The sequence below is a fragment of the Lithobates pipiens genome, unplaced genomic scaffold, assembly GCF_037356315.1.
Source record: "Lithobates pipiens isolate NorthernLeopardFrog02 unplaced genomic scaffold, aLitPip1_a1.2 Scaffold_16, whole genome shotgun sequence".
Classification (NCBI taxonomy): Eukaryota; Metazoa; Chordata; class Amphibia; order Anura; family Ranidae; genus Lithobates; species Lithobates pipiens.
In genome coordinates, this window is record NW_027507748.1 from 156,092,910 (window position 1) to 156,367,961 (window position 275,052).

General features: G+C 42.9%; 3 protein-coding genes and 2 pseudogenes across 4 annotated transcripts; 2 read left to right on the forward strand and 3 right to left on the reverse strand.

Moving 5' to 3' along the window:
* The first annotated feature begins 5,251 nt into the window (after window positions 1-5,251).
* LOC143982185 (eosinophil peroxidase-like) lies at window positions 5,252-22,384 on the forward strand. The gene is made up of 13 exons (XM_077480688.1): window positions 5,252-5,399; window positions 8,490-8,583; window positions 9,341-9,516; window positions 9,667-9,787; window positions 11,093-11,222; window positions 12,047-12,253; window positions 13,186-13,507; window positions 13,872-14,032; window positions 14,321-14,573; window positions 15,290-15,460; window positions 17,042-17,279; window positions 17,380-17,591; window positions 22,116-22,384. Exons 1-13 carry the CDS (start codon window positions 5,324-5,326, stop codon window positions 22,136-22,138), a joined length of 2,184 nt encoding a protein of 727 aa, XP_077336814.1. The 5' UTR covers window positions 5,252-5,323; the 3' UTR covers window positions 22,139-22,384.
* Window positions 22,385-29,818: 7,434 nt separating this feature from the next.
* Window positions 29,819-192,646, reverse strand: GDPD1 (glycerophosphodiester phosphodiesterase domain containing 1). Its single transcript, XM_077480689.1, has 10 exons — window positions 192,045-192,646; window positions 109,933-109,975; window positions 96,115-96,250; window positions 64,710-64,755; window positions 57,709-57,830; window positions 54,249-54,338; window positions 49,980-50,113; window positions 48,314-48,373; window positions 39,252-39,303; window positions 29,819-35,032 (listed from the first exon to the last, which is right to left on the reverse strand). The coding sequence occupies exons 1-10, from the start codon at window positions 192,178-192,180 to the stop codon at window positions 34,910-34,912; spliced, it is 942 nt and encodes a 313-aa protein (XP_077336815.1). The 5' UTR covers window positions 192,181-192,646; the 3' UTR covers window positions 29,819-34,909.
* On the forward strand, window positions 107,607-107,726 carry LOC143986396 (U2 spliceosomal RNA; annotated as a pseudogene).
* Window positions 192,647-200,533: 7,887 nt separating the features above from the next.
* On the reverse strand, window positions 200,534-200,818 carry LOC143984284 (small ribosomal subunit protein eS21 pseudogene; annotated as a pseudogene).
* A 24,829-nt stretch (window positions 200,819-225,647) lies between these two features.
* ZFX (zinc finger protein X-linked) lies at window positions 225,648-263,687 on the reverse strand. Of its 2 annotated transcripts, XM_077480691.1 has the most exons (9): window positions 263,450-263,687; window positions 248,612-248,688; window positions 248,330-248,424; window positions 243,278-243,823; window positions 242,537-242,686; window positions 242,156-242,296; window positions 235,068-235,205; window positions 232,881-233,030; window positions 225,648-229,150 (listed from the first exon to the last, which is right to left on the reverse strand). In XM_077480691.1, exons 3-9 carry the CDS (start codon window positions 248,394-248,396, stop codon window positions 227,958-227,960), a joined length of 2,385 nt encoding a protein of 794 aa, XP_077336817.1. In that variant the 5' UTR covers window positions 248,397-248,424; window positions 248,612-248,688; window positions 263,450-263,687; the 3' UTR covers window positions 225,648-227,957. The 2 variants fall into 2 exon arrangements, with proteins under 2 accessions (XP_077336817.1, XP_077336816.1); XM_077480690.1 differs by lacking the exon at window positions 248,612-248,688.
* Window positions 263,688-275,052: the final 11,365 nt, after the last annotated feature.

Consider the following 275,052-nt stretch of genomic DNA (forward strand, 5'->3'; position numbering starts at 1 on the left):
ACATACCTACTGCGTTTTGGCTCCGAATCTAAATGTATAACCATTTAGTCAAATATTGAGAAATTATATTATGGCATAGCAAAGCAAAAAACCTTTAAAAGGGAGGAAAAACATGAAACCAACAAAAGAGAACCAATAAGAATACAGTGCACATAACATAACCATAGTCCCGTCTATATTGCCCTTGGCCCTTTAACTTAGGAGGGGGATGGTGTTAGATATCAGTGTGAAGGGGGGGTGGCCGGCATCCTCCTACAGATCACCTGGAGGTGGGCATCAGCTACTCATATGTCCTCCCTCCCCCCATATGTTTTGCCAACCTGTCCCCAGCGAGCTTGGGAGAGGGGGTCCAGACATGGGAATCAACCCTGCCAGACCTCAACATGCTGGAGGGATTCAGACCGTGGTCTGGGATGCAAGGTGCACGAGCCATCTTCCCTAGTACACAGATCCATCTATTAATGAATGGGGGGCTCGGGGAGGGCCAGGGGGAAGAACAGCCAGGTGTATGTGAGGCTTCCCCTCGCAGGGAGGGGGGGAGAGGAAGGAGGAGAGTGTTCAAGGAATAAGGAGGTGAGAAGGTTGGAGCAGGAGAGGGGGGAAGGGGAGGGGAAGGAAAGGGAACGGCCAGAGCAGGAGAGAGGGGGAAGGATGGTGTGGAAAGAGAGGAGGGAAGGCGGGTCAAGCTTGCCCCTCCCTGCGATCTCTGTTGTGATCACATACCTTGGGTTTACTGTCTTACCACAGAGTGTTGATGTATTGTTAGAGCCCCATCCCAGGATACTGCTAAAGGAGAAACCATTTCGCTGTGTCACATTTGTAAAAGTCTTGTTTAGCAGGTTCCATCCCCATCAAAGGCAACACATATCCCATTGAGCATCGGTCCCCTCCCCCCAGGCAAATGTCTTGAGTCCAGGACACTGGAGCTCAGCAATTGGTGAGAGCTGTCTAGACACAGTTCTTCTTAGGTAGGACCAGCAGTTCCGTATAATCCGTGAAACTCGAACAACTCCAAAGATTCGGGGGCCGGGGGTGAGGGTGTCCATGTGCAGTCTCTGTGGGAGTTGGATTCAGATCGCCTCAAGGTGACATAGGAATAAGCCTCCCCGGCCACCGTGTATGTACTGAATGGGCTTCACCCCCCCCCTCCAGTGTAACAGACATCAGGCAAACAGACATCAGGGTTCTGGACAGGTAGTTTGCAAGGGTCTTACACTGTCAGCAAGGAGAACATAGAAAAGAGAGAAAGACATGCCACTTACAGTCATCCAGGCTCACACTCAGGCTCCGTGGTCCATCGGGGGAGGGAGTCCCCCGCCAGGAGGCCAGCAGGTTTCCTCTCCCATCTTTGGTCAGGATGTTGGGGCTAGGGCAGCAACAGGGACAATCGTCAATGCAGGCCGTGTGCGAACCTGAAACACAAACACTCAATGTTATGGCTCCAGAGAAACACATTTCAAGCTCCTGGGCTCCCACTGGATGCTGGTCTCCTCTTCTCCGTCTGGAGGAGCGATGAGGCAAGCCTGGTCCGGGGGCCTGAGGTGCAGAGCGGGTCTCTCTGGTTGGTAGCAGTTGCAGCCAGTCAAATAGGGGAAAAGGATCCATGTCCAGGAAGATGACTAGGTCTGCGAGATCTGTATGGCACCGTACGGTAAAGGAGGAACTTTCTTTGCGGAACGTCAGCTGCAATGGAAAGCCCCAGTGATATGGCAGTGCAGCCCTCCTCCGCTACTCGAGTAAGGGCTTTAACATAGCCTGCCTTTGCAGTGTGGCTCTCGATACATCGGGAAAGATGGAGATTAGGGCTCCGTCAAATTCAATCTGGTCTCTGGACCAGGCCGCCCGGGGAACTTGGTCTTTCTGGGAATAGCGGTGGAGATGGCATATCTTGTCTCTGGGGCAGCCTGGATCCTGTGGCTTAGGCCCAAGTGCACGGTGTACCCGATCAAACTCCATGGTGGCGGGAGGGTCTGGGCTCAGGACCCGCTGGAGGGTCGCCATAATCGTCTCCTGTAGGTTCTCGGGGCCAGTCGCCTCGGGCAGTCCCCGAATCCGAAGATTGTTACGGCAGCTGCGGTTCTCAAAATCTTCAAAAATATAAACAGAAAAATAGTGTAGCGCTAATTTAAATGATGATATATTCACAAGGGAAAATATCCATGTGTAAACAATCGTAAATACTAAAAAAACAGGAAATGAAGTCCTCTATAATGTGACTAATACACATGGAATGAGATACACGTGAAATAAGATATCCAGGTGAAAACAATCATGAATAAAAAACAGAGAATAAAGTCCTCTATAGTGTGACTAATACACGTGAAGTGAGGTAAGAGACATTCTTCAGATGAAATCGATGTTTCACTGATCAGGTGTAGCCAGGTGGAAGACTTGTCTGTAGCCAGGTGTATCAACTTGTCTGAAGTAATCTAGAAAGTAGATGAAATACTCTTACCAGATGAAGTGGACTCCCCAGTCTTACTCAGTCCTGACTCTACTGTCGTAAGACTGGGGAGTCCACTTCATCTGGTAAGAGTATTTCATCTACTTTCTAGATTACTTCAGACAAGTTGATACACCTGGCTACACCTGATCAGTGAAACGTCTATTTCATCTGAAGAATGTCTCTTACCTCACTTCACGTGTATTAGTCACACTATAGAGGACTTTATTCTCTGTTTTTTATTCATGATTGTTTTCACCTGGATATCTTATTTCACGTGTATCTCATTCCATGTGTATTAGTCACATTATAGAGGACTTCATTTCCTGTTTTTTTAGTATTTACGATTGTTTACACACGGATATTTTCCCTTGTGAATATAGCATCATTTAAATTAGCGCTACACTATTTTTCTGTTTATATTTTTGGGCTTTGTTTACTGGAAGTGTTAGCAGCTGTTTTTTTCACCCTTACTCTAACATAGCGCGGTGTCTTCCCCCCTATCTCAAAATCTTCAGCTTGGAGCTGCAGTTCCGCCAGATTCTCCTGGAAGGCCACCTCTCCCTTCTCCAATTGAGTGACCCGGAGCCCCAAAGAGCTCACCTGCGATTCCTCTGTGCTGAGTCTGTCGTCAAGTGTGTGAACCCTGGCTTGGAGTTTGTGGAAATCGCGGCGATGCTTTTCTTCCATCCGCAGTACCAGGGCCTCTATGTCGGCCTTCGTTGCTAGTGCAAGTAGCAGGGCCCTGATATCTGCATCAGCCTGCAGCGACCCTGCCGAGGCTTCTGAACCATTCGTGCTATCAGGAGGAGGCGCCAGAAGTGAAGGTATAGCCTCCAGCGGGTTTGGAGCCTGGCTCTGTGAAGCGACCATGGATGTGGAAGCTAAGTCCTCTGACCTTCTCCCACCATGTGTCATGGTGGGAGATGCCGCCGTTTGAGCTGGGTAAAGGAGGTATCTGCTGATCGAGGCTGCTGGACTAGCTTTAGTTGATCCCCTGGTCTTTTGCCTTCTCCAGTAGGTCATTGCAAGCTAAAAGGAGTGTTGTGGCGGCATAACAGCCGTTTTAGGTGGGTCGGGAGCCTGGAGCTCTAGCCATGAGCTTCTTCACTCCGCCATGTCCAAGCCATGCCCCCGTTGTCTTGGTTCTTGATTGAATACATTGATAGCAGCACAGCCATGGGTTTCCACTGCTATCAATCAAACCAAATGACTCAGGCGCTGGGGGGGGTGGGGCCGAGTCCGGCATTCTGTGTTAATGAACGCAAATGTTGGAATTGGGAGAGCGCCCATTTGGTTATCCCCCACTTCTCCTAGGTGGTTTCCTGATGCCGGGAGGAGCCACGAGCGTCATTGGGTGACCCCAAAAGATGAGGATTGGGGGCAATTTTCTGTGCAAAACAAACTGCACAGGGGAGGTAAGTATGAAAAAAATGGGGGGGGGGGGTGGCCTGGAGCGGGATGTGAGCAGATGTGTTCCTTTGTAGCTCCGGTCTCTCCTTCTACAATCCTGCTCCATCCTGATTGACCATAGCCAGAAAATGTCTTATTTTTTGCCCACACCATCCCAGGGCATCTTCTGTACCCTGGGAATGCATTTTCGTGGATGGGAAAGCGACAAGGGAGAAAACAACCCCCACCAAAGATGAGCATCACCACCCGCTCCTGCCGAGATGGCCGCTACAACACCAGCCATGGGCCTAATGCATCCCCAGCCTCTATTCCGGATCTCTATGAAGACAGCCAGCATGCCTTCCCACCGGCCTCCCCTGAGATCCCAGACGATCCGGCCGTGCATCCACTGGTGACCCCGGGAGTGGCGGTCGTGAATGATGGCAGGGAATCCACCCTATCGGAGGTCCTCGCAATTATCAAGGAAAACCATGCAGACCTTATGAGGAAGGTGGATGGTCTGAAAATTGCAGCTTAGAGGTGGTGGCTACATTTGTTTCTTTTTTTAGGCTTTTTTCTTTATTTTCACCTCTTGATCTGGCCAGTAAGTCTGTTTTTTTTCACCTTAATTTTTATAAACTAAGCTATCCAGCAAAAGTGCAGTTAAATGTTTGAGACAAACCATTTAGGCTGGGTTCACATTGCAGCGATGCGGGAACGCCGCAAATCCGCTGCGGGTTCCCGCATCGCATACCTCCCGGCGGCAGTTTACACTGCCCTATGCGAACTGCTGGGAGTGTCAGTGAAACGTTAATGACACCCCCAGATCAGTTCGCATATCACAGTGCGATCTGCAAACTCGGACAGGAATCGGATCGCATGGTGTGAACACCCATGCGATCCGATTCTGCTGCGGACCAAAAAAAGGGTCCTGTGCGAGTTTGGGCCGTGTGCGATGCGAATTCAGCAATACTATCTGTATGGCTGAACTCGCATCGCACAGAGATCGGATGTGATTTGCACTGCAGTGCGGTGCGAATCACATCCGTTCTCATAAACCGCTCCAGTGTGAATCCAGCCTTAACGCTGCAAAAAAAAAAATATCATGATATCTGCAACATTATACATTTTTATTTTTGTGTTTAATACCCCTTTAAGGATTTTTACAAACACTTATTTAGTTGGTTTTTCAGTAAAGTAGCTTCATTATGTAAAACTTCCTAATTTAGAGTATTCTGTAATCACTGTGTCAATATGTGTTGCCTAATAAGCTGTCTTAGTGTAACCTTTCTTGTTGTGACATCCCCATTTACTCCCCCCCATAGTGTTTTTTTATATAAATACCAAGGACCACTGCAAGGACTGTGCATCCAGGACACAGAAGGTAAGACACCACTCCAAATCACCACTCACCTTTGTCTGATTAGCCACTATTAACCTTAAACAAAGTTCACTTATGCAAAATTCATTTCTTTCAGGAGCTGAAATATGGCTCCCCTGCATGTCAGTATTTCTCTTCTTCTGGTCCTCGGACTGGTGCAGATTGGCACAGCATCTTATTACGGTAAACCATTATTGTTGAATGTCTTATTTAGGTTGAATTTCTTATGTAGATGTGAACACTGGTTTAAAAAATCAGCATAAGAAATACCAAGGTGAAAATGCAGATTTTTTTTTTTAAATGGCTGTTGGCATAGCCTGGCCGCTGTAGAAGAAAACATTCATAGGTATAGTTGTATATTTACTAATCTGGTCCATTTAGTGTTTTTCTTTTCTTAAAGCAAACCTACCCTCCTTTTGAAAATGCTAGTTGCCTGGCACTAATGCTGACACAAGTATTTTCATACCTTTAATACCTTTTGTACCACCACCCCCTAGAATGTAAGCTCTATGAGCAGGGCCCTCCTGTAACTTTTGTATTGTACTGTAATTGTGTTGTCTCCCCTATACATTGTAAAGCGCTGCGTAAACTGTTGGCGCTATATAATAATAATCGTTAATAATAATAATAATAATAATAATAATAATAATACTTTCTGAGGCCCTAATATAGATCAGGAGTTCAGCCTTTACCAGGTAATGGTATAGCTCGTAGTAATTAGTCACACTCCAGTCGACTACTCTAAGTACATACTTTATCCAAAATAATGATTTAGTATGTATTGCAGTCAAAGGATCAGCATGACAAACAAGCAACTAGCATTTTCGGAAAGTTAACAATGGTAGTCAAAATATTTTTGTCAAATTTCCTTTAAGGCTATCCAATATTTTTTAATAATAATTTATTGCATTGCTAATTTTACTTTATGTATGTTTTGTATATAATTCTAATATGTCTAGAGCTTTAAATGATGAGTATTTAAACACAAATGTATGTTTTAGAAATACGATAGAGCTAGATTAACCCTTTGGCTTTACTATCTGTCTGGAGCACTCCAGTGGCTAATTTCATCAGACTTCCCAGTTTTAACACCTTCCCCTGCAGAGATCCTCATTCATATTTCTGTACTATATTCAGTTATGTAAAACAAATGAACATTCAACAGAGAGCAGCAGAATGTGAGTGTCATGGCTGCAGCAGGCGTAGTTAACTTGCTTAAATGGGTACGGAAATGGATGATTTAAAAGTTCTTTAATGTCCTCCAAAACCTATTAGGTTTATGTGGACTGACCCTTTATAGGACAGCATTTTAAATGAAATATGAAATTGCATGATAGTTCACGTGTCTTGAAAGTTTTAAAGATGTAGCTTGTCTTTTAGATATAGCATCATTTATTATTATTTTAAGTGCAATGTTTGCATTGAGATAGGATATCAACTTTATTAAAATATTTGGTAATTCATTCAAAAGTTTACATTTAAGTGCTCTTTTATTTTTTATACTAAGATGGAAATCATAAACTTAGATAACAAAGTTACGTTGTGAGTTTACTCCTTTTGTGGTTACAGTATGAGAATACAATTCAAAGAATTGGCAAATAGATGTTGGAGATAAGTATGTACTAAGTAATATACGTATTGCTTATATGTTTCCTTTTATCAGATTAATGCTGACTACAGACGATCGGAATTTCCGATAACAAATGTTCGATGTGAGCTTGTTATTGTAAATTCTGACCGTTGTGTATGCTCCATCGGACATTTGCTGTTGGAATTTCCGACAACAACTGTTTGAGAGCTGGTTCTCAAATTTTCAGACAAAAAAACTTGTTGTCGGAAATTCCAATTGCCTGTACACAATCCCGACGCACAAAAGTCCATGCATGCTTGGAATCGAGCAGAAGAGCCGTACTGGCTATTGAACTTAATTTTTCTCGGCTTGTCGTACATGTTGTACGTCACCGCGTTCTTGGCGATCAGAATTTCCGACAACATTTGTGCAACCATGTGTATGCAAGACAAGTTTGAGCCAACATCCGTCAGAAAAAAAAAAAACACACTTTAGTTGTCGAAATGTCTGATCGTCTGTACACGGCATAAGGCTTAATGTACATGGGACGTTTTACAACCTCTCCTGAACTATTTAACTTGACAGATAGTAACCGGCATTTAAAAATGTCCATTTTACTGCATTTACATGCCTTGTTTAGCCACGTTTGCGTTTAGCGTTAAGTGTTTTATTTTTTATTTTTAAATAGTCAAAAATTAAAAACGCCTGTAAATGAAATGCAAGTCACTGCGTTTATGCGCATTTACAAGCTGTTACAGGCATTTGCCGTTTCAAATGCCTCTGAACATCCATGCTGAACGCGTTTTTGAACACACTTGCCTAGAAATTACTATAAACGACCCTGTGTACATGTACTGATAAGATAACATAGATGAGAGTTCAGGGGCAGCTGAAAAAGAAAAAAATGCCCAACTGCTCTACATGAAGCCTTAGACCCCAAACACACTATTTGATTTTCTGCAGACTTTTGTCTTCAGATTTACTAAAACCATATAATATGAGGTCAAACCTTAGGAGTTTCAATTTGTATGCAATCAGGCAGGCCCTTGCACTTCATGGTTTTGGTAAATCTGAAGACAAAAATCTGCAGAAAATCTAATGGTGTGTATGGGGCATTATTGTGTAAATTTATATTGTTTATGGTTTGTTTAATCTGATAATCAGATTAAGAAAAGCAGCCAAAAAACGCTTCTAGGGTTGTCTATTAATAAAGATCTAACAATGATAGGTCAAATGCAGTAAAATATAGCAATTAAAGTATATTAGCCACCAATAGTTTTTATTTTAGCTTTCGATAGAGCCTTTGTTAGTTTTATTGCTGGGGAAATTCAACCTCTCTGCATTTCTGATTGACAGAAGGAGGTAAAGGGAAATTATCTAATGGGACATCTGGGCTGTCTGTAAGGGGAATTTCTTTCACTTCTGTTGTGTCTCTGCGAAAGGAAGTGAGGAGAATTCGCAATGAGAAAAAAACTGAAAAGCTACAGGCTTTTAGACATTCCCTACTGTTCCTTCTGTGGAAAAGAATAAAAAAAAAAACAATATATACTATATTAAAGTGATCTAATGGTATGTCATCTTATGTCAGTTTAGACCAATCGGAGCAGTTAAAGGCAACTGATGTTTGGTTGCTAATATGAACTGATCCAATAATACCCTGTCTTATAAATGGTTACATGTATGACTCTGTCTCATCATTCTAGATGGAGTGGAAGAGTTGGACAACAACTTTATCCTTGATTCACTCCAGCAAGCAAAGAAACTTGTGGATGCAGCCTACAAACATACCCGCCAAGTGTACGTTCCCCTTTTCACCACTGCAAATTTTGAAAATGTATTAATTAACTAATCTATCAGCTTACCTAAAGTTCATTATTAGCATATACTATGATTTTTTTATAAATGTAATTTCAGAGGTCGTGGGACAACTGCAACTACTTTTATCATTGACTTATTGTTAAGGGCGCAGCCATCATAAAGCATGATGGGCATCTCATCTCCATCTCTGAAAGGCAGCAGAAAGAATTTATTCTATTTTCCATAAAAGTATAATTATATTTAGGTGAAAACATCAGCACTAAGCCTTGGTTCACACTGCTGCGACCCCATTGTCGTGCCCTTTCCAGTGTGACTTGCTTGTGACTTTCATGTGACATTGGAGTCTATGGGACTCTAAGTCGCATCAAAGTACTGCAGGAACCTTTTTAAAAGTTTATGGATTGGAATGGCTGCCTTTGTAATAAATGTATTTTCACTTCTTTATGTGTCGCAAGTCACATAGCAAGTCACAACAGTGTGAACCAGGGCTAAGGGCCGACAATTTGTTCTAAAACGTAACATTCATGAAATAGGCATGTATAGCTAGTAAACGCAAGACTTTAACAAGAGCAGTCCTGGTAGTCTTTTTCTTCATATTTTGGTTGTCTGATCCATGGCCAATTGGATACTTATTTCTGTACAATTACATGGGTTGTGGATACGTCTGGGGTGAGCATATACTGTAATTACTTTGAAAAACTTTGGCAAGAATAACATGCACTTTTTGTAATTTCAGACTTAAAGAGAGACTGAGATCGGGGTCTATCACCCCTTCTGAGGTCATGTCATACTTTAAGCAGCCTGTGGCCTCAAGCAGAAATCACATCCGAGCTGCTGACTACATTGAGACCACCTATGACCTTCTGACGGAGAAGTTAACAAGTTTTTACAGCAGACCCTTCAATATTTCAGGTATAGTTTAAAACAATGCTGACATTGTTACATGGAGAGTTGATTAGTATGTCTTGGATGTGCGACTGGATTTCAATAGTTTGTTAGGAACTACTGAAATCTAAAAGCTTTAGGTGCTTTCATAACTAACAGAATTATTTTATCCTCTAGACTTGTTGACAGTCAATCAACTGGACATGTTACACAAGGCTTCTGGCTATGCTTTTCTGCTTCTTCCAAAGAATTGTGCAAATGATCAATATCGCACCTTCACTGGAGAATGCAACAACAGGTGGGAGAAAGAAAATGAGCTGTTATGGCAGCCCTAAACGACTGACAAAATATTATTACATGTCCAGGGTTTGAGTATAAAGTTTGATGTTTTCTTTCTTTTTTTTTTTTTTTTTATAAATGTTACTACTAGCTACTGAATGCTTGTATCATCACTGATGTGTGAATACAATTACTTTAATATGGCCTTTTATACAATTTTTTTGAATGTGACAATTATTTTTCCATCTGAGACCCTGAAGCTAGGAATGTCACAGCCATGCCCTCTAGGTATGTACAGTAATGAGGTTTTAGTGTGGTTTACAAATTATTTGCCCATCAATAGAGAAAATAAATAAATAATATAAGTTCAGAAGGTTGGTTGCCAATGTTGACATGCGATGGCTTTCTACAATGCTACATTTAAGCTTTTTCTGTGTTGGTCCAGTAAATGTGAATACTATGCATTCGTGTGTATCAAAACTCAAGAACAAAAAAGAAAAATCTGTAATGTATTGAAGCTTACCAGTCCTGGTGACTTCATTATTTTTCTTTTAGGTGTTTCCCTTTATTTTCGCATGGTGAACCTGCAAGTAACACACTTCCTATCCTATAGTGACAGTTCTCACTCCCCGGACTGTATCAATGTCACTCTTTGACAAGACTACATAACACACCCCTCTCTTTTTCTTCATAATATAGAGGAAGTTGTTTTTTATTCCATGGTGATAACTGGGAACAATGTAACTGATAAGGCTGTAGCACACGTAAAGAGTACAGACAGTTTTCACAAGTAATTCTGGGTACACAGATTCTTTTAGATTTTTTTCTTTTTGTTTAGTCGGCGGGCTAAAAGAAAACAAACAAACTGATTCCCTCATTCACACCAGCAAGGTGCAAAGAAAGATCCTCCCTGCTGTGAAAATAGTATTCTGACATTGCGGAGTTTCTGCTGTCTGAATACACTGATTAGCGCCTGCAGCCGGTTGGCTACAGGTGTTGATCAACTAAAGTTTTCCAATGTGGCCTTTCCACAGAAGTCAATCTACTGCCAGACTTCTGTTGAACAGGGTGGTCCATATACAGATTGAAATTCAGGCCATTTACTCCCGAACTGGCCAAATTTTGATATGTGTGTAGTGTACCCATCTTTAATCTTAAGATTTCTAATGGGATCAAGAGGTCGTTTTTGCATTTATCAAACAGATATTACAAAATGTTTTCGATGGTACTTTTACCAGACCAAAAGGAAGAAAATAAAATACATTAATTGTTGGTGATTAAATACAATTAAACAGAATGATAATGTTGACCTTTTTCTTTTTAGGAGATTTCCCAACTTTGGCGTTTCCAACAGGCCCTATACACGATTGCTAAGAGCCCAGTATGAAGATGGAAGATCATTACCTCAAGGATGGACAGAAAATCGACCAATCAATGGCTTTGTTTTGCCTCTGGTAACTATTTGCTCTGCTCTATATATTATTTTTATAAATAGTGTATTATAAAATGATGTGGCAAAGATGTGAAAATCTTCAGATTCAACATCTGTGTTACTGTTGGAGAGTTCCCTTCACTTCCTGTCTGGTAAACAATAGGCTTGTGCAAATTGTTTCGTAACAAATCGAAATTTGGTAGATTTTTCAGCTTTCGGCCATCCGGATGCATCCGAATAAAAAAATAACGAATTTCACCGAATACAAAAGAAATTATAGCGGATATAACAAATGAATTAGACATAATTCGGTAATTCGTTAAAGATCTAATGAAACAAAAGGTCAACTCAAAGTAAATCTTACAGTCCAATCAGCTGCCTAATTTTGTGCTGGAGGTTGGATTACTGGCAAAGTGCATTACTGACAACTGAGTGAGAAGGGTGTTGTATTGTATTTGAGCAGAGGAAAAGAGATATTGTCATTGTGTGTGTTGAAAGATTCAATAAACAAACGACTTTTCAAACTACAAATTATTATTACGAATATATATACATACATAAGTTTCAAATTTCAACTAATACGAACAAAATTATAGAGCATATAACGAATGAATTCGACATGATTCGAGATTCAGTATAACAAATGTCGACACTCGACAGAAATAACAAATTATCTTAAAACGTATTACTGTAACATAACGAATATAACAGAATGAAATTATTCTAAACCTCCCCAACTGTATCCAAAACTTAGGAAAATCGTTTTGATTAAACATATCCTTTAAATGTGCTTAAATCTATTTGCATCATAATGTACTTAACACTTTAAATTGTCATGTTTTTCAGGCAAGGGCTGTATCCAATGAAATTATCCGGTTTCCAGAGAGCCAGCAGACCCTAGACAGGCAGAGATCACTTATGTTCATGCAGTGGGGTCAGTGGATTGATCATGATCTTGATCTGGCACCAGAAACTCCATCAAGATCAACCTTTCTAAGAGGCATTGATTGTGATCACAGCTGTGCCCGGGAGCTACCATGTTTTCCTCTGAGGGTAACTTTCCATTAGAGTATTTTTTTATATATAAAAGGAGTTGAAAATGGTTTACCAGATAATAACTAATCTAACAAGCAGCACATACATTAGGTTTGCATGAGGCAGTCAGTGTTTCAGTATGGAATTATGTGTTCAATCTATTTATTTATTTTTATATGTACATAGAATTACAATACAAAATGATGTGTATATATATATATATATATATATATATATATATATATATATATATATATATATATATATATATATATATATATATATATATATATATATATATATAATCTTTGAAAAAACAATTCTCAAATCTCTAATAAACACTACAATATTACGGTGTATGGAATTAAAACAGATTTTTTTTTCTTTATTCTGTTTATTAAATTTGGAGTTGACATCACAAAACAAGGTGGCGACATGCCGCCATGAAAATAGCCATGCAGGGCCATAAACATCCTAGAAAAACAAAGACCTGCTTTTCCAACAGTACTAAAAAAATATATAAACATAACATATATGTGGCTTTGCAAAAAGGAATCATAGAGTTCACCAGAATTTTTCAGAAGGACAAAGTCGATGGGACAGGCTTCTTCAAATTAAAACAGATTTAATTGGGATTTTTACATTCGAATTAACACTTTAAATGTCCATTTTCTGTTTGTTAATAAAATCTGACATTTATTGGCTGCATACGTATTTACACTCTAGCATTAGCATGTTTTTTTTTTAATAGTGGACTGTAACCCTTGTATCATTCTATTGGCAATTGTTTTGGGGCTGAAGTGGTTGATTTGTTCTCTTTTGTATGTGCCATACATACACAGAATGCTTTATCTGTCCCAGATAACCTGAACACTGTTCGTATGTGTATGTATGTGTAAACAAAAAAATAGGTGAAAAAGATGGTTAATCATATGCATTTAATTTCACAGATCCCTCCTAATGACCCTCGAATAAGAAATCGCACTGACTGCATACCACTCTTCCGTTCATCTCCAGCCAGTGTGCCACAGTCCCCTATACGCGAACAGATGAATGTTCTCACTTCTTACATCGATGCCAGTCAAGTGTATGGCAGCACCAATGAGTTGGCCAACAGACTTCGTAACAGGCAAAATCAGCTTGGTCTTATGGCTGTTAATAACAGGTTTACTGATAATGGGCGGGTCTATTTACCATTCAGCACCAGCGGGATTGAAGAAGACTTCTGTCTCCAGACGAATAAAACCTCTGGTCTCCCATGTTTCTTAGCTGGTGGGTGAACTTATATGACAGATAGTATTGCTTTACAGGCACAATGGAAAAGAAGAGTGATGTAATAGCTTAAAGTATAAACTACTAACTAGATAGGATGTAATTTTCTCATGGCTTTCCTGATGGTGACAACAGGGGACCATGCTTATGTAATAGTTGTTGGCGTGGCTGCGATTCCATAGACATCTCATTTACAGAATATGTAATTTAAAAGGACTGTGCAAAATGCTGGCTAGATTCTATAATATCTACTTATTACCCTCCTAATATGTGTTTTTGTCTCTAACTACAAACTTTTGATCCCTAATGCATATATTAGTCATGAAGAATGGATGATGTTGTTAACCTTCTGCATGTCCTTCAGGGGATCCTCGAGTCAGTGAGCAACCTGGCCTGACTGCGTTTCACACAATCTTCATCAGAGAACACAACCGAATTGCTACTGCGTTACGCAGATTAAATCCAACATGGTCAGGAGAAACGCTCTTCCAGGAAACAAGAAAGATAATAGGGGCTTTGACACAGGTGAGGATTTGGTTTTGCTTTAAACGCCAATATACATAAGCTTATTTAGCACCAAGACCATAATTTGAGCATCAGGCTGCAGTTTCCTTTACTTTTAGCAGTTCAAATTTGTAATACAATTGGCAGAGACCACACACACCCTGGCGATTGGAAAAGGAACAAACCAACATGCACCAGTGTTTGCCATCGTCTGTTCTAAATTACTAGCATTCCTGAAAGTTTTGAACCATTATAAATTATTCTACTATTTTTATTTCCAAACGTTCTAAATATTTTTTTCTTTGACAGAAAATAAACTATAAAGATTGGCTACCCCTGCTATTGGGCTCTTCTATGTCCAAGGTTGTTCCTACTTACCGTCGCTACAATGATTGTGAAAATCCAGGAGCATCCAATGTGTTCAGTCTGATTTTCCGTATGGGGCACACAATGATCCAGCCGTTCATTTATCGACTGGTGGATCGTTATCAGACCTCACGAAACCTGCCTCCAATTCCTCTGCACCTTACCTTCTTCAATACCTGGAGAGTTGTCCGAGAAGGTATATTTTGGTTGTTCAGAATAGGAAACCCTAAAGCATGGAATACCCCCAGCCCCATTTTAGACCTTCTTTAGTGTGCTTTACCATTATGTAGAACAGTGTTTCCCCACTTTTTATCAATCATGATACAATTTTAAATTGTACACAATCTCAAGGCACCCCATTCTAAATGATAGTAAACTAAACATAACCCAGCAACATCCACATTTGTAAGACACCCAATGTTAGAAGTGATTTATTCTTCTAAAACATATACACCTTTGCACACTAATACCGAATAGTATTCCACATTTCTCCCTCAGTTTCTTGTCCTCGCTCAGTTGATGTGACCTCAGTGCTGGTGGAGAGGGGAAAACAAGGATGCTATGCAGGTGCCTGACATTCTCCTTAGCAACCGATGACATCATTGGTTGTTAGGATACCGGTGGATAGAAGGCTGTAATGGTTGACAATGAAAGCCTATAGCTTTGTGTAACTAAAAGGCAGACTTCATTCACCTGATGGCATGTATACAAGTTTTGGGAAATTTTTAGGCATTTTACCAAAGCACCCCTGAAGAAATGGTGTAGAATATAATCTGAATTATGCCATTTTACATTACTAATCTCCTTGCCTGATATTGTAATGATTCCTATGTTTCAACCTTTATGACCCAAATACAACTCATTCTATCCTCTTTTTAAGCTGATGATTTGTATATTGTGATCTTCTTGCAGGAGGTGTTGACCCACTTCTTCGTGGTCTAATGGCAAACCAGGCAAAACTCAACCGACAGAACCAGATTTTGGTAGATGAGCTCCGAGAACACCTGTTTGAGCTTTTCAAACGTCTTGGCCTTGATCTGGGAGCCATTAACATGCAACGAAGCAGGGATCATGGACTACCAGGTAGATGTTAAAAATAAAAAGCTTCTGCACAAAAAGTTAATGAGAATAGTTAAACAAAAGATAAACCGTGCTAAAAATTATGCTCACTGACATGTAAAGCATATATGAACCAAAACAAGCATGAAGTGGGATACACACAAGGGATAACTGGGAATAGAGAAGCTGCGCTAAAAGGATCAATCGATTGATTAAATCAAACCATATGAATATGCAGAAAGTCCATATTTATCACTTCAGGTTGTTGATGTCACCACAGTGTATAAAAACAGACAGGAGAGTGCCCACCACCGTAATATAGACCTGCTTAGCAGATGGCAAGCATAAATGACAGATGGCTATAGCCCAGCCACGGCCTTTAGCTTGTGGATGTCAACACCAAAATCGGCAGACTGGATGCTTGGTTGTGGTATGATCCTTGGCGGTACATGTGTCTAAAGGACAGCGTCATCTTGATCAGGCATCATCCAAGATGGACATTTTAGTTGGAGAGAGTGAGCGATCTGCAAAATCCAGTCTGCTGATTTTGGTGTTGACATCCACAAGCTAAATCTGTCCTTTATGCTTGCCATCTGGTAAGCAGGTCTATATTACGGTGGTGGGCACTCTCATGTTTTTATACACTGTGGTGACATCAACGAGTGATAAATTTTGTCTTTCTGCATATTCACATGGTTTAATTTGATCAATTGACTGATCTTTTTTAGCGCAGCTTCTCTATTCCCTGTAATGAGAATAGTTGTCCTTAGTTGTAGGCTCCATCTAGAACAGTCGTTCTCAACTCCAGTCCTCAAGGCGCCCCAACAAGTCATGTTTTCAGGCTCTCCATTTTTTTTTTTTGCACAGGTGATTTGATCAGTTTCACTTCCTTAGTAATTACCACAGCTGTTTTATCTGAGGGAAATCCTGAAAACATGGCCTGTTGGGGCACCTTGAGGACGAGTTGAGAAACACTGATTTAGAAGCTTATAGAGGCCCCTTTCACACTGAGGCGCTTTGTAGGCGCTAAAGTGCTAAGAATAGCGCCTGCAAAGTGCCCTGAAAGAGCCGCTCAGTGCACTCCAATGTGAAAGCCCTGAGGGCTTTCACACTGGAGCGGTGCGCATGCAGGACGGTCAAAAAAGTCCTGCATCTTTGGGGCACTGTACCGCTCCTAAAGCGCCCCTTCCCATTGAAAACAATGGAGCAGCGCTCCAAACACACCTGCAAAGCGTCGCTGCAGCGGCACTTTGTGGGCAGTTTTAACCCTGCTAGCGGCCGATCAGCACCGCTAAAATGATGGTAAAGCGCCGCTAAATATAGCGCCACTTTACCGCCAGCGCGCTGAGCGCCCCAGTGTGAAAGTAGCCTTATGGTGACTGTTTAGAAAAATCCATTGCACTTCTTATTAAAGAGGTTTATAAGATATAGAATTAGCATATTTACTGTTATGAGTTCTATTTAGAAATGAGCAAAATGCTATAAACCTCAAATCTCTAAATGACCTATATATTATAATTTTAAGTTACATTAAGTTAGCCTTTCACTTCTTATGTAGCAGTTTGTTTTCATGATGGACATTTTTTTAAATTCCTGTAAAATTAGGATACAATGCATGGAGGAGATTTTGTGGCCTTTGCGCACCTCGTAATGTGACACAACTGGCTCAGGTGCTGAGAAACCCACAACTGGCACAAAAATTCATGCAGCTATATGGCACACCTGAAAACATTGACATCTGGATTGGAGCTGTTGCAGAACCTCTGTTGCCTAATGCGAGAGTGGGCGAACTGTTAGCTTGTTTAATCGGAAACCAATTCCGCAGAACCCGGGATGGAGACAGGTGAATATATATTGTATAACTTTGCAATGACCTGCCTATTTTTTGTATCATTATATGTATTTTTCTGGTTCTACATTACTGATCACTTATTTTCATACAGGTTTTATTATGAGCAGCCCAATCAGTTCACACCAGCTCAAAAATACGCAATAGAAAGAGTTACAATGTCTCGAATCATCTGTGACAACACAGGGATCACGCAAGTCCCCCGAAATGTTTTCGTAGCAAACACCTATCCACGGGACTTTGTGACCTGTTCTCAGATCCCAGCATTTGACTTGAGCCCCTGGAGAAGAAGAAAGAGTGGATCAGGTAGGAGATCAGGAGTAAAGAACCATGTTTGAAACTGTCAGTACCAATAAAAAAATATCAGCCTGATAAGAAACAGTGGCTGATGGGCCAGAATATTATCATAGTGCTGTGTTCATTTTTACATTATAAAGTTGAAAAAATATTATACTATGCTATACTTGTAGTTACTATAAAAAGGAATTGGGGTTGATTTACCAAAACTGGAAAGTGCAAAAATGTGTAGCAGCTCGGCATAGAATCAGCTTCCAGTTTTTTTTGTTTGTTTTTTTGTCAAAGCTTAATTGAATAAGCTAAATTTAGAAGCTGATTGGCTACCATGCACAGCTGCACCAGATTTTGCACTCTCCATTTTAAGTAAATCAACCTCATTATATTAAGAGTATGTACATAATCATGATCTACCGTCTAGCAGTCCTAAAAAAGTGTAAGTAAATATGTAATGTTCATTTATATGGGCCAGTGTTATCAAAACTGTATAATTGGTATCTATCGTGATGATACTTTTGATTTTAATCAAGTAATATGCATCACTGAAAAATATTTTTTTACCCTTTGCGAAGTCATATTGGTAAGTTCAGCTTGTGGGGTATTTGTGCTCATTTCACCCTTGCAAGCATGCCTTGTTAACATATTGGATAACGCAGTCAGTATTGACAGGGGGATCCCTCCTACCGAGCTATTGTGCTCTCCCGCTGGGAGAAGCCATCCTTGCCGGGAAAACACAATGATTATTGCATGTAAAATCTGTCAGGCTGGTTGTACCCAAGCTGATCGATCAACTTGGGTACATTTAGCCTGCCCACACATGGTTAAAATTTCAGCCTGTTCTTGTTGAACTGGCTGAGATACGAACTGTCTATGGCCGGCTTAAGGCTGAGTTCACATATACAGTGCCTTGAAAAAGTATTCATATCCTTTTAAATTTTCCAAATTTTGTCATGGTACAACCAAAAAACGTAAATGTATTTTATTGGAATTTTATGTGATAGACCAGTGATGGCGAACCTTGGCACCCCAGATGTTTTGGAACTACATTTCCCATGAAGCTCATGCATTCTGCAGTGTAGCTGAGCATAATGGGAAATGTAGTTCCAAAACATCTGGGGTGCCAAGGTGATAGACCAACACAAAGCGGCACATAATCGTGAAGTGGAAAGAAAATGATAAATGGTTTTCAAATTGTTTTTACAAATAAATATGTGAAAAGTGTGGTGTGCCTTGTATTCAGCCCCCCTGAGTCAATACTTTGTAGAACCTCCTTACACTGCAATTACACCTGCAAGCCTTTTTGGGGATGTCTCTACGAGCTTTGCACATCTAGAGAGAGACATTTTAGCCCATTCTTCTCTGCAAAATAGCTCAAGCTCTATCAGATTGAATGGAGCGTGTCTGTGAACAGCATATTTCAAGTCTTTACACAGATTCTCAATTGGATTTAGGTCTGGAATTCAACTGGGCCATTCTAACACATGAATATGCTTTGATCTCAACCATTTCATTGTAGCTCTGGCTGTAAGTTTAGGGTCATTGTCCTGCTGGAAGGTGAACCTCTACCCCAGTCTCAAGTCTTTTGAAGACTCCAACAAGTTCACTTTTAAGATTGCCCTGTATTTGGCTCCATCCATCATCCCATCAACTTTGACCAGTTTCCCTGTCCCTGCTGAAGAAAAGCATCCCCACATGATGCTGTCATCACCATGTTTCACAGTGGGGATGGTGTGTTCAGGGTGATGTGCAATGTTACTTTTCCACCACACGTGGCGTTTTGCTTGTGGTAGAAAATGTTGGTCTTATCTGACCAGAGAACCTTCTTCCACATGTTTGCTGTGTCCCCCACATGGCTTCTCGCAAACTGCAAACTAGAATTCTTAAAGCTTTCTTTCAACAATGGCTTTCCTCTTTCCATTCTTCCATAAAGGCCAAATTTGTGGAGTGGACAACTAATAGTTGTCCTGTGGACAGATTCTCCCACCTGAGCTGTGGATCTCTGCAGCTCCTCCAGAGTTATCATGGGCCTCTTGGCTGATTCTCTGATTAATGCTCTCCTTGCCCGGGCCTGTCAGTTTAGGTGGACGGTCATGTCTTGGTAGGTTTGCAGTTGTGCCCTACTCTTTCCATTTTCAGATGATGGATTGAACAATGCTCTGTGAGATGTTCAAAGCATGAGATATTTTTTCATAACATAACTCTGCTTTAATCGTCTGCACAATTTTATCCCTGACCTGTCTGGTGCATTTCTTGGCCTTCACAATTCTGTTTGTTCACAAAGATTCTCTAACAAACCTCTGAGGGCTTTGTAGAACCTCTGTATTTATACTGAGATTAAATCACACACAGGTGGAGTCTATTTACTAATTAGGTGACTTCTGGAGACAATTGGTTTTACTAGATTTTAGTCAGGGGTATCAGAGTAAAGGGGGCTAAATACAAATGCACGCCACACTTTTCAGATATTTATTTGTAAAAAAAAATTAAAACCATTTATAATTTTCCTTCCAATTCACAATTATGTGCCACTTTGTGTTGGTCTATCACATAAAATCCCAATTAAATACATTTATGTCTTAGGTTGTAACATGATAAAATGTGGAAAATATCAAGGGGTGTGAATACTTTTTCAAGGCACTGTATGCAATGCGGGAAGCAGCGTGAATCCTATGCGGAATCCCGCATCGCATGTCTCTCTCAGGCAGTTCACACCGCCCTATGCGAACCACTGCGGGTGTCAATATAAAGCTAATGACAACCCCAGATCAGTTTGCAGTGTGAACTATGAAATGCTGCAGCAATTGGATAGTATGGATGTGAACACCCATGTGATCTGATTCCAGTGCAGACCAAAAAAGGGGTACTGCACCATTTTGGTCCAAACGCGATGCAAATTCAGCCATATAATCTGTATGGCTGAATTCACATCGCATGTGATCTGCACAGCAATGCGGTGCGAATCACATGCGATGTCTGACATCACAATAGTGTGAACCCAGCCTCAGGGAGCTATTTTACCTACCAAACACAGCTCTTCCACACAGAACAGCCTGATTTAGAGAGGCAGAAGGCCTTTTTTTTTTTTTTTTTAAGCTGCACTTAAGACTTACAAATCATATCACCACCCTCCACCCCCAGCTTTGTGACTGGACAGTGAAAGGCCCTCACCTCCTATCAGTATTTTTCTAGTTATTGCATGGGTACTGCTTCATAACTGACTGACTCCATATGCTGCTTCTCCCTCTCTTAGTTTAAGGGATATTAAACACGGGCCGAATGTCGGGCGACATCAGTCAGTTCAATAGAAACCTGCCCACATTTGGCCTGTGTGTTTAGCAGCTGGTCCAGCTGTTCAGCTTGCTTCTGTTGAAGAGGCATGACCGCAAACGGTCAGCCGACTGGTTCCCAATCCGCGTTCTCAGCCAACGTTGGAGAGTGCTGACCAGAGTGTTCTGGTGGGGGGGTTTGCACAGCAGGGGCTCCGATCAGAGCCACCTGTTTGTTTTTTGAACGAAAAAAGACTAGTAGTGTCTACTAGGAGTAAGCGCTGGTGTACAGAGATTGCAAAGGCTGATGTCCAGGCACTTACTGTACATGTCTTGCATGAAAAAAATACATGTAACGCTGTATTATTGAATTCAGGGGATCACTCATTTGTGTGTTTAAAAAAAGAAAAGAAAACGCACAGCAATGAAAATACTGCAATTTACTTTTGTAGTGTGCAAAACACTGTTCCATATGTCCAATCTTTTAGAGATTACAATAAGGGGGGTGAGCCACACAAAACAGAGGTCGTAATCACTGTGGCCAATAGAATGGACTCAATTGATTTGTGATACACATTCCAGATAGTGGTAAAATAGGGTCACACTGGTCTTATATGTATATACTGTAATGTACATCTATATATTTTACTTTTAATATGTATATGTGTGATACACATTTTTCATTTTGTATATAAAATGCTTTTTCCAGTATTATCTATACAGAATCCCTTCTCTTCTTTTGTTTTCCCTGAAAGTATAACTAAATTGGAGAAGGATTAGAACACCCGTCAGTTTTTATTGCTATTTGTGCCCCCGTTCGAGTGATTCATGCTCTCTATTTGTCCTGTTTACCATTATCATTGAAAGTAAAATAAAATCCCAAATTTTGGGTTGTCCCCAGAAAAGTAATAGAGGGGAAATCTTCCAATAGTGATCTGGGGCTCCCCATGGAATTCCTTTAATTTTCAGTGATTTCCTCTCACTTCCTGTTTGGTTATGAGACAGGAAGTGATGGGAAATCTCCACAATGGGACACAAATGGCGAAAAAAAATCTGATAGGGGTTATAACTCTCCCTTACTCTATGCAAAATGAAACAAATTGTTTTGCCTATAGTTCTACTTGAATGTTATATAATTCTATGGGAGGGCAATATTTGAGGGTCCTGTTTCCACTCCTATACATGATAGCATGGTATACACTTTAGCTATTTTAGAGTTTTCCTATACCTGTGCATACAGTAACAATTCGTTTCACTCTTTTATTTTCAGAGCTTGAAGATTCTGAAGAATAATAATAGGACAGGAAAGACGGTGGCTGTGTATAATCTGTATACACAGATTATTATCTGTTACAATACTTTATACCTCCTATAGTCTGACTCATATAACATACAGACTAAGTGCCTAAGTTTGGGAAAGCTAAAGAAAAAGCTTGCATTGCTGAGTTACTGCTGAGCAGAGCAAAACTTGATATCTTACCTGTACAATATATCTACTCTGTCATTGCCACAAGCAAATAAACATATTTAAAGGAAAAACGTGTATTGTTGAGTTATGACTTTTTTGATGATCCGTACATTTCTATATGCTGCTTGTGTTCTATTTTAGGGCTCTTTCACATGAAAAAAGGCAGTTGAGTCACGTTGTTACTACTTCCTGATCCTCTATCAACACCACTTAAAGCGGAGGTCCACCCTAAAGTGGACCTTCCGCTCATCGGAACCCTCCCCCCCTCCGGCGCCACAATTGGCACCTTTCAGGGGGGAGGGGGTGCAGATACCTGTACAGTACAGGTATCTGCACCCAGTTCTGGGATAGCTCTCTGCGGAAAGGGGCGTACATTACGCCCCTTTCCGCAAGTGCCTGCCCCTTTCCACAAGTGCCCCGCTGCCTGCTGGGAAAACACACAGATCCCAGAGGCAGCGGGGACCGTCCTTATTGCACAGCGCGGCTCGCGCATGCGCAGTAGGGAACCGGGAAATGAAGCCGAAAGGCTCTATTTCCTGATTCCCATACCCAAGATGGCGGCGGCAGCACCCGAGAGACGATCTACAGATCGGCTTCGGGTGCCGACATCGCGGGCGCGCTGGACAGGTAAGTGTCACTATTTTAAAAGTCAGCAGCTGCAGTATTTGTAGCTGCTGGCTTTAAAAAAAAAAAAAAAACGCGGAGTCCCGGCGGACTCCCGCTTTAAAATTGTAAAAATAGATGGAGGTGTTCACACTGCATCACTACCATTGCCTTAATTCGAGGCACAATTAACGCTGCCTGCAGAGTTCCCCAGGCTTCCCAATTGCCTCTATTAACTTCTATTGAAACACACCACAAGTGTGCTGTAAATGCACTGAAAAAATGCACAGATGGCATATACAGTGCATTTAAAGTGTTACCAAACCCTCATCATAAAAAAAAAACTATTAATACATTTTGTATTACATGCTGTTCATACTCAGTCATTATGATATTCCTTTCCTGTATTCTGCAAAAAAACAGGTTGATCCTGTTGCTCTCTATCTCCATCTTTTGTCCAAGTCCCCAATTCAGCTGGAAATTTACAGCTGTGGTGGCAGCTCTACACATGCTCAGTTTTCAGTGAGTTTCTATGCTGAGCATTTCCTCCCTTTCACATCTGAGTAGCCCATGTGACTATAGAGTTACACATGTAGGTGTATACACAGTGGTAAATGACAGCCTACTCCCTCCCTCCTCCTCCATGCCCACTAACCATCTAAAAACAATGGGGGCAGGATATGACATGTAGATTAACCACTTGCGGACCGGCTCACACCGATATATGTTGGCAGAATGGCATGGCTGCGTAAAAACCATGTATGAGTAGGTTGTTCCCTTTAAAAGCCACCGGAGTCACAGCGGGAGACCTGATGCACGTGGCCAGTGGGCACAATCGCCGCCGGTCACCCGCAATCGCGTGCACGAGAGCCAGCACAGGGATTTGTGTGTGTAAACGCACAAATCCCTGTCCTGTCAGGGGAGAGGAGACATATCATTCATTCCTACTAAGTAGAAACAGCGATAGGTCTCCTCCCCCAGTCAAAAACACTAACTAGGGAACACTTTTAACCCCTTGATCGCTCCCTAGTGTTAATCCCTTCTCTACCAGTGACATTTACACAGTAATCAGTGCATTTTTATAACTCTGAGCGCTGTATAAATGTCAGTGGTCCCAAAAATGTGTCAAAAGTGTCCGATCTGTCTGCCGCAATGTCGCAGTATTGCTAAAAAACACAGATCACTGCCATTACTAGTACAAAAAAATAAAGTTTGTAAACGCTATAACTTTTGCGCAAACCAATCAATATACGCTTATTGTGATTTTTTTTTACCAAAAATATGTAGAAGAATATATATTGGCCTAAACTGATGAAGAAATTTGTTTTTTAAAACCATTTTTAGAGATATTTATTATAGCAAAAAGTAAAAAAAAAAATGTTTTTGTTTTTTTAAATTGTTGCTATATTATTGTTTATAGCGTAAAAAATAAAAAACGCAGAGGTGATCAAATGCTACTAAAAGAAAGCTCTATTTGTGGGGGAAAAAAAGGACGCCCATTTAGTTTGGGTACACGTCGCACAACAAGTTAAAGTGACGCAGTGCCAAATTGTTCTCTGGTCAGGAAGGGAGTAAAATCTTCCGGGGCTGAAGCGGACAATTGAGGCTTTACCTCCTCTTATTCTAAGACACAGGCTGGAGAAGGATAACACAGCCTGTGAATTGCAGAAATCTGCCCATGCCATGTTATTTCCACAAAATAATAAAGATTTCCTTTAAAATATGACAATTTAAAACAGTTTATTCATATGCTTTTTTATTTTTTTATTCTGAACATGTGACCAGCAGCAGATGGCTAGAAGCTCCTCCTACTTATGTTTCACTGCAGACAGGCTGGAAAAGATCTGGTTCAATATTTGCCTTTAGTAAATCAACCCCTGTGTGTTTAGTATCACTTTAAAGTCTGGTTGCAAAATTTTAAAAATCACATCTCACATGATGTGAGACATGAATGTCTGTGCAATGCAACCAAAACGCACATTAGCGCTATAGGTGCGTTAACACGTGTTAAGGTTGCTGTGGAACTGGACCAGGGGTCAAGTCCTGGGGAAAAAAGTGTGAGAACTCCCACCCAACATCCACTCCCACACAAAAAAAAAAGAGAAAAAAATAGGACATCGGGGCACATCAGGGCAGGGGGCATATCAGGGCATGGGACACATCAGGCCACATGGCACATCAGGGCACGGGGCACATTATGGCACATCATGGGGCACATCAGAGCACATTATGGGGCATGGGGCACATCAGGGCATGGGGCACATAGCACATCAGGGCATGGGGCACATCGGGGCACATTATGTGGCACATAGCACATCAGGGCACATTATGTGGCACATAGCACATCAGGGCACATTATGGGGCACATAGCACATCAGGGCACATAGCACATAAGGGTGTGGGGCACATCAGGCCACATGGCACATCAGGGCACATCAGAGCATGGGGCACATCAGGGAACATTATGGCACATTATGGGGCACATAGCACATCAGGGCATATTATGGGGCACATAAGGGCACATAGCACATAAGGGCACGGGGCACATCGGGGCATGGGGCACATCAGACCACATGACACATCAGGGCATGGGGAAACGTTGGCACATGGGGGCACATTATGGCACATTATGGGTCACATAGCACATCAGGGCACATTATGGCACATCAGGGCACATTATGGGGCATATAGCACATCAGGGCACATAGTACATAAGGGCACAGGGCACATCAGGCCACATGGCACATCAGGGCATGGGGCACATTATGGGGCACATAGGACATCAGGGCAGGGGGCACATTATGGCATGGGGCACATCAGGGCACAGTGGGGCACATAGGACATCAGGGCAGGGGGCACATTACGGCATGGGGCACATAATGGGGCACATAGGACATCAGGGCAGGGGGCACATTACGGCATGGGGCACATAATGGGGCACATAGGACATCAGGGGGCACATTTGGGCATGGGGCACATTGTCATCTTACTAGCCAGTATGCAGAGTAGCGCAGGAAGCATCTCTCTGTAGTAAGTTCTCCCTCACTTCACACAGCACTGTTCGCTTTCCGGCGGCCCCTCCTCTCTTCTCGTCTATCCCCATTGGCTTGTGACATCATCTGGGATAGACCATAGACGAGAAGAGAGGAGGGGCCGCCGGGGAGCGAACAGTGCTGTGTGAAGTGAGGGAGAACTTACTACAGCCAAACGCTTCCTGCGCTACTCTGCATACATCTCATTCGGGCGGTTTGAGTCCTGCAAAGGGAACGGCGTTCCCGCTGTGAAAATAGTGCAGGGACGCCGTTCCCACGCGTTCCCGCAGGACTCGAGCCCTGAACTGGACACTTATGTGAAAGAACCCTCATGATCAAATTTCATATACTGATTAATGCATGTTGCATGTACCGGCTATCTGTATTTCCAGCATGTTCGCTTATCAACTAATACGACATAAGAGATGACATTTGAAGAGTGCTAATAGTGTGCAATCAGAGCATAGCTACCATAAATCATTAGAAGAGCTTTGCCCTACCCTGAAAACTTTGCCAGGAATAATAATTATGATATCTAATTTTGCTATGGGGCCCAATGATCTGTAGTTACGCCCTTCGTTGCTCAATATCTACATTACTTATTTGCATTACTCAGCCAACATTTAGATGCAAATCTTGTGTGGGAAGGGAGGAACGGGAGCAAGCACAAAGATTTTCTAACATGTAGGAAAATCTATGTGTACAATTACACTTCCCACACTTGCAAATGCTTCACTCACTGAAAATGCTGGTTGTCTATCTGTCTTTGTTGTCAAAAGTTTGATTCACTGACCAGAAACAAGCATGAAGCCACTAAAGGCAGACACAAGCCAGTTCTGTGGCTCATAAAGTATTTAAGGCTTATGCCGCGTACACACGATTGGAAAATTGGCTAGCAAAAGACCAATGATAGTTTTTGGTCGGAAAATGCGCCCGTCTTTATATGCTCCATCAGAGTTTTGCTGGCCGAATTCCAGCCAGCAAAAGCTTGAGAGCAGGTTCTCAATATTTCGGTCGGGAAAAGTTCCCGATCGGAAATTCTGATCGTCTGTAGCAATTCCAACGCGCAAAATTCCTATGCATGCTCGTAAACAATTTGACGCTTGCTTGGAAGCATTGAACTTAATTTTCTCGGTTTGTCATAGTGTTGTACGTCACCGCATTCCTGACGGTTGAAAGTTCAGCAAACTTTTGTGTGACTGTGTGCATGCATGCCAAGCTTGAGCGGAATTCCATCGGAAAAACCATCCAAGATTTTTCTGATGGAAAATCCGCTCGTGTGTAATGTGGCATTAGACAACTAACAGAAGGAAAATCAAACCTCTGTATTTTTCTTATAAAGGGGTGTCCTATAAAGGGTAAAGAAACTTTTACACAAACTTTCTTTACCCGTTTGCCCCAACACCCCCAAGAAAGTGTTCCCATGTATTCTACCCCCTCATGATCTGATGTCCATGTCTGTGCAGTTTGCCCGGGAAATGGATTGGTTTCTATCAACCTACATGCCTCAATGCTGCGGGTCTCAGCATATCTAGGTAAATATAGCGCTTTGGGTGGGGTAGGATGGGCTGCTTAGGGAATGGAGGGAAAACGGGTAAGGACATAAACATAAAGTGAATAAACATAAAGTGAATAACTGTGGAGGTACATATATTTAGCCTTAAAGTGGAAATAAAGTCAAGTACTCACATCCGCTCTAGTGTTATAACATCCACGAGCTCCCTTGCTAGTGCAGACATCGCTTCCCTGGCTTATCCAGGGTGCGGAGTCTTTGACTGTGTTGATTGGCTGACACAGGATAATATAATTACTGGGCATACGCATGGGAAGTCATTCATCCTGGCATCAGGTGTGTTGATAATGTCCATTGCGCTGAGCATGCGCATCTCAGTGTGCATTCTAAAGATGAGTGTTTCATGTTTCTTTTGTATTTTTCTTTGTAACTTTTGTCCTAACTTTAGTTTATTTTTAAAGTTTTGGATAAGGAAGAAGGGTTAGAAACCCTGTAAAGTTTTTACTGGTATTTTGGGCTCTATTAGAGAACTTTCCTCTTCACATAAGACCCATTAATGTGCTTTAAGTTACAATAGCCCATTCATTTGCAAGGGCTGGCTAATGCACACACCACAAAAGGTGCATTTTTGGCAGCACAACACACAGGAATGCGATGCTGTAATTTGCATAGCACTACAACATAGGTCCTCTGGCTAACTGCACTCGGGTGCCATTCAGAACGAATGAATAAATTGTACTGCATCCTACCAATGCATGCATGTAGCCATGGCACAATAGTGTGATTGGGCCCTTACTGTCGCAGTAACAAGAGTTTCACTAAAGAGGGAATGAGGGAAAACTTGGAACAGGAACACAGATTTTTTTTTTTTTAATAGTGCAGTGGAAAGGCTAGAGCCCCTGTCAACTTTTTCTTGCTATCTGTGTCCCTGCCACATATTTTTCATTACTCCTGATGTTCCTGAAAACATTGTCACAATGAAAGTAATTGATGAGAAAAGAAGCCCCAGGCAGCAGAAAGAAATAAAAACTAAGTGTTTCTGATCTTTCCCCACTCTATTCTAAAAAACAAGTTTTGGCTGGGCATACACTTTAAAGGATCATTCTGTCTTCAGTCTACCTGACCCATAGACTTACATTTAGGTAGAAGAACAAGTACACAGGAACATACACACACATACGTTTTTTAAATTATACACAGAAACATGTTTGTGACAACATTAACACGTGTACATGTACTGCCTGGACCTACCTGCATTTACTTCTGCCCCTGAGTGCCTAGGCAGAACTGTAGATCTCGGGCTCAGGCTGTATACAAGTCCTCAACTCCTGTCCAAGAAGCAATTAAGCATAGCCCCTTCATTTCCAAACCTCACCCCGGCCATTATGTACCTCCGTGGGTCTGGCTTCCCAGAACAATTCTCCCAGAGATGACATCATTTCATCCTGCCTTGCTGCTAAGGCAGGCCATACTCGGTTCGAATCTTGGCCAGTTCAGCAGAACCGGCCAAGATTTCAATTGTGTATGGACAGGCTGAATGTACTAAGTTGATTGATCGATCAGCTTGGGTACAACCAGCATGGCAGGTTTTACCTGCGATTATTGCTAGTGACTGCTATAGCCGCTCGCATTAAAGTGGACCTTTAGTCATTTTTTCATCTGTTAAATCTTCTGCCCTTGTTGTTTTAACGTTGGATAGTAAAACATTTTTTTTTCTGCCAGTAAATACAGCCAACTTCCCATTTCTTGTCTGGTAAAAAGCCTAGGATTATGACATCATGCACAGCTCTCTCTCTCACTCTGGTAAGAGTTTTCCAGGAAGAGAGGGGAGTGAGTCATAAGAGGGCCAATGAGAGCTGCATAGCTGGAGGTGTGCCTCTGTGTAAATCCAGGAAGTGAACAGGCAGCAGCTTCAGCTGCCCACAGTTAAAATGGATGCAGACAGACTCAGTGGAGGGAGATTTCTGCAGCATATTTGGCAAGTACGGAATCACAGCAGGAGGGATTCCCACATCAACACTGTCTGTGTTGATGGGGATTTCGAGCAAATTTCTTTCCTGCAAGCAGTGGTTGCAGGAAAGAAATTCACTCTTTGTATGGCTGGCCTAAGACGTTGCTCATACAGACGCCCCTTACCTTCATGGGCAGTTTTTTTTTTTTGGTTAAGGTAAACTAACCCTTTAAACTGTTAAAATTCTGATTTCTAAACAACTAAACGGACTATACAGTAGTTTGCTTTCATAAGCTCACGCCGGTTGTTTTTTGGTCCCAAGGCTAATGTGCAGGAAGAAGTGATTTGCTGGATTGCCCAGCGATTCCCGCAGTCTATCATTTATCAATAAAACACAGACTTCAGATTGTTTTATATATAAAAGTTTTATTTCAGGACAGCGTGTGGACATTTCAGCAGCCCACGTGACTGCACAGAGCCCTCATTGCTGCTGCTTTACTTTAATTCTTTTTTTTTTATTCACTTGACATGGCTTATTAGTAATAGCAGAGATTTAATCAAAGCAAATCTGTACAATGTCCTTACTGAAGGAAAGATCTGCTATTGGTGATGGGGAATGAATAGGGAGTATGGCATGCGAAATTGTGATGTACCATGCAGTTTGTCACATAACTGTTGCTTCATAACTGTTCCCATGCCAAATCTAAAGAGCTAAAATGATGCACTTCAGTCAACTATAGACAAAGAAAAAGACGTATATGGGCTGTATAGAAATACTAATACCCAATAACTAGTTTTAACTCCATCCAAAGATTTAGGTCAAGTGGAAGAGTCAGAATGCTGGACAAGGATCATTACCTGGTCCCCAGATTACTGTAGAACTTGGCTATTCCTATAGAATAATCACCAAGTCTCAGAATACTGTACAAGAAGAACTTGAAATCCCGGAGCTTATTTATGTCTAGGGGGCCAGATAAAGAAGTTTTACTTACCTGATCCTCTACTCCAGTAGGCTCCTTAGTGCTGCTAGACTGGTCCCCACAGCCTCTTCTCCCCTGTAATCCAGCAGTTGAATACCATCTAACAGACTAATGCCGCGTACACACGGTCGAATTGTATGACGTACTTAGTCCGTTGAAACACATTTCAACGGACAATCCGCTTGTGTGTGGGCTTCAGCGGACTTTTTCAGCGTGCAGTCCGGAGTACTAAGAATTTCGGTTTGCACAACAATCTTTCCGTCGTACTTTGGTTTCAGCGGACAATACGGTCGTCAGTATGCTAGTCCGACGGACTAAGAATGGCGCATGCCCAGAAAGGATTTACAGGGCGGAAGCGCTCTGTCTTGTAAAACTAGTGTTCGTATTGAAGCTAGCATATTCGTCATGCTGCTAATTTTGTGTTTTTTTAATATAGCACATTCTTTTCTTCTTCATAATGCAAGAAAAGTGAAGTTGCTTTGCTGCTTATATTCACACAGAGTTATCACAAATGTCTTTATTCATCCTCATCCTATGATTAATATTCCAATTCGAGAATAAATTAAAAAAACAAAAACGGACGAATTAAGCTGAAGTCTGAAAAGCGCGAATCGTCTCTAACCAAACTTCCACTAACGCAAAGTCAGCAGAAGGAGCCCAAAGGGTGCTTTGCTGTGTCTTGGACTTCCTATTTCTAGTCCCGTCGTACGTGCTGTACGTCATCGCGCAAGCTTTCGGCGGACTGTTTGTGTATCCGTGTGTGGCCAAGTCCGTTCGGTAGAAAGTACGCCGGATTGTCCGCCGGATTGTATGACGGACTAAGTACGTCATACAATTTGATCGTGTGTACGCGGCATAAGACTGATGGAGAGCCCAATAATGGACATGAGGATGTCAAGGGACAGTTCACTGCTTAAGCATAGAGGAGCACCACCTGCTGGAGGAGCAGGAATCAGGTAAGTAAGAGCATTTTTCCTGTTCCCTAGACAGAAACATGCAGTCAACCCTTTTCATTTTCCCAGAGTTGGGCTTTAAGCAAGATCATATCTTTGTGTTCATAATAAAAAGGCCGGATATGGCACCTATTTCGAAGCCGCCAACATGTTTACGGAGCGGACTGGTGTGTTAGTTCATTTTACATTGTGCTTAATGTAATAAGTTGCCGCATTAATGAGACTATTGCTTGTATTGTACTGAAAACCTTTAATAAAAATTATTGAAACATAATAAAAAGGCCTTGTTATAAGGCTAGGTTCAGTCATATGTTCACCTAAAGTTCTTGGTTAGGATTAAACTTAGATTAGTGTGTGGCCATCCCTGTACAACAGAAGTCAGTTGTTAGATGGTGAATGTTCAATTTTGAAAACGTTTGTGGATCAGCAGCTGCAGTCCCCGATCAATGTATTCTGACAGTGCCGGGTCCCACTGTCAGAACACAATGTCCTGGCGGAGAGTTTGGATTACCTCCATCCATCTCACTTGTGTGGATGGAGGAATCTGTTTGTCTCTTTTTGTTAAGCCTGCTGGCTGAATAAAAAAATAAAATGGATCATCTATGGCCAGCTATACTGAGAAGTAAACCATAGTTACGACTCTATGTATCTCAAACAAAATATATGACATATAAAGAGTTAGAGGACTAATTTACTATATATATATATATATATATATATATATATATATATATATATATATATATATATATTCCCAAAGCTGTAAAAAAGAGTTATTAATAACATTAAAGGGGAAGTACAGCTAATCTGGATAATCCTTGCTAAAATAACCATGAGATAAGGTGAAGCAAAGCTGTTAAGAATGATTCCACATCAAACCTAAAACAAACTCCTGCTCGTGGGTACCATTGTTTCCTGTGAGGACAGTGTTGGAGGAGGGGACTCCTGCGTTTTAATGCACACAGCATTCAGAAAGAAGGAGGCAATTTTGCGTTTGCTTGTAAATATTTTATCCTACACATTCACCTAGTTTTATGCGTTCTTGGCAGCAATCCTTTATCTGCATGCCATATGTATGTACAGTATATGATACAATGCAGATTTTTTGTGTCGGCGTAGAAAAATATGGAGTGTGTGCACATACCCAATACAATGTTTTTCTCTTGTAACCCACCATGGTTCATATTGTATAATATTGTATCATATTGTATAATACATGATCACTACACTACAAAGAGATTTTTTCAAACAAATGGGCATTCATGTAATCATATGAAAATATATGAGCATAATACAGTAACCGTTTACATTTAGTAATCCTCTTTTACTGCTATGACACCATTTCAGTGCTTAAAGTGAACCTGTTAAGTCCTACAATGTGTGCAAATTAAGAATACTAGTTAAGTACAAGTACTCCCTGGATCTACCTGTATTTACTTCTGTCCCTGAGTGCCTAGGCAGAACTATGGATCTTGGGTCCAGGCTGTATACAAGTCCTCAACTCCTGTCCAAGAAGCAATTTAGCATAGCCCCTCCAGTTCCAAACCCCACCCCTGCCTTGTTATAATACTATTATAACCGTCATTGTCTAGTTGAGGATCTGGTATGGGACGGTTAAATGGCAGGGGCAAGGCTTGGAACAGGTTCCTCCCACAAGCTGCTTGCACATTCCCAGTCGTCTTAGTTAACATAGTCACTTACTTTGCAAAAGTTTTATATTAGTATTGTGTAGAACAGGAGAGCATGCTTGTGTCCTCGTCTTAGAAAGTACCTTTTACTAAAGAATGAAACCCTCACACCGGTCTGTAAAAAAAAATCAGATTAGGTGCTATGCAGGGCTGAAAGAGACTGCATTTTACAAATGGCCAAGGAACAGCTATGAAGTACAGCTAATATGATAAAAAATGTAAACATGGACACAGCAGGAGTGCTTATTCACAGGATTCTGTGTTAACCCTTGGTAAATTGAGTATTGTGTATTCTACTCTATTGCCTGCAAGAGATATACTGTATGGACTACTGTTAGCCAGGGCCCACAATCTTCAAAAGGAAGAGACACAACACCAAGGTTTCTAAAAGAAAAACTATAATGGTTTGGGGTTTATTTATATTTTACATTTTTAAAGTGTATCTATAGTAAAAAACCTTTTAAGCCGTGAATAAAGTGTAGACGAGGATTTGAAGCCCATGTTGGGCCAAAGCTCCATTAAAGATTTCATCTCTAACTGTCCCAAGTGACAACATTTTTACTAAACAAGAATTGAGTAATGATCTCAAACAGTAACATAGGCAGAAATAAAGTTATTTTTATTGGTAGAAAAGGAGAAGGCCAAAACCTCTGTCGGTTTTTTATTACTGTTTATATCCTTGTTGCAGTCAATTCCAGTCTGGTGAAATTGTTGTCAAAGTAGCAGTATGTAGGCATCTCTTTAACAGAGCCCCAGATGGTAGTAAAACTCCAGCAGGGTTTCTAATTCTTCCAGACTATCCAAAACAAATCTGTTCTTTATATATTAACTATTTACAGCAAATCTTTGTTTTACAAATAAATATTTAATACAGGATGCACCCATGATACTGGCATCACAGAGCATTCTGGGTTTTCTAAAGAGGGAGCACAGCATTAGCTGTTTACTTTCACTCTGTTTCCAACCAAAAATCTGTATAGACATTTGGAAAGATACAAAAGAGAGGGGGTTGAGTCACTGATCTGATCTGTGTAGGAAAATCAGTTTGAGCTATTGCGCTCTGTAAACAGGCTTTTGCAGAATCTTAGATCAGGAGAACCTGGAAAATGTAATAGAGGCTCACACCCCCAACTGCTTGCTGCATATGAAAGTAAACAAATATTCATATGCAATATTTTATATTTGCCTAAAAAAAATTTAATCTTTTTTTTAAATCCTCACCATAATAAATGACATATATACAAAACCACTATATATTCACTTTAAATGTGTAACTATATATTCACTTTAAATGTGTACTTGGTAACACATGAATATATCAGGTACCCCAAAACACAGCTTGATGTTCATTCTCTTCCTTTTGAGAAGATTTTTACTGCCTCTGATCTCAGTTAAAAATATGCATTATAAAAGTTCTCAGTACAAAATAAAACCATGCTCAAAGTGTTCCTGTTCTAGCAGATGCTTTGAGATGTGCTTTCCTACTGATAAATGGAAGAAAAATATGTGGGATAACCCCATCTGTGCATATGTTTCTACAATGATAAGTTCAGAATTCCATCATGATCCTAAGTGAGACTGTGCAGATGACAACGAATTAAAAAAAAGAATCAGATTATCCATAATTAAACACTGTGTACATTCCACGTCAGACTGTCCGTAGGAATAGACACCTTTTGTTTCTCTTAACTATACACACTTACGTTTTAGTCCCCATTCTGTTTATCCTATATACAAATGTAAACTATACAAGATCTGTTTTAAATACATATGTATAAGAATCTAAGTATTTCCTACTAGGCCATGCATGAGGTATGATGACATAATTGTACAGTAACTTCAGTCAGATGAATGGCTCTTTAACCCCTCACATATCTCAGTGAAGGTAAGACTCCAAGAACGTTTTCAGTCTGGTGGGATAGTCCGTCATTACACCGGTGGCACCCAAATCAAAGGCTCTTTTATATTCTTCTTCATTGTTCAACACCCAGATGTACACCTAAAAAACAGAACAAACAAGTTTTTGTGAGTTTGATTTCACATATGTTTCAGTTGTTTTACACTAAAATTACACATTAAAAGGCTTTCATGTTGGAAACTCCCTGATAAATAATATTCTGTTTTCTTCAGAAGCTACAATGCAGTTGCATATAGATTTACATTTCCCCTTGTACATAATACAGGGATCCCCTGCCTGTCTGAGCCTCACCATAGCCATCTGTGGAAGCAGAGAATCTCAAACCTTGCAGGAATGTACCCCGAGACTGGGCAGGCCACTTGATATCACTGGTGCCTTTGGTGTCAATTGGTTTATTTGGCACTGTAGAGTTCTTTTAGAGCAGGGGTCCCCAACCCCTGGGCCGCAGACTGGTACTGGTCCATGGCCTGCTGGGGGCTGGACCGCGTGGCGGTGTGGCAGGTGAATGAGCCAGCACAACCTGCTCTGCCACCCTCCAACCACCAGAAGGCAACTGCTCCCAGTGCCACTACTCCTTTTATTCTCTGTGGCCATCAAGGAGAAGGGGAGGGAGGAAAGCTGATCAGGCACAGGCTCTCATAGAGCACTGGTGAGACCCAGGTGACTCCCCCAATACCCCGGCCACATACAACCCCGAGGTGACAGGTGACAAAAACCCATCAGATGCCCTCATGCTTTTGCTCAGATCTTCGATTTCTGGATCAGCCATGCTGGTGAATATATGGAAAAAGTTTGAACTGCTCACTCCCCCTTCACCGTTTTTTTTTGTAGGTGGTCATTATGCCTCCTTGCAATCACTGTTACTCTCTAGCTGACAACAAATATCACTCCTTTCCCCTGACTGTTTTGGCTCATCCACAATGTGAGCTAACAATTATGGCTTAATCAAAGTGATATCTCCCTGGTCTGTGGAGGGTCTGTCTTCTGTGCAGTCGGTCCCTGGTGCCACGGACGTTGGCGAACACTGCTGTAGAGTACTGTATAATTAAAGCTGAATTTTAGGTATGAATATTTTTGTATAGTTACATTGGTCCAGCTTGAACCAATGTTAAGTATGTATATGCCATATCTGCAGTATCCCCATAGAAGCTGGTAATCATTGTAGCAGTCTTCAGGGTCACGTGCAAAACGGCTACCGTACTGCTTATGGAACACTGGAAGTCACTCTCTCTGCACAAATGCCATTCAAAGAACACTTTGGATTTTCACAATGAATGCAAAATGTTTTCTGATTGGATGAAGTGTAAATTGTGTTCAATCAGAGAAAGCTTTGCATCCATGGAGAAAATACAAAGATCCCTGAATGACAGTAAGGCCGAGCAAACTATGCAACAGGCAAGTCCCTTGGCATGGGATCTGAAAGCTAGTGGAGATCACTGGGGCCAAATACAGTGATTTCAAGCATCCACAGGGATATGACAGATGAGATATGGCATATACATGCTTTCGTTGATCCAGCTTGGGACAATTGCCATACCTTAAAAGAAAAGTTCTGAAAGAAAAAAGATTGCTATATGTTCCCCAATGCCAGGAAATATGAAGTTTTCACTGGCTTCCAGATTGGGGAGATGGATGGGCAATTTAAAGAAAAGTACACAATGCTTTAAGTGGTATTAAACCTAAAATCAAAAATGTAATGTATTTTAGCTTACCAATTCTTAGATGTGGTTGGCTATATTATTTTTATTTTTTGTTAGATGTGTTTTACTGTATTTTTACCTGGTGATGCAACCCGTAACGCACTTCATGTCTTAGGGTGTCTCCTCTCTAGATGGAGGAGCAACAGAGACACCCCTGGACAACAGCAGTGTCAGTCTGTTGAGGGGGTAGTGTTAGATGCACTAAATACACTTGACTAACTAATTAAAATGGAACTAAACCCACCCAACCAAACTGTCAAGCCATCAAACGGCTGGTGTCGTAACAAATTAAATGTGCAGCACCATGGCAGCTACAGATCAAACCAAAGCTTATAGCAACTTCCTTGGCAGTAAGGAATAGGAAAGTTTAGTTTTGGTTTAAAGCCAAACTTCAGCTAACACTTTATAAGCAGTTACAGCAACAATTTTCTTCATTTGGGATAAAGGTTTTACATAAATTAATTAAAGCGGATCATTGTTAGCACCACTGTCAGTGCTCAATGGTTGGGCTCCACCCTCTAACAGCCACTTTTGCTTCTGCAACTTGGTCTGTTAAAGTAAGTTGGAAAGTAACAGACTCACTGCCTGGATCACCAGATGGAAAAAAAGCCTAAAGCAAACTCATGCTGCCACATGCCACCACGTTATAGATTGATATCTGCAATATATTACATTTTTGTTTTTGCATTTAGAACCACTTTAAAGGCCAGTTCACACCCCCATGCAGTCCAGTGTGTTTTTTTTTTCTGCATCAAAAATGCATGGAAAGTAGGTTATATGATTTTCAATGGCATAGTTCACACCAGTGCTTGCAGTTCAAGAAAAAAAAAGGTCAAACATGCTGCATCTTTCCTGCACTGAACTGTACTGAAACGCTGTAAAAATGCACCAGAACGCACCGAAATGCACCAAAAATGCACCGGAACGCACATGTCCTCATCAGTCCCTAACCTGTCCACTTTTAGGAGATCCCTGAAATTGTATTCAGGGAAGCCTATCCCACACCCACCTAACAAATGTCCCCGAGCCACCCCCATCAAATCATTCCCCGCATCTATTACCTTTTGTACCACTACCCCCTCCCTTTAGAATGTAAGCTTCATGAGCAGGGCCCTCCTGTACCTTTTGTATTGAACTGTACTGTAATTGTGTTGCCCCCCCCCCCATACATTGTAAAGTGCTGCGTAAACTGTTGGCGCTATATAAATCGTGTATAATAATAATTTACAGTTAAGAAGAGAAAGGGGAAAATGCACTGGACTGCATCAAAAATGCACCAAAAACGTATCAAAAACTAACTGGAACACATCAAAAACGTGTCAAAAACGCGCATGCAGAAAAAGCATCTGGAACGCATCCAGACTGCTTTTCTATGGTGTGAACTGGCCCTAAGGATTTTTATAAACACGCTATTTCTCAGTAAATTGCACCCACCCCATTTATGAATTGGAAAGCTGCAAATTAATATATTTTTGGGGGGGTCCAATACCGCTTTACCTCTGTCTGCTATAAAGTGAACCTGTTACTTTGTCTATTTTGGGTAAAATAATGGTTTGGATTAAGCAAGTTTTAAAAGCGGACTCCTGCTTGACCAACCTCATGTACTAATCACTTCCATCCAACCTTCATATAACAGCAGGACCCTGCCTAATAAAATATCTTTTTCAAATATAAGGAGATGTTCTGAATTTTATAAAGAACGCATCCCTGTCCCTCCCCCTTCAGTAATTAAATGTAGAGAGAAATGGTTGGAGGAGGTCCCAGACTTGACTGGGGAGGACTGGGAAGATATGTGGAGTTTTGCCTTTACTCACTTGGTGTTGGCAAGAATAAGGTTAATTCAACTCAAGTTCCTACACAGGATATATTATACCCCAGCAAAATTGTCCAAAATCTACCCTCAGGTTTCATCAGAGTGTTGGCAATGCTCCTACTCCCCAGCTAACTTCAGGCATGGCTTTTGGTAGTGTCCAATGGTTCAGGACTTCTGCAGAATCCTGCAATGTATAACTGAGGTAACTTCCTTACCAATGCCAATGATGGCGACAGTCTGTCTTTTTGGTCTTGTGGAAGGTATGGTGCCCACCAGGGCACAATGCACTCTACTTAGTCTAGTGCCATTTTCCGCACACAAGGCATTGGTTCTGTACTGACACAACTTTTTTGTATTAATTAATTTTGTTTTTTTGCCGGCAATGCTTTTTTTTATACATTCAACTGTCAGTGGGGAACCCCGCTGACAGCTGATGACTTGTTGGTTGTTAGGGATGCAGCGACCGGGTTCCTGCGCTCCCATCCTTAGTAACTAACTATATATAGTGTGTTTAAAGAGAAAAAAAAAACGTATGCATGCAAAAATGCATAAAAAAAACTAGGGTTTAAAAATGCACTGCAAAATGTGCATGTGTGTGTGTGGGGGGGGGGGGGGGGGGGGTTCTCCTTACTTGCATGTTTTGTAGTTACATTTTTGAGCCCTGCGTATTCTATGCAATACCAATAAACAAAAATTTTCAAAAAATAAAATACAATATTATGAGAAAATGATGTCAGTTCTTTGGGGGTCGTTGTGGTCACTATTTTAGGAAGAAAACACATCGTACCTGAATTCCCCTGGCTTTCAAGTGCTCAAACAGACATTTTCTCATCAATAAACTAGAAGAGAAAAGAAAAAGGTTTAATCACCAAAAATGCAAAATTTCTGACATGTTTTCCTGGGAAAAATAGATTTATTCTGAAGTGCAGAGACTGGATACAAAGGAATGACAGGATTTCAGTATGAACAGAAAATATATATAATAGAGTATGGTATTAATGTGTACAGTATGATTATTGTGAAAAAGGCGCTATTGTAATAACATTTAGCTTTACCCAGAATAGTTTTTTTTTTTTTTTAGTAACACTATAGTTTCTGTATTGCTTAAATTAGGCTGCCCAGATATGCCTACTCCCAAAGGTATGCTGTGGTATGATGTGGACATGACTAGTAAATAGACAGACTATTTATTTTAATGCTGACTGCCGAAAGCTAATTTATGCCATTATTTGAATTTATTCTTTTATTTCACCACTAGAGGGAACCATTATCCCTATTGTAGAAAAAGAGTGACACTCGTTCCTGGAAACCAACCAAACATCATTGTTGACAGTAAACTCACTTGCCCTGCTTGGTAAAAAGTGAAGCAATGTGTTCAGAGCATTAGCCATCAATAAGCTATTTCTTTTTTTGTGAACACTGAAAAGTAAACCATATAGTATATATCTGCACATTATTTAAAGCATGCCTGTCGACAGATTGTTGGCGTATTGCCACGGTCCTGCAGACTGTTATGTAGCTGTCTGCTTGTACCTCCAATATGGGCAGGCAGTTACACACTGAAGGAAGGAAGCTCAATTAACTACCTAGAGCAATCAACAGTACTCTGGTAGTTCATTGAGAGCTACAAGCCAACAGCCGCAAAGGCTGTCAGTACTTGTAGATGCTTCTCTCACAGAACACTGTAAATTAGAGCTGCACGATTCTGGATAAAATGAGAATCACAATTTTTTTTGCTTAGAATAAACATCACAATTCTCTACCTATTCTCGGCGTAACATCATCTTTTACATTGTACAAAAAAATTGGGCTAACTTTAATATAGATGTCTGCTTATCCCACTTTCCTGGCAACTAGGGAAAAGACACGCTCCCCCACCCCCCCCCCCCCCAAACACCTGCCAACACTGAGAAACCTTCAGAAATAGCTAAAACAAATCCCTTAACACCTCCTGAGGGGCTGTAGGCTCCAGATTTTGTGTTGCATGGCTTTGCCCCCCCCAATCTAAGTTGTGCCCCCCCCAAAGCCCCCTGACCACCCCCTCCACCCTGGATGCTATGCCGGCTGCTGAGCTCCTTTGCCATTATGGCACTCTATACTGCTCCTCCTCTGCAGGACTGAAATCACATTCCTTTACAACACAGCCTTCACAAGGTGTATCTGCCTACTGCAACTACACAGCTGTTCCGACCAGAGAATTTCACAGATAAGAACTGCAACATAAAAGCCAGATACACCCTGTGAAGGCTGACAGACTGTGTGTAAAGGAATGTGATTCCAGCCCTGTGTAGTGTGGAGGGGAGGAGCTGTACACAGTGCTGGGATGGGAAAGGAGCTCTGACCTGCTAGGGGTCCCTGTCCTCTGATTCTCCAGCGGTGATCCCTGTCCTCTGATTCTCCAGCGGTGATCCCTGTCCACTGATGTAAGGAGGAACTCTGGCAATTCAAAACTCTTAAGCCACTTGGCGTATCTTGGCGTGTGGTGGGTGTATCTGCACACACGGTGGAAGTGGTGGGTGGTAGTGGGGCCATGTCAACTTTTGCATTGGGGCCCACAAGCTTCAAACTATGCCTCTGCCTCCAGCTGTTGCAAAACTACAAGTTCTATCATGCCTCTGCCTGTGGGAGTCATACTTGTTAGACCCCATACACACTATTAGAGTTTACCAAAACCATATAATATGAGGTTAAACCTTAAAGCGGGAGTCCGCGTTTTTTTTTTTTTTTAAAGCCAGCAGCTACCAATACTGCAGCTGCTGACTTTTAAAATAGTGACCTGTCCAGCGCGCCCGCGATGTCGGCACCCGAAGCCGATCCCTCGATCGTCTCTCGGGTGCTGCCGCTGCCATCTTGGGTATGGGAATCAGGAAGTGGAGCCTTTCGGCTTCATTTCCCGGTTCCCTACTGCGCATGCGCGAGTCGCGCTGCGCAATAAGGATGGACCCGCTGCCTCTGGGATCTGTGTGTTTCCCAGCAGGCAGCGGGGGACTTTCGGAAAGGGGCGTTAGGGTGGACCTCCGCTTTAAGAGTTTCAATTTGTATGCAATCAGGCAGGCCCTTGCACTACATGGTTTTGGTGAATTTGGAAGAAAAAAAATCTGCGGAAAATCATAACGGTCAGACTTGCAATGCCTCATGGGACTCATGTTGTGATAAATGTTGCCGTCTTTTTTTTTTTCATTTGACAGCTCTGAGCAGAGAACAGCTCTGTACTAGTTACATAAATCGGGGGAATAGCCGGATTAAGATCTTGAGGGGGGTTGTTGAATCGAGATCACAATTTTTTAAGGATTAATTGTGCAGCTGAATGAATGTTATTTTATTGTTACAGTGAGCGGGGGGAGAAAATCCCCCGCTCACTGTCAAAACAGGGCCTCGGGGGGAGAGGAAGATAGGGGTGTTGTAACAGGTTACACAAGGTAAACTTATCCTTTACGCTATAGTAGAATATTTACTTCAAATCTCTTTAAGGAATGTATATTGCCACACAATACAGCAGGAATAAGGGGATACATATTTCACCTTTTCACATGTGAATGGTGATAAATAATAAAATGGCTTTCTTTTTTTTAACAGAAGTTAAAGCCTAACTTTGAGTAAAGCAGGGGAGGAGAAGAAGAGCCTCTGTCATGTATGTTTGTTAAGAAAATAGAGTAACATCAATGCCGATATCATGGTTTGGGAAAATCAAAATCATAAAAATGTCTGTTCTTCCGAAATTTTTATATTTATTCAGAACTCTCCCGATTCATATTCCTGCATATTTTCTTAGGCTGATTCAACAAAAAGTAATGAAATTTACTTGGGGGAAAATAAAACCCAGACTTCACAAAAAAACACTTGTTCTCCCCAAAGCTTTGGGTGGTTTGGGATTTCCATACTTTAACATATATTATCAGGCAGCTCAATTATCTCAATTAACAAAATATCACTCTTCTACAGAGATTCCAAAACAATATATTATGGTTACAACCTGCGGATCGTAAGTCTATAAATAACCCCATTTCTAAGCACTCTCTATCTATATGGGATAGGTATAGAAATTCACATGGTCTGCAATCTCCACAAAATCCGCTATTATCTTTCCACAAGAATCCGACTTTTTACCCAGCCTGGAAATATCCCAAAACCTTTAAAGCTTGGTCTAAGGCTGGTATCACTTGTCTATATAATTTAACTTCAACTACATCAATAAAATCTTTTACAGATCTATGTGAATTATATAAGCTTCCACAATCAGAAATATTCAGATATCTCCAAATCAAAATTTTTTATACTCCTCTTCTCAATTTAAATGTAAACTTACATAATATTTCTCAATTTGAAAGATTTTGTCTCAAGGAACCACATTCTAAAGGTTGTATTACATCATTGTATACACAATTGATATCTAATTCTAATACTGTTATACCTAAATATGTGGCCAAGTGGGAAAAAGATTTGGATTGTACGATTGATTCTAGGTCTTGGTCCAACATATGGTCTTTCACAAAATCTTCCTCTATAAATATATTGGCGTCTGAATCATCATATAAAGTTCTCACACGCTGGTATTTGGTTCCTGCGAGAATCGCCAAATTCTCAACAGACAACACTGGCCTCTGCTTTCGTGGCTGTCCAGAAAAAGGTACCTATATACATACCTGGTGGCATTGCCCAATTGTACAATCATTTTGGAAAAAGATCTTTCTGATAATTACAACATTTTTTGATCGTCCAATTTTTCCAGACCCAATTATAGCTCTCCTTAATTTAAAACCAGCCTTTCTGAATCAGAAACAATTCAAATTAGTTCTTACACTCCTGATAGCCACAAAGCAGACTATAGCCAATGCGTGGAAAACAGATGTGGTGAATATTGCAGAAACCAAACGTAGAATGAATCAATCTTTCATCCATGCTAAAATGGACGCTATAGATAAAAACCAGATGACAAAGTTTGATATCATATGGAAACCCTGGATTAAATATTATACGTCAGATAATATTGATAACCGAGTTTTATTGTTATGGTGATTAAGATTTTTTATAGAATTACAACATTAGCTGATATATAAAACCTCCTCCGGAGAATTATTCCCTCCCCTTCCCCTCCTATATACCTTTTATGTCCCCCCCTTACTATATAATACTTACTATAAACATACTTTAGAAGTTATGGTCAAAACTTTAAAATCATATATTTTCTTTTAGACATATTTATATTTTCTTGGGATTAAAATGTTTAAAACTCAGCTATAAGAATGTTTTCAAATTCTAAAATATATAAGGCCATTTATTGTCATTCCCACGAGAATATCTTGAAATTCTTCTTTGCTTTATATCATACGTACTTCAATATGTCTTTTTATTTCTGGTATCAAATAATTTGTCTTATATTCTGTACATGTCATTTATTTTAACATAAAATAAAAACTTTTGAACGAGAAAAAAAAAGAAAATAGAGTAATATGAAAAATGGACTTTAACGACACAAATAGAAAAATATAACAAAGTTTTATTAGTTCATATAGATTACATAAGTATACAGTACACATTTAGTATCACACAAACAAATATACCTAGACAAAGGACCCATTGGTTAGCCCAAGGGCAATACCCATGATATATTTGTATATTGTATACCTGTGGGGCTATACTGTTTGTATCAGGAAAAGCCCAAACTGAGATATGGTATTTGCACTTGGGTGTTCTAAGGTCCTTGAAAAATTAAAAGATTCTCTACATGTTTCACAACTATGGATGTCGCTTCTTCAGGAGCTTCTGTATTTCTAGTTAGAAGACCAGACTTCAATTAGACTATGGTGTAGTCAATTAGAAGTAAAATTGTTGGGGTACAATCACGCATGCATATACGGTACATATGAACTCACCACAAATGGTACTAAAGAGGGTTTCAATGCTCACCCATACCAGAATGATACAGCAATTTATTAGCACCATTTGTGGTGAGTTCATATGTTATGTACAGTGCCTTGCGAAAGTATTCGGCCCCCTTGAACTTTTCAACCTTTTGCCACATTTCAGGCTTCAAACATAAAGATATAAAATTTTAATTTTTTGTGAAGAATCACCAACAAGTGGGACACAATTGTGAAGTGGAACGAAATCTATTGGATATTTTAAACTTTTTTAGCAAATAAAAAACTGAAAAGTGGTGCGTGTAAAATTATTCGGCCCCTTTACTTTCAGTGCAGCAAACTCACTCCAGAAGTTCAGCGAGGATCTCTGAATGATTCAATGTTGTCCTAAATGACTGATGGTGATAAATAGAATCCACCTGTGTGTAATCAAGTCTCTGTATAAATGCACCTGCTCTGTGATAGTCTCAGGGTTCTGTTGAAAGCGCAGAGAGCATCATGAAGACCAAGGAACACACCAGGCAGGTCCGTAATACTGTTGTGGAGAAGTTTAAAGCCGGATTTGGATACAAAAAAGATTTCCCAAGCTTTAAACATCCCAAGGAGCACTGTGCAAGCGATCATTTTGAAATGGAAGGAGTATCAGACCACTGCAAATCTACCAAGACCTGGCCGTCCCTCTAAACTTTCAGCTCAGACAAGGAGAAGACTGATCAGAGATGCAGCCAAGAGGCCCATGATCGCTCTGGATGAACTGCAGAGAACTACAGCTGAGGTGGGAGAGTCTGTCCATAAGACAACAATCAGTCGTACACTGCACAAATCTGGCCTTTATGGAAGAGTGGCAAGAAGAAAGCCATTTCTCAAAGATATCCATAAAAAGTCTCGTCTAAACTTTGCCACAAGCCACCTGGGAGACACACCAAACATGTGGAAGAAGGTGCTCTGGTCAGATGAAACCAAAATCGAACTTTTTGCCCACAATGCAAAACGATATGTTTGGCGTAAAAGCAACACAGCTCATCACCCTCAACACACCATCCCCACTGTCAAACATGGTGGTGGCAGCATCATGGTTTGGGCCTGCTTTTCTTCAGCAGGGACAGGGAAGATGGTTAAAATTGAGGGGAAGATGGATGCAGCCAAATACAGGACCATTCTAGATGAAAACCTGTTGGAGTCTGCAAAAGACCTGAAACTGGGACAGAGATTTATCTTCCAACAAGACAATGATCCCAAACATACAGCAAAATTTACAAAGGAATGGTTCACAAATAAACGTATCCAGGTGTTAGAATGGCCAAGTCAAAGTCCAGACCTGAATCCAATCGAGAATCTGTGGAAATAGCTGAAAACTGCTGTTCACAAACGCTCTCCATCCAACCTCACTGAGCTCGAGCTGTTTTGCAAGGAAGAATGGGCAAGAATTTCAGTCTCTCGATGTGCAAAACTGATAGAGACATACCCCAAGCGACTTGCAGCTGTAATCGCAGCAAAAGGTGGCTCTACAAAGTATTAACGCAAGGGGGCCGAATAATTTTGCACGCCCCACTTTTCATTTTTTTATTAGTTAAAAAAGTTTTAAAAATCCAATAGATTTCGTTCCACTTCACAATTGTGTCCCACTTGTTGGTGATTCTTCACAAAAAATAAAATTTTTATATCTTTATGTTTGGAGCCTGAAATGTGGCACAAGGTTGAAAAGTTCAAGGGGGCCGAATACTTTCGCAAGGCACTGTATATGCATGCGTGATTGTACCCCAACAATTTTACATCTAATTGACTACACCATATTCTAATTGAAGTCTGCTCTTCTAACTAGAAATACAGAAGCTCCTGAAGAAGCGACATCCATAGTCGCGAAACATGTAGAGCATTTCTTTATTCTTCAAGGACCTTAGAACACAAATACCATATCTCAGTGTGGGCTTTTCCTGATACAAACAGTATAGCTCCACAGGAAGTACATTATGGGTATTCCCCTTGGGCTAATCAATGGGTCCTTTCTCTATGTATATTTGTTTGTGTGTTACTAAATGTGTACTGTATACTTATGTATTCTATATGAACTATTAAAACGTTGTTATATTTTTCTATATGTGCCCTCAAAGTCCATTTTTCTTATTACTCTATTTTCTCAATTTATTAGGATGTGGCACATGTATACTTGGGGTGTTTGATTGCCATCCCAGGGCATTGCAATTAATCCATTTTCATCTATGTTCGTTATCCTCATCCCCATTTGGCATATTTCTCTTCACTGTCCATGTTATCAGAAAGTGAGGAAATATCTCCAAAGGGGACACAGATGACAATATTTTATTTAGCATGATAGGGATAAATTGGAATCTCAGGTAGGGGTTATTTTCTGTCAGTGTCCCCATTGGGAAAATTTCCCCCTACTTCCTGTGCAGGTTATGAATGTCTGATTGAACAGGAAGAACACTGGCAACATTTAAAACCTTGACAGAGGATCTAACCCTTCTCCACTGCAGATTCAATTCTGGTGGCATTTTCTTGGAGTGGACCTTATCTTTTTATATTTGGTCTGTTTGGAGAGAATGAAAATCTGACACACTCATTTTGAGGAATATCCACATATGCCTGTGAGATGAGTGTGATATCTGCACACCTTCCCAGATGTCATGTACACTGAGGTCAACAACATTAAAGTGATACTAAAGTCTTTTTTTCCTTTAAGAATAATAAACCTGTTACACTTACCTGCTTTGTAAAACTGTTTTGCACAGAGCAGCCCAGATCCTCCTCTTCTATGGTCCCTCTTCTGCGCTTTTGGCTCCTCCCCCCTGTCCAGCTTGCTATGGGGTCACCTGTGGTGAGCTGCAGCTCTGTGTGTCCATTCCGACACAGAGATACAGGTTGGCCACGCACCATCTCTCCCCTGATTGGCTGCTGTATCCAGTTGGATAGAGATGGGGCTCAGGTAAGTATTGGGGAAGCTGGGGGGACTGCTACACTGAATGCATTAAGATAAAAAAAACCTTCTGCCTTTACAACCCCTTTAGCCCTTGTACACACGGTTGGAGAATCCGTTGGAATGTGTCCTATCAGACCGTTTTGTCGGATAATACGACTGTGTGTGGTATGCATCGGACTGTTTCCGTCGGAATATCCGTCGGACCAAATTTTCCAACTTGCCGGAAATATTTTCCGACAAACTGCTCCGATCGGACATACTCTGATCATGTGTAGAGAATTCCGATCGGACAAAGTGCCACGCATGCTCAGATCAAATTCCTACATCAAAGCTATTGGCTACTAGCCTGAACGTAGTCCCATCGTAACGAAATAACGTCATCACGTTCTGAATGATCGGATTTTTCGACAACTTAGTCCGACTGTGTGTATGCAACAGTTTCGGACAAGATCCGTCGGACAAAATCCGATGGATTTGGTTGTCAGAATGTCCGACCGTGTGTACAAGGGCTTAAATGTCTTTGGTCAGTAAAATATTAGTAATGTAAATTCTTTAATTTGTTCTTTAAAGTGATTGTAAACGATCACCTTGTAAAACAACGCATTGAGTTTAAAATAAAAATGAAAGGCAAAACATTTTTGTATAGATATAAAAGAAAAAAAACACATTATTAATACCTTGTTTCCCTTTGTTTTATATTTTCATTACATGCTTTCTGTTTTTAGCTGCATAGGAGCTGCGGGGATGAGAAGCAGCAGCACATGGCTGTGCAGGGGAGGGCATGCCAGGACAATTCTGATCATTGGAGAAGAGTAAATTGAGTTGCCAGCAATGCTAGAGAACTGACCACGCTATGCTCTCCTGCTTAGCGTGGTCAGTTTTTTTTATAGGAAAGCAAGGGGACTAGCAGGAACACAGGATTTCACACAAAGGAAGCAATACAAAGAGAAAAAGAGACTTTCTCATACAAGTACATAGAACAGCAGGCACAAATCAGGAAAATGAAATGTTGGGGTAACAAACACTTTAAGATCAATAGATTCTACTTACGCATCTGCAAGCCATACAACGAATTTGTGACTTCTGCTCATTTTGGAGGGATCTTTTAGTCTGCAGAGAATGTAAAAGATAAAATGGTGTATAAAACGTGGTAGTGTCATGTAAGTTAATAAGAAACTAGATAAATATTACCAACATGTCAAATGGATTGGGTGTCTGTCAAGAAACAAAGAAATTTGGAGACATTAAGCCTCACATTCTTACTATTTAAAACGTATCCCCATATTAGAAGTAATCTGTCATTCAGAAACTGCCATTACTAACCCCTCTAGGAAATGCTAGCTTCCTGGCTGTCATACTGACCCTCTTATATGAGAACTTTAGGTTATTGACCCAAAAAAGTTATACAGACATGGGTTCTAACTTCTAATGTTCTAACTCCTCCCTGATATGCATACTCATTCTGAGCCAGTGACTTGGAAGGTTTCGAAGCCACCGGATCAGCCAACAGTCCAACAACTGCCCATTTTTTTACCGAGAGATCAGTACTGATAGCTACTGAATCTTGTTTGTGACAGGATTGCTTTGAAGCCAAACTTGAGTCAAATGGTTTAATACAGACATTCTCAAACAGGGTTCCTCCAGGGGTTGCTAGCGGTTCTTTGAGCTTGGGCTGATTGATCACCTGACCCCCCCCCCCCCCCCCCACAGATTGTGCCTGCATAGTTCTGGAGCCAATGCCACTTGGTAGAGCCAGCAGTATGACACAATGCCCTTTTAGCAGTCTATAAGGTGGACATTCTTTGCACTGATCCCCAATGAACTGGCTTCATCAGGGGTTCCCCAAGACCTAAAGACGATTTCTAGGGTTCACAGGGGTAAAGCTGTTGAGCAAGTCAGGTTTACTATCAAGAGTGGCTAAGAATCAGAGCTTCTGTCAAGGTTTTTTTTTTTTTTGCTGCGTGCATTGAGGTTTATTTACCAAAACTGGAGTGGGCAAAATCTGGTGCAGCTCTGCATAGAAACCAATCGGCTTCCATGTTTTTGTCAAAGCTTATTTGAACAAGCTGAATTTAGAAGCTGATTGGCTACCATGCACAGCTGCACCATATTCTGCATTCTCCAATTTTAGTAAATCAACTTGATGTTCTGGAACAGGTGCATCCGAGCAATACTACCTCCTGTGCAATACCTGGTAGGCCTCAAGAACATGACACTCAGCCTGTGAAGTCTCTATAAACCTCCATATAGTCCATGCAAAAAACAGAGAAAGGCTGGTGCCATGTCAGATGGCTAAAACATTGTTTTATTATTGCATGTGAACAGCAGTCAAAAAGAAAACCAACGTGTTTTGGTCGTCAGGCCTTAACCCCTTCAATACCAGTCACTATACCTGTCACTTTCCCCCCTTCCTGCCCAGGACAATTTTCAGCTTTCCGTGCTGTCGCACTTTGAATGACGGATAAAGCAATAAAAATCTAACAGAGGCTCTAACCCTTTACTGCTCTATCCAAAACTAAATAAACTTAAAAAGGACAAGTAATAGCATTTACACTCTTTTTTTTTTATACCAGTATATTTACTATTGCAGCTCCAGTACTCTTTAAGGAAGATTTCTTTACTCCAAAAGAAAAGGAAACCCTTAAATCAGGAGTACCGATTAAATAAGTTGTTTGGGTGTGTAACTAAGTATACAAAAATTGCTGCATTTACATACTTCATGATTATAGAAGGCATGGGGACCTCTAGAAACTGTTCCCGGATTGGAACGAAGGGCAGGAGTCCCGTATAGAATAACCCCACCAGCAGCAGGACACGTTGGAAGCAAAACAGCAGTGGGATGTCACAGTTCTGAAAAAAAAAAACTTCAGGTTAAACTAATGTAACATAGTGTGGTTTGTTCGTACTGAAACTGTGTGATTGATGAAAAACAAGACACTTATGAAAAGGTTTTAGCCCACTGCTCACAAATTCTAAAATGTATTTTGCTGAATATAGTGATTTCCTATAGTCGTCAGCTCCATCTAGTGGCCATAGTCCTGTATTTTCCTGATTTAGATATTTCAAGAGAAATACCACATTATGGCCAATAGATGGCGCTGGTTAACATAGGAAAGAAAATTAACATATGAAGAAAACTATGATCAGAAAAGTTGACGAGTGGCTTGTGACATTCCTCCAGCATTTTTTTCAAAAACAGACCCCTATATGTAAAATTATCAAATATTTTAATCAAACTGTAATGGTCCTGAGACCTACTGTATAATCAATTAAATTGGTATTTCAAACAACAATTATTTTCTTTTTTATTTTTTTTTTATCAGAAATAAGTTTTATTAAGAAGTCAAGATCAGGAAACAGCAAATAGTCAGTTCCCCTCCGGGGGTCCTACACAGGTTAATTAGCATAAACTACAAGGCATTGATCGTGCAACCGAATAAACTCTAATGTATGTATGCTGTACCACAACTGTTTATCCAGAGCCAATTCTACTGGGGATGGGGGAGGGGTACCCAGCCATGGGCCCCATGGGTTGTTGAACTTGGGTGGGTGCCCTCTGTGTTGATAAATGTACTTTTCCAACCGCAAGGTATTTCCCTATCTGTGAGATCCATTACATACATAGTTACATGGTTAGTAAGGTTGAATAAAGACAACAGTCTATCCAGTTCAACATGAGTGAGTGTCTACAATAGTTCCTAACCCTGTACATTGCACACTCACATCGGTCCCTGCCCTCGAGAAGCCCACATCCAAGGTCCCCATTCATATACTAGGGCCAATTTTGGACAGAGGCCAATTAACCTACATGCATGTCTTTGGGGTGAGGCTGGGGTGCCCAGGGGAGGCCCACGCGGGCACAGGGAGAGCATGCAAGTTCCATGCATGTAGCTGGATTTTGAACCAGTGACCCTTTTTACTGCTAGGCAAGAGTGCTAAGTGCTAACCACTACACAACTGTGCCACCCCTATTCTTTAACAATTTTTTTTCTTAACAGCCTTATTTATTCATAGTCCTTGAGAACTCCTTTGGATGGCTCACAAAAGCCAATCAGATTCATGTATACACTATATAATGACAGCTGAGAATTGAATCTGGTTGGTATCAATCAGGGAATTTGGACATTTTTTTATTTATTTTTTCTTAGTGAACAAACAGTATCATGAAGGCCAAATAACACACCAGACAGGTCAGATGGTGGCTTAATGAACATTTATTATTTTAAAATCAAAGAGGAATTTCCCTCCCTCCTGTGTTCTTTGCACAAAAAACATACTGCCCAGTGAATGCAGCAGTATTCCACAGGGATCCACCGCTTTGCTGCTGTACAACCAGTCCTGTGCCATGGTCTTCCTCTCTTCTGCCATCCAGTGGACGGCGTATCATTGGGGAAGGCGGCTGCAAGTATTAAATAGAGACAGCCACCCAACGTAGGACATGTGCTGTAGTGTACCCCGAGGCCTCCTGGGATGCATGACGTACATGATTATCCCAGGAGGTTGTGGGCAACTAATTATGTCATTCTTGCCCAGGAAGTTTCACAAAAAAAAAAAAAAGATATATATAATTATTTTTTATATAAGTAGTTGTTTACCCGGTGATCCTGCCAGTAACACAATTTCTGTGTTACGGTGACAACCCCTTACTCATAGTACTGTATCTATGTAAGAGTAGCATTTTCACCATAGGGCTAGATGAGCGTTAAGACTATAGTATCCCCCCCCCCAACTCCATAGCATGGGGTTAGTTAAAGTGGATATAAACCCACACCACATGAATAAATACTGTTGCCAGGATGATAAAGCATTTATCTGTACATGGCTTCTAATTCTAATCTTACCTTCCACAACTCACCCTCTTTCCTACACCGAGCCCCACAAAGCTCCAGAGTCCATGGGGCGGGTCTATGCTGCGCTCGGTGGGTAGAGCCATGACATCACTAGGCTCCTGCCCACCTCTGCACTCCCCTTGTGCTGGCAGCGGCGTGAGTACGAATGTACTTATTATTTATCCATTACAGGTACTTTTATAGCGCCATCAATTTACACAGCACTTTACTTGTTCTGGGTTACAGATTGAAAAAATATTAAAGCCACAGCCAGGTAGCTAACATTTTCGGAAGGAGAGTAATATCATTTAAAGTGTATTTCCACTTTAATTGGTAAAATTGGTTGTGTTTTCCCATTCAAACCTACCTCTTTTTATTTTCTATACACCTCATGGCAGACTACAAGCATTTCTGAACAATGTTAAAATTTGGCCCAAACTTATAGTAATTTAGGACTTTCTTCATAGAGCATTTAACAGGCAGTGAGGGATTCCTCGCTGCCTGCTTTAACCCTTTGAACCCTGCACACAAGCGTGCTAAAGCTGCTTGCAATGCAGTTGTATTCAGTGGGTGGTACTTCCCGCTCAATGTGACAGCAGAGATAACCATGTGGTTTTACTATACCCTAACTGCTAGTGTAAACAAGCCCATAAGAAAGGCTTAGGACAGGCTGAGTTTCCTGTCACTAACATACCCTGCGGAGGCCAGCTTCCAAATCGTTAACCCTTTCTTAGGACAGCGTTCAAATCTAGTTTACAATTGATAATGAGCTCTGCCAGCACAGAAAAAACAGGGTTAACTATTTCAAAGAACCATACGTACGTTAGACTTTAATGTCAGACAGTGACAGGCTGGCGTGGAGCTGTCTTTCAGGAGTTCTTATGTACCAAACTAGGGGATTTCTAGCATGTGTAATTACTTTGATTGCTTATGGTGGTGATGTGGAGGGGGATGAATAGTGATGACTGGAATTGGTGATGGGAATGCTAATTTGGCAGATGGGCATCAATATAACATTTGATGCAAGAATATATGCTCTCCTGTATGACACAATACTGAATCCATTCATACCAGTGGAACTCTTTGTTCTGGCATACTTCTATTTAACACATAACACCACAACATACTCAGCTGACAATGGCAGCTACATACGGACACCCGCCATTTGATCACAATCTATTTGCCAGGCTCCCTAAACATTGTTTAGCCCAATTTTCTTTGCTGTCAAGATATTAAAGGTCCTGAAGAAGCTATAAATGTGAAACGCGTCGACCTCTTGGTTATCCAGCAAATTCAACCATGAATTAAGGATATATTTGATCTGCTTTAAAGGGAGTAGTTCCCATGAGATTTTAATATATTATTTTATATTTGCAATAAAAAAAATTTTTTTTATATAATTGCATGTGCTCGTCCCTTCTAGTGCTAATAAAGTCCAACACATATTGTTCTTTGAAACGCCACATACAATGGATGTAGTACATTTACAATAGCCATTCATTCTTTCTAATTGGGACAGGCTTAAATATGGCAAACACAGTTCCCCACTCCTTCATAAACAAAGAGAACAAAGTAGGATTTTTCAGGGGTGGAGTTCTCAGAAAAGAGCATCTAAAATGGTATACATTTTTTAAATTTGAGGTTCTGCTATGCCAATGAGAGCATGTGACAAATATAACATACCATATATTTCACTCCATAAGACACACTCCCCCCCCCCCCGATAAAATGGGGGGAAATGTCTGAGAGTCTTATTGAGCAAATACTGACCAGGCCTCGTCCCCCTCCTACTGTCACTGCCATGTCAAAATACTGGGCGGCAGCAAAAAATAGGGTAGGTGTTATGCCAATTTAGCTGCAAAAATGAAAAAACACAGACGTTTGGGCTGGGGTCGAAGTTACTCTTGTGGTGGCCACTGGCGCCAGCTGCCAGAACACAAGTGCCATGCTGGAATCCCCACCAAAGCTGTAGCAAGCAGGATTTTATTAGGGTACCACACTAAATACATAACTGTGACGGTAGCTTTAGGTTAAAGGGTTAACATTACCACAGATAAAGCTTAGTCATGGTATTCATGGGTAAACTGTGTCGCTCCCGAGGGCCGAGAGGCAGCAGTACAGATTGTGAAGTGTCTCCTGAGTTAATGCCGTCTCACCTCTTTGTGGCACTTCTGTACAATCTCGTAGTCGGCATTACCCCACACAGTCAGGTGTTCTCTCTTGTATTCTCCTACAAGTTCAGACACCTGGGGAATATACAAAGCTCATGTTAGAAGGAACATTTCCACCCACGTTGACTTTCTAAAAGATCTCGGATAATAAGGTACAATGGAGTTTCTCTCCTTTTAGAACAGTTTCCTTCAGCTGAAATGCATGGAAAAAGGTTCAATGGTTTCTCACCTACTTTGCCCCTGTTTTTTTAAAGTACAACTGCAGAATGAGAGCTTTCATTGTGTTGAGGTTTTGGAAGGTAAAATAAACCGGGGACAGTAAAGGGAAGTAAGGGGACAAAGGGGGGAAACCTGGAAGAAGAAGGAAGAGGAAGAGAGACAAAAAATAATAATAAATACTTTGTACTTTTTTCTGAATGTTCTAGTTACCTGGCAGTTTACATTGGCACTCCAGTCTGGATGTTTGAGTCACCAGCTTGGAACAAGTAGCTCATTCAGGAAGGTGGGAATAAAGTCAGAACCTCTTATCTGCTTACTACCTGAGTACTATTTTAGGGCTCATTTATACTTATGGTTGGGAGGTATAAAAACACATGGCTGAGCTGCATTTTTACCACCACATCCCCCCCACCTACTGGCCACCTTTAACATGAAACTTCACCAAAAGGGGAAGTTCCACTTGTCTGCCTCCTTTCCCTTTGCATAGTGATCCAATCGGAAGTTTGCCCCCCCACCATCTCCCTTATGGGATACATCACAGGTCCCAGCAAGCTGCAGGACCATTCACAAAGCGCAGTTCGGCCATCCACAAAGTCACAACCGGCTTCCCAAAGAAAAACATGCAGGTGTCTGGACCCAAAGACGGCTGAAGAGCCAGCTCGGATGAGGACAGCGCTGGATCCCTTGGGTGGTAAGTGTCCAGTTATACTGTAGCTGCTGACGTTCTATTTATTTTGTTTTTAGGTTGAAGAGCCGGTTTAAGCTGCAATGGCAGTAGACAAAAAAAGGGTCCTGCACTATTTTTGTCCGAATGCGATGCGATTTCAGCCATACAAACTGTATGGTTGGATTTGCACTGCACAGATGTCGTGTGTGATGTGCACAGGCATGCGGTGCGAATCACATGCGATGTCTGGTGTCGCACCAGTGTGAACCCAGCCTAAAGGGTTAAAAAGGCAGTGAGGAGGCGACACAATACGTCTCACTGCCTGTCAAACACCCTCTGAAAAGTGATCAGAGATGGCTCGTCAGTGGGCTATTGCTAGTGTAAACCAACTCTAAGGCCGCGTACACACGCGCGGACTGTTGGCCCAACCTTGTCCGCTGAACAGTGTTTGGGCGGACAGTCCGCTCGTGTGTGGGCTTTCAGCGGACAGTTTCAGCGGACAGTTGGACGGACAAGGTTTTACGGAAATTCCGAAAAACTGTCCGCTGAAACCTTGTTTCAACGAACAGTCCGCCCGTGTGTAGGCTTGTTCGTCAAACTAAGTTCCGCGCATGCTCAGAAAGGATTTTCAAGCCGAAAGTTATAATGCAGTGTATAGGACGTCGTATTTTGCGTCCTGTCGTACGTGCCGTTCACGTCATCGCGCACGGTTTCAGCAAACTGTTCGTTCGTCGTGTGTGGCCATGTCCGTCCATGCTAAGTTTGAGCGGACTGTTCGCTCAAACTGTTGGACGGACAAAGTTGGGCCAACAGTCCGCGCGTGTGTACGCGGCCTAAGGCTGGGTTCACACCAGTGTGAATTGGATGTGGCTTTTTTTCCGCATTCAATTTGCATTTCAAGAGATTGTGTCCGGGTCTTTATGGAGCCAGTTCAAACATCTCAGGAGTGGCTCCGGTGTAAATTGCACAGGAGTCCTGTGAGTTTTCTGGTCCGTTTCGGGTCTGAATTCAGCCAAAAATTGGTGCTGTAGCCAGACCTGAAAACTGAATGGAGACGCACTGGACTCCTGCTGTGAGCCGCTCTGTTCCTCAGTGTGAACCCAGACTAAAGCCTCGTACAAGCGGTACGATTGTTGGATTTTTGTCAAAAGGGCGTGTGCCAGGATCTTGTCTTGCATACTAACGTTACACAATTATCGTGCCACAAACACGAACGTAGTGACGTACTACGAGGAATTTCAGCTCTTAAGCGCCACCCTTTGGGCCCCCTCTACTAATTTCATGTTTGGTAAGCATGGATTTCAAACATGCGTGTTTGAACATTCGACTTTTGTCCTGTCATGTCCTAGGTAGCCCACCCCCCCCCATAGTTAGAATCACTCCCTAGGACACACTTAACCCCCTGATCGCCCCCTAGTGTTAAACCCCTTCTCTGCCAGTCTCATTTATACAGTAATCAGTGCATTTTTATAACACTGATCGCTGTATAAATGACAATGGTCCCAAAATATTGTCAAAAGTGTCCGATGTGTCCGCCATTATGTCGCAGTAACTATAAAAATCGCAGATCACCACCATTACTAATAGAAAAAAATAATAATAAAAATGCCATACATCTATCCCCTATTTTATAGACGCTATAACTACAAAAATACAATGAATATACGCTTATTGCGATTTTTTCTCTTACCAAAACTATGTAAAAGAATACATATCGGCCTAAACTGAGGAAAAAAATATTTTTATATACTTTTTGGGGATATTTATTATAGCAAAAAAAAATTTTTTTTTTTTTTTCAAAATTGCCGCTCTTTTTTGTTTTTAGCACAAAAAAAAAAATCAAAACCGCAGAGGTGATATCACCAAAAAAAAGCTCTGTTTGTGGGGGAAAAAATTATGCCAATTTTGTTTGGGTACAAAGTTGCACGACCGCGCAATTGTCAGTTAAAGCGACGCAGTGCTGAACCGCAAAAAGTGCTCTGGTCAAGAAGGGGGTAAATTCTTCCAGGTCTGAAATGGTTAAACATAAAACTTGTATGTTCTACAGTTCAACGATAATGATGATTATATAATTATATAATGCAGCAGGGCTGATACCAACCATTTGCACAGGTGGCTTTATAGGCATTTGGATTGTATCGTAGTCAATGACTCTTCCAATGAACTCTACCAGAAGACTCATTCACAGCAAAGCTTTAGCAGCATGTCTAGTAGCTGTATGCATTAAACCTAAGGCTAGTAAAAAGACTCTTCTAAATGCTAAGAATAGTAAAGTGCAACGTGTTGAATGCTTATAAATAAATATTCCCAGTTGAATTTAGACGTCTCATCTGAGAAAGACGTATTGATAGATACAAACTCCCACATGTGAAACCTCTTTTGAAGGCTGGATTGAGAGGAAGCAACAGAGAGGAAAGAGCAAAGGAACTATTTATAAGAGACAAGTGGTTGTTCTCTAAGCTGTGCCGGCTGCACAGGAAGGAAATCACCAGGCCTCCTAGCAGCACTGACACTGCTCACAATATTATTCAGCCACCTCTCTATGTTCTTTTCACATACCTTTTTTACAAGCACATCGTTATTCACTTTGATGTCTATGTTGATGGGCGTCTCTGGAAATGCTTCAAATACATCTTTCAGCAGAGGGATTTTCTTGTCTTCTCCGCCATCACAGCAACAATCTGGGGGAAAAGTGTAAGCCGCTAATCAACAGATATTATACCAACAAACACACATAGTACAGTTCTGGGTGTCATTTGAATTGGAATTTTTTTTTAATAAAACAGACTTCTATGTAACCAACCCTGTTGAATGACCATTCACTTCAACAACACTCTTCCCATGAGATTATTTGTGCATTTAACATATTTTATCCATGTTATTTAGCTGTAAAAGCCTCCTTTGTGTAGACGTCCAAAAAAGACCTAAGGTTGCTACTGGGTGCCGCCATCTTGGATGTGATGTTGGAAGCTCCAGCAGGTTAGGATAGAGTTGCCACCTCATCCCTTTAAACCCAAACACATATAAATTACACAGGTTCTGAGGCTAATTAAATGCAGCTAAGGTAACAAGTGAGTTTAATTACCACCCTAATCAGCCACAGAACCTGTTTAATTCATATGTGTTCGGGTTTAAAGGAATGAGGTGGCAATTCTAGGATTAGGAGCTGTCATTCAGGTGATACTCTATGGCTACTTTCAAACTGAGGCGGTTTTCAGGCGTTTTAGCCTCTAAATAACTCCATAAAACCGCCTCCCATTCATTTCAGTGTGACCTTTCACACTGGGACGGTTCGCTTGTGGTATGTTATGAAAAGTCCTGCAAGCAGAGTCTTTGGGGCAGTTTGGAAACACTGTATACAGTGGTCCCAAAACGCCCTGCACATTGAAATGACTGGGCAGTGCTTCCAAAGTGCCTCAAAAGTGTTTCCAAAGTGCCGCAACTGCTAGCAGGGGTTAAAAGCGCCCCACTAGCGTCCGAAAAGCACCGCTTAAACAGCCGTAAAGCACTGCTAAAACCAACAGCGCTTTACTGCTAACGACCCACGCTGGCAGTGTAAAAGCAGCCTATAGCACTTTCTTTCCCTTTCCCAAAAGTTATGTAGGAAGGGGGTGGAGAAGCTAGGCCAGCACAGAGAGTAGTTAGAGAGAATGAACCTTACATGTGCAAGGAAGGAGAAGACCATTCTAGGGAACTGATGCTTTCTGGAGAGCCAATTCTCTAGTAAATTTACAAGCACATTGTAACTCAATAAAGCAAAAATTATGGAAAGGGAAAACATTGAAATTAGGCATTTTAAACATTTTTTTATGAACGTTGCAAAATTGTAAGCTGGTGACAGCATGTCTTCAATGATCTCTGTACAGTATTAGGTTCCTGGTGGGATGGCTCAGGTGGATTAAGACTAGGATCCATGTTCATATTTGCCAGCACACCACAGATCATCAATGTCATAATAAAAGCTTTATTTATTATACAATGTTCACATCACAAAAAAAGATGCAACGTTTCGGTTGCCTGATCAAGGGGTCCTGCGTGTCTCCGAAACGTTGCACCTTTTTTTGTGATGTGATCATTTTTCAATAAGAAAAAGCTTTTTGGATGACATTGATGATCCGTGGTGTGCTGGCAAATACGATCGTTGCTCTGTGTGTGTTCCAGTTGCCAGCTGGATGTTGCTACTTTTGAGCCTGATCCAGGAACGTGTACAACATAAATATTAACATTATCTTCAGACTAGCATCCAAACTCGCCAAAGCTCATCCCTCGTGACCACACCAGACTTTTTCTTTACACGTCAAACTTCTAAAGGGAGATCTCAGGACAGCTGGGAAAAACAATCTCCCTGGTGTATCTGTCTGACATGAGGCCTCCTCCTGAGTCAAACTGGACATGCCTAGTACAGCTCAGACACCCCAATCATAAAATTTGTACTAAATGCATTTTATGGGACTTTTTAGATGGCAGCAGCTTTATTATGAGAAGTTCTCAGGATGTCACATTCCACAACCCATCATGGACAGCATACCCAACAACTCTCTGGTGACACCATCTCTGTAGCTTGTTCCTACAACCTGCCCACATTCATAACCCCAAAGATAGGGATGTAAGCGGACTACAAAGCTGTGCTATTTGTTCAAATATTAATCAATTGTTGAGTTACAAGATGTAACTGATAGTTTTTCAAAACTGTTACAGAATGCAGCAGACAGTTTATTATAGGGCAATAATATTACCGTACTTATGTAAACAATGATCTATGACTGTTGTATGTATAAATGACTGGGCCAGCTGCAAGTCCTGAGAAAATGAACATTATTAATCAGCACTATGTAGCAGCTGCATAGGTAAGAATGATCAATTCTGGCTACATCAGGTATATACAGGGTGGCCATCCTGGAGGCAATTATTGTAAAGCTAATGATCAACTGACCTGATTAAGTAGCATGAACAGGCAGGGTAAAGCCAACAGAGTTAACCTAGCAGGATGAACTATCTGGGATAATAACCAGGCAGGATGCTACCATCCAGACTAAGCAGGATACAACTATCTTGGTAACAACCAGACAGGATAAATCCATTTGGGTTCATTACCAAGCGGGACGAAACTAACTGGACAATAACCAGGCAGGATAAAGATGTGCCAGGATAAAAAACATCTGGGTTAATGACTAGGCAGGATAAAATTGTGTAAGGCTAATAACCAGGCAGAATAAAACCATCTGGGTTAAGAACCAGGCAGGTTAAGGATCTTTCACGTGCTCAGTGAGGAAACGCTGAAAATGTCCGCTCTGCTTCAGCAAAGCGGACACCGACACAGCCTACTCTCCTCTGAGCAGTCAGATGTAAAAGGACGTCCTGTCCATTTACACCCAACAGCTTTCTTAACCGATAGACAGATGGGGAATGGATCACCATCTGCCTGTTTTTAGCAGATCCCCATCCATCTGTTTTTAGCGGATCCCCATCCATCTGATTTTAGCGGATCCCCATATGTCTGTTTTAAGCGGATCCCCATACGTCTGTTTTAAGCGGATAGGATTGGATGTCAACGGACACATGCCCATTGACACCCGCTGCGCTACAGAGGGCTATGGATGGTCCGATCGTATCCGCCTAAAAGACTGACAGGTGGACCCAATCGGTACGCTCGTGTGAAAGGGGATCTGGACGATAACCTGCAGGATAAAACCATATGGCCACTAACCAGGCAGGATAAAACTGTATGACCACTAACCAGGTAGGATAAAACTATATGGCCACTAACCAGGCAGGATAAAACTGTATGACCACTAACCAGGTAGGATAAAACTATATGGCCACTAACCAGGCAAGATAAAACTATATGGCCACTAACTAGGCAGGATAAAACTATATGGCCACTAACCAGGCAGGATAAAACTATATGGCCACTAACCAGGCAGGATAAAACTATATGGCCACTAACCAGGCAGGATAAAACTATATGGCCACTAACCAGGCAGGATAAAACTATATGGCCACTAACCAGGCAGGATAAAACTATATGGCCACTAACCAGGCAGGATAAAACTATATGGCCACTAACCAGGCAGGATAAAACCACCTAAGTTAATTACCAGATGGATAAATCTATCTGGGTTACTAATCAGGCAGGATAAAATTATCTGGTTTAATAACCAGGCAGGACAAAACCTTCTGCTTTAGAAACCAAACAGAATAAAACCATCTGGGCCAATAACCAGACATGATAAAACTGTACTGTGCTAACAAATGAGGTTAGTAATCAGACAGCTCAGGTTTTGTGCTTTGTGTACTGTCACACACAGAGGCGGCTCTAGGCTTTGTGAGGCCTTAGGCAAAACTCAGACATGAGACATGAGAAAAACAATGAAAGCAATAACCCCCCCTCCCCCACAGCGCTGCTGGCTTCCCTCCTCTTCTCTCCCGCTGACTGGGGGATCTTCAGATAAAGGGGCTGGTAAATATGTCATTTACCAGCCCTTACTTTTCTAAATGAACACAGTGAGTGATCGGTACTGATCACTCACTGTGTTCATTCATAACTGAAGCATAGTAAGCTGTGTTTTCTCTGCTTCGGTTTATGAATTAATAGGAGACTTTGTCTCCTGTTCATTCATTTGCAGTGAAGCTGAGGCTACAGAGAAAAGAACTGGGGAATATCTGTCCTCAGTCCCTTTCTCTGTGTCAAAAGTGAGACTTCAGGGGTCTGTTTAGACCCCTGATATCTCACCAAAGAAACCAAAAAACTCACCAAAAAACAAAATTTTGGGTTTTAAAAAAATTGTAAGAAAAATAAATAAAATTAGACAAAAATTTCTAATCAGACCAAAAAGTCATGCCCAATATGTAGCATAATTTAGCCTCACTCACTGTTTTCTGCGGTGCTCTGTGTATGCCACAGGTCACCATCTTCCTAGTAGGGGCCCCAGGGCATTACTTTGTCTATGATGCTATTATGATGGCACGGTACAATGGTGGTAAACATGTGTAGTAGAGGAAAATGGAGGGTATGGCAGAGGGTAGTATGTACATGAGAGGAGTGCGGAGTCTATGTGGGGGGTGGTATGTATATGGGAGGAGTGCAGAGTGTATGGGGGGTAGTATGTATATGAGAGGAGTGTGGAGTCTATGTGGGGGGTGGTATGTATATGAGAGGGGTGCGGAGTGTATGGGGGTAGTATGTATATGAGAGGGGTGCAGAGTGTATGGGGGGTAGTATGTATATGAGAGGGGTGCAGAGTGTATGGGGGGGTAGTATGGATATGAGAGGGGTGCAGAGTGTATGGGGGGTAGTATGTATATGAGAGGGGTGCAGAGTGTATGGGGGTAGTATGTATATGAGAGGGGTGCAGAGTGTATGGGGGGTTGTATGTATATGAGAGGGGTGCAGAGTGTATGGGGGGGTAGTATGTATATGAGAGGGGTGCAGAGTGTATGGGGGGGTAGTATGTATATGAGAGGGGTGCAGAGTGTATGGGGGGGTAGTATGTATATGAGAGGGGTGCAGAGTTGATGGGGGTAGTATGTATATTAGAGGGGTGCCGAGTGTATGGGGGGGTAGTATGTATATGAGAGGGGTGCCGAGTGTATGGGGGGGTAGTATGTATATGAGAGGGGTGCAGAGTATATGGGGGGCAGTATGTATATGAGAGGGGTGCAGAGTGTATGGGGGGTAGTATGTACATGAGAGGGGAGCAGAGTGTATGGGGGGGTAGTATGTATATGAGAGGAGTGCAGAGTGTATGGGGGGGTAGTATGTATATGAGAGGGGAGCAGAGTGTATGGGGGGTAGTATGTACATGAGAGGAGTGCAGAGTGTATGGGGGGGTAGTATGTATATGAGAGGGGTGCCGAGTGTATGGGGGGGGTAGTATGTATATGAGAGGGGTGCAGAGTGTATGGGGGGGCAGTATGTATATGAGAGGGGTGCAGAGTGTATGGGGGGGTAGTATGTACATGAGAGGGGAGCAGAGTGTATGGGGGGTAGTATGTATATGAGAGGAGTGCAGAGTGTATGGGGGGGGGTAGTATGTATATGAGAGGGGAGCAGAGTGTATGGGGGGTAGTATGTACATGAGAGGGGTGCAGAGTGTATGGGGGGGTAGTATGTATATGAGAGGGGTGCAGAGTGTATGGGGGGGTAGTATGTATATGAGAGGGGTGCAGAGTGTATGGGGGGGTAGTATGTATATGAGAGGAGTGCAGAGTGTATGGGGGGGGGTAGTATGTATATGAGAGGAGTGCAGAGTGTATGGGGGAGTAGTATGTATATGAGAGGGGAGCAGAGTGTATGGGGGGTAGTATGTACATGAGAGGAGTGCGGAGTCTATGGGGGGTAGTATGTATATGAGAGGAGTGTGGAGTCTATGTGGGGGCAGACTGTATATGAGAGGAGTGCAGAGTGTATGGGAGGTAGTATGTACATGAGAGGGGTGCAGAGTGTATGGGGGGGTAGTATGTATATGAGAGGGGTGCAGAGTGTATGGGGGTTGGTATGTATATGAGAGGGGTGCAGAGTGTATGGGGGGGGTAGTATGACATGAGAGGGGTGCAGAGTGTATGGGGGGGTTAGTATGGGGGTAGTATGACATGGGAGGGGTGCAGAGTATATGGGGGGTAGTATGTATATGAGAGTGTATGGGGGGGTAGTATGACATGAGAGGGGTGCAGAGTGTATGGGGGGTTAGTATGTATATGAGAGGGGTGCAGAGTGTATGGGGGGGTAGTATGACATGAGAGGGGTGCAGAGTGCATGGGGGGGTTAGTATGGGGGTCCACTGTGCTACAGACACGGCTCTCACCGCCCCCTCCCTCATCCATCTCTAGTCCCTGCATACAAGTCACAAGTGCTCCCATAAACTTGTCAGCTCACCTCCCTCCACACTCGACAAAAGGAACTCCTGCATGTCCGTGCTTTCATCCATCCCTCTTGGGTTCAGCAGAGGCCGCCAGCTCCGCCTCTATAATCTGTCCTCAGGCAGCGCTGGAGCCTCGAGGACACAGAGAGGGGGCGCTGGAGAGTGCAGAGCCTGAGGCAGAGAGTGCGGCGCTGGTCACATAGCACTAGCAGCATTGTCACTGTGTTCAGTAGTTGCTTGCTGAGCCTCGCTCATCCCGCTCACTCGTCCCGCTAGTTTGGGGACACTGACAGGAGATATTCGCTGCCACTCACACGCACCGGTCAGGCAAATTAGGTGATCGAGGGGCCCCTATGAGTTGCGAGGCCTAAGGCGATCGCCTAATTTGCCTAATTAGAGAGCCGCCTCTGGTCACACATACACACAACATCAAGTGTACACTCATTTTAAGGGCAACCATACACACAACCTCATTGCACAATCTCATTTAAATTTAGCAAAATATGTAATATGGGAACAAACCTACACAATTCAATTAATCTCTGTCCAATTGCACACGCCTTTACATTACATAGTTGTCATCTTAACCTATTTTCACCATACAAACTAGACTTATTTCCATTGACTGATAGGGGCTTAAAACATGTGCAAATGTGGAACAATTCCTTTTCTTCTGCCACTTAAAAATGATGAAATTACCTTTTTCGAAAGTCACGTCTAGTTGAGGCAAGTAGGGAGGCAGATCCTGCAAAGACAAACATACAATTAACTGCTAACCCAACAATTCTACTAATTACCTATGCAAACAGTCATTATGTACACCATCAGCAAAATCCTAATCGCAGTGTAATATGATATCTGTTGGAGCCACTATATAGTTACATAGTAGGTGAGGTTGAAAAAAGACAACAATCCATCAAGTCCATCAAGTCCAAGCTGTGTGTGTGATTATAATATGCATACTTCTACTCTATTTTTTATGAATACTAAGATAACATTCTATTATAGCTGAGCTTTGGAATAAGAAAATATTGTCTAAATACAGGAGACACTGAATTGTTGCATATTTCTTCCAGATCTTTGCAGTAATCCAGTATGAAACGTTGTCTCTGTACAGGAGCTGTAATAAAGACCAGTCACTGCCGCTCTTTCTCCTTGTGCACAGTGACTGGTCTTGCCTCCACCCCCTTCTGTATTTTTTTTTTTGCAAGCAGCCTGTGGTGGGTGGAGCCTACTGGGTTCCTCCCACAGCTCTGTTTTCTGTCCTGGCTTTGGACAAGACAATGATGATGTCACCACTACTTTAACAAAATAATAACTGGCTTTGCAAAGGCATTCAGTGCACACACAGTGTTAATCTAAAATCCTGTGTGGCTATTGAGGAATGTATTTAAATGAAACTTTTGGTGCCTAGAGTTCAGCTTTAATGCAGCTCCATCACAGTACTTCACAACCAATTATGTGGAAAAGGGGCCACTCCGGGGGGCCTGAGCCCACCAGATGATTGGAGAATTCTAAGCTGGGTCCCCTGCTACCTAAACATTTTAATCAGGCTCCAGGAAAGCTGTAGGGGCACAAGCTTGTACATGAGAATAAATGAACTGAGATGGACACCTGGCAGGAAGTGAAGGAAAATGTTACACGCTTCCCCTTTGTTCCTGTTATGTTACTGATGTAAGGAGAAGCTTGCTCCTCTTATTTTCCAACTTGTACACCTATAACTTTACTGGAATATCACGCAGCCTGCAGTGCATATACAGTATATGTGTGTGTTTTTTATTTTTCCTAGACATATCTAAAATTAATATAATTTTAATATAATCATTCTTTATGGTATATCATTATATTTAGCTAAACAGGAGAACAATAATGCCACAAAGAAGTAGTGGTACTTGACATAGGAGGCATATTACAAAAGATGATCAGGTATAGTGGCCATATGACATTAGAAGGTCAAAGATAGGAGAAGGGATCTCACTGCTCCAGGTGCACACATGCAGGCTGTAAACTGTCTCTTCAGATGGGAAGCCACAGGTGCTGGCTATTACCACTAGCAACAGACAAAAAACAAGCTCTGGACTGCCGCACTCTTCAGAAGACCACTGTGAAAGTGGTCTTCTGAAGAGTGCGGCAGTCCAGAGCTTGTTTTTCGTCTGTTAGAAGGTCAAAGATAGTGGCCATATCACAGGAGATGGTCAGAGACTACAACACATGGAGTGGCTGGAGACAGGGGCCATGCTGCAGGAGACTGTCAGAATCTGGGGACGTTCTCAGTGCCAGATTCATCTCTGTGGAGGCTCCTAGGCAGTCGAAAGCTTGGGGCCCTCCTTGCAGGTTTCTGGAGGTGCACATGCTGGACTAAGTAGTGTGCACATCAGTGGCTTCATGGAGATGACCATAATTTCTGTACATTGCATGCATGTAGGGTGCAACATTTTTTTTTTTTTTTAAAGGAGATGAGCTATTAAGAGACAGCCGGTAATGTGAACCTGATGCCTATGGTCTATGTACTTCAAGTTATTATTGGGTACATTACATTATTTTCTCCATAGAATGTAAAGCTTTCATTTGTTTGAGTTGATTCATTTTTTTTCTATCTTTTGTAAACAATTTAACAACTTGCTTACCATGCACTTAAACCCCCCTCCTGCCTAGACCAATTTTCAGCTTTCAGCGCTGTCACACTTTGAATGACAATTGCGTGGTCATACAACACTGTACCCAAATTACATTTTTTTTACACAAATAGAGCTTTCTTTTGGTAGTATTTAATCACAGCTGATGTTTTTATTTTTTGCTAAATAAACAAAAAAAGATGGAAAATTTAGAGAAGAAAATCATGCTTCATAGTGTGGTGGCGATTTTGAAATATAATATTTATAGCAAGGAGCTTAAAGGAAACCATTCTGAATGTATGACTTAATATTTTCAGGTTTATGTGTGTATGTGAGCAGAGGTTTTAATACAGAAGCTTTACTGTTTCCTATCTCATGGGAAACATTGAATGTCCCCAGGTGTTCAGTGTATTCCCTTTTGTGTTCCCAATCATCTGTGCAGACAGTGAGGCACCATCTCACCAGGGGACATTAACATGCTAATGTCGGAACTGTTTGGGTTTAAGGATCAAAAGAGGTGGTTCATTAATTGTTAGACGAAGTGGCCCCGGACGTTCAGGCCTGATCTATGGACATTTCTGGGAGCTTGAGAATTAGCCAATCAGAGTGTGAGCCATCCTGAACCATCAGCATTTAGACTTGAGAATCAGCCAATCAGAGGTTGATGCGAACTCAGAGCCAATGGGTGCGTTCCATCTTCTGATTGGCCGAGAATGCATATAAAATAGGGCAAGAGTTAGCTGATGGCTCTCTTGAGTTCCAGACCATGGGGGACGACAGGATGTCCATGTAACGTATACCTCTCTCTCTCTCTTGTCTCTCTTTCTCTCTCTCTCTCTCTCTTTTATGTCTCTTTTTCTATTTCTAACTATTTCTTTCCTAGGACTTGTCTTGAGATATTGATAAATATATTGAAAGTGTATGTCTATTGTAACCATATGGCCTAAACTATCTTTGCAGCCTAAGCAACACTGTACTTGTAACATCACTTGAGTTATATCATAAGTTCTAATTATTCTAAAGTTTCTTTTCTGTATAAATAAAGGTAATTGTTTATCTTTTCGCACTGTTATCGTTCATTTTTATTCTTATATAGACAAAGGTTTAATCACTTATTTCTTGTATCGTTAATCATTTAAGTGAGATATAAAAATAGCCATAACAATAGTTTATTATAAAATTTTGAAACAATATTCGGGGGCGACAGTAATGCTTCCCTGGATCGGATCCTGGATAGGTCTAACCTGGGGAAGCCTATTCTGAAACATACCCCAAAACACAGCTGCGAAATAGCTCGTTTAATACACAGTTATGACCTCATCGACCTCTGGCGCAATGTACACCCCTCTGTTAGAGATTATACGTTTTATTCTCCAGTGCATAAAACATACTCCCGTATAGATCATTTGTTTACTTTGTCCCCTTTGTTCCCACATGTCCTGGAGTCTAGAATTATCCCTGTAGCATGGTCCGACCACTCTCTGGTCCAGGTGGTCCTGACAGGCTTATGGGCCAGACCGTGCTCGACCGCGTGGAGATTAAACTAATCCTTATTGAATGACCCACTCGTTGCTGACGAAATAGAAAAAACTTTACGTCACTACTTCCAGGACAACCCCTATGAAGATACTTCTCCCTCCATAGTGTGGGCGGCCCATAAGGCCACTGTTCGGGGCAAACTAATACAAATGTCTGCCAGAACTAAACGGGAAAGAGACCGGATGATTCAGCAGCAAGAAAAGGAGCTATTAGACATAACTCAGGCACAAAAAGCCAACCCGCAATTAGATCTTAGGAGCCAGATCGACGCAGCGCGATTGGCTTTAAATTTGAGCCTCACAACCAGAGCGGACAAGTATGTCAGATGGAATAGGCACCGATACTATTCTCTCGGAGACAAACCTAACACCCTACTAGCTAGGAGGCTCAATCCAAGACCCTTTAATCCAGCACCCCCCAAATTGAGACTAAAAAATGGCCACGCATCCCAAAATCCTCAGCTCATCGTGAAGGAATTCCACGCATTCTATTCTAAGTTGTACGATTCTCCCAATGATCTTAATATACAAGAGGCGGAAGCATTTTTACGGGATTTACCGCTCCCCACATTATCTAGAGATCATGTGGAGATAATGGAGTCGGAGTTTACAGAGAGGGAAATAGCGGCGGCCATCAAATCCCTGCGCCCGTCTAAATCACCGGGCCCTGACGGTCTCTCGGGCCACTATTACCGTAAATATAGTGAGATCCTGACTCCCCACCTCTGCTCTTACTACAATGAGCTACGCAGGGGTCGCCCTTTGCCTCCACACGAGAATAGGGCTTACACACATGTAATTCCCAAGCCAAACAAGGACCACGGTGATTGTACAAACTATCGGCCCATTTCTCTAATCAACGTGGACCTTAAATTAATGACCAAGATAATGGCTACACGTTTAAATGGGTTCCTAGCACACTATATTCACCCGGACCAGTCTGGGTTTGTCCCTGCTAGACAAGCCCCAGATCAGACCAGACGTGTCATTGATCTTATCTCTGCATTAAACTCGGGTTGGGATGGAGGGGGACAGAGAGGAGCACTACTGGTCTCTCTTGACCTGCATAAAGCATTTGATTCTTTGTCCTGGAATTATTTGTTCTTTATCTTGGGTAAATATGGATTCGGACCGAGTTTCTTGACCACGCTTAAAATGATTTATGACACCCCCACGGCGAATCTAATGATCAAAGGGTACCAGTCACCGAACATTCATATACGCAGGGGGACCCGCCAAGGGTGCCCCCTGTCTCCCCTATTGTTTATATTAGCTTTGGAGCCATTGGCTATTAAAATCCGTGAACACCCAGACATACTGGGTGTCACAAGCGGCGGACGGGAACATAAATGCGCTTTGTTCGCAGACGATATCTTATTGCTCCTCTCCTCCCCAGTCACCTCTTTACCTAATCTGCACAAGGTATTGCAACATTTTACAAAATTCACAGGGTTAAAGGTAAACCACTCCAAATCTCAGGCACTTAATGTATCCCTACAACCGCATATAGTCCGAGCACTACGGAGCTCTTTTCCATTCCAATGGCAAGATAAGACCTTACCATACTTAGGTATCACACTGACCCCTACTCTTACGTCATTGTATAAACATAATTTTCCCCCACTGTTCAAAAGAATTTCTGCAGATCTTAAACGATGGACGAATAACTCTCCGTCATGGTTTGGCAGGTTGTGCTCCATTAAGATGACAGTTTTACCTAAAGTACTCTACCTATTCCGGTCCCTACCGATCTCTATTGATAGGCGAGAACTTCAGAGGTTCCAGGGTAAACTGCTGGACTATATATGGGAGCACGGAAGGCCCAGGGTGAATAGACAGACGATGTATACACCGAAGGTGGGGGGAGGCCTGGGCATGCCGGATTTGTTTAAATACCACCAGGCGGCACTAATTTCACAATTAATTTGGTTCCATACTAATCGAGACAGGCCGCTCTGGATGCTGTTGGAATCCTCTCAATTTCCAGGAAATGAAGTTAGTCACTTAATGTGGATGAGAGCTAAGGACAGGCCTACGGTGATGTGCCCGACTTTGTCCTTCTCTCTGAATTTGTGGGATAGGCTAGCTACTGCCCATAACTTCAGATCCGGACATGCCCCGCTAGCCCCTCTGCTTAACAACCCTATGTTCGCCCCGGGTCTCCGCCCCCAGGAGTTTTCATGGTGGACCAACAAGGGTTTACTTCGGATAGCTGACTTATGTGACCATAAGGGGGCTCTGTCGCGAACGTCCCTACAAGAAAAGTATCAGCTTCCGAGGGCAGAATTCTATCGCTATACTCAAATAGCGCACTTTTTGGCGTCACTGAGTCGCATTTCTGCACTCACCACATGCACCCCGATGGAAGCTATTTGTAGGACACACGACAGCCTCACGGGCCACATATCTCGGCTATACAATATTTTATTCCCCCCTTCTCAGAAATTGCCATATATGGAGAGATGGGAAGGGGATATGCATGCCACCTTGAAGATGGAGGAGTGGAACAAAATAATACAAAGTGCATCAAAATCTTTCATTAACACATCTTTGATTGAAGCAAACTATAAGGTGTTGATGAGGTGGTATATGGTTCCAGCCCGTCTGGCTACCTTCGCCCCTGGGGCGTCTCCGCGGTGTTTTAGGGGCTGTAATGCGGATGGTACAATGTATCATATATGGTGGTCGTGCCCGAAAGTGCGACGGTTTTGGATACGCACATACAATTTTATATATTCTTTGACCCGAGTGAACCTCCGCAAATCGCCCCTGCACGCGCTGCTGGGACGCCCTGTAGAAGGGGCTTCAAAGCCTATGAGCAAGCTTATAGCTTTTATCTTTGTGGCAGCGAGGATCTCCATAGCTAAATCGTGGAAATCACCAATTGTCCCGTTTTACTTACTTAAAACAAAATTGTCCTGGATAATGGTGAATGAACGTTTATCGGCAATACTCGCTGACAGAATGGCTTGGTTTAACAGAGTGTGGGAACCTTGGATTAGAGATCTTGTAACTGAGTAAAGGGGGTCTCTCTGGTGTGGGGCTGGGGGGTGGTCCCCGGGAACTGGAGTGCATCCTCCTTCTTCTTTCTCTCTTTCTTTGCTTTTTATTTCTTACTTCTTTACCCTTTCCTACTATAGTTACTTTCCTCCATTTCCTTCTTTAATTGAGTGCACCTGAAAACACAAGTGCCAGCACCCTTTTTTTTTTTTTCTTTATCATCATACATTTAGGATGTACTATGGCACTGAAGTCAAAAAGGGAGGATTGAAAAATAAGGGCTCAGATGTTTGTCTCTGGATCCCTAACAGTAGCAAGATGCAGGATAACTACCTGGAGGGGGTGGGCCTGTAACCCTTTGAAATACCCTCGCAGCTTCACACATGTACAACCAGTTTTTTCCTCCTTCTTTTCTCTAGTTGATTTGTTTCGTATTGTTTTCTTGTGGTTTTATGCATCGATATTGTCAGATACTGAATTTGTAACTTCTCTTGTGGAAAATTGAATAAAAAATATAGTAAAAAAAAAAAAAATTTGAAACAGGTAATTTTTATCCTTCATTGATATGCACTGATGAGGTGGCACTGGTGGGCACCGATAGGCTGCACTGGTGGGCACTGATAGGCTGCACTGATAGTCACAGATAAAGCAGCACTGATGGGGACAGATAAGGTGGTACTTATGGGCACAGATAAGGCGGCACTGATGGCCACTGATAAGATGCAACTGATGGGCCCTGTTGGGTGGCACTGATAGGTGTTACTGATAGGTACCACTGATAGGTGGTACTGATAGGCACTGGTGGGTGACACTGATGGGCAGTACTGTTGATGAAGCATTGATTGGTGACACTGATAGGTGGCACTGTGGGCACTGGTAGGTGGTGCTGGTGGGAACTTGTAGACAACACTGTTGTGCACTGGTAGGTAGCACAGGTGGGCACAGATGAGCTGGCAGGAGCTCTCCTTGATCGGGACTGATGTCCCTCTGAGAGCCGCCGGTGATCTGCTTTTTTTCTCCTCACACTGTCAACGCGAGGAGAAAAAATAGCCGATTACCGGCTCTGCTTACATCACATGATCAACCGTCATTGGCTGACAGCTGATCATGTGGCAAGGGGTCAGGATTGACCCCTTACTCCGATCTGTGATCAGCCGAGTCTCATAGACTCGCTGATCAGAGAGTGTGCCGCACGCGCCCTGCTAGGGGGGGGGGCGCAGGCCGCTCGGGCATGGGAGGACGTCAACAGATGTCCTCACGGCAAAGTAGGTCCACGCTGTAGCTGTCATTCGGCTATAGCACAGATCTGAAACAGTTAAGAAAGCTTCATTGTACCTGTCTTTCAAGATTAAATCAGAATTATTTTGATCCGTTGATGTAGGCCTGTTAAACAGTATGGGGTCCATAGTTATAACTACTCTTCATATGTGGTAATCCGGCACTGGTAACATTACAAGAATATGAACATATGATTAAAAAATGCACAGGCTGGGAGAGTCTTGCATAATCTGCAAAATACAAAATACACAAGACTTCCGTGAACATTGCAGGACCTTGGTTGACTTCTAACTAGGGAGAGGGAGCAGCATGGTCTCTGCAGTGCACAGCTTCCAACATTCCTGGAATGGTTGGTGGTGCTTGAAATTATAAAGTCTATTTCCAGCATGGCATGGGAGTGAAATTGAAGAATAAAGCCAGCCAAACGTATGGATATATGAAAACAAACAATGTATCGCTATGAAAGTGATAATATTGGGGAACATTAGGGAAGGTTTCCCAGTAGATAGAGACAACCTGCGTATCAGGTAACAAACAACAAAACTCCCGACTCATAAAGAGAAAAAGGAGAAGAATATAAACAGCATCAAAAAACAGTTCATCAGCATATACAGTTCATCAATTTAGACATAAATCTCCTTCCAAGATAAGTCTTCTCACATCAGCAATGGCAGCCTTGACGCCAACAGCAGCAATCTATTTGTCTATCGCACTCTCAGCAAGACTTTATAAATATAAAGCGGATACTCTTACCAGAGCTGTAGGACCCTCATACCCTACGGCAGAGGGTCAACTGAGCTTGTAATCCTGGAAGGATGTGTCCCGGTCTCCAATGGGCTGGGCTGTAATGTGGGATCCTCCTTTGGATGTACTCCGTCCCGGTTGGAGGTAAGTAGGCCAAAGTGTACCAAACGATATTGTACTTACTTTGGAAGTGGTAGTATCCAGAGGGCCAGATGCATTCAAGTATCAGAGAAAGGCTCATAAGAATAACATGGAAAAGAAAAAAGGAAGCTCCGGATAGTGTAGATAAAAAAAAAAACGATTGGGTTTATTAAAAAAAATATATGGGTTGTACAAAAAATAAAAAGTGATCACAGAAAATTAATATAAGAACAAAGCAATATGGGGTGCAAGTAATGCTGCCCGACGGGTTTCGACACAAGCGGTCATCAACAGGGGCTTACTCTTACCCCCATATTGCTACCTTTTAAATGCACTACTCTCAGCCTGGTCCACCCATACCTGGGCGGGACAGGAAATTGAAGTTAATTAATTACTCATTAAAATAACCAACACATATATGGAATAAACCATTCATGAGCCTATTTGGATCCAGACACACACATGTCCGCATCTACTCACACATATCCAGAGACATAATCAACCTTCATATAATGACATAGACACAAATCATAATACAAAATAATAAAAACATTGGGTACTACGCCTGAATGTTACAGGAATCTAGGCTAACATCACCAAAATACTGTGTCATCAACCATAAAATTGCACTTCCGGGATCACTAAATGTAGGATTATAATGTATACTACAGAATTAGAAAGGCACACATGCGATTGCAAGGCACTATTATGGAAGCTCACCCCTCTTCCTCTCCTTGGCTTACGTGACAGCCTGACTCTGGCGGTCACGTGATACATTTGGAGAGGGTTAATTCCATGGTTGCAGGCATAATAGTGCCTTGCAATCGCATGTGTGCCTTTTTAATTCTGTAGTATACATTATAATCCTACATTACAATACATTTACCTTTTTTTCTATACTGTCATAGACCCACCTGTATTATCTTACGGCTGTCACTATGGGGACTGCCCCTATATACTATTTAGTGACCCCGGAAGTGCAATTTTATGGATATGTGGGAGTAGATGCAGACATGTGTGTGTCTGGATCCAAATCATGAATGGTTTATTCTATATATGTGTTGGTTATTTTAATGAGTAATTAACTTCAATTTCCTGTCCCGCCCAGGTATGGGTGGACCAGGCTGAGAGTAGTGCATTTAAAAAGGTAGCAATATGGGGGTAAGAGTAAGCCCCTGTTGATGACCGCTTGTGTCGAAACACGTCGGGAAGCATTACTTGCACCCCATATTGCTTTGTTCTTATATTAATTTTCTGTGATCACTTTTTATTTTTTGTACAACCCATATATTTTTTTTAATAAACCCAATCGTTTTTTTTTTATCTACACTATCCGGAGCTTCCTTTTTTCTTTTCCATGTTATCCTTATGAGCCTTTCTCTGATACTTGAATGCATCTGGCCCTCTGGATACTACCACTTCCAAAGTAAGTACAATATCGTTTGGTACACTTTGGCTTACTTACCTCCAACCGGGACAGAGTACATCCAAAGGAGGATCACACATCACAGCCCAGCCCATTGGAGACCGGGACACATCCTTCCAGGATTACAAGCTCAGTTGACCCTCTGCCGTAGGGTATGAGGGTCCTACAGCTCTGGTAAGAGTATCCACCTTATATTTATAAAGTCTTGCTGAGAGTGCGACAGACAAATAGATTGCTGCTGTTGGCATCCAGGCTGCCCTTGCTGATGTGGGAAGACTTATCTTGGAAGGAGATTTATGTCTAAATTGATGAACTGTATATGCTGATGAACTGATAATAGTTTGCTTCCAGAGGATTTATGTTATGTGATCCCATTGCTGTTTTATCATTTAGGCATTGGTTCTGTCACATTGCATCAACCACTGCACTTTGTTTTTGATGCTGCTTATATTCTTCTCCTTTTTCTCTTTATGAGTCGGGAGTTTTGTTGTTTGTTACCTGATACGCAGGTTGTCTCTATCTACTGGGAAACCTTCCCTAATGTTCCCCAATATTATCACTTTCATAGACATTGTTTGTTTTCATATGTACTTTAATTTTGTTTGTTTGAATGTTAGCAGCTGAGTTTGTTTAACCACTTAAGGACCGCCGTATTGCCATTGTACGTCATCACAATGGCACAGGCAGGCACAAGCACGTACATGTACGTAGAAAAAATTGTATATATAAAGTTGCGCTAAAATTACATGAAAGATGAAAGTGAGAAATCTAATACAAGTCGATGAAATTATGAATCAAAAAAACATCCTGTGTAAAGTTCAATCAAGAAAGAAAGAGTCTTTTGTAATAAGGGGCTCTCTGTTTCCAAGAAAAACCAATGAATAGGGAAATCGATCCTTTTTACGAATTCAGTGTAATCTTCTTACAAATCCAGAGCTGAAAAAAGTTTGACTCTTACCACAATGGGTGGACTCCCAGTCAATGGAGTTGTTAGCGCGAGCAGACAGCCCTCTGCAGGGTTCTTTTGCGTATAATCCGTTCCGGTGTGCTACTAGACGCATGGATAGATACGGATCATTCGGAAGTAGCCAGCCTAGATTACAACAATTCCGTACGTCCTCCTTCCCTTCTCAGACACCGTAGATAGTGGCTATCCAATCTCTCTGTACGTCTGGAGTATGTTTATAGCTCCCCAGCGAATCGTCCGATGTCAAGGTTTTTCAATACGCAAACCTGTAGTAAAACACAAGATACTCGGACCTCTCGGCCACGAGTAAAGGGAAGGGGAAAACAAAGAAGGACTCCGATCGTGAACGTACCGTTAGGCAGTCGGCAATTTTATTAAAAACATTTTTTGCTAACATACAGCAGACCAAAAATATGACCAAATAGGTCCGATTCTAGAAAACTTTTTAATATACAGTAGACCAAAGGTATGACCGAATCAGTCCGATTCTAACAAGTGAAAATAAAAATATGCATAAAAAACGGTTAAAAATAAGAACAAATATACACTTTTCCACTATTTCCACTCAGAGGTGTGCAGTTCAGATATAGGTTTAATCCATAAGAAAATGTAGCTCGAACTTGGGCGTTGTTCCAGACCCGGACCGCGCTTGGTCTCCAAAGAAATGGCGACCTGGGCGAGACCAAAGGTTTGTGATACGAGGGATTCGGTTAATTTCTTTAACCTTCAAAAAAATGGTAATCGTTCGGAAGTGAGGCTTGGTTCGGCCGGAATGCCGACCCTCACCTCTTTCGAACGCAATCGAGGCTTGGTTTAGTCGTAACGCTTTGTTTTAGACCTGGACTGCGTTTGGTCTCCATGAAAATGGCGATCTGGGCAGGACCAATGATTTGTGAGACGAGGGATTCGGTTCATTTCTATAACCTTCGAAAAAATGGTAGCCGTTCGGAAGTGAGGCTTGGTTCGGCCGGAAAGCCGACCCTCACCTCTTTCGAACGTAATCGAGGCTTGGTTTAGTTGTAACTCTATTTAAACGTGATGGATCAGCATATCACCTGTGCCCCAGGAGGATGTAAGTTTTTACGAAACATGTCGGGCTGTTTGTGCTGATACCACCACGCTTAGAATATTCCTTAGCACGGGTGTATATTTGTTCTTATTTTTAACCGTTTTTTTATGCATATTTTTATTTTCACTTGTTAGAATCGGACTGATTCGGTCATACCTTTGGTCTACTGTATATTAAAAAGTTTTCTAGAATCGGACCTATTCGGTCATATTTTTGGTCTGCTGTATGTTAGCAAAAAAATTTTTTAATAAAATTGCCGACTGCCTAACGGTACGTTCACGATCGGAGTCCTTCTTTGTTTTCCCCTTCCCTTTACTCGTGGCCGAGAGGCCCGAGTATCTTGTGTTTTACTACAGGTTTGCGTATTGAAAAACCTTGACATCGGACGATTCGCTGGGGAGCTATAAACATACTCCAGACGTACAGAGAGATTGGATAGCCACTATCTACGGTGTCCGAGAAGGGAAGGAGGACGTACGGAATTGTTGTAATCTAGGCTGGCTACTTCCGAATGATCCGTATCTAGCCATGCGTCTAGTAGCACACCGGAACGGATTATACGCAAAAGAACCCTGCAGAGGGCTGTCTGCTCGCGCTAACGACTCCATTGACTGGGAGTCCACCCATTGTGGTAAGAGTCAAACTTTTTTCAGCTCTAGATTTGTAAGAAGATTACACTGAATTCGTAAAAAGGATCGATTTCCCTATTCATTGGTTTTTCTTGGAAACAGAGAGCCCCTTATTACAAAAGACTCTTTCTTTCTTGATTGAACTTTACACAGGATGTTTTTTTGATTTATAATTTCATCGACTTGTATTAGATTTCTCACTTTCATCTTTCATGTAATTTTAGCGCAACTTTATATATACAATGTTTTCTGAGTTTTTCCATATCTTGATATTAGATGGTTTTTAGTTGCAGCTTTTAGGTTTACCCCAAGCGCGATATTTTTGTTTTTTGTTTTTTATACGTACATGTATGTGCCTGCCTTCCAGCGGGTGGGGGGTCCGATCGGACCCCCTCCCGCTGGATACGGCGGTCCGGTTCGCTCCAGGAGCGATCCGTGATGAGGGGATGGCCGTTGGTTTCTGGCCACCCCCTCTGGATCGCTCCTGGTCAATGAGAAGCTTCCTCCCACTGTGTATTGTTTACACAGGAAGGAGGAAGTGATGTCATTCTCCTCGGGGCGGTCTTTTTGACCGGACTACGAGGAGAAGACTAAAAGTAAGTGTGCACCAACACTACACTGACATGTAGGTACACACAGGCACACAAACCCCCCCCCCCCCCGATCGCCCCCCGCCCCCCCCCCCCCAGTCACAGTGTCACTGATTGCATTGATCATTTCTTTACTGATCACTGCATTTAGTGTCAGTTGTAACAGTTAAAACTGTCAGGGCAGTTAGTGTTAGGTCCAGGGTAGCCCCCTATCACTCCCCAATAATGGTTTTAACCCCCTGATTGCCCCTAGTTAACCCTTTCAACCCCCTTTGCCAGTGTCACTAAGCGATCATTTTTCTGATCGCTGCATTAGTGTCGCTACTGTCGCTAGGTGCTAGTTATTTTTTTAGGTTCACCGCCTGGTTTTTATAGCGCTAGGTACCCGGATATACTACCCAATAATGGTTTTAACCCCCTGATTGCCCCTAGTTAACCCTTTCACCCCCCTTTTGCCAGTGTCACTAAGCGATCATTTTTCTGATCGCTGCATTAGTGTCGCTACTGTCGCTAGGTAGCTAGTTATTTTTTTAGGTTCACCGCCAGGTTTTTATAGCGCTAGGTACCCCGATATACTACCCAATAATGGTTTTAACCCCCTGATTGCCCCTAGTTAACCCTTTCACCCCTTTTGCCAGTGTCACTAAGCGATCATTTTTCTGATCGCTGCATTAGTGTCGCTAGTGGCGCTAGGTAGCTAGTTATTTTTTTAGGTTCACTGCCAGGTTTTTATAGCGCTAGGTACCCCGATATACTACCCAATAATGGTTTTAACCCCCTGATTGCCCCTAGTTAACCCTTTCACCCCCTTTTGCCAGTGTCACTAAGCGATCGTTTTTCTGATCGCTGCATTAGTGTCAATAGTGCCGCTAGGTAGCTAGTTATTTTTTTAGGTTCACCGCCAGGTTTTTATAGCGCTAGGTACCCCGATATACTACCCAATAATGGTTTTAACCACCTGATTGCCCCTAGTTAACCCTTTCACCAGCGATCACAGTATAAGTGTCACTGGTGACGCTGGTTAGCCAGTTAGTTATTTAGGTTCCCCGTCAGGTTTTTATATAGCGCCAGGGACCCCCATATACTACCTAATAAAAATTTGAACCCCCTGATTGCCCCTAGTTAACCCTTTCACCACTGATCACCGTATAAGTGTTACGGGTGACTCTGGTTAGTTTGCTTTTTGTAGCATCAGGGCACCCACCATTTATTACCCAATAAAGGTTTAACCCCCTGATCACCCGGCGGGTGATATCAATTAGGTTTTAGGGTCAGGGTCTGCGTCGCCCCAGGCAGCGCTAGGTTAGTGCCAGTACCGCTAACACCCACACGCAAAGCATAAACCTCCTGTAGTGGTATAGAATCTGAACAGATCAATATCTGATCTGATCAGATCTATGCTAGCGTCCCCAGCAGTTCAGGGTTCCAAAAAAAACACATTGTTAGCGGGATCAGCCCAGATACCCAGATACCTGCTAGCACCTGCGTTTTGCCCCTCTGCCCAGCCCACCCAAGTGCAGTATCGATCGATCACTGTCACTTACAAAACACTAAACACATAACTGCAGCGATCGCAGAGTCAGGCTTGATCCCTGCGATCGCTAACAGTTTTTTTGGTAGCATTTTATATTTAAATCCGGAAGGCAATGCTTGGTTTTCGGGGGGCCCGTACGTAGCTAGGCTCCCAAAAAGTCCCCCACATGTGGTATCCCCGTACTCGGGAGAAGCAGCAGAATTTATTTTGGGGTGTAATTTGACTTATGCCCATAGCATGTGTGAGCAATATATAATTTAGTGACAACTTTGTGCAAAAAAAGTTTGTAATATTCCCGCAACTTGTGGCAAAATATAAAATATTCCATGGACTCAACATGCCTCTCAGTATATAGCTTGGGGTGTCTACTTTCCAAAATGGGGTCATTTTGGGGGGTTTTGTGCTATTTTGGCATTTTATGGCCTTCGAAACTGTGATAGGTAGTGAGGAGTGAAATCAAAAATTTGCACCCTTAGAAATCCTGAAGGTGGTGATTGGTTTTCGGGGTGCCGTGCACGACTAGACTCCCAAAAAGTCCCACACATGTGGTATCCTCATACTCGGGAGAAGTAGCGGAATATAGTTTGGGGTGCAATTCCAAATATAACCATGGCATGTGTGAGCAATATATCATTTAGTGACAACTTTTTGTAAAAAAAAAAATTTTTTTATTTTTTGTCATTATTTAATCCCTTGGGACAAAAAAAAAATATTCAATGGTCTCAACATGGCCCTCAGCAAATAGCTTGGGGTGTCTACTTTCCAAAATGGGGTCATTTGGGGGGGTTTTGTGCCATCTTGGCATTTTATGGCCTTCAAAACTGTGATAGGTAGTCATAGGTAGTGAGGAGTAAAATAAAAAATGTATGCCCTTAGAAATCCTGAAGGCGGTGCTTGAATTTCGGGGTCCCGTACGCGGCTAGGCTCCCAAAAAGTCCCACACATGTGGTATCCCTGTACTCAGGAGAAGCAGCAGAATGTATTTTGGGGTGTCATTTCACATATGCCCATAGCATGTGTGAGCAATATATCATTTAGTGACAACTTTGTGCAAAAAAAAAAAAGTTTGTAATAATTCCCGCAACTTGTGGCAAAATATAATATATTCCATGGACTCAACATGCCTCTCAGTAAATAGTTTGGGGTGTCTACTTTCCAAAATGGGGTCATTTTGGGGGGTTTTGTGCTATTTTGGCATTTTATGGCCTTCGAAACTGTGATAGGTAGTGAGGAATGAAATCAAAAATTTGCACCCTTAGAAATCCTGAAGGCAGTGATTGGTTTTCGGGGTGCCGTGCGCGATTAGACTCCCAAAAAGTCCCACACATGTGGTATCCCCATACTCGGGAGAAGTAGCGGAATATATTTTGGGGTGCAATTCCACAAAAAAATTTTATTTTTTTTTTGTCATTATTCAATCCCTTAGGACAAAAAAAATAAATATTCAATGGGCTCAACATACCCATCAGCAATTTCCTTGGGGTGTCTACTTTCCAAAATGGGGTCATTTGGGGGGGGGGGGGGTTGTACTGCCCTGCCATTTTAGCACCTCAAGAAATGAGATAGGCAGTCATAAATTAAAAGCTGTGTAAATTCCAGAAAATGTACTCTAGTTTGTAGACGCTATAACTTTTGCGCAAACCAAAAAATATACGCTTATTGACATTTTTTTTACTAAAGACATGTGGCTGAATAAATTTTGCCCTCAATGTATGACTAAAATTTAGTTTATTCGATTTTTCTTATAACAAAAAGAAGAAAATATATTTTTTTTCAAAATTTTCGCTATTTTTCCATTTATATCGCAAAAAATAAAAATCGCAGAGGCAATCAAATACCATCAAAAGAAAGCTCTATTTGTGGGAAGAAAAGGACGCAAATTTCGTTTGGGTGCAATATTGCATGACCGCGCAATTACCAGTTAAAGCAGCGCAGTGTGAAATTGGAAAAAGACCTCTGGTCCTTAAGGTGTTTATTGGTCCGGGGCTGTAGTGGTTAAGTAAGCGCAGTGTTTTCACTTTTCCTTTCTACATTTTCCACAAACGTATGGATATACAGTGAGGGGGAAAAAAGTATTTGATTCCCTGCTGATTTTGTACGTTTGCCAACTGACAAAGAAATGATCAGTCTATAATTTTAATGGTAGGTTTATTTTAACAGATAGAATATCCAGAAAAATTCAAATAAGTTATAAATTGATTTGCATTTTAATGAGTGAAATAAGCATTTGACCCCTTCGGAAAACATGACTTGGTACTTGATGGCAAAACCCTTGTTGGCAATTGCAGAAGTCAGACGTTTCTTGTAGTTGGTCACCAGGTTTGCATACATCTCAGGAGGGATTTTGTCCCACTCCTCTTTGTAGATCCTCTCCAAGTCATTAAGTTTTCGAGGCTGACATTTGGTAACTCGAACCTTCAGTTCCCTCCATGTATTTTCTATGGGATTAAGGTCTAGAGACAGGCCACTCCAGGACCTTAATGTGCTTTTTGTTGAGCCATTCCTTTTTTGCCTTGGTTTCTCCGCTGTAGTTTTGGGCTTGTTCCCATAATCATTGAAATGCCACAAGGTGAGATTTTGTATGGAGCCCCAGACCGAGGGAGATTGAGTCTTGTCCCTGACATCCTTGGACAGCTCTTTGGTCTTGGTCATGGTGGAGAGATTGGAATCTGATTGATTGCTTGCTTCTGTGGACAGGTTTCTTTTATACTGGTAACAAGCTGAGATTAGGAGCACTCCCTTTAAGAGTGCTCCTAATCTCAGCTGGTTAACGGTATAAAAGACACCTGGCAGCCAGAAATATTGCTGATAGGGGATCAAATTCTTATTTTACTCATTAAAATGTATAACTTTCTTGAAATGCATATTTCTGGATATTTTTATTGTTATTCTGTCTCTCACTGTTAAAAATAAATCTACCATTAAAATTATAAATTATAGTCAGTGGGACAACGTACAAAATCAGCAGGGATCAAATACTTTTTTCCCTCACTGTATATAATCTGCAAGAGTATCAAGTTAGACATGTGATGGGTGAAAGGGTCTTTTGTAGGACACCACAACACATAGTAGTGCGTTAACTGTAAATTGTGGTGTGCTACCATGCATATGTGTTGCTCTAATACGTTGGGTGCAACTGAAAAATAATGTGCATGTAAGGCCTGTTGCAGTAACGTGCACAATAACACTTGCGTTACTGCAACAAGCCTAAGCCCTTGTACACATGGTCGGACATTCCGACAGAAAATGTCCGATCGGACCATGTTGTCGGATAATCCGACTGTGTGTGGGTTCCATCGGACTGTTTCCGTCGGATTATCCGACGGACAAAGTTTTAGAGATGGGCTATAAAACTTTCCGACAACATGATCCATTTGGACTTTGTCCGATTGTGTATAGAGATTTCCGATCGGACAAAGTGCCACGCATGCTCACATCAAATTCCTAGACCAAAGCTATTGGCTACTAGCCTGAAGGTAGTTCCGTCGTAACGAAATAACGTCATCACGTTATGTACAATCGGATTTTCCGACAACTTTGCCTGACCATGTGTATGCAACACAAGTTTCCGTTGGATTTTGTCTGACAGATTTTGTTGTCGGAATGTCCGACCGTGTGTACAAGGGCTTACACTGCAACTGAGAGGTGTGAAAGGGCCTTTAGTGAACTATGCATTTTTTTTTCATCAAATTCTCAAGTTTATGATGGAAAGGTTTACTATAAAATGAAAAAAAGGAATGCAGGAACATTTCCCAAGTCAAGTATTATTTAGAAGTATCACGTCTTAGAAAATACAGATAAAGTCACCCAGTAGTCTCTAAATGCGTGATCAGTCACATACCCCACTGAAGTCTTTAGGCTGGACAATGCTACAGTTTGCCTGTTAGCATTTTTCATAACTGGAATTTGCAGCATGCAAATGTCTTACTTAAGCTCAGGATTTTCAGTGTAGAAAGGGAAATGCTTTGATATGGTCAGACTTTTTAGGAGAACATCCTCTTTTCTAACACAATTACAAAAATAAATTTGCTGACATGAAATGTCTTGTGACCAACTAAAGAGGCTCACGTTCCTCAATTCAGATTCGGTTAGTATAGGGGTCGCCAACCCGTCGATCACCTTTGATCTCCGGCAGAACTGCTCTTCCGCATATGCCGGCTCCAGAGAAGACAGAGAAGAGGTTGGGCACCAAGCTGGGCACAATTCATGCAGAAAGGGAAAGTATTTATGCTGCACAAAAACAGAGGCACAGGGTACACAATTTCATGGGCGGGATTGAGAACCACATCCACTGAAATCCGCATCCAACAGCAGAGCGGAGACACAGGAGAGGGAGCTGAGTGGCCACACACAATTTTTTTTTTGTTAACAATAACATTATTGAGTAGTACAAAGCAGACAAAAAATCCAGGAGTACATTGGAAACCAAAACAGGGAACGAACAAAAATGGGGAAAATGGGAAATAGAAAAACAACAGAGGACATAAAGATGTTGATAATTACAGACAGCGATCACGTCATTGGGAAATACAGTTATTGAAGTTAAGTGGTACAGTAAATGCAAAGAATATCTAATGTATACACTTATCCTATATCTAGTGTGTCTGGACTATGGGAATATACCCCTCAGGCAGAACAAAGTAACCTATTGAGGACACCGGGCCAGGTCTGGTTGAAAACGTGAAGCCCTCAGGGGACCGTTGTAGATGTAAAGGAGGTCTGTGGATTTACTCAAGAGTCAACTGTTTAGCCTCCACCCATGTTGCCCATATTTTATCAAATTTTTTGGGGCAGTTCCTGCCCAAGTATGTCAGTTTATAGAGCGGTAAGGCCTTGTTCACCAGGGATTTTCAGAGTTGGCTAGTGTGCCATTGAGGTTGGTTCCAGTGAAGTAGGATCGCCTTTCTAGCATAGAAAGATGCGTAAAATACAAAATAGTAGTTGTAGATATCTAAAAAAACATGTAGTTTAAAAGCTCTGTTTAAGAGCATCAAAAGTGGCCAACTATCCCCGTGTTATTATGTCTGCCAATGCCTTAATCTCATGCCTTAATCTCATGTCTGGAATGGAATGGAAGTGAGGCAGTCTGGGATTTCCCCACAAGGGCGTTTGGGGTGCCCACGTATTAGATTTCCCAGTTTTGAGGCGCACGGCATCCCACACCACTTGTCGTACACAAAGATGGGGTCACTTGTGGGTTAGATCTGGGGCCCGGATACATTAATTTCCTTAATTCAAAGTAAGAGCCAAGCAGTGCCGCCTCCAAGGTAGAAGCAGGGTTGGTCGGCTTCTCAGAAAGCCACCATTTGGCCGTAACTAGTACCGCTGCTCAATAATATTTAATAAAGCTAGGGAGGGCTAGACCACCCAATGCTAAAGGCAACTGTAGGGTCGTTGCAGCTATCCTGGGTACCAAGACAGGTCCAAACCCAAATCTGTGTAGGACCTCCCATAGGTGGCCACACACAAATTTACCCCGCAGCTGCTGGGGAGAGAGCTGAATGAGTGGCTCACAATTAACCCCAGAATTTCCAGGCACCTCTGTCCTACAGATACCATGCACTGCCCTACTGACAACGTCCTCTACCCCACTGCATCATCCACTGTGCTACTGACACCATCCTCTGCCCCACTGTCATCATCCACTGTCCTACTGACACCGTTCTCTGCCCTACTGACACCATCCTCTCGCCCACTGTCACCATCCACTGTCCTCTGCCTCACTGTCATCATCCACTTTGCTATGGACACCATTTACTGTGCTACTGACACCATCCTCTGCCCCACAGTTACCATCCACTGTGCTACTGACACTGTCCTCTGCCCCACTGTCACCATCCACTGTGCTACTGGCACTGCCTCTGCCCCACTGTGCTACTGACGCCATCCTCTGCCTCACTGTCACCATCCACTGTGCTACTGACACTATTCTCTGCCCTACTGACACCATCCACTGTGCTACTGACACTGTCCTCTGCCCCACTATCACCATCCACTATGCTGACACCACCCCCTGCCCTACTGACACCATCCACTGTCCTACTGACACTGTCCTCTGCCCTACTGATGCCATCACCTGCCCCACTGTCATCATCAACTGCCCTACTGACACGGTCCTCTCCCCCACTGCCTCCATCCACTGCGCTACTGACACCATCCTCTGCCCTACTGACACCATTCACTGTGCTACTGACACTGTCCTCTGCCCTACTGATACCATCCACTTTGCTACTGACACCACCCTCTGCCCTACTGACACCATCACCTGCCCCACTGTCACCATCATCTGACTTACTGACACCATTCACTGTGCTACTGACACCATCCTCTGCCCCACTGTCACCAACCACTGTGCTACTGACACCATCCTCTGTCCTACTGACATTGTGCACTGCCCTACTGACCCCTGTAATCTGCCCTGCAAACTGCTGACCCCTGTACAATGCAATACAGCCAACTGACATCGGTCACTGAAGCTAACTTTTAAGGTAGGCTCAGTTTTCTTCATGCTGTCCTTGCTTTTTATCAGGGCCTTGTTAGTAATTTCTTTAAGAGCCCAGTCACACTGACTGCACACTAAACAAAAGCAAATTAGTGTGTGGGCATCTGTCTATTTTGGCAGCAGTGACCTGGTGGTAGGGGAAAGTGTGATGCGGGGTGATGCATGTTTAAGCGTATCAGTTTCCTGCATTCATGTCACAGCACAGCAGCATGGTGCTTTACGTTTGCTGTGCAGTGACATGCAGGGACATCCAGTGAGATGCGATACTATGCAAACATGTTGCATGTCACATATCCCTACAGCACAGAGAAACATAGTGTTCTGGTATGAACATGACACACAGAAAACAATTGTCTTCTGTGGGTCATTGTAAGTACCTGCATTTATCTATGAGGAATAATATAGCGCATATAGTGTAAAAAAAAAAAAAAAAGTGCAGAATTAGGCCGCGTACACACGGGCGGACTGTTCGCCCAACTTTGTCCGCTGAACAGTGTTTGGGCGGACAGTCCGCCCGTGTGTGGGCTTTCAGCGGACAGTTTCAGCGGACAGTTGGACGGACAAGGTTTTTCGGAAATTCCGTAAAACTGTCCGCTGAAACCTTGTTTCAGCGAACAGTCCGCCCGTGTGTAGGCTTGTTCGTCAAACAAAGTTGCGCGCATGCTCAGAAAGGATTTTCACGCCGAAAGCTATAATGCAGTGTATAGGACGTCGTATTTTTCGTCCCGTCGTACGTGCCGTTCACGTCATCGCGCACGGTTTCAGCAAACTGTTCGTCCGTCGTGTGTGGCCATGTCCGTCCATGCTAAGTTTGAGCGGACTGTTTGCCGAAACTGTTGGACGGACAAAGTTGGGCGAACTCGTGTGTACGCGGCCTTACGGTGATCTCTTCTCTGTTCAGGTAGGACGCCTCAAAGGTTGCCTATCCCTGGGTTAGTATAATCGTTATTTTTGAATTGATTCGAATTTTGGAAGACAGTTATATATTTGTTCTAGTCTATTCTATTCTATGCTAATCTATTCTATTTTAGTCTTTTCTATTTTTATCATCATTGTATTTCACTTTTATACCGTATTGTATTTATTGCAAAATGTTTCCATTTCTAATTTTCAATTCATTTTCTAATTTTCGTTATAATTTTTTTATAATTGGCTTAGAGCGCTGATCGGGAGCCGGTCAGCTGCTGGTTTTCCAGTATGCTCGTACGGCAGAAGATGGCCGGACGGCTGGCTTCTGTTGGACTGGCTGCCACACACATGGGCTGAGTGTCGGACATTTTTTATTGAACCGGTCGATGTTGCCTGACATTCAGCCCGTGTACTAAGCTTAAGTCATCTTGTAGTGTAATGGATCAAAGTTACAGTTTCCTCTATGAGCAAAGCTAACATCCTGTCCCCAGGACCGGACATTTTTCCCTGATGATTATCTTCTTGAGCACTGGTCTTATCCTACCTCTGGAACCTATGAGAGAGGGCCTGCCCACTGTAAGTGTTGTTTCCACCAATAGGAAGTGTCCTCATCATGCAGGCAGTGAGGCCCGAAGCAGAATCCCAGGAAGTAGAGAATAGGATCACCACACATGGCTTCAGGTAAGTTATATGGGCATTTGGATAGTCTTTTTTTTTCATACCAGTCATTAGTTAGAGAGTCGTGAGTGGGATACCTGCAGTATTCCTTGCTGATAGTGGAGGGTACGGAAACAGATTGTTAAGCAATAAACAATGAGTTATTTGCACAAACATCTTTTCAGCCACCATATACATTCAATATTCAATGCATGGTGTCTCCAGTACTGCTATATCACCAGGGATGACTAGAAAATTTAATGAGAAAACCAAACCCACCCAATCAATTGCATGGTAGGCGTTGTTCATAATCCATACACAGAAAGATTACAGAAGAATACAAATCTTGCGCAATATCTATCTGTGTAACACTAAAGCCACGTACACACGAGAGGACTGTTTGGCCAACTTAGTCCGTCCGAAATGTGTTTCGGCGGACTAAGTTGGACAGACAGTCTGCCCGTGTGTACGCGGCCTAAGACCCCTCCCATACTGAGGCAGTTTTCAGGAGTTTTATCGCTAGAAATAGCACCTGTAAATCGCCTGAAAACTGCCTCTCATGCTGCCCAAATGTGAAAACCCAAGTGTTTTCACATTGGGGTGGTGCACTTGAGGGACGTTAGACAAAGTCCTGCAAGCAGCATCTTTGGGGCATTTTAGGAGCGCTGTATACAGCACTCCCAAAACTCCCCTGCCCATTGCAATGAATGGGCAGTGCTTCCGAAGCACCTGAAAAGCGTTTCGGAACCTCTGCAACAAGGACCCTTCAGCCACTAGTGGGGGCTAAAAGCGCCCCGCTAGCAGCCGAAAAGCACAGCTTAAACAGCGCTAAAACGAGCAGCGCTTTAGCGCTAACGCACGGGAGGCCCCAGTGTGAAAGGGGTCTTAGAACCTTTTTGGCGACCTGGCTTTAGCTCAGGAAATACAGCTATCCTTCACAGATTGAGTAGCTCTACAAGAGTTCACAAACTCCCAAACAACTCGTTAGAAAAAAGAGCTTGAAGAGGGGTATCCCTTTGTATATTTGGGAATCAATTGAAGAATGCCTATGACATGTTCTTTATATTTAATTTAACTGCCATGCTTCAACTGTAGTCCCATGACTCTCTTTGCTAAATTTCCATTTTAGGTCAATATACTTATACAGTTATAGCAGGAGTTTACAACAGAAAAACTAAAATAACAAAATTATTTATATGTGCAGTCTATTTATGGGTTTATAATTCCATTTCATTTGAGCCCAGCATGCATATAATCAAAATATTCAGATTATATGAAATGGGAAGCATTACAGACAAACTACAGCAGATAATGCCACCCACAAGATACAGTGGGTATAGAAAAGAATCACTCCCTTTAAAATAATCACATTTTGTTGCAGCCTGAAATGAAGACAGACACCGTTTTTGTTTTATCTAGCTGTATTTACTCAGTGCAACTTGTAACATCCAAGTGAAAGATACAACACCAACATGTCGGAAATAAATATAAAAATAAATAAATTCGAAAACATAATCACAGAGTTGGAAAAAGGATTACCCCCCTCCCCCACTTGTGTTAGTATTTTCTTGAACCACCTCTTCCTTTAACCATTTCAATACCAGGCAATTTCCACCTTTCCTGCCCAAGCCAATTTTCAGCTTTTAGCGCTGTCATTTTTAAATGACAATTGCGCGGTCATGCTATACTGTACCCAAACAAAATTGTTATCATTTTATTCCCACAAACAGAGCTTTCTTTTTGCCTCTGCGTTTCTTTTCTAAACAAATAAAAAAAGACTGAAAGTTTTGAAAAAAAAAGTTTTTCTTTGTTTCTTTTATAAAATGTAGTAAATAAGTACTGTATATACTCGAGTATAGGCCGACCCGAATATAAGCCGAGGCCCCCAATTTACCCCCCAAAAAACTGGCAACTTATTGACTCGTGTATAAGCCGAGGGTGAGACATGCCTGTCCATCCCTGTGTGTGTGTCCGTCCATCCCTGTGTGTCCGTCCATCCCTGTGTGTCCGTCCATCCCTGTGTGTCCGTCCATCCATCCCTGTGTGTGTGTGTGTCCATCCATCCATCCCTGTGTGTGTGTGTCTCCATCCATCCATCCATCCATCCCTGTGTGTGTGTGTCTCCATCCATCCATCCATCCATCCCTGTGTGTGTGTGTCTCCATCCATCCATCCATCCCTGTGTGTGTGTGTATCCATCCATCCCTGTGTGTGTGTGTGTCTCCATCCATCCATCCATCCGTGTGTGTGTGTCTCCATCCGTGTGTGTGTGTGTGTGTGTGTGTGTGTGTGTGTGTGTGTGTGTGTGTGTGTCCAGCCTACCTGTGTCCCGAGCCTTTGTCCCGAGCCTCCGTCCCGTGTCGTGCCTTGCCTTCGTCCCGTCCCGTCCCGTGCCGTGCCGTGCCTTGCCTTGCCTCCGTCCCGTGCCCTCTTCGTCGGCGGCCATTGTAAAATTCAAAAGCCGCGCCTCCTCCTTCGCCTGTGATAGGCGGAACACTGAATTTCCCAGCAGCCTGTGTTCCGCCTATCACGGACGTCGTATCATCCTCGTCCGTAGTACGAGGATGAGACGACGCCCGTGATAGGCGGAACACAGGCTGCTGGGAAATTCAGTGTTCCGCCTATCACAGGCGAAGGCGGAGCCGGAGGCGCGGCTTTTGAATCATAGAATGGCCGCTGTCTGTCTGCTCGACACGCTGATCGAGCGGGCAGACAGCGATGACTCGAGTATAAGCCGAGGGGGGCACTTTCAGCCTCAAAAAAGAGGCTGAAAATCTCGGCTTATACTCGAGTATATACGGTAAGCTTTCTCCTTCACTGACGATCGCTGATGAGGCTGCACTGACGGGCACTAATAGGCAACTCTGATGGGCACTAATAGGCTGCACTGATGGGCACATATGGGTGGCACTGATGGGCGGAACTTATGGGCATTGAAATTGAAAGGTGGCACAGATGGACACTGATAGATGGCACTGATAGGCAACACTGATGGCACTGGAGATCTTTTAACAGTGCCTTGCCACACATAGTTGATTGTTTGCTTCAGTTGTACTACCAGGGACTGAAATTCTCCAGGAAAGCTCTTTCATGTTGAGCTAATCAAAATGACCACATCTGATCACAGTTAAAAGTCAAATGGCTTTGTGTGCAATTGGGAAGGTGAATAGCTACACCTGATTGCATTTACAAGTCATTTTTAGGAAGGGGTGATCCTTTTTCCAACTCAGTGATTCTGCTTCTTTTTTTTTTTTATCTGACATGTTGGTGTTACATCTTTCACTTGAATGTAATACGTTACACTGAGTAAATACAGCGAAATCTTCATTTCCGGCTACAAAGCAACAAAATGTGATTATTTTAAAGGGGGGGGGGGATTTTTTTCTATACCTATTTTATATTTTGAAAATGTAAAAAAACAAATACAAAAAACGTTTACCTTTACTCCCTATAAGTGCCGGGACAACGTCTCTGGCACACATGGTACGGATGCCAAAATGCATGCACCCCTCCCAGCTAACCCTAGCTCTTTAGTTAAGCAAAAACGAACACAAATCTAAATGTTTATATCCAAACAGGAAAAAGAAAATGCTACGGGAAGAGAATAAGGGAGTTAATAAAAATACAGTGGGGAAAATAATTATTTGACCCCCTGCAGATGTTGTTAGTTTGCCCACTTACAAAGAAATGAAGGGTTTACAATTGTTAACATAGGTGTATTTTAAATGATAGAGACAGAATATCAACCAAAAAAAAAAAACATGATACAAATGTTATAAATTGAATTGCAGTTCAGTGATTAAAATAAGTATATGATCCCCTACCAACCAACAATAATTCTGGCTGCCACAGACTGGCTACAGTATGTGCCCATGTGGTACACAGATTAGTCCAGGCAATTTAAGAAGGTACTCCTAATGACAACTCGTTATGTGTATAAAAGACACCTATCTACAGAATCTCTTTCTTCCATTCAAACTCACCATCATGGGCAAGACCAAAGAGCTGTCAAAGGACATCAGGGACAAGATTGTAGACCTGCACAAGGCTGGAATGGGCCACAAGACCATCAAGAAGCTTGGTGAGAAGGAGACAACTGCTAGAGCGATAATTCACAAATGGAAGAAATACAAAATAACCATCAATCGCTACTGGTCTGGAGCTCAAAGCAAGATTTTGCCTCATGTAAGGATCTTCATGAGAAAAGTGAGGGATCAGCCCAAAACTACATGGGAGGTGCTTGGGAATGATCTCAAGGCAGTTGGGACCACAGTCACCAAACAAACCACTGGTAACACAACACGCCGCAATGGATTAAAATCCTGCAGCGCCCGCAAGGTCCCCCTCCTCAAGAAGGCACATGTACAGGCCCGTCAGAAGTTTGCCAAGGCACATCTAAAGGATTCAGAGAAGGATTGGGAGAAAGTGCTGTGGTCAGTTGAGGCCAAAATTATGCTTTTTGGCATTAACTCAACTCGAGTTAACAGAGGTGGGAACATTATGCTTTGGGGTTGTTTCTCTGCTAAAGATATAGGATGACTTTGCTGCAATGAGGGGCCAATGGACAGGGCCATGTATGTAAAACCTTGGATGAGAACCTTCTTCCCTCAGCCAGAACACTGAAGATGGGTCGTGGATGGGTCTTCCAGCATGACAATGACCCAAAACATACCACCAAGGCAACAATGGAGTGGCTCAAGAAGAAGCACATTAAGTTCATGGAGTGGCCCAGCCAGTCTTTAGACCTTAATACTATAGAAAATGTATAGAGGCAGATGAAACTTCAAGTTGCCAAGTGACAGCCAAGAAATCTTAAGGATTTAGAGAAGATCTGTAAAGAAGAATGGACTAAAATCTCTCCTGAGATGTGTGCAAACCTGGTCACTTCAAAAAATGTCTTACTACTTACTACTGTCTAAACCAAGTACTAAGTCATGTTTTGCTTGGGGATCAAATACTTCTGGATTTTTGGTTGATATTCTGTCTCTATCATTTAAAATATACCTATGATAAAAATTATAGGCCCTTCATTTCTTTGTAAGTGGGCACAATTACAAAATCTGCAGGGGATCAAATAATTATTTTTCCCACTGTAGTTAGGGTTAATCAAAAGACTTAAATGTTTTTTAATAAAAAAAAAAATAAGAAAAAAAGTTTAGCTCTTGTTCTTTTTTAATTTATTTAAAATATTAATTTATGAATGAAAGCTACAATAACATGCATGGGGGACCGGGACCACACAGGGGCGACTTGTCCAGGCGACTTCGCCGCCTGACAAGTCACGCTCCGTTCTGTACTATGGAACCGTTCTAATAGGAGCGACTCAAGTCGCTCCGACTTAGAAAAAAGGTGCCTGTACTATTTTTGGGGCGACTTGCATTGACTTCTATACAGAAGTCGTTTTGCAAGTCGCCGCTGATCGTGTGCAGGTCGCGGCGCTGCAAGTCGTGCCGCCCCTGTGTGAACCGAGCCTAATAGACTACAGAGGAAGAAACCTCTTTCTATGGAAACATCGGAGTTCCATGACCACTGGGCGTGGTATAAAAGGAGCTCATTGAGAGCAAGCAGCTGTCACACTGACATAGAGTGGAGTGTGACTACACCATACTTATCTCCTGCCTCTGCTTCACATGACCATCTCCTGCAGTGATCTGCAAGTGTAATTTTCAGGACTGAGATAAAGCTTAGCACAGTGCAGGAAATGGGCGTGCGAAGCAGAGGCAGGAGATAAGTATGGTATGTTATTTGTTCTGTTGTGGCAATATAGGCATTTTTAAAATAATGTTCTTTATAAACTATAAGTAGCGGGATTTCAGGAACAAAGGCAGTGCTGTCAATGCCAAAAGCAGTGGCTAGGAATAGGTGTGCCAAAATTCTGATTGGCACACTACAGGTAACTGCAACACCCCCTGCAACATCTTCCCATCCCACTGTAGTGCAAGCAGTCACAGCCTACATGAGAGTGGTAACATTGCTTTAAATTCAAGAACAGTGCAGCATTGTTGTTACACCATCACAGGGAGATGCATTAGGTGGACTTTACTGATCAACAGAAATTTGTGGGACTTTTTAAGGGGATTAAGAAAAAGTTTTAAGTGCTAATGCACTTATATTTCTCAATGTCTTGACATGCATGCTAAGCTGAGCAGTTTCTTCAGCAATCAGCTGGCTGGATTGTGTTTGAATGTCCAACCGCCCAATAAAGTTTGGAGCCAACCTAGGTATCTTTGTGCATTAGTGGACAAAAATAAATAGGCTGTTCACTTTGCAAGGGAAGTTGCATGCTGCAAGGGAATTTTCCCCTGAGTTTAGTGCTTGTGGTGAAGCTCTGCTGACTTCCATCATCCCATTATATGAACGCAAAAATGCTGTTTTTTTTCTTGCACGTTACTGGGTATTCTTTGCAAAATGAAACTTCAAGACTTTCACTATGCTCTATGGCTATGGCAGGAGTCAGCAACCTACGGCCCGACTAAATGTCCGGCCCATCAGTGCACGTGATGAATTGCAGACGTTTTAGCTCCTTCACGCCGACAGTATGCAAATATGTGGCCTTGGCTTGAAGGTGTATCGGGGTGATGCCTGCAGCTGCATCATCACCCCGGTACCGTTTATTTTAGAGCCGGTGGTTGGCTTTTTTGGGATAACAACCGATGTGGCTAAGAAGCCGCTCAGCTGTTATCCCCTTCTGTGGCTAGCCCAGGCTCTCCCATCCCACCGGGAGACCCAAGTGACCAGCCTGCACGTCTGGCGCTGCGCTGACGCTGTGGCTGTTTCTTGTGAGCTTTGATCTGCCGCTCAGGGCTGTGGGCATTAGTCACCGCAATACCACATATATGGGAAAACAGAGATTTGGGTTTTTCCCAGTCTCATTTTCTTCTTTAAGTTTATTAATCTTCCGATCCATCATTCAATAAGACTGAACTCTGTGCCTTTTATTGCAATGCAAAAACGGTTATAAGGTTGTAAGTCCCGTCTCTTTTCATGCTTGGTCTCTGTACTATTTCTATTGGATATTATTGTTGTAAGTACCATTCTTATTTTTATTTGGTATGTTATGTGATGCTTAGATTGAATTCACACTGTTAAACAAAATATACTGATATACAATTTATATTGTACGTTGTATGATATCACAATGTAATTCCTTCTTTTTCTCTTGTTTATTAGACATATAACAGTTTGCTTCTATCTGACCCCTGAGGAAGGAAATTAATATAATTACCCAATTAATATAATTACCCTTATTCCCCCCCCCGCTTGTCCGAAATATGTTGGGATTTTTTTGCGATCACATCACTTACAGGACTCCCTCTGTGAAGTTCATTTGTTGATCCAAGAACTTAGCAACGTTATATGCATCAATGTTCTATTAAATGATTTTAGGAATATTTACAGTATTTGTTATCATTATTATTTTGGAATAAAATTGCTTACTTTTATATATACTGTTGTTATCTATCCCTTACTTATACTCCCACCCACAAAATCCCCCCTAAGGGCATTCTTTTTCCACAATTTTCTATGGGATGTGGTAGGAGTCTTTTTGGGGACCAACTCTTAGGTGATTTCTCTTCTGCTGTTCTTTCATGTGTAATGTAAAGGAGGTCAGAGGTGCAGGGGTAGTGTAATGTAAAGGGGGCCAGAGGTGCGGGGGCTGTGTGATGTTATCTTCATTTATTAGCAGGTGAATACGGCCCTGCATGCATTCACATACATTGAATCTGGTCCTTTAGTGGAAAAAGGCTAGGGGTAGCTGGGAGGGGTGCATGCATTTTGGCAACCTTTGCAAAGTGAACAGCCTGTTTGCCTAGTGAATCAACCGTATTGTTTTCCTACACAAATGCATGATGATGGTCTTTGCTTTCTAGGGTTGCTTTTTAGTATCTGTCTGAAATGAGTTTAACTGTGCATTAAGGTAAATCTAGCCTTTAACGAAATCCAATTTGTTAAATGGCTTAAAATTAAGACCACACAATGACACAATTGGAACAGACTAAGCAGATGGGCGGCAGCTAAAAACTTCATTAGGTTTACAAATCAGCGATGAAAGCTTTCACTTAACTAGTTTAGGAGAGCTTTGTTTCCTCAAACATTACATCAAGATGCACAGGGGTAAAAAGATTGTATAGCCACGAGATTTGTGTGTATTATTAATTAAAATTGACCAAGGTTTGTGCAGACAAGAGTTGGTGGGACAACACGGTTTCACAAAAATCTGAAGGTAATAACGTTTATTGACATTGTCCACAGTTGGGTGAACATTTGATACTCTATAAGAGTCACTGTGAGCAAGCATGCTTGCTGGGACCTGGATTATGCTGGGGTTGGTACTTTTCATGTATTTATTTATTGGAGATGGTCAACCAGGCCCACTTTTACGAAAAAAGGTCTAGATATGTCTCAGTACCATAACTACTGTAGCCATTCATGGTTTTGCTCATGTAAAGGTAGGGAAATTATTATTTTCAAAATGCCAAAATCCAGAAGACATGTTATACTCACACAGTAGTCCAACTCTGATATATTAACACTGACACCTGTAGACCTCTTCAAATTTCCATCATGTGACACTACAACCTTCTCATCTTTCGTAAGATGACAATCAAGTTCCAACATATCTGTTCCCAGCCTGACAGCACTAAAAAGTGAAAAAAACAAAGCATGGTTAATTAAGAAAATAATCAAAGGAATTGGAACTACATAGAGGGGCTAGTGTGCAAACACGTAAAGAAAGACAATGGAAAAAAAACTTGGCTGTTCAAAATACGCTTTATTTTCTCCGTTTCTTATTCACCCCCGCAGTGTCTACAAGAGAATTTGCCTACTTTAATTTATAACATTAGACCTATGTAACATACAGAACATTTCACTTGAACACTGCATTAAATGTTTGTGTTCCTATATGTTCAGTTGATATAGTCATTGATATTGTTATAGTCATTGATATAGTTAGTCAGGTAAAAAGAGACACAAATCCATCAAGTTCAACCAAAAAAATAAATACAATCTCATATACACAATCCCTTCGCCAACAGTTGACCCAGAGGAAGGCGAAAAACCCCAGCAAAGCATGCTCCAATTTGCTACAGCAGGGGAAAAAACAAATCCTTTCTGATCCCCTGAGAGGCAATCAGATTTTCCCTGGAGAAGTAAGATTACATTGCAAGGTGGAGAGGGTTGATAATCTTGAAAAGGAGATCCCAGTATCAACCCATAACCAAACTAACTATTTTTAAACTTCCCCATACACAGCTTTTATGTGAGGTGGACTTCGAGAGGGGGGTGTTAACTTATTCCTTGCTGTTTGGTACATCCGCACAGCCATTTCAGGTGTTTTTTATAAAATATTGAAAGAAAAGTACCCAGCCCTGTTTCTAAAAACTTTATTTTAGCCTTCATTCAGAGACACATTATCCACAAGTCAACCTAAGAGGTTCTTCAAGACTGGTCAATATCCAGGAGACCTAACTACAACCTTCATGCTCCTGCAGTAAACCAAGGAGGATAGAGACACTGGTCAGGGTTGGGCACCTGCCTGTTACAAGGGAGGATGAGCTTGTAGGAAGTTGTCTAATGGGGTAAGCCGTGCCAGTACAGACAATATAAAGGGGGGGCTTTGTCTGTGCAATACTCATTTCAAACAAAGGGATGAGGGCCCAAAGCTACCACTTTTAGCAAAGCTCAGTTTGGTTTTATTAATTTCTGCTTTGAATCATTTATAAAATAGAAACGGAATTATGACATTGCTCTTTGAGACTTAAGCCTTGAGGCTGAGATGCATACTAGTTAATGTCAGCAAATTTACTACACTGCAGACTGTTGCTGTGACAGCAAGGCTATAAGGCATAGTGCATTTGAGCTTAATTGGCAATACCAAGGGGGGAAAAAGGACACTGACCCTTTCCAGCTCACACGCACTGTCTTGAAAACTCAGCACAAATGTAACAATAATTTCACATGTAGAACTTTTCCTTCTCTCTGCAGAAATGAAACTTGCTTGAGAAGTGAACTCATCAACACGTCAAGTCAGGTCAGTACACGATATCTGCATGCAGTATGCCACGTTATCTAGAGGGGGGTTTTTCCACACATATCATTGTCAAGATTAATTGGTAACAGGTTATTCCTTATCATTTACCTTACTTTACCTACTAAATAACCACATTTTAGACTAGTAAGGGGGGCTACTATGCTTTGAGTAACAAAAATTGTTCAGAAATGTGCAGTTAACCTTAAATTAAATTAATTAATTAAATTAAATGAAGTTAACTATAATCATTTTGGGCCAATGTACTTTTTTCTTTATGTTTCTGAGTTTTTAAGTAGATGGTTTATATCTTTTTTTTTTTTTACTATATGTATACATTCTTTATTTTATAATTAAACATTTAATCAACGACAGTAAAGTATTGATTGACTGATGAGTGGTATCTTATTTAGATTGAACTGGTGGGTCTTTTAGCCTTTATAGCCCGCCAATGCAAAACATTTGACCTGTGACATCCATATCTATAAACAGCGCGTGCCAATACAGAAGCTCATTATCATCTTTTGTCACGTTAAGTGTTTGGTGTAGATCTTTTCCAAGGCAGAACTTACCAACTGTGTAAGCCGGTTTCTCATGAACAAACTGCTCCCTCTAAACAGGATATTGGAGCCCAAAGAAGGGGTCATTTCTGATCTGCAGATTAAACTGTTTAACCAACGTCAATATAGAAGGCATATTCTGCTGTCTCTAGTTTCAGCTGCCAAGCACTCGAGGGAGTACATTGATTTCAATTAAATGCATGCAAGTGTACAGGGGCTCCATCTTGTCCTCCATTTGAAGAATTAATCAAACTGTCATTATTCTGCCTGAATTTGAACTCAAGAATACATGTTGGTGTAATGCACATAGTTACCAACATTTCAAAAACGTTTCCAGGGACCCCTGAAGCAGAGAATCTTACTTCTGCTGCTTGTGTGGGTAGGGTGTGTACTGCTCCAATCCCCACTGGCCCTCCTCTCCTATTTATCTCATGCGATGGGAGGAGTACACATTCCATTCACAGAAGCAACAGTACTAAGATAGTCCATCCCGGGGGTTCCTTCTTAATCCTGCAAAGCACCGTAATAGATTCAGCTCAGTGACAGCATGCAAGAACAACCAAGATCTGTAACAACCGCATCCCTGCACGGGAAAGCTTAGTAAAAAGTGTGACTGTCCCGGCAAATCCAGGACAGTTGGCAAGTATGAATGCATATGTGAACCTCTGCAGAACAAAGGAACAAGGGTCATGTCACATTAGTGATCCTATCATTAGCAATAATTCACCAAAAACACAATCACTAAAAATAATACTTATGCCGCATACACACGATCGGAATTCCGGACAGAAAAAGAACGATGAGAGCTTTTCATCGGAAAATGTGACCGTGTGTATGCTCTATCGGTATTTAGCTATCCGAATTTCCACCAGCCAAAAATTGATAGCATGTTCTCAATTTTCCCGACGTAAAAACTTTCTATCGGTAATTCCGATTGTGTGTATGCAATTCCGACACGCCAAAAATCACGCATGCTCAGATTCAACTACGAGACAGAAGCTATTGGCTACTGAACTTCCTTTTTCTAGTCACGTCGTACGTGTTTTACGTCACCGCGTTACTAATGATCGGAATTTGATGTGACCATGTATAGGCAAGACAGCTTGAGCCGAATTCGGTCGGGAAAACCATCAGAGCTTTTTCCGACGAGTATTCCGATCGTGTGTATGCGGCATTACACACTTCTATAGCTTTACTCCCCTGATAGCAACAGACAGACTGACAAATTACTAGCTTTGCCAGCAGAAGAAACTCTGTTGGAGAAGTGTAAGGATAGGATCACTATTAACACATGGATTCATTGCTAATTTTTATCTGCATATATTTGCATTCAGGCCACTGTGGCCTGGTTCACACTGCCATGACCTGAAAGTCATGCGACTTGCGGTGCAACTTTGCCAGACAGCTTCCTGGAGACTGGCGACTTGAGTACTACTTGAAGTGATTTTTAAGCAACTTTCCCGGAATGCCTGGGTAATCTTCTTGTAATGTCGAATCCAAATTATATCAATATAGATGAGGATCCGACTTAGAGGTGACTTTCATCAAAGTCTATGGGCAAAGTCAGAACCTGTTGCTTTGTCCTGCATTGGCAAAGCAACAAGTTCACTTTAATGCCGCGTACAAACGATCAAACAATCGGGTGGAAAAGTCCGGCAAACTCAAGTCCGCCGGACAATCCCCACGTGTGTAGCCTCCGGCATACTTTTTTGACCCGAAAGTACGGCGGACTTAGAAAGTAGTTTTGCACTCCAATCTTCCCGCCGGACTCGCATTTCGGCAGACAATCCGGCCATGTGTATGCCAGTCCACCGTACTTTTGAAATGAACTGACTTTTCCCGCCCGGAGAAAAGTCCGCTCATTCGAGCGGGTCTCCAGGTAGGCGGGGCCCACGAAGGAGACGTCGCTGGCCCCGCCGCCTGGTATGGACTTAAAGGGGAACCCCAACGGCGAAAAAAATCTGCGTGGGGTCCCCCCAGGTCCACATCAGACCCTTGTCCGAGCACGCTACCCGACCGGCCAGGAAAGGGGGGGACGAGCGAGCGCCCCCCCCCCCCCCTCCGAGCCGTACCAGGCCACGTGCCCTCAACATGGGGGGTGCCTTAGGGAAGGGGGGCCGCGCAGCCCCCCCACCCCAAAGCACCTTGTCCCCATGTTGATGAGGACAAGGGCCTCTTCCCGACAACCCTGGCCATTGGTTGTCGGGGTCTGCGGGTGGGGGGCTTTAATAAGGGGGCCCCCGGATACCGGACCCCCACCCTATGTGAATGAGTATGGGGTACAATGTACCCCTACCCATTCACCTGTAAAATAAAGTACAAAAAAAACACAACACACAAGATAAAAAAGTTTATTGCACAGCTCTGGGGGTCTTCTGTCTTCGGGGGTCTTCTCGCCGGACTCTTCCGCTATCTTCTTCTAGCTCTTTTGCTAGCGGAGGAGCCCGGCTATCTTCCTCGCCGCGGCCTCTTCTTCCGACTTCGGGGGTCTTGTCCCCCTCTTCGGTTCTTCTGTCGCCGCCGCCGCCTTCCGTTCTTCTTCTTCTTCTCCTGGAGATGTTGACTCGACGCTCTCTCCGGCCGCAATGCCAGGGACGCCCTGCGCGGCGACTTATATAGGGACAAGGGGCGGGGTCATCGTTTGATGTCACATGGGTTGATGTCACATGGTGACCCCGCCCCCTTACGATGTCACAGTCCCGGAGGATGCTGAGACTGTCGCCATGTGACATCAACCCATGTGACATCAACCGATGACCCCGCCCCTTGTCCCTATATAAGTCGCTGCGCAGCGCGTCCCTGGCATTGCGGCCGGAGAGTGTCGAGTCAACATCTCCAGGAGAAGGAGAAGAAGAAGAAGGAGAAGAAGAAGAAGAAGAACGGAAGGCGGCGGCGGCGGCGGTGACAGAAGACCTGGCCACCGCCTGTAAAAGAGCTATAAGAAGGCGCGGTGGCCCGGCAGAAGAACCGAAGAGGGGGACAAGACCCCCGAAGTCGGAAGAAGAGGCCGCGGCGAGGAAGAAAGCTGGGCTCCTCCGCTAGCAAAAGAACTAGAAGAAGATAGCGGAGGAGTCCGGCAAGAAGACCCCCGAAGACGGAAGACCCCCGGAGCTGTGCAATAAACTATTTTTACCGTGTTGTGTTTTTTTTGTCCTTTTTTTACAGGTGAATGGGTAGGGGTACATTGTACCCCATACTCATTCACATAGGGTGGGGGGGGGCCGGTATCCGGGGGCCCCCTTATTAAAGGGGGCTCCCCGATTCCGATAAGCCCCCCGCCCGCAGACCCCGACAACCAACGGCCAGGGTTGTCGGGAAGAGGCCCTTGTCCTCATCAACATGGGGACAAGGTGCTTTGGGGTGGGGGGGGGGCCGCGCGGCCCCCCCTTCCCTAAGGCACCCCCATGTTGAGGGCATGCGGCCTGGTACGGCTCGGAGGGGGGGGGGCGCTCGCTCGTCCCCCCCTTTTCTGGCCGGCTGGGTAGCGTGCTCGAACAAGGGTCTGATGTGGACCTGGGGGGACCCCACGCCGAGCGTTGGGGTTCCCCTTTATGTCCATACCAGGTGGCGGGCCTGCAACGGCTCCTTCGCGGGCCCCGCCTACCTGGAGACACGCTCTAAATGAGCGGACTTTCCTCCACGTGTGTGGACGAGTCCGTTCATTTCAAAAGTAGGGCGGATAGTACGGCGGACTTAGTACGCCGTATTAGTCCGCTGAAAAAGTGCCGTGTGTGGGCAAGTAGCTCGTTCGGAAAGTCCGACGGACAGTCTGGCAGGAAATCCGCCAGACTAAGTCTGGCGGGAAGTCCGCCAGAATAAGTCTGTCGGATAGTCAGCTACGTGTGTACGCGGCATTAGTCACAATCTTAGATGATACTCACTAGGCTTTAGCTAGTCTGAAGTTCAGATCTGCAGCCTATATAAATGTTAACCCAAAACAAATCGAAAAATCAGACACGACTTAGACCAACCATGTAGCATATAAGAAAAATAGTACTAAAAAAACATAAAATAATAAAAAATGTCCGCCGTTCACCATCTAAAGTGAACATCCATATAAAGTCTCTGAATGAACAGAATAGTGCAAAGTACATAAAGTATCAATAGTGACAAAATAAATAGCACAGTCACTTTAAAGATGCTCGGTGTATATATCCCTCGTGTCAATACGACAGGAATTCCAACACTGTACTCCAAGTGTATAACCCCAAAATTCAATATGTGCAATTCAACTTCAAAGAAGGTATACCACTTCATGCAGAAAATCTCCAATGTATAATAAGGTATTGCATACTCTTACCCTCAGGTGTAGACCCACACACACATAAGGTGGTGAATCAATCAGGCATGATAGACGATCATCTCCAGTAGATCATCCAGGCAGAATGGTGGAACATCAAATCTCACATGAACGGATGGGCATCCGAGTTATCATACAATGGATAACCAACTTCCAGACTCACGTACCGACAGAGATGCGCAGTGTGTTAAAGCACACACGTTTCTTCCGTCGACACAGAAAAAGTGTTCCTTTGAAATGTGTTACTGCCCATTCCATTAGTAGGTAGAGGCTCCCATGAGGCCACGATAGTGTTGCTGGGTGCCAAGCATTGGCGGATTTTGACATCTGTGAGATCTGGCTTAATTTAGCCCGATGGTACCTCAATCCTAGCTTTTTTTTCTCTCTCTTTTTACATTTTTTGCTGTGCATCACCTGTGGTGTGGATAACTGCATCGTTATCGGTACGTGAGTCTGGAAGTTGGTTATCCATTGTATGATAACTCGGATGCCCATCCGTTTATGGGAGATTTGATGTTCCACCATTCTGCCTGGATGATCTACTGGAGATGATCATCTTTCATGCCTGATTGATTCACCACCTTATGTGTGTGTGGGTCCACACCTGAGGGTAAGAGTATTCAATACCTTACTATACATTGGAGATTTTCTGCATGAAGTGGTATACCTTCTTTGAAGATGAATTGCACATATTGAATTTTGGGGTTATACACTTGGAGTACAGTGTTGGAATTCCTGTCGTATTGTCACGAGGGATATATACACCAAGCATCTTTAAAGTGACTGTGTTATTTATTTTGTCACTATTGATCATTTATGTGCTTTGCACTATTCTGTTCATTCAGAGACTTTATATGGATGTTCACTTTAGATGGTGAACGGCAGACATTTTTTATTATTTTATGTTTTTTTAGTACTATTTTTCTTATATGCTACATGGTTGGTCTAAGTCGTGTCTGATTTTTCGATTTGTTTTGGGTTAACATTTTTTATTCATTTGATATTTGTTATTATTTGGTGGAGATATTTTCCCCAATAGATATTTCTTAGGGAATATATCCTGGTAGCGCTGCATTTTTTTGTCTATATTTTTGTCTACACAATTCCGTCATTGTTAATGCTGGCTGCTGCACTTTACATTTATTACTTTGGTTGCGCAATTATAATTTTGTCTTTTTAGCCTATATAAATGGCCCTTGGTGGTCTAGCCTTATCACCTTTAGCTCTACCAAACTACCATGTACCACACAGAGTACCGTCACGGTAAACAGACCAAGAATGTACAGCAGTGGTAAATGTACTACATAAACATACATGAAAAAATTCTGCTACATGTAAAAGGATATATATGTACAATTTTTATGGAAGAGGCAATATTTTCTATGATAACTTGTGGCAGATGTCTCCTAATCAAAGTGTCCCCATTATGTATCATTGCCCTGTGTCATTTGTAGGCAATTACACAGGAGATTTTCTATTAAACCACTATGTATATCTATTTAGGAAGTAACTGTATGTTCTTATGCACAGAGGGACTATTTTCCTTTCAAAATGTCTGTAATTTTTTCTGTCCTAAGGCTTACTCTACTATTTTATTAACATGATGTTGCCAAATAAAGAGGATTGAAGTTAGTGCAGCAGGGAATAAGAAAGCCCACTAGCACTTCACAGAACTCCTGCTGCTGAATAGTCGGCTGCTTTAGGATAACATTAGGCTCCAACTTCCAACTCTGCTACTGATCAACAAAACAAGGGGAACTGGCTTTTTAAAAAAAGACGATTTATCATATTTATTATTACTAAAATTGAAAAAATGAATTCCAAGAATGGTAGCTTATTGCTAGATTTCTTAAATGTACAGGAAACGCTTGCTGAGAGAAATATGAATGCGTTCCATCAAAAGATGAATGGCGTCTGATGATATAATACCTCCTGAAATTACAATTCCAAAAAAAAAACAATAAGGTTCAGCGAGGGAAAAAAAGTATTTGATCCCCTGCTGATTTTGTACATTTGACCACTGACAAAGAAATGATCAGTCTATAAGTTTAATGGTAGGTTTAACAACAAAAATATCCAGAAAAACATTTAAAAAATGTATAAATTGATTTGCATTTTAATGATTGAAGTAAGTATTTGACCCCTTCGCAAACATGACTTAGTACTTGGTGGCAAAACCCTTGTTGGCAATCACAGAGGTCAGATGCTTCTTGTAGTTGGCTACCAGGTTCCGTCTTCTCCTTAAAAATTAAAGTCAGCAGCTACACATACTGTACCTGTTGACTTTTATGATTAGGACACTTCCCTGTCTTGGAGTCTAGCGATGTCGCCCCCTGAGACCGGGGTTTCCATCGGCTGTCGGGTGCTGCTGCCACCGCAATTGGCAGTAAGGCCCTACTGCACATAAGCAAAGTGCGACTGCGCTCTCCTACTGGCCCGACAGTAGGGGAAGGAGGAGGGGGATGGGCGGTGGTCCGACAGAAGTGGGGGCAGGGTTAATATGCATCTTCTTGAGACACTCCTTTGTTGCCTTGGCCATATGTTTTGGGTCATTGTCATGCTGTAATACCTATCCAGAACCCATTTTCAATGCCCTAGCTGAGGGAAGGAGATTCTCACCCAAAATTTGACAGGGCCCCGTCCATCATCCCTTTGATGTGGTGAAGAAGTTGTCCTGTCCCATTAGCAGAACCCTCCCCCCCAAGCATAATGTTTCCACCTCCATGTCTGATGGTGGGGATGATGTTATTGGGGTCATACACAGTATTCCTCCTCCTCCAAACACAGCAAGTTGAGTTGATGCCAAAAAGCTTGTGTGACCACAACACTTTTACCCAGTTCTCCACTGAATCATTCAGATGGGCCTGTACATGTGCTTTCTTGAGCAGGTGGTCCTTGCGAGCGCTGCAGGATTTCATTCCTATACGGCGTGGTGTGTTACCAATTGTTTTCTTGGTGACTATGGTCCCAGCTGCCTTGAGATCAATGACAAGATTCTCCTGTGTAGTTTTGGGCTGTATCCTCACCCTTCTCATGATCATTGAAATTCCATGAGGTGAGATCTTGCATGGAGTCCCAGACCGAGGGAGATTGACATTTATTTTGTGTATCTTCCATTTGCGAATAATAGCACCAACTGTTGTCACCTTCTCACCAAGCTGCTTGGTGATGGTCTTGTAGCCCATTCCAGCCTTGTGTAGGTCTACAATCTTGTCCCTGAAATCCTTGGACAGGTCTTTGGTCTTGGCCATGGTGGAGAGATTGGAATCTGATTAATTGATTGCTGCTGTGGACAGGTGTCTTTTTATACAGGTAACAAGATGAGATTAGACACACTCCCTTTAAGAGAGTGCTCCTAATCTCAGCTTGTTGTCTGTATAGAATACCCTTGGGAGCCAGAAATCTTGCTGATCCATAGGGGATCAAATACTTATTTCACTTATTAAAATGCAAATCGATTTATAACTTTTTTGAAATGTGTTTTTTTCTGGATATTTTTGTTGTTATTCTGTCTCTCACTGTTAAAATAAACCTACCATTAAAATTATAGACTGATCATTTATTTGTCAGTGGGGAAACGTGCAAAATCAGCAGGGTATTAAATGCTTTTTTCTCTTGCTGTAGTGCAAAGCTTTGATGATTTAAAAAGTGACAGCAACCAAAATGCATGTCAGTTGATTCGCCTAAACTGCAATATGATTGGTTGATAGGAGTTACCACTCTCTTCACATCCCTGTTTCAGTATGTACTGTTGATTGAATAAGCCTAAAAGTAGATTAAACCATATTTGACCTGTTGGAGATACTGGGACATGCTCTGACCATTGTCCTGGTTGCTATGCCAGTAAAGGGAAGACAGGGCTGGCACAGATTATTCATAAAAAATTCAAAATAAATTGGAGTGGAAAAATGCCTATATGCCTGAACAACGCCAGGACCCTTTTCTTAACCCATTCCCACCCAGTCCCAGCATATCTTAGTATGCCCAAGGATGAGAAGGATTGGCTGATGACTTGATCACTGTGGTTAGTGGTCACAGTATTGCCAACATATATTGAATGTGTAAAAGTTCATCAGAATCCCTGGCCTGTGTTCTATATACAATTGAAAGTCTTGCAAAGGGGTTAGTTTCTGACTGAATTACCGTATTTATTGGCATATAACACGCACCAGCGTATAGCACGCACCCCAAGTTTAGTAGGGAATTTTAAGTAAAAGAAATGTAGTTTAAGGAAAAAAACTTACATTAAAATGGCCATCAATGCAGCCTTATCAGTGTCCATCTGCAACCTTGTCCATCATTGTAGCCTAGCCCAGTGTCCATCTGCAGCCTTGTCCATCATTGCCGCCTTGCCAGTCTCTTTGCAGTATTTCCGTTTTAAATTTGGCGCCGATGGAGAGGAGCGAGCGGAGCCAGGATACAGAAAGCCGAGCGTACTTCAGCTTTACTCGGCTCCTGTTGCAGTCCCGCCCACCTCCACTGATTGTGAGAGGAGTGAGCACGGCTGACGTACAGAAAGCCAAATGTACTTCGGCTTGTCTCGACTCTGCTCACAATCAGGGGCAGGACTGCGAGAGGAGCCGAGACTAGCGATGTACATTCGGCTTTCTGTATGCCAATGGCGCTCGCTCCTCTCGCAATCAGTGGGGGTGCACGGGACTGCGAGAGGAGCCAAGTAAAGCCAAGCGTACTTCGGCTTTGTGTATCTCGGCTCCGCTCGCTCCTTTCCCTAAAATCTGCGGGGAACGGCATATAACACGCACCCACGATTTTCCCCAGATTTTAAAGGGAAAAAAGTGCATGTTATACGCCGATAAATATGGTATACTACTAAACGTTCTCTATTACTTAAGAAAAAAATCTAGAACTAGCAGTCATCAGAAAAAGATAGTATACTATGTGCAAATGCAAAACCTACTGTAAATATTATATTGATATTTTATTTTTTATTTATTTTAGAATGTTTTTAAAATTTATATATACACTGTGCATCTAGCAGTGGTGCGTCTGCAGAGGTTAGACACTAGCCTTGAAGCGTGAGAGCTATATTTCTGCAATGAGCAATGCTCATGTTCCCTGCTGATTGGAGCACTCTAGTTTTTACTCAGAGGCTTCTCTGTCTTTTGGCTAAGATCAAGTGTAGTATCTGTTCTTATCAGTGATTTATTGGAGGCCCTGTTCTGTCATTCTGACCTGGTCAAGGTTGGAGTGGTGGCTATGAATCTCTGCTAGAGTGATGGGGGCTTGGAAGGTTCGTACCAGCTGTAACAGAAACCGGGGCGCCCACAGGCAGTTGGGGCATGTGAGTAATTCCCATTGAAAATCTGAAAAAGCCCATTACCTCCTGATGTGAACATTCTACCTTGTCTGGCCATGGGCTGAGAAGGCAGAAGGTCTGCGTTGTCTTTGCCCCCTGGGAGTGGTCACTCTAGGGGCGTTATTAGTAACATTTGTATGTGAGACCCCACGTGTGAAAAGGCAATAAGTCACAGTCCCTAAATTTCTTTTACTCTGCACTGCGTCTTTTAGGGCTGGGCCCATTGGCTAGGTCCTGGGGGGGGGGAGGCAATTTTTGTCTACGAGGCCTCAGGGCCCAGCCAGTGCACAATTGCACGGCCACTTTATTATTTTTTTATTAAATTTCTCTCCCACGTTTGTCACCTTTCACTTTTGTGCGTTTTTCTCAAGGATAAAGGGTGTGACTCCTCAATCTTGTCCTGACGCCTAGGGGGAGGATGTGTGGTCCTCTCCTTCCTCCCCTGCCCCTGGGGGGGTCTCTTCAGGAGAGCCCCTCGACCAAGTATTCGATAGCCGGCTTTGGCTGACCCAGAAGAACGGGGTCTACCAGGCCTTCTGGCTAGGCAGACCATTGGAAACCTTAGTCCATGTCAGGAGCCGTGCGCCTCAGGGATCAATGTAGAGGTCCTACTCCTTTGGGGGGTGGACTAAAAGCACACCCTTAAGTGCACTTTTTAGTGTGTGTTTCATATGCATGCTTTTTATTCACTTATGGGTTTTTTCCATTTAGGTTTTTGCACCACCCCGGACAAAAAAAGGGACTTTCGTTTTTACTCAGAGGAAACATGTGAGACCTCTGTAAAGATACCACTGCTTACACACATAAGATACCACTGCTTAACACTCTATAGCATGCTGGCAGGGGACAGGCAGCAAGAACTTTCCATTCTAGAAAGCAGAAAGAACTTTCCATTCAAGTTCTTGCTGCTTTCTAAAGCAATGAACTGTAAAGCTGGCCATAGATGGGTTATTATATTTTGTCCAGCCAGCAGACTGAATGAAAAAACTAACAGATTCCTCCATCCACACAAGCAACGTGGCCAGGGCATTGCATTCTGAAAGCGGGGCTATCCACAAAAGTTTTCAAGCTTTTCTGTTCTGCAGAAGTTGACATAACGATTGACTTCTGTCAAACAGGGACGACCACACAGATCAAAATTTGGCCTGTCCCTGCTGAACCAACAGAATTTCCATCCATCTATGGCTTTGAACACCTTTTGTTTTGATTCCACTGTAATGTATTTAGCTGATTTAATAGAGAACTGCAGGTTTAAAAAAAAAAAAAAACATCCTTACTCAGCTAGGTGAATGTAGCATCGTTACGATGCTGCATATGCCCTCCGCTGCTTTTAAAGGCTGGTACACGCAGGCCGAACATCACCCGGTTCAAAAGAAACCATCCAACATTCGGTCAGTGTGTACAGCAGCCTGTCCTTCAGAAGCTGGCCTAACGTCCGACTTTGGTCAAACAGGCATGCTTGAGAAACAGCAGCCGACCGGCGTCTGAACAGTGTGTCCTTTTAGGGGGAGGGCATTCTCCCTGTCAGAACACAATAGCACAGCAGACAGATCACTGTACTAACATCACCTGTTATTTGGGCTTTAAAGGAGTTGCATTAAGATAAAAAGCCTTCTGTATGCAGAAGCAGCTCCTCAGCCCCCCTAATACTTACCGGAGCCCCATCTCTGTCCAGTGATGTACACGAGTGTCTCAGCCATCCTAGACTCTCCCCCCTGATTGGCAGAGACACAGCAGCGGTGACACTGGCTCCCGCTGCTGTCGATCAAAGTAAGTCAGCAAATCAGGAGAGAGAAGGGGGTGGGGCCGGGCCACAGCCCCCGTGTCTGAATGAACACAGGGAGCTGTGACTCTGCTCTGGTGTCCCCATATCAAGCTGCTTGCTGTGGGTACCCGCTACAAGAGGGAGGGGCCAGGAGAACAGAAAAGGGACCCGAGAAGAGGAGGGAATCCACTGCACAGAGCAGGTAAGTATAACATGTTTGTAGATGTACATGTTTTTATAGAAAAAAAATTAGACTTTACAATCACTTTAAGTCAAAGTATAAAAAACTCTAGGCATAAGCATTTTTTTATATAAAATAAATCCAGTATTTAAAATATGAAATATACTTACTGTTTGAAAGCAGTCATTGTATTTTCTAGATTTTCTCCAGCACCTTAAAAAAAATATAAATATATATATTTATATGTTTAACCTGCAAATATATGACAATGCAGAAATAAATATTATACGCCATATCAATAGCACGCATAAAAAGATACATATATGTTAAACTCTGATAAGGAATTAATCTTCTGGAGCAGCACTGCATCAAAACACAGCTATTAAGTAAATTGCATCATTTTATTATGGGTGTTTATATTGCTCTAGTAAATGTAAACTGATATAGAAAAGCAGAACTGAGTTAAAAGTCCAAAGGTACATTTTATTTTTCACATTCTTGACAATTATTTTAACAGTTTACAGTTACACAAACATACGGTTGTAAATATACTACCGTAAATTGTAAATTTACCCTTTCAGAAAAAAAACGAAAGGGTGAACTAACACCGTAACCCTCCCCACCCCTCCGGGACCACTTTCTTCCATGGGTGATGAGTTATCAGTGCCCATACAGCTGAATCAGCGGTCTAGGGATTTTAAATTCCCCACACTTCTCCCCATTCTTTCTGCAACATTTCCAGGACTGATCAGAGTATTTGTGATTGGTCAGAAGCAGCACAGAGAATCGCCCTCACCTGTCCAAGAAGCACTGCAAAAAGAGGGGGGGGGGGCGTGGGGATTTAAAATCCCGTGACCGCTGCACCAGCCGTGTGGTCACTCACAGCTCAACACCACCGTAACTGTTGTAGCATAAAAGTTGCTAAAGTGCAAACCTGACTATGGCTAGGTTCACATATATGTGGTTGTGAGAATGCCTGTAAATCACACATATTCCCACACTCGCATGCAAAATGTGGTGCTTTTTAGCAGACATGTGGGGGTACCAATAATTCTTCATAGCACCACCACGCATCTGAAAACGCAGCAAATTTTTGGGTGTGCAAAGTTAGATTGTAGCAAAAGCATCATGCGAATTGTGTGGCTATGATTTTAAAAATGTGCAACCTGCATTTCCCACAGGTACAGTAGCCCATTCAAATTAATAGGCTGCTCTACTCGTGAAAACGCGAGCTGCACCAACTGCATATACATGTGCATCTCAAAAAATGTGAATATCATCAAATAGTTCATTTATTTCAGTAATTTAATTCAAAAAGTGAAACTCATATTTTATTTAGATGTGTTACACACTGATATATTTCAAGCATTTCTTTTTTTTTTTAAATGTTGATGATTATGGCTTACAGCTAGTGAAAACCCAAAATTCAGTATCTCAGAAAATTAGAATATTACATAAGACCAATAAAAAAAAAAGACTTTTTTAATACGAAAATGTTGGGTTACTGAAATGTATGTCCATGTACAGTATAGTATGCACTCAATACTTGGTTGTGGCTCCTTTTGCATGAATTACTGCGTCAATGCAGCGTGGCATGCAGGCGATCAGTCTGTGGTACTGCTGAGATGTTATGGTTGATCGTATATTTTTATAGCAGCCTTCAGCTTGTCTGCATTATTGGGCCTGGTGTCTCTCTTCTCCCTCTTGACAATACCCCACAGATTCTTTATGGGGCTTAGGTCAGGCAAGTTTGCTGGCCAATAATGCGCATCGATACCATGATCATTAAACCAGGTATTGGTACTTTTGTCAGTGTGGGCAGGTGCCAAGTCCTGCTGTAAAATGAAATCAGCATCTCCATAAAGCTGGTCAGCAGAGGGAAGCATGAAGTGCTCTAGAATTTCCTGGTATAGGGCTGCGCTGACTTTGGACTTAATGAAACACAGTGGTCCAACACCAGCAGATGACATGGCTCTCCAAATCATCACTGACTGTAAAATTTTGCATTTTATTTGGAAATCAAGGTCCCGGAGTCTGGAGGAAGAGTGGAGAGGCACAGAATCCAAGTTGCAGGAGGTCCAGTGTGAAGTTTCTACAGTCTGTGATGTTTTTTTGTTTTTTTTTTTATTGGTCTTATGTAATATTAAAATTTTCTGAGATACTGAATTTTGGGTTTTCATTAGCTGTAAGCCATAATCATCAATATTTAAAAAAATAAAATAGAAGCTTGCCATCAACCTTCCCCCTCCCCTTTTTTTCCTTTTCTCTTTCTTTCTCTCCCCTAACCCCCCAAACTTACTAGAAAAAAAAAGAAGTTAACCATACATCTACCAAAAAGTCCCCTTAGATCTGAGATTCCAAAGGAAAATCCCCCTAAAGTTAGATTAGTCTTATCTCTCCATTCAACCCACCCAATTTCTGTGCACCTTTAACAGCAAACTCACACGACTCTTGCCTTGTACCAGATATGGAAACACTTATAAGTGGTCCATACGTTCTCACTGCCATACACCAAGCATACCATTACTATAAAGACCCAATTTTTTCGATTTGAAAAAGCCTATGGCGTGCAAAACACACCCAAAAACTTCCACCTGGTGCCAAAAAAAGTGGACACATCAAGAGTGGCACACAAAAACGTGCAACGGGTGTCTGCTGTCCTCCACAAGGAAGGACCTTACCCTGATCCCCCGGGGCGTTAGGCTCCAGACGGGGACTGAGGTACCAAATACATGGCCCATCCAGCTGAAGCCGGACGACCGCCTTTCTCCGGAAGGTCTGCCGAAACAGACCCACCCAGGTACTAGGGTAGGGGCTCCCCCGAAGGGAGACCCCCCAAAGACCCGATAAGCCATGAAAGCTTCTGACATCACATGAACATTTATAAGGATCTCCAGTCAGCTCCACATGTAGACCAGCTTCTCAGGTACACTCCTCCACCTATTGAGACAGATGTATTCCCACTACTGTTGGTCTATGCATGGTCAACATTTGCTGTTTTAAATTGTTGTAAGATTGTCAATGTACACTTTTTGTCCTTGCTGAATGTACACTGTTCTTTCTCATAAAAGACATTATGTAAAGAAGAAAAAAAAAAGAAATGCTTGAACTATATCTCTCTGCGTGTAACACATCTATATAAAATATATGACTTTCACTTTTTGAATTGAATTACTGAAATAAATGAACTTTTTGATGATATTTTAATTTTTCGAGATGCACCTGTATTTGAACCAGGCTTATAAACAGAAACCCAGAGTTGTCTGTACACATCTCTACATTTCTCTGGAGTACTCCAGAGTACCCAAGATCGCTAATATTATTTAAATACCGACTTCTGAAGGCAAGTCAAACTTGGTTCTATCCTTTCTCAGGTCTCACTGTTACTCCATAATTATGATGAATATAGACCTCACTGACCAAGAGTACGGCATGTGAACCATCAAAAATAATGGTTATGGCGTGAAGGCACCTTTAGCAGTCATTCATTTTATATCTTTACTTTGTAAGATATATTTAGCTGTCTTTATATACTACAAAGTGTCGAGTCATCGACCAACAGTTTTGTGCCTTTCAGCTTCTTCACCCCTATGGAGGTTTACCTTAGTCACAAGACAGGGTCACATAGTGAAACAACTGAACAAATATGAGTCATCCAAGGAATCACTGAGTCATATTGATGTGTTAAATGTGACAAAACGAGTGCTGCTCGTAGAGACAATAAACCAGGAACTACCTTTTTCGGCCAAAAAGACAATATTCTTCATGAGTTTTAAAACAGAAGTAGTAACAGCTCTAAGCAGAATACGGTTTTGTTGTAAGAAAAAAAAGAAAAGAAAAAGGAACCGCTATGCCTAACAACCTTAAATATTTAAGCTTATTAGCCTCAAATATATTATCCCAAAGTGCCTTACTATGCCTCAGCAATAATTATTAAAGAATATACAATGAGTGCCTTTGTTCAAAGTATGTAAGCCTCTAGAAAATAGTAGAAGAATGCAGACAAAAATGTCTAGCTTGCAAAGATCAAGGTTATGTCCTTAAACAAAATTAAAGAGGCCTAACAGAAAAATAACATACATGTTATACTTACCTCCACTGTGCAGCTCGTTTTGCACAGAGTGGCCCCGAACCTACTCTTCTGGGGTCCCTCGGCAGCTGTCTAGGCTTCCTCCTGCAGGTACTTCTCACGTTCATGCGAGCTCCCTCGCATGGTGAGAAGCACCTGCGGGCGCGCTCCCGTGATACAGCCAGTGGCTATAGCCACTGGCTGTATCACACGGCCCCGCCCCCGGCGCGCCGTGTCATTGGACGTGATTCACAGCAGCGCGAGCCAATGGCTGTGCTGCTTTCAATCCATCCACTCTAGCCAATCAGCGGCCAGGCTGAGTGGCGAAGAGGACGTCGAGGGCGAACGCAGGACTTTTGAGGGGTCAGGTAAGTAAAACGGGGGGCTGGAGGCGCCAGCATTGTGAGATGTTTTTTCACCTTAATGCATAGAATGCATTAAGGTGAAAAAACATTTACCTTTACAACTCCTTTAATCACACCGTTGCTTCCTTTTTTTTTTTTTGTTCTTTTGGTTTACACGGCAGTCACAGGTCACATATTATTTATATGGCTATTGATACACTTATTTAATGCAGTAATGAAAAGTAAAATATTTTTCACAGAAATTACTGGTATCTGCTGTGGGTGTAACTATGGACTACTTTATGGATTTGTATTTTATCAACACTCTGTTTGCCCTCCATCTGCTCCCTTTGGTCTCTGTGGGTCATACTGACATAACTCCAAGGGCAGACGTCCCAGAGGACCTTTCGATCCTTAGTGTTGCTATGTTTAACTTGGAGCTGCTTTGCAAGTAGCAGGGCTATCGTTTGAATTGGGAAGCCATCTGGTTGATTATACAATATTATTAATCTGGTATCCATTTTTTTTTTTGTAGATTTGTATTTTGCATCTACTCCTGAGGAAGTGGGCTGGGATCCACAAAATGCATTGAGTTATTGGATGTAATGTGTTATGCAATCAGGCACTAATATTTGAACTGTACATGTAAATGTATTTTATAATTATGGGTGAATTTGTTTCGCAATACCTTTTTATGTTGATATATTATATTATTACAAATCAGCTCTGTATTATTGTTAACCTGATTTTATTGTGATGGGACTTGTGTATATGAAATAATACATTTTCAATCTTTTGTATCAATCATGTAATAATTTGTATGTGACATGATTCATTTAAAGTCCCAGGAATAATGTTTTCATTTTTGTACATATATGTTACAGAGACACCTGCTCTCTCTAATAAACACAGACACCAATACTCAGTGACAGTTTGCTGACCAATCAGGGACTTCCTGAAGTATTTAAGTCTGTCCAGCATTTGGTAAATTTATTTAAAAACATTGGCATCTGCACATTTTTGGCATCTCTTGTCTGAGAGAACACAAGACAGTGATTAATTTGTATAATTACTATTGAAGGTTCTGCTTCATTTATATACACTCATTAATTAGAAAAAAATATTAGGAGAAAGTGTATTGATTGTTCTTTGTAACATCTAAGCTTTAATTTATGGCTAGAAAGCAAAATGACTGCAAATTATACGAGAGAATTGCGAATTGGTATTGGTAATGCCGCGTACACACGATCGAATTGTCTGGCGTACCTAGTCCGACATACACTCCGACGGACAATCCGGCAGACTTTCTATCGAACAGACTTGGCCACACACGGACACATACAGAAAGTCTGGCGTTTGCTAGCGTGATGACGTCCAGCACGTACGACGGGACTAGAAAAAGGAAGTTCAATAGCCAGTAGCCAATAGCTTCCTTTTTCGTACTTGCTTCTGAGCATGCGTCATTCTTAGTCCGCCGTACTAGCATACTGACGAACGGATTGTCCGCTGAAACCCAAGTCCGACGGGAAGATTGGAGTGCAAAAATACTTTCTTAGTCCGCCGGACTTCACGCTGGAAAAGTCCGCTGAAGCCCACACACGATCGAATTGTCCGCTGAAATGTGTTTCGGCGGACTAAGTACGCCAAACAATCTGATCGTGTGTATGCGGCATTAGGCATGCATACAAGGCTGTTTTTCTTTTGGTCCTCCTATTTTGTATACTGCTGAATTTTCAGATGCTTAAAGTGAAACTTTTTTACGCGAAAGGTGTGCACCTACAGTTAGGTCCATATATATTTGGACACAATTTTAGACTTTTCAGATATTTACCAAAACATATCATATAGTTATTTAATAGATATGGCCTGAAAGTGCACACTATTAGGTTTTATTTGAGGGTATGTACATAGGAGGAAGGTTTTAGGAATTACAGCTCTTAAAAATAGCCACCCCCCCTTTTTCAAGGGACCAAAAGTAATTGGACAATTGAAAGTTTCATGGCCAGGTGTGGGCTACGCCTTCATTATATATTCATCAATAAAGCAGGTAAAAGGTCTGGATTTGATACTAGGGGGGTTATTTACGAAAGGAAAATCCACTTTGCACTGAACGTGCACTTGGAAGTGCAGTTGCTCTAAATCTAAGGGGTAGATCTGAAATGAGTGGAAGCTCTGCTGAATTTATCATCCAATGATGTGAAAGCTAAAATGCTGTTTTTTATTTTCCTTGCATAATCCCCTCGGATCTACAGCGACTTTACTTCCAAGTGTGCTTTAAAGTGCACTTGCAGTGCAAAGTGGATTTTCCTTTACTAAATAACCCCCTAAGTGTGGTATTTGCATTTGGAATCTATTGCTGTGAACCTACATCAAAGGAGCTGTCCATGCTTGTGAAACAGGCCGTTGCAAGGCTTGAAGAAATTAACAAATCCATCAGAGAGATAGCAGCAACATTAGGAGTGGTCAAATCAACAGTTTGGTACGTTGTAATGAGTAAAACCGTCTGCAGGAGAATAGAGAATAGGTGCATCCAAAATAGCCCGCTTGTAAAGTTGCTATATCTTGCTGTGAAGGTATTTCCCTACTTTGTTTCATCAGCAAACACAAAGATTGAGCTATTTATCACATCCTCTATATCATTTAGGAAAAAATGTATTGTGTTTATGCAGCCTATTTTTCTTGCATCATTGTTATACAAAAGGTACTAAGTAAAGCCATGCCTATCAACTAAGACTGTAAACATTTAGCTTTCCTGCTACCTGTACTGCCGAAATACTGTTCCAATCCTGAGAAATATTCTGCTGAAGTCTGTAGGGAAAATTACCCTTCCAGGTGTGTTGACCTCTTTGGTCCTCCCCCAGCAACCACTGGTTCCTTCTGCTGACATCCATACACAGAACTAAGTAGTGACCTGGAGGTCAGAAGGGGGAGCCAATATAAACTACAGGGGACTCAGGAGATCCAGTGTGAGTTTCCCTCTGGACTTCAGCAGAGGATGTCTCCTTGAAGTGCCATGGCAGCAAAAATGGGGAACTATTTACAGTGTTCTTTTACCAGTATGGCTTGGCCTAATGACTTTAAAAAAAAAATAACAAGGTCAAATTGGGCAGGACTGGTACCTCTGTTAGTGAACCTCTAAGACTACAGATGTGGCAAAAAGTTGTATACTCAAAGTGCATACTTAGTGAAATCTTTTTTTTTTTACATTTTGGATAGTGTATAGAAAGATTAGAACCCCCCACCCCCCCACTCTGTCTGTACCCTTTGCTAAGATTTCCCATCCTTTCATTGGATACACAATAGGTAGAACGTTTCCCCAAAGTTAGATTAAATCCCTTTTCAAATAGTTGATACCATAACAGTGTCCTCATGTGATGGTTTTGCCTCATTTAGTGATCCAGTGATAACCTTAACCACTTTCAGACCGGACCATTTTGCTGGCTTAAGACCAGACCACTTTTTGCAATTCGGCACTGGGTAGTTTTAACTGACAATTGCGCGGTCGTGCCACGCGGCTCCCAAACAAAATTGGTGTCCTTTTTTCCCCACAAATAGAGCTTTCTTTTGGTGGTATTTGATCACCATTGCAGTTTTTTTTTTTTGCGCTATAAACAAAAAAAGAGCGACAATTTTGAAAAAAAGGCATTATTTTTTACTTTTTTTTGCTATAATAAATATCCCCCAAAAATATATAAAAAAAACATTTTTTTTCCTCAGTTGAGGCCAATACGTATTCTTTTACATATTTTTGGTAAAAAAAAAAAATCTCAATAATCGATTATTGATTGGTTTGTGCAACATTTATAGCATTTACAAAAAAGGGGATAGTTTCATGGCATTTTTATTAATAATTTTTTTTTACAAGTAATGGCGGCGATCAGCGATTTTTATTGTGACTGCGACATTATGGTGGACACATCGGACATTTGTGACACATTTTTTGTGACCATTGTCATTTATACAGCAATCAGTGCTATACAAATGCACTGATTCCTGTGTAAATGACACTGGCAGTGAAGGGGTTAACCAGGGGGTGGCAGTGTAGGGGTTAAGTGTGTCCAAGGGGCGTGTTACTAACTGTGGGGGGCATGGCTGTATGTTAGTGAACACTGATCTCTGCTCCAATCACAGGGAGCAGAGATCAGTGTCACTTGTTGCTAGGCAGAAGGGGGAGATGCTGTTTACATCGGCGTCCAGCCTCCCTGTGAGACGATCGCGGGTATCCCCGCGAATGGCACGGACAGGACCCGCCTGTCCGTGCCATTTTGCCGACGTACATCGTCGTGCGCCAGTCGGGAAGCTGTTAAAGTGGTTCAAAAGGCTCACCTGAGCCTGAGCCAGCGACTCCAACAAAAGTTCTCCCGGGTCTCTCCTTCCTCATTGGCTGGGACACAGCATTAGGAGCCATTGGCAATCACAGCCAGTGAGGAGAGAGCAGTGGTCAGGGCTGAGCTGTGCTCTGTGTGTCTCATAGACACACAGAGGTGGCTCGGGAGTGAGCATGCATGAGTGACCCCAGAGCAAGCAGCTTGCTATGCAGGCACTCAGTAGGAGGAAGGGGCCAGGAGCGCTGGCAGGAGAACCGAGAAGAGGAGGCTCAGGTTGATCTGTGCAAAACCGTTGCACACAGCAGGTAAGTATAACCTTTACAAACGCATTAAATCTGAACTTCAGCTAAAACAACTCCAGGGGTTTTTCTCTGGAGATGGTCCCTAAAATGTGTGAATCAAGGATACAGATATCAATAATAGTCCTTCAAGGGTTCTATCCATAAATTAAAAACATTTTGACTAGAGATGAACTTTGATATTGTTTAGTATGCTGTGTTTTTCAATTAAGGCAGTTGAACAAACTATAATTTTCATAAATTAGGAAGAAAGGTTTTATGTCTGGATTGGCAATAAAATTATTGCAGAAAATAAATAAATAAATCACACTAGGATTTATAATTTGTATTTACCATACAAATACAGAAGAGTAACCAAATAAGATAAATTAGTGTTTACATAGGGGGATTTTATATTAACTTTGGAGACCAAGCTGTGAATTATTCATCAGCCTTCACCACTATTAGGGGGTTTAGTGACATCATCAATAATTTGAATGTAAAGGGAACACTGAGACTGCAACATGAACCTTGCAGCTATCCGGACACCAAGCATCAAATGCCATGGTTAATGTGTCTCCTTACACTAGGGACCAGATTACTATCCTTGACAAATGAAGGAGCTGCAAATAATTCATCAGCTAAATAAGAGAACAAATACAAGAAAACTCATCAGGTCAATGATAAGTCTTTTTTAATATTTGCTATCGCTTAAAAAAAAAAAAAAAAGTTGTATTATAATACCACAATTAAAAAGAAAGTCCACCCAACCTTTGCGAGTTTGAAACATTTGAAATAACCGTCAGACGTTATACATTTGAGTCTTTAGTAGCAAGACTCTGCACCCAATTTGCCAGGTCATGTCTACTCCACCATTCACTGTTGGATTATTCATTATTGTACATTCTGGAGACTGATGATGAAATACTTTTCTAGCTGAAGTGAGTAAAAGTCCTCACTAAGTGAGATCTAAGAACTGGCGTTCTTAGGAAATTCAAGGGAATTTATTTACTAAAGGCAGTCTGTTACCATGCAAGGTAATTTGCTACAGAGCTTAGAGAATGAGGTAAAGCTCTGCTGAATTCCATCATCGAACCATGTGCAAGCAAAAATGCATTTTCCTTTATTTTCCTTCCATGTGATTGGGTTATTTTTTGTTTTGTTTTATTAAGCTCTTGGGTCCTTTTGAAGCCCAACTTCCTTTGTAAATTGAACAGCTTTTTTTCCTTTAGTAAATCAACCCCCAAAAATCCATGGGTAATTGCAACTACCAACATTTAAAAATAAGTCAGATACCCACACTGGTTGTATTGTTAATTGTTAATTGTTAATAAAGCACGGGAATGTGATTCAGTTAAGCATACATTTGGTTTAATGGAAAAAAAAGAATTTGCAAAGCAAATAATTGAGAAAGAAATTGCTACTGTCTTGTCAAGCTAGAGATATTACAACCCTTTGGATAATTGTATTTTATGTTACAAGCAGAAGAGCCTGAACACATGGTACATAAGTAGTTTGGTCTCTGGCCTTGCATACCTGGGTTCCTATACAGCTTATTATCCCACCTACATTAAGTTTTTATATGCTTGCTTGGGTTCCCTTCTAGTCTTAAAAGCATAATAGTAGGGTAATTTGCCTCCTTACAAATTGCTCATATTGTGCGTATGGTAGAGACAATAAATTATGGGATAGTTTGGAGTACATGGCCTGATGTGAATCATAGCATTATTTAAATACTTAAAAACACAGACAAAGATATTCTTCAGAAAGATAACGGAAAATACTTGGTGATGCTCTTTTATATTTATATATGAAATGCCAGAGCAATTAATTTTTTTGGGAGTGATTCCAAATCGTTTCCAAATTTGTAAACTGTCTTTATTTACCTTGCCAACGCTGTACTGTGCATCTCATCTGCAGTGGTTTATGGTGATAATAAAACCATTCATATTATCTAATGGCCTAACCAATAGCATAAAGGCATACATATTATGACTAATTCAAGGTAGAGGTATAAGGTATAATCACCTTACCAGTATGTTTTTGAATTGTGAGGAAAACAGTATAATAACAGCTTTAGGCCGCCCATACACAGTTCCAATCTTGGCTGGTTCAACCTGAACTGGCCTAGATTTGAAATATTAGTGGGTAGGTTCAATGCACCAAGGCCATCGATCTATCAACTTGAGTACAACCAGCCTGCCAGATTTGATTGCAATTATCGCAAGCAGCTGCTATAGCCTCTAACGATAGCCAGATAGAAGACAATGGCCTGGCAGGAGGGATTCCCCTATCAACACTGTCTGAGTTGATCATGTGAATTTCTTTGCAGGAAAGAAATTTGCACCCTCTATGGCCTTCCTAACACAAAAAAACTTCATACAACACATAAATATCTGAACTTTATGTAGGACACAATGGAAAGTGACCTCAGGAACAGGACACAAAGTTAACAAGTGTGCTGACTAACACGATTGTCGGCTTTACATGCTGTGTTTTTATCATCTTTATGGAGTAGTTTGTGTTTAACCTCCCTGGCGGTATGATTCAGTCTGGAATTAGGTGCTGAAAGCGGTACGATTATTTTGCATGGAAATCTGGCTTTTATTTTGTAGTCCTGTAATTTTTAGGAATAACGCTCTTAAATCTCTTCAAACCAGAGTCTAGCAGACATCCCGGGTATGATAAAGTTTATAATATAATAAAGAATAATAAAAATTATTCAATAATGTAATCAAATCCTAAAACACTGAAAAAGGGACACTTTTTGGTTGCTATGGACAATCTCCAAATTCCAGGCAGAAAAAACAGTATTTATAATATAAAAGTGCATGCAGGGCACTGTACAGACCACTAGGGACAAAGGGGGTGTGTATTTTTTAATACAGTACTGTAATCTGTAAGATTACAGTGTTGTGTGTGTTTTGTGTGTTTTTACTTTTTTGAATTTGCCGCCGTTCTCCGCTCCCGTGCGCCGTAACGTCGTAGGGAACGGAGCTCGGCGGCATTCGGCACTGTGAATCGAGCGGAGGACAGCTCGATCACACAGCGCGGGGGACATCGCTGGATCCAGGGGACAAGGTAAGTAACTCTCCCTGTGTCCTCCCCTATATCCAGCGATGCGATCCCGAGTCTGGCTCGGGGTTACCGCTCCTGCTAGTAAAATCCCAACCTGAGCCAGACTCGGGATTACCGCTAGGGAGGCTATACACAAAAATGTAATCTTATACTTAAGCGGTGAGCACTTAGATCTTTTCTTTCTACCCATGACCTGGCGTCCTTGCTGAGATCTAAGGAGACGTGAGAGAAGTTTATGGTCCGTGTTAATCCTTTTGATACCCGCTTGCATGACCACCTGTTTGCACAGGGGTCCATACCATAGGGTGAGAGTGATTAGTTAGACCGGAGGTGGAGGGATTGTCATGCTACTGTGGGAAAAAAAAATTACATCAGTGCTACAGTTTTTAAAATGTATTTATGTGAACTGTGAAGTTAAGTCATGGATTGTGGAAACTAGTGTCGGGTGATTGTATATAGTGTATACCACATTTACCACTGACTAATGCAGAGTTGAAATGCAAGGAGATCAGCTAAAAGTAGTTGGATCTGTATGTGCGTTATAATTAATCGAAATTAGCTGTGTAAGGGATCTTCCCGGGGTAGGGTGAGTTTGGACACAGTTCACAGCAGACTTGGAATTTATAAAGCAGACCTTGGCGTTTATTCGTGGTACAAACAGTCCAACAAACAAAATATACAGCAACACCGTGCTTCTTGTGTATAACAGGAACAAAATAATAACAAACAAAAACAACCTAGCCCGGCTGGGCGCTTACTAACAGGTTCTTCTCACCTATCTGACACTTATAAACACAGCGTCTTTCGCCTGGATATTGCAGGGTGGGTTTTAGCTCCAGCAGTGGCTGTGCTTGCAGCTTCCTCCAACACACAGACTGTTCATTTCCCTGGCTGAGAGCGAACACCTGCAGGCCCGCAGAGCCTTTACCTTCCCAGGCTAATTAGGATCAAAGCTCACCTGATCCAAAACCCAGAACTGGATCGAGGGATGGGGGGTGTGGAATGGCAGGTAGGTTTGGTAGAGGGACCTGTCATTCCACACCCCCCATCCCTCGATCCAGTTCTGGGTTTTGGATCAGGTGAGCTTTGATCCTAATTAGCCTGGGAAGGTAAAGGCTCTGCGGGCCTGCAGGTGTTCGCTCTCAGCCAGGGAAATGAACAGTCTGTGTGTTGGAGGAAGCTGCAAGCACAGCCACTGCTGGAGCTAAAACCCACCCTGCAATATCCAGGCGAAAGACGCTGTGTTTATAAGTGTCAGATAGGTGAGAAGAACCTGTTAGTAAGCGCCCAGCCGGGCTAGGTTGTTTTTGTTTTTCTGTAAAAATTCCAGAGCCTCCTGTTTCTGTGACACTGATAGAGCATCACCTACCTTGACTGGAGGGATTGGTGGTGACAAATTATTAACAGTATTTGTCGCCACCAAGGATTCCCTGTCTTTCCAGGGCTTGATCAAGTTTATGTGATAAACTTGGAAAGGCTTCCTTCTACCTGGTTGGTGCACCTTGTAGTTCACCTCACTGATCTTTTCAACAATTTCATAAGGACCTTGCCACTTCGCTAAGAATTTACTCTCAACAGTGGGGACTAGTATAAGGACCCTATCGCCTGGGTTGAATGTCCTGATTCTTGCGGACCGGTTGTAGATTCTACTTTGGGCCTCTTGAGCTCTCTGGAGGTGTTCCCTTACCAGGGGCATTACAGTGGCTATACGGTCCTGCATTTGTGCTACATGCTCAATAACACTCTTGTATGGGGTGGACTCACTCTCCCATGTCTCTTTTGCAATGTCCAGTAGACCCCTAGGGTGGCGACCATAGACCAACTCGAATGGTGAGAACCCTGTGGACGCTTGGGGCACTTCCCTAATAGCAAACATGAGGTAGGGTAATAAATGATCCCAGTCACGACCATCTTTTCCCACCACTTTCTTCAACATATGTTTCAAAGTTTTATTAAATCTCTCCACCAATCCGTCCGTCTGGGGGTGGTATACAGAGGTACGGATGTGTGAGACTTTAAATAGTTTGCATAATTCCTTCATCAGTTTTGACATAAATGGCGTACCTTGGTCAGTTAGGATTTCTTTGGGGATCCCAGTCCTAGAGAACATATAAAACAACTCACGTGCAATTGTTTTAGATGCAGTGTTTCTTAAGGGTACAGCCTCAGGATAGCGGGTCGCATAATCTATGACTACCAAAATATACTGGTGTCCTCTAGCTGACTTTACAACAGGACCCACTAAATCCATGGCAATACGCTCAAAAGGCACCTCTATAATAGGGAGCGAAACCAAAGGACTGCGAAAATGTGACACTGGGGCACTAACCTGACATGTGGGGCACGGAGGTGAGGGTAGGAGGCGGCCGCTCCACCCCGACAGGCACTGGTTGTCCAGCAATTGGAGGAACGACATTTGGTATACAAACACCCATGATGATGAGAAGGCCGGTCAATACTCTGGATGACCAGCGACCCCCCCCAAGACATAATCAGAGCCGATACTCCCAACATAAAAACAGAGTTTTCTAACACACTTAATACTAGAAGGATTTCAGGGCCGGGTTTCTAAAAAGACCCCAAGTGCCCGCATTCTCCACCAATTGTAAGGGATCTTCCCGGGGTAGGGTGAGTTTGGACACAGTTCACAGCAGACTTGGAATTTATAAAGCAGACCTTGGCGTTTATTCGTGGTACAAACAGTCCAACAAACAAAATATACAGCAACACCGTGCTTCTTGTGTATAACAGGAACAAAATAATAACAAACAAAAACAACCTAGCCCGGCTGGGCGCTTACTAACAGGTTCTTCTCACCTATCTGACACTTATAAACACAGCGTCTTTCGCCTGGATATTGCAGGGTGGGTTTTAGCTCCAGCAGTGGCTGTGCTTGCAGCTTCCTCCAACACACAGACTGTTCATTTCCCTGGCTGAGAGCGAACACCTGCAGGCCCGCAGAGCCTTTACCTTCCCAGGCTAATTAGGATCAAAGCTCACCTGATCCAAAACCCAGAACTGGATCGAGGGATGGGGGGTGTGGAATGACAGGTCCCTCTACCAAACCTACCTGCCATTCCATATAAACCCAGGCCCGGCAAGATTAAATAACAACTCAACAGCATATTGCTGCTGAGAAACTGATCCATCCTGGACTTACCATCTCACACTGTGTAGCAACCTAGGTGAGATGTACACCCCCTCAACCACTTCTCCAGTGACATGTCTACAGCTGATTAATCGATTAAAACAAAATCGATTAATCGAACACAAAAAATGTAATCAGTAACAGCCCTATTTTTTTTAATAGACAAAGCTTTCTTTTGGTTGTACTTAAAAAAAAAAAAAAATTATCATATAAAAGGGAAAAAAGGAAAATCTTGAAAAAAGCTTGATGTTCTGACTCTATCACATTTCTTGAGGCCCTAAAATACCAGGGCAGTACAAACACCCCCAAAAGTATTTAATTTAGAACATAACTGTTGGTGGTCAGTGATATTTTTCACCACAACATTGGTGGACAGTGTGCCCTCATAATGATTGATATGCCCCCTTTCGTTGGTGATCAATGGAAGTAATGGTACTTACATTGATTAGCGGCAGAGGTGGAAGGATTGGTTACAATTTTAGTTTACATTTATGATCACTGTGTTTGGCGATCACAAGGCACAAAGTCACTCTGAGTGGCTCTGCATTTTGCCTCTTATCTGCACTGTCTAATGAAAGCTTGATCACAGGCGCGCAAAGGATGCACTGGCCGCAACGTCATTTAAAAACAAAGCTCCAGAAAACCGCTCACTTGCCATTTTTCTACAATACGTTGGTTGTAAAGTAGTTGAACATAATTTTAGGGCTGAAGGGGGATACAGGATAACTGTATTTTTAAAACATTAGTTCTTTAATATATCCAGAGACATCCGGAGTCTCTGCAAATACAGCATGCATTTTCCTTTTGCCATCCTGGGTGCAGAACAGGGTTTTAAAATGCATTCAGCGTGTCTGCACTCTTCAGTCTTCATTGAAGAAGGTCTGGGAACAACAAGGAAGACATTTGCTTCATATACCTGTAGCGCCGGCTACTAAAGAGCATGCGCTATGTGTTTTTGAGATTTAATGTTAAATCTAAACCGCAGTTTGGTTTGGGTTTGATTGCTCCAAATTTTGACCTCATCATCAGTCTGACTAGACTACAAGGTGTTCTACCTGGCCATGAGGGGCACTGTCCCTTATGGCAGGCATGGTAACACAGTCTGGTTGGGTGCTTTAAGGTTACTTTCTCTCGGACTCAGCCCAGTGGCAGTGTCACTCTTGCTGTGCCTTCTGGGAGGCGGTACTTAAGATGCGGATGTCACGTGTTTCGGGGGTTCTGGTCCAGAAGTATGTTCTGACTGCTTGGTCTTGGTCCTCCTGACCAGCCCCCCAGGACGCCTATGGCTTGGGGTGCGGATCCACCCGACTTTACGTCTCGGGCTGGCTAGCCTGAGGCGAGGAAACTAAAGGAAGGATTCGCAGGTGGTCCGGTGCCGTTTCAAGTTGTGGAGAGGCCCAGCAACTTCGAAGTTATCCAGGGGAGTTCTCTTTGGGAGAAGGCCACGCAAGGGTTGGCTTCTCAACAAGAGCCTGGTAAAGCTGAAGAGAAGCCTGGTGAAGCCTAAGCGAATCCAATCTCATGCAGTATCGCCAGACCGGCTGCAAGATACTGGTACCACATGAGCGTTCTACAAGTTTTCAAGTTTCCTTACACGTGATCTATAACAAAGTCTGTGGCAGAGACTTGTTCCTGACTCAAGCACCCTGTTGGCTGCTAGGCCAGGTGAGAGAAGGACTATCCAATTAGGGTGAAGATCCAGCTGTGAATGGCTATTCTCTGGATTTATTCAAAGTAAGAGAGTTCTTCTATACTGTCTTTGACATTAAGAGTACCTGGACTTCCCACCTAAACCCTCTGATCCTATACTGAGAGACTGTTTGTTAACTACGTTTTTGCAAATAAAAATCCCTTTAAGCGTATCTGTCGTCAGTCTCTATAGTTCTTGGGCCATCTTCCACGGAAAACCCCTAGATGCAAATCGAGGTGAAGAAGGTAACCGTGAGCCCATTAAAACCAGCCGCTCCTTCGGGAGTCAGTGCTACATACCTTTACAGGATAAGAGACATTTTGGAGAAGTCCTGGTGACAAGGGTGAGAGAGACCAAGAGGTCTTAAGCCTCGTACATGAGAATATTGGACAAATTATCGTCCTTTTTTTTGCACGCTAGTCTCATATCGAAAATGAAGAGGTTACTAAAGTTATGAAAAATTGTCTACCGACAGAATACAACTTTGGAAGTGATGTAATGTCTTGTAACATATTTTGTTTCCAAGCATGTGCGGTCTTGGTCACTTGATTTTTTTCAGACGAATATTGTACTGATTCAAACAAAAATTGTTAGTTCTGGTATCGTACAAGAAAAAAATTCATGCTTGTCCCATTGGATAATTTAGTATAAACTGTCGTAATCAGCTCTCGAAAGCTTTGTACTAACAGATTATCATACGATTTCTTAGAAAAGCAGTATTTTTCGTCTGACTTTTTTCTCATCGTGTGTACTAGGCATTAGGAAGAAAGAAGGATACAGTTTTGGTGATCCCCCCTGCAGATTTTGTAAGTTTGTCTACTTACAAAGAAATGAAGGGTCTATAATTTTTATCACAGGTGTATTTTAAATGATAGAGACAATGTAAAAAAAAAATTTTTCTTTCCTACTTTCTTTTACAACACGAAGGTGGATAACACTGAGGTAGAGAGATTGGATTCTCTTTCCTTGAAAGTAAAAGATAAATAGATACAGGTTATGTGGGGATATTGATTTTGAAAATTTCCTCCTCCTCCCCTCTCTCACTCCCCCCTCCCTTTTTTTTTTTTTTGAGATAGGGGAATGGGCATGATTACAGGTTTTTCCTCTCTTTCCTCTTTTTTATTTTTTCATTTCCTCCCTTTTTTTTTTTTTTTGATAATTAGTAACTCAGATGGCCCAGGAGAGTTAAGAGGATATGGCGTGGTGTAGATTTATTTTTGTATTTAAATGTATGTTAAAGGATCGATCCATTCAAGTACCCAATGTAATTTCTCTATGTATGTATGTGTACTTTGAAAATGTTGAGTATTATCATGAATGATTTCCAAGATTGTAAGATTTTTTTAAAAGTGAAAAAACTTAATAAAAACAATTTAAAACAAATTATAGAGACAGAATATCCCCCTTGAATCTAGAAAAAACACATAAAACAAATGCTATAAATTAAGTTGCAGTGAGTAAAAATAGTACTTGATCTCCAAACAAAACATGACTACTTGGTGGAGAAACTCTTGTTGGCAAGCACAGAGGTAAGACGTTTCTTGTAGATTGTGACAAGGTTTGCGCACATCCTAGGAGGGATTTTGGTCCACTCTTCTTTACAGATCTTCTTTAAATCCTTAAGGTTTCTTGGCTGTCTCTTGGCAACTCAAAGTTTCAGCTCCCTCCATAAATCTTCTATAGGATTAAAATTTGTAAACTGGCTAGGCCACTCCATGACCTTAATGTTCTCCTTCTTGAGTAATTCCTTTGCTGGAAGACCCATCTTCAGTGCTCTGGCTGAGGTAAGAAGATTTTCATCCAAGATTTTACAATACATGGCCTCATCCATTGGCCCCTCAATGTGGCAAAGTCAGCCTGTACCTTTAGGAGAGAAACAGCCCCAAAGCATCATGTTTCCACCTGTATGCTTGTCTGTAGGGATGGTGTTCTTAGGGTCATAGTCAGCATTTTTCTTTCTCCAAACACAGCAAACTTACAAAATTTGAAGGGGATCAAATCATTTATTTTCCCCACTATAGCTGCAGATAGCTGAAGGGGGATAGCCTATGCCATGTAGAGATAGGGCAGCAAAAATTGAGTTACAATAGTTGATGCAAGAGATAACAAGTGAAGGAAGTAGTAGCCTGAATGTTTAACTTGTTAAGAAAGGGGTATATTTTGGAAAAATTATTAAGGTGAAGGTGGCAAGATTTGAAAAGTGACTGGATTTAGGGCTGAAAGGAGAGGCCAGGGTCCAGGATTACACCTCACCCCCTGGCATGAGGAGTGGAATTGATAGCTGTTTTACTGATCTTGATAAAAAAGTCAGGAAGGGGGCATGGGGGTAGGAAATATGAGCTCAGTTTTGGAAAGACTGAGTTTTAGAAAGTGGTGTCAGTATATCCATACTGATATGTCAGTTAGTAAATTATTGATGGCCTGATTACCTTTTTTTTCACTTTGATCTCTCTGACATTCAGAAAATGGTCAATTACAGTATGTTGCTACAAACTAAATATATTACCTCTGGCTTTATCTGAAGCTCATGCCATGCAAATATTCCTAACCCCTAGCCCTCATTAATTATGAAAGCAGTCAGACTGGTTCTCTGAAAGCGGCATTGGGCACCAACAAAGATACCTTTTGAAAGCTTCTCCTACAAGTACAAATAGTTTAGTATTATCCCACCAAACATCAAGGCTTGGCCCTAGCTTCCTGGCACAGGAAGGAATAAAGGTTCTACTTTTTTGTTGAAAAAATATATTTTTTTTTACAAGAGGCTGCAGATCTTCTAAGCACAAGCTCATGGAGCCAGCTCTGCAAACTGCAATGCAGTAATTTTCTTATAGACTCTGCAATTTAGAAAATATGAAACCTGAAGGGAGTCAAACGAGGAATATGAGCTTAGCGTAAAAAAAGAGCACACTGACCGTTTCAAATATCAGCACATAAAATGTATCAAAAACCTCTGCAGCATTTTATTGGCAAACGATAACTATTGGGGTTTTTTTTTTCCAAATATTTTTATTAAAAATTTGCAATTTATAAGCCTCAAACAGAAAGGGGTAGATTTATAGACTTTGTATGTATCCCACTACCAATGCTTCCTTTCGCTTTTAAATAATTTTTTTAATTGAAATTGTACCTTACTTCCCCTATTCTCAACATTACACAGTTACATAGTTAGTTGGTTGAAGAAAAACACATTTGAATATTACATTCCACTGAAACAAATACAAGAAAATCCTAAACCTACAGTTAATCTAGAGAAAGACAAAAAAATCTAACTACAAAAATGTAGTAAAATGTCTTCCTTTCAGATCCAGAAAGGCAATCGGATAACTCTCTGGATCAAGATTCTACAGTGTTATTTCTTACACTATGCAGGGCTCAGCTATCACTTTTGTACCCGTTGACAATAAACTCTGTTCAAAACAAAAAATATATATTCAAATATGTATTCCTAACTTAAAAAGGAAGTTTCAGCCTCCGTCAAATCTTGAAATTCCATTGTTTTTGCTGCTGTGATCTGACTTCCTGTTAGATCCTGCATGCTTTCTCCATAGTTCCACAGTATGTAGGAATGTACATCCACCCTAACTTTCTCACTCCTGACATGTACTAGGGACTATTTAAAGAGAAGTATATTCTTTTTTTTTAAAACAAACATACACACATAAGTGGATGCAGGTTGATCCGATGCTGCATCTGTTCCCCGCCGTCTCTGTAGTGAGAACTGAGCGATCAAACATCTCTGATTGATCAGTTCTCCTCTCCGCTCTGCGTCTTGACAGTCAGTCACCAGCTCTCTGCTTTACCCCTCCAGTGCTCACTGGAGAGCAAAGCTGTGGGAGAGGCTGGCTCAGGCTCTTGGCAGATTGTTGTGATGCCGGGCCATTGTTCTGGATGGATCCCAACCATATGGTCGAGATCTATCCAGAGCCTGGACTGGCTCTGTGACGTTAGCCGACAGTGGGCTTCACAAGTGTGCAGAACGAACTGCACTCCTGTGATCTATAGGAGAAGTATAGCCAAAACAGTGTTGATTTGTATTGTGCATAGAGCAGTGCACATGACCACAATTAATGTGCATGGTCCATTCCAAACAAACAGAGGTGAAAGGGGAAAGGAGAGTTTCAGGAGCACATGGAGGACTTACAAAGAGGCAAAAAACACAGTATCAATTTCATGAAAAAACATTACCAGGTCATTAAGTAGTGGATGTGTATGAATCTTTTGGGCAAATAAAGATATAATTTAGTGTCAATTCTATGACAGGCTGTTAGCAAGTCTGTTCTGATGTAATCAGTGAGGCGCTGCAACCAATAAAAATCTGGTCTCGCTCGAGTTGATTCTAAGTGTGGTATCTGCATTTGCAATCTATTTGGGTGAACCTACATCATGTGTTCAAATGAGCTGTCCATGCAAGAGAAACAGGCCATTGTAAGGCTTCAAAAAACAAAAAACAAATCCATCAGAGAGATAGCAGCATCATTAGGAGTGGCCAAATCAACAGTTTGGTACATTCTGAGGAAAGAAGAACACACTGGGGAGCTCAGCAACATAAAAAAGGCCTGGATGTCCACGCAAGACAACAGTGGTGGATGATCGCAGGGTCCGTTCTGTGGTAAAAAAAAACATTCACAACATCCAGACAAATGAAGGACACTCTCCAGGAGGTGGGCGTATCATTGTCAAAGCCTACAATCAAGAGAAGACTTCAAGAGAGCAAATGCAGTGAGGTTCACCACAAGGTGCAAACCATTCATAAGCATATAAAGAAAAGGCAAACAGGGTTACCCAGGGACCATATCTATGAGCCATTGGAGTCTGGTTACACAATCAGAGATTCAAAAAATAAATATATATTGAAAAATGTATCAAATTTTATTGTAACAAAATAATATTCAAATTACAACATTAACCACTCACCATCACCAATAAAAAAAGAAAAACGTTGTCTAATGTAAACAAATATAATGAGCCAGACGCCACACTCACATATACACAGCTCATACATACCCAATAGAGTGAGCTATATAAATAGCACTGAACTTGGGGTACTGTGTAATACATGGGCTCCCTAAAAAATGACTTATGATGGAGCGGCAAAATGGAAGAAAAAAATGGAAAATGTGAAACCCAAGGACACAGTGACAGGTCACTATAGAGACAACAAATCATTTGTGGCTACCGCTACACCCATGTCACAAGCAGAAAAAAGCTTGGCGACTGACTAACTGAGGTGAAAAATCACCTAACTGTACATAACTGAATGAGACCGTGCTGCTTGGTAAATAATAGTCCGATAGCCAATCTATCAGCACTTGACTCCAAAAGTAGTGATTCCAGTGTGATGGACTGGACTGTACATGACAACGTGATTGTAGATCAGAAAGTAAATATCAGGCGATAAGCACATGGAGCTGTAAAACAAGCAGGACAAAAGCAGCAAAAGATAAGCAGCAAGCAGTGACAAAAATATGCAATGTAGAATGCAGCACAAGTGGCACCGGTAACACCAGGGGTGGAGGAAATCAGCAGGTTGGATGGCTCATATGGCAGCCTATCCTTGCAAGGACTAAGTCCAATGATGCAAATTACAAGGCGAAATGGCCAGCTAACTTCATCAAACAGTGCAATCTATAAATGTGTGTCTCAAACAGGTTGATTTCCTTCATCAGTGAACACTGCTCAAAGCTGCTCCGGAGGAGGTTAGCAGCATATGACTATGCACTACTGTGCATGTTGGCTATGCAAGACGACTGCTTTGATGTCCGTGTGCATATAATAAGAAATGTACTGATTCGTCACTGTCCACAGATAGTCAGGATGGCTGTGTTCCACTCCACGTTTTTGTTTGTATGCCGCGGTGTCTGGGGTAAGTAACGCCACGGCTCCACAGATAGATGGAATGGTAAAGGGGACGTGCTTAGTGACATCTGGTGCATTCCTGCATGACGTCTACGCGTTTAACTGAAAGCCCAGCTTCTTCAGGACGTATCGCCCCCTATCTGGTAAACTACACCTTCTAGCCCAGCCCCTAAACAAACTTAAGGGCTAACGCTAACTCTTCTAAGCAGGTACATAAGACATTATAAATCAACATCAAATCAAGCACATTCGGAAGATGTGTGTGCGCGCAAAAAAAATTCATAAACCTGAAGAATAGAAAACCTAGATTAGATTTTGCCAAAAAACATCGAAAAAAGCCAGACCGGGGTTCTGGAAAGCATTCTTTGGACGGATGACACTAAGATTAATCTGTACCAAAATAACGGGAAGAAAAAAAAAGTGTGGAGAAGGCTTGGAACAGCTCATGATCCAAAGCACACAATGTCATCTGTAAAACATGGTGGAGGCAGTGTGAAGGCATGAACATGCATGGCTTCCAGTGGCACTGGGTCATTGGTGTTTATTGAAGACAGAAGCATCCGGATGAATTCAGCAGTGTTTGGAGAGATACTGTCAGCCCAGATTCAGCCAAATGCAGCAAAGTTGATTGGACGGTGCTTCACAGTACAGATGGACAATGATCCAAAACACACTGCAGAAGCAACCCAGGGGGCTTTTGAAGGAAAAGAAGTGGAATATTCTGCAATAACCGAGTCAATCACCTGATCTCAACCCAATTGAGCATGCATTTCACTTTTTGAAGGCAGAGAAAATTGAGTACTGTCCGTGATACTTTTTTTTTTATTTGCACTATCATACAATTTTTCAGGACAAGCTTTCAGGTATGTCCCCTTCTTCAAGGTCCAAGCAGTACTGATTCACACATTTTTAAGCAGAATGTTAAAAAAACAAAAAACAAAAGAAAAATACATTTCTGAGGGAAAGGAGAGAGAAAAAAAAGAGAAAAACAAACACATACAAATCAATGGTAATAAAAATAGCAGTAGAGTTAGTGAGATAAGACAGAGGGAAGGCAAAACTAAAGGCAGAAAGAAACACAAACAAAGAACAATAGAAGACAGGTGCAGTTAGAGCCTGACAAAGCATCAGAAAGGAGGAAACCCAGTCTTTGGTAATGTCCATGGGTTCCAGACTTCAGGCAATCATTGCCAGTAAGGCTCCTTTCACACTGGGGCGGGAGCGGCGCCGGCGGTAAAGCGGCGCTATTTTTAGAGCCGCTTTACCGTCGTTTTAGCAGCGGTATGCAAAGCAGCGGTATGTAATCAATGGGGCTAGAGGTGGAAAAAGGGTTAAAACCGCCCGCAACGCGGGTATAGCCGCACTGCCCCATTGATTTCAATGGGTAGGAGCGGTTTAGGAGCGGTGAATACACTGCTCCTTCACTGCTCCAAAGATGTGGCTAGCAGGACTTTTTTCATTGTCCTGCTAGCGCACCGCTCCAGTGTGAAAGCCCTCCAGCTTTCACACTGGAGTGAAAGGGGCCAGATTTTTTCAGGTGCTACACAGGTGAAAAACGCCCCAGTGGGGGGGGGGGGGGGACTGTGTAAAAAAATGGTTGCAGTTCCTAAAATTTGTACTTGATATTTTTGTTCAACTCCTTTTATTCTGGTGGCATACAGAGCCAAAAGTATGAAATTTGTGCCTGTGTTCAAATATATACAGACCTAACTACATATTTTAAGTGAACATACTCGTCACTAAGTGAACAGCCTTTACTTCTTAAGTAAATCAACCCCATTGTGTTCATAGTTATTATAGAAATGTTAACAAATAGAGAAACAGAATTGGAAAAAGCGCAGCTAACCTACAGGTTTCATGCGGGTTAGCTGCGCTTCCTCATAGACTTTTGAGATGTCCGGTGGTTTTGGTGCGGTGCAGCATGCATCTTACACTTACAACTTTTTATACTCATCAGTGAAAAAGTGGTCAGTGAAAAAAAGGTGGTCAGTGAAGGTTCTTCATCACACTGATGGTTGGTGAAGAAATGCCTCCTTCACAATGGTAGTCAATGGAGAAATGCTCCCTTCATATTGGTAGTCAGTGGATAAATGCCCTTTTATATTGGTGGTCAGTGGAGAAGGTTTCCATTACACTGGTGGTCAGTGAAGAAATTTCTCCTTCACATTGGAGTCAGCAGAGAAATGGACTCTCCATACATGTAGTCAAAGGAATAATGCCCTCTAACATTGGTGGTCAGTAGAGAAATGCCTTCTTGCACTGGTGAGTCAATACTTACTTTTTTTTTACAATCATTCAACAGAGGTTACACATTTAGAGTAACAAACCAACAAATCAAATTGGAATGTGAGGACATAGTAGGTGGGGTTGAAAAAAGACACAAGTCCATCAAGTCCAACCTAGCTAATTAATACAAGTCAGTATTACATTATATATCCCTGTATGTTTTGGTCGCTCAGGTGCTTATCTAATAGTTTTTTGAAACTATTGATGCCCCCTGCTGAGACCACCGCCTGTGGAAGGAATGAACCCTCTACGTAGTTTATGGTTAAACCTCTTTTCTTCTAATTTTAATGCGTGGCCACGAGTTTTGTTAACCTCCCACGCCCCCCCCCCCCCCCGCAAAAAAGTTTTATCCCTATTGTGGTATCACCAGTATGGTATTTGCAAATTTAAATAATATCCCCTCCCAAGCGTCTCTTCTCCAGAGAGGACAAGTTCAGAGATCGCAACCTTTCCTCATAACTAATATCCTCCAGACCCTTTATTAGCTTTGTTGCCCTTCTTTGTACTCGCTCCATTTCCAGGACATCCTTCCTGAGGACTGGTGCCCAGAACTGGACATAACAGTGTAAGAGTCACCATACATTCAAAGGAAAGAAGAAGAAAAGGAAAATTGTGCAAAAATATACAAAAGCCACATCCTCTTTCAACATCATATTCCTCTGAGACTCACTAACCTATATTTGCAGGAGAATCTTTTAGAACAGCAATCTATCTAGTACAGCAATCAATCTATCTAGTACTAAATCTGCAGGGGCCAACCCCAGAGTGGCAAACCAGCTTTCCCATACCTTCTCATCACTTGTGCGCTGGCCAAGAAAGCCAAATAAATGGGTTCAGTTTAATGCCCCGATAATACTAATTAATTATATTTTTCTCTTTTTGGCCCTTGCTTTTTCATTTACTCTGGGAAAGTAAGGAAAGACAGTCACATTTATGTTCAAGTTGAATATCCATTTTGAGCTTACACAGGGCCGACAGTCCCCTATTGCTATATGACAACACTGGGTCAATTAGCTGGGCCTAGCACCAGTACTGTCACAGGGAGTAAATTAAATGCTCTTCCATACCCAGAAGTTTTGAGTATTTTCTTCACTTCTGGGGGCTCAAGAACATGGGCTTACTGTATGTGTTGGAGACACTATTTTAACTGTATATATATGCATACAGTATATATACAATGACTGTTATTCTTTGTCTGAGCCTCTAAGCCGGGCGTGTTTTGATTTTGATCCACGAACAACCCTTTTGCTGCTTCCTTAATGCTCTTAACAATAATAAGAATAATAATGTTGAGTATAGTTTTGTTTTTTTGTGATATATCACTGAACACATCAGTTATTTGTAATGCTGTATATATGCCATTATCTGCAGGTGACTGCTTTTGGTAAACATCATCCATGCTGTCTCTCCTTCAAAGCTGCTGGACACTGCCCTGAGTGGCAGTCTTCTGGTATTGTAAAGGTTAACAGAAGCCTCTGCTACTGAGAAAAGTTGTGCTGCTCGCCTGCCCCCTTCTGCCCTCTACGCTATTCATATTGCTCGTATTACTATTCTCCCACATTGTACGGCATTCTGTGAATGGGCAGTTTATTTGAATGATTACACTGCTTCCCCTCCATACACATTGTGGCAGTTTAGTAGCAAAATTAAGGGCAGAGAAGGCAGAAGAGAACAAGCAAACAGTACAACTTTTCTCAGTAGCAGCAGTTGACAGCTGCTTAGGGCAGTATTTGTTGGCTATAAAGGAGGCACTGCATTGATGATTTTTACCAGAACCAGCACTCTGCAGGTAATGGGAAGGACACTATTAAATATAATTAATGTGTTTTAGTGGAAAAAAACAAAACACTAAACTTCAGCTTTTAAGTGTATGTGCAGCCAAAACCTTTTTATTTGGTGTCAGAGCAAATAAGGGCCCTTTATTGGTTGACAGATCCTGCTATGGCTTCCTAGACATTAAATTACAAAAAGGCTTAGATATGTTCATTTAAACTCCCGACTGTTTTATGTTATGTGAGGGAAAGTGAGCTATCATTCCATAGAATAGGTTGGGGCACCTAGCAGTGGAGATTTTGCGGTCACACCTCTCCATCCTGGTGTTGCTCTATTCTATAGCAATTATATCATACGTTATGAATATATGTCCCCTGCGTGGGCAACACAAGTTCATTTACTGTATTGTCTAAAGCCCCATACACACTATCAGATTTTCTGCTGATCTTTGCCTTCAGATTTACCAGAACCATGTAGTGCAAGGGCCTGCCTGATTGCATACAAATTGAAACTCCTAAGGTTTGACCTCATATTATATGTTTTTTTGATAAATCTGAAGGAAAAAAAACAGCAGAAAATCTGATAGTGTGTATGGGGCTTAAAGAGGAAGTAAACCCTGATGGGTTTACTTCCTCTTTCATTCCCTGCAAAGGCAAAGCATAATGGACTACTATGCATCGCATAGTAGCCCATTATGTGTCACTTACCTGACACAGGAGCCAGCGATGTCACCGCTGTCCCCTGTAGTCCGGCGCATCCATCTTTTCGGTGGGGTCTCGCAGCTCCGCCGCTGTCATTCGGCGGAGCCGCAATGACGTCACTCCTGCGCATGTGCACGGGAGCCGACACGCGCGGCAGCTCCGTTGTTGGAAATGCTGCGCTCAGTGCGCCTGCGCGCCGCTGTCTACGGCGCATGGGCGTAGACAGCAGTGCCTGTCTTCGGGCAAATATCTCCTAAACCGTATAGGTTTAGGAGATATTTCTTGGATCTACAGGTAAGCCTTAATCTAGGCTTACCTGTAGGTCAAAGTGGTTTGTAAGGGTTTACAACCACTTTAAAGCGGGAGTTCCGCCGTTTTTTTTTTTAAAAGCCAGCAGCTACAAATACTGCAGCTGCTGACTTTTAAAATAAGGACACTTACTCGCCCAGCGCGCCCGGGATGTCGGCACCCAAAGCCGATCTCTCGATCGTCTCTCGGGTGCTGCCGCCGCCATCTTGGGTATGGGAATCAGGAAGTGGAGCCTTGCGGCTTCATTTCCCGGTTCCCTACTCGCGCATGCGCAATAAGGATGGTCCCCGCTGTCTCTGGGATCCGTGTGTTTCCCAGCAGACAGCGGGGGACCTGCGGAAAGGGGTGTAAATATCCGTAGATTCTGCGGATATCTATGCCGGAAGTGGGTGCAGATACCTGTACTGTACAGGTACCTGCACCCCCCTCTCCCTTGAAAGGTGCCAATTGTGGCGCCGGAGGGGGGCAGGGTTCCAATGAGCGGAAGCTCCACATTAGGGTGGAGCTCCGCTTTAAGTGTTGTTTTTTCTGTACTTGTTTTTATATCTTATATATTCAATAAACAGATTTGAAAGGAAAAAAAAGGGCCCTTTCACATGGGCAATGTGATCAGTTTCACCAAAAGCTTCACCAGACAAGAAGTGAGGGAAAAACTCACACAGACATAAGTAAAAATGCTTTGTTTAGTAGAGCAAGGGAAAGGGAAGTTTTTGACAACAAACATGCAAATTAGCCGTATACACGATCGGACTTTTGTTGGCTGTGTGAACGGACAAACTTTTTGACAACATAAGTCAGATGGAGCAAAGTCCGATCGTGTGTACAGAAAACCATCGGACTTTACAAACACGCATGCTCAGAACCAATGCAAAAGATCAGACAGCAATACAGAAGTTGACTAAAGGTGGCGCTGGAGTAATTGAATGTCCTCTTGAAGTGTCGTCAGTACGTTGAAACGTCACTACGTTTGTATTTGTTGCCTAAAAAGTCAGATCGTGTGTATGCAATACAAACTTACGGCCAACGCACTTTGTACAAAAGTCCATGGGAATGTTTGTACAAAGTCCAATCGTGTGTATGAGGCTTAATAAAACAATTTTCTGCAGAACAGGAAAGGATGGGAACTCTCTATGAAGTGGTTGTAAACCCTAACATATACCCAGGGAGGTGACTGGCCTTAGGTGATACACAGAGATTAAACAAACCCTCCTACATAAGTTGTACCTGTTTATCTGTGTCATCTCTTCTCTACATCCGATGTAGAGAAATATTTATACAGCTTGTCTGAGCTTTAAGAAAGAAGGGGGCAGAGAGCTCAAGTTACACACAATGAGGAAAACTGAGAGCTGATTGGAGCTTCACACAGCACACGTGAACATAACTGAGGTTGCCAATCGCAGGCTGTGTGTTTGAGCTATCTCCCCTGTCACCTTTTTACCTCTTGGTGTAAGGAAAACTTGGCAGAAGGGACTTATACAGATAGCAAAGAAGAAAGAGGCAGCAGACAGAAAACAGACCTGAAGTGTTACTACATCCAGGGCCCTGCATTCACTAGGGGCTCCCACAGTACACAGCACATGGAAATGCAATCATTTTAGCAAATATAAACTGCTAGATACCAGGGGCAGCCCGCAATTAGGGGTGCTGCCCCTCCCTATCCATGGCTGCCCTGTTTATTCATGCATCTGGTCCCTTTCAAGATGCTGGATGCATGAATTCCGAAGGGGGGGGGGAGATTTTGAAGCACCTGATTAGAGCCAGAGGCTTTAATAGGCTTCAAAATAGGGTGGGTTTGGGGCGCAGAGCATTGCGCTACTAGACCCACCCAGGTGTGTTACAATAGCGAATTAATATTGGCTATTTAAACACTGATACTCCTCCCGGCCAATCAGGAAGCAGGTATGAGACCCCATTTCCAGATTGGCCCAAAAAGAGAAGCATCCTGATTGTTGACTCGCTGACAGTCCCATTCAATTGAATGGGACGGCTGGTGATGCGGAAGTGACACAACAAGGTGAGAAACGTAGTGGCAGCAGGGGAATGGATGTCCGCTAACAGGCGCTCCCATGATGGATCTGAAATGACAGGTGCTCTTTAAATATAAGGACTCATTCTTGCTGGTAGTTAGAATCTTTAATATTTGCAAACAAAATTAAGTTTTCCTATTTAGAATAATATCTAAATACTGATTCAATCATACAGTTTGTAGTGTACATAGATTTGCAAAACATTGACATAAAAGGAATATTCCTGAACTTTGTTTCATCTCATGGTTACTGTAAAACTGTGTTAATGCATCATTGCAGTGTATGTTATCTCAGGTTGCAAAGCTTGGATTAATTTAATGAGTTTGCCAAAAATATAAATATTGCAGAATATACAAGCCTCATGCTACATAACTAAGCTCAATTTCATGCAGAATAAGTTTATTCAGCTTTCATGCTGAATAAACAAAATTATTAAAGAGGAAGTAAACCCTGATGGGTTTACTTCCTCTTTTTTTCCCTGCAAAGGTAAAGCATAATGGACTACTATGCATCGCATAGTAGCTCATTATGTGTCACTTACCTGACACAGGAGCCAGCGAAGTCGCCGCTGATCCCTGTAGTCCGCCGCGTCCATCTTGCTGGTGGCGTCTCGCAGCTCCGACCAATGACAGCGGCGAAGCCGCGATGACGTCACTCCCGCGCATGCGCACGGGAGTCGCGCCTCGCAGCTCCGCCGCTGTCATACGGCGAGGCCGCGATGACGTCACTCCCGCGCATGCGCACGGGAGTCGACAAATTTGGCAAATCCATTCTTGGACTTGCCGCATTTAGTGCGCATGCGCGCCGCTGTCTACGGCGCATGCGCCGTAGACAGCGGTGCCCATTTTCGGGCAAATATCTCCTAAACCATATAGGTTTAGGAGATATTGCTTGGACCTACAGGTAAGCCTTAATCTAGGCTTACCTATAGGTCCAAGTTGTTTGGAAGGGTTTACTTCCTCTTTAATGCATCTTAAATACTGTGGCAAGGCAGCTCTACTGCGCAAAACGAGGTACCTGTACACTGTTTCAATGAAATAGATAGTGTGGGTGCGCGACCGCTGCACAGAGGAGGAGCCAGTGCTCATTCAACCTGCGATCACGGTACAGAGAGGCAGAACAGTGATAAACAAGGCAGATCCCCATTCTGACAGGGGACAACATGGAGATCTGCTGTTCCTAGTGATTAGGAACAGCGATCTCTGTGCTGTTCCTATCAGCACTTCCCCCACACAGTAAGAAAACACTATGGGCACACATTTAACCATTCAATCATCCTGATGTTAACCCCTTCCCTGTCAGTGTCATTTATACAGTAATCAGCGCTTTTTTTTTAGCACTGATCACTGTATTGGTGTCACTGGTCCCCAAAAAAGAGTCACTTAGGATCAGATTTGTCTGCCACAATGTCGCAGCCCCGCAAAAAAAAAAAAAACGCAGATTGCCGTCATTACTAGTAAAAAAAAAAAAAGTTCATACATCTATCCCGTAGTTTGTAGACACTATGACTTTTGTGAAACCAATAACTATACACTAATTGGGATTTTGTTTACCAAAGATATGTAGAAAACTACATATTGGCCTAAATTGGTAAAGAAATTAGTTTTTTTTACATTTTATTTTTTTGAATATGTATTATAGCTGCATGATTCTGGCTAAAATGAGAATCACAATTTTTTTCCTTTGAAAAGGGATCACGATTCTCGTGGCGTAACATCATCACATGAAAAAAAAAAATGGGCTAACTTTACTGTTTTTTTTTTTTTATTAATTGAAGTGTATTTCTTCCCCAAAAATTGCATTTGAAAGACCACTGGGCAAATACAGTGTGACATAAAATTTGCAGCAATTGACATTTTATTCCCTAGGGTCTCTGCTAAAATATATATAATGTTTGGGGGTTCCAAGTAATTTTCTAGCAAAAGAAACAAGTATCAGAAAAAGATTTAGACTTTAAGTGGTTAAACTTCCTGCATTTACACGTTGTTTAAAAACTTGGCAGAGTGCCTGAATTTTTTTCTTTACACACAGAAGTTTCCCTTTGATCTAAGAAGGAAGAGTTATGCCGCGAACACATGACCAGACTTTGACGGACTTGGTCCGGTGGACAATCCAACGGACTTTGCAGCTGAGGTCCACCAGACTTCCAAAAGAACAGACTTGGCCACACGCGATCACTCCAAAAGTCTGACGGATTCGAACGTGATGATGTAGAATAAGGAAGTTCATAGCCAGTAGCCAATAGCTGCCCTAGCATCGGTTTTAGTCCATCGGACTAGCACACAGACGAACGGATTGTCCGCTAAAAGCCGAGTCCGGCAGACAAATTTGAAGCCAGTCTTATTTCTAGGTCCGCCGGACTTTTGGGAAGACACACGATCGAATTGTCTGACGGACTCTGGTCCGATCGTCCGTACGCGCCATTAGTTACAATGTTTCATGTTAAAAACTTGGCAGACTGCCCGGATGTTTTCTTTTGACAGCTGAGTGAGCAGATAAGTCTCTCCACTTGTTATATGAAAGAATCGGCAAACACTGCAATAGAGATCTCAGAGGAGTTGAATAGAGATCACAATTTTTTAACAATTAATTGTGCAGCTACTATAGCAGAAAGTAAAAAATATTGTTTTTCTTTTTGAAAATTGGTGGTCTTTTTTGTTTATAGCGCAAAAAATATTGATGGATGGTGGAGGACTTTAGCTAGCGGCTTTTGAGCCTGCAGCCGGAGCTGATTATTATATACAATCATCAAGCTTTTGTTCCCTAGTGTTGGGCAGACACTTATGAAATGTGAGTGCTTTTAATAAACAAGCATTATTTTAACGGTATTACGTTATGGAGATCTTTTTTCCTTCCCTTCAATCTATTCGGCAGAGAAACTGACAAGAGGATACATTAAAGACAGCACGCCGGAGAGGGGATTTGCCTGATATAAAACACAAGAAGCGCTGTTGCTGGTTTATAATCTGACCAGCTACCATTTCTGGTGAGTTACTCTAGGACTGAAAGGGTGCACAATTATTTGAAGTGTTGGATTACGACTTTGCCTTTGATACGTTGTGGAACTGGAAATATGGACTTAAAATTTTTGGATAGATTCACTTTTCGATCATATTTTTGATTGAAATTAGGAATATGGACTTTATTTTAATTTGAAAAATTGCTCCCAAGGGCCCCTACAGGTAGCAAGAAAAAAAGTAGAATGAATAGAATATATCAAAAAAAGTTCTTTATTGCATACAAATATATGAAAAAAAAAACACATGAATTAAAAACTGCATGAGCTCTAGTATGCATGGTATACAAACATGAGATGCCAATATTACAAATAGCAAAAAAGAGTTTCTTAACACTAAATGCTATTGCTCACAGAAGAGGAAGCGGTTCTTCTATGAGCAATAGCATTTAATGTTAAGAAACTCCTTTTTGCTATTTGCAATATTGACATCTCATGTTTGTATACAATGCATACCAGAGCTCATGCAGTTTTTAATTCATGTGTTTTTTTTCATATATTTGTATGCAATAAAAAACTTTTTTTGATATATTCTATTCAGTCCATTTTTTCCTAGCTGCCTGTAGGCCCTTGGAAGCAATTTTTCAAATTAATCATATTTTGGGCTAGCAGCACCAGGTGGGTGGGTTTTCCTTGATTATGGACTTTATTTTTTGCACAGTTGCATTTTATTTATGAATTATATTTATTTGAGAAACACATTATTGAGATATATATATATATATATATATATATAAAAAATTATATATATATAAAAAATTATATATATATATATATATATATATATATATATATATACAGTGGTGTGAAAAAGTGTTTTCCTCATTTCCTGTTCCTTTGCATGTTTGTCACACTTAAGTGTTTCGGAACATCAAACCAATTTAAATAGTCAAGGACAACACAAGTAAACACAAAATGCAATTTGTAAATGAAGGTGTTTATTATTAAAGGTGAAAAAAAATCCAAACCATCATGGCCCTGTGTGAAAAAGTGATTGCCCCCCTTGTTAAAACATACTATAACTGTGGTTGTCCACACCTGAGTTCAATTTCTCTAGCCACACCCAGGCCTGATTATTGCCACACCTGTTCACAATCAAGGCATCACTTAAATAGGAGCTGCTTGACACAGTAAGGTCCACCAGAAGATCCTTAAAAGCTACACATCATGCCGAGACCCAAAGAAATTCAGGAACAATTGAGAAAGAAAGTAATTGAGATCTATCAGTCTGGAAAGGGTTATAAAGCCATTTCCAAAGCTTTGGGAATCCAGCGAACCACAGTGAGAGCCATTATCCACAAATGGCGAAGACATGGAACAGTGGTGAACCTTCCCAGGAGTGGCCGGCCGCCCAAAATTACCCCAAGAGCGCAGCGACGACTCATCCAAGAGGTCACAAAAGACCCCACAACAACGTCCAAGGAACTGCAGGCCTCACTTGCCTCAGTTAAGGTCAGCGTTCATGCCTCCACCATCAGGAAAAGACTGGGCAAAAATGGCCTGCATGGCAGAGTTCCAAGGAGAAAACCACTGCTGAGCAAAAAGAACATCAAAGCTCGTCCCAATTTCTCCACAACACATCTTGATGATCCCCAAGACTTTTGGGACAACATTCTGTGGACCGATGAGACAAAAGTGGAACTCTTTGGAAGGTGTGTGTCCAAGTATATCTGGCGTAGAAGGAACACTGCATTTCATAAAAAGAACATTATACCAACAGTAAAATATGGTGGTGGTAGTGTGATGGTCTGGGGCTGTTTTGCTGCTTCAGGACCTGGAAGACTTGCCATGATAAAAGGAACTATGAATTCTGCTGTCTACCAAGAGATCCTGAAGGAGAATGTCCGACCATCTGTTCGTGTACTCAAGCTGAAACGAACTTGGGTTCTGCAGCAGGACAATGATCCTAAACACACCAGCAAGTCCACCACCGAATGGCTGAAGAAAAACAAAATGAAGACTTTGGAGTGGCCTAGCCAAAGTCCTGACCTGAATCCTATTGAGATGTTGTGGTATGACCTTAAAAAAGCCGTTCATGCTCGAAAACCCTCTAATGTAACTGAATTAGGACAATTCTGCAAAGATGAGTGGGCCAAAATTCCTCCAGGACGTTGTAAAAGCCTCATTGCACGTTATCGCAAACGCTTGGTTGCAGTTGTTGCTGCTAAGGGTGGCCCAACCAGTTATTAGGTTTAGGGGGCAATCACTTTTTCACACAGGGCCATGATGGTTTGGATTTTTTTTCACCTTTAATAATAAACACCTTCATTTACAAATTGCATTTTGTGTTTACTTGTGTTGTCCTTGACTATTGTTTAAATTGGTTTGATGTTCCGAAACACTTAAGTGTGACAAACATGCAAAGGAACAGGAAATGAGGAAGGGGGCAAACACTTTTTCACACCACTGTATATATATAGAGAGAGAGAGAGAGAGAGATAGAGATATATAGATATAGATATAGATATATAGATAGATAGATAGATAGATAGATAGATAGATAGATAGATAGATAGATAGATATACACACACACACACACACACACACTTAAATATTTTCTACATAAAATATTTTTTAGATGTGAGCACCAGATTCAATTTGTTTGTTTGCTATTTGCTATTATAGTAACATATAGCAACTTTTTTTTGCCTTTTATTCAAAAATTCTTGTGAACAAAAATACAAGCCACGGCAGGAACAGACAGGAGCTTCACACTTCAATGTAGTGCTCATGCATTTCACACTTCAATGTAGTGCTTAGTCATAGCAGCTACATTGAAGTGTGAAACGCGTTAGCTGCTGTCTGTTCCTGCTGTGGCTTGTATTTTTGTTCACAAGAATTTTTGAATAAAAGGCAAAAATACATTTTTTGAGGGCGACTGTCCAGATCTTCTTCCACTTTTTTTTGCTGTGAACCGACCCATAGAGAAGAAATTGCTTATTTCTCAAGGAACCCCTAGCAGCTTCTGGAAGAAACCTAGCTGAGAAAGGCCGGTATATAACATATTTCCTTTTTCAAAGGTGGAATTATGTTTCTGGAGACAGGGTGATATAGTACAGTGTAGTGCAGGGGTGCCATGCTGCAATGATGTAATGTTAATACTAAGCAGAAATGTTTCCTACAGAACAATCTGTGGAGAGGGTCATATAAAGGTTGTCTTTGTATTTTGTGAACACGGTGTTTGACAGGTACAAGGAATCATACTGCTCTTTGCTTTTGGTTGTCTGCGGCAAGCTGTATAATCAAGCAGCAGTCTAATCAGAATAATGTTGTGCTTGTGTAGCTCTCGCTAATATTTGCTCAGACACTTATATAAAAGCATCTGAAAGGACAATGCGTGTGTTCTCTATAGTCACTTTCTTCTACTTTCTAATGTGCTCTTGAGAAAATAGCTGCTAAAGACTTTCATACGAGTCTCACAGATTTTTATTGTAAATAGCAGGATTTTTTTCCCTTTTGGAATATAGTTTAGTGATCGGAAATTTATTTGATTCTTTTTTTTTTATTATGGAATTATACTTTGCACAAAAAAAATATTCACATAGCTGTTCATCTATCTATCTATGTAAATTCATTCTGTGTGGGTGTGGAAAAATCAAACGTTCTCAGGCTATATTCTCCTTGCAGATTGAATATTATTCATTGAAAAAAAAAAAACTGTGTGATTAGGGAAGTACCACATTATGGCCACTAGATAGAGCTGGGGAGCATACATATTTTAGTGCCATCTAGTGGCCATACTGCAGTATTTTCTCCAATCACACTTCAGTCAGTTATAATAGGGGTGATTTTATTTCCAAGGTCTGTTATAGTACAGGGACTGAGCAGGGAATCAGTGTTCATGAGTAACAATACAGTGCATTCCCTGGGACCTCTGACATATCAGATACTTGTTTTTTTATTGGCTGATTTGTAATAACTGGAGGAAAGAAAGATGTTAAACGTAGAAACAAACTTGTGTGCTTTCTTCTATAATCCGCCCTGAAAGAGCAAGCTGAAATCTAAAGGGCTGCTATAAATCATATATACATCCCCTGATTTGGTCAATCATTCCCAGCGGTACAAAATGTTAAACTCATTTTCTGAACAATACATGATTTATTGTCCCATGATGTGCCTTTAGCCCTGGCATTAGTTGCTCTGGCAGTGTGACTACAAGCTGCAATAGGCAATTGTGATAATGATCAGAAAATGGCAGGGTAATACTTGTAATCAGATTCAAAATCATGGAAAATGTTTAATTTGGCGGCTACAATGGAAGTAATCTGTATTATTGCAGCCTGTCCAGAACAACTGTGCGAGAAGCAAGTTGAGAATATTTTGTATAAAAAAACATATGCAGTGTTATGTATCCAAGCTTTGCATTTAAAGTTGTTCAAGTGGTTTAAAGTGGTTCTAAAGGCAAATGTTTTTTTTTTTTATCTTATTATTCTATGCATTAAAGAGGAAGTAAACCTTCCCCCATCAAATCAAGCCCCGCATCTATTACCTTTTGTACCACCAACCCCTCCCTTTAGAATGTAAGCACTATGAGCAAGGCCCTCCTGTACCTTCTGTATTGAACTGTACTGTAATTGTGTTGTCCCCCCTCTACATTGTAAAGCGCTGCGAAAGCGGTTGGCGCTATATAAATCGTAATAATAATACTTTGTACCTATAGGTAAACCTTGAATAAGGCTTACCTATAGGTAATGTAAATATCTTCTAAACATGCATATTGTATACTGCATCGACGATATTATTGGCGCATGCACTCTGAAGGAACGGCCGCCCGTGCCGTTTCTTCAGAAGCGTGTTCTGTGACCGGTGGCTCCCACACACATATGTGGAAGTGACATCACACGGTTCTGGCCAGTCACACACCCGGAGTCTGCGGCCTCGGAATGAAGATGGGCGAAGATGGACGCGGGTTTTCGTTTGCAGGTGTCGTACAATGTGCTAGTATGCAATGAATACTAGCACATTATGCCTTTACTTTACAGGTTAGCAAAAAGGACAAAAACAAGGTTTACTTCCTCTTTACGATAAAAAAACCTTCTATGTGCAGCAACCTTCCTTAGCCCCCCTAATTGTTACCCGAGCTTCATCTCGATCCAGCGATGTTGCACGAGAGCTTCAGCTCCAGGACTCTTCCTCCCGATTGACTGAGACACAGCAGCGGGCGCCATTGGCTCTTGCTGCTGTCAATCAAAGTCAGTGAGCCAAAGAGGAGAGAGTGAATCAACAAGTTTTTCAAAACTCCAACACAGGGTGGCACTGTGGGAATCCAAAAAATAAAGCAGTGCAACTTTCTGAACAATAGTTTTAAATAGAGGGACAAAAAGAATTGACTTTATAGGCACCAATTATAAAAAGTATATACCAAGCTTTTATTTAACAAATATTACAAAACACACTTTTTTTATATATAAAAATTTTGCAGATAAAATGCAGACCACTAACTGAATCTCTCTAGTTAGATGCATAACATTAGTACAGATCTTGTAATCTTATTGTAATGCACAAGAAAAGCTCTACATGTTTCCCAATTTGAAGGCTTCTTCGGGAGCTTATAAAATATTCTTAGGTGAGACAACACAAAAGGCAGGTCTCAATATATACTAAGTAGAGATAGGGTGTGCGTATGAGTGGTGAAGCTGAAATGCCGCGTACACAAGACCGGACTTTTCGACGGACTTTCGGCAGAGTTCTGATGGACTTTCCAAATGAATGGACTTGGCCACACACAATCACACCAAAGTCCGACGGATTTGAACGTGATGACGTACGACCGGACTAGAATAAGGAAGTTAAAGAGGAAGTAAACTCTCCCACTCTGATGCTTCTCTTCATTTAGTCCATTATAATAAGTAATTATCAGACTATAGCCACTGTAATCCAGCCCAAATCGCATATTACTTACTGTTTAAAGAAATTTTAAAAAACTTGTTTCCAGGGGTTAGGCAGCACCATCTTAAGTATTGTTTTCTGAGTCCACAGTGGAGTGTATTTCCACCCTTACATTGAGCACTTCCTGTACTGTTAACCAAGCCTCCTTCTCAATCCAACGTTTCTATGGCAACCCTGCTTCACTGTTCATAGCTGGCTTGTTTTATTTCATAGTATTTACTTGTGCCATGTCTAATGTTTCCCTTTGTCAGTCTTATCAGCTTCAGCTGATAAAACTGCAGTAATGGCCAGGTTTACATTGCATGTCATGTCACATGGTCACATGGTGTGTAGGAGGAAGCTCTGAATGAGTCTGAAGTCTCCTAGGAGTTCAGTTTTGTGCCTAGGAAGTCCTGATAAGAGATAGATAAGACATAGAGAGTGTGCCGTAAATCAGGGGAGATCTGGGCATGCTCAGTGACTTCATTCTAAAGAACAAAAAGGATTACAACAATACTAAGCAAGTAAGGAGATTTCTACAAGAAGTGTTTATTAGGGTTTTTTATGCTGATTTACATGGGACAAAGTTGTGGGGGAGGCACTTTAATAGCCAAGAGCAATAGCTGCCCTGGCGTCGGTATTTGTTCGTCGGACTAGCATACAGACGAGCGGATTTCTCGATAGGAACTGGGTCCGGTGGAGTTCCGGCGAAAAAATTTAAAACATGTTCTATTTCTAAAGTCCGTCAGATTTTTGGACAGCAAAGGTCCGATGGAGCCCACACACGATCTAATTGTCCGGTCGGACCGTTGCTGTTGAAAAGTCTGGTCATGTGTACGTGGCATTAAAGGCAATTAGCAGTATATCCTTGCAACACTGATAATTAGCTCAATGTAAAATACCAAGAAGGAAATAAATAACAGTGTCACCACATATCTAACAGCCAAACAGCAGCATTTACATGGATGTTAGTGAGCAAACAATGCAATCAGTCATCTGGTAGCAGTCTCAGACCATCTTTCAGAGCTGGATGCAGTGGTTATGTAATCTGCAGAAAGAGCCAGGACACACACCACCGATTTTAGGATGCACCACCTTGAAAGGGGTGGTGTGTGTCCTGGCTCTTTCTGCAGATTACATACGTCTACATCCAGCTTTGAAAGAGCTGTTGGCTGTTAGATATGTGGCGACACCATTATTTATTTCCTGCTTGGATGTGTGGCCAGGCCGGCCACGCTCCTCCTTTTGTGAATTAATCACTATGTCTCTTGGGAAATATGATGTGCATATCCCAGGAGGCACAGTGAGCACTGCACACGTCATTGGCTTAGGCAAGTGACCTTCATGGGGTGGGGGACATACGCTTTTCTTAAAAAAAAAAAAAAAGAGTGGGGGTGGTGGAGAGGAGGGAACTTAATTAAGAGGGTGAAGATCTGCTTTAATTTTTGAAGGTAGTTTATATTCAGGGGTTATATGGACTATAGTTTAAATACCTTTATCTACCCAGAGTTGTGGGTCATCTAATAACAAATTAAAATAGGGAAAGTTGGGGTTTACACAAGAAAAGAGCAAATTGAAATATATTTGTTATCTATGATTAAAATAAGTAAATCGCTGTCAATGAATGTTTTAGCACTAAACAGAAACCAGATTAAGTAAAATAAATATATAGGGGGTTATTTACTAGGAAAATCCACCCTGACTTTGACCCAAACGCTAACCCTGGCACTGACCTATGATCTAGGTTTTTTTTTATATTTATTTATTTTGTTTGTTCTATCTCTGCAAGGACAGAGAGTAATGCAATGGGGGTTGTTCACCCCCATTGCACTGAAAGTGCACTTGAAAGTAAAGTTGCTGTAGATCCGGGGGGGGCACGCAAGGAAAATAAAAAAAACAGCATTTTAGCTTGCACATGATTGCATGATAAAATGAGCTTCCCCTCATTTCAGATCTACCCCTTAGATTTAGAGCGACTGCACTTCCAAGTGCACTTGCAGTGCAAAGTGGATTTGCCTTTTGTAAACAACCCCCATAGTGTTTGTATGTATGTTTTCTTTATTTACTGGATGTAATACAGTCACCCCAAAAATGAACTACATGGCTCTATATTCCTGAATTAGAAAGAAGGATTCAGCCCATTAGTTCAGCCATTTGCTGAACCTCCCAGACAGTGAACGAAACCTGCAGGTCATAAACATTGTACACAGTACAATTATCTCATCTTATTTTATTATGTTCTTAGCCTATAATGTTAGCTTATTTTCTTTAATGTTCTTAAATGTTCTTTACTCATCTGGCCACAGATGGGAGGGCATTTCTTTCCTGCAACCACTGCAAGGCATTATGTGCTCCCGGCTGGGGGGTGGATGGGGCAGGGGGACAACACAGTAATTATTGCTAGTGGCTATAACAGCTGTCCGTAAAATCCGTCAGGCAGTCAGGTTGTACCCGAATAGATAAAACAATCAACTTGGGTACATCGGCCAACCCATAAATGGGGAGAATCTATGGCTGGCTTTAGACTTGTTTATACTCTTGTTACATTCTCTCTGCTCAAGGCAATAGACACTGACATTTCACACATGTTGCAAACATTACGGGTATTATTCATGACTTTGATACTGAGAAATTCGCAAAGCTCCTTTTTTTAATTTATAGACCACTATTTGTGTATAACTAATTTACAGTAGCTAACAGTTTTGAAGCAGTTACATCCACGGTTTTCTTAGCCTATGAAAACAAATGAATGTTGTAAGCACCCTGTTATTGCAATATGGTTTGTTCCAACCCCTTAAGATGAAACTAAAGGCAAAAATAATTCTCTTAGTTCCAACAGTCCAATGCCCACATGCCCAATGCCCAGCTCTTCGCCCTGGCTTCTTCCGGGTGCCGGTGTTCTATTGAGAAATGGCTTTCTTCTAAAAATGCCTCAGATGGGTCTGCTCATGAGCAGTACGCAATGTCGCTCCACCTGATATGTTGATCAGCTGGCATGATGCCAATACGGCTCATGCTCAGATCATCGGGAAGCAGTATCCGATGATCTGCTAAGCACAGAGGGAGAATGTAATTGTCAGATTCTGCCTCGCTGTTGCGGGGCGGGTTGTGGGTATGTTAAGGGGCAGGTTTTGTGTGTGTTTTAACCCACCCTTAGACACAGCCAAAAGCCGAGGTTTACCACACTTAAGCCGCCGTGCAACAGACAGAAAACACGCCGTTCAATACAGCCAAAACCCACCCCGCAACAGTGAGGCAGAATCTGACAATTTCAATCTCTCTTGGTCCTTAGCAGATCGCCAGATACTGCCTCCAACGATCTGCGCATTTGCCGCGTTGACGTCACCCCATCTGATCAACATATCAGTGAGTGATGTTGCATAGTGCGCATGCGCAGACCCATCGGAGGCATTTTTAAACGGAGGGCACTTCTCGATAGAACAGCGGTCTTTGGTCAGCACAGGATGATGCCACTCCCATGCATGCGCAGGGGTGCAGTCATCCCAGCAAATGTGCCGGAATATAAACTAAGCTGTGCATACACAGCTCAAGTGTATATTTTACAGAGGATTGTGAACAGGCAGGTAAGTGTATTTTATTGCAGAATAGACATGACTTCCTTCCTCTGCAACAAAGAGCTTGCTAGTTTGCATTTTTTTTTTTTTACTTTAGTTCCAAGTAACTGACACAACTTTGCCTGTTATGTTTAGTTAGAAATGAACAAATCTACTGGCAGGATCAACAAGTAAAAAAATGATGTTCTGGGGGAATTCAGAAAAACAAAAAACTGCTATGGCACCTCACTATAACTGCCAAGTTTTCAAAGTAAATGTGGAATCAGTTTACAAATTCCATTGCTGTCTGCATCTGCATTTTCTATAAAAACAAGCTTGAAAATCTGGCATCTATGGCATAGAATCTGGTTTCATAGTTTCATAGTTAATAAGGTTGAATAAAGACACCAGTCCATCCAGTTCAACCTGAGTGAGTGTCTACAATTGTCCCTATCCCTGTACATTGCACACTCACATTGGTCCCTACCCTCAAGAAGCCCACAATCCAAGGTCCCCATTCATATACTAGGGTCAATTTTGGACAGAAGCCAATTAATCTACCTGCATGTCTTTGGATTTGTATAACATAGGCATGCTAAAACTGGCCAACCCTGGGAATAAACAAGTAGCAACCATGAACCAGATTTTCAAGTGTCTTTTTAAAAAGAAATATATTCATGAGCAGCACTACTGCTCAAGTGAGCACATGTAAGGTTTAGCGGGTAGCCGTTCCTGCAGCAACCTGCCACCTGTCCCTCCTGTATTTTGATGCCACCTGTCTCTCCTGTATTTTGATGCCACCTGTCCCTCCTGTACTTTGATGCCACGTGTCTCTCCTGTATTTTGATGCCACGTGTCTCTCTCTTGTATTTGGAGACGTGTTATTACAGCTGAAGTTCTGCCCTGATGTGTATTTGATCCATATGTATTGAATTGTGACTGGTTCACATTGTTCATGTCATTACAAGACAGTTGGTGCCTCAAGCTATGACTGTCCAGTTATACAACAAAAAAAAAACTGGAAAAAAATGTAAAGTCAACACTGATGAGTCTCCCATTGCTATGTAGGGCCCCTGCCATGTCCTCGGGGCCAGGAAAAGGGGTGGGCAAAAGGGCTGCCTGGGCACTGAGGTATCATGTGATACCTGAGGAGATGGAGGGGGGAATTGTGTTGGTAGGGGGAATTTGGAGGGTAGTAGGGGGTAAGAATTTTTCTATAAGGGGAAATTAGGGGGGTCTGCTAGGAATGGTGACTCGGGGGAGATTTGTGTCGGGAGGGGGATGGGGGAAGAGGATTTGTGCTGCGAGGGGGGGGGGGATTTGGGGGGTTTGTGCTAGAAGAATAGATATGGTAGAGGGGAGGGTATTTGTGCTTGGGGATGGGATTGGGGTAGAATTTGTGCTGGAAGGAGGTATTTGGAGTGGTGGGAGAGGATTTGTGCTTGGAGGGGAAATTTGAGGGGTAGAAGATTTGTGCTAGGAGGGGTGATTTTTCTGGGAGGTAGGATTTTGAGAGACAGAGGATTTGAGCGTGGAGGGGGGATGGGGCAAAGATTTGTGCTGAGAGGGGGAATTCTGAAGGGGGGCAGATTTGCACTGGCAGGAGGGGGAATTTATGCTTAAGGGGTAAGCATGCAGTTTATTGCTTTTTTCTTGGTATGGGTGGGGGTCTGCTGATATACAATGCTCATACATCTTGGGGGGGGGGGGCGCAGTTTGATATTTTGATATGTTTGCCATGGGCTCTAGATGACCTTGTCCCAGCACTGCATATTCTGCACTAGGAAGCCGATTGCTGCAGCCTACCCTTCAGTAAAGAGTTATCAATGAGTACCAGAGGCTTGGACTTAAAAATTGTGCAAAAGGCCATAAAATATGCTGCCTGTTATTCCTGCTTACTGTTTTAAAAAAAATGCTACTTGTGTGCTAATCTTGTGGCACTAAAGAGGAGTTTCCATAAAAAAAAAAAAAAATTAAAAGTCAGCAGCTACAAATACTGCAGCTGCTGACTTTTAATAATCGGACACTTACCTGTCCCAGGGTCCAGCGATGTGGGGGCGTCGAAGCTCCACTCGCCCCCCCTCCGCTCGGCGGCGTCGGCATTCCAACTGTGGGCACCCGGTTGTGGCTTCACAGCCAGGCACCCACTGCACATGTGCAAGCGGCGCCGCGATTGGCCATGCAGTCATCTGGGACCTGTCACGTGTCCCAGATGACTGACAGGAGGGAGGGGGCAGAGCTGAGCCCTTCCTGCGCCGAGGGGAAGTGATGTCACCAGCCCAGGCACTGAAGGAGGCAGACTACGAGGGACCCCCTAGCAACAGGCATTTAGAGGTAAGTTAAAAAAAAAAATCCACATGTTTTCTTTTTTCTTTTTTTAGGAATTTTAATAATTTTGTTTTGTGTGCAACCCCACTTTAAGCTCAGATTCGCACCTTTTTGTTATGTCAACGCACAGTTAAATGCATGTTTCACCTTGCATAAAGCACAAACCACAGTGCATTGCGGTGCTGGTCATTGTTAATGGTACCCCAACGCACAACCTTTATTTAGGCAGTCCTGCATTTTAGCACAAACACTGTCGTGTGCTTGGAAAAAAAAACGTGGTGGGTTAAAAGGACTTTTGTGATGTGTAGGTAGCCCATTCAAAATGAATAGGCTGCTTCACTACAACAAGCGTTAAGCCATGACATCACGCATGTTAATGTGCCTGCAGTAACCTACCACAAAGGTCTAAATTCGACTGTTGGTCCTGAACAAGTATACAGATTAGATAGTCTGACCTCACTGGCTGAATGCTAGTTTTAGGCCAGAGACCACACAAAAGACAGCCAGACATCTGGCAATTTCAGAAAAAAGGTCAGCAATAGCAGCCATCACATTTGTCACAGCACAGGTTTCCTTTAAAGCCGTGGTCTCCAAACTGTGGCCTGCAGGCCAGGTGGGGCCCTTTGCTTGCCTTAATTTGGCTCTTGGGGCACTATTTCTCCCACTGACACCAATAATGGGACACTATTCCTCCCACTGACACCAACAACGGGGCACTATTCCTCCCACTGATACTGACAATGGGGCACTATTCCTCCCACTGACACCGACAATGGGACACTATTCCTCCCACTGACACCAACAATGGGGCACTATTCCTCCCACTGACACCAACAATGGGGCACTATTCCTCCCACTGATACCAACAATGGGGCACTATTCCTCCCACTGACACCAACAATGAGGCACTATTCCTCCTGCTGACACCAACAATGGAACACACTTCCTTCAACTGACACCAACAGTGGAACACTATTCCTACTGACACCAACAGTTACTATGTAATTGTCTTACTCCCACGGATAACTGAGCCTCAGACGTTTAATCCCACTGAGGCAAGGCATTTTTTACACCCACTGGCCAAAGTCCGGCCCCCCATCTGAAAGACCGTAAAATGGTAAATTTAAAACTGATATTTCAGCTTTTTTTTTTTTATTCATTTCATATATTTTCTTCTTGTATCTTTTGGAGATTTCCAGAATTGCTAGTTTTGCCCAATAACAGTAATGGTTGCAGAGCGAAATTTATGTATTATTGCAGACCCTCAACGGATACGCAACAATTTTGAATAAGTTAAAGTGTTACTAAACCCAGTAATATAAAAAAGTTCATCCGCCGCCCCCCTACAGTCCCCACAGTTTATAAATCGTCTTTTTACATTTAAATATATCCCCTATATACTTTTTGGATGATCTGCATACCAGGGTTTCATGATAAACTGTATAGCTTCTCCAGTGCTGAGAGTTCAGGTAGGAGGAGACTTCCACTGCAGCCTGTATACACGCCCACATGTGTGATGTCAATATCATGTGACCCGGCTAGTTCTGAGAACAAGTAAATGTTCTCTCCAGCATAAAAGACACAACTGGGCATGTGCAGGTCGGGTACAGTGCAGGAGAGGGAGTATCTATGCATACAGAATAAAACAGTCTTTTTACGCAATGCAGAGGATTAACCCCTTAAGTTCCACAGTGAGTATAACAAGTATGCTATGCTACATATACAGACTGATTTTACTGTTGTGGGTTTAGTAACACTTTAATAATTGGGTGAATAGTCTTATCTGCAGAAATGTGACACTTTTATTTTAGGCTTTAAAGTGACTGTAAAGCCTTGTTTTTCTTTCTATTAAAATAAAACATGTTATACTTGCAGTGGTTTTGCACAGAGCTGCCTCAATCCTCTTCTTCTCGGGTTCCTGGCTGGTGCTCCTGGCAGCTCCCTCCTGTTCAGTGTCCCCACAGCAAGCAGCTTGCTATGGAGCTACCCAAGCCGAGCTGCAGCTCCGTGTATTCATTCACGGTTTGGTCCCGCCCCTCTCTCTCTTGATTGGCTAACTGAGTTTGATTGACAGCAATGGGAGCCAGTGGCGCCACTGCTGTGTCTCAGCCAGTCAGGATGGTCGAGGCACTCGTGGACATCACTGGACAGAGATAGGGCTCAGTTAAGTATTGGTGGGGGGGCCGAGGCTGCTGCACACAGAAGGCTTTTTATCTTAATGCATAGAATGTATTAAGATAAAAAACCTTCTGCATTTACAACCACTTTAAAGTGGTTGTAAACCCTTACAACCAACTTTGACCTACAGGTAAGCCTAGATTAAGGCTTACCTGTAGGTCCAAGAAATATCTCCTTAACCTACACGGTTTAGGAGATATTTGTCGAAAGACAAGCACCGCTGTCTACGGAGCATGTGGCGTAGACAGCAGCGCGCAGGCGCACTGAGCGCGCCCAGGTCAACGGCGTCAGTGGCGGCTGTGCGAATGCGCGGGAGTGACACCATCGCTGCTTCGCCAAATAACAGCGGCGGAGCAGGAGACCCACTGAGAAGATGGATGCGCCGGACTACAGGGGACAGCGGTGACTTCGCTGGCTCCTGTGTCAGGTAAGTGACACATAATGGACTACTATGCGATGCATAGTAGTCCATTATGCTTTACCTTTGCAGGGAATCAAAGAGGAAGTAAACTCATCAGGGTTTACTTCCTCTTTAAGCTTGGTACAAACGATGATATCGGATGAATGATTGTCTGTTTTTTTTTTTTGGAGATAAAAGGGAAATGAGCAGTGCAATTGTTTCTCGTTTTTCCTGCGACGCACATAGGGCAGCCTGTTGATTTATATTGGCTGTGCTATATGTGGTTAATGGGACATTTTGTGGGCTGCGTGTTTTTTTTACTGTGTGTTTTGCAGCATTTGCCCCTCATTTTTTCACATGTGTGTTTGCTGTGCCGTTAACAATTAATGGCACTGAAAGCGCAACAAGTAATTTTAGGTGTATAAACATGGCCATACACTATACAATCTGATTTAGTGAGAAGGGTGACCACTGGTTGATTGTATTTCATTCAAAAAAATGTGCACCTGGGAATGGGAGGGTAGATGATGCAGGGTTTGTGCTAATGAGGTCAGCTGATCAACTCCTTCCTGTGTCATGACCTATAATCTTAAAAGGAAGAAGACATTACTAATGGAAATGTCTGGAAACGTGGATTAGGACAAGTAAAGTAAGTGACTGTAGATTTAATGTAAAGCTTTGATATTTTGGCAAATAAAGTACACTTTATTGGTGCATAGGGGAACTGGAATTTAGATTTTTTTTAAAAGTTTACAGAGGTGAAATTACCCTTAAATTTTATGTTATGATGATTAATTTTCCAACATTGCTTGTACTGTCGCCACAAAAAAAGTAACTGCCAATTTAAATTCTGTCTTCCTCTTTATCTGTCTTCATCAAAAAAAAAAAAAAAAAAAAAAAAAAAAAAAGCTCAGACAGGTTTGTAACCCTTGGTATTTTTCTGTAAATTGTAAAACATATGGCTGTGAGAGTGCATGTGATGTCCTGATTCCTATTCCTATTTTGCCACCGTTCTCCGCAGTATGTCATTGTGAGGCCAAGAGAGCCCAATTATTATACAGAATTTATATAGTGCCAACAGTTTACGCAGCGCTTTGATGACAGGTCATTAGTGCCAACAGGAAGTGGGTTGAATGATGCTTGACTTCATTCAACCTAGAAGAGGAATGGCTGCAGGAGACTATGGGGTTGATCTACTAAAGGCAAATAGACTGTGCATGTTTCAAGTGCAGTTGCTACAGAACTTAGTAAATGAGGTGAAGATCTGCTAACTTCCATCATCCAATTGTGTGGAAGCACAAAAGCCATCTTTTTTTTCTATTTTACTTGCATGTGATTGGGTACTCTTTGCAAAGTGTAGCCTCAACTTATTTACGGAGCTCTGGATCTTGCAAAGGACATAGTCTATTTGCCTTTAGTAAATGAACCCCTAAGTTAGTGATATAGTAAGTATTGTAGCAAGAGATGCTTTCTTTTTCTTTCAACATTCTTTATTTAAAGGGACACTTTAGTGGGGAAATAAAATAGCAAATAAAAATATATATATATTTAGCGTATACAATTGCAACCCAAGTCATATTGTAATTGAATGTTATTAAAAATGACCTTGCCTTTTCAATCTGCAGCTCTGTAATTTTCTGCAATGCAATATGGCTGCCTGGAGGAGTACTGTGCACAGAATGTGTACAGAATGCCCCCCAGGAACATAATTTCCTGCTTGTGTGATTGGCCCACTGATTTTCTCAGAAGTCTACACTAAGATACAAGTCAGATTTCAGGCATCCCCTGCAACAAAAATTTCATCTTTGGTGAGATACTCCCAATGGGATATCACGTCTAAAAGGGATGACGATGTGGACCACTAGCTTTCCTTATTAGAGGCCTGCAGGTGCAACAGCTGATTGATAATTATAAAACTACTCCCATTAGATTCACTTTTCCACATGGACACAGACAAACACACAGGGATTTCTTCAGAATAACAAAAGGTAGGAATCTGCAACAAAGGTTGTTAAAATACTTGTAATATACATAGATCACCCAGAGGGCAATGTTTTTTTTTCTCAATAAAAGTGGAGTTACGCTTTAATCACTTGCCAACCGCTGTCAGCATATATACGTCGGCAGAATGGCATGGCTGGGTAAAGTAACGTATTTGTACGTTACTTTGAATTTCCCACCGTGCGTGCGCGCCTGCCGCGAGCTCTGTCACCTGCCCGTGGGACCCGCTGATTCAATCGCTGCTGGGATACCCGCGATCGTGTCACGGAGCTGAAGAACGGGGAGATGCCGATGTAAACAGCATTTCCCCGTTCTGCCTAGTGACAGGACACTGATTGTCTGTTCCCTGTCATCGGGAGCAGCGATCAGTGTTATGTCACTGCTAGCCCATCCCCCAGACAGTTAGAATCACTGCCCAGGACACACTTAACCCCTCCCCGCCCCCTAGTGGTTTACTGTCAGTGACATTTTTACAGTAATCAATGCAATTTTATAGCATTGTATTATTATTGCTGTATTAATGGCAATGGTCCCAAAAATGTGCCAAAATTGTCCAATGTGTCCGCAATAATGTCGCAGTCACGATAAAAATCGCTGATCGCCGACATTACTAGTAAAAAAAAAAAAATTATTAATAAAAATGCCATAAAACTATCCCCTATTTTGTAGACACTATAACTTTTGCGCGAACCAATCAATAAACGCTTATTGCGATTTTTTTTTTTTTTTACCAAAAATATGTAGAAGAATACGTATCGGCCTAAACTGAGGAAAAAAAATGTTTTTTTATATATTTTTGGGGGATATTTATTATAGCAAAAAGTAAAAAATTATGCGTTTTTTTCAAAATTGTCGTTCTTTTTTTGTTTATAGCGCAAAAAATAAAAACCACAGAGGTGATCAAATACCAGCAAAAGAAAGCTCTAATTGTGGGAAAAAAAGGACGTCAATTTTGTTTGGGAACCACGTTGCACGACCGCGCAATTGTCAGTTAAAGCTACACAGTGTCGAATCACAAAAAGTGCTCTGGTCGGGAAGGGGGTAAATCCTTCTGGGGCTGAAGTGGTTGAAGATTTTACATACAGATAGGGATGTTGCTCAGACAAGCTCAAGGTGCAGGATAAGCCATTGCCACTGCAATATAACATACTAGACAAAACAGTGATCTTTCGCAAACAATGAGCGTAAGAGTTATCTGCCAAGTCAGGATTAGATAAGTTGAAGAAAGATATACATCCTATCTGTGTATTTTAACAGAATAACACCACAGAAGCTAGATTTTCAGCATAATGACTACTACCAAAAATCCACAAGAAGGGCTTTCTTAGGCCCCTTTCACACTATCGAACAAATCAAGTCCACTTGTCAGTTTTTCAGGTGGACCCACTGGTCGCCAGTTGGCTGTCCTGCACAAATCGGGGTAGCTATACGGCGGTTCGTGCAGGCGCTATAGCGGGCGTGCCCGCAATTCGGGCAGACTCGATGTCCGCTGGCAGCCTGCGATCGCCCATTACAGAGGCAGAACCGGGAACTTTGATTCCTCATCCTTACAGGTAACATGACAGATATCTACTGTTCCCAGTGATCAGGAAGAGTGATCTCTGTCATGTTTCAGTGAGCCCACCCCCCCTACAGTTAGAACACACCTAGGGAACACGTAACCCCTTGATCGCCCCCTGCTGTTAATCCCTTCCCTGCCAGTGACATTTACACAGTAATCGGTGGCTATTTATAGCACTGATCACTGTATAAATGTCAACAGTCCCAAAAAAGTGTCAAAAGTGTCCAATCTGTCCGCCGCAATGTCACAGTCCCACTAAAAATCGCAGATCGCTACCATTACTAGTAAAATAATAATAAAAATGCCATAAATCGATCACCTATTTTGTAGACATTATAACTTTTGTGCAAACCAATCAATATACACCTATTGTGATTTTTTTAACAAAAAATATGCAGAAGAATATATATTGGCCTAAACTGATGAATACATTTGTTTTTTTTAGATATTGTTTTGGGATATGTATTATAGCAAAAAGTTAAAAACATTATTTAATTTTTTTTAAATTGTTGCCCTTTGTTTGTTTATAGATAAAAAAAAATGCATAATTGATCAAAAATACCACCAAAAGAAAGCTCTATTTGTAGGAAAAAAGGAAGTCAATTTTGTTTGGGTACAACGTCGCCCAACCATGCAATTGTCAGTTAAATCAACGCAGTGCTGTATCACAAAAAATGGCCTGGTCATTAAGGGGGCAAATCCTTCCAGGGCTGAAGTAAGTGGAAGTCCAGGCTAAAACTAAAATCCCTGTATCTAAAGCAACTAACGTTCTAACACTAACCTCTCTAGTCCTAAAAAGAAAAAATCAGTATACATACCTTTTCTGCAGGCGATCCGACCTGATCTCCAGAGGCGGAAGCTCCGATCTAGGGCTGAAACGGTCAATTGATATTATCGATAATAAAAATCGCTGTCAACGATTTTCATTATCGATTAGTTGGTCCGCACCATGCGATCCGCGGAGCGGGCCGCGGCCTTAGGAAAGGCCGTGGCTTCGGCCTAGCTCCAGAGCTGGTGGCTATCTTGGTACACCCGGTGGCGGCGAGCTGCGCGCTGACGTCACCCCCAGCGCGTTGTTCAGCCTGTGTCAGCCCAAGTGAATGAATTCTGGAGGAGTCACGCTGGATGCCTTGCCTGCCCTCATTCAAAACTTCTTTTACCCAGGTAACACTACATTTATTACCTAATCTAACCTAATAACTAACTACTATCTATTAGATAGTAGTTAGTTATTATCTAATCCTATCTAAGCCTTTCCACTTGCTCGGCACAGCCACATTGTTGATTTAAATAAAAGATACAACACTATCTCTCCCCCCCAATAAAATGCAGCTTATTACAAGCATAAAAACATAGCATATCACTGACGATTTGCGCCAATAGGCATCCCAGGACTCATCACGGCGGTCTGTTTGGAGGAACTTTGATCGGTGGTGAGCTTGGTGCAAATCATCAGTGATATGCTGACTATGTTTTTATGCTTGCAATAAGCTGCATTTTATTGGGGGGAAGATAGTGTTATACCTTTTATTTAAATAAACAAAGTGGCTGTGGTGGGGGGGGATAGTGTTATTTTTTTTGCTGATCCGAAAATTGATCCGATCCGTGACTCTGATCCGTGAGTTTTTTGATCCGTTGCACCCCTAGTCCGCACCTTCCCCCCTGCCGGTCCATTAGAATCCTGTGTATTCTCCCGTGTCCTACGCATGCACCACGTCCATGAGCACGCAGCTACGCCTGCTTGCATTCTCCACCCAGCTGACGTCCCGCCAGCAACACGCCTGCGCTGCTTTCGGCTCCTCCTCCCCCCTCTACCCAGCAGCCTTCTGATAGACCCACCGCAGAGCGCAGGCACGGCAAGCCCTCGCCGGGCCGCTTTCCAGCGCTGTCGTGATTGGAGGTTGTGCTCTGCACATGCGTGCATCCACCTCCCGGCTTCGGGGTGCCCTTCGCTCCATTCGGAGGAGTCGGCCGAGTCACGTGTGGCGGGTCCGGACTGAGACTCCGCCCCATACCACCCCGGCACACCGAGGAGGAGCCGCTGTCACCATGAAGGGGTGAGAAAACCCGAGACACCGGAGGGGGGGAGGGGAGCACTGAGTGGAGGTGGGGCAGTGACACCATGTGAGAGGGGAGGAATGTGTCATCTATACTGGGGGGGACACGTGTGTGTGTGTGTGTGCGCGTGTGTGTGTGTGTGTGTGTGTGTATATATATATTTCTCCCCATTTTCAGTTTGTTTTTTTTATCCGATTAATCAATTATGAAAATAATCGTTAGTTGCAGCCCTACTCTGATCCCACACTGAGCTGTCAGCTGCATCCAACAACGGAAGCCCCATAGTAACTAGTATGGGTGACGTCACTTCCCATTGATTTCACAGCCGTTGTCGTCCTCTGCAGAGCATCCACCACTGCAGATCGGGTCGGATCGCCTGCAGAAAAGGTATGTATACTGATTTTTTTGCTTTTTTTTTAGGGCTATAGAGGTTAGTGTTAAAATGTTGGTGGCTATAGATGCATGGATTTTATTTTTAGTCTGGACTTCCACTTTAAGTTCTAAGAAAAACATGTAGGCCGACGTCTGACTTTCAGGATCTGCGTACTTGTCCCATGCCATTGACACTGATCCAGAGGGTCAGCAAGTAAAATTCTCAGAAGCAAGCCAGCTATAGTGAGCTTTATATTCTTAGAAACAATGTCTTTAGGTTCTCCAGATAAGATTTTAGTGTAACAAATAGGAATAAAAGGACAGAAAAAAAGTGGTTCTATAAAAAGAGGATTATGAAAGGTGAGAACAAGGTGGAACAATATATATTTGTAGAGCTGTCATCTGACATGATCAAATATTTCTCAGTACTGTTTTACCAGCACACAGGCAAATGTGCCATATACTGGCAGATCAGTCATCTGATATGATCAAATGTTTCTGTTGTACCAGCACACGGGCAAACACAAATATGCACTTTTTCTCAAATGTAGATGTTGCTGGTTTAACTGGATATAATTTGCGCAGTAAGACCCCTTTCACACGGGGGCGTTTTTCAGGTGATTTAGCGTTAAAAAAAGCGCCTATAAAGCGCTTGAAAGAAGCCTCATCTGCAATCCCAATATGAAAGCCCAAGTGCTTTCACACTGAGATCCCTTTCACACTGGGGCATTTTTCAGGCGCTTTAGCTTTAAAAAAAAGCCCGAGTACTTTCACACTGAGGCACTGCGCTGGCAGGGCGTCCAAAAAAGTCCTGCAAGCAGCTTCTTTGTGGCGGTTTTGGAGCAGTGAATACACCGCTCCTAAAGTGCACCTTCCCATTGAAATCAATGGGAAGCACCTGCAAAACGCCTGTAAAACTATTTTGGCAGCAGCGCTTTGTGAGCGATTTTAACCCTTTATTTGGCCACTAGCAGGGGTTAAAAGTGCCCCAATAGCGTTCAAAAAACGCTGGTAAGGCGCTGCTAATTTAAGCGGCGCTTTACAAGCATTTTTCAGGCGCTGACATTGTGAAAGGTCTCTTAAAGCACTCGGGCTTTCACATTGGGATTGCAGATGAGGCTTCCTTCAAGCGCTTTACAGGCACATTTTTTAAGGCTACAGAGCCGGAAATACGCCTGAAAAACGCCCCAGTGTGAAAGGGGTCTAAGTAACCATTAGCTTTGCACAATTATCTAGCATGTCTAATAGGGTGGATTGAGGGGCTTAGCTAAACTCATACAGGTGCTAAATCTTCCTGCAGCTTTTGATCTGTTACAAGAAATCATCCTGGAGCATAAAATGTCATTTAGATTTTTCTAGGAAAGTACATTTATGCTTTAACCCCTTTCCAACTAGATGTCTCAACAAAACCCCTGACAGAAAGTTTATTATACACCAGTTCTGACAGCTAGCAATGCACACAGTAGCCTGCTAGGTGTCAAGCCACAATGTATCTGACAGCTCTGGTATTTACTAACAATCATGAATCAATCAGTGTGGTTCCTGATCATTCCATCACTATGACATAGTCATCGGGTCACGTGCAAGCTGTCAAGTGTATTACTAACAAAGCTTACAGCTTGCAGAGCTACACCGGCCATTGATATGTTTTTAAAAAATAGGCATCTTGGCTTAAAAAAAAAAAAAAACTCTAGTACTAAATTAGGGAGAAGCCAGTAGAAGAGGCTATTGATGCAACTACAAAAAAAAAAGAAAAAAAAAGAAAATGTCATAAATGCATTTTGTGGTTGCTGTTTTTTATTATTTGTGATATATCTGCCACTAGCTTACTTCTTTCCTTAACCACTTCCCGCTCAAGGTACGTCCAGGGACGTCCTTGACTTTCCGGGGGTATATCTGAATGATGCCTGAGGTTACAAACATCATTCAGATATCGGCATTTTCAGCCGGCGATTCCCTGCACCATAAGAATGATCATAGCAGCTGTTTCGCCGCTTGATCGTTCTTACGTGTGGCGGGAGGGGAATAATTCTAGCTCTAGACCTCCTCTGTAATGCAAAACATGTAACCAGTAAAAAATTTTAAAGCGTCGCCTATGGGGATTTTTAAATACCAAAGTTTGGCGCCATTCCACGAGCACGTGCAATTTTGAAGCGTGACATGTTGGGTATCTATTTACTCGGCGTATCTTCATCTATCACATTATGCAAAAAAATTGGGCTAACTTTACTGTTTTTTTTAAGCTCAAAAAATTTTTTTCTGAAAAAAACGTGTTCGAAAAAAATTGCTGCGCAAATACCGTGCGAGATAAAAAGTTGCAAAGACCGCCATTGTATTCTCTAGGGTCTTTGCTAAAAAAACATATATAATGTTTCAGGGTTCTATGTAATTTTCTAGCAAAAAAATTATGAACTTTACATGTAGGATAGAAATGTCAGAATTGGCCTGGGCGCGAAGTGGTTAATATATATTCCTAAAGTTAAGAGCAAAATTTTCAACTGATGTTCAGGAAAGCTAGACGCAAGACTTATATTATATATATATATATAGATTGATCTATATAAAATATATAAATATATGTCATTTACTGTGTGTAATATATTTATATATAAAAAAAATTTGGTGTGTGTGTATATATATATATATATATATATATATATATATATATATATATATATAGTGTGTGTATATATATATATATATATATATATATATATATATATATATATATATATATACACACACACATATAAAGACATATATATGTATATATATTTATTGTATATAAAATTGCCGCACACCCGTTCAAATTGTAATATTAATTCCTTAAATCTTACGCAGTATAAGTTGGGATCTGTTGGGAGAAGTACATCTTCTCTGGCAATATCTGTCCCTATAGTTATTAAAATTGTTATTGCTTTTAACCTGAAGAGTAAAACTTAGCCTGCCTCAAACATTCAGGCTTTGACCTTAATACTAAAATTGTGCTTACACATTTTACTCATTTGTGTGTACTACATCATATAAATGAATTTCACATCCACTGCTCTGAATGTAAACCATTTTGGTCTCCATACACAATCTACAGCCGTATAACATACTGTGATGCATACATTGGGTTTACTCAAGGTTATGTCTACCTTCATAACTTCCTGAGAATTGAAGTGGAAATTTACATTATGTCATTTTGTTTACCCAACAATAAAAAAAGTTCAAAGAGTACTACAATTACAACTACGTCGTCCCGACGCGTGTTCGTCACGGTCACGTGACTTCATCAGGGGATCGTGACCGTGACGAACACGCGTCGGGACGAGCTACCGGAAGTGACGCAAATCGAGCTCGATGCTCGTTTATACACTGTACTAGACATCTGCTTTGTTTGTGAGTACCTGATTGTTTACCTAAATAAAAATATTGTATGGTTAAAACTACTACACTATGGGGCTTTCTTCCTCCACATCTTTTTAGCCCCTTATATACACACCAATTGCTGAGGCACACCCAACGCTGAATGCTGCTGAGTTACCACTTAAAGGGACCAACACAGCGCAATAGGCAGGATACTGACGCCAGGATCTGGGGACACCACAACAGGACCTAAAAAGACAAAGAACACCAGGGACCCCGAGGATACACATATTATACGCTGTTACCTTACAGCTGTAAGGTAAGGGGACACCCATACCCTGACCACACAGGACCACGAGGGATATATCCACCATCACTACTACCACCACCAATTACATTGTTTCTTTAAATATAGTGCACATGTATTTAAACACTAGCACTTTATGCGATTTTTTGATATAATCGCCACCGGTTGTTGCACAAGTGTAACGGACATTTTCCGATATATTAATTTTTCACTTTGATATTCTGCATAGTTTTAATACTGTTTTAGGAATTGTGCATAAGTTTCATATTGTTTTAGAGGGATTTTGTATTTATTCCCTCAGCACTGACACTTTATGTGTTTTATTTTTATTTTTTAATTGTCACTTCTTGCACAGTAGAATTATCAAGTTGCTCACTGCTTTATTTATATTGTTTTAATCATTAATCATTTTTATGGTGTAGAGGAATTTTGCACAGATTTATTAGTTATCTTTTGGCACTGGCACTTTATGCGATTTTGACAGCTACAACAAATCGCATTGGGAATCACTTGTTTTAAATATTGTGATTGTGTGTTTTTTTCGTATGTTCTTGCATCTACACTTGATTTTACCTTGGATGCTATAACGTTATAGTGTTGAGGGTCCCTCACTATCCCCTTATAAAAAACGCACATTGTTTTATACATATCTTTTGCCTTATGTGACGACATATATATTACCTAACATCTTTATATTATTCTAGTGCCCATAGAGCTTATCAGCCTCCAGGCTAAACTTCCTGTCACAGTACTGCGCACCACTACTCCTGTTTTTCTATTGCTTTTACTGGGGTTCAGGTACCCCACCACAGTGCGTGCAGCAGTACAACGCTCCTTGTTTCCCTGAATAGGCGCAGGAATAACTCTTTATACTTAAGATATAAAACTGCCTTAGGCTGGCCATACATTACACAATTTTCTTGCATAATTCTTCTTTATATTTAGCAAAACCCTATAATATGAGGTCAAAACTAAACACTTTCAATTTGTATTCAATCAACCAGGCCCTTGCACTACATAGTTGAAGGTAAACCTAAAGAAAATTGAATAAGATAATTGTACAATGTAAAGCCAGCTTAACTCTTGACCCTGGCCTAGAGAGCTCCACATCACATCATAATTAGGGTTGTATTCAGACTCAGCCCTTAATTACCCTAGTGATAGAGGGATAGGGAGTGAGGGGAAAAAATCCTATGAAATAAACATATCCCCCCAAACACAATAACATTCTGATATGTTAAAAAAAAAAAAAACTGGACTAAAATAACGCATTATACTCTTGCTATCTTTTCTAAAGCTGGTCATATTTTAGCACCACCTGGCTCTATATACCTCAGTTGAAAAACTGAAAGATCTAGTTGGAACACTGTCAGATAAAGAGTGACAGCCCCTAGAGGAAGGCATGTGGTCTCTGACCAAACGTGTCAGAGAGGAGCTTGTAACGTCATTGCGCAAACCCGGAAGTGGACAGACCATGCGTTTCTGCTCAGGTGATGCTGATTCCTAGGGGCAATGCTTTACATTTTAAAGTCAACATACCATTGTGCACAAGTTTTAAAGTGGTTCTAAACCCTTACAAACCACTTTGACCTACAGGTAAGCCTAGATTAAGGCTTACCTGTAGGTCCAAGAAATATTTACCTGACAGTAGACAGTGGCGCGCAGGCGCACTGGGCAAGCCACAGATCGCGGCGATATGCCGTGAGTGTCGGCTCCCGTGCGCATGCGTGGGAGTGACGTCATCGCTGCTCCGGCGAATCACAGCGCCAGAGCAGCGAGACCCACCAAGAAGACGGATGCTCAGAACTACAGGGGACAGCGGTGACTTTGCTCCTGTGTCAGGTAAGTGACACATAATGGACTACTATGGGATGCATAGTAGTCCATTATGCTTTACCTTTGCAGGGAGACAAAGAGGAAGTAAACCCATCAGGGTTTACCTCCTCTTTAAGTGCACTATTCCTGTGCTTTTCTTATTGTTTTAATAAAGAATGATTTTAAACTGTAAAGCACAATGATGGCCTTTTATTATTTTTGAACCAAAAATTGGACTGGAGGAGTGATAACATTTGCTGTACCTATTACTAAAGATCAGGAGAGAGAAGGTGGTCTATTGATGAATTTGGAGATATCCACAGGAGAGGTTTGACAGCCCCTAAATAGGGGAAAGAATGTGGTGACCTGTTTATATGGTAGGTCAACTTTGTGACAGTTGGTGGAATACATGAAGGAATTATCATAAACAGAAGTGGAGTGTATATTTACTTTAATACATGGACATTTTTTTTTTTATGGATTGTGATTTTTTGTAGTTTGGTTTGCACATTGTATTATGAAATATAGAAAAATTTGTGAAATTAAATAAAAAAGTGGACTAAAAAATAGATTGCTGGCAAATTGGAAACGTTACTTCTGACTGCAAACAAGGTGGCTGGGAATTCTCTTAATCTATACCAGACCCTTGTCCTGGATGAGGGTTGGATATAGATGTTAACAGGGAACCCTCACACACACAAAAAAAACAAAAAACAAAAAAACATGCAGTTCCCTATAAAAATACATAGGATCCTTGATAACTGTCTGGTATGGATGTCAAGGGGAACCCCATGCAAAAAAAAATATCAGGCCGCATGCCTCTAAATAGGGGTTGTACCTTGTTAATGAGAACAATGGCCTCCTCCTTAGTACTAAAAATATGTAGCAGAATACATATTGACCTAAATTTATGAAGAAATTTGATTTTTTTTTTTTTTTTTTTTATTGGGTATGTTTTATAAGCAGAAAGTAAAAAATATAGTTGTTTGTAATTGTCGGCTTTTTTTGTTTATAGCTAAAAAAAAAAAAAAACACAGAAGTGATCAAATACCACCAAAATGAAGCTCTATTTGTGTGGAAATAAAGGACATCAATTTTATTTGGGTACAGTGTTGCATGACCGTGTAATTGTCAAAGTAAAAAACAGTATTGCAAAAAAATGGTCAGGAAGTGGGTAAATCCTTCCGGGGCTGAAGTGATTAAACATTTTTTTTTCTTTTTTTTACACTTTTGTTTTTTTATACTTTCATCAGAGTAGTAATGTCACCATAGTATTACTGATTGATGTTACAGTGATAAGCACTGTAACAGCAATTGTTTGAATTGTCATGTATGGGTTTCTATTCATGACAGCTTGGCTTCTGTTGACATGCTCACGCTCATTCATAGCAGTTGTGTATGCATTGTAATCATATGATCGCATAGCGATCACAAGATCCTCTGGCTGCTCAAAGCGGTCAGGTACCGGGAACTGTAATCGGGAGCGGCATGCCAGTGCGCATGTGCTAAGCCTGCCTGTGTCGCTTGCCCACAGTAAAAGTACTGTGGTTAGCCTAAAGCGGTTAAAGCAACCTGATAATTAAAAAAAATATGTTTGTTTTTTTTTAAATAAAATATGCCTGTGTAATCAGATGTTAAGCCTTAATTGATGCTATTCAATCCTAATTAACTCCTCCCCCTTCTCTCTTTAAACTGGATGTAAAGCCTCACATATACAGAGTGAAGTGAACAGCCTCAGATGATACATAGATGAAACAAATCTCCCTACATATATTTTACATGTATACCTTCGGTCTGCAGCTTTATATACTGTTTAGAAAGTGCACATCGTGTTAGGAGACTTTTTCTTTGTGTTCAACACTGCAGTGAAGGCTGGGCATACAGCCAAGACAGCTGATTGGAGGAAAGGCACACACCCCTACTCCTCATAGGTAGAGACTTTCAGATCTGTTCCTTGAATTCTCCTCACCTAGAATGGTGACGGCAGCAGCCGAGAGCCGAGCGATCGATCGGCCTCGGCATCGCTGGACCCCGGGACAGGTGAGTGTCCATTTATTAAAAGTCAGCAGCTGCAGTATTTGTAGCTGCTGGCTTTTAATATTTTTTCCACAGTGCAATCCCGCTTTAACCACTTTAATACAGGGCATTTTCACCCCCTTCCTGCCCAAGCCAATTTTCGGTTTTCAGCGCTGTCACAATCTGAATGACAATTGCGCGGTCATGCAACGCTGTACCCAAATTAAATTGTTATAACTTTTTCCCCACAAATAGAGCTTTCTTTTGGAAGTATTTGATCACCTCTGTGGTTTTTATTTTTTGCGTTATAAACAAAAGAAGAGCGACAAGTTTGAAAAAAAACACAATATTTTTTACTTTTTATTATAATAAATATCCCAATTTTTTTTCCTCAGTTTAGGTTGATATGTATTCTCCTACATATTTTTGGTAAAAAAAAAAAAATCACAATAACCGTATATGCATTGGTTTGCGCAAAATAGGGGATAGTTTTATGACATTTTTATTATTATATATATGTTTTTTTTTTACTAGTCATGGCGGCAATCTCCAATTTTTATTGTGACTGTGACATTGCGGCAGACAGATTGGACCCTTTTGACACCATTTTGGGACCATTGGCAATTATACAGTGACCTCTGCTATAAAAAATGCATTGATTACTGTATAAATGTTACTGGCAGAGAAGGGGTTAACACTAGGAGGCAATCAAAGCGTTAACTGTGTGTCCTAGGGAGTGATTATAACTGTAGGGGGTGGGGACTCACAAGGGGAGGAGACCGATCAGTGTTCCTCTGTACTGGGATCACATGATCGGGCTCCTCTCACCTGATAGGACGTGGATCTGTGTGTTTACACACAGATCCACGGTCCTGCTCGGTTAACGAGCAATCTTGGGTGCCTGGTGGACCCTGCTCGGGTCCCGAGCGACGTGGCGGGGGTGCATAGTCATACGCGCCGCCGGTGGCGCGTACGTGCCCCCCAGATGGCCGGAAGGCCATGATATCATATGACGCCCACCCAGGATGGAAGATCCCATCTGCGGACGTCATATGACTATTGGCGGGATGGGAAGTGGTTAATAACTTTGCAATACTTTGTACCGGAATCATAATTTTTGTGTTATTTTTAATGGGAAAATGTTTAAAATAAAATGTATACTTTATTATTTTCTTTTAAATTAACACTAATCAAAGTAGACAAAAAATGTTTTTTTAGATTACATTTTTCTATGGATTGCATAAAAATATAATCATTATTGCAATATATTATCACCAAAGGAAAGCCTTGTTTGTCCTTCAAAAAAATTATACACTTTGTAGCTACCATCCTATGATGGGCTTAACTCCGGGCCAATGCGGGCCAATGCCCTGACGTCAATGCTGGGAGCTGTCCAGGAGGCAGGACTGGGTGTGACTGCGAGCCGAGTACACAGAAGATCTGGCTCTGTCTAATATGCTGGTGCTTGCCCCCTCCTCTCCCTCCGAGGCAGCCTATATCAGCGTATAACGCGCACTTTTTCCCCCTGAAAATAGGGGGCAAATCGTGGGTGCGTGTTATACGTCAATATAGGCTGCCTCGGAGGGGGAGGAGGGGGCGAGCGCGAGCAGATTAGACAGAGCCAGATCTTCTGTGTACTCGGCTCACAGTCACGCCCAGTCCTGCCTCCTGGAAAGCTCCCAGCATTGACATCAGGGCATTGGCCCGGAGTTAAGCCCATCATAGAAGTCTGGCCAGGAGGTGGGACTGGGCGTGACTGCGAGCTGAGCTGTGTACACAAGAGATTCTGCTTTGTCTAATCTAGCAATGGTGAGGCTGCAGATGGGCACTGAGCAGGTTGCAATGATGGGCAATGGCAAGGCTGCAGATGGGCACTGAGCAGGTTGCAATGATGGGCAATGGCAAGGCTGCAGATGGGCACTGATTAGGCTGCAATCATGGGCAATGGTGAGGCTGCAGATGGGCACTGATTAGGCTGCAATGATGGTCAATGGCGAGGCTGCAGATGGGCATTGATTAGGCTGCAATGATGGGCAATATTGAGGCTGCAGATGGGCACTGATCAGGCTTCATTATGGGCACTGGTGAGGCTGCAGATGGGCACTGACCCTTATTTTGCTTCAAAATTCTTTATTTAAAATATTATTAAATTTTTTTTAATTTTTTTTTATTAAGGTGTGTGTTATACGCTAATAAATACAGTAATTGAGGAGAAAGTTATTTCCAAATCAATATGCCTATAAGAGAAATGTAAAAATGTCTCTAAGCCATCGATAGTGTACAGGTGTGAGAGGTGGAGTGCTTAATAATAAAAGTTATGGCTGGACATACACTAATGTAAAATCTATTAGGAACAGCACATATCCCTCTCAGAGTCTCAGTTTGATTCCTGCTAATAACCATTTTTAGTGAAATAGCACCTTTTCATGAATCTCTCACAAACCTAGACGATTCAGACTAAATTTAAGATTAAAAAATGAAGGTTACCTTCAGTGACAGATATCGAAAGATTAGAAGATCCAGAAATAATCAGCTTAAGTCATATGCAAACTGAATTCAACTCTGCCCCCTTACACCTTGAGCCTCCTAGGAAGATATTTGTATTATCCCGCAGTAAAACTGGCCATATACTACATTCATAAATGAACGCTCGTACGAATATTCGTATTAAAATTGGCAGTACATTCAATCACTTGATGTACTGTATGTTGTTTTGTTTCCTGTTGACATTTGATTTTGGAGCAAATGGACTTATCGAAATAAAAACCACATCTACTGTTAGAAAATAAATTGTTTGAGAAAAAATTTCCATCATATTTCGAATTTCCTTGTCATTATGGTCACAAACAACTGTCAATTTGGCCCCCCTAATGATTAAAATATCAAATGAACGTAAAAAAATAAAAATAAAAAATAAATTCGGAAAAAATGCCAGTGGTGTATGACCAGCTTTATTTTATATCTGCATGTTGAACAGCTGTTGAAATAAGATATTTTATAGGTTACAATGCCATGAAAAAGTATTTACACCCCTTGAAATTTTCCACATTTTGTCATGTTACAACTAAACAATTTAAATATATTTTATTGGGATTTTATGTGATAGAATGTGAAGTGGCACATAATTGTGCAGTGGAGGGAAAATGATAAATGGTTTTCCAAATGTTTTACAAATAAATAGCTGAAATGCGTGGCATGTATTTGTATTCAGCTCCCTTTACTCTGATACCCCTAACTAAAATCTAGTGGAACCAATTGCCTTCAGAAGTCACCTAATTAGTAAATAGAGTCCACCTACCTGTAATTTAATCTCAGTATAAATACAGCTGTTCTATGAAGCCCTCAGAGGTTTCTTAGAGAACCTTAGTGAAGAAACAGCATTAAAGGGGGCTCCCGGATTCCGATAAGCCCCCCGCCCGCAGACCCCGACAACCAACGGCCAGGGGGACAAGGTGCTTTGGGGTGGGGGGCCACGGCCTGGTATGGCTCAGGAGCGGGGGGGGGGCGATCGCTCACCCCCTTTCCTGACCGGCCGGGCTGCATGCTCGGATAAGGGTCTTCTATGGACTTTGGGGGGACCGCCACGCCGTTTTTCCAGTGTAGGGGTTCCCCTTTAAGTCCATACCAGGTGACGGGGCTAGCGAGGTGTCAATCTCGCCGATGGAGGCGGCGACATTCACTTCCTTCGCTAGTCCCATCTACCTGGAGCCACGTTCAAAATGAACAGACTTTTCTCCGTGTGTGGGCAGGTCCGTTCATTTCAAAAGTCCGGCAGACTAGCACACAGACGGGCGGACTGGCGGAGTCAAAACTTCTTTCTAAGTCCACCGGACTTTTGAGAACAAAAAGTCAGCTGGAGCCCACACACGGGTGGATTGTCCGGCGGACTCTGGTCCGCCGGACCAAGTCCGCCACATAGTCTGATCGTGTGTACACGGCATTACCTGTAGCTACCCAGAATATCTCCTAAACCTGCACCTGGTTTAGGAGATATCCCCTGTCCCCTGCATGTGCTGATGACATTGGCACATGCGCACTGGGGCAAACTGAAGCAACGGCACGTATGTGCCTTTGCTTCAATCTGTGTGCCGCTACCAGCGGCTCCCACGCACATGCAAGGAAGTGATGCCATCACGGCTCCGGCCAATTTTTTTAAACTAGGGTTTATAACCACTTTAATACCATAAATAATAACCTATTCGATTTTTCACTCAAGCAGTATATAATGAGTTTGGAAATTGTAGTAAAATGCTTAAATAATGCATTACCATTTAACTACACCCATTAGGCCGCGTACACACGGGCGGACTGTTCGCCCAACCTTGTCCGCTGAACAGTGTTTGGGCGGACAGTCCGCTCGTGTGTGGGCTTTCAGCGGACAGTTTCAGCGGACAGTTGGACGGACAAAGTCTTTCGGAAATTCCGAAAAACTGTCCGCTGAAACTGTGTTTGAGCGAACAGTCCGCCCGTGTGTGGGCTTGTCCGCTGTACTTTCGAAATGAGCGGACTGTTCCCGCTCGGAAAGTCCGCCCATTTCGAGCGCGTGTACAGGTAGGCGGGGCCCGCGAAGGAGACGTCGCGGGCTCCGCCGCCTGGAATGGGCTTAAAGGGGAACCCCAACGCCGAAAAAAATCGGCGTGGGGGTTCCCCCCAAGTCCACACCAGACCCTTGTCCGAGCACGCTACCCGGCCGGCCAGGAAAGGGGGGCGAGCGAGCGCGCCCCCCCTCCTGAGCCGTACCAGGCCGCGTGCCCTCAACATGGGGGGTGCCTTGGGGAAGGGGGGGCCGCGCGGCCCCCCCACCCCAAAGCACCTTGTCCCCATGTTGATGAGGACAAGGGCCTCTTCCCGACAACCCTGGCCGTTGGTTGTCGGGGTCTGCGGGCGGGGGGCTTATCGGAATCCGGGAGCCCCCTTTAAGAAGGGGGCCCCGGATACCGGCCTCCCACCCTATGTGAATGAGTATGGGGTACAATGTACCCCTACCCATTCACCTGTGAACTAAAGTACAATAAAAAACACAACACAGAGAAAAAATATTTTATTGCACAGCTCCGGGGGTCTTCTCGCCGGACTCCTCCGCTATGTGTGTGTAGCTCTTTTGCTAGCGGAGGAGTCCGGCTTTCTTCCTCCCCGCCGCCGGCCTCTTCTCCCGACTTCGGGGGTCTTGTCCCCCTCTTCGGTTCTTCTGCCGGGCCACCGCGCCTGGTCCGGTGGCCCGGTCTTCTGTCGCCGTCTTCCGTTCTTCTGTCGCCGCCTTCGGTTCTTCTGCCGGGCCACCGCGCCTTCTTGTAGCTCTTTTACAGGCGGTGGCCCGGTCTTCTGTCGCCGCTGTCGTCGCCGCCGCCGCCGCCTTCCGTTCTTGTTCTTCTTCTTGTTCTTCTTCTTCTCCTGGAGATGTTGACTCGACGAGCTCTCCGGCCGGAATGCCAGGGACACGCTCCGCTGCCACTTATATAGTGACAATGGGGCGGTGTCACATGGTATATGTCACATGGGTTGGTCACATGGGTTGATGTCACATGGGGACTATGACATCGTAAGGGGGCGGGGTCACCATGTGACCAACCCATGTGACATATACCATGTGACACCGCCCCATTGTCACTATATAAGTGACCGCACAGCGCGGCTCTGGCATTCCGGCCGGAGAGCTCGTCGAGTCAACATCTCCAGGAGAAGAAGAAGAACAAGAAGAAGAACAAGAACGGAAGGCGGCGGCGGCGGCGACGACAGCGGCGACAGAAGACCGGGCCACCGCCTGTAAAAGAGCTACAAGAAGGCGCGGTGGCCCGGCAGAAGAACCGAAGGCGGCGACAGAAGAACGGAAGACGGCGACAGAAGACCGGGCCACCGGACCAGGCGCGGTGGCCCGGCAGAAGAACCGAAGAGGGGGACAAGACCCCCGAAGTCGGGAGAAGAGGCCGGCGGCGGGGAGGAAGAAAGCCGGACTCCTCCGCTAGCAAAAGAGCTACACACACATAGCGGAGGAGTCCGGCGAGAAGACCCCCGGAGCTGTGCAATAAAATATTTTTTCTCTGTGTTGTGTTTTTTATTGTACTTTAGTTCACAGGTGAATGGGTAGGGGTACATTGTACCCCATACTCATTCACATAGGGTGGGAGGCCGGTATCCGGGGCCCCCTTCTTAAAGGGGGCTCCCGGATTCCGATAAGCCCCCCGCCCGCAGACCCCGACAACCAACGGCCAGGGTTGTCGGGAAGAGGCCCTTGTCCTCATCAACATGGGGACAAGGTGCTTTGGGGTGGGGGGGCCGCGCGGCCCCCCCTTCCCCAAGGCACCCCCCATGTTGAGGGCACGCGGCCTGGTACGGCTCAGGAGGGGGGGCGCGCTCGCTCGCCCCCCTTTCCTGGCCGGCCGGGTAGCGTGCTCGGACAAGGGTCTGGTGTGGACTTGGGGGGAACCCCCACGCCGATTTTTTTCGGCGTTGGGGTTCCCCTTTAAGCCCATTCCAGGCGGCGGAGCCCGCGACGTCTCCTTCGCGGGCCCCGCCTACCTGTACACGCGCTCGAAATGGGCGGACTTGCCTCCGCCTTACGTGGGCGAGTCCGTTCATTTCAAAAGTTGAGCGAACTGTTTGCCCAACCTTGTTCGTCAAACAGTCCGCTCGTGTGTGGGCAAGTCCGCTCATGCAAATTTTGAGCGGACTGTTTGATGAAACTGTTTGCCGAACAAGGTTGGGCGAACAGTCCGCCCGTGTGTACGCGGCCTTAGATTTCAGATGACTAAAATGATTTTAGTTGACTAAAATGTACTAGAGATTTAGTTGACTAAACACAACTAAAACAATTGCAAAAGACTAAAATTGAAATGCTATTTTAGTTAAAAGGCTAAAATAGATTAAATCTAGCGAGTGAATTTGAGGAATTGAGGACTTTCATGGTACAGCATGAAAACACAATACAAAAATATTTATTAAAAAATATTTTACACACTACCTATGATATTGATCCTATTTTTGTTTGTTTTTTTTGTCTCTGTTACCAGTACCTACCTTCTGGTTTTCCACCCGATTCCCGCACTCGCCTGGAAGACTGCCATTCTTTGGCTTATGTTGTTCTGGGTCATGGATGTGGGCTCTCTGGTGAGTATGGCTTGTTGTGCCTCTGACCCTGGGTTTCTTGATGGGGAATATACACGGCATTGTCCTCTGATGTCTACCTTGTTAGTGGCAATTTATATTTGCATGCATTTTGGTTTATTTTCTATGCATTATGCTTTTGTATGTGTTTGTTTCTACAGATAAATATTCCTCTGGGATTAAACTCCCTAAGAAGCGGTTTAACACAAAACATGTAGAGTGTGAAATCAAGGTAATTTGTGACTGGAATGGTATCTATAACAATAATAATAAATTGATATTTTTTAATAAATATTTTTGTATTGTGAGTTCATACTGTATCGTGAAAGTCCTCAAACCCACTTGCTATATTTCATCTGAATTTATAGGACGTAGGTACCTCCTGTTTTTTGTACATTTCCTGTAGCGCCCAACATCTCAGCCCTTGTACACACGGTCGGACATTCCGACAACAAAATCTGTCTGATTTTGTCCAACGGATTTTGTCCGAAACTGGTGTTGCATACACACGGTCGGACAAAGTTGTCGGAAAATCCGATCGTTCGTAACGTGATGAGGTTATTTAGTTACGACGGGACTACGTTCAGGCTAGTGGCCAATAGCTTTGGTCTAGGAATTTGATCTCAGCATGCGTGAAACTTTGTCCGATCGGAATTCTCTACAAATGACTGGACAAAGTCCGATCGGATCATGTTGTTGGAAAATTTTATAGCTCAGCTCTAAAACTTTGTCGGTCGGATATTCCGACGGAAACAGTCCGATGAAGTCCACACACGGTCGGGTTATCCGACAACATGGTCCGATCGGACATTTTCCGTCGGAATGTCCGACCATGTGTACAAGGGCTCAGACTAAAGCGTAATCAAAATTTGCTGCCAAAATTAACACTAGATATGCCCTTGAAAAAGTCCTGATGAAATTTAAAAATACCCACTGGCACAAATTTCTCTGAGCACCTGAACTCTAGAAGCTCTGCCCAGTAAAGGCAAGCAGAGTGCAAAAGAACTAGTCACCAGTATTGCCTGTAGGTTTCCTGCAGCTGAATTTTTCCCCATTATTGACTTACCATGCCTTGTTCTGCACGGTGTCTCTGGGTGAGGGCAAGAATCTTGGTAGCCGATCATCAGGGCTTTAATTTCTCATAAAGCAACATGTCCCCTAACGATAGGTGATCTGATGACTGAAATTTTCCAAATGCAGAAGGATTGGTTGACAGACAAAGCACACATTCATAGAATGAATGAAGCAGAAGCAGGGAGATGCATGCAGGATGCAGATTCCTCTCCAGCAAGCAGCATAGTAGATACATCCCCAAACCCAAATCTGATGTGACTAGCAGTCACAGCTAGCAGTGCCTTAGATGATCTTTTACAACAGATATACATTTATGAGTCAATAGACGCAGGAGTGCCTAGGCAATGTTGTATACCAGGAAGTGCGCTGCTATTTTTCAGAAGGAATTTAACCACTTACAAACATTTGTTTTTGCTTGAAAATTACTTAGAACCCCCAAACATTATAAAAAAAAAATCGAACGCCCTAGAGAATAAAATGGCGTTCGTTGCAATACTTTCTGTAACACCGTATTTGCACAGTGGTCTTACAAGCGCACTTTTTTGGAAAAAATACACTTTTTTTAATTAAAAAATAAAACAAAATTAAAGTTATCCCAATTTTTTTATATTGTGAAAGATAATGTTACGCCAAGTAAATTGATACCCAACATGTCATGCTTCCATATTGTGCCCACTTGTTGAATGGCGACAAACTTTTACCCTTAAAAATCTCACCTCACGTGTGGTTTGAACACCTTTTTCATATGTGGGCGCTGCTCACGTATGCATTCGCTTCTGCATGTGAGATCGGCAGGACGGGGCTTATTTATTTTACTTTTTATTTTTTATTTTTACACTGTTCTTTAAAAGAAAACAATTGTGTCACTTTTAATCCTATTACAAGAAATGTAAACATCCCTTATAATAGAAAAAAAGCATGACAGGACCTCTTGAAAATGAGATCTGGGGTCAAAAAGACCTCAGATCTCATATTTACACTAAAATGCAATAAAGGGGACAAATTCTTTAGGGTCGTGGACACCTCAACTTAAATATGGCACCAAATCCCTAAGTTGAATATATGGACAAATAATTCGGAATAAACTTAAATTCAAGGGATTTAAAGTGCTGTCAACAGGTCAACAGGCTTTAAAAATAATCTCCAAGGCTATATAGTAAAAATAAGAACAGAAAATGAATTGTCTATTTTTTTCTGTTCTTATTTTTACTCTATGGACTTAAGTTTATTCCAAATTTGCTTTTGTAACTTGTCTGCTTTTTTACCATATATACACACATATATATATATACATATATATACATATACATACAATTTTCTATAGAATTGTTAAGCTTGGGAAAGTATGTTTTTCTCCCTTTGAAAAATTTCTGGCAGACTCTATTATTATTATTTTAGCTGGCCCTTTATTCCCCCTTTGATTGCCAGCTGCATGTGGCCCTTCGGGTAACATTAGCCATGTAGGGGGCGTGGCGATTTTTGGAGTCATTTTGGGTCTTAAGCTGCATTCACACCCGAGCATAGCGCTTTCAATCGTTTTTTGAGGCATTTTTTTACCGCGATTCACTGCGTTTTTTACCGTGATTTTGTGCAGGGCAAAAGGTCACCAATGTTAAAAGAAGAAAAACGCCCAAATCTGCTCAATTTGAGCGACAAAAAAGGGTCCGGAACTTGTTTGAGCTTCAGGCGTTCGGCTTCAGGCGACATGTAGTGGAGATGTGAACCATCTGCATTGAGAATAATATAATTTTTCCCCTCTAGCGTTTTGTAGCTTCAGGCTTCAAGCTACAAAATGCTCAGGTGTGAATGGGGTCTTATAGGTAAGAGAGCTTCACCCTGAGGGTAGTGGTGCAGGTGCATGTGGAATTATTATATATACTATGGTGATTTGGTATTTTGTAAAGTTTGTGTCATAAGAATTGTAACCTTGTTATATTTATGATTTTGTACACTTTTTCTGTCTTTTTATGTTAGAAGGCGTGTACTTTGAAATTGGACAGCCTCCCTTTGAAGAAGCCCGATCTATAAGTGAAACATGTTGGGAAATCCTCCATATAGCGCTGCCCTGTTAATACTGTGATATATTGTATGTCATTGTTCGTGTATGTATATATATATATATATATATATATATATATATATATATATATATATATATTGCTTTAAGAGCTATGGGTGAAAGTGACGTTTTGACGCCGCTTCCATCCTGCAATGGTATGGAGACGGGTGGGGGCCATCTTCCTCTTACTCGTCTCCATACCAAGCCAAGAAGAGGACCACATCGCCTCCGCCACTACCTACAGCTCCGGTAAGCGGCAGAGGGCACCGGAGAGCACCGGGAGGGGGGGCCCCTCTCCCGCAGCTGATAAAAGTGATCTTGCGGCGAATACGCCGCAGAGACCACTTTTATCGGAAACCAGACCGCTCACTGAAGAAGTGGATACCGGGTTATGGTAGTTAGCTGCTGCCATAACAATGATATTCCTCTTCAAAGTGCTGACATATATCGGCGGGAGCCGGTTTGGAAGTGGTTAAGACAAAAGGTAAATTTTTTATGGTACTGCCTAGGAACAATTAACATTCTTAGCCCTTGTACACACGGTCAGAGATTCCGACGGAATGTTTCCTATCGGACCGTCTTGTCGGATATTCCGACTGTGTGTGGTCTGCATCGGACTGTTTCCGTCGGAATATCCGACGGACCAACTTTTCCAACTTGCCGACAAAATGCTCCGATCGGACATACTCCGATCATGTGTAACCTACTCCGACGGACAAAGTGTCACGCATGCTCAGATCAAATTTCTAAACCAAAGCTATTGGCTACTAGCCTGAACGTAGTCCTGTCCTAACGAAATAACGTCATCATGTTATGTACAATCGGATTTTCCGACAACTTAGTCCGACCGTGTGTATGCAACATCACTTCCGGACCTCTTCCGGAATTAATACGTCTGAATTACTCAGATGGATTTGGTTGTCAGAATCTCCGACCGTGTGTACAAGGGCTTAGATGTTCCCCATAACATGATATATTTTCACTTTTTGAGTTCAGGTCCACTTTAATTCTGCTTTTTTCCTAAGTTGTAGCAATATTTTTTCCTTTAGACAATATTCAGAGGGGCAAAAAACACTCATGCAAATGACAGCAGCAAGAATCTGTTGATACCTGCAGCTGTTTGAGTCATCTGTGAGCGGCTAGCTGCAGCCATTGAGCCTTGTGCTCTTCAATGACAGGTCAGCGGTGGGTGCAGTTATCCATGGCTGCAGTTTGTGTGCTTCCAGCAGGTAATCGCTGGTTGGGCAGACATCCACAGATAGCCAACCTCTCATTGAAGTGTACAGGGTTCGGCGGCCACAGATAGCCACTCACAGATGGCTGAAACAGCTGCAGGAATGAGCAGATTCCTGCCGCTGTCATTCAAACGGTGCTAGTCACCTCTGCGAATGTAGCCCTAGAGTCAACCACTCTCAACAAAGGTCCTGTGGAATCCCAGGGGTCCTCTGGAAGTTGCTAGGTGACCTCTCACCTGATGATGCCTGCACGATTCAAGGCCCAATGTCACTTGGCAGATTTTTTTTTAGATGTCTGTAAAGGGAGCATTCTTCCCAAGGACCCCAATGAGTTTATTTTAGCTGGGGTTCTCTGAGACCTGAAAATTATTTCAAGGGTTCCTCTGGGGTACAAAGGTTGAGAAATGCTGCTTTTGTTAATCTGTCTACGCTCATGTGTGGTACACATATCTTAGTTATTTCTGCAACATCATACTAACAGCTGTGTTAACATAAAATTATTGTTCCTAGTTAAAACAGCTGTAATACACATACGATTCTCGAAGATGTCTGTATTATTTGCATTCTCCAAAGAGTAGAAAAACGAAAAGGCATAACATTCCCAGCTGGCGGCCAAAGGCCACATGAGGTCTCGCTGTGTTACTACTGTGGTGGATCAGTTGTATCTGGCACATACATTTTGGTGCAGCTGTTTCAATGTAATTTTTGGCATATTGTGTGTCACATCAGTGGATGAAAATATCACCCCAAGGACTGGATAAAAGCAAGCAAAGAGCTGCATCTTGCCGCCGGGCCACAGTTTGGAAACCAGTGGTCTAGAGGAACACAAAAAAACTAACAAACGTGTAACTGTTGCCAGGTTTGCCACATTGTACAGTATGAAAAAAATCCTTCTAGTCCCCAAGGGCAGTCAGATTAATTCCAGGGGATCAAAGTACTATATTGCTTGGATATTTTTATATATGATCTTACAGCAAGTTGGCTTTTTAGAGGGAAGAACCCAGGGGTGACCATATCAGTGTTTTGCTGCCCCTTCATTATCCAATCACAAGTTGGGGTGGTCTTTGACTTAGCTGCATTAACTTAACTTGATAGAGAAAAGTGAGGTCCGAAACTGGTTGTGCAGTCTATTAGGGATTAGGGAAAAAATCTTGTCTCCAACAACAACTAAAGCACGTTTGTAGTCTCTGACCATCTCCTGTAACATGTACTGTATTTCAACAAAAAATGGGGCTGAGCATAACCACACACCAAGGCCAAGGGAAGAGAAAATGACCTAATATTTATTAGGATTTAAATAAATGGTGAAACTATGGTATGTGTTTTCCAGTACTTTTAGGATGGGGACCCAAAACTCCATACATCAACCAAAACAAATTGGGAGATTAGAGGATGTATTTCAATATCTCCCAATTAAAGATTATGGTGCCATCAAAAAAGAGGTTACATTTTGGAAAAAAAACAAAATGATAAAAAAGTGAAAACCCTGCACCACAATAAATGCTGATGATTTTCATACAATGAAGCCAGGGCATCACATAAAAATTACTCTTGGTTAGATATTCCAAAATAATGTTTGTGGTTTTCACCAATTGGGTTTACTGGCCACTGTGGTTGTCAATATGCCAACTCTGCCACCATACCGACTTGCCCCAATAAAAACATCCACTACCACAGGACAAACAAACAAATCGTAGGTTTAAATGGCAATACATATCAAATAACTCACACCTGCCAGTCATCCCCCTCCCCTAAAAAGAAAAAGGAATATAATAAAGCCCAAAGAGATGAAGAACTGATAATTCCTCTTCAAATTGCTCCTGGGTCCATGGCTCATCTCCTGTAGCATGTTTGCAGTCTCTGACCATCTCCTGTAGCATGTCTGCAGTCTCTGAACATCTCCTGTAGCATGTTTGCAGTCTCTGACCAGCTCCTGTATCATGTCTGCAGTCTCTGAACATCTCCTGTAGCATGTTTGCAGTCTCTGACCATCTCCTGTAGCATGTTTGCAGTCTCTGACCATCTCCTGTAGCATGTTTGCAGTCTCTGATCATCTCCTGTAGCATGTTTGCAGTCTCTGATCATCTCCTGTAGCATGTTTGCAGTCTCTGATCATCTCCTGTAGCATGTTTACAGTCTCTGATCATCTCCTGTAGCATGTTTGCAGTCTCTGATCATCACCTGTAGCATGTTTGCAGTCTCTGATCATCTCCTGTAGCATGTTTGCAGTATCTGATCATCTCCTGTAGCATGTTTACAGTCTCTGATCATCTCCTGTAGCATGTTTACAGTCTTTGATCATCTCCTGTAGCATGTTTGCAGTCTCTGATCATCTCCTGTAGCATGTTTGCAGTATCTGATCATCTCCTGTAGCATGTTTACAGTCTCTGATCATCTCCTGTAGCATGTTTACAGTCTCTCATCATCTCCTGTAGCATGTTTACAGTCTTTGATCATCTCCTGTAGCATGTTTGCAGTCTCTGATCATCTCCTGTAGCATGTTTGCAGTATCTGATCATCTCCTGTAGCAGGTTCATAAAATTACTAGCACAGGTGCAAAACCAGGTAAAAAAAAAACCCAAAAACGTTCTCTTACATGCCGGTTCACACCACCAACATGCGGTACTTATTTTCAGTGAAGTGTGGTGATGGCTTGTACCTCTACTACTGTGGTGACTTCCTTGAAGTCACTCAGCATTGTTGGATAAGCATATAATGCGCCTGTACATCAAGCAGCTGTAGACTGCCTATTGTAGATGCTATATTATCTTCAATTGACATATCAGTTTTTTTCACTAGCTTATTGTATTCTTGTGAACAAAAAAGTGAACCTTGATATCACAGTACACAAACTTAGTACTTGCTCTACCTAGGCCAAAATCAGGTGGACCCTGCGGTAATGGTCATGCATACCGGGCACCTGAATAGCTGTGTGTGTGTAGCAGCCATTTTGTTTGCGTCACAAGTCTCCCCTGCCATTTTGTCATAAGAATACATTGCCGCAGTGACCTTTCCCCCCTCCTTCCTTCACTTTATACAATACACAAACTGATAAAGTGGATGTAAACCCTTTCTGTAGGCTTGTACCTACAGGTAAGCCTATAATAAATCTTACCTGTAGGTACTATGAATATCTTCTAAACCTTCACGGTTTAGTAGATATTCAAACTTCAAGCAGCCGGTGATGTCTCTGGCACATTCGCCCTGAAGGGATGATATACCCATGCCATCCCTTCAGAGCTCCGTGTCACGGTCCGTGACTCCTATGCGCATGCACGGGAGTGAGGCCATTGCGGCGCAGCCAATCAGACGGCCGGAGGACACAAATAAAGATGGAAGCATCTGTCAGAGCCCACAGCGAGGCGGTACATGGCTTTGTTCTAAGGTAAGTGGGCAGCACAGTGGTATAGCGGGTAGAATTCTCACCTAGCAGTAACAAAGGATCGCTGGTTTGAATCCCAACCATGACACTACCTGCCTGGAGTTTGCATGTTCTCCCTGTGCATGTGGGGGTTTCCTCCGGGTACTCCAGTTTCCTCCCACCCTCCAAAGACATGCTTTTAGGTTAATTGGCTTCTGTCTAAATTGACCCTAGTATATGAATGTGAGTTAGGGACCTTAAATTGTAAATTGCTCCTTGAGGGGTAGGGATTGATGTGAATGTACAATGTATATGTAAAGCACTGCATAAATTGATGGCACTATATAAGTACCTTAATAATAATAATAATATTTTATTATGCGCTGCATATTATGCCTTTACTTTGCAGGTTTTTTTTTTTTTTTAAAGAACATTTGGTGCAGTTTACTTCCACTTTAACTAATGTCAAGACCTTATCAATCCATTGATCAGACACACAGACCTTTCCATTAACCAATCCACAATTTAAGTTTAGAAACCCTAATAAAACTGTCACTCTCACAAGCTTGAGCAATCCAGAGAACTAACAGATACCGGTCATAAATAGCTCAGTTAAAGGGGTGGCCAATACACATCTCTGCAGACGGGTTATCAGTTATAACTCTGAAACTTCAGCATGTTTCATGAAATAATAATATCACAGCCAGAATATAGATTTACATTATATTACCAAAAGTACTGGGACACCTGCCTTTACACGCACATAACCTTTAATGGCATCCCAGTCTTAGTCCGTGGGGTTCAATATTGAGTTGACCCACCCTTTGCAGCTATAACAGCTTCAACTCTTCTGGGAAGGCTGTCCACTGGTGCTTTGTGCACTGGTCCAAATCATTTGGTGGAGGGGGGATTATGGTGTGGGGTTGGCTTTGGCCCCATAGTTCCAGTGAAGGAAACTCTTAAGGCGTCAGCATACCAAGACATTTTGGACAATTTAATGCTCCCAACTTTGTGGGAACAGTTTGGGGATGGCCCCTTCCTGTTCCAACATAACTGTGTACAAACAAGGTCCATAAAGACATGGATGAGTGAGTTTGGGGTGGAGGAACTTGACTGGCCTGTCCACAGTCCTGACCTCAACCCAATAGAATACCTTTGAGACGAATTAGAACGGGAACTGCGAACCAGGCCTTCTCGTTCACATCAATGCCTGACCTCACAAATGCGTTCCTGCAAGAATAGTCAAACATTTCCATAGACACACTCCTAAAACTTGCGGACAGCCTTCCCAGAAGAATTGAAGCTGTTATAGCTGCAAAGGGTGGGCCAACTCAATATTGAACCCTACAGAATAGGATGCCATTACCGTTCAGGTGTGTGTAAAGGCAGGTGTCCCAATACTTTTGGTAATATAATGTATTTACCTCCCTCAGTTAAAATAGTGTTTCGAGCCTCAACATCGCTGCCCTAGTATTGGGAGCAGAATCAGCCCTTCAAATAACTACTCTGTAGAAAGTCCATAACATAAACGTGCATGCATGTTTATACACTGAACAAGAACCTCTGGCTCTGTCCATGTCAAGTAGAAAAAACAATCATCTGAAAAAAACAATTTTAAATAAATTCTTCCGTTGAGATAAATTAGTGTATATGGTTGTACCAGAGAGACCATAGATATTGGCTGGTCATAGATGTGCCGCCATGTTCACAGAGAACAGACACCACATTTGTTCATACTTTGGACACACACAGTCGATTCGTGGTGACATTTTCCAACAAGCTGGCAAATCTCCTTTTGTGTGATAATGAGCATTTCTGATGTCAACAAGTGTTTGCTTTGTCCTAACAAAGGCTGCATTAAATTAGCTTATTCACGCACATTTCATTTTTTCTACTGAACTGGCCCAGGAACAGGTAATGCATTGACAACCACACAATGGGTTCTCATCCAATCAGATTGTTCAACAATCTGTGCAATTATGTGTCTACTTTTAATCTATAAATACTAGTGCAAATAAAAAATAAAAGCCCAATTGAACTCTTATGATTTATTACTGTAAACCCTGTGCTGGCAGCACATAGGAGAGTCAGACCGCTACTCTCACACAAAGCATCGGCCTGGCTCTACACCAGCTTGACACCCCTGAACACTGCTTCTCAACAGCACTGTTCAGGGAGTGGGCTATCAGTGAAGAGTATGTTAAAGTGGTTGTATACTCATTTTTTTTACTTTTACCTACAGGAAAGCCTATAATAAGGCTTACCTGTAGGTAAAAAAAATATCTCCTAAACCTGTACGAGATATTCCCCTCGGTATGCGCCGCTGACTGCTGACTGATTCTCGGCTGAAAGTCTGGCAGTGGCCAGACTCGGCCGCGATGAAATCTCCCGCGCGCATGCATGGGAGTGACGATATCGCGGCTCAGGCCACTCACAGCTCCGGAGCCGCGATACCCGGAAGAAACACCGAGGGAGCATGTCAGCTCCCTCGGCGTGGATCGGGCCAGATGTCGAGGCCTCGTTCTAAGGTAAGTATTTCATAATGAGCTAGTATGCGGTGCATACTAGCTCATTATGACTTTTGCTTTGCAGGTGGTAAAAAAAAAAAAAAACATTAGCGGGTTTACTACCGCTTTAACTCTAGGCCCCGTTCACACCTGAGCGTAGCGTTTTTGATCATTTTGTCATGCGTATTTGTGCGTTTCCCAACGTTTTTGAGCTTTGATGTTTTTTTTTTATTATTTTGTTGCTATGTTTTTAGATCTTGTCATCCACTACCTGCTCCAAAAACGCCCAAATCTGCCCGATTCGAGTGACAAAAAAGGGTCCAGAACTTGTCTGAGCTTCAGGCGACTTGGAGTGGAGATGTGAACCATCTCCATAGAGAATAATGGATTTCTTCCCCTCAAGCATTTTGTAGCTTCGGGCTTCAAGCTAAAAAAACGCTCAGGTGTGAATGGGGCCTAAGTGTTAAAAAGTAAAATAACAGCAGATTTATTACTGTATAAGCAGCCTGACTGCATTACAGTAATAATCACAAGGGCTCAATGGGCTTTAAAATTAGTGCTAAAGGAAGTGCTGCCATATTTGTCCTCATGAATGAAAGATACTGATTAGTTGGGTTGTCCATTACCATCAAGTACACTGGATTAAATAAATAAGGGAATCTGGTATGGGCAGGAAACCAGCTTCTGCCTTGCAAGTCCTCAGTTCAAATCCCAGCTAGGACAAATTCTGCAATGGCGTTTACATGTTCTCCCTGTGTTTTCATGAGTTTCCATCTAAAGACAGATGAATTGTCTCCTGTCTAATTGGCCCTAGTATGTGTGTGCATGCATGTGAGATAGGAACCTTAGTAGGCTCCTTGGGGGCAAGGACTGATGTTAATGAGAGGGATCTTACACTGTAAGCTTCTTGAGGCAGGGACCGATGTGAATGTAAGGCGTATATAAAATGTTCTGCAATAATAGTAGGCAACAAAAACCTTTTTCTTTCGTACATAGATGTGATGGTGGCTGTCCACCTGGGTGAAGTTGTGTTTGGCATATCTGGTGCACTACATCTGGGCCCTCTATCACATTACATCTAACTGAACGACACTGCAGCTGCTCTAATTGTGCATGGGAAATCAAGTGTTTGTACAGATAAACTGATGCCCTGTCTTCTGGTTGATGCAAAAAGAGCAGGTGTGCACATCTCATGGTACAGAGAATCCAATGTCATACTAGGCTAGACAGGCTACATTGGCCAACTGTACTGTACAATCTAATGTGCCAAATTTCCATGACATTGTATTATGCCTGAGCTTGTTTGACAATATCAGGAATAATAGGAACTACTAATATCCTTTAGACAGTTTTTCATACAGTCTGGTCATATGTACTACGGGTAGGGAGATTCATATTCTTAAAGTGATAATGCAGCACTTTGGTTGAAGCTCTTGCTAACACTGCAGAATGAGTCTCCAGGCACCTTTAAATCTTCGGCTTTTCCACTGCGGGCTTTTGGTGAGTTTGCTGAGGTGACACAATGTTAATGCTATGAGAATTAGATGAATTTCAGCCCATAATGTAAGTGCTTTATGTACTCCGGACAGGTTACCATTCATTTCTGCATCAATTCCCAATACACTCTATGTGTTTATGTAAATAAATTAATTATGGTAACGCTGAAGGTGCTGTAATATAGTCACAGATGAATAAAAATCACCCACTCAGCAAAGAGCCTGAAATATGGCTGGAGCACAGATAATTGGTGACTTATCACCCTCTGAAGGGAGCAGTACCCTTCACCCAAAATAAAGACGCAGCGTACACCCCCTTCTCCCCAAAATAAAGACCCAATGTTTACCTCCTTCTCCCAAAATTAAGGATCCAATGACCAGCCCCTTCACCCCAAAATAATGCCCCAATATCTACCCCCTTCTGGCCAAAATAATGCCCAAATATCTACCCCCTTCTGCCCAAAATAAAGACCCAATGTCTACCCCCTTCTGCCCAAATTAAAGTGGAGTTCTGGCGAAAAAAATTTTTTTTTTTTTTTTTGCATCCTAGCATTATTGCAATTACATTTAAATTAAAAGACTATACAATGTTTAAGATCACTTGTTAAAAAAAATATAACTTAGTTATCTTTTATGCCCCCGTTTGTGTCCGTTTCCATCCTTAATGTGGGCATGTGAAGCCCAATCTACATTGCTTCCTGGATTACCTTGGTAGAGATGCATGCTGGGTAACCAGCATGCACTTTCTCGATCGCTCACATACGATTCAAAGGTGGCCGTGGCGCCGAGCACAGTACTACCCATAGACTCCTGGAAAATGATAGCACAGGTGAGGGAGGAAGTCTCAAGGAGCTTCGCGGACCAGGAAGTGGCACATTACAAGGACTACATAGCAACAGGCCCTTTCTGGTAAGTATATAAAAAAATCCTACAAATGATTTTTTCTAGGTTAAAAGAAGTCTTTTAATGTAAAAAAAAATTTTGGGGTGGAACACCGCTTTAAGGATTCAATGACCAGCTCCTTCACCCCAAAATAAAGACCCAATGTCTACTCCCTTCTCCCCAAATTAAAGATCCAATGGCCAGCCCCTTCACCCCAAATTAAAGACCCAATGTCCACCTCCTTCTCCCCAAAATAACGACCCAATGTCTACCCCCTTCTCCCCAAATCAAATATCCAATGAACAGCCCCTTCACCCCAAAATAAAGACCCAATGTTTACTCCCTTCTCCCTAAAATAAAGACTCAATGACAAGCACCTTAACCCAAAAATAAAGAACCAATGTCCACTCCATTCCTCCCAAGATAAGATCCAATGTCCACCTCCTTCTTCCCAAATAAACACCCAATGACCAAGCCATTCTTCCCAAAATAAAGACCCAATGTCCACCCCTTATCCCAAAAATAAAGACCCAATAACCATCCCTAGTCTCCATAGAAAAGATCCAATGTCCACCCCTATCCCCCCCCCCCCCCCAAATAAAGACCCAAAGTCCACTCCCTCTCCCCAAAATAAAGACCCAATGTCCACCTCCTTCTTCCCAAAATAAACACCCAATGACCAAGCCATTCTTCCCAAAATAAAGACCCACCACCCCTTATCCCAAAAATAAAGACCCAATAACCATCCCTAGTCTCCATAGAAAAGATCCAATGTCCACCCCTATCCACCCCCCCCCAAAATAAAGACCCAAAGTCCACTCCCTCTCCCCAAAATAAAAACCCAATGTCCACCTCCTTCTTCCCAAAATAAACACCCAATGACCAAGCCATTCTTCCCAAAATAAAGACCCACCACCCCTTATCCCAAAAATAAAGACCCAATAACCATCCCTAGTCTCCATAGAGAAGATCCAATGTCCACCCCTATCCCCCCCCCCCCAAAAATAAAGACCCAAAGTCCACTCCCTCTCCCCAAAATAAAGACCCAATGTCCACCTAATTCTCCCCAAAATAAAGGCCCAACGTCCACCCACTTCTCCCCAAAATAAAGGCCCAACGTCCACCCCATTTTCCCCAAAATAAGGACCTAATGTCCAACTCTGTCCCCCCACAGTAACGACCCAATGTGTACCCCCTTCTCCCCAAATTAAAGACCCAATGTCGATCCCTTTAAAATAAATACTCCATTGGACTTTTTTTTTTCTGCCACGTCGTATACTACTACTACTACTACTACTACTACTACAAATAATTATACTACACTTTAGAAGTATGAATAAAACACGATATCTAAAAAGCATAGCTTGATTTTTATTTTTATCCGAAATATCACTTCTGAATTGTCAGTATTTACAACCAATATGGTTATGTATTATCAAAGTGACAAAAAAAAAAAAAAAAAACAACAGCAAACATACAATTCCAGTTACAAATGCATACAATTATGTCACTAAGTATGTGTAAGAAAAGCATTACGGAGAAAATATGTAGGCTGTCATTGCCGACCTTTTACTGAAAAATGCTAGTTGCCTGGCTGCCTCTGACTTGAATTCTCTCCGAGTCACGAAGCCAAGCAAATCACAGGTATAATCAGAACACTTGATCTACCTACTTGCTGAAGGGAAGCAGCAGGATCAGCATGACAGCCTGCCATGTGACATTTTTCAGAAGGTCATGAGCAATGGCAGCCTTCATCTTTCTTTTGGTGCCCTTTCATAAAATCAATGCATGCAATGCCTGCCACTTTCTGTATGCCACGGGATGGACGACAGGCGGCGCCAGGCGCAGTCTTACCTCCTCGGTGGGAGATGTGCCTACATCGGAACTTCTGCTGTTTCCTCTTGTGCAGCAGATTGGGGAATTTCAGGAGCAAGGCAGAGGTGAGGATATATCCACTCAGGGTGGTCAGTAGGTAGAAGGCGGCTGACATGGTGCACCTGCTGCTCAGGTGAGCTACTGGATGGAAGGAGAAGTGTGTTGTCAGTGCTGGGAGGATGCCCTGTGGGAGGGTGGCTGGGGACCCAGCAGTGGGTGCTGCTTGATCACTGAGATCCCATAGTAGATCTCGTTGGTGATAGATCTCTTCTAGTTCAGGGTGTACAGGTGATAAGAGATGTCAGCTCCTTGTTGGCTGATCATAGATTAGATCGTGTACGATGGCAGCAATTCAGAGAAGCAAAGGTTCGGGCACAGAGCTGTCATACAAGACAAAGGGTACCTTGCATGGAGGATGGCAGTGTGGGATTGTAGGAGGGAAGCGGCATGTCCTTGGGAATCCTCCTGTGGTATGGTGCTGTTAAGGCAGACACAAGAATCGGGAGTCTCTGCTCTGCCCAGCAGGCTGGCTGCACTGCACCAGCTTCCTCTACTAGCCGGTTTATCTACACTTGTCACTGCCAGAGCACTGCGCATGCGTACTTCCGCCTTCGCTGGCTCGCATAACAAAGAGCTACAGAGCACATGCGCAGTCCCGAGTCTAGCGCTAAGTTTATATTAGATGGGAAAAGCTCGGCTGGGATGAACTGCTGATGGCTGGATACAGCACCGCACACTTCCGCAGTCATCTCACATTACATGACTGCCCATGAATGAGCCTTACCATGGGCAGTGAGGTGTTCACCTGGCATTTTCTAGAATGATGCCTGAATGGTGGTCATACACATGTCCAATCATCAATTTATATTCCGATCGGCTCTTTGTGATTGAATCAATTCTGCGTAAATTGATGGCGCTATATAAGAACCTTAAATAATCTGTAGCCAACGTTCCATTCGATCAACATGACAAACACTGGGAAGTGGATTGCACGATAATTCGATCACAAATTAATGGTTGAATCGCTTTAAAAAAAATAAAATGTATTTAACCCCTTTGCGCCTAAGGGAGAAATAAATCGAAATGCCTAAGCCCAATTTTGACATGTGTTAGTAAAAACCGTACATATCATCACAACTACTTTGTGCACCTAGGTGGATTATACCGCTTTTTTTTTTCAGGACAAATTGGGCTTTTATTTGGTAGAGAATGGTCATTTTTATTATCAAAGGAAAACTGTCCCAAAATAGTAAAAAAAAAAAAAAAAATTTTTTTTAAATTTAACTGTATATTTCTTGCTACTACCATAACCTACCACCAAAAAAACAACCCCAAATAAATTCTCCAGCTCCTCTCCTGCACATTTTGCTTTTTTTTAATCTAAAACACACTGACACTGATACTAATTAAAAAAAAAAAAAGCCCTGTACAAAAAATACTGACCCTGACCTTGACCCAAACGCTAACCCGGGCACTGATCTAGATCAAACCTTGATCTAGGATTTTTTATTTATTTTTTGTTATTTCTATCTCTGCAAGGACAGAGAGAAATGCAATGGGGGTTATTCACTAAAGGAAAATCCACTTTGCACTGAAAGTGCACTTGGAAGTAAAGTCGCTGTAGATCCGAGGGGGACATGCAAGGAAAATAAAAAACAGCATTTTAGCTTGCACATGATTGGATGATAAAACCAGCTGATCTTCCCCTCATTTCAGATTTAGAGCAACTGCGCTTCCAAGTGCACTTTCAGTGCAAAGTGGATTTGCCTTTTCGTAAATAACCCCCAATGTAGCTCTCTCGTCTATTCACAGACAGAAAACAAGGGGGTGGGCTTCACAGTGACTCATCACTGTGATAGTCAATCAGATGCTACCACAGCGATCAATGACCCGAAATCGGATGTTCCGGGTCCCAATCGGCAAGACCACGGTCTCTGTGCTGGGAGCGCGCCGTGTAGCATGCTCCCAACACAAAGGGAAATATGCGGGCTTACGGAAAAAAAGCCCAGTTCAGTGGGACCGCATATTTGTGTACGGTCGCCGTCAGGGCTCAAGTCCTGCGAGAACGCATGGGAACGGAGTTCCTGTACTTTTTGCACAACAGGAACTCAGTTCCCGTTAGCAGCCGCGTCCTGCATATGCCTGAGTAACTGGTTGCTAGGCTGTAAAGCGCCTCCGAGAGAGCAGCCAGCCACAGACACCACACTAGACAGAGCCACACTTACTGCTGGTAAGGATCCAGCTGGTGCCCACTGCCCAGTCAGTGCCAGACAGTCCCGGGGCCGCCGCCGACTACTCCCGCAGCCACTGTAGCACATTGGCAGCAGTGCAGCGCAACACTGAGCTGCCAGACTTCTCCAGTTCAAGTTCTCCTCTCCTGAGCTGAGCCTCCGAGTCCCCCGCCCACGAGGTCCACCGCGAGTTTGCCGCCTGCCAGAGTCATTGGCAAACTTCCAGGTTAGTGTTTTACACACACTTTGTTAGTTACAGTGAGCATGCTCCCCCTCCATTCTGTTGCTGTGTCCCACTCCCTCTCCATTCTGCTCCTGTCCCCCACTCACCCTCCATTCTGCTGCTGTGTCCCCCACTCCCCCTCCGTTCTGTTGCGGTCCCCCACTCTCCCTCCGTTCTGCTGCTGTGTCCCCCACTCCCCCTCCGTTCTGCTGCTGTCCCCCACTCCCTCTCCGTTCTGCTGCTGTCCCCCACTCCCCCTCTGTTCTGTTACTGTCTTCCACTCCCCCTCTGTTCTGCTGCTGTCCCGCACTCCCCCTCCGTTCTGCTGCTGTCTTCCTCCAGTTTTCCTCCATGTCCTCTTCTGTTCTGCTGTCCCCCTCCGTTCTGCTGCTGTGTCCCCCACTCCCCCTCTGTTCTGCTGCTGTGTTGCCCACTCCTCCTCCATTCTGCTGCTGTGTCCCCCTCCGTTTTGCTGCTGTGTCCCCCACTCCCCCTCTGCTCTGCTGCTGTGTCCCCCACTCCCCCTCCATTCTGTTGCTGTGTCCCCCACTCCTCTTCCATTCTGCTGCTATGTCCCCCACTCCACCTCCGTTCTGCTGCTGTGTCCCCTACTCCTCCTCTGTTCTGCTGCTGTGTCCCCCACTCCTCCTCCATTCTGCTGTTGTGTCCCCCACTCCCCCTCCATTCTGTTGCTGTGTCCCGCACTCCTCCTCCCTTCTGCTGCTGTGTCCCCCACTCCCCCTCCGTTCTGCTGCTGTGTCCCCCACTCCCCCTCCGTTCTGCTGCTGTGTCCCCCACTCCCCCTCCGTTCTGCTACTGCCCCCCACTCCCCCTCCATTCTGCTGCTGTCCCCCACTCCCCCTCTGTTCTGTTGCTGTCCCCCACTCCCCCTCTGTTCTACTGCTGTCCCGCACTCGCCCTCCGTTCTGCTGCTGTCCTCCAGTTTTCCTCCATGTTCCCTTCCGTTCTGCTGTCTCCCTCCGTTCTGCTGCTGTGTCCCCCACTCCCCCTCTGTTCTGCTGCTGTGTCGCCCACTCCTCCTCCATTCTGCTGCTGTGTCCCCCTCCGTTTTGCTGCTGTGTCCCCCACTCCCCCTCCATTCTGCTGCTGTGTCCCCCACTCCTCCTCCATTCTGTTGCTGTGTCCCCCACTCCTCCTCCGTTCTGCTGCTGTGTCCCCCACTCCCCCTCCATTCTGTTGCTGTGTCCCGCACTCCTCCTCCCTTCTGCTGCTGTGTCCCCCACTCCCCCTCCATTCTGCTGCTGTGTCCCCCACTCCCCCTCCGTTCTGCTGCTGTGTCCCCCACTCCCCCTCCGTTCTGCTGCTGTGTCCCCCACTCCCCCTCCGTTCTGCTACTGCCCCCCACTCCCCCTCCATTCTGCTGCGGTCCCCCACTCCCCCTCTGTTCTGTTGCTGTCCCCCACTTCCCCTCTGTTCTACTGCTGTCCCGCACTCCCCCTCCGTTCTGCTGCTGTCCTCCAGTTTTCCTGCATGTTCCCTTCCGTTCTGCTGTCCCCCTCCGTTCTGCTGCTGTGTCCCCCACTCCCCCTCTGTTCTGCTGCTGTGTCGCCCACTCCTCCTCCATTCTGCTGCTGTGTCCCCCTCCGTTTTGCTGCTGTGTCCCCCACTCCCCCTCCATTCTGCTGCTGTGTCCCCCACTCCTCCTCCATTCTGCTGCTGTGTCCCCCACTCCCCCTCCATTCTGTTGCTGTGTCCCCCACTCCTCCTCCGTTCTGCTGCTGTGTCCCCCACTCCCCCTCCGTTCTGCTGCTGTGTCCCCCACTCCTCCTCCGTTCTGCTGCTGTGTCCCCCACTCACCCTCCATTCTGCTGCTGTGTCCCCCACTCCTCCTCCATTCTGCTGCTGTGTCCCCCCCTCCCCCTCCATTCTGATGCTGTGTCCCCCACTCCCCCTCCTTTCTGCTGCTGTGTCCCCCACTCCCCCTCCATTCTGCTTCTGTGTCCCCCACTCCTCCTCCATTCTGCTGCTGTGTCCCCCACTCCCCCTCTGTTCTGCTGCTGTCCCCCACTCCCCCCCCGTTCTGCTGCTGTCCCCCTCCAGTTTTCCTCCGTGTCCCCCTCCGTTCTGCTGTCCCCCTCCGGTCTGCTACTGTCCCCCTCCAGTTTTCTTTCATGTCTCCCTCCGTTCTGCTGTCCCCCTCCATTCTACTGTCCCCCTCCGTTCTGCTGTCCCCCTCCGTTCTTGTGGTGATTATTCTGTTAGTTTGACAAGTTAACTTATTTTGTTTTTGTAAACTGCCACTTTACAATAAATGTTGCACTGTATTTTCTGTGAAATATATATGCATATGAGCATATCATTTTTTATTTATTTTTGGTAGGGGAGTCAATCTTGTGTGGGAGTTCCCACACTTTTTCCCCAGGACTTGACTCCTGGTCAGCGTGAAGGGGTTAAAGTAATCAACAATGTAACATTTGGTTTTGCACAGTGCAGCCTGGATCCTCCTCTTCTCGGGTCCCTCTTTGGCTCTCCTGGCCCCTCCCTCCTGTCGAGCACCCCCCACAGCAAGCAGCTTGCTATGGGGCACCCAAGCCGAGTCACCGCTCCCTGTGTCCATTCATGCACAGAGCCCTGACCGGCTAACCAACTTTGATTGACAGCTGCAGGAACCAATGATGCCTGTGTCTCAGCCAATAGGGAGGAGAGTCCCGGGCGGCTGAGAGACTCGTGGACATTGCTGGACAGAGAGGGGGCTTAGATAAGTATTAGGGGGTGCTGGGGAGGCTACCACACACAGAAGACTTTTTATCTTAATGCATAGAATGCATTAACCACTTCAATACAGGGCACTTATACACCTTCTTGCCCAGACCAATTTTCAGCTTTCAGCACTGTCGCACTTTGAATGACAATTGCGCGGTCATACAACACTGTACCCAAAATACATTTTTATCATTTTGTTCCTACAAATAGAGGGGAAGGGGTATTTTGGAATTCTGGAAATGGGGAGGGAGCTGTACAAGTTAATCTCCTTATACCAAATCACAGACCAAAATGACAAAAAAATGTTGGACTATACCGGTACTGAATTTGCATACATAAAAATCAGAAAACATGGAGTATAAAGTAAGATTTCATATAAATTTTAATACATAGAATAGAAAAAATTACACAAAGAAGAGAGTCATATTAAAAGCTAGTACACCCCAGATTCGTATGTACAGTTAATCATGGTGGAGTTCCATTCTGGGGGTGCAAGTGGAGGATTCCTCGACTAGTTTCGCGGAATTATCCGCTTCATCTGGAGGAGGTCTAAAAATTAAATATACATTAAACAGTGCATACCCATTGATAATTCATATAGTTATACCATAATGTGAATATATATATATATAAAGGAAAGATAAAAATAAACAATTATATTTGAAAATAAAGGGATTGTAGGAGAAATTTATTACATCCAGAAATACCTATATAAAAAAAAAAAATAGAGCTTTCTTTTGGTGGTATTTGATCACCTCTGGGATTTTTATTTTCTGCTAAACAAATAAAAAAATGACTGAAAATGTTGAAAAAAAAATGTTTTTTTTATTTCTGTTACAAAACCTTGTAAATAAGTAAGTTTTCACCTTCACTGATGGGGCTGCACTGACGGGCACTGTTAAGGCGGCACTGATGAGGTGGCACCAATGAGGTGGCACTGATGAGGTGGCACTAATGATGGGCACTGATATGCAGCACTGATAGGAGGCACTGATATGCAGCACTGATGGGCAGTGGGCACTGAAAGGCAGCACTGATGGGCACTGAAAGGTGGCACGGATGGGCACTGATAGGCAGTATGTATGGGCACTGATAGGCGGCACAGATGGCACTGATAGGTGGCACGGATGGGCACTGATAGGTGGCACTGATGTACACTAATTGATGGTACGGATGTATGCCAATCAGTGACAAACAATAATGCCTGCCAATAAGTGATGCCCATTGTGGGCACTGATTGGTATCCATTGTGGGCACTGATTGGCATCCCTGGTGGTCTAGGATGGCATACCTGGTGGTGACATCCCTGGTGGTCCTAATAGCATCCCTGGTGGTCCAGTGTGGGCATCCTCAGGGGGGCTTCACTGATAATCAGTCTGTCAGAGGAGCAGCTGATCGGCTCTCCTCTACTCGTGTCTGACAGATGTGAGTGAGGAAAAGCCGATCAACGTCTTTTCCTGTTTACACTGTGATCAGCTGTGATTGCACACGGCTGATCATGTGGTAAGAGTCTCCATCAGAGACTCTTTACCTAGATCAGTGTTGCGGTGTGTCAGACTCACACACCGCAACAACCATCATCGCAATGTGCGCCTCCGTCATTTTGCTATATGGTGGGTGGCAAGTGGTTAAGATTAAAAACCTTCTGCCTTTACAACTCCTTTAGGTGGATGAATGCCAAGAGGTCTCCTTCAGGGAGGCAATAACTGACTCAATAGATTCTGTTGAACAAAGCACCTGAAAATCTTTACATCTAAGATAGGACAAATGCCTCCTTTGGGTTTCAAAACTATAAACAGGTTTTATTAAAAACCTTGAAATCTTTTGGTTGTGCAGTGGGAATGCTATTCCTCTGATTCAACAATCCCCGATTAGCTAAAAGAATGTCTGTTCAATATTACTGAAACAGTCAGATGCAAAGAAAAAAATTGAGGTGGAGGATGAAGGCAAAACTTGGACAGGTGTCGGCTATGCGTGCCTGCCAAACCTCGGTAAATGTCATCAGGTGTCTCCCCACTTCTTATGGAACAGGAAAAGCTTAATGGTTTGCCAGGGATGGTTAGAAATCCGTGAGTCCAAGGGAGCGAAAGACAACTTGTGGGTCTGGGAACTGGAACATGACTTGGAGGAACTAAACAAATGTTTTGATGTAGGGTAGGAAGGTGTTGACCTGCTCTGCTGATCCTTATTTTAGCATAGCTGCGGTGAGTACTCTTACTTCTCCTTCGTCTTTTTAATGGTTTCACCCAGCGAAGAGCCAAAATGAAGGCCATCAACAAAGGGTAGGCATAACAAAGCCTTCTTGAACTGTTGCTCTGTGGAACAGCACTTAAGCTAGATCAGTGTTTCTCAACTCCAGTCCTCAAGGCGCCCCAACAGGTCATGTTTTCAGGCTTTCCATTATTTTGCACAGGTGATTTTGATCAGTTTCACTGCCTTAGTAATTACGACAGCCGTTTCATCTGAGGGAAATACTGAAAACATGACCTGTTGGGGTGCCTTGAGGAGTAGGGGTTGTGAAACACTGAGCTAGATCATCCTGGAGATCTGGACAAAAGAAAGGGATAAATGAGACATAACAGCCAGCATCCAGCTCCCATCACACAAAGTTCAACACAATCAATACATTTTATGTCAACACCCGCAGCCTTCAGCTCCCTACTTAGCTATTTACACCAGTTACTAAAGTCAGGGAAATAAGGGCACTAGCAAACATGGGATGAAGGGAAGATCCCAACAAGGAGTAGGTGGATTTAGAAAATGTTTCCAGCTTCATGTCAGTATGGTCCTTAAAGGTCAAAGCACCTTTTATAAGAATGGTCAGAGCTTTGTTAAGACAAGACACTAGTGAGTCAAATGCCTGAATAGTCATTTTCATAAAAAAAATCCTCTGCATAGTGATAGAGTGTCAGGAATCATTCAGGGGCAGGGAATTGCTTGTCTGGGTTTTTCCAGTGGTCGTAGATAAATTGATTGATACGTAATTGAATAGGGTATGAGGAAACACCCTAGTGCATGGGTGCTAAACCTATGGCCTTCCAGCTTTCGTGGAACTACAAGTCCCATGAGGCATTGCAAGACTGACAGTTACAAGCATGACTCCCAAAGGCAGAAGTATGATGTGACTTGTAGTTTTGCAACAGCTGGAGGACCACTGGTTCCACCCAAAAGTGGAACTTCCGCTCATTGTACTCCTTCCACCCTCCGATGCCACGTTTGGCACCTTTCGAGTGGAGGGGGGACAGGATAGCTGTCTTTTTTTTTTTTTCCTCAAGATTTTATTTTTCCTTACAATTGTTTCTTTGTTTAAAAGTTCTTTGAAACAATACCATCAGCTTTTGCCAGCCTGAGAATGGCATCATTAGATTCACCCATTCTACTAATGGTGCCGCAGATAGCGTAGGTCTTGAACTGGGCATTTACTCTGCCTGTTGTCTTATCGACCTCTGCAACGTTCATCTGGACAGAAGCATGGTCCTTGGCATAAATGATTCGGTTTCTGGCAGAACATTTACGGGGGATATACAAGTCCACAAATTCACCGGCGTCGTTCTGCATTTTGCACCTTGGATATAGGCACGAGGACCTCACGCTCGCTGTAATGGCCGATACGAAAGAGAAGGAAGCTCCTCCCCCGGAAGAAATTTATTACATCGGCTCAGGGAACATTTCCGGGTCATGTCTATCTAAACCATATCTCTATGGTAATAGACCTCCGGGAGCGCTTCCACTCCTAGGATAGCTGTCTTTCACAGGTATCCTGTCCCCACTTCCAGAGCCTCAGCCGTGAGTATTTGCGTCATCACTGGGGCTCCCTCCTCCTTCCCCGGCCGCCAGGCCAGTAGGAGAGAGGAGCGGAGCCTCAGGCATGCGCAGTAGGGTTCCCGGCGTAAAGCCGTAAGGCTACACAGCCGGGTTTCCTTACTCGCAAGACAGCTGATGGAAACATCAGCTGATGTGCGAACATTGCTGGACTTCAGGAAAGGTAAGTGTCAGATTAATAAAAGTCAGCAGCTACAATGTGTATTGTAAGGTAGAATGCACTGTCTTGAAAAAAAGTGGATTTCTGACTTATCTGTAAATTCTAAATCTTGGAGTACAGTGCAGGACAAAGGAAGCTTAAAGAGGAAGTAAACCCTGATGAGTTTACTTCCTCTTTCATTCCCTGCAAAGGCAAAGCATAATGGACTACTATGCATCGCATAGTAGTCCATTATGTGTCACTTACCTGACACAGGAGCCAGCGAAGTCGCCTCTGTCCCCTGTAGTCCGCCGCATCCATCTTCTTGGTGGGGTCTCGCAGCTCCGCCGCTGTCATTCGGCGAAGCCGCGATGACGTCACTCCCGCGCATGCGCATGGGAGCCGACACGCACGGCAGCTCCGTCGTTGAAAAATGCCGCGCTCAGTGCGCCTGCGCGCCGCTGTCTACGGCATGCGCCGTAGACAGCGGTGCCTGTTTTCGGGCAAATATCTCCTAAACCTATATGATATGATATTTCTTGGACCTACAGGTAAGCCCAATCTAGGCTTACCTGTAGGTCAAAGTGGTTTGTAAGGGTTTACAACCACTTTAATCATATATTATGGATTATAGGTATGTACCCTTCAGGTGATTGGACACTGGCAAAGGTTTAGCGGACATGACCCCTGGACACTTCCTCTATAACCCTACCCCACTCAGTTTTGTAACAAGCAATGGAGAATAAACCAAGGAATGAAAGGGGGTGTCCTGTGTCCTGTACTGTATTCCAAGATACGGAATCTATAAGTACAGTAAGTCAAAATTCATCTTATCCTAATCCTACAGTACAGGACACAGGTAGAATATTCATACACCGTGGGACATCCCCAACCGATGAATAGGAAGGGTGGGCAACAACGAGGCAAACAGAACTGTGCCAATAAGCCCAACAACAAGGATCAAAGACCCAATCTCAGAGAGCTTCTGCGAGAATCTTGCAGCCAAAAGCTGCATCAGCAGAAGATCATATAAAGCCAGAGACTGAGAAGCAAGATGTAACAGAGAGTTGATATAACAGATCTGGTCTGTTGGGAAGAGGCCATGGGTCGTCTGCTAGAAGTCTGAGTATGTCTGTGCACCAGGTTCTTCTGAGCCAGATTGGTGCGATTAGAATCACAGGTTTCCTCTTTTGTTATATTTTCTTGAGCAAACGAGATAGGATTCGCACTGGAACGAGGGTGTAAATTAGCCTGAACTGAGACCAGGGTATTATCAAGGCATCTGAGGCTAGAAGATCCCCGATTTTGCCAACAAAGGCAGTTAGTTGAAAACATCAATGTGATAAATATGGCACCAATAATGTGGAAAATAAATGTGCAGCTGCCACTTTAACCACTTCAAGACCAGCCGCTGCAGTTGTACTGCAGCGGGCTGGCTCTCCTGGACAATTCGCCATCAGTATAGGTCGGCCGCTTTAAGAGCTCTAGGGGGGTACGACGCATGAGCCAATGCGCATGGCCAGTGGCTGCGATGCCTGCCGGCCAACCACGATCGCTCCTGAGAGAGACAGAACAGGGATCTGTCAATGCAAACAGATAGATCCCCGTTCTGTCAGGGGAGGAGACGAATCTGCTGTTTCCAGTGATCAGGAACAGCATCTCTCTCCTCCTTTTGCTGGCTTTGCTTCATTTACAATATGGGCACTGACAGGACAAGCCGGTGATCTCTTTTTACGCCTTGGGTTTAACATCAGTGAGTACACACTCCTTCATGTTCTATTGTTATTTTGTTTACTGAGGGAACATGACTATCCTCTTCTGAGTGCTATTTATCTATTGTTATTCCAAGGAGTCAATGCTTTTTCTGAGCATTATATTCAGGGATGTGTACTGTCTGTTTTTCCACAGCAGCTATATTCACTCCAAATTTGGGTTTCTTTTCAGCAGTGGTTGACTCTTAACCTTCCCAGGCTCTGACATCACAGTCTGATAGTGATCCTATATACTAGGTATGGCATCACCATTATTTTTTTGCGTTCACTTAGTGTTTTTTGTACTTATATACATCTATTTGTCCATCTGCTTTTTTTCCCAGGTCTTCCCTCTCTTGGGCCCCAGTGTTTGTGGGCTTCTTGTCTATATAAGGACTCGCCCAGACCCTTTTCTCAAATTTTTTGGTTTAGGTTGGGCAGAGTCCCCTCATTTTTTTCATGATCGCACACATTTCCAGAAACAACTGTTTTCTCATAACGAGGCATTTCTATTGCAAATACTTATCGTAAAGCAGACACAAAGCATGCAGAGTCGATGGAGACATTATGTGACAGTGTTTTTAATATGAACATGGGTTTTCTCATGCATATACAACTGAACCAGATGTGACTTGTTGAACATATATGTCTCTCACATATTTGTATGTGACTAGAGATATGTTTAAACTCACTGTTGACTGTTTGTATTTGAACTTTATAGATTATATACATTCTGTTAACCCCTGATGAAAGAACGGACATTCAGCTCTGAAACGCGTAGGGCACAGGATATTGTATCTACAGTTGTCGTACATATTATTCTTTTCTAGTTTTCATGACCATGTTCAGTATTTTTGTCTATGACATACATTTCAATAAATTATATTTTTTTTTTATACATTATTGATTTCTTTTTGTAGTTCCCTAAAAGTCCCACTCCTAGGGGTCTTGTCATGGATCAGATCGGAGACTGAGTTGATGAGGTCGGCCTCTCTTATATCTCCTGTCTTGGCTCTGCTGAAGGTGAAACAGGGGAAGTTGAAGGACAAGAGGGACACGAGTGCCTGAAGAGGATGGTCCCGGATGGACTGCTTGCCAGGATCCAGCAGTCTAGAACAAGCTGTGGTGTGCAAAGCAGGAACAAAAGGCAGCCAGGCAGGTAACCGTGAGTTAACTGAAGCCAGGGACTTAGACAGGAGCAGAGTCTCAGGGTTGGCCAGGTTTGCCAGCAGGCGGGCAGTGCGGCACCAAATCCTCAGACAGAAGCAGGGTCAAATAGTAATCCGGAATCAGGAACCAGTAGTCGGAGATATGGGGAAGTCCAGGAGCAAGGTCAAGGAAAGCCAGGGGTTCAGCAACGGGTATCAAGCAAGCAGAAGTCACATGGTACGGGTACAGGACAGCTGAAGATCAGTCAGCAAGATGTTGGAGACAAGAATCCCTTTAAATAGGGAGTCTTGCGCCAAGGGGAATTAGGGCCGTGTGCGCGCGCGTGTGTGTGTGCGTGGACTCCTGCACGCGCTCGCCTGTTAGCCATTCTATGGCAAAGACTATGCGCAAGGCGTCTCACAGGAATTCCCTGATAGGTCTTCTTCTTTTACCATCATTTTAGCAGCACTATTCGGCCACTAGAGGGACGCTTTTAACCCCCGCTAGCGGCCGAATAAAGAGTTAAATGCGCCCGTGTACCGCCGAAGCGCTTTGCAGTTGCTTCAGCAGCGATGCCCATTCATTTCAATGGCCAGGAGTGGTGCAGGAGCGGTGTGCACACCGCTCCGGCACCACCCCAAAGATGCTGCTTGCAGGACTTTTTTTAACATCTTGCCAGTGCAGCGCCCCAGTGTGAAAGCATTCGGGCTTTCACAATGGGACTGCAGAGGAGGAGTTTTTTTAGGTGCTTTACAGGCGCTAATTTTAATCCGAAAGCGCCGGAAAAACACCTCAGTGTGAAAGGGGTCTAAATAGACACCATCAATTAAAAGTAAGGCACTAATAATCAACCACAATATAATAAACTTGTGTCATATCAAACCATTTTTTTTTTAAACGAAAAGGAAATAACAGAAGTATAAAAAAAATTCAGAGAAAATACAGCTGGTAAAATAAGTATTGAACACATCACCATTTCTCTAGGTAAATATATTTATAAAGGTGCTATTGACATGAAATTTTCACCACATATCGGTAACAACCCATGAAATCAATACATACAAATAAAGCAAAACAAATAAGTTCAAAAATAAGTTATGTGTAATAAAATGGAATGACACAGGGAAAAAGTATTGAACACATGAAGAAAGGAAGTGAAAAAGGGCATGGAAAGCCAAGACATCAAAACATACTGATGGCATTGGTTACAGAAGGATTTCTAAACTTCTGAATGTTCCAGTGAGCCCTGTTAGGGCCATAATCTGGAAGTGGAAAGAACATAATTTCACCATAAACCAGCCGCGGCCAGGTGCTCCTCGCAATATTTCTGACAGAGGAGTAAAAAAAAGAAATATCAGAAAAGTTGTCCAAGAGCCTAGAACAACTTGTGGAGAGCTTCAGAAAGACCTGGAATTAGCAGGTAAATTGTTTAAAAGAAAACAATAAGTAATGCACTCAAACCACCATGCCTGTATGCATGCACACTACACAAGACTCTATTGCTGAAGAAAAAGAATGTTGAAGCTTGCTTAAAGTTTGCTGCACAACATTAAGGGAAGCCTGTGAAATACTGGGAGAATATAGTCTGGTGAGATGAGACCAAAATTTAACTCTTAGGATGCCATAATACATACCATGTTTGGAGATCAAATGGCACTGTACATGACCCCTAAAACTCTATACCAGTGATGGCGAACCTTGGCACCCCAGATGTTTTGGAACTACATTTCCCATGATGCTCATGCACTCTGCAATGTAGTTGAGCATCATGGGAAATGTAGTTTCAAAACATCTGGGGTGCCAAGGTTCGCCATCACTGCTCTATACCAACAGTAAAGTTTGGAGGTGGGAACATCATGGTGTGGGGCTGTTTTCAGCATACGGTACTGGCAAACTTCATGTGATTAAAGTAAGGATGAATGAAAAAATTAACCAAGACATTCTTGATACAATTCTGCTACCATCTTCCAGTATGATGAAGATGCAGTGAGGGTGGACATTTCAGCAAGACAATGATCCCAAACACAAAGCCAAGGAACTTTCAATTCGTTTCAAAGAATGAAAATAAAGCTGCTAGAATTTCGCAGTCAATCAGCTTACTTCAATCCAATAGAAAATCCATGGAAAGAACTAAAGATCAGAGTTCATAGACGAACCTTCAGGGTTTGAAGACTGTGTGGAAAAATGGGCCAAAATCACACCTGAGCAGTGCATGTGACTAGCTCCCCCCGTCTTGAAGCTGTCATTACCAACAAAGGATTTTCTACTAAATATTAAATATTCTACTAAATATTAAATTAATATAGCAATCTTCTTAAGAAAAGTCCTCTAATCACCAAGCTCAAAAATGTATGCTGTGAGATATTGTGTGCTGGATATCTGAAATAGGATCTATGGAAAATATCTGTTATTTAATTTCTTTGAGGCTTGCTAAAGTTCATGAGTGTGAATTTGGTTCGTGATTGTGCATTTTTTACACTGTGGTGGAGCACTCATTTGAGATTATTGGAACACTATACATTTTTGAGCACAGTGATTGGTAAGCTTTTCCTAAGAAGAATGCTATATATTTTGTCATGTTATGGACATTTATTTATACAGTGGTGAAAATAATTATTTGATCCCCTGTAGATTTTGTAAGTTTGCACACTTAAAAAGAAATGAAGGGTCTATAATTTTATATTATAGGTGTATTTTAAAATGCTAGAGAGAGAATATAAACCAAAAATCCAGAAAAAAACATGATACAAAAGTTATAAATTGAGTTGCAGTTCAGTGGGTAAAATAAGTATTTGATCACCAAGCAGAATATAACTTAGTACTTGGTGGAGAAACCCTTGTTGGCAAACATAGGATGTAAGGCGTTTTTTGGAGTTGGTGAGCAGGTTTGCATACATTTCAGGAAGGATTTTATCCACTCTTGTTTACAGATCTTCTCTAAATCTTTAAAGGCTAAATTTACCTTTGTTCACCATCTTTGTTTTTCTAAAATCCAGCTCTCTTATGTACTAATATAGCATTAATGTACATCTTTTGCAAAAATAAAACACCTTTCCATTTATTCCACACACACTCTCTTCATAGCTGTTTAAAAACACTGCCCAATTATTACGCCTTATTTCCTGGACAGACTTTAGTGCTGGTCATACATGCACAGAATTTTGGCCGTTTACAGACTGAACAATTATTCGTCGGTCGAAAGCGAATTGGCCACTAACTGACAGAATAAACTCGTTTACATGATCGTTTCCATGATCATAGTGATTGTTGGATAACAATAAAAACATATATAAATTATACAAGACAGAATATTCTTTTCATTTTGATTACAACATACACGTATAGATTATAGTTGAAGCCATAAAAGTTTTTGCTTTGGATCCATCGACATTAGCCGGGCCCACGGTCAAAATCGTCCATAAAGTTGGGTCCACTAATGGCACGATTGTTGAACAATCTTTCTGAAAACGACCGGTTTCGGCCGAAATTCTGTGCGGGTATGGCCAGCATAAGTCATGACACAGGAAGGAGTTGAAGTACTTTTTTTTTAAATCAAGAAACAGGTTTATTGAGATGTCATCTTCAGTTACAAATATTCAATACAAATAAAGTACAATACTCATACGCAGATAGTCAGAGCCAATCAAAGTGACACTTAATCTTACAGATACTATGAAGTCATACATGCCAACAGTCCAGATTTTCCCGGGACAATGCAGATTTTGGGACCCTCGTCCCGATTGGAGCTCGTCCAGATTAATTTCCTGGGATTTTGCCTTTGTCCCAGGAAAATCGGGAATGTTTTAGGAAAAAACAGCTGGCGGGCTACATAAAGATGGCTGCCGAGGATTATTTCCCCTTGTGTTCAGTGGAGAGGGTAGGGGCAGCCAATCAGCTTCTCCCCTCTCCACTGAACACACACACGAGAAAGCCGGGAACTGACGCTGCCGCGCTGCTGGGGGACACAGATCGCTCTGTAAGGAGGGCTCCGCTGCTGCCAGCTGCTGGGGACACTGAAGTAAGGAGGGCTCTGTTACTTGGGGACACAGATCTGTAAGAAGGGCTCCGCTGCTGGGGGACACCAGATGTAAAGCAGGGCTCAGCTTCTAGGGACACCAGATGTAAAGGAGGGCTCTGCTGCTGGGGGGGGGGGGGACACCAGATGTAATAGAAGGCTCCGCTGCTGGGGACACCAGGTGTAAAGGAGTGCTCCACTGCCGGGGACACCAAATTTAAAGGATGGCTCTGCTGCTGGGGACAACAGATGTAAAGGAGGGCTCTGCTGCTGGGGACACCAGATGTAAGGAGGGGCTCCATTGCCAGGGACACAGATCTGTAAGGAGGACCTCTGCTTCTGGGGGCACCTGATGTAAGGATGGACTCTGTTGGGGGCACCTGATGTAAGGACAGACTCTGCTGGGGGCACCTGATGCAAGGACGGACTCTGCTGGGGGCACCTAATGGCAGGTGACGTGGCAGGTGACACGCTCAAGGGTCCCACTGATTCTGGATTATGGTGAGTTGAATGATTTCATTCTATATCACAATGCAATAATGTGCTTCAATCATCCTGCCACCACAGCAAGCATGGTCCTGGGATGATTGAAGTGCTAACACCAGGTGTTTGGAGTATCTTTATCTGCTGATTTGTTAAACTCTGGAATACACATTTCTATTTTGGTGTAGGATCTGGGCCTGCTGTCCCTCCATCCCTCTTTCCTTCCTTCTCTATCCTTCCCTCCTTCTTTGTCTCTCCCTCCCTCCCCCTTTCTTTCTACATCTCTCATTCATCTCAGAATCTAACCACACCCCCATAAGCCACACCCACTATTCACATTACCCATGCCCATTTTTTTGGCGTGGCGCAATTTTCTTTTTTTTGCTATGTCACGTCTACAAATGCATGCTCCACCCCTTAATTATAATAAGACTCCGCCTGCAGCCACAAAAGTGTCCCTATAAATTTTTTTGCAATGTTGCCAACTACAACATTGTAATTACATTCTCAATCATAAATAGCATAATACAGAAGATACCCTCCAACCCTTCACTAGAGCACTCTTTAAGTAAATCAATTGAAGCTAGACCCGGTGTATTTAACCAGCTTCCCCATACTTTCTCAAATTTATAGGGGCTACTTCTGTGCTGGTATATAAGTTTTTCAAATCAAGTACCCACCTGTTCTAGCCACATTTTAGTTGTGGGGGAATCCGGGGAGATCTATTGCATAAGTATGAGCCTACGGGCCTGAAATACTGCCCTCACTGCTGCCTCCTTCAAGTAGTTATCTGGACACCGTCAAGCATGCCCAAAATGCATTGTTTAGGTTCCATCGGAATTGAGACCTGCAGAGCAGTATTAATCGCTTTCACAACCGACCCCCAATAACGGTGGAGTTTCGGATATCTCCACATGAGGTGGATTAAATCACCCACATCCCTCTCACATCTACCACAAAGAGAAGTTGGACATAGTCCCATGCAGTGTAGCTTAATCACTTATGGACCGTCCGCCGTCATTATACAGTGGCATTTTGAAGTGGAATATCGTTGTTATGGCAGCAGCTAGCTGCCATAACCCCGGTATCCACTTCTTCAGCGGGTGGACCTCTTTCAGATTCGCCGCAAGATCACTTTTATTGGTGGCAGGAGAGGGCCCCCCCCCCCTCCCGTCGTGCTCCAGTGCCCTCCGCCGCTTACTGGAGCCTTACTAAATTCCTTGGAATAGGAATAAATGTGACACAATTTTTTTTAAAGAACAGTGTAAAAAAAAAAAAAATTTTAACGCGCCCTCTCCCGCGGAGCTCTCGTGCAGAAACGAATGCATACGTGAGTAGCGCCCACATATGAAAACGGTGTTCAAACCACACATGTGAGGTATCACTGCGAGCCCTACACCTCCTATGTAACTCAAAACGTCGCCTATGGAGATTTTTAAGGGAAAAAAAGTTTGTCACCATTCCACGAGCGGGAACAATTTTGAAGGGTGATATGTTGGGTACTCGATTTACTTTTGTCTTATTTTTTAATTCAAAAAAGTGTATTTTTAAAAAAAAAGTGCGCTTGTAGGACCACTGCGCATATATACGGTGACACAAAGTATTGCAATGACCGCCATTTTATTCTCTAGGGTGTTAGAAAAAAATATATATAATGTTTGGGAGTTCTAAGTCATTTTCTAGCAAAAAATAATAATTTTAACTTGTAAACAACAAGTTTGAAAAATAGGCCCGGTACTTAAGTCGTTAAGCAAGTTGTGGTGTGTCCGTAATAGGATGTAAAGCTGGAACATTTTCTGTGATACATTCAATGAGCATATCCGAACAATTTTTAGGGCCTCCTCTCACAGTTCCCCCAATATCTCTCCAACATCCATTATCCATCTATCACAGGCAGAGCTAGGTACAACCCCATTAGGAGGCGTAGCAGCTGGAAATAAAGCCTTTGGTGGAGAAGGCCTGCTGAAAAAGGACAAACACCGGCGTGGGCAAAAGTGCAATATTATCCATAGACCTCTGGGCTTTAATAGCATGTTTTAGCTGAATATAATAAAATAGCATTTTCTGCAGAGTTTTGAAACTAGACTGTAGTTGAGAAAATGAGAGCAATACACCATTGTAAAAAATGGGTTTTAGATGTGTTCTACTCACCGAGCACCATTAGAATGTTGTAACTTTAGAAGTTCAGGATATGTGTGGTTGTCCCAAATTGGGCTATACCTGGCTTTTTGAAGTAACCTGTAAGTTAAGAACTGTTTGATAGGTTTGGAAAGTGATTGTGCCTCCAATCCCTCCGCCAATGAGGGAGCCCCACTAAACTGCAGCATTATGGCTAGCGTAGAGTTACCTGGCATCTGTGACAGCCCCCCTGCCATTTGTTGGAGTATACCCATGGGTTCGGAAATGTCAACCCCCCCTAAATCTTTTGGTTTTTGTAACTGCTCCAGTTTAATCCTGGCTGCCCCCTTTCCAAAACAGGGACCAAAAAATTGAGTTGACTACTCAAAATACTTTCAGGGGAACCACTACCGGGGAGTTATGGAGATGGTATGCATCAATACCATTTTAATCAAGTTTGCTCGGCCAGTGACAGAAAGCCACAGTTTGTTCCATATTTTAACATTATCCGTAAACTTTATCGGTAACGGTTAGATATTGAGACGGCAGAAGTCCAGTGGTTGGGGAGATATTACTACTCCTAGGTATTTAAATGACGTAACTATGGGGACGGGACAGTAAGTGCCTAATTGTGAGTGTATTCCTTGATCAAGGGGCAGAAACGCAGATTTGGACCAGTTGATTGTGAGGCCAGAAAATCTACTGAAATTTGTTATAATGGACATCACTGTTCGTAAGGATATATCCGTGTCCCCCAACAAGAGAAGCATATCATCTGCATAAAGCAGAATCTTCTCTTGTATGGTGCCGTATTTGAACCCCACTATACTTTCATGGGCCCTAATAAGTGCTGTCAGTGGCTTTATTGCCAAAGCAAATAGCAGCGGTGAGAGGGGGCCTCCCTGCCTGGTACTACCGAAGCCTGGGAAGAATCCTCACTACCCGGACTCTTATCGTCCAATTTCCCTGATCCAGGCAGATATTAAAATTCTGGCCAAAATTCTAGTGTCCCGTCTTAACGCTCTTATTCTAAATTTAATCCACCCTTATCAAACAGGGTTTATGCCCGGCAAAAACACAGCCATGAATATCCGTAGATTACATATGAACATTCAGGCGCATCATGAGACGGTGGGCATGAGGGCAGTGATAGCATTAGATGCCGCTAAGGCATTAGATTCTGTGGAATGGGGATACTTACGTGAATGCCTTAGGGGATACGGATTTGGCCCCAACTTCATCAAATGGTTCAGGCTCTTATACTTCTCTCCGGAGGCACGAGTGGCGGTGAATGGGAGGTTGTCAGATCCATTCCCACTGGGGCAAGGAACCCGGCAGGGCTGCCCTCTGTCCCCGCTGCTGTATGCACTAACTGCGGAGCCCCTAGCTATATTTATTAGGAATAACCCAAACATTTGAAGGTTTAGAGTGGGTTCCGTTGTGGAGACGGTTAGCATGTACGCAGACGACATGCTTCTGTATCTCGAAGACATGGGACGATCTCTCCGGGCTGTCCTTCAAACCATCGAAGAGTTTGGGCAACACTCAGGTCTGCGCATATTGGACTAAGTAGCAGATTTTACCTCTTGATATATTCCCTCCGACACAAGACGCAGAGTCCCTTCCCCTACACACTATACAATACTCCAAATTACCAGGGACCCTTTAGAATACATGACAAATAATATAGAGCCCCTGTTTGCCTATACCAAAACCAAAACACAATCCTGGGCCTGACCCCCACTAGGGGTGATGGGGAGGATTAATTTAGTAAAAAATGATCCTACTGCCTAAGCTTCTGTACAAGCTCTGGCAGTCTCCGATCTATATCCCTGTGAAAATTTTCAAAGCGTTCAACACTATCCTTAACACCTTCATATGGGGCCCCAGCAGACATAAACTGGCGGGGAACGTTCTTAAGAATCCAACATCCCCAGGGGGAAATGCCCTCCCGGACATACGAGCATACTATATAGCGGCTCAACTATCCCACTTTTTCCACTTACACAAGATGAACGGACCTAGATACCTGGCCCTAACTTGCTATAAGCTGAACAATTGTGCATATTCCCCTTTACAGGTGCTATTTAGAGGGGGGGAGGGTAGGAAGGGTGGTAAGGGCTGTAATCAAGTACTTGCGCACCACAGACGCATATGGGAGTCTGTGCTTAAAATGACTTGCGCCGATTTTGTGCACTCCCACATGCCTCTCTGGAATAACCCCCAATTGAAGGAACTAAAGACACTACCCGGTACCAGCTTATGGGCATCTAAGGGCGTGGTCTACCTAAATCAGGTGATCACCCCAATGGGAGTGCGCAGCTTCCGATCACTACAGGACGAATTTGGGCTACCACCACACATGGCATATAGATATGCACAGTTGCGTCACACTCTCCTAGCCCAATTTAAGCATGGTCTCCCTAGCCCACAAATCTTACCCGTGACTGAAGTGATAATTGGTACGGACCCCTCTAAACTGATATCCACTCTATACACCGTGTTAAGAAGTCGATCAGTAGCTCGGATAATAGACATGGCTAAGCATAGATGGGAGGAGGAGATGGGCCCCATAGGGGATGAAGATTGGGAAGAGATTCTTGAAAACTTTAAAAAAGTTTCCCCCAGACTCTCTGACAGATTGACCCAATTATATATTATACATAAATCCTACCTCACACCTGAAAGACTTGCCAAATACCAGACCACTCGGGATCCGCAGTGTCCGAGATGTACCGACCGGTCCTGTTCATTTTACCATCTAATATTGACGTGCCCGGACATCCAATCCAACTGGACGCAGGTAATTCAACTCCTGCATGACTGCATGGGCTCGCCCATAAAATTAGATCCCAAAACCTGTCTGCAAGGCTTACTCCCAGACGCATCAGCCGACAAGTTTCAAACCATCTTCCTGTGTGAATCATTATTCCGTGCCAGAAAAATGATAGCAAAGCTCTGGATGCGAAGTGCCCCCCCTCAGTCCAAGCATGGATTGGGGAAGTTAATGCAACACTACCGCACAAAAGGGTTATATATCAACATTTGGGGTGCCCGGACAAATACCATAAGGTCTGGGATAGATGGCTTGCTACACCGGACACCTGTACGGAATAGGCTCAACTACTGCCTGGTATGTAGGGAGCTAATAGATATCACTGGAGTAACCTTTGCCGGGAACAATCATAAGAGTCATACACACGATAAAAAACAAAGATGATAAGCATAATGAGGGTAACCAAGAAATCTAGATGTAAATATACTTAATGTGGCCTTAGTGGTTAGATACTCAGGAGGGGGAAAAAAATACACACGTTTGTAAATTGATACTTCTCTGTTATGTAATCTGTGCACTGTGCCTGTATGTCTTCTGCACTTTATTGCAAATAAAACTTGTTTAAAAAACAAAACAAAACAGGGTACGCCTGCAATCAGGTGCGCACAGCCCTGCACTGACGCTGTGTCCCTGAGACACAGCTCGTCACGGACAGGGGTGAGCAGCCAATGGGCATGGCTGTTTACTATGTGATCAGCCATGATCCAGTCACGGCCGATCAGATGGTACGGGCATGCGTGCGATCGAGCTGCACATGCACGTCGTTGGCGGCATGTTCCCGGGAACACTGCTCATCACCGACACTGGTAAACAGCCATTGGCCAGTGGCTTTTACCACGTGATCGACTGTGATCCATTCACAGCCGATCAGAAATGTAAACAAAGACCGGTAACTGGCTGTTACCAGCTCTTCCCTCCTCACACATTGTTGAGAAGAGCCAGGAGCAGTGAGTTACTGATCTGTGTTTTATTTAGTGTACTGCACCAAGCACAACACCTGTCACATCACCCCTAAACCCCCATTGCACCTGTCACCCAACAGTCACCACATCAGTGCCCATTAAGTGCATCCGTCACATCAGAGACTGCCATCAGTGACCATCAATGGTGTATCCGTCACCCATCAGTGACCATCACCAGTCACCCATCACTGGCGATGGTTGCCAATGAACATCTGCAGCATGAACTGACCATACCTCTACCTGTACTATGGAAATAATTAGCTGTAGCAAGAGGCAGTATATTTATGAAGGGATGGAGAGTGGTACAATAATGAGTGTCTGCAGGTAACATTGTACCAGGATCAATATTATGGCTGTACAATTCCCATGGACAAATGCTCTGGCTGTGCTGACAATATCCTTGTACTTATTATAGACAATATTCCTGCCTTCTGCCTGGCTAATTACTATTGCTGTCGCTAACCACATCCCTGCCTGCTGCCTGGACCAATGCTTACCTCTGTGGACACTACTAAAGCCACAGGTAATACTTTTTTTTATCCTTTTCTCAACAGAATCTATTTTGGATTGTAATTCTTGGTATGTACATGCTATGTGTTAGAAATATGAAGGGCCTTTGAAAATAATAGGTTGTCAGGAAATTATATATGTAATTTATGCTCCTAGAAAATAGGATTTTTTGTACTCACTGTAAAATCCTTTTCTCTGTAATTCACAGACCGACACAGCTCCTCTCTGTAACAAAATGGGTTGTCAGCCCTATCACTGGAGATACTAGGCAAAGTTGTAACACAACACTTCAGAACATTCAGTTACGCCCAGGGGGGCGGTCCCTAGGCTACAGCCTCCACAGCCTGCCCTAGCAGACTCAGTACGTCAACAAGCAGTATAAAGTAAAGAGAAAAAGGAGGGGCGGGTGCTGTGTCGGTCAGTGAATTACAGAAAAAAGGATTTTATAGTGAGTACAAAAAATCCTATTTTCTCCTATATTCACCGACCGACACAGCTCCTCTCTAACAAAATGGGACGTCCCCAAGCAGCATCAAACGAGGGGTGGGAAAAACAGCATAAACAACTTCGTCCACCATGGCAAGTGGGAACTAGTGAAACTAAACCCACAAAAAAACAACAGTGTGTGGAAAACACCACCATATAACCGGGTATCCTCAACAGGAGTGATCCCCAAGACCGCAACACTACGGAAGTAATGCAACAGTGCATAAACATAAAAGTACTGCGTTTTTATCGATAAACCTGGAAAAACGAGCTTGCAACTACACAGCCGCCTGCAAAACTTTGCAGCCAAAACAGGCATCAGCCGATGCACTGACGTCTACCTTGTAGAACTTGATAAACGTATGGACAGACGACCAGGTCACCGCCTTACACACCTGAGCGACAGACGCTTGGTGTCGGAGGGCCCAAGACGTTCCGATTGCCCTTGTAGAGTGGGCCGTGACCGGAAAAGGGGGGCACCTGCCCCTCCAAGGCATAGGCTTGTACTACAATCTGTCTGACCCACCTGGAAATAGTGGCCAACGAGACCGCCATACGCTTCTATGGACCAGCCACCGAAACAAACAGTGAGTCTGACTTCCAAAAGGGAGCCGTGGCAGACAAATACACCCTAACCACGTCGAGAGCGTGAAGGGCCACCTCTTTGGGATTGCTTCGGCTTAGGACACAACGATGGTAATACAATGTCCTCATTGATATGAAAAGCCGAGACCACCTTCGGTAGAAAAGATGGTTGCAGACGCAACACCACCTTATCCCTGTGGATGACCAGATAAGGCGACTTGCAAGACAAGGCCACCAACTCCGAAACCCTCCTGGCCAAGGTAATGGCCACTAGAAAGACCACTTTCTGGGAAAGAGTCAACATGGGAATCTCCCTGATATTTTCAAACGGCGGTTTTTGAAGCGCCGACAACACCAGGTTCAAATCTCATGGGGGTAACGGTGGGTGCATCCGGAGGGACTACATGTCGTACCCCCTGAAAGAAGGTACCCACTAAGGAGTGTGATGCCAGGGGTCGTTGAAAAAAGACAGCCAGGGCTGAGATCTGCCCTTGATGGTGCTCAATGCCAATCTCTGGTCTACTCCTCGCTGGAGAAACAGCAGGATCCTTGCAGGATCCTTGCTATGGAAAAGGAACGCGGATGCCAACCATTCTCCTCACACATGGAGTTGTAGGCCTTCCGGGTACAATGGTACATCTTCCTAGAAGAAGACTTCCGTGCCTTCAACATAGTTGGAATCACCAAGTCCGACAGACCCCAGTTCCTCAACACCTGGCTCTCAACAGCCATGCCGTTAAAGCCAGCGATGGTAAAGCAGGATGAAAAATCGGACCTTGAGACAGAAGGTCCTCTCGCAACGGCAGTCGCCAAGGAGCGTCTGCCACCAGACGCACCAGATCTGTGTACCAGGGACGCCGAGCCCAATCTGTAGCAACCAGTATCACTGAGATCCCCTCGGCTTCCACTCTGCAAAGCAGACGTGGTAACAATTTCAGTGGAGGAAAAGCGTATATAAGCTGATACGGATCCCACGAGGCCACCAGCGCATCTGACGTGTCTGCCCGCGGATCTCTTGTCCTGGACACGAATCTTGGCACCTTCCGATTGAGACGGGAGGCCAATAGATCCACATCTGGTGTTCCCCACTTCAGGCACAGCAGCCTGAATGTCTCCGGATGCAATGCCCATTCTCCTGGGTCCAGCATCTGCTGACTCAGGTAGTCCGCCTGCCAGTTTTCCACACCTGGGATGTAAATGGCCGACAGGGCCAGAACGTGTCGCTCTGCCCACCAAAGTATGTGAGCGACCTCCCGAGCAGCGGCTGCGCTTCTTGTTCCCCCTTGGTGATTTATGTATGCCACCGCCGTGGCGTTGTCCGACTGAATCCTGATCGGACGCCCTTGAAGACTCACCGACCACGTGCGGAGACACAGCCTGATCGCTCTCAATTCGAGCAGATTGATCGGCAACTTGGATTATACCGTCGACCAGGGGCCCTGAGTCGACTGAACCCACATCACTCCACCCCAGTCGGATAGACTGGCGTCCATAGTGACATCCGTCCACTTCAGAGGAAGGAACGATTTTCCGGACTGAATCACCGGGGACCTCAACCACCAGATCAGAGAGTCCTTGACTGGTTGGCTCACCTGGATCTGTCGATCCAGGGACAACTGAGACTTGTCCCATTTTAACAAGATCTCCTTCTGCAGTACTCTGGTGTGCAACTGGGCATAAGGTACTGCCTAGAAGGAGGCTACCATGAGCCCCAGTACTCGCATGCAAAACCGGAACGACCACCACTTGCGGTTCATCAGCAGTTTCACCGCGGACCTGAGAGTCTGCAATTTGTCTGAAGGGAGAAAAGCTCTCGCTTCCCTGGAGTCCAACAGCAAACCTAGGTACTCCAGATGCTGGGTCGGCACAATCACGGACTTTAGGTTCAACAGCCACCCAAATTCTTGCAGGGTCTGCATGGTGATCGCCACATCCTCTTCTAATTCTGAGGCGGAAGATGCTCTCAGGAGGAGATAGTCCAGGTAGCCCACGATCGCGATCCCACGTTGTCTCAGCAACGCCAATACTGGAGCCAATACTTTGGTAAAGACTCGGGGGGCTGATGCCAGACCAAAAGGAAGATCCACAAATTGGTAATGGGCTTCCCTGACTGCAAAACGCAGAAACTTTTGATGTCGAAGGCATATGGGTATGTTCAGGTACGCATCCTGGATGTCCAAGGACGCCAGGGAGTCCCCTTGATGGAGTGCAGCGACTACTGAGCAAACTGATTCCATCCTGAACCTTTGCACTTTTACAAAGTGATTGAGGGCTTTCGAGTGCAAGATTGGACGTACCCCTTCCTTCTTGGGAACCACAAACAGATTTGAGTAGAATCTTCGGAAGTGTTCCGGCTCCGGAACAGGTACAATAACCCCTCGATTCAGCAAGTCCCTTGCAGCCCCCAACAGGGCCTCCCGGCGAACCGGGGACACGAGTATGTTGGAGGGGAAGAATCTGTTTGGCGGCCAAGAGAGGAACTCTATCTTGTAGCCTGTGGAAATCAGATCACAGACCCATTGGTCGGATAGCCAGGAGGACCACCGGGCTGCAAACTCCCGAAGGCAACCCCCCATCCGAGACATGGGTGGGGGCAAACCTTCATGCGGTAGCACTTTTGTTCGCAGGCTTGTTAGGCTTGCGGTTGCAGGGACGTTTTTGACCGTCCGTGGGCATCCTGTCGAAGCAGCGGGCGGACGAAAAAGCCACATGTGAGCAGAAAAAGAGGGCCCTTGCCTGCGGTGTGGCTCCTTAGCCTTCCTGGCCTGTGGGAGTAGAGTACTCTTACCACCAGTGGCATTTTTAATAATGTCATCTAACGAGGCTCCAAAGAGCCGGTCGCCAAGGAAAGGAAGATCCGTCAGGGCTTTTTTGGATGCCTGGTCAGCAGACCAGCATTTTAGCCAAATCAGGCGCCTCAGCACCACAGCTGACACTGAAGCCCTGGATAACAGAGGGAGAGTATCCAGGGCCGCATCACAAACGTACTTAAGGCCTTGCACTAGCTGGTCTGCTAGTTCCACGTAGACAGGGGAGGCCTTTTGCTCTCCCAATTCGCGGTGCAAAAGTTTTGCCCACTGAGTCAGTGTCTGCGACGCCAGTGAGGATGCCAGTACAGGTCGCACGGCTGACCCCACAACCGTAAACAATGAGCCACCGCCTCGGCCTTCCTGTCCGTGGGATCCCCTTAACCGGGATCGTGGTTACTTTATTTAACCTGGATACTGGGGGGTCAACGACCGGAGGAGACAACCACTTTTTGAGAAGGCTTTCCTCAAAGGGGTAACGCACCGCCATGTATTTGGGGACTGCAAAGGTCCGTTGCGAGCGACCCCGTTCCTTGTAAATGAACTTATCAAAATAAGTCAGATCCGGGAACACCTTAGGTGAACGTGCTGGCTTGCGGGACCCAAAAGGGACCGGTACATCAGCAGAGGGATCCGCTGGCTCCTGAATCTTCAGGGTATCACATACAGCTGTGATAAGTGCTCCAACTAGCGCTTTGTCGCGCACGGACCCGGACTCATCCTCACTGTCCGAACAGTCCTGGTCAGCGTCATCTGACAAGACAGAGCAGGGGTCACCGGCCTCAGCAGGACCCGAGTCTATGTCAGAGCTCTCCCCAGAGGACGGGGGGGGGGGGGCAGGAGCCACTTTTTAGCACCTTTCTTTCCACACACCGCCTCTATCTTGGCAACGAACGAATTGAGGCCTGCCATAAGGGTGTCCATAGGCACCGCGCAGTCCGTAGGTGACACGGTTGCAATTACCTGGATTTTCGGAGGAAAAAACACCAGTTTATGAAGCCATGCTGACCGTACCCTGTCTGCCACCCGAAGGGGACTTAGGACAGTGACAGTCCCACCCTCCTGCTGCCGCTGACTGAGGGGCTCTAACCCGCTGGACTCACCATCCTGGGCAGTTCCACGCTGTATTACCGCAGTGCCTGATGATCCTCAGCGCTCCCAGATGCAGAGATAGCAAAACTGTGTCAGTGGCCAACCGGTCGCACGATCAGTGAACGATCGGTGAGCAATCTGACCGACGTGTCCAGAATCACAGGGTACACCTCCCAGCACTCTGTGATGACCAAACAAGCTGAGGGCACAGGGACTGCTGCTAGAGCACAAAAAACGTGTTCCGGCTACAAGAAAACGGCCGCCAGTGTTCTAATAGAGAATCACTAGGAAAATGGTCGCTTGAAGCCAGAAGCCTGTCTGACCCTTGCCCATACTTAAAATGGCCACCGAACAGCACTATGAGAGGCTAGACAGAACATGTGGCAGACACAGCGCTGCACCAACACAGGGGCTAGACTACACAGGCATCCAGCGGGACTAAGCTGCAGGACCCAGGCACCCAGTACAGCTAAACCCCCAGGTGAGAGCCCAGGCACACACACACCGCTCAGCACATGTACAGCCCCCCCCCTGAGGGGCGAAAGGAGGGGAGTTAGGGACAGGGGAGAGAAGAGAGGTGGGTGAGGGGGGCCCCGAATCAACCTCCAAGGGAATGCCCAGCTGCTCCACCCTGCCGAGGCAGGGAGAGCTGTACTTACTAGTCCTGAAGAGCTGGGGGACATTTCATGGTAGTCAAATCCTGATCAGTACAGGGAAGACTACTGGCCTGGCATACTGTGACGCAGACATCAGTAGTCCGGTCATATGTATGCCCCGGAGTATAAAGCTTACCGACCACCTCTGGAGCTGAGGTATGTCGTGGCCTGCCGAGCCGTAGCTGCAATCTTCACACGCTCGATGGCCAGGCTGGGGAGACTACAAGGATAAGTGAACAAGCCTGTCACCCAGCCGGCTGTTGATAGATCACAGGATCATTCATCTTACGCAAAAAGCCAAGCTTCTGCATCAAAAATACACAGGCCTATGGGCCCGCAGGGTTCCTAGGTCTATCTCCTTCACTAGGCAAAAAAAAACTGAGTCTGCTAGGGCAGGCTGTGGGGGGTTGTAGCCTAGGGACCGCCCCCTGGGTGAAACTGATAGTTCTGAAGTGTTGTGTAACAACTTTGCCTAGTATCTCCAGTGATAGGGCTGACAACCCATTTTGTTACAGAGAGGAGCTGTGTCGGTCGGTGAATATAAGAGAAAGCCTGACAGTGCTACTTGGATATTGGGCCTCTGTATGTGGCCAGGCTGTGTAAATGTCCAACACATGTCATATTGCCATATTCAGGAGTAGCTGAATGTATTTTGGGGTATCATTTTTGCTATGTGTTAGAAATATCTTATAAACAGACAACTTTGTGTAACGAAAAAGTGTTTTCATTTTTTTCCTACTTTCCAAAAACTTGTGGAAAAAAATTACTTGCTCAAAAGACTAATTTTGCCTGATAGATTATACATCATAGTGTTTTCTTTCTAAAATGGGGTCATTTTGTGGGTATTTCCATTGTCCTGGTGATCCAAGGCCTTCAAAAGCATAATAGGTGGTTGAAAAATGAGATGTGTAGTTTATGCTCAATGAGGAGTAGCAGAATGTATTTTAGGGTGTCATTTTGGCTATGTACATGCTATGTGTTGGAAATATCTTATAAATGGACCATTTTGTGTAAAAAAAAATGCATTTCATTTTTTTTCCCACATTTTCCAAAAACTTCTGAAAAAAAAAAAAAAATGAACCGTTTAAAAGACTCATAATGCCTCATAGATTATACGTTGGGGTGTTTGCTTTCCAAAACAGGGTCATTTTGCGGGGGGGGGGGGGGGGGGGTTTCCTTTGTCCTAGTGCTCCAGGGCCTTCAAAAGTGTAGTAGGTAGCCAACGATCTAGAAGAGGAAAGTACAACCAGGCCAAACTTAGGGAGAAGTCAATGGATCCCTAGTAATTAACTACAGTAGCTTCTCCTGACAAGGAATTTTGGTGAGGAGCTCCTTGACTAAACCCCAGAGCACTACAGTTATATTATGCAAGATGACAAGTTATTACCACATTTAACAGTCAAGGATGCAATGATGGACTCTGCCAACTTGAAACTCAGTGAGAAGATGAATGTGAAAAGAAAGCTGGTTCATTTGGACAGTCTAGAATACTGGGGCTGGATTTTCTGGGGCAGGGAATTCTTTGACAACTAATCATATGGATAAGACTTGTCTAGGTGGCTAGCTGTTAATTTACTGTTTAATTAGATCACCGTTAGCTGCTAATTGTATTGCCGTTTTTGAAGTTTGTATTGTTCATGTGGTGAATGCCCCTATTTTTGAAGGGTATAACAACCTGTATTTCTGTTCAATAAACAGACACTCATTTGGTTTCTACCCCAACATCTGGTCTGTGTACAGATGCTTGTATTTGCTATCGCTCAGCTGGAAGTGTTTGGAGGGCAGGAGGCACCAGACAGTCTGTCACGTTTGGTGGCAAAGGTGGGATGCTTCCTGCAGTCTGGGACATCCAAACCACCATTGGGATCCGAGGTCCAGTTAGCAGAAGAGGAGAGGTACATACACCAGCCACTATGAAAGAGAAATTCAGAAGAAGGCTGCAAGAGATGCAGACCCAGCACAGGGGACCAGTGTCAGTGCACGTCCTGCTGGAATGGTATGATTTTGTCCGCCTGGCAACTCTGGAAGTAAGTACTAGACCAAGAGCAGCGCCAACAGGAAAGATACTGGTCACAGTATGAAGTTCAGGTACTGTATTGGGGGAGCAACCGCATAAGGAGTGGACAGCCAAGTTAAGCAGGCTGGTCTGGGCAAAGATGCAGCTGGATGAGAGCTAGAGTACTCCGCTGGTATATAGCTCAAGTGTAAAGAGAAGAAAGAGGGGGCACCTCTGGGTGCAGACTTTTTTTAAAAGTTTATTTACAATTTCTTAAAAACAAAAGAATTTGCACTCACATGTTCCGTAGTTAAAACGAGCATTAGAATACAAGAGGGGTCATCTGATTCAATCCGTCAACTAATAGTCTGGTCCGCATGTGTCATCTTGCATTCTCAGAGCGTTTCCACTGGTAAGATGTTTCGATAATGCCGGCTGTAGTGGACGCAGAGGATGTAATCTCAGAACGAGTCTTGATATGCTATGGCAAGCAGGATGTGGGGCTATGACGTCATGTCCGGGCGACGCGTTTCCTGAGCGTTCGGGTCAAGCTAGGACGACCACGCTCTTTTGTCAGGCCAATCACTGATGAAAGAGCGCGGTCATCCTATCTCGACCCGAACGCTCAGGAAACGAGTCGCCCGGATATGACGTCATAGCCCCGCGTTCTGCTTGCCATAGCATACCAAGCCTCATCCTGAGATTACATCCTCTGCGTCCACTACAGCCGGCATTTTCGAAACATCTTACCAGTGGAAACGCTCTGAGAATGCAAGATGACACATGCGGACTGGACTATTAATTGACGGATTGAATCAGATGACCCCTATTGTTTTCTAATGCTCATTTTAACTACGGAACATGTGAGTGCAAATCCTTTTGTTATTAAGAAATTGTGAATAAACTTTTTTTTTTTAAATCTGCACCCAGAGGCGCCCCCCTCTATTATCTTTCTATCTTTCACACTGAGGCTGTTGCCAGTGAGCTGGCCTCATCGGGTCACTTTCACATCGCGGCGCTTTACAGGCATTTTAGCGCAAAAAATCGTGCCTGCAAAGCGCCTATCCTGTCACTCCAGTGTGAAAGCTTGAGTTCTTTACATTGGAGCGGTGCGCTTGAAGGACGTTAGGAAAAAGTCCTGCAAGCAGCATCTTTAGGGCAGTTTAGGAGCGGTGTATATACCGCTCCTAAAACACCCTGCCCATTGAAACGAATGGGCAGCACTGCCGAAGCCCTTTGGAAGCGGTGCTACACGGGCGATATTAACTCCATCAGCCGCTAGTGGTGCGCTTTTAACCCCCGCTAGTGGCTGATGGAGTTAAAAGCGCCACTAAAATGACAGTAAAGTGGTGCTAAAACTATTGGCGCTTTACTGCCGATGCCGTCACTGCCCCAGTGTGAAAGTAGCCCAAGTCTTTTAAATTATACTGCAAGTGCGGCAGTTGCACAGAAGGGAGAACACCAAGACCCAACTTCTATGGATCTCTTGTGAAATTAGAGAATGCCCTACTCCAGTGTCTACAGCTACATAGGTCTGCGAGATATTTCTTTTGACAAAGTCCTGGTCAGCTCCCCTTCATTACTGCGCATGCACATCACAGCCCTATTTATTCCTAGGTAGTTGTACTCATGGGGGCCTCCAGCAGTCAGAGTATGCCTTCCCTGTAGGGACCACAGCATGTATGCAGACTATTAACCTCCCTGGCGGTATGATTAGTTCTGGTTTTAGGTGCTGAAAGCGGTACAATTATTTTGCATGGAAATTTGGCGTTTTATATTGTAGTCCTGTAATTCTTAGGAATAACTCTCTTAAATCTGTTCAAACCAGAGTCTATCAGACATCCCGGGTATGATAAAGTTTATAATAAATAAAAATTATTTAATAATGTAATCAAATCCAAAAACACTGAAAAAGGGACACTTTTTGGTTGCTATGGACAATCTCCAAATTCCAGGCAGAAAAAAACAGTATTTATAATATAAAAGTGCATGCAGGGCACTGGACAGACCACTAGGGACAGAGGGGGTGTGTAATTTTTTTATACAGTACTGTAATCTGTAAGATTGCAGTACTGTGTGTGTTTTTTCTTTTTTGAATTTGGCGCCGATCTCCGCTCCCGCGCGCCGTAACGTTGCAGGGAACGGAGCTCGGCGGCATTCGGGCACTGTGTGAATCAAGTGGAGAACAACTCGATTAAACAGCGCGGAGGACATCGCTGGATCCAGGGGACAAGGTAATTTCTCCCTGTGTCCTCCCTGTATCTAGCGATGCGATCCCGAGTCTGGCTTGGGGTTACCGCTTATGTTGCTAAAATCCCAACCCGTGCCAGACTCGGGATTACCGCTAGGGAGGTTAAGGGGACTTAGCCAAGATCTTGATGACAGAAATATTGCTGGAATGGGGACCAAAGTGTAGGACAGGGATATGCAATTAGCAAACCTCCAGCTGTTGCAAGACTACAAGTCCCATCATGCCTCTGGGTGTTATGCTTGTGGCTGTCAGTCTTACTATTTTTCATGGGACTTGTAGTTCTGCAACAGGAGGTCAGCCAATTGCATATCCCTGGTATAGGATAAGCCTGCCTGTTTCATGGTGTGGATCTAATGACGACAGTTGTAAGCCCTGATTGGAGGGAAGGGACACATCCCCTCCTCACACTACAGAGAACATGCAGAAGTGTGACTATCCATCACAGGCTGTAGGTGCTGGAGCTCTCTACCTTATCTCTGACGTTGGGAAAACGTGTCAGAAGTGAGTCCAACATATAACAGAGGAACAAAGCAGGAGAAAGAAATCATACTCAATGCTTTGGATAGACTTGTACACAGTATAGAAGGATGTGTTTTGTTGTCTGAGGTTTACAACTACTTTGATATGGTTTATTAAGAAAAAGCTTAAATACCTGAATGTGCACAACCTGGCCACAGTTCTTAAAATTAGCTTTGTTTTCCCAGGTTTGTTCCTCCCTTTAGACACAAAATCGTGTAAACATTAGGTAACAGGAAAATATTCGGATCTTTATTTTTTGCACATTTTCAAGTACACAATTACAAGGTCATCTCACATCCCTATATTGATTTCACTTTACTTTTTATACAAAATTGTACAGAGAATAAGTCAATACAATATTTTACAAGCAATGTCTAATGAATAATTTACATTATGTCCTTGTACAAAAAAAAAAAAAAAAATGTACCTCTTAAACATTCAAATTCTGGAGCACTTACCAACATTTTTCTGCGGGAATTAAAACCATGGAAACATGGTAACATACATGAACATTAACTACAATCTTTATACAGAAGTTTACTTTACAAAAGCCAATTGAATATCTATGTGCATTTAATATATACATTTATACAGTCTCATTCTTGCAAAAAAAAAAAAAAAAAAAAAAAAAAAAGATAAAATATATATATATAAAAAAAAAAAAAAAAAAAAAAAGTGTATAGTTTGGAGTTAAAAACAGCACTGAAACAACAATACGTTAAAGGGAACTGCACTGCATGTGTCATTTAGTTACAAACCTTGCACATTGCTAGTCTCATAGCAAATGTGTTTGTTTTAGTAATTTGCATTTTTAGAAAGATTATCCAAAGTAAGTGATTTTTAATGCTCTCATCAGTATATGGCATTGGCAAAGGTATCCATTTGCTCTCTTTTCTGTATATATCAAATTCAGAAAAATTGTAGCCAATCTGTTTTAGTGTTGAATTATACACAAACTGGAATTCCGCAATAAAATATGATCCACGTTTAGTGACATACATAGGACAACAGACATATCACTGGCTCATGATAGTTGAGGAGATCATAGGATAAAAGTGCCTTTTAGGAGATTCCCACATAATGAAGACAATGACAGAAATACAAGTGAGCAGATTTAAAATACAGATGCAACAGTGCCCTATAGTGGGCATTACCAATACTGTATTTGAGGAATACACAATGCCAGTTAAAACTCACCAAAAATGCAGTGGAAGATAATGCAGCAAAACAAGACTCCATTGTTAATGTAAAAGTGCAGATTTGTTCATCCTGTTTCTATTCTTCCCTAATAAGTTACTAACTAAATTAAAATCTTTAAATTCAAAAACTGTAAACAAACTCAAAACGTTTCATGTGCCAGATGTTTAAAATATTAAGGGATACACAGGATTAGCGCCAAGCCAATTGTGAAAGGAATTATACTTATGTTTATCCAATACACACTGTTAGCAAATATAGCACAGTACTGGTTAGTTTCATAAAATAATTTTAGTATTTAAAAAAAATGGCAATATTTCACACAAAAAAAACTAAAAGTGTGTAAAATGTCTATTTTCTTAATAAAACAGTCCCCCTTTATATATAGGTCTCTCTTACATCGAAATATTTCAAAGTTATAAAGATCAGGAGCCATTGCTGGGATAATCTATACCGAAGCATGGCATCATTAAAATTGCTCTTGGAAATACTGGTAACACTTTCTCAATATACTTCCCTTTAGTTAAACGAGCATAAATGTACATATTGCACATACAACACTGATTTAATAAAAAAACAGATGTAAGAGAAAGCAGCAGACTATCAGGAAGGACATGGCACTAAAAAGGACTTGGGTGGAGACCAGCTGTGTGCCCAATAAGAATTCCTGTGGCATTTTTTTGTTTAAAAAATGGCTTATGTTTTTTTATGCAATTTTTAATCACAACTCCCAAAATTATAAGGACTCACCTAAGCTCTTTTTTCTTTTAGTTTAATTGTAAAATACACAAGATTTTCAAATATAGCATAGCTGGGACACGGACTGCTGTAGTACTGCATCTTCTGTATGCCGACATACGTGACAGCTTACCTAGGACACCATGAATTTACTGACACCTAAGAAAGCTGACGCACAGCAATAACGAAATTCCCATGCATCCACTTTCATTAACAACCCCACTAAATACTGATAAATAAAACTACATTTTGCCTGCCAAATAGGACTCAAACTTTTCGATGGAGTAGAAGTTCATGTAAAAGTCCCAATTCTTCATGCAACTTCGATAGAACGTGTTCCTTTACAAGCTAGATGAATGTTGTGGCTCAAGATTTTTGAATCGCATACAGAAGTGAATGAAAGAACTCAGCATACATGTCCACCTGCTCCTCACAGTTGCAGCTTTGTCAGTTTATTAAACAGAGCAGAACTGGAATATAAAAAATAGTTTAGAGGCACAAGGCTTACTAAAATGAAAGAAAAAAAACAAAACCCACACTACACTTTTACAAGAATGGGTACACAATAAGCAATCCTCTGAAAAGACAGGTATATGAAAGGGTCACACTAAAGCAGCCTCTTTATGATGTTTCATTGTGTGCTGGTTCTTTTCAGAGGGCCGGCGGAAGCCTTTTTTGCAGTAGTCGCAGCGATGGGGGTAGTCTTTGGTGTGGATGGAGATGACATGACGTTTAAAACCAGAAGCGTCTGTAGTATTGTACTCGCAGTACTCACACTGGTAAACTTTCTTACCACTGTGGGTTTTCATATGCTTTTTCAGTTCAGCCTGCTGTCTAAAGCCCTTGCGGCAGCGTTTGCACCTAAATGGTAATTCCTTAGTGTGCACAGAAAGAATGTGTCGACTCAAAACAAAGGGGTCTGCAATCTGAAACTCGCAGTGCCTGCACTGGTGCATCTTTTTGCCCCGATGTGCAGCTTCGTGCTTTTTGAGCTCAGAAGGCCGATGAAAGCCCTTCTCGCAAACTTCGCACTTGTGGGGATAATCCTTGGTGTGCACAGAGATAATGTGCCTCTTTAGGTCACTAGAGTTGGAGCTCTTGTGGTCACAGTGCAGGCACTGATGACTTTTGCTCTCTTGGTGCAAGATGGCATGTGCCTGCAGCTCCTTAGAGTCTACAAATGTCTGCAGACAAATGTCACACTTGAATGGCATCTCTTTGCTGTGCTTCGTCTTAACATGGGTTTTCAAGTTGGAGGAGTCTGCTGACTTGTAGTCACAGTACTGACAGGTATAAGGTTTCTCTCCAGTATGAGTACGCATGTGCTTCTTGAGCTCAGATGGATGACGGAAACCCTTTCCACATTCCACACAGATATGTGGAAAGCTCTTGCTGTGCACAGCCAGGAGGTGCCTGTTCAGTAAGCCTTGCTCAGCAGTCTCATAATCACAGAATTTACACTTGTGCATTTTGTTCCCCGACTTTTCCTTGTGTGTCAATTTGTGAGCAAACAAAGCATTGGCGTGGAGAAATACTTTGCCACATTCATCGCAGTCCAACTCCTTTTCAGTTTTAATGACAGCAGCGGTCAGCTTGTGACTCTCCAGGTGGTTGTGTAGGCTGACCTTCTTATTTGTGGTGTAATCACAGTCAGTACAGCGATATTTCTTGCGTGCTAGGTGCTCGGGGTGGTTCTTCATGTGTCTCTTCAGGAAACCTCGTGACTTAAACTTCTTCCCACAGATCATACACGGGTAAACAGTGAGTGGATGTCCATCGGGACCAATAATTATGGCTATTAAAAAGACACAAATAAATATATGAATCTTTTTTTCTCCCTAAATCTTTAAATGGTTTGAGGATATCAAGCAAATTAAGTATTTGCAAGCACAAAAGAAGAAAAAAAAATAAAAATAAAAACATCTAACTGTATTTTGTTATACATGGTTTGCTTGACAGGTAAATGAACGTTCTATTTTATTATTCAATTTCTTAATAAAACATGACAAAAGAAGGCACCACAATAAAGAAGAATTTGCCCATAGAGAATAAATTTATTTTCTCTATCTTCCAAAGGACAATTATGATTATAATTATGAGTGAGTCCTCCCTTTTTCTAGATAACGATTTCCTTAATCACTTAAGGACCAGCCTTGTTTTGAGATTTTGGTCTTTACATGTTTAAAAGTAGTTTTTTTGCTAGAAAATTACTTAGAACCCCCAAACAATATATATCGTTTTTTTTCTAACACCCTAGAGAATAAAATGGCGGCCATTGCAAAATGTTTTCACACCGTATTTGCGCAGTGGTCGTAAAAGCGCACTTTTTTGGGAAAAAAATTCACTTTTTTTTTTAAATAAAAAAATAAGACAGTGGTAAAATTAGCCCAATTTTTTTATATTGTGAAAGATAATGTTAAGCCAAGTAAATTGATACCCAACATATCACACTTCAAAATTGCGCCCACTTGTGGAATGGCGACAAGCGTTTACCCTTAAAAATCTCCATAGGCGGCGTTTAAATAATTGTACAGGTTGCACGTTTTGCGTTACAGAGGAGGTCTAGGGCTAGTATTATTGCTCTCGCTCTACTTATTGTGGCGATACTTCACACGTGTGGTTTGAACACAGTTTTCATATGCGGGCACTACTCACATATGCGTTCGCTTCTGCACGTGAGCTCGGCGGGACAGGCACATTTAAAAAATGTTTTTTTTATTATTATTTATTTTACTTTTTTTTTTTTTAAACAGTGTAAAAATAAAAATTGTCACTTTTATTCCTATTACAAAGGAATGGAAATATCCCTTGTAATAGAAAAAAAACATGGCAGGTCCTCTTAAATATGAGATCTGGGTTCAAAGAGTCCTCAGATCTCATATTTAGACTAAAATGCAATAAAAAATAAATAAATTGGCCCTTTAAGAGCTGTGGGGGCGGAAGTGACGTTTTGACATCACTTCCGCCCAGCAATTGTATGGAGACGGGTGGCAGCCATCTTCCCCTCACTTGTCTCCATACCGAGCCAACAAGAGGACGCTAACTGCTGCCATAACAACAATACCCTCCTTCAAACAGCTGCCGTAAAACTGCGGTGGGCAGTCCGCAAGTGGTTAACTAGACCAAATCTTATATTCCTTGTGTGCTGAGACATTTGGGAAAAAAGGCTAGTTGTTGTGACCTTTGTGCTCGAGTTCTGTCCCACTGCTATGCAACCAGTGGGTGAATGGGTGCCCTCTCCACTAGTCATAATAAAAAATTATTGAAGGGATTTGCAACTTTCTTGCTAAAAAAAAAAAAAAAAAAAAAAAAAAAACACTATCAAATGGAATCTGTGCTTAAAGCCTACAAAACAGAATACCAGATATCTGAGGCTACATTCACACTGGCGATTTAGGCCAGTGCGAATTGTAGCGGCATGAATCTTCTGATTCCTGCGGTGGCAGCGTGTGGCCGCCGGCCCCGTTAACTTTGACAGGTTGCCAACAGCCGCAGTTATTCATGGCTGTCCACACAGTCGGCGATTACCTGCGACGATCGCTGCTGGACACACATGAAGTGCCAATTCAACAAACGGCTCCAGGGGGGTTTGAGGATCGGGGGGGGGGGGGGGGGGGGGGGGGGGGAATCAATGTAAGAAGATTTCAAATAATGCAGGAGCCAGCCAGCAACACAAAAGACAATAGAAAGTAATGCCTCTTGTACTGATTCTTAACATTATTTTGAAAACTTTCTAAAACTTAGGCTTTGACCTGTTGCACACACTATAGCCGAATGACAGCTACAGTGCGGATTTACTTTGCCAGGAGGGCGTCCATTGATGTCCTCCTGTGACTGTTTCTTCGCTCGCCCCCTGCAGCGCGCTCTGCAATTGTTGAGTCTGAAGAACTCAGCTGATCACATTTCAAGGTAAAGGGCCAATCATAGCAGTCCCCACTTGATTAGCTGTACCAATGACAGCTGATCGCTGATGTCAATACAGGCTGATTAGCGGCTTTTTTTTCTCCTCACACTAACAGAGAAGAGAGCCAATAAACGGTTTGTGATAACCACTTGCTGACCTCCTATCGCATATTTACTGTTTTAGGTCGGCTTTATTGCCTGTCTCTGAGAAACTGAAAGCGTAATTTTAGTTTGACACACACAAACTGGCCTTTTTAAGAGCAAATCAGTAGGATTAGCCTGATAAAAAGCATATAAAATATACACACACACATACATTATATATATATATATATATATATATATATATATATATATATATATATATATATATATATATATATATATATATATATATATATATATATATATATACATATACACACATACACACACACACACATAATCTAGGTAAAGAGCCTATGATGTAGGCTCTTTACCATGTGATGGGCTATGTCCAATCACAGCTGTTCACATCGTAACCAGGAAGTGCCATTTATCGGATTTTTCTCTATTCGCGCTGACGAGGTGTGAGTAAAGGAGAGCCAATCAGCAGCTCTCCTGAAGGCAGACCCATCAAGGATGCCCACCAGGGCTGCCAATCTGTGTCCATTAGAGATCAAATACCACCAAAAGAATCTCCATTGGGGGGGGGGGGATTTAGTTTGGGTACAGTGTTGCATGACTGCGCAATTGTCATTCAAAAGGTGACAGCGCTGAAAGCTGAAAATTGGCCTGAACAGTGAAAGTGCCCTGTATTGAAGTGGTTAAACATTTTTTTCTACAGATGTATTCAGCAGAATGAATAATCTGAGTGGACATCCACCTCAAACATACATATTGAATACTTAACCCCTTAGCGCCAACCGTACGCACATATGCGTCCTCTGCTTTAAGGGGTTATACCGGGGTGCAGCTGCAGGCATCATCCCAGTACAGTTTTTTTTTTTTTTTAGAGCAGGCAGTCGGCTCTTCAGGGATGACAACCGATGAGGCTAAAAGCCGCTCGGCTGTTATCCCGGTGGAGCAGGAGGGGACGTCCCACCACCCCTGCCTTACCGGGCTTCGTCCCACCGGGAGACAAAAGACCTGAGCCACGATCTGGCACTTCCGCCAGCTATGTTTAAACATGGAAGTGATGGCACAACTTCACTTCTGGGTTTATTCCGCTGCCAATGGCAGCAATTTTTTTTTTTTTTTTAACGGTATTCAGAATTGCAGTTTTTGGCAATCTGAATACTTTGAAGTGCAAAGGAGAGATGTGGGGTCTTTTAGACCTATTGCTGTCACAAGGGATGTTTAGTTTTTTTTTTTTTTTATTCATGAAGGCGTCTTTTCCCCCAAAAAATTGTGTTTGAAAGACCGCTGCACAAATACAGTGTGACATAAAATATTGCAACGGTCATCATTTTATTCTTTACCTTCTCTGCTTTTAAAAAAAAAAAAAAAATGTATACAATGTTTGGTGGTTTCAAGTAATTTTCTAGCAAAAATTACGGATTTTAACTTGTAAGCAACAAAATGTCAGAAATAGGCTAAGGCATGAAAGGGTTAATTCAACATTTTGAATCCAAAACACAAACCTGTTTGGTATTGTCTATTTTCTCCTCTTCTCTTCTTCTTTGGTTTTTGTTTTAGTCTCTCCAGTCCATCGGACTCATCTATGTGTAAAAGAGCACTAGCAGTGCCATTACGATGTTCTATTCCCTCTACGCTGTTAGTCATGTTATTACCTAAAACATGAAAGCGTGGTATCAAAAATCTACAGAAAAATATATAATGAAATTTTAAAGGCATTTTGTTTGTTAGCACATGTATGATCACTATTTACTGTAAGTTATACATTACAGTAACGATCACTTTTTATTATGCTCGGCGACACAAGATTTATGTTGCTGTAGGGGGTCATGCAGACAGACACGGTTTTCCTACATTTGATTTGCAGTCAAAGCAGGTGAAATTCAGCCTTTTTTTGTCTAAAGCTGTGAATTTAATACATGCATTTAGGCAACACCGCTCGCACCAATAACCTTCCCAACTGCAGAGATCGAATTTTAAATAAAACAAGACCTGAATGGTAGACTTAGCCGGACAGAGGGGGACAGTTTCAAGGGGCTTTTGATCAAAACAGTTAGGCGCCCCATACAAGTCTATGGGAATGCAAAAAAGCAGCAAAGGCAAGTCAACTGCCCCGGCAAAGAATTCTGACTGATCTCTGAAGTTTCTCAAACTGATGTCAAAGGCATGTTGCATTTGCCCATTGACACAGACTCTAAGGCACAAATACTTAGTAGCAATAACCATTTAATAAGTTCATGTATATAATTATTTACATTAAAATGAGTCTGAACTGATTTAACTCCCTTTTGAAAATGCTAGTTGCTTGCCTATAATTGTCTGAAACCGGTAACATCCTGCCAACTTAAAGCAGAGTTCCACCCAAAAATGGAACTTCCACTTTAAAGTATTTTTTTTTGGGGGGGGGGGGGGGGGAGCAGGTACCTAATTTTCACAGGTACCTAGTGGAAGGAAGTTCACCTTCTCCCCCCTCCCTGCCTGTAACATTCTGGGACTCGTCACAGGTCCCAGAAGATTGGCAGGCCATTCATAAAGCACAGCACAGCTCGCTCGATGTGCAGTGCTTCACACCTGGGCGCCCACACTTGCAATGCTGACGCTGCAGAGAGGAGGGGGGAAGAGAAGCGAGGCTTTGGGCGGCCGCATTGCTGGACCGTGTGACTGGAGAGATATTTATATAAGTCAGCAGCTAAACTTTTTGCAGCATCTTAAATGGGTGGAACGCTGCTTTATCCAGGATAAAGATCACTTTCTTTGATACCTAAAAAGGATTGAAAATGCTCTAGCTGGTTGGTGAATTGGATGTATTAACAAGGTGTGGAGGTTCAAAAACAAACATCTCTCATCAACATAAAAACTAACTCTTTGAAATTTCAAGCTGGCCTTTAAATAAATATGGTCTTAAAGAGGAAGTAAACCCTGATGAGTTTACTTCCTCTTTCATTCCCTGCAAAGGCAAATCATAATGGGCTACTATGCATCGCATAGTAGTCCATTATGTGTCACTTACCTGACACAGGAGCCAGCGAAGTCGCCGCTGTCCCCTGTAGTCTGCCGCATCCATCTTCTTGGTGGGGTCTCGCAGCTCCGCCGCTGTTCAGTCGTTGAGAATGCCGCGCTCAGTGTCTACGGCGCATGCGCCGTAGACAGCGGTGCCTGTTTTCGGGCAAATGTCTCCTAAACCATATAGGTTTAGGAGATATTTCTTGGACCTACAGGTAAGCCTTAATCTAGGCTTACCTGTAGGTCAAAGTGGTTTGTAAGGGTTTACAACCACTTTAAATCAAAAGGTAAGAACCATTACTCAGCACTGACTGTTCACCTCGACTAGGGCACTTTTTAAACTCCAGTACATACAGTGATAGAAGTCCTTTACATTTAGAAACGTTAATCTTATTTTATACTTCCAGCAATCATATGTGCTCATTCCTTCTCACATGGGTGCTTCTACACTACAAGTAGGGATACTGTCAAATCTACTGTATTTGTTGGAAAATCTGGCTTATCCACACAAGGTATTACTACAACTGTTCTGTCAGCCTCAGAACCTCCAAACTTTAACATGGCTTTTAAACAAAAAAAAAAAAAAAAAAAAAAAACACACAAAAAAAAAAAAAATATATGCTGAGCGTACTTGTGTACTATGAAGCACTGCATTTAATTATTAATTACGCCTAATAGCCGGTCTTTACCATAAGCTGCTGCCCAGGCAACCGGCATAAAGGTCTTGCTTAGTTCAGCATCGTCAAGTTGATGATCGTGTGTTATTGAGGCATCCTCTTCTCCAACAATAACCTCCATATACACTTCATCAGCAATCTCTGCCACGTCTGTGTAAGAAAAAAAATGTTATTTGAGGTTTACACCAAGGCAATATTTATGTAAATAAAAATATAATTTAATATTCCATGTTTATATTACCAAAAACAGGCAATGATCAACAACATTTTTTTCCTAATCCTTATTTTGTCCTTGCACTTCAAAAGTTTACAGGCCAGAAGTATGTTTTCCATATATTTTGATGCATTCCACTGCAGATGTGTGTTCAATGTGATTTTTTCCATGCATTTGAACAGAATTTTACAATGCATTAAAAAGAGAAGAAGTAAAAGGTAAACAGGTGTGCCTATATTTTTCTTTTTAGTCACAGGAGTACATTTACAAATATATTCCTGTGACCTAAAGTCAGTCAATAACGGGCTATTGCCCACTAGCAGCTGAGCTGCAGTCAAAAAGGAGCCCGACAATATTATTGGGAACAACCCCCAGCTGTTTTGACAGTTGGCTCTGCCTCTCAGCATGTAGATGACAGCCAGCTGTGCCCACCTCCTCCCTTGTCTTTTGCTCCAGTCAGAGCCTGGGCAGCAAAGAGGGGAAGGCAGAAATCTCATACAGAAAGGTGCCACTGGAAATATAGACCAAGAACAGTACGATTGGTAGTCATGTGATCAGTCAGCTTAGCTCTTGGTTTTAGAGCCAACATGGGACAATTGCAGCATCAGGAGTATGCTGTGAGAGAGAGGCGAGTATGCACAGCCCCATTCCAAAACAGCTGTAACACTGTAAAATCTACAGAAAAATAGAATGAATATTGATGTAAAAAATAATATAAACCCATATTTTATTCACAACATAAAACACATCAAATGTTTTGACTGAGAAAATCTTTAAAGCGGTAGTAAACCACAAAAAAAAATAAAATAAAAAAAAGTTTCCCCTGCAAAATAGCATAATGTGCTAGTATGGATTGCATACTAGCACATTATGAAAAATAAATACTTACTGGCTGCTGACAGGGTTTCCAACTTCACCTGGTCTTCCTTCCGGGTCAGCGAGCTTCGACAGTTTGACTGGTCGAACAATAATAACGTCACTCCTGCTCCAAGGTCAGGCCACGTCTCGCTCAATAGACAGCGCACTGTTCATTGGGAGTGCAGCGACATCACCAGCTGCTACTTTAGTAAATATCTCCTAAGGAGATATTTACTGTACCTACAGGCAAGCCTTTAGGCTTACCTGTAGGTACAAGTAAACAGGGTTGGCTTTACTAACACTTGCCAACCGCAATACGTTTATATACGTTGCGGTTTGCAAGTGGTTTACCGGGGTTATGGTAGAAACCATCAGCCATAACCCTGGTATTTTTCCAGGGTAATGGAAGCGGTGGGAGGGGTCTTTTGCTTTTAAAGTGGTTGTAAACCCCATTCATGAAATCAGACCTAAGCACGTATATCTGTAATGCTTACTTATCTCTAAGTGCTGTGTCTTTCTGCTGTTCTGTTCCTCTGTTATCAGCATAACTTCTGACAAGCTCTGGACACATAAGATAACAGCAGCTGGAAATTTGTGTCAGGGAGGGAGCTTAGAGGTAGATAAGCAGAGAGCTTGCATAGTCACAGTACAGCTCTGTGTGTTCCTTCTTTCCATTGCCTATGTGGAGGAGGGGTGTGTGTTCCTTTCCTTCAATCAGCTCACACACAGTATAAGCCCAAACTTCACACTCACTGCTTTTTTTTTTTTAACACGATCTGCACTTTCTAAAGAATGCCGAAAGGGAAAGACAGCAGATATACAAGTAAAAAGTAAGTAAGGAGATTTGTTTGACCTCTGTGTATCATCTGAGGCTGTTCACGTCACTGAGTATAGGAGAGGGTTTACAACTATTTTAAAAGGTAAAAGGTCTTATTGACCCCTAATCTCTCCATAAAGAGGACCTGTCATCCTTATTTTGTTTACATTCCTTGTAATAGGAATAAAAGTGATCAAAACATGTTTGTTTGTTTTTTCTAAAAAGGGACATAAGTTGCGTACGCATATAAACTGTGTTTGCACCACACATGTGAGGAATCGCCGCAAACGTTAGAACAAGGGCAATAATCACCTATGAAGATTTTCAGGTACCGTAGTTTGTCGCCATTCCAGGAGCGTGTGCAATTTTAAAGTGCGTCATGTTAGGCATCTGTTTACTTTAGTTCATTAAAAGTGTATTTTTTTTATTGCGTTTGAAATATTGCTGCGTAAATACAGTGTGACAAATTGCAACGATCACCATTTTATTCCCTAGGGTGTCTGCTAAAAAAAAAAATATATGTTTTCTTCTAGCAAGAAAATACAGATTTAAAAAATTGTAAACAAAAAGTGCCAGAAAAGGCTTGGTCTTCCAAGTGATTAAGAAAAAAATAAGGCAATTTTAAAAACGGATGGCAGCAATAAGTCTCAAAAAAGTTGGGATGGGCAACAAAGCTGGCAAAGTGGTACCAACATGGAAGAGCTAGAACATTTTGCTAACTAATTAGGTTAATTGGCAACAGGTCAGTATTATGATTGGGTATATATAGGGAATTTAAGGGAGTCAGACGTCTCAGAAGTAAAGATGGGCAGAGGTCGGTCAATCTGAAAAGCTGCGTATAAAATTGTCAAACAATTTCAGAATAAATGTTCAACGTAAAATTGCAGATTTTAAATATATCAATTATCTACAGCGCACATTATAAAAAAAAGATTTTGAGAATCTTGAGAAATCTGTGTATGCAAGGGACAAGGCCGAAACACAATATTGGATGCATGTGATCTTTGGACCCTCAGATGGCACTGCATTAAAAAAACAGGCACGATCCTGTGATTGACATCACTGCATGGGCTCAGGAATACGTCCAAAAATGATGGTCATGCAAAAATGCAAGGTAAGGCTTTATCATACAAAAAAAAAAAAAAAGCCATATCTGAAAATTATCCACAAAAAAAAAAAAAAAAAAAAAAAAAAAAAAAAAAAAAAAGGAGGGCCATCTTCTCTAGGCCAAAGCTCATTTAACCACTTGCCGACCAGCCGCCGAGGTTTACTGCGGCAGAATGGCACGCTGGATGAAACAACGTTATGCAACGTCGCTTCGCCCTGTGGCCACTAGGGGTGCCCGCTGCTCAATGAGAGTGCCTGGTGGTCTCTACGACCACTGGGCTCCCGCGATTGCTCCTGACACACCGAGAACCGGGATCTGTGTGTGTATAAACACACAGATCCTAGTTCTCTAGGGGGGGGGGGGGGAGTGATTGTCTGTTCATACAAAGTATGAACAGCGATCTGTCATCTCCCCTAGACAGTCCCACCTCCATTCAGTTAGAACACAGAGAGGGAACAATTAACCCCTTGATCGCCCCCTAGTGTTAACCTCCTTGCCTGCCAGTGACATTTTTTAAGAAATCAGTGCATTTTTATAGCACTGATCGTTGTATAAATGCCAATGGTCCCAAAAATGTGTCAAAAGTGTCCTCCCTAATGTCGCAGTCCTGATAAAAATCGCAGATCGCCGCTATTGCTAGTAGAAAAAAAAAAAAAAAAATGGTATAAACCTATCCCCCATTTTGTATATGGTATAACTTTTGTGCAAACCAATCAATATAGACTTATTGTGATTTTTATTACCAAAAATATGTAGAAGAGTGCACATCAGCCTAAACTAAGAAAAAGATTATTTTTATTTATTTTTTTTTAAGGAGGGGGGGGGGGGGGGGGTATTTATTAGAGCAAAAAGTACAAAATATTTGTATTTTAAATTGTTGCTTGATTTGTTTATAGCACAAAAAATAAAGACCGCAGAGATGATCAAATACCACCAAAGGAAAGCTCTGTTTTTGGGGGAAAAGGAGGACATAAATTTTGTTTGGGTGCAGCGCCGCACGACTGCGCACTTGTACAGTTAAAACGACGCAGTGCCGAATAGCAAAAAATGGCCTGGTCATTCAGCAGCCAAATCTTCTGGGTCTGAATTGGTTAAAAGGGTCAGTTTCAAAGTGGAAAACTGTCCTGTGGTCAGAGAAAATGTAAATCCCGCATCCCAAGAACTAAAGAGAAAAGGGATTTTTGTGGTTTGTTTTTAGCATTCGGTCTGAAAGCCTGCATCTCCGATGGTAGGTGTATAGAATAGGCAGTTTGCACATCTGAAAAGGCACCATCAATGCTGAAATATATATCCAGGTTTTGGAGCAAAATATGCTTGGGCAAGAACAGGACAACATTCCTCTAGCAAAACTGCAGCAATTGGTCTCCTCCCAGATGTTTACAGTGTTAAGAGAGGATGCTACACCACAGTAAACATTTTTTCCAGGTACTTGTATAGCCCCGTCAATTTACACAGCTCCTTACATATATATTATACATTTACAACAGTTCCTACCCTCAAGGAGCCTACCTAGGGCTGGGGAAAAATTATTTTAATCTTGAATAGAGTTGCGAGTTCAAATTGATTCAAATTTGAAGAAAAACTATTTTTTTCCCCTTCAGAGTTTCCGTAGCAGGGGGTGTGTCTGGAATGGCACTTGACACTGGGAGCAGACATGTGCACTGTGTTTGAGGCTCCGAGCTCCCCACTGGCGCAATCCTCCTATTATTGCACTCACACATGAGCCTTCTGTGTCCCCTAGCCTCTCTGGTGTACGACCGTGAGCAGGGGAGAAGTTGAACTGTCAGTCAGCCATCTGCGATTCCAGCAGTCGTGGACTGGGCCGAAGCCACAGTCTCGCCTTAATAATCCTGCCCGCAGCTGTGATTTATGTTAACAGTTCCTAGCAGTTAAATGGCTTACTTTTGGATTAATAAGAATTGTGCACAAAGTAATGTCAATAAATCTTCTTGGCTGTCTAGGCTGTGAACACTTTAGTAAATAAATTATTTCTCAATTAAATACCAAATTTTCTTCCAAAAGGTCAGTAAAAAAAGGCAAGCATGCAGTGTTCAATGTGCTACAAAGCATCCTGTACTCTTTGTCCAGCATGCCGTCTATTTCCCCACTATCACTATAGTATACTAAGATATTCCAAAAAAAAAAAAAAAAAAAAAAAAACAATTATATCGTAAATAGAGGGTTTTTTTTTATAAAAAAAAAAAAAAAAAATCTGATTTTTTTTTGGGGGGGAGAAACAAATCGTCCAACTTTTTGTTAATTAGGCTTGCGTTTTGCCCACTTTTTGAAAACTGAAAACATGTTGCTGCCATCAAAATTAAACATTGTTTCCCCCTTAAAATGGTGCATTTTCTCAGTTCAAAACATTACATTTTTTTTAATCTTCTATTGCGCATAAAATATGCATTTATCAGATTCGCAAATTGCATTCAATTTTTTTTATGTAGATTTTACACAGTGGAGTTGGAGGTTGTATTTTTTTTTTTTTCTTTATGACCCTAAACTTCTTCTTTAATAAAAACATGCACTGAAGCAAATTGCAATGTATTTTAGGAGGAGTGCAATTTTTGATTTCACTTTTTAAAAGCACAAAGCCAATAAAGTTCAGATCAGACAGTTCAGAAGAGTCTAATTACATTTAGCAACAGAGGTTAACCATTTGCAGACAAGGTTGGCTTGGCAAATCGGCATTGCCTTGCGTCGATTTTCCTTTTGGCCACTAGGCGGCGGGCGCGAGGCCACAGCGTGTGCCCGGAGCCGATCACTCGTAACAGAGCAAGAACCAGGATGTTTGTGTGTAAACACACAGATCCTGGTTCTTTCAGGGGAGAGGAGACAGATCGTGTGTTCATACTATTTATAAAACACCAATATTTCTCTCCTAGACAGTCCCATCCCCCCACAGTTAGAAAAAACAAACGTGGAACACAGTTAACCTATTGATCACCCCCTAGTGTTAACTCCTTCCTTGCCAGCGACATTTACACAGTATTTCAGTGCATTTTTATAGCATTGATCGCTGTACAATTGTCAGTGGTTTAAAAAAAAAGTGTCAAAAGTGTCAAAAGTGTCCGATGTGTAGATCATAACGTCAGTGTCACGATAAAAGTCACAGTCCGCTGCCATTACTAGTATAAAAAAAAATAATAAAAATGCCATCCCATATTTTGTAGACGCTATAACTTTTGCACAAACCAATCAATATTACGCTTATTGCGTTTTTTTTTTTACCAAAAATATATGTAGAAGAATGCATATCGGCCTAAACTTAAGAAAAAATTTGGGATATTATAGCAAAAAGTTAAAGATATTGGGGTTGATTTACTAAAAGCAAATCCACTTTGCACCACAAGTGCACTTGGAAGTGCAGTCGCTTTAAATCTGAGGGGAAGCTCTGAAATGAGGGGGAAGCTTTTGCCTTTAGTAAATCAACCCCAATGTATCAGTATGTGAAAAGAAAGTTGGGGTGGGAAATAACTAAATAATCATCCGTTTCTGAGAGTAAATATATAAAAAGGCGATGATGGGGTTTGGATAAACAAGCTTTTCAACATGTAGTTTTAAGCAGTGTGAAGCTATGTCAAAATTTGACTTTAGGTCTTGAAATCTTTCCCCAAGATGGCAAGGTAAACATTTCTGAGGGCGTCGATCTTCTGGGTCCTCCAGATTGGCACTGGTCACTCTCACTGACCTCCACTCATTACTGTACAGACAGAGGTCAGAAGGAGGAACCAGTGAGAGCCGTGAAGGACCCAGTACATCCACACATCCCCTGCATATTTCAGAAACCGGAGGTATTTGCTTTGTTTTACAGGTACACACTTCTGCAATAGTTTTTACTATTTACTGAGAGTCTCATTTAAAAGCATCCTGCATTAGACTTGCTTCTTGTGTACACATAACCCTAGTGAGGTTGAAGGCATGGTTTGTCATACTGCATGTATGAGCTCAATGAAGAAACTAGTCTCAGTAACTGTAAATGGTCTGGCATGCAAGAATGTTCCAAACAATAAATGTGTTACAAAAATCATTCTGATGTTATGCCTACCTACTGAACCTAGAATTTACATTGACAAAAATGTTTTCACTTTTTGAGAATTTACCCAAATCGTCTTCATTTTGGGAGTCATTAACAGTCATATAAACCATTTTCTCCCGAGAAAGCCGACCTCCAGTGTGTGGGTCCAAAAGTCCCTCTCCATGGTCATTCTCCGACTCGCTTTCAACAATATCCACAGTGCCACCTGGCAGGGAAAATATTCATACAATTTATTTTTCCTACAGCCAAATTATGCCATAAATAAGAAGCCAAACAGGAGAAAAAAAAAAGGCAGCAAAAATACACAGACGTTAAGGTAAGTTCTATATTTTCATATAAACAAAAACGGATAAAAAAAAAGAATCATTGTCCATACCAATATACAGGCTGTAAGAAAAAGAGCACAATGAATTGGCTGGCTGCATTTTATGAACAAGTTGCTTACCCAAGTCTTCTTCACCGGGATCAGCCTTAAATATGTAAACCTTGATAACTTCAGGGCACGATCCATCTAACTTGCTGGAGTCACCCTCTACCTCGCCTGCCATAGCAATTTCTTCGGCACACTCTTCATCAATTTTTTCTGCATCATCCACTAAAAAATAAAAAGACAAAATAAGTGCCCTGCTTGCAGTGAATTATTATTGTGGACGTAAAAACACCCCCAAACTACTATTCCATCTTGATTCTGTAAACACTCATTCCTGTCTGAATATCATTAAGCTGTGAACATAAGCAAAGTTTCTATAATAAGTTCTAAGTTGAGGCCTGTCCAAAAACAAAGATTCAACGTTGGCTAACTTTTTTAAGTCATTTCAGCAGGTACAACTTTCAAATCTATAGTGTTCCTAACAAAGTTATAACAATTCTAATACTTTAGTGGAGGAACAGAATGGATTCTCCCTTTTAGCTGAGACTTTGTTAAATTACAAAAGAGATAAAAGTATATTTAGGGCAACTGTTTCCCCAACGCTGGCAAAGTTTTACTTACAATAAAAACCAACGCACAAATTGTCATTGGAGACATAAGAGTGGCTGCTGATCTACTTCACCACAAGCAATGTTGCTATTATTCTGGACTAAACCATAAAACTTTAGCCCTAAAATTTAAGCGACTTCATTTATGAGCACAGCTTGTCTAAAAACAAAAACAAAATAATCATTATGCATTGCACAATAGACGTACATGAAATCATGAGATAGTCATCACAATTTACTTCTTCCCCATCAGGTCCTTGCACTTGAATCCCATTGGCATCAATCACAGCCTCTGATGCACAGTCAGCTACTAAGACCTCTTCGGAAATCATGTCATCACCGAGACCATCATCTGCAATTGCCTCACCAACCACATGCTCAGAACGATCAATACTTTCAGTATCTGGGACAGTCAGGTCACTTTCAACTAAGTCAGAGTCCAAAACACTGTCTGGCACATCACAGTTAGAGAGGACATCCTCTTCCAGTTCCTGTTCCTCAGTTTCAGGGTCAATTTCATCCTCTAAGACTTGCTCTGGTATTATTACAGTTTCTGACACCCGAGCACCCTCCAAAAGATCTGAGCATTGCACATCTTCTATAACTACATCTTCAATTACATCCTGAATCACCACAGAGTCAGCATCTTCTGCAAAGCCTTGAACAGTCATGCCTCCTTCTCCATCTGAAACAAAGACAGTCTCTTGGATCTCCACAATGATTTCATTTCCATTAAGATGTGGGGTTCCCGTTCCTAGGACAGTGTAAAACAGAAAGAGAATTATTTTGACCAGTGCTACAGTGAATACCATTTATGTGCTTATATTTTTATTTTTATAAATACATTTGCTAAAACATACATTTGTTTGGAATTTGTGACATTTAGGTTTATTCTTTACACACAGTCATAAGAACATTTAAATGTGAACAAAAAAGTAATCACACTTCAATAAAACAGACATATGTATCTATTAAATAAAATAAAAAATAAAAAAGGAATAGGAAATGGCAATGTAAAGTGTTATCTGCGTGACAAGTTGACCTGCAGGTTATTTGGTATACCAGAGGGATGTCCAAGTATAGGTTAAAAACAACATGAAGTAAAGTAATAGCCTAGGTGCCATATGCCTGGCACACATGGCATATAAAATGCTCCTCAAAGCGGTAGTAAACCACATGTGGTTAAAGAAAAGAAAAAAAAGAAAAAAAGAAAAATTCCTTCCATTGCGATGTGCTAGTATGCATTGAAGGCAGAACAAAAGCCCTCCAGAACCGTGAGGGCAAACATCTTCCCTCAGGGTTTGCGGCCTCCGGTTACATGAGTAGCAGGGGGCGCCGTGACATCACTTGTGCAGTTTACGGTAGAGGCTCTAAAAGTTTGGTACTGTAAGCCAGACCTTCAGAGTGCATGCACCGGTGATTTCATCAGCCGCATACATGCTAAATATTTCCTAAACTGTGCAAGGAGATATTCAAAAGTACCTGCAGGCAAGCCTGTTCACACCAGAAGGTGGGTTTCCACATTCCAAATGCGCTGCAGTTGCGATCTGCAAAGGGTGTCAACAAATACAAGCAGAGTGCATTTGCACTGTACAGAAGGACCATGAGATCTAGTTGCAGTGTGGTTTCAAAAGTAATACATGCACTACGTTTGGTGCGGTGCAGTTTGATTTGAGCACATTCAAAATATGATCTCAAATTTCACCGCATGTGAATCGCACAGGATCACGCAGGAACCGGTCCTCAAGCAAAATCATAACATCACAACCCAAAATGTTGTAATATTATACATTAATTCATAAATATAGAATGTGTCAACCAAGAATTTCATATTTCTGATATGTGCCTTCTGTACCATAGACTTGTATTAAAAAGTATCCTGTAATCCTTGTATTGCTTAATTGGTGTGAAATCCCTGGTGCTCCTGCCAGTCCCTCTGCTTTCCTAATAAAAGCTGACCACACTAAGCAGCATGGTCAATTCACAAATGTTTTGCCTTGCATTTCTAGGTTAAGCGGAATGAGTCGTTTTACAAGGTGAGGGTTTACATTAGAGGTCGACCGATATGGGTTTTTCTCTGGCCGATGCCGATATTTAGAAATCATGGCGGTCGATAGCCGATATATGATGCCGATTTTTTTGGGCCGATATGTTAGGCCGATTTTATTTTATTTAATTTTTTTCCTTTTTTATTTTTATTTTTTTTTAATCCCCCTTGATCTAACACACCTTTCCCACTGGGGCGTTTTTCAGGCGCTTTTGGGCTAAAAATAGCGCCTGTAAAGTGCCTGCAAAATGGCTCCCCTGCAGTCTGTGTGAAAGACAGAGTGCATTCACACTGAGGCGATGCGCTGGCAGGATCTTAAAAAAAAAAAGCCCTGCAAGCAGCACGTTTGGAGTGGTGTATACCGCTCCTCCACCACTCCTGCCCATTGATATGAATGGGCACCACTGCCGAAGCGCATGCAATGCGATTTGGCAGCAGTGCTTCATGGGCGCATTTAACCTCTTCCTTGGCTGCTAGCTGGGTTATATGTGCCCCACTAGCAGCCAAATAGCACCGCTAAAATGATGGTAAAGAGCCGCTAAAACTTGCGTTTTACCGTCAACGCCTGCCCGCTCCAGTGTGAAAGCAGTCTTCATAAGGCTGCTTTCACACTGGGGCGGAAGCGGCGTCGGCGGTAAAGTGCCGCTATTTTTAGCGGCGCTTTACCGTCGTTTTAGCGGCGGTCTGCGGGCGCTAGCGGGGTAGTTTTAACCCCCGCTAGCGGCCGAAAAAGGGTTAAACCCGCCCGCAAAGCGCCGCTGCAGCGGCGCTTTGCCGGCGGTATTGCCGCGGTGAATACACTGCTCCTTCACCGCTCCAAAGATGCGGCTAGCAGGACTTTTTTCACCGTCCTGCCAGCGCACCGCCCCAGTGTGAAAGCCCTCCGTCTTTCACACTGGAGTGAAAGGGGCTGGTTTTTTTCAGGCGCTATTTTTAGCGCTGTAACGCCTGAATACCGCCCCAGTGTGAAAGCAGCCTTAGTGATACAGAAAATTTCTTACATTTAAACATTTATTAAACAAAACAAACCTCCAATCAGTTTACTTGTATGTATGATTTAGATTAAAAAAAAAAACCTATATATTAAATAAAAACAGGTAGTCAAAACTTTTGGACCAAAAAAAAAAAAAAAAAAATGGGCTAACTTTACTGTTTTTATTTTATTTTTATTTTTTAAATTGTGTATTTTTTTCCCAAAAAAATGCATTTGAAAGACCTCTGTGCAAATGCCGTGTGACATAAAATATTGCAACAACCGCTATTTTATTCCCTAGGATCTCTGCTAAAAAATATATATATAATTTTTGGGGGGGTCTAAGTGATTTTCTGGCAGAAAATACAGGATTTCTACTTGTAAGCAACAAGTGTCAGAAAAGATTTAGTCTTTAAATGGTTAAACTGAGAACTTCTACACACAGAGATGATTTCATTCATTCAAATGTAAACATTGTATCTTTCTGTTCTTTTCTTGGCAGCCTGCCCAGAGAGGAGGAAAGGGTTTCTATGACGACTCAGCAACTTACACTGACTTCTATACAGAAGTCATTTCTAAGTTCCTGCTGCAGTTCTAAATTGGCTTTTTATCAGCACAATCGGCCGATGCCGATTATTTAAAAAACGGCAAATATCGGCCGGCCGATATATCGGTCGACCTCTAGTTTACATATACTGTAACAGCTTCCCATCCGCCCAACGTTAAATGACATCGCCGACTGAGTGGTTATAGCTGAATGCCTGCCTCTACAGGCATCATTCAGATATCTTCTTTTAGAGCCGGCGATCCCCTTCACCATAATAACAATCATAGCGGCTATTCAGCCACTTGATCATTCTTATTAGGCAGCGGGAGGGGAAGTTCCGTCACCCTCCAGCGCTTCTTCCGGTGAAGCAGAGAAGGAACTGCCCAGCACCAGATGTTGACCATAGACGTTTCCGGCAGGCCAGATGGTCCCCGGAGTTTCTATGACCGTTTGGAGGCCAGGCGCGACATTATGATCTCTCGCATTGGCCTCTGCATTTGAAAAAAATGCAGACGCCTCAGCCGAAGCCAGGATCTTTTTTTTCCCATAGGCTTCCCAGCCTAGAGGCGAGATCTGGGTACGGATTGACCCCAGAGCTCACTGTAAAGATGACTGGTCACACAGTATTCCTATTACAAGGGATGTTTACATTCCTTGTAATAGGAATAAAAGGAAAGAAAGAAAGAAAGAAAGAAAGAAAGAAAGAAAGAAAGAAAGAAAGAAAGAAAGAAAGAAAGAAAGAAAGAAAGAAAGAAAGAAAGAAAGAAAGAAAGAAAGAAAGAAAGAAAGAAAGAAAGAAAGAAAGAAAGAAAGAAAGAAAGAAAGAAAGAAAGAAAGAAAGAAAGAAAGAAAGAAAGAAAGAAAGAAAGAAAGAAAGAAAGAAAGAAAGAAAGAAAGAAAGAAAGAAAGAAAGAAAGAAAGAAAGAAAGAAAGAAAGAAAGAAAGAAAGAAAGAATCAACCTAGAAAAATAAAGTTAACAAAAAAATAAAAATAAAATAAATAATAATTGTAAGTGTCCCTGTCCCCGCATATGTAAAAGACGTTCAAACCACACGAGGTATTGCCGCGAATGCTAGAGGGAGATCAATAATACTAGCACAAGACCTCCTCTGTAACACAAAACATGTAACCTGTAAAAAAAATTAAATAAAAAAAAAATTTAAAGCGTCCCCTATGCGGATTTTTAAGTAGCTGCATTTGCAATTTTGAAGCATGACACGTTAGGCATCTATTTACTCGGCGTATCATCTTTAACATTATGCAAAAAGATTGGGCTAACTTTATGGATTTTTTTTTTTTTTTTTAACGCATGAAACTTTTTTCCCCAAGAAAACGTTTGAAAAATTGCTGCGTAAATCCCGTGTGAGATAAAAAGTTGCAACGACCACCATTTTATTCTCTATGGTCTTTGCTAAAAAAAAAAAAAAAAAAAAAAAAATGTCTAGCAAAAATATTTCTATTTACACATAGGAGAGAAATGACAGAATTGGTCTGGTAGGCAAGTAGTTAAAAAAGGAAATTGCCTCATAGCGGAAGTCTTGAGATTGTACAGAGACTCATCTTGCAATTTAAAGTACTGCATATTCTTGTGACCATGTTCCACCTTTATTCTTCCTAATCTTTTTGTTTCGTTCATATTAGTGACAACAGCTACATAATAAAACAAAAGTGACACCAAGCACGTTCTAGTACCTGAAGCATGAAAGAAAGCATGCGGCTCTGTGGTCTGCAGTGCAAGCTCGGCTACATCCTCTTCCATGACTCTGAACAAGCATTAGCTGATCTTTCTGCAATAGAAAATAAAGATGCAAAAGGAAAAAATATTAAAAAAATGAAATAAAGTTCAGTTTTCCATATTACGTCAAAAACACAAACATTATTAAAGATACATTCTGATGCCAACCTCATTGGACATAAAACAGTTACAAACATTGTTATTAGAACAAGCAAAATAAATCACAGTCTTGTCCTCACCATTTGGAAATTAAGTGTATGGAAGTGGACTCAATGGTTTTCTTTGTAGGCAACAGTAAGCATGTTTTCTTTTTTTACTGTAAAAAAACAGTATGGTAACAGTTTCAATAACTCATTGCATAATTAAAAAAAAAAAACCCTACAAAATTTTAAAAGGCAAAATATAACCGCTTTCCTTAATTGGACATCTATAAAAGTAACATAGCTAAAGAAAACCTGCAGTGGGAAAAATTGCTGCCCTTATCCTAAGAATGTTTAGCTGCCCGACTGTCATCCTGATCTGACTTCAACACAACAACTGAACCAAAACAAGCTTGCAGTCAGTAATACTGAACTCCTCATTAGCATGCTTCTTCTGGGTCAGTGACTCAAACTAATAGACAAGCAACCAGAATTTTCAAAAAGGAGGTCTATATGTACTTTCTCTGCGCTGGTGTCGTTCAAAGAACAAATCCGGAAAAATATATAAAAAGCGTTCTTTAGGTTACCGATATTTTTTTTACTAAGTCGTAGAAATTTTCAATTCCAGTCAGTATAAAATACATGGAAAGGCTCAAGGTGAAGCTTTGCAGCTAAAAGTTGAAATTGGGTATGCTTGCTGAGTAGACAGGAAGTAGATGTACTTCAGTGGGGAAAAAACCTTGTGATGTTGTTTCCTTGTGGTTAGGAATATGCTACAAAGCACCTCCCTGCTGTCAGAATTCAATAGAACAGTGGGGGAGATCACTGCACCAATATCGCTTGTGTTGGTACAGCGTTTTGTCAAGTATTTTAATTTTTTGCTCAACCCGCTGATTGAACAAAAAAGCCTGCCAGTGTGTACCCAGCTAGAGGTGTGCATATTTACATAACCACATTACTGTAAGTTTTCTAGTTTTTCCTCCAATAGATCATAATTAAATGTGGGGGGGAATCTGAAGTGATTCATCTTGGTCCGATTTTTTTTTTTTTTTTACACCTCCAAAACCTGGCATTTTTATGCAGACTGACAGATGTTTTAACCACTGTGTGTGACTGAATGTATGGTACACAGGTGAATCTCAAAAAATGTAATATCAAAAAGTTAATTTTAGTAATTCAATTCAAAATGTGAAACTCATTATATAGGTTTATTACACCCAGAGTGATATATTTCAAGCATTTTTCTTTTAAATTTTGACGATTATGGCTTACAGCTAGTGAAAACGCAAAATTCTGTCTTAGAAAAAAGTTGAATATTGGTGAAAAAGGTCAATATTGTAGACTCGGGTGTCACACTCTAATCAGCTAATTAACTCAAAATACCTGTAAAAGGTTTCCTGAGCATTTAAAATGGTCTCAGTCTGGTTCAGTAGGTTACACAATTATTGGGAAGACTGCTGACTTGACAGTTGTCCAGTAGACAGTCATCAACACCCTCCACAAGGAGGGCAAGTTGTTCAAAGTACTGTATCCAAGCATATTAATGGAAAGTTGAGTGGAAGGAAAAAGTGTGGTAGAAAAAGGTGCACAAGCAACAGGGATAACAGCAGCCTTGAAAGGATCGTGAAGCAAAGGCCATTCAAGAATTTGGGGGAGATTCACAAGGAGTGGACTATGGCTTTTGTCCATGCTTTAAGAGCCACCACAGACATATCCAGGACATGGATTACAACTGTCGCATTCCTTGTGTCAAGCCACTCCTGAATCAGAGACATCATCAGAAGCATCTTACCTGAGCTTAAGGAGAAAAAAGGACTGGACCGTTGCTCAGTGGTCCAGGGTCCTCTTTTCTGATGAAGGTAAATTTTGCATTTCATTTATAAATCAAGGTACCAGAGTCTGGAAGAAGAGTGGAGAGGTACAGAATCCAAGTTGCATGAGGTTCAATGTGAAGTTTCCACAGTCAGTGATGATTTGGGGAGCCATGTCAGCAAATGCTCCCCTCTCCCCAGCTTTATGGAGATGCCGATTTCATTTTCTGGCAGGACTTGGCACCTGCCTACACTGTCAGAAGTACCAATACCTGGTTTCATTATCATGGTATCACTGTGCCAGCAAATTCACCTGACCAAAACCCCATAGAGAATCTGTAGGATATTGTTAAAGGGTAAGTCCACCTGTACAGAAAAAAGGAGGGGGTCCTGTGTAAATTCACTTTACAGATTTTTCTGTAAAAGGCGAATTTACCCTTTAAAAGGAAGACTAGACACCCCAGACCCAACAATGCAGACAAGCTTAAGGCCACTATCAAAGCAACCTGGGCTTCCATAACACCTCAGCAGTGCCACAGACTGGTCGCTGCAATGCCTCGCCGCACTGATGCAGTAATTCATCCAAAAAGGAGCCCCAACCATGTATTGAGTGTATACTATACCGTACATGGACATACTTTTCAGTAGCCCAACATTTCTGTATTAAAAACTTTTTTTTTGGTCATATCCAATATTCTAAGCTACTGAATTTGGGGTTTTTACTAGATAGATAGATATATCTATCTCTGTGTGTAATGAATCTATATAAAAAACAATTGGCGTTTCACTTTTTGAATTGAATTACTGAAATAACTTTTTGAAGATATTCAAATATTTTTAGATGCACCTGTACATATACATACAGTAGCTCACAAAAGTGAGTATACCCCTCACATTTTTGTAAATATCTTCATGTGACAACACTGAAGAATTGACACTTTGCTACAAAGTAGTGAGTGTACTGCATGTATAATAGTGTAAATCTGTCTCCCATAAGTGAAAATGTCCAAATTGGGCCCAAAGTGTCAATATATTTTGTGTGGCCACCATAATTTTCCAGCACTGCCTTAACTCTCTTGGGCGTGGAGCTTTATGGGTTGCCACTGGAGTCCTCTTCTATTCTTCCATGATGACATCAAGGAGCCAGTGGAGGTTTGAGACATTGCGCTCCTCCACCTTCCGTTTGAAGTTGCCCCACAGATGCTCAATAGGGTTTAGGTCTGGAGACATGTTTGGCCAGTCCATCTTTACCCTCAGCTTCTTTAGCAAGGCAGTGGTCGTCTAGGAAGTGTGTTTGGGGTCGTTATTTTGGAATATTGCCCTGCAGCCCAGTCTCCCCAAAGGGAGGGGAATCATGCTCTGCTTCAGTATGTCACAGTACACGTTGGCATTCATGGTTCCCTTAATGAACTGTAGCTACCCAGTTCCGGCAATACTCAGCCCCAGACCATGACATTCCCACCAACATGCTTGAATGTAGGCAAGACACATTTGTCTTTGTACTCCTCACCTGGTAGCCCCCCCACACTTGACACCATATGAAAAAAAAAAAAAAAAAAAAAGCTTTGTCTCATCAGACCACAGGACATGGTCTGATGAGACAAAGTAATCCATGTCCTTAGTCTGCTTGTCTTCAACAAACTGTTGTGTCTTGTGCATAATCTTTAGAAGAGGCTTCCTTCTGGGATGACAGCCATGCAGACCAATTTGATGCAGTGTGTGGCATATGGTCCGAGCACTGACAGGCTGACCACCCACCCCTTAAACCTCTGCAGCAATGCTGGCAGCACTCATACATCTATTTCCAAAAGACTACCTCTGAGTGGAACCTGTCGTGTTAAACCGCTGTATGGTCTTGGCGGCCAATGTACTGCAGCTCAGTTTCTGGGTCTTGGCAATCTTCTTAAAAGCTTAGGTCATCTTTATGTAAACCAACAATTCTTTTTTTTCAGATCCTCAGAGTTCTTTGCCATGGAAGTGCAATGTTGAAATTCCAGTGACCAGTAAGAGTGGAAGCCAGAATACCAAAATCTAAAAACACCTGCTCCCCATCCACCCCGGGCAGGGAAAATGGCTAATTGGGCCCAATTTGGGGTGTACTCACTTTTGTTGCCAGTAATTTAGACATGGCTATTTTGAGGGAACAGCAAATGCACACTGTTATACAAGCTGTACACTCATTACTTTACATTGTAGCAAAGTGTAATTTCCTTCAGTGTTGTCACATAAAGATATAAAATATTTACAAAAATGCGAGGGGTGTACTCACTTCTGTGATAAAGAGAGATAGAGATAGATGCAGACTTTCAGCTTTAATGCAAAAGGTGTTGAACATAAATATCAAGTACAAATTTTAGGAACTTTTAGGAAATTTTCAGGGGCTCAAATGTAACTGGACAAATTAATATAATCAAACCATTTTTTATATTTTGTTGAGAATCCTTTACTGGCAATGACTGCCTGAAGTCTGGAACCCATGGACATTACCAAAGACTTGGATTTCCTCCTTTGATGATTTACCAGGTTCTAACTGTGCAGCTGTCTTTGGTTGTTCTTTGGGGATCTTCCTGCCTTTAGTTTTGCCTTCAGCAAGTGAAATGCATGCTCAATTTGGTTGAGATCAGGTCATTGATGCAGCCATTGCAGAATATTCCACTTTTCCTTCAAAAGCTCCTTGGCTGCTTTTTCAGTGCGTTTTGGATCAATTGTCCATTTGTACCAGGAAGCTCTGTCCAATCAACTTTGCTGCATTTGGCTGAATCTGGGCTGAGTATCTCTCTAAACACTGCAGAATTCTTCCGGCTGTTTCTTTCTTAGCAATAAACACCAATTACACAGTGCCACTGGAAGCCATGCATGCCCATTCCATCACATTGTATCCACCATGGTTTACAAATGACGTTAGCTTTGGATCATGAGCCGTTTCCAAGCCTTCTCCCCAATTTTTTTTCCCGTCATTCTGGTACAGATTAATCTTAGTTTCATCTGTCCAAAGAATGCTTTTCCAGGACTTGCCTGTTTTTTTAGATGTTTTTTTGGCAAAGTCTAATCTGTTCTTCAGGCTTATGAATGGTTTGCACTTTGTGGTGAACCCTCTGCATTTGCTCTTGCAAAGTCTTCTCTTGATTGCAGACTTTGACAACGATACGCCCACCTCCTGGAGAGTGTCCTTCATTGGTCTGGATGTTGTGAATTGTTTTTTCTTTACCATAGAGAGGATCCTGCAATCATCCACCACTGTTGTCTTCTGTGGACATCCAGGCATTTTTATGTTGCTGAACTCGCCAACACGTTCTTTTCTCAGAATGTACCAAACTGTTGATTTGACCACTCATAATGTTGCTGCTATCTCTCGGGTAAATTTGTTTCGTTTTTTAAGCCTTACAATGGGCCTGTTTCACTTGCATGGACAGTTCCTTTGAATGCATGATGTAGTTTCACAGCAATAGATTCCAAATGCAAATGGCACACTTAGAATCAACTCCAAACCTTGTACCTGCTTAATTTATGAAGAATTAACAAAGGAGTGGCCGTGAAATAGCTTTTGATTCAATGGTCCAATTACTTTTGGTCCCTTGAATAAGGGGGGTGGCTATTCTTAAAAGCTGTAAATCCTAAACCCTTCCTTTGGATGTACATACCCTTTAAAATTAAACCTGAGAGTGCGAACTTTCAGCCTATAGCCATTAAAGAACTATAGCTTGAATATGTTTTGGTAAATACCTGAAAAAATCTAAAATTGCGCCTGTGTCCAAATATTAGGGGTGCACCGAATGGGTTTTTTGGTGCCAAAACCGATACCGAAAATGAAAAATACACTAGGCCAAAAACCGAAAATGACTGACTTTTTATATAATACATTGCTAATAGTATTAGTAAAATTTCCATGCGGTGCACCTCTAGCAAACATGATGCAGGAGATTGTCAGAGACTGGGGACATGGTGCAGGAGATTGTCAGAAGAATCCCAATCAGCTTTGATTATACCACTGCAGTACTTTCATGCGTGTTAAAAAAATAAATAAAACCTGTAGAGTGCTGCATTTTTATGTGCCGAAAATGCATAAACATGACTTTGGCCGGAACCACATGAGTGTGGTGTATTCTTTTCCCTGGCACATTTTCTATGCATGTTTTTAGACGTGCTACCATTAGATCAGCATTTGTGTTTTATGAAGGTGCATCAAAGAGGCGGTATGCAGGAGTTTGATGCACTTTCATGAAAACAATTACTTTTACTCTGCCATGGCATGCTGGGAGTTGTAGTGCTACCTTAAACTTGTTGCTCCTCTTCCAGTCAGGGCATGCCAAGACCTGTAGCCCCCCCCCCCCCCCCCCCCCCCCCACCATCACCTCTCCCTCAAGGTCCCAGATCTGGAGTTTGTATAACCTCACTGTTCTCCTCAGCGACGGGCTCCCCTCTGCCACCTTCTCCTTCCTGCCCACATCACACCATAGTACTTTCACCCACCACTTCACTATCTACAGCGTCCCGCTGCGAGGCAACCACGGGGGAGGAGCCACAGCCAGACACAGACACTGGGATGGTAGATTGGGCAGGCTGAGGACAGGGTTTTTCTGAGCAGGGAGGGAAGCTAGCGTTCCTATGACGAAGCAGGCGATGGTCTGCCCGCCCCTGGGTGGGTGTGCCCACATTAGGAAACACACTGCTAACACAAGGAGAGCAGGAGGGAGGCATACTCCTGCAATGAGCGGCACACGGGGCGGAGCACACCCCCTTTTCGGTATCGGCTGTTTTTGTCATTCGGCCAAATGTTTTCAGCTGATAGTTTGGGGCAGCTGAAATTTCAGTGCACCACTACAAATTATATATCCAGGTGGATCCGAAATAAGTTGGAATCGATCCAGGGCCTAGACCAGCTGAGTGGCATCAGCAGAAAGTGGACTTTAGACCACTGTTAGCAGTAAACAGAAGTGCAGAACGAACTACAGCACAGAAGCCGATCTGTACTAGTGTGACCAGTTTTCATGGTTTGGCTGGCCATTCAAAAAGGTATAAGGCACACAAGCCACCACGCAAAAAATAAAAAACGCTGAGGTGATCAAATATCACCAAAAGAAAGCTCTATTTGTGGGGGGAGGACATCAATTTTGTTTGGGTGATTGTGCAAAAAGCAACGCAGTGCCGAACTGCAAAAAGTCCTCTGGTCAGGAAGAGGGTAAAATCTTCCGGGGCTGAAGCGGTTAAAGCAAACTGTTAGGAAATGCCATTTTCTAAACAGCAGCCATTTCTGGGCGCCAGCACACAGTATGATTTCTCAGTGTAAGGTTTTATTGGAGTGGATTATTAAACTGTAATAGAAAAAGCAAAATGATGTTTCATAGAAAAAAAAAATGCTGGTACAGACCCTGTGCTGCTTACATATCCAAAAGCCTAGGAAATCATGAGGCCTCTACTGCAGGAATTGAACAGGCACTGAACTCTCCAGCTGAGATCATTTCTCAAAATGCCTGTTAGCTTCATTTTTTTTTTTTTCCTGGAGAAAGAGAAACATTTCAGCCTCATATTTATCCATCAGGTCAGATCCTTTGTATACCTGAGATTAAGAACAGTAGAATAGAAGGACTGTGGCAAGCCAGATGCTCTTTAATTGCCACCTATGACAGATCTATGTGTGCTGGAGGCACCGATTGGCTGCTAAGGACAACTCACACAGGGCTGCTGTACAGATGGGAATGAAGAAGTGAAGACTGTTTCCAACCCCAGTCTCGAAAACCCTGTTTGAAGTATTTGAGAGAAAGAACACCAACATACAAGGCCTCCTTTAACCACTTCCAGTCTAGGCCAATCTCATACATGTTAAAACTCAGCATTTCTTCCCCCTAGAAAATTTACACAGAACCCCCAAATAGTATATATTTTCTGAAAGCAGAGACCCTGAAGAAAAAAAAAAATATTGTTGGTCGTTGCCATTTTTTTTATGTTGTTTATTGCTATCTCTGCCTAGTTAGGGAGATTCGCCCTCTCTATTTGTCCTATTTACCATTATCATTGAAAGTGAAAGTAAAAGAAAATACCAAACTTTGGGCTGTCGCAAACTAATAAATCTTCCAATGAGGACTCTCATGGGGGGGGGGGGGGGGCGCTGCAAGAGATTCCCTTAATTTGTAAAATTTCCTTGCGCTTCCTGTTTTGGCTCTGTGACAGGAAGCGAAGGTAAATCTCCCCAATGGGACACAGATGACAAAAAAAAACAAAAAAAAACAAAAAAAAAACACTTTTGTCTATAATACAACTTTAATGTATTTTGAAAATATTTTATTATATATTTTTATGTGACAACACTGAAGAAATTGCACTTTGCTATAAAAGTAGTGAGTGTACAGCTTGCATAATAGTGTAAATTTCCCATCCCCTCAAAATAACTCATACACAGCCATTAATGTCTAAACCGGAAATGTCCAAATTGGGCCTAAAGCGTCAATATTTTGTGTGGCCACCATCATTTTCCAATACTGCCATAAGCTCTGGTGAACTCCATGCCCGAGAGGGTTCACAGGTTGCCACTGGAGTCCTCTTCCACTCCTCCATGATGACATCACAGAGCTCGTGGAGGTTAGAGACCTTGTGCTCCTCCACCTTCCGTTTGAGGATGCTCCAGACGGCTCAATAGGGTTTTAAAGAGGAGCTGCACAAAAAAAAAAAAATATTAAAAGCCAGCAGCTACTAATATTGCAGCTGCTGACTTTTAATAATATCACACTTACCTGTCCCAGGTTCCAGCGATGTCGGCGGCAGATGACGAGCGATCGCTCGTCTCGCTGCAGCCACCGCCGCCATCCTCTGTCAGGGAATCGGGAAGTGAAGCAAGAGGGCTTCACTGCCCGGTTCCCTACTGCGCATGCGCGAGTCGCGCTGCGCTGGTTCCCCGCTGTGTCTCTGGGAACTGTGTGTTTCCCAGGACACAACGGGGGGCGGAGCCATGCGGCGGTGGGCGGAGCCATGCGGCGGTCTGGCCGGAAGTGGGTGCAGTTACCTGGATTATCCAGGTAACTGCACCCCCCTCCCCCCCGAAAGGTGCCGATTGTGGCACCGGAGGGGGGGAGGGATAATACTAGCGGAACTTCCCCTTTAGGGTGAAGAACCGCTTTAAGTCTGGAGACATGCTCAGCCAGTCCATCAACTTTACTCTCAGCTTCTTTAGCAAGGCAGTTGTCTTGGAGGGGTGTTTGGAGGTCGTTATGTTGGAATACTGCCCTGCGGCCCAGTCTCCAATGGGAGGGTAGGGGCATCATGCTCTGCTTCAGTATGTCACAGTACATGTTGGCATTCATGGTTCCCTCAATGAACTGTAGCCGCCACCCCCCTGCCCCCCCCCCCCCGTGCCGGCAGCAGGTCTTGGCAGCAGGATGAATTCTGAAGCGTTTCGGGCAATATTATCTGCTCATATTCAGAAAAATGCTTTAGAACTCATTGGACGGCACTTCACAGTGCAGATGGACAATGACCTGAAGCATACTGCTAAAAGGAACCAAAGAGTTTTAGGGGAAAGAAGTGGAAATGTTACGCAATGGCGTACGAAGTCAATCACCTGACCTGAATCCGATTGAGCATGCATTTCATTTGCTGAAGACAAAACTGAAGGGAAAATGTCCCAAGAACAAGCAGGAACTGAAGACAGTTGCAGTAGAGGCCTGGCAGAGCATCACCAGGGATGAAATCCAGCGTCTGGTGATGTCTACGCATTCCAGACTTCAGGCTGTAATGGACTGCAAAGGATTTGCAACCAAGTATTAAAAAGAGAAAGTTTGATGGATGATTATTAATCTGTCCCATTACTTTTGGCCCCTTAAAAAGCGGGAGGCACATATACAAACTGTTGTAATTCTTAAACCGTTCACCTGATTTGGATGTAAATACCCCCAAATTCAAGAGGAAGTAAACCCTTTTATTCCCTGCAAAGGCAAAGCATAATGGACTACTATGCATCGCACAGTAGTCCATTATGTGTCACTTACTTGACACAGGAGCCAGCTTACCTGTAGGTCAAAGTGGTTTGTAAGGGTTTGCAACCACTTTAAAGATGAAAGTCTGCAGTTAAAGAATATCGTGTTTGTTTCCTTTCAAATCCATTGTGGTGGTGTATAGAGCCAAAAAGATTAGAATTATGTTGATGTCCCAATATTTATTACCCAACTGTACACTGGGGTACATAGCTTGAACACAGACGATTCTAGGAAAATAAAGTGCATTATAATCACTTTAAGGCCTCGTGCACAATGGACATTTTTGTCCTGCCTCAAACTTCCTGCATGTTATCCTGTGTCCATGGACACACAGGCTTTTAGCAGCATTATAAACACCCCTTTCACACCGAGCCGTGGCCGCGCTAGCGCCCCTCATTTTAGCGCCACTTTTTGGTCACTAGTGGGGTGCTTTTCAACCCAAGGAAGGGGTTAAAACCGCCCGTGCTACGGCAATTCCGAAGCGCTGCCCATTACAATGGGCAGGGCGTGTTGGGATCACTGTATACAACACCCCTCGAAACCACCCCAAAGATGCTGCTTTCAGGACTGTTCCTACCATCTCGCAAGCTCACTGCCTTAGTGTAAAATGTCACACTGAAATGAATGGGAGGCAGTTTTCATGCGTTATTTAGAGCCTAATTCTACCGCTAAAATGCCTGAAAAACATCTCAGTGTGAGAGGGGTCGGAGTGGTAGCGGCATTTAGAGAAAAAAAAAACCCCACTGCCAGTGCATCCAGGAGCAGCAGCATTCCAGCAGAAAAAATGCTTGAGGCGTGTAAACGCATCTAAACACTTGTTAACGCTAGGTGCGTTTAGTGCCTAAGCACTAACTAATTTTAATGCCCAGAATAAATGATTATTCTGGCCAATGAAATCAATTCATGCCCAATCGCTTGACTCCTATAAACGCACCTGACAAAATGTTACTGCCATGAGGAAAGGCTTATAGGAGAGTTTCCAAAACATCCTTTGTGCATGAGGCCTAATGCATTCTTTGCAATAAATTGATTGTAAACCTCAGGCATAAAATCTAAATAAAGCATATCCCTCTATAGTGTGCACTTGCCTCTATCCAGAGCACCAAGTGTCATTTTTGTCTGCTGCTTCATTCCTCTGCTATCAGCATGAATCACTTCTGACAAGTTTTCCTGACACTAAAAGAAAAAACGGTGAGGGAGGAAGCTCCAGCTGATTGACAGCCTCAGCTTTGTTCTTGTGTGCTGTGTAAAGGGTGGTGTATCCCTCATCTGCAATCAGCTCTCAGAGCCCTCCTCACTGATGTAACTTTAGCTCTCCACCCCCTGCTTTTCAGTGCTGAGAGATCCTGCGTAAATTCTGCACTGGCTGTAGGGGGCAGATGGTGGCAGACAAATAAGCACAACTTATGTAGGAGAATTTGTTTAATCTCTGTGAGGCCAGTCACTTCACTGGGTATATATACAACCACTCAGGTAAAAATCCTTCTATTTTCAGCTCTCCTTTACCCAGTTCCTGTGCAGCCCTATAGCAGATGACTGACGGTCGTGTGAGATTCACCTCCTCCTGGGTGAACGTCAAATCGTGACTGACTCGTAGGAATGAAATCGAGTTCAACTGTGCCGAGTTTTTCATTCCCACTGTCAGTGTGAACCTAGGCTGAAAGCTGAAAATTGGTCTGGGCAGGAATGGGGTAAAAGTGCCCAGGCGGCAAATGGTTAAAAAAACACTAGTGTGCATGGAGCCTTACTTTTCGTTTACAAATTGAATCACTTGGGGGACCATTTTTAACAAAGAGCAGATACCACTATTCATCACAAGACTACTCCACATGGCCGACTATTTCACGACTCCAAGAAGACATATTAACTTCTTCCCACCCAGCCTGTACATAAACGGCTCGGTGGGCATTTCGTCCTGAGTGGATGTTCCTAAACGTCCCTCAGGAGCGCAATTGCGCAGCCGCGCAATTCCGGTGTGCCTCTGTTCCCTGGACACACTGCATCACAACCATCATGTGATGTAAACAGAGCCAGCTATCAGTTGATCGGCTCTGCTTCTCCTGACATGGAGCCCATCAGTGAGGAGAGCCGGTCTGTGTTGCTGGCGGAGATCAGCAAGTGTAAAGCACTTTACACTCACTGATCACACAGTGTTCCCACACAGTAAAACATCTGTCCCGTGATCAACATCAGCACAAATCTGTCCCCGTGATGAACATTTGTTGAATGTGTTCATTCAAAATGTAACAACATTAACTAGTCAGGAAATTAGATGTGTAATTTCCACAGGCTGTGCAAGTCTCACATGTAGTATTGCCATATTCAGGAGTAGCAGCAGAATGTGTTTTGGGGTGTAATTTTTGCTAGGTACATGCTGTGTGTTAGAAAAATCATATAAAATTGACAACTTTGTATAAAAAAAAAAAACCCCACACAACAAACTGCGTTTTCATTTTCTTTACAAATTTTCCAAAAACTTGTGGAAAATAAATAAATAAAAACCATTGGTCAAAAGACTCATGTCTCATAACATACATTGGGGTGTTTGCATTCCAAAATGGGGTAAGTCTTTATGACATTAGATGGTTAATTTATCCCCCTAGAACGCCCGAAGGTGATACTTGAATGTTGGGGCTCTGTATGTGGCCAGGCTGTATATGGCTGGGTTCACACCTAAGAGAGCAAAGGAATGCTGTGCGTCCCTGTTCTCTGTTTCAGGGACAAATCAGGTTAAATATGCTTTCTGGGAAGCGTTTTCAACTGTGGAGGGATGGGACTGACTGAAGGAGAGATTGTTGTTCCTAATCACTAGGAACAGCAGATCTGTCTCTCCTCCCGTCAGAACGGGCATCTGTCTGTTTACATTAACAGATCCTTGTTCTGGCTTTCTGGAGCTATCATGGGTGGCCGGCCACCACGTGCATCGGCTCCGGCGGTGCGTGCATGCCCCCCTTCGCTCTTAAAATTGGCCGACGTACACCTCTGGCAATTTGCCAAGGAGCGCTAACCTGCTGCAGTATGACAGTGGCTGGTCCTTGAGTAGTTAAAACAAAAGTAAAAAATAGTGTTTTTTTTCAAAATTCTCACTCTTTTCGCAAAAAATAAAAAACCCATTAGTGAATACCATCAAAAGAAAGCTCTATTTGTGTGAGCAAAATGATAAAAATTTAATTTGGGTACAGTGTAGCAAACAAATGAGGGAAAGAACAGCGCTGAACAACAGATATAAAAAAAAAATCCTCCTCGGGTACAGAACAGTAACACTTTATTCCATTGGAAGTGAAGAAAAAGTGTTCCAATGGAATAAAGTGTTACTGTTCCGTACCTGAGGAACTATTTTGTTCTCCTCCTTCCCCCCCCCCCCCCCCCCCATTTTGTTTTCGTCCATCTCATTGGTCTATGAGTTCAGGACAGCAGGGGCCACAGCTCCATTCTTTTTTTTTTTTTTTATTATTTATTTACTTGGGATTTTGTCTATGCGCCTGGATATTTGTTTTAGGGTAAAGTGTAGCATGACTGAGTAATTGTCAAAGTGTGAGAACACAGAAAGCTGAAAATTGGTCTGGGAGGGAAGAGGGTGAAAGTGCCTAGTATTGAGGTGGTTAATGTAGCTCTGTAACAATTAATATGTCAGCAGAGAGCCATTGTGTAAATTGAAACACAGCGCATGGCTCAGAACCGAGTCTGCACATGTGCCACCATACAGAGTGGCTCAAAATGTCACCCGCCTGCAAAAACACCCATACAGCTGCGAGAAAAAAAAAAAAGCCTGCAAAACAAAAAGGCACCAAAGTGTGAATGCAGCCAAAGGTCCCTTTCAAATAGTGACAGGGTTTGCTGTCAGTTTTTTAGTCAGACACTCGATTGCCCTCCATGGAGAGGTGGATGTAAACGGGCATTTGTCGGTTTACATTCGTTGACATCTGAGCCACAAAAAAAAAAAAAAAAGAAGGATGGATGAGGGATCCATTCCCCATCCGTCTGGCGAATTGGATGACAATCAAATGTAAACAGATAAATGGTCCATTTACATCCCATACACCCATATCTGCAAAAGCAGAGCGGCCACCAACCTGCTCAACAGGAATCAGCGTGGAGATCCCCCCGTCCCGCTGAGCAGGTGAGTCCACCCGTGTCAAAGAGCCCCAATAGTTCAATTGTGTGCCAGACACCAACCCAGAGCAGATCTCTGCAATTATACAACACAGAGCTCAGATATACTGCGTTCTGTGGCCACCAGGCTCTGCTGTGATCCATTTCAGCAGAGCTGTCAGATGTCATTACAGTGGCCGGTACCAGTTTCTGGAGATCAGAACCATCCAGGACTCTGCACACTACACCTCACAGCTGGTTCTCAAAGTAAATACACATACATCATCCTTGCTATCGTTTCATGGCTCAAAAGCATTTCGATGAGAACATTGTATAATGTGATCCCCGCATTCTATACTTTATAATGTCTTCTCCCCCTAGGTGTGTGATGTGTGTACATAATATATGATGAGGAGATCAGGCATGTACACCTCAGGGAAGGGGTTCCTGCTCCCCGATCTGCACATTCGCACAGCACTTTCTTCTCTTCCCTCCTACGCCCTGATTTTTTTTCCCCCTCAAAGAAGGAAGCTTCAACATGGCGGCCCGCCCCTCCCCCTCCATGCAGCCTGTGGGCGGCCGCCATCTTGCTTTCAATATTGCAGCCACAAGAAAAGTAAAATAAAATGTAGCGAGCAGCGGTGTCCCCTCCGATAATAAAGGCTGACCGCTAATAATGTATGAGGCCCGCTACTCGGGCTGAGTGTGAGAGAACGGCGCCGTGTGAGGAGAGGGGGGAGCCGCACACAGCCGCCGCCTTCTCTCGCCCCACTCAGGGCCTAGCTGCGGCCTCCTCTGAGGCCTGGAAGGGCGAGCGGTCGGATGGAGGCCTAGAAGCGGGCCACACCAGGCCGCGGCCTCCCTTTCCGCCCGGTAACCGGAGGAGGAGGACGGGCGGACGGTGCACACGTCCAGCCGCAACCGCCGTTTTCTTCCTTCTCCTTGGTGAAGGGCAGACGAAGGCTGCAGGCGAGAGCCGCTCAGTCCCCGGGCCTTCTACCCCCTTCCCCGTCGGTGGCGTTCCCTTCCCGCCCAGGCCCCCGTTCTGCCTCCCGCCGCGGCCTTACCTGAGAACGCTGTGTGGCTTTCCCGCCAGTTCCGGTGGGGGCAGACCGGGGCTCCGCCGTCCGTTAGGCCTGTTCGCGATGGCTGATTCGAAGGGAGGGGGGAAGGTAGAGAGCGAGTGCGAGAGGCAGAAAGGGAGGGGCCGAGCTCGATGGCTGAGAGGGGGGAAGGAGGGAGAGAAAAAAAAGAGCGGGCAGCTCTCCTGGCCGGGGCCGCCGTCAGCAGTCAACGTCACTGCCGCAGAGCCTCAGGAAAATGCGGAAGGGGGAGGCCGAGTGCGAAGCTGACTGGCTGAGGCTGGAAGGGAAGGCAAGGCCGAGCCAGGGCCCAGAGCGACACCTCAGGCACCCTGGGGGGGCGCCAAGAGCGACAGCTATACCACACCGGGGACCGGGACCCTCGCCCTAAGGTGTCATTACAAAGTCCCTCACCCTGAGGTGTTATTACAGAGCCCCCTCACCCTGAGGTGTCATTAGAAAGACCCGCACCCTGAGGTGTTAGTACACAGCTCCTAAACCCTGGGGTGTCATTAGAAAGCCCCTCATCCTGAGGTGTCATTAGAAAGCCCGTCACCTTGGGGTGTCATTACAGAGCCCCTCACCCCGGGGTGTCATTACAGAGCCCCTCACCCCGGGGTGTCATTACCAAGTCCCTCACCCGAGGTGTCATTACAGAGCCCCCTCACCCTGAGGTGTGAGTACACAGCCCCTCATCCTGGGGTGTCATTAGAAAGCCCCTCACCCGAGGTGTCAGTACAGAGCCCCTCACCCCGAGGTGTCATTATAGAGCCCCTCACCCCGGGGTGTCATTACAGAGCCCCTCACCCCGGGGTGTCATTACAGAGCCCCTCACCCCGGGGTGTCATTACAGAGCCCCTCACCCGAGGTGTCAGTACACAGCCCCTCACCCTGGGGTGTCATTAGAAAGCCCCTCACCCTGGGGTGTCATTAGAAAGCCCCTCACCCTGAGGTGTCAGTACAGAGCCCCTCACCCTGAGGTGTCATTACAAAGCCCCTCACCCTGAGGTGTCATTACAAAGCCCCTCACCCTGGGGTGTCATTACAGAGCCCCTCACCCTGAGGTGTCATTACAAAGTCCCTCACCCTGAGGTGTCATTTCAGAGCCCCCTCACCCTGAGGTGTCAGTACACAGCCCCTCATCCTGGGGTGTCATTAGAAAGCCCCTCACCCCAAGGTGTCAGTACACAGCCCCTCATCCTGGGGTGTCATTAGAAAGCCCCTCACCCCGAGGTGTCATTACAGAGCCCCTCACCCCGAGGTGTCATTACAGAGCCCCTCACCCCGGGGTGTCATTACAGAGCCCCTCACCCTGAGGTGTCAGTACACAGCCCCTCACCCTGGGGTGTCATTAGAAAGCCCCTCACCCCGAGATGTCATTACAGAGCCCCCTCACCCTGAGGTGTCATTACAGAGCCCCCTCACCCTGAGGTGTCATTACAGAACCCCCTCACCCTGAGGTGTCATTACAGAGCCCCCTCACCCTGAGGTGTCAGTACACAGCCCCTCACCCTGGGGTGTCATTAGAAAGCCCCTCACCCTGAGGTGTCAGTACAGAGCCCCTCACCCCGAGGTGTCATTACAAAGCCCCTCACCCTGGGGTGTCATTACAGAGCCCCTCACCCTGAGGTGTCATTACAAAGTCCCTCACCCTGAGGTGTCATTACAGAGCCCCCTCACCCTGAGGTGTCAGTACACAGCCCCTCATCCTGGGGTGTCATTAGAAAGCCCCTCACCCCGAGGTGTCAGTACACAGCCCCTCATCCTGGGGTGTCATTAGAAAGCCCCTCACCCGAGGTGTCAGTACAAAGCCCCTCACCCCGAGGTGTCATTACAGAGCCCCTCACCCCGGGGTGTCATTACAGAGCCCCTCACCCTGGGGTGTCATTACAGAGCCCCTCACCCCGAGGTGTCATTACAGAGCCCCTCACCCTGATGTGCCATTACAGAGCCCCTCACCCTGAGGTGCCATTACAGCGCCCCTTACCTTGAGGTGCCATTAGAAAGCCCCTTACTCTGAGGTGCCATTACAGAACCCCTCACCCTGAGGTGCCATTAGAAATCCCCTCACCCTGAGGTGCCATTAGAAATCCCCTCACCCTGAGGTGTCATTACAGAGCCCCTCACCCTGAGGTGTCATTAGAAATCCCCTCACCCTGAGGTGCCATTAGAAGCCCTTCACCCAGAGGTGTTATTACCAAATCCCTCACCCTGGGGTGCCATTACAAAGTCCATTACCCTAAGGCTACTGTCATACTGGGGCGGGGGTGTTAGTGGTAAAGCGTTTTAGCTAGTTTTATTAGTGCTTTTTGGGTACTAGCAGAGCGCTTTTAACCCCCCGGTAGCGGCCGAATAAAGGGTTTAATGTGATGCTGCTGAAGCACTGCCCATTGATTTCAATAGGGACTATGCCGTGCTACTCAACAGATACTGGGGGCCAGCCTATGGTTGAGTCTGAACCATCCAGAAGGGTGCTCCTGGTGAAGATGGGTGCTGCATTGGGTCTGGCCAGAGGGCCAGGTCCCTGGCCTAGATTGGGGTAGTTCTAGCTCCGGACGGTTCTTTGGGAGAGAACACTGGCACCTCGTTTTGAGGGGGGAGGAGCGGTTAGTACTTCCCAAATGTAATTAGGTAGGAGTGATGGGAGCTAGTGTTGAGCCTGATGGTAAAGCTGCCAGAACTTCAGGCCTTCCTGCCTGGGGTGGGGGCTACTGTGGTCTGGGTCATTGGCCAGTGTTGGTACTGAAAGCCTATGGTGTATTTGCCCCTGGAGTGGAAGTCCAGGGGTGCCATAAAATGACTGTGAGTGAGGGTCACGATCACTTGGGGGAATGACAGAACAGCAGTCTGTCTATGTAAACCAGGCAGACCATCGTTCTGTCACAGAGGAAGAGAGGTCTGTGATTCCTACTAATCAGGAAAACCGATCTCTCTCTGTCTAGTGTGAACATATCCCCCACACAGTTAGAAAGCACACATAGGGAACACGTTTAACCCTTTGATTGCCCCGATGTTAACCCCTTCCCTGGCAGTGTAATTTATACAGTGTCAGTGCATTTGTTTTAGCACTGATCACTGTATTGGTGTCACTGGTCCCCAAAAGTGTCACTTAGTGTCCAATTTGTCTGTCTCAATGTTGCAGTCCCTCTAAAAATGGCTGATTGCCATCATTACTAGTCAAAATAAAAAGTCCCTAAATCTATCCCATAGTTTGTAGACGCCATACCTTTTGTGCAAACCAATCAATATACGCTAATTGGGAAAACATATTTACCAAAAGTATCTAGCAGAATACACATTGGCCTAAATTGATAAATAAATTCAATATTTTACATATTTTTATTGTTCCTATGTTACAAACAACCATTGGAAATGGTACTATACTATATGTACAAAAATATACAATATACATTTGCAAAATGTGACAATGAATTAAAGTGTTCACCAATGCAAGAAGCCTACCAAGCAAAATAGGTGCATTGGAAGCTCTGGTGGATGAAGAGTACTATGATCTAATTGGTATTGCTGAATCTTGGCTTCATTCTTCTCATGACCGGGCTATTTTTGATTGAAAATGTATACTTTATTTTGCAAGAAAATATACAAAAAACAAATGCTTTAAACAGGGTATGTTCCACTTTGTACTGCGACGCAGCGCATAAATACACTACATAACAATACAGTTCCAAGCATACAAATAAATTACATTCATCCTGCCGTATGATGCCTGATGTGTTGCGCAGAGTAATGTTACCCCGAAACCTCACATTGTGCATGTCACCGCATTACTCTGAAAGCATTACTTCAAAACATGTCAAAAAGTCACGTCAACACTGTCAAATCAAGTGGCATTTCAATGAGCAACAGGTGTGATGGGGTGGGTCGAGGAGTTGGGGTAGGGAGCGTAAAAGAGTTCACAGGCCTGAAGTTCCTTTGAACTGCCAAAGGATACATAGCAGGGGGTTGGGGGGGGGGGGGGCCGGAACGGGACATCTTCAGACCTCTTCTTCCTCCTTAAAGTCCATCAAGGGATAATCTCTGAGCAGACTGTGGACCAGTCTGCGACAGTCCTCGATGGACATCCTCTCCCACTGGTGGATGAGGCGCTTTCTGGTGCACCAAACAGCGTCCTTAAAGCAACACAGCACCTGCCAGGTACTGTCAATATCCTCCTGTGAATGAGTTCCACAGAATAGTCCATTCAACACACCAAAGTGTGTGATAGCAGTCTGTGGTACAAAGTCTTTGAGACTCCAGGGCCCTAAACAGGCCCAGTGCAAAGGGACACTCCCAGAAAACATACAAAGCAGTTTCCTCCTGGATGATGCAAAAGGGACAGTGTCTGTATCTGCACAGGTTTCTGGCATGCATGAATGTCCTTAGTGGCAACCCCCCTTGGATTGCCACCCATGCCAGATCTTTATGCCTGTTGGTGAGTCTCTTTGAAGAAACATTCCCCCATACCACTTTGCAAGTGGCTCAAGGGAGGCCTGGAACAGTCTCAACAATGTCCGATGCTCTAATCAACTTATGGATAGTTTTTGGCCCCATCAAGGTTGCCAGCCTCAGTAAAACCATGGAAAGTATGTAAAAATCTGTGTTTTTTTTTTTTTTTTTTTTTTACATCTGTCTCTGAAATGTCCCTTACCGACATCCTTTTGGTCTAAAAATCCAGAGATTATACCTGCCCCACCTCTCCAGTACCTTCTCAGCCAATAGAAACATGTCTGTGTATACTGTGTGATTGTATACTGTTTGTGTGTGTGTTTGTGTATACTGTGTGGCCCCATAATGTCTGATTGCCTGGGGTCCCCATAATCTCCTATTGTCGGGGGCCCCATGAGTTGTCAGTCTGCCCCTGACTTCAAATAAACAATAATGTCATGTATCAGTAAAATTCTTGACAGTAGGTAAATTATATGTTCAGAGGATTCTTCATAAAACAGTGATAAAATGTATCCATAAAATGTGCAAGTAAAGTGAAGATGAATAGTATTCAATAAAACGTGCACTAGAATGACAATTACTAAAATGAACATTGAAAAAAATTGTGATAAATCCTAAAAACATATAAGAGCGTAACACATAAAAAAAAAAAAATATATATATATATATATATATATATATAAATATATGCCGCAAAAGTAATTCGTAAAAATAAATATAGAATAAAATAAATGTTGTCCATATGAGGTGCATGATGAATAAGTGACTGAAGTAACTATTAGCAGTGTCAGCAAAGAATGACAAAGTGCTGGTGGTAGTTCTCTGACACAGAGTGCTGATGGTGTGTGACTTCCTGACTCCTGTGCAGCGTAATCTATAGATGTCCCCTTACCTTACCGCTGTAAGGTAACAGCATGTGGGTCTATCTCAATGTGTCTCCTGGTAAATTCCCAATCTGGCGTATCCGGCTCAACTGATGTGTGTCTCTGCAATCAGCGTCCCCTTTTTTGTCCATCAGATCAGATGGAAATGGGCATGCAGTCCATTTCCATCTGACTGCCCCATAGAGGAGAGCTGGCTGTGTCCGTGTCCACCCTGCATAGTGGAGCGAACATGGACCTGTCATCCGCCTGCCCAGTGGAGAGATTCCCAGCTGAGCAGGAGGATTCCGCTTGGATGGATCCGCTCCATCTGAAAGGGGCCTTAGGACTCTTTCACACGTGTGGATCATTCATTTGATCAGGTCAGTCATGTTTTTTTTTTTAAAGAAAAAGATGGATGAAGTTTATATCAGTTTTTCCATCCACTACCAATGCAAAAACGGACCGTTTGTGCATTTACATTCGTTTTTGTGCATTACGTTTATTTTTACAGAACGAAAATAGGGCTTTGATCCATTTCAAAAAGCAAATGTTGGTTGATGTAAATTGATGAAACCATTTACATCTGCTTTTCCATAGAGATGCATTGATGTCAGTTTTTCATTCGTCAACTGATGTATGGAAAACAAACTGTCCGCATGTGTGAAAGAGGCCTTAAATTGATGGGTTTAGTTCCGCTTTAAAGTGGCGCTACACCACAAACCAAAACCACTTTTTGCCGAACCGCCACAGTACATATCCCCTGTGATTTGACACAGTGAGAGTTTGTCAGCAAAACCCAGCCATGATATGGATTACCTCATATTGACCATGAAGAATTTACCCCCTTCCTGACCAGAGCACTTTTTGCGATTCGGCACTGCGTCGCTTTAACTGACAATTGCGGAGTCCTGTGAGATCAGTGTCACTGTTGCTAGGCAGAACAGGGAGATGCTTGTTTACTGTAGCATCTCCCCATTCTTCCTCTCCATGAGGCGATCGCTGTTATCCACGTGGCGATCGAATCTGCGGGACCCGTGACTCGACTCATGGAGCTTCCTGCAGGCGTGAGCACGCCAGCGGCAATGCACTCAGGTGCCCCCATCGCCTCTTAAAGGGCAACATACAGGTACATGATTCTGCCTTACGTGTATATCAGTGTGAGGCAGTCGGGAAGCGGTTAAGCTGGCTTCCTGGGTTCCTCTGGCCCTCAAAAATGGTGGTGTATATAAATACATAGTGACCTATGTCTAGGGTACTCATGTGTCCCAGATTGCCCGGGATTGTCCTGCAATTCACATTTGTGACCCGAGCACTTTTATTCCGGAACAATAGTGTCCTGAAATGAAATAAGACACATAGCCACCCTAATAGACGATTGACAAACTGGTTGCTAGGACCGCCTGGTGTCTAGCAACCGGTGACATCACATTCTCATAGTCTCAGAGCGAGGCCGAGAGGAGCCTTTACTCCGTGCTGTCCTGCGCTCCGAGTCCACTCACCTCCTCTGGCCGCGGCAGTAGCAGCCAGAGCATCTTTACTGTGTCCACTGCTGACTCCTCCAGTCTTCAGTGACCTCCCGATGGGTGACGGCATTCTGCAGTGCTGGCTGGTTAGATCCTCGGCTCAGCTGCCTGTACCGACTCCCGCAGCTCATTGCCTGACTTCTTCCCCCAGGGAACAAAGACCGGCGCTCAATCTCTCACCAGACCAGTCCAGATTAGAAGGTGAGCAAATGGAACCTGAGTGGAGCAGGTCAGGTGACAAGTCGGGGCACTGGGGCTGGGGGCAATACAGTAATAAATGAGGCTGACAAATGGGGAGCAATAAAAAAAATTAGGCTGACAAGTGGGGGCAATAAAAAAACAGGATTTTTCAAACAGCTTACCTGTGAAATCCTTTTCTTTGAAATACATCAGGGGACACAGTGCCATAGTAGTTACTATGTGGGTTATAGGCCACCTTTAGATGATGGACACTGGCATGCCCCAAGACAAGAAGTGCACTCCCTATATAACCCCTCCCACTACTGGGAGTACCTCAGTTTTGTAGCCAAGCAATATACGTGTATACCAAAGAAGGGAGGGACCTCTGTGTCCCCTGATGTACTTCAAAGAAAAGGATTTTACAGGTAAGCTGTTTTAAAAATCCTGTTTTCTTTTCATACATCAGGGGACACAGAGCCATAGTAGTTACTATGTGGGATGTCCCATAGCAATGGCAACCAAAGGGAGGGAGACACAACAAAAAAGGTAGGGCATTAAGAGGCTAGAGGACTTATACTGCAGCCTGCAGTGCACTACGCCCAAAGGCAATATCCTCATGACCTTTAACATAGATTTGATAAAATCTGGTAAATGTATGGACTGAAGACCAAGTTGCAGCCTTGCAGATCTGAGCCATAGAGGCCTGGTGATGCACCGCTCAAGAGGCACTAACAGCCCTGGTGGAGTGCGCTTTAACATGAAAAGGAGGAATTTTCTTCTTTAGGCCATAAGCTTGAACAATCACTTGACGAATCCATTTGGAAATAGTAGATTTTGATGCTGCTTATCCTTGTTTAGGACCTTCTGGCAGTACAAACGAAATATCTGTTTTGCGAACCTGAGCGGTATCCTTTAAATAGACTTTGACTGCTCTTACTACATCAAGGGAATGTAGTGCCTTCTCTTCTGGAGGCTCTGGGAAGAAAGAAGGCAGAATAATATCCTGGTTCAAATGAAAACCTGTCACAACCTTTGGTAGGAATTCAGGATGAGGCCGCAATTCCGCCTTATCCTTATGCATGATCAAATATGGCTCTTTACAAGATAGAGCCACCAATTCTGATACTCTTCTGGCAGAGGATATGGCAACCAAAAAGACAATTTTTCTTGTCAAAAGAACCAAGGGCTCAAAGGACTGTTTCTGTAAAGCCAACAAGACTAAATTCAAATCCCAAGGATTTAGAGGTGCCCCGTCAGGGGGATTCATTTGTGTTACCCCCTGAATAAAACTACGCACCAGAGAGTGAGATATAAGAGGCGTTGGAAAGATACTGATAAGGCTGAGACCTGGCCCTTGATAATACTCGAGGCCAGCTTCATTTTCAATCCCATTTGCAGGAATTCAAGGATCCTACCTATGACATTCTTCCTGGGGTGCCAGCCCCTGGATCCACACCAGGAAACATATGCCTTCTAGATTCTATAGTAAATGACTCTAGATGCCGGCTTCCTAGCATTAACCAAAGTAGACACTACTGAAGGAGATACCCACATTCCAAAGGATCGTGGGTTTCAATAGTCAAACCGTTAAATTTAGCGCTTGTAAGGTAGGATGTAATACAGGACCTTGTGTGAGAAGGTCTAGCCATAACGGCAGCGAGCGGGTCTGGCCTCAATGGCAGGGTCCAAGGGACTCCTACCACCATGTTTATGATCTCGGCAAAACAAAATGTTCTGGGCCACGCTGGGGCCACCAGAATCACCTCCTTCCATTCCTGCTTGATCCTGTGGAGAAGGCGCGGAAGTAGCAGAACCAGAGGAAATGCATAGATCAGTGAAAACTGATCCCATGGGTAGACCAAGGCATCTTTTCCGCATGCTAGTGGATCCCTCATCCTTCACACAAAGTTGTCGACTTTGTTGTTGAAGTGGGATGCAAACAGATCCAAGTCCGGAATACCCCATCTTTGATATATCAACAGAAAGGTGTCGGGGTGAAGTAACCATTCTCCCGGAAACAATTGTTGGCGACTCAAGTAGTCTGCCTGCCAATTTTCTATCCCTGAAATTAAAATCACTGATAGGCAAGGAATTTTGCTCTCTGCCCAATCTAGAACATGATTCACCTCTTTTTGGTCTGCATGACTTCTCGTGCCCCCCTGGTGATTGATGTAGGCCACAGCCATGGCATTGGATTGAATCCTGATAGGACAATTCTGTAGCCTGAGCATCCAGGACTTTAGGGCCAGACATACTGCCCGAATCTCTAGAATGTTGATGGACAAGGTCCTTTCTGACTTGGACCATTTCCCCTGGACAGAAGCTTCTTCCAGGACTACTCCCCAGCCTAGAAGGCTGGCTTCCGTTGTTACCACTTTCTAGGATACTGGTAGAAAGGATTTCCCCTTTTGGAGGTTGCTGGATATCAACCACCAATTGAGGCTCTGACGCACCTCAGGGGATAAGAGCATTGGAAAGTCCAAAGCCTGAACCTTCTTGTTCCAGGCCGACAGAATGTTGTTTTGTAGCAGTCTTGAATGAAACTGCACATAAGTGATGGACTTGAAGGAGGCCACCATATTCCCTTACAATTTCCTGCACAGCCGAATGGAAGGATTTCTCTTTGCTTTGACAAGTTGAATCAGTTCTTTTATGGAGCTGATTTTTGCCTGGGGTAGGAATACCTTCTTCTGAACGGTATCTATGACCAGCCTCAAGTACTATAATCTCCTTGATGGTTTTAACCACTTTCAGACCGGACCATTTTGCTGGTCAATGACCAGAGGTCTTTTTACAATTTGGCACTGCGCTGCTTTAACTGGTAATTGCGCGGTCATGCAATGTTGTACCCAAACAAAATTTGCGTCCTTTTTTTCCCACAAATAGAGCTTTCTTTTAAAGGTATTTGACTGACTCTGCGATTTTTATTTTTTGCGATATAAACGTAAAAAGACCGCAAATTTTGAAAAAAAATTATATTTTCTACTTTTTGTTATTAGAAAAATCCAATAAACTCAATTTTAGTCATACATTTAGGCCAAAATGTATTCAGCCACATGTCTTTGGTAAAAAAAAAGTCAATAACTGTATATTTATTGGTTTGCGCAAAAGTTGTCACATCTACAAACTAAGGTACGTTTTCTGGAATTTACGCAGCTTTTAGTTTACGACTGCCTATCTCATTTCTTGAGGTGCTAAAATGGCAGGGCAGTACAAAACCCCCCCAAATGACCCCATTTTGGAAAGTAGACCCCCAAGGAAATTGATAAGAGGCATGTTGAGCTCATTGAATATTTTATTTTTTTGCCTCAAGGGATTGAATAATGACAAAAAAAAATTTTTTTTTTTTTTTACACAAAGTTGTCACTAAATGATATATTGCTCACACATGCTATGGGCATATGTGAAATGACACCCCAAAATAAATTCTGCTGCTTCTCCTGAGTACGGGGATACCACATATGTGGGACTTTTTGTGAGCCTAGCCGCGTACGGGGCCCCGAAAACCAAGCACCGCCTTCAGGCTTTCTAAGGGCGTAAATTTTTGATTTCACTTCTCACTACCTATTACAGTTTTGAAGGCCATAAAATGCCAAGATGGCACAAAACCCCCACAAATGACCCCATTTTAGAAAGTAGACACCCCAAGCTATTTTCTGAGAGGTATGTTGAGTCCATGGAATATTTTATATTTTGCCACAAGTTGCGGGAAAATTACAAACTTTTTTTTTTTTCACAAAGTTGTCACTAAATTATATATTGCTCACACATGCTATGGGCATATGTGAAATGACACCCCAAAATAAATTCTTCTGCTTCTCCTGAGTACGGGGATACCACATATGTGGGACTTTTTGGGAGCCTAGCTGCGTACGGGGCCCCGAAATCCAAGCACCGCTTTCAGGCTTTCTAAGGGCGTAAATTTTTGATTTCACTTCTCACTACCTATTACAGTTTTGAAGGCCATAAAATGCCAAGATTGCACAAAACCCCCACAAATGACCCCATTTTAGAAAGTAGACACCCCAAGCTATTTGCTGAGAGGCATGTTGAGTCCATGGAATATTTTATATTTTGCCACAAGTTGCGGGAAAATTACAAACTTTTTTTTTTTCACAAAGTTGTCACTAAATGATATATTGCTCACGCATGCCATGGGCATATGTTAAATGACACCCCAAAATAAATTCTGCTGCTTCTCCTGAGTACGGGGATACCACATATGTGGGACTTTTTGGGAGCCTAGCCACCTACGGGGCCCCGAAAACCAAGCACCGCCTTCAGGCTTTCTAAGGGCGTTACAGTTTTGAAGGCCATAAAATGCCAAGATGGCACAAACCCCCCCAAATGACCCCATTTTGGAAAGTAGACACCCCTAAATTTAGGGGTACACTAGTGAGACTAGGTAATAAATGGCGGGTGCCCTGAAACTATAAAAAAATAACTAACCAACCAGCGTCACCTGTAACAGTTATATGGTGATCACTGGTGAAAGGGTTAACTAGGGGGCAATCAGGGGGCTTTATGCGGTAGTATATGGGGGTCCCTGGCGCTATAAAAAGCTGCGGCGAACCTA

What these genes read in the sequence shown, in the direction of transcription:
- LOC143982185 (XM_077480688.1), top strand. Translation starts at nt 5,324, where the DNA reads ATGGCTCCCCTGCATGTCAGTATTTCTCTTCTTCTGGTCCTCGGACTG. An exon ending in CAGACCCTTCAATATTTCAG is followed by an intron (nt 9,517 to 9,666) that starts GTATAGTTTAAA and finishes TTTATCCTCTAG; the next exon opens with ACTTGTTGACAGTCAATCAA. An exon ending in AAGAAGAAAGAGTGGATCAG is followed by an intron (nt 17,592 to 22,115) that starts GTAGGAGATCAG and finishes TTTTATTTTCAG; the next exon opens with AGCTTGAAGATTCTGAAGAA.
- GDPD1 (XM_077480689.1), bottom strand. Translation starts at nt 192,180, where the DNA reads ATGTCAGCCGCCTTCTACCTACTGACCACCCTGAGTGGATATATCCTC. An exon ending in AGACGTGACTTTCGAAAAAG is followed by an intron (nt 57,831 to 64,709) that starts GTAATTTCATCA and finishes CTTTTCCCCCAG; the next exon opens with ATTGTTGCTGTGATGGCGGA. An exon ending in TACAGAAGTGCCACAAAGAG is followed by an intron (nt 50,114 to 54,248) that starts GTGAGACGGCAT and finishes TTTTTTTTTCAG; the next exon opens with AACTGTGACATCCCACTGCT.
- ZFX (XM_077480690.1), bottom strand. Translation starts at nt 248,396, where the DNA reads ATGGAAGAGGATGTAGCCGAGCTTGCACTGCAGACCACAGAGCCGCAT. An exon ending in TGCTTTCTTTCATGCTTCAG is followed by an intron (nt 243,824 to 248,329) that starts GTACTAGAACGT and finishes ACACTGTCCTAG; the next exon opens with GAACGGGAACCCCACATCTT. An exon ending in TGACTATCTCATGATTTCAT is followed by an intron (nt 242,687 to 243,277) that starts GTACGTCTATTG and finishes TTTATTTTTTAG; the next exon opens with TGGATGATGCAGAAAAAATT.